The 230,082-nt window shown below is 41.2% G+C and overlaps 3 protein-coding genes and 1 non-coding gene across 4 annotated transcripts; 2 read left to right on the plus strand and 2 right to left on the minus strand.

Moving 5' to 3' along the window:
• The first annotated feature begins 314 nt into the window (after nucleotides 1-314).
• Nucleotides 315-30,850, plus strand: LOC120516228 (phenazine biosynthesis-like domain-containing protein 1). Its single transcript, XM_039737736.1, has 9 exons — nucleotides 315-518; nucleotides 4,422-4,521; nucleotides 9,706-9,804; nucleotides 9,899-10,008; nucleotides 13,211-13,240; nucleotides 14,091-14,179; nucleotides 21,247-21,422; nucleotides 25,341-25,403; nucleotides 30,655-30,850. Exons 1-9 carry the CDS (start codon nucleotides 435-437, stop codon nucleotides 30,765-30,767), a joined length of 864 nt encoding a protein of 287 aa, XP_039593670.1. The 5' UTR covers nucleotides 315-434; the 3' UTR covers nucleotides 30,768-30,850.
• Nucleotides 30,851-33,669: 2,819 nt separating this feature from the next.
• Nucleotides 33,670-87,657, minus strand: dna2 (DNA replication helicase/nuclease 2). Its single transcript, XM_039737750.1, has 23 exons — nucleotides 87,373-87,657; nucleotides 87,235-87,294; nucleotides 81,095-82,134; nucleotides 76,485-76,661; nucleotides 74,674-74,857; nucleotides 70,782-70,930; nucleotides 67,718-67,849; nucleotides 65,862-66,087; nucleotides 65,136-65,253; nucleotides 62,133-62,292; nucleotides 61,823-62,020; nucleotides 57,830-58,060; nucleotides 57,280-57,396; nucleotides 53,763-53,872; nucleotides 53,566-53,675; nucleotides 52,068-52,292; nucleotides 51,779-51,972; nucleotides 46,149-46,238; nucleotides 43,849-44,053; nucleotides 42,426-42,515; nucleotides 40,847-41,029; nucleotides 37,632-37,778; nucleotides 33,670-35,074 (listed from the first exon to the last, which is right to left on the minus strand). Exons 1-23 carry the CDS (start codon nucleotides 87,400-87,402, stop codon nucleotides 35,024-35,026), a joined length of 4,227 nt encoding a protein of 1,408 aa, XP_039593684.1. The 5' UTR covers nucleotides 87,403-87,657; the 3' UTR covers nucleotides 33,670-35,023.
• A 1,156-nt stretch (nucleotides 87,658-88,813) lies between these two features.
• On the plus strand, nucleotides 88,814-88,885 carry trnag-ucc. Its single transcript has one exon. It is a non-coding gene; the product is annotated as a tRNA-Gly (tRNA).
• A 27,393-nt stretch (nucleotides 88,886-116,278) lies between these two features.
• Nucleotides 116,279-214,068, minus strand: stox1 (storkhead box 1). The gene is made up of 4 exons (XM_039737763.1): nucleotides 213,253-214,068; nucleotides 127,932-128,084; nucleotides 120,869-123,227; nucleotides 116,279-117,018 (listed from the first exon to the last, which is right to left on the minus strand). The coding sequence occupies exons 1-4, from the start codon at nucleotides 213,560-213,562 to the stop codon at nucleotides 116,865-116,867; spliced, it is 2,976 nt and encodes a 991-aa protein (XP_039593697.1). The 5' UTR covers nucleotides 213,563-214,068; the 3' UTR covers nucleotides 116,279-116,864.
• Nucleotides 214,069-230,082: the final 16,014 nt, after the last annotated feature.

Below are 230,082 nucleotides of genomic sequence, written 5' to 3' on the forward strand. Positions count from 1 at the left end.
TTAGCGTTTTTGATTCCACCACTAGAAAGACACTGGGCAAAATATTTCATCCATGGGAGAGTTGTCAATCAAATTGTTACTGTGATTTAAATAAACAGTAGAAATACACAAAAAAAATCGCCGTAGAACAATTTGAACATTTACATGAAAACTCCTACCTACAATAAATTCGCATAGGACTCATGCGGCTCTACTTCAGATTTGTATGCACTTCTAAGCTTTAAAAGTGAATGCGGGGCGGGGCTGCAGGGAACGCCCCTCACCCAGCTGAAAGTTCACTGACTTCGTTCACTTGAAACCCCGCCTCTTCTTGCGCTACCTAGGAGTAGGGTATTATCTACTTGCTACTCAGGGCTTCGGACTTTGCTCTAGGCTCGCAGAGCAATACAGTAGTCTCGAACCGCTCATCCCACCGTTGTCGATTATTTTTGGTAATGTCTCTTCCGATATTTACTGTGGATGCCTTCACCAAGAGTGCGTTTTCTGGAAATCCCGCAGCGGTTTGCCTGCTGGAGTCGGTAAGTAACGGGTCCGGACTTAGCGGGGTGTCCAGCTCCTAAGAAAACGAATGGTGGACGTTCATTTATAAGAGTCACCTACAAACTCCGCGCTAATCAATGCCCCCGGCTCGTCCCTTACTCGTTTTTTCTCCAAAATCTGAACCTTTATTGCAGGATTAATTTGAAATGGACAAACTATTCAGCTTTCTACTAATTCGCGATGCGTAGTGTTGGATGAAAGTGCAATATTTTAAAATGTTTAGAGTGGTTTCTGACATTTAAATGGAACAAAACTTTGAAATATTCCATCCAGATGGCAGGTTATTTTCTCCTGGCACTATGCTCAAACTCACAGTAAATCTTGGCTGTTTGCCTTGTCTACAGCAGAAGGCGACCAATGACATAAAGGGCGTTCTAAAGGCCGGAATTGCATTGGGCTGCTTTTACCAAACAAGTGAGTCTTTAAACACTTCATAAACACATTGAGGGAGTCAGAATTTCGAATGTATGTGGGCAGCTCATTCCACCAGCTAGGAGCTACAAATGAAAAGAATCTGGATTGAGGTTTGATGCTCCACAGAGGTGGTATCACCAGATGCCACGCATCAGCAGACCTGAGTGGTCAAGGAGTAGATGACCTCAAATGTGTCTCCATATATAAAGGTGCGGACCTGTTGACTACTCTGTAGGAAGGCTTTAAGGATTTGAACTTAATACATGAGCTAAAGGGAGCCAATGTAGTGATGTGCACAGTGCTGGATTAACCATATAAGCAAAGTAAGCACATGCTTAGGGCATCAAGGGTAAAGGGGGCACCACAAAAATTAATTAAATTTATAGCCATTTTCAAAATTTAATGAAAAATGAATAATGCCTCCCTGTACCTCCCTATGTCGTCACTGTTCGTAGATGGCACCTTACACAGAGCGTTCTGCATACTGGTGCCATCTGCGATGGGGAATTCCAGTTTCATGGTGATTCCCTTAAACGCCATGTTATGTCAAAATATTGTGAAAATAATTTGATTCAAAACAATATGTTTTTATATTTTTAAATAATAGTTAATAGTTGGTTAAAAATTATCACGTAACTGTTGTGTTTCGTGAATCATCTGTTATTTAACTTAAAGTAAATTTCTAGTGCGTAGAAAGAAAAATATGAAAAAGAAGCAAAGGAAATGTTACCAGATGTCGATTACAAGGCAGCTACAACTCGCAAACTTATCAGAAGAAATCGACCCAATGATGGAGGTACACCAGAAGTATATCTGAATGCCAGAGATAAATTTCATATCAGCACCTTTTGCATAATTGTTGACATGAGGTTAAGTGGTGGCTCTGAGGCTAGGGATCTGCACTGGCAATTGGAAGGTTGCTGGTTCGAATCCCGTAAATGCCAAAAGGGACTCTACTTTGTTGGGCCCTTGAGCAAGGCCCTTAACCTGCAATTGCTGAGTGCTTTGAGTAATGAGAAAAGCGCTATATAAATGCAAAGAAATAAATATAATAATAAACTTGAAATTGAGACGATAAGGATAGATATACACAAAAATAACTGAGAGGTTTTCTTTTCTAAGTGGTCTGCCTTATGTCACTTCATCATCTACTAACATTGAAAGGTATTCTAACTACTGTGAAAAGCTGATTGATGCTTACCCAGAGGACTTCAACAGTAATTTCTCAGCTGAACTTCAGCAGTTTCATTTATATGTGCGCCATAAGTTCAGTGCAACAGAAAATGTAAAAACAAGATTCAGTCATGCAGAACTTTATAAAATAATTTTAGAAGACAATATTGAGTGTGCTTTTCCAAATGTAGACATCACCTTTCGTATATTTCTAACATTAATGGTCACAAACTGCTCAGCTGAGCGCTTATTTTCTCGGTTGAAATGTATTAAAAATCCCCTCAGAACAACTATGCATCAAGGCAGGCTGGATGCCTTATCTCTTTTATGTATAGAAGCAGATGTGTTACGTTAAGATTGATTATGAAGATCTAATCAAAGAGTTTGCAAGGAAAAAAAGTAGGAGAAAATCATTAAGATAAAAATAAAACGAAGCATACAAAAATAAATATTATTTTCCTTCTTACTATAAGTATGTTTTGTTTAATTTCAAATTTTCGATAATAAAATAAAATTTTATTTTCTAGTTTGCTATTGTTTTTGTTATTGTTTAATATTTTGAGTTACTAGTGTATGGGGGCACCAACATTACTTAGTGCTTAGGGCATCTAAGGGTCTTAATCCGGCCCTGGATGTGCATGCCTTGGGTGGTTGAACACCAGATATGCCGCGGCAATTTGAGTCATCGGCAGTAGTTTTCTGTCGCATTCCGTTATTCCTGCAAGAAGAGAGTTGTAGTAGTCCATATATGACTCTGTCAGATAATGGTCTGATCTTGCAGATGTCGTATAGAATGAATCTTCAAGACTGAGAGATCTTAGTAACACAATCCTTGATGGACAACTGGTCATCGATTACCACCTCAAGGTTGTGTGCAGACTTGGTGGGTGTTGGCGATAATGAGCCGAGCTAAACAGGGTGCTGAATGGATGGACAAGCACTGGCATACAGTGTGAATTAATTCAGGCCCGGATCTCTTAGTAAGCCAGTAAACCAGCACAAGGTTTGGACTCTGAGTGAGGGCATGATGTGTGATCATGATCTGGGGTTGTAAACCAGATGTGCTAGCTATCCATTGATGAATTTACTGGATATGCTTAATGCAATTTTAGGGGTGCTGGCGTTCTAAGCCAATCCCATTAGCATGGGTTCAAAGCAGGTACCAACCCTAGATGGGCAACACTACAATTGGAGAGATAACAGATACAGAGGAGACGGCAAAAAATGGACAATGCTGCACATCCTGTCTCTGACACACTTTAATGAAGTAAAATCAGATAATGAATATTCCACAGACGTCTGTCAAGAAATGCTACCAAAGCTCCTTCACGCTTTATAATGCCTCCTTGTGACTGCTGTTTTATCTTTGGTCAAGTCAGATGTTTTTTCATCTTCTTTATAATTCTTATGTATGTTTTTGCTGTTGTTTGTTATAAAATATGTAGATCTTCTGTGAAAAGCTAAATTTCTGTCCTGGTTGGTCTGTCTGTTTAATAATGCCTTATCTATCTATCTATCTATCTATCTATCTATCTATCTATCTATCTATCTATCTATCTATCTATCTATCTATTATACAGTACAGGCCAAAAGTTTGGACACACCTCCTCATTCAATGTGTTTTCTTTATTTTCATGACCATTTACAGCACTCCATCACCCTCCTTCTTGGTCAAATAGCCCTTACACAGCCTGGAGGTGTGTTTGGGGTCATTGTCCTGTTGAAAAATAAATGATCGTCCAACTAACCTGACTTCTGCACAACACAACTGCTGCTCCCCACCCCATTGATAAAGCAAGAAATTCCACTAAATAACCCTGATAAGGCACACCTGTGAAGTGAAAACCATTTCAGGTGACTACCTGTTGAAGCTCATCGAGAGAATGCCAAGAGTGTGCAAAGCAGTAATCAGAGCAAAGGGTGGCTATTTTGAAGAAACTAGAATATAAAACATGTTTTCAGTTATTTCACCTTTTTTTGTTAAGTACATAACTCCACGTGTGTTCATTCATAGTTTTGATGCCTTTAGTGAGAATCTACCAATGTAAATGGTCATGAAAATAAAGAAAACACATTGAATGAGGAGGTGTGTCCAAACTTTTGGCCTGTACTGTATAGTGCCTTATCTATCTATCTATCTATCTAATGTATAGTGCCTTATCTATCTATCTATCTATCTATCTATCTATCTATCTATCTATCTATCTATCTATCTATCTATCAGTGCTAATCACTGTGCTACCCTCTTTTTTCATGAATAATAAAGTTTAATAAATATTGCGGTCTTTCTGTAGGAATTGCAAGATGACATTTATCAAAAAATTGCATCAGAAATGAATTTGTCTGAAACTGCATTTATCAGCAAGTGCCAGCCTCAAGATGACTTCGGCTCAGGTACATTAATTTTTGTGCATGTCCATAATTGTAAAGTGTGTACCAAATAATGTGTTTCTAATGAAGTGTTAGAAAGAAAGCCAGATTACTATAAGTTTGAAAGTGTTATGAACTTGGAGTTCAAAGCACTAAAAGAATCTTAAAAACATTTCCAGAAATGGGTGAGAGATTGTTGGGGGTGTGGATTTAGCATCAAGCCCTGGCTAGATATAAGGACAAATGCAGGATCTTTTGCTATGTTGCGGCCTTATGTTAAAATCATTTAAATTATTTTTTCCTTCATCAAACAACACTAAATCCTCCAGTATTACAAGACAAAAACAGGTTTTGAGGAATCTTTGCAAATGTATTAAGCATAAAAAATGAAATATCATATTGACACACATATTGAGACCCTTTACACAGTGCTTAGTTGAAGCCCCCTTCCCAGTATTTCCAGCCTGGAGTCTTCTTGGGTTTGATACAACAAACATTACACACCTGGATTTGAGGATTTTCTGCCATTCTTCTTTGAAGATCATCTCAAATTCTGCCTTCTTGAATAGATGCTGTCAGTGGACAACTGTTTTCAGGTCACTCCAGACAGGTTTGATTGGGTACAAGTCCAAGCTCTGCCTGGGCAACTCAAGAAAATTCACAGAGCCTTGCTGTGTTGTCTTGGCTTTGTGCTTAGGTAATCTCGCTGTTCTGTTGGAAGGTGAATCTTCGGCCCAGTCTGAGTGCTCTGGAGCTGGTTTTCATTAAAGATATTTAGGAACTTTGCTCTGTCCAGTCTCTCAGACCCCACAGCATGATGCTACCACCACCATGCCTCACAGCTGCAATGGTACTGCGTTGGTGATAAGCGGTGCCTGGTTTCCTCAAGATGTGACTCTTGGAATTAGAGGTCTGTATTTCTGTAGAAATCCCATAGGATCCTGTGGGACCTGATTAATTTTTTTGCAACGTGGGACTAAAATTTTATAGGAATGGGTGGACATGGTGGTCCTCTTTATTCTTGTGGTGCTGAGCTGGTGTTCATAACACTGATGAACATCTAATAAAATTCCTGAAAAATATTAAATTATTTTAATACTAGGGGGTTCCCCCCTGCTTGCTTCGCTCGCCAATCCCCCTGCTTGCTTCGTTCGTCAGCCACTTTGCGTCTCGCGCCGCACACATTGTGAAGTGGGGAGGGGCTGAACATACCTCAAGGAGATGCGGTCATTCCTCCGAAACCCCCTCTTAAACGGTGATACAACGGGAAACAAATATTTTATTTTTTTACCTCTTCTTTGTTTGATCAGCTGCTGACTTGCTGCTGCTGCTGTGCCGCGTGATCTGCATCTCGTGCGGTGCTTTGAACATTTAAAAGCCTGTACAGTAGCTGTCCTACTTTTTGTCTTTTATTTCTGGCATGGTTACATCTTACGAGACATGAGTTCTTGATATTTTTCAGTTTACTAGGGTGCTCTGCCCCCTGCTCGCTTTGCTCGCCCACCCCCAGGGTTTGGTTTACCGGATATACAATTTAAAGAGATTGTTTCTATCACGGGAATTGTTACATATGCGTTATTTTCATTTTTACTTTAAACTTTTGTAAAAACAATATTTGTGCTTTATTTCCGGCCCCGGGTGTGGTTAAATCTCTTTCTCGCAGGATGTATAATGGTGCTTGCGTTGTGGAGGGGGTCAGCTGAATGCACGTTAAGGAGATGCCGTCGGATCAGCTGTTGTCTTTCTGTTTGCATGTTCTATTTGTCGCGCTGTGTGTCGATCATTTAAAAGCCTGTACAGCAGCTGTCCTTTTGCCACTTTGCGTCTCTGCCGCTCATGTTGTGAAGGGTTTGGGGCTGAGCGCACGCTAAGGAGAAGCGGTTGGATCATCTGCTGGCGAGCTGCGTGTTCTGCTTTTCACTTGCCGTTATTTTAAGAGCTGGGAGCACATGAAGTGTGTCTGCCAAAAGCATTCCAACAACTACTAGGTTAGATGTCTGTGAGCTTATTTTAAATGTTGTCTCACTGCTTTGTCTCGCATGACATTAAAGTGTCTCTCGTGTCTCGTCTCCCTAGTCTGCATCCCAAGAATGTTTTTTATAATAGAGAGATAATTTAAAATGGAATAAGAATCTGAAAATCTAACAACATCACATTAAAGATCAATAAACTCTGAAAAGAATGATACCAAACTTATATATGTAGGTTTTAAAATAAGCCAGATTTAAAGCGTGACAAAAAAGTGACACAAAAATGTCACCGTTGCACTTTTAGGCTTAGGATTTTATACAAGTATATATGGAGTACATTAATACTTATCAATGATGCTATAATCGGTACGGATTCACTGTGAATGCAGTCTGTTGTGCTGTGGTGTCTTGTTTCTTTTTTTAAATGGAGTTTTCTAATGGATCATTGCATTCACTGTGGTGCATATACATAGCAGCTTGTAGAACATATGGTGGTAACCAGTTGGACTGCTGTTTCTTTTGTATAGACCTTGCATGATGAAGGTTAGCTCGGTGTTTTGCTGTGCTACACTCTGCTCTTCTATTGCAAGTCTGTGTGTAATCAGCGTGCATTTTAAATGCTTAGTAGCACACACGCCAAAGCAGGCCTAGTTATCTGATGAGTTGGACAGATTTCGTTTTTTCAAACAAACGGACCAGAGATTGGGATATAATTGAACATTAACACACACCGTCATATACAATGGAACTTTATCAATTTTTCTTATCAAACAATTTGATCATTTTAAACATCTTAGTTTATATTCAGCTGCTTAGTATCTCTGCAAGTCAGTAAAAAGTTTATGATTTCTTTTTCATAATAGCAAAAAAGAAATATCCATCCATCCATTATCCAACCCGCTATATCCTAACTACAGGGTCACAGGTGTCTGCTGGAGCCAAACCCAGCCAACACAGAGCACAAGGCAGGAAACAAATCCCAGGCAGGGTGCCAGCCCTCCCCAGAAAAAGAAATATACAAAAACATATTGTCTAAAAAAAAAAAAGTATTTTTTTAACATACTGACAACATCTGAAGTAGACATGAAGACCACTACATGTATCATAACACAGAAGAAATCCTCACTGTTTTTATGGAAGTTTTTGAAATATAGTGATTACATGTAGCAATTACATCTTTGCCTGAAGATAGGCCCGAGTTGCCTTGAAAGCTTGCATATTGTAATGTTTTTAGTTAGTTATGGGTGATCATAAAGAACGGCGAGTCTGTGTTAAATTATGTTTTCTCTTAGGGAAAACAGCTGCTGAAGCTGTAGTGATGCTTGAAAATGCCTTTAAGGACGAAGTTTTAAGTAAAACACGGGTCTACAAGTCGTTTTCGCGTTTCAAATGAGGGGAAATGTCACTTGAAGACCAACCTTTCACAATTAGGAATGACCAAAATCTTGAAAAAGTTCACAATGCAATTTACGGAGATCGTCATCGGACTATTGAAGAGGTTTCTGAATTGATTTGTGTATCTTACAGTTCTTGCCACCTTCCCTACTCGCCTGATCTTTGCTCCGTGAGACTTTTTCTTGTTCCTGCATATGAAAAAAGAGCACAAAGGAAAGTGTTTTTGTGCCGTGGAGGAAGTCAAAGAAAAATCGCTGCAGGCCTTGGACAACTTTCCTCTTCAGCAATTCCAAAAAATGTTTGCACCAGTGGGAACACCGTTGGGATAAGTGCATTCATTCACATGGAGAGTACGTTGAAGGAGACTCAAGTTTCAGTAAGTAGAAATTATTAAAAAAAAATTTTTTCAATTCATTAGTTTTGGGTACCCCCTTGTACAATGTAACTCAACCCACCCTATCCCACCCAGCATGAGCCAAGGGATTGTTTAAAAAAAAAAAAAAATCAAGTAGTTGCAAGCGGAGATTTAAACAATTGAGCCACAGCAGACCAGGATTTACTGGAAGCACCATTAATCCGCGCTGCAGACAACTCCAAATGTATTAAATTGTAGAAGGAGGACTGCCAGTTGTCGACAGTGACACATTCAGGGGTCTTCCATGGGAGGCAATAATTAGCTTCACTGCCAGGGTACCCAAACAGAACAACTTGTGTTCAGAGAATTTGAGCGGAAGCCTAGAAAAGTCTAAAATGAAGCTGAAAGATCTAAAGGCCATGGCAGATAAACGAGCAGAGGGCAGAACAAGGAGGTTAGAGTAAGAAGATCTAAGAGTACGAGCAGGTGTGTAAATCCGAAAGTTTTGAAGGTGCCTAATTATGAAGAGCTTTGAAGGTTAATAGCAAAATCGTGAAATCAATACATTATTTAACAGAAAGCCAGTGGAGTAACATGTTCTGTGGAGGTCGTTCTGGTAAAATCACAAGCGGCAGAATTCGGAACCAGCTGAAGCCTACGCAAAAGCTTGAGAAGAAGACTATCTAGTGCAGAATTACGGTAATCTATGTGCAATGTTATCAAAGCACGTACAAGGATAGCAGTACTGTTAGGTGTAAGAAATGGACGAAGACAATTTATATTGCGAAGGTGAAACTATGCAGACTGGGTAATATCATTAATGTGTGACAGATAGAGTGCTGTCAAGGATGGCACCCAAGCTCTTAACCTAAGGAGGAAGGAAAAACTGCAAAACCATCAATTGTCAAAGAAAAACTGGCGAGAGTAGATTTAGTTCCAATGATGAGGACCTCAGTTTTATTATTATTAAGGTTGAAAAAATTGGAGGAGAACCACGCTTTTATTTCAGAAAGGATGAAGGGAGGGAGGGCAGAATTAGGCTTGGTAGATAAATACAGCTGAGTGTCATCAACATAACAATGAAACCGAATACCAAATCTCCTAAAAATATTGCCAAGTGGTAGAAGGTGGATATTAAATAGTAGAGGGCTCAAAACCGAGCCCTGGGGAATACCACTGGTGACTGGGGTGGGCTGCGATCTAAAATGTTTAAATAAACTTCAGTGATTTTAACACAAGGCTGCAACATAACAAAATGTGTAAAAGTGAAGGGGTCTGAAAACTTTCTGAAGGCACTGTATATAAAACAACAAAAGATAAATTGTTCTACTTTTCCTAAGCCGAAATGTTCAGCTCTCACTCTTTGAATCAGTCCAGAGTGTCCCTCCTGGACCCGAGGAATGGGAGGTTTATCTCCTTCCATGACTCCCCATGACTCCACTACTTTTCAGCCGAAAGTGACCATCATTACCTGTTACCTTTTGAAAGGATCCCGTTTTGGCCTGAGGTGGTTTACTCCAACAAATGAAGTTGCCCTCTGTGGACATGCGACGTTGGCATCTGCCGCAGTGCTGTTTTTTAAAAAAAGTAAGCCAAAGCATTTTAAAGTCGGTGATCATTAACTTAAATCTGAGTGTTCCTCATTGGCTGCCATTTCTTTTTTTCTCCTTACTTTAAACAGAGAACTCAAATTCATTATTAACCTTTGAGACCATGAGTGGAGAGCTGACCGCCCGACTGGATGGAGACTGCATTATCCTGAACTTTCCAAGCTACTTGCCTATAGCACAGGTCCCTGTTCAAGAATTAAAAGTCATTATTTTTATACTCCTAGTTCCATCGAAACTGCTATAAAATACAAGGAGACATTTTGGTTTTAAGTGGGAGATGGGGGCCCAATTGGCATGGACATCAATCATCCGTAGGAGTTCTGCACATGGATTGCTCTGTCCTGGGTATGATGTTAACCTGCATCCAGCCCTGTCAGCAGGTCCTCCAACTTGCAGGGAAAACCCGGGGGTTGGTGGCAGGATTGGCACTCCAGCCACTGTAATTTCCATTCAAACTAATGTGGTGCTGAGGTGTCACCCACTGCACTTGGGTCTTAATTTGGGATCCTGAGGTGGTTCATTGTGTGGTGAGTGCAGAATGCTCCTACCCTCCCTGACCAAAGCTGTTCTTGCATGGTTGCTCAGCGATGTCTGTACTGGCTGGGATGCCGGTTTGTCCATCACAGTGCTCTTATACAGTCTTTTAAACTTTCATATGCTTTTTACCCAAAAATGACTACCACAAATGCCTGATTGATGGTTGTCCTTTGAATAGGTTTTCTTATCTAGGAATTGCTATGTTGTGATGCGTGCAGAAGAGTGCAAAGATCTATGGTCAGTTGATAAATAAGAGCCCAGTACTCCTAGAGATGATTGATTTCCATGACATTAATTCATGTCCATGTCCATATCTATCAGGTTCTTGGTCACCTCTATGGCCAACTCTAGGAAGAATCATCATGGTTTCAGACTTCTTAAATTCCACAATTATCAATGCCATGGTGCTCCTGAGAATACTCAATCTTTAGAAATGCCCTTACCCTGATCTGTGCCTCACTACAGGAGGCCTACAGAGAGTTCCTTGGATTTCATGGCTTGGTTTTCATCCTGACATACAGTATGAATTATGGGACCTTCTATACACAGGTGTGTACCTTCCCACATGATGTCCAATCAATTAAAGTTGCCATGGGTGGACTCCAGTAATGTTCTAGATACGTCTCTAGAAAATGAGATATTGCATTTTTTGGTTATCAATCCATTTGTTAACCTTTCTGAAAACATGTTTACGCTTTGTCACTATGGGTTATTGAGTGTAGACTGATGGGCAAGAAAGGCTAATGTATCCATCCATCCATTCATTATCCAACCCGTTATATCCTAACTACAGGGTCACGGGGGTCTGCTGGAGCCAATCCCAGCCAACACAGGGCGCAAGGCAGGAAACAAACCCCGGGCTGGGCGCGCAGAAGCACACACCAAGCACACATTAGGGACAATTTCGGATCGCCAATGCACCTAACCTGCATGTCTTTGGACTGTGGGAGGAAACCGGAGTACCCTGAGGAAATCCATGCAGACACGGGTTGAACATGCAAATTCCACACAGGGAGGACCCGGAAAGCGAACCCAGGTCTCCTAACTGCGAGGCAGCAGTGCTACCCACTGTGCCACCTTGCCACCCCTAATGTATCCATTTCAAATTAAATCTACAACTTTATATTAGAGTTTGCAGAAAGTGAAAGGGTCTGAATGGCCAAGTATGAACATGTGTGGTTGTGTGGCTGAGCGTACCCCATGATGAATTGGCATCCCATCCAGGACTGACTGATTCATTTCTTACACCGAGTGTTCCTGGACTAGGCAAATCCCACTGACACATAACTAGATACGCAGATTAGAAAACGGACGGGTGATTCACATTCATTTTGAAGTACTCCTCTGCACTGGCCATCAATTAAAAAACGAGGATATGAAAATTTTGATGCCATCTGTAAATTTAAGCTAGAAAATAAAAGTCTTTCTACACTTGTTCTAATTTACATTGCATACCTCTTGTATTTTTAAAATAAAGCAATACAAATGTTGAGCTTATAAAACTCACAGTCACTAGATTATACACTCAATTGCCACTTTATTAGACTTTTTACGCTGTTTAACTGCTTGTTAATGCAAATATCTAATAAGCCAACCACACAGCAGTAACTCAATGCATTTAAACCTGCAGACATTGTTAAGATGACCTGCAGAAGTTCAAACTGAGCATCAGAATGGAGAAGAAAGAGGACTGAAGTGACTTTGAATGTGGTGTGGTTGTTGGTGTCAGACAGGCTGGTCTTAGTATTTCAGAAACTGCTGATCTACTGGGATTTTCAATCACAGCCATCACTAGGGTTTACAGAGAATGGTCAGGAAAAGGGAAAACATCCAGTGGGTGGCAGTTCTCTGGGTGAAAATGCCTTGTTGATGCCAGAGGTCAGAGGAGAATGGCCAGAGTGGTTCAAGCTGTTACAAAGGCAACAGTAACTTGAATAAATACTCATTACAACTGAGGTATACAGAAGAACAATCCTGAACACACAACATGTTGAACTTTGAAGTAGATGGGCTACAGCAACAGGAGACCTTCCGACTGTCAGATAAGAACAGGCAACTGAGGCTACAATTTGTAAAGGCTCACCAAAAATGGACAATAGAAGATTGGAAATATGTTGCCTAGTCTGATGAGTCTCAATTTCTGCTGTGACATTCGGATGGCAGAGTCAAAATTTGGCATCAACAACATGAAGACATGGATCCATCCTTTTTTGTATGAATGGTTCAGGCTGGTGGAGTAATGGTATGGGGAATATTTTTTGGGCACCAACTGAACATTAAGTGCCACAGCCTACCTTGGTATTGTTGCTGACCATGTCCATCTGTTTATGACCGTCTGATGGCCACTTCCAGCAGGATAACGTGCCATGTCACAAAGCTCAGATCATCTCAAACTGGTTTCTTGAACATGACAATGAGTTCACTGGACTCAAATGGCCTCCGCAGTCACCAGATCTCAATCCAACAGAGCACCTTTGGGATGTGGTGGAACGGGAGATTTGCATCAAGGATGTGCAGCCGACGGTTCTGCAGCAGCTGTGTGATGGTTTCACTTCAGTATGGACCAAAATCCCTGAGGAATGTTTCCAGCACCTTGTTGAATCAATGCCACCAAGAATTACGGCCGTTCTGAAGGCAAAATGGGGTCCAACACTGTGCTAGCAAGGTGTACCTAATAAAGTGGCTGGTGAGTGTAGGTTCCCACTCTTGAGATGTTGCGAGTTGACTAACAAACGCAAGTAAGAATTTCACTGTACTCTGCACATGTGACATTAAGGACCCCAAAATGTATATAAATATTAAATGTACATATTTGAATGTTAATGTTTGTGTTTCCCTCTCAACAGAATCCTCAGGATATAAAGCACTTTTTAAAGGTAGGTGTTTTTTGTATTAAGGCTGTGAGTTTGGATTATGGGCTATGGCACTTACCTGGCAGTGCCAGGCTGACTGTGCAGGAAGTAGTATGTAAGATCTAAATATTCTTGGTTTATATAGTGTCTTTCACTACAAATACCACCATGAAGTGCTTCCATTTGTTTATTATCCAGACCGACTTATTCATTAAGAAGTTTATAAATGACATTGAAATCCCAGAAGTTTAAAGAACCATAGCAGGAGTAAAACTGGAGAAAATGTTTTGAAATTTCCCCTTACCTGCCACATGATCAGACAGAACCCACCAGCAGACCCTGTTTGGAAAACTGCATCTTTTTAGTTTATAGCAGTGCTTTGTCTCACTTTCATTTTTTGTCATATTTGTCATTTTATCCTGTTCCTTTTCTTTATCTTTGTCTAGTTTATGTTTTTTTTTTTAATCTTTCCAAAGTGGTCCCTAACCTTAAATTGTTTTCCACTTCAGCATTTTGTTGTTCTGACACTGTGGTCATTAGGGCTGCACCATTTTCCAGATCCATTTGCCCTTATTTTGGATGGAATACTGCCTCAAAGAACAAACTCAGAATCCTACTCATTATAAAATATTTAAGACAAAACATGCGCCCAAATCTTTCCTTTTCCTGTGTGGTGCCTGGTCTGGCTGCTTGGCCATAAATATGAAATCCACACAAAAGGAAGAATTGAGGCAGAATCCAAGGGTAGCTCAAGGACTCTGCCACTTGCTGCATCTCCATTTTGCATATTTGATCTTAATACACTGTACATAGGGATTGAGTGCACATTTGAACTTCATCAAACTTTCTTTCTCTCTTTTTGTTTGTTTTCCAGGCCGCCATTGGTGACCTTCACGCTCAGGAGGTTTGTTACTCTTGTGAAACTAAGAAACTTATGGTGCGTCTGAGTGATCAATATGACAGGTAGGGACCTAAGGAATAGCAACCATAGCTTGGCTGGGATTTTTTGTTGCTGCTGTTGAATCGCTGTCAAACTTCAAATGCAGGAGACAGAATCTAATGGGGCCTCCATTTATAAAATGTTGCATGGATTTGAGCATGAAAATATACACACGCCAAAAAAAGACGACGTACACACATTTCTATGCAATTTACCCTTTATAAAACACAATCACCTTATAAATATGTGTATGTGAACGCTCCTTGAACGCCACCGTGAAATATCCATAAATGGAAGATGCTAGTCAACCTCATACATATGCAGTCACGAACCAGCAGAACTTTATTGGCCGGTAGGACAGCCTCTCCTTCCTGATTCGCTGAGAACCCGCCACCTGCATATAAGCGTGGTCTGCAAATGACAGCACAAGATCATGTGTGGCATTATAGCGTCTCTCCTCTGCGCTTTGGGGTTTTGAGAAAGGCGTAAGGTGCCATCGTCTGAGCAGGTAGCCACTCTCACCCGGCACATGTAATGACATGATTACTGTTGCAATGAATAGTACAGGTCATATGATACACTGACGGTTTAGCCAGTCACCTTACCAACAAGCCAGTCACTACGTACAGCACCATCACATCTGTCAAAGCCTCTTTGAATCAAAATAAATGAATCATGGGTTGACCCAGGCTAGCCACCGAGACACAATGTTTGCCATGTTTTTTGTTTTTTCATCAGTGTATATATCAAGCACATGTTGTCACTTCTCAGGGCCAAAAGGTCAGAAATATCTCCATTAAGCTTCACTCCTTCATCCCACTGTACTGAACACCATTAACCAACTGCCAAGGCACTATATCCAGTTTTTGTATGGGTGTGGCTGTACATTCATAAAACATAACATTAGAACACTTAAGACGAGAACAGGCCATTCAGCCCAACAAAGCTTGCCAGTCCTATCCACTTATTTCTTCAAAATAACATCAAGTCGAGTTTTGAATGTCCCTAAAGTCTTACTGTCTACCACACTACTTGGTCGCTTATTCCAAGTGTCTATCGTTCTTTGTTTAAAGAAAAACTCCCTAATGTTTGTGTGAAATTTACCCTTAACAAGTTTCTAACTGTGTCTCTGCGTTCTTGTTGAACTTATTTTAAAGTCACAGTCTCGATCAACTGTACTAATTCCCTTCCCTACTTTTAAACACTTTAATCATATTACCTCTTAATCTTCTTTTGTTTAAACTGTAAAGGTTCAGCTCTTTTAATCTTTCCTCATAATTCAACCCCTGTAGCCCTGGACTCAGCCTCGTCACTCTTCTCTGGACCTTTTCTTGTGCTGCTGTTTCCTTTTTGTAGCCTGGAGACCAAAACTGTACCCAGTACTCCAGATGAGGCCTCACCAGTGTGTATTAAAGCTTCAGCAGAACCTCCTGTGACTTGTACTCCACACATCAAGACGCTATATAACCTGACATTCTGTTAGCCTTCTTAATGGCTTCTGAACACTGTCTGGAAGTTGATAGCTTAGTGTCCACTATGACTCCCAAGTTCTTCTCATAAGGTGTACTCTCGATTTTTCGACCGCCCATTGTGTATTCAGACCTAAGATTTTTACTTCCTATGTGTGATACTTTACGTTTACTAACAGTAAATTTCATCTGCCACACATCTGCCCAAGCCTGTCTGCTATCCAAGTCCTTCTATGATGATATAACAGATTCCAAATCATCTGCTAATGTGCCTATCTTGGTATCATCTGCAAACCTAACCAGCTTGTTACTTATATTCCTATCTAAATCATTTATATATATTAAAAATAGCAGCAGCCCCAGCACTGACCCCTGCTGGTCACCACTCTTAACATTGGCCAATTCTGATAAGGTTCCTCACACCATCACCCTCTGCTTCCTGTGTCTGAGCCAATTCTGCACCCATCTAAAAACATCACCCTGAACTCCCACTTCTTTTAACTTGATGCCCAACCTCTCATGTGGCACCTTATCAAATGCTTTCTGAAAGTCCAGATAAATAATATCATCTGCTCCACTCTGGTTGTATCCTTTTGTTGCCTCTTCATAGAATTCCAGCATATTAGTAAAACACGACCTCCCTCTTCTGAACCCATATTGACTGTTCAGAATAACTCCTGTCATTGCCATGTGTTGCTCAATCTTATCCTTAATAATTCCTTCCATTAATTTTCCTGTGATGCACGTTAAGCTTACTGGCCTATAGTTGCTTTGATCTGCCCTGTCACCCTTTTTATATAATGGGATGATATTTTCGATTTTCTAGTCCTTCGGAATCTCTCCAGTTGCGAAAAATATGCTTCAAGGGTTTATATCTGTACTCACTAGCCTCCTTAAGAACCCGAGGGTAAATATCATCTGGTCCTGGTGATTTATTTGATCTCAGCCTATTTAATCAGAGCAGCACTTCTCCTTCTACAATTTCCAAATCCCTTAGTAGTCGCGTTTACCTCTGGGAGGTTGTCCACTTGCTCACACGTGAAGAGCTCAGAAAAATGTAAGTTTAGGGCATCCGCTATTTCACTGTCTGTATCCTTTAATTCCCCTTTACTATTTCTGATGCACTGGACCTCCTCCTTGACTGTTCTTTTACTACTAAAATACTGAAAGAATCACTTAGGGTCTTCTTTTGACACTCCAACTGTCTTTTAGCCTCCCTGATATCCTTATTAATGGTTGCCCTCATGTTCTCATACGCTCTATGATTCATTTTGCAGTCATTAGTCTTATATGCCTTATAAAGCAATTTTTTCTTTTGCAACTTCTTTTTTAAATCTTTATTAATCCACTTTTTAAAAATTTCTTATTAATTACAATTTTAGGTATATATCTGTCCTGCATTACATGTAACAAATTCAGCTTGATTTTGTATATGTTTTATTTTGCTAAAGTAAGACCTTTCTCATAGGTTTTTCATCCTCCTAATTATTGTGGTGTAGCTGAAACCTCTATATGCCCTTTCAAAAATCTACAATTACTCGTGCTCTGTGACCAACAGGGGATGCCACTGAGCTCCTAAACCCCCAGACACAACTACATGGCACCATCTTGGGTTCAAACAGAAGATATTTTTATTTACAAGACCTTCACAAACCTCCAAATTGTTTTCCACAACAGTATAATACAATATGTTCTCTTGTCTCCTTCAACTGCTCCCATGTAGTCTCATCCATTCTCTTCACAACTCTGACCACTCATGCAGGAAACTTGACTTCTTTTATGTCAGACCCAGGAATACATTTGGCACCACAGCACTGCACACTGGAAGCACTTCCCAGTCCGCTGAAAATTTTTCAAAGAGGGCATAACAATTCCCTGCCGCTCCCCCTGGTGGCTTCCGAAAATTGGGAGAGCTTCTTTTGGCACCGCACAGCACTGAAGGGGTTTCCCTTTGAGACTTCAGGTCTCATGATACCCAATGGGTGTCCAAACTGGAAGCCAACCAGAGAAGCACTGCCACCTTCCATGTTGGAGGATAAACTGTTCCAGTATATTCACTACACCCCAACTGTCCAGACTGGGTAAGGAATCATTAGCCATCCTGGCTGGGCTCCTTCTTCCATTACACTGTCTGTCCATTATGGCCTCCCAGCCAACAACACTCTTCTACCCTTTATGGATGCTGGTCCTTCTGTGTCGCCATTCATACTTGTAATGATGAAGGTGCCAGTGGTATTTTTAGATTTTTAGATTCAATCAACTAGTTTCATGTGCTTATAACACAGAGGGTCTTAGGCTATGAGGGTAAAGCAACCTCTCAAATAATGTCTGAGCTGAGGAATGAAAGTCTGCCATTCATAACCAACTCTTCTCTAGTTTGTCAGAATTGTGTGTTACTACACCTTAAAACTGTACATTACACACAACTCTCACAAACTTAAATGATCTGAATTATATATTAAACTACCTAAAGACGCCCTAGCAGTTTTACTATATATGTGAAGTCGGAGAAGCATCAGCTAACTGTTAAGAATTACCCAGAGCAGAGGACGTGGACACACCAGTGCTTGTTGCCCTATTGGCTTGTGTAGAAAAACACAGACGATGCCAAATCTTAGCTGTATCGCTGGCATACGAGTCCTATTAATCTTTGTCTCGAGAAAATACTTCCAAATAGACAATGTTTTTAGTGAAAACTTCAAGGCTTGCCCACTGTCGCTGAGGTGTTTCACTTGCACGTTGTTGTGCTGCGGCGATTGCTTCATTTCAACGTTGTGTCTCTTTGTCTGTGTCATTAGCACAATATTGTTGTTGTGTGGCAGCGTTTGCTACACACACGAAGACATATATAGATAGACGCCGCATTCACTGTGTTGCCCAGTCAACACAATACGTCAGCACGTCCGCCATATTGCGAGTGGCAAAAGTGCCATTTCAACTAATACAGGCAGACGTGGAAACTGGGTTTTCTGATGAAAAAACAATAACGTTTAAAACAGTTTCGTTTACATACAACAGATTTTGGTGAATCGTTTAAATGCAATTATTTATATCCATTTATACACTTCTTCTTCTTCCGGCTGCTCTCGTTAGGGGTTGCCACAGCGGATCGTCCAAAATTGTTGTCTGCATATTGATTTGGCAAAATTTTACACCAGATGCCCTTCCTGACATAACCCTCCCCATTTATTTGGGCTTGGGACTGGCACAAAGAAACATTTATACACTAATAATGGCAATTATTAAATAATAATAATTATTATTATTGTTAAATAATTCCTCCCATATAAGTAACATTTCTCGGACTGCCTTCTTCTGACTCCATCTCTGAAACATTTCTAGATGTCCTGTTCTTACGCAACACAGTACGGAAGTATTGGTTAATACCCGAGTCACCTCCTGTATAGATTACTGTAATGCTATTCTATCTGGCATCCCACAAAAACTTATCCATCGCTTACAACTTCTTCACAATTCTGCTGCCAGGATAATAACCTGCTGTTCTAAATCCACTGAACATATTACACCTTATCTCTCTCAACTTCACTGACTCCCTGTTAACTACAGAATACAATACTAAATATCGCTCTTAACATTTAAAGCTCTCCACACCTCACTGATCTCCTCCAGACTGACACTCCTCTCGCTCACTCTGATTCTCATCTGCAGCTGTACTTTCTGTACCACACGTCAGACTCGGTGCTATGGGAGCTCGAGCGTTTCTCATAGTGCTCCTCAACTCAGGAATTCCCTTCCCTCTCATATTCGTCTGCTCGATTCAATAACACATTTTAAAACTGCCCTCAAAACTTATCTTTTCAAACTGGCATACCAATTGTGAATTTTGCACTGTTACTGCCAGTTATCTTTGTTTGTTTGCTAATTATTGCTTTTTGATTTATCATTCTTTTGTTTTAATTTTAGTAATGTTGTTTAATTTTATTGTAAGGTGACCTTGAGTGCTAAGATTATAAAACGGGATTTTCTAATGGCCAAATATAACCAAAACAATTGTTCAGCCTTACCTATGAAATGTAATCCCCTGGGATCTGGTTTGGAGCGTACAGCGGTTTGTACAATCCAAAGCAGCATATGCGTGAGGCACCTTTATCCATTACTTCACTCCACAGCAGTGCCACTCGCAATATGGCAGCGACATCGATGTGCGGCATCTAGTAATTCTATGTCTATGCGCACACACAGGTCTTTCATAGCAAGCAGCAAAAAAATTTAAAAATGCATGCGTGCGCCATCTAGTGGCTGTGGTTGAGTGTGAGCTCATAAACACACACACACACACACCCAGGTCTTTCGTTTATATACTGTATGTCTAATAAGACTACAATCAATGGCACTCTCCTGGAAAGACAAATGTTAGGGTTAGAAAGTCCTTATTTTCTCTCCTCAGATTAAATTATCAGGTGTCCTTGAGGGCCCTGTATTGGAAATGACAAGACTGCATTTTCAGTCCTGTCCACAGACTCAAAGAGTAACCCTTAGAAAATCTATGATTTAAAAAAAAAAATTAAAGCTGGAACTAAGGCGGAACTAGCTGTGCTATTTATCTTAGACGGGTTAAAATCAAAGTACCGTATTTACTCGTGTACGACACACCCTCGTGTACGATGCACACCCTAATTTTCACAAAGTGTATGACGCGCGTTTAGAGAGAGAGCGAGCACTGTTGAGCGAAAGCGCAAGCACGCGAGCGAGAGAGAGAGCACGAGTGGGCAAGCGAGCGAGAGAGACCGCCAGTGAGCGAGCAAGTGAGCGAGAGAGAGAGAGAGCGCGAGTGCGCGAGCAAGTGGAAAAGCTCAAGCAGAAGAAGTTTCCTCGTGTATGACACACATTTCCTCGTGTATGACACACACCTGATTTTCTAATGCTAATTTTCAGGAAAAAATATGCGCGTGGTACACGGGTAAATACTGTAATCAACGTAGACCTCCTCTGTTGTCCATTTAGTCTGGTATAATAACATGCACCCAGTATCTTTCCCTCAGGGTGGCTTTTCCCATTTTTGCTGCTTCCTCTCGGTGTTGCTCCTCTAACTGACCACTCTATTTATCTAACTGTTTTGTTTAGAAAATGTAGTAGTGGTCGCTACCACATTGGCCTTCTTTAGCAATTGTAGCCTAGTTGTGTTTGGGCTTTGCTTTAATGATGTGTGCATCGATTTATTTTAATTTTCACTCATCCAGTGCCCAACATGCAAAGTTATCAGCCTTACAACTATAAACCTCGGTCATGCAGCCTGAGCGGGTGCAAGAAAGCTGTTGCTGGCAAACAACATCGGACAACAGAATAGACTAATGGGGCCAGTTTTCTTATTTTTAGACCTTTATCTGGCATTATTAGTGCATTTTTTGATTTTTTAACCCTTCTGCCTATTTTTAATTATTTCTAACACTAGCAACCAGACAGACACACAGACACTTGTCCTTTTATTAAGGTGGATTAGCCAGTGGCTATAAAAAACAGATTATTTATCTTTTAAAACTGATAAATGTGCCATAGTCATAAGTAACAATACTATTCTTCAAGCTTTTCAGTAAAGACCCAAGGTCAAGTAAGGCATAGGCGTTCATTTCCCTGCTCTTATGGTGTTTTAATTTTTTTAGGGCCACCTTGGAGAGTTTAAGCCCTGACCCACTTTCTCTGATGAAGAGTGAAAACACGGGCAAAGTGAAGGGACTGATCATCACACTAAAAGGAAATCCATCTCACCCTGATGCCCACGACTTTTACACCAGATACTTTGCTCCATGGAATGGCATTCCAGAGGATCCAGTAACAGGTGAGGCTTCTATCTGTGTCGCCATCTTGGAAGGGCTGCTGTTAAGCAACATCTTTGACACAAATTACAAAAAAAAAAGTGTAAAACACAAACCCATCAGACCTAAACTTTGGTTTCTAGTTCAAGTGTTTAAGCCATGAATAGCAATAATTTCAGTGTGTTCTCAAAATGATAAAGCTGAATATTTTAGGCAAAGTGTGGGGTTTAGACTGAAGATGATAATGATGACTTCCTATCTTTTTTTGGTTTCAATGGATTAACTTGCATGGCAATGTCTACAACCACACTTATAAAAAAAGTTGGAACACTGTGTAAAATGTAAATAAACACAGATTGTTAATTATTTAAATCCATATTTAACTGAAAACAGAACAAAGGCAACAAAACAAAGTTCAAGTTCAAGCACTTTATTGTCATTGTGTAACATAACGAAATTACTTTTAGTGACAGCCCCAAGGTGCATTTAAAGAAAAGTCAAATAATTCCAAATATGTCGTATACAGTGTTAAGTGATCAAGTAACCAGAGCAAATTATTATTGCTCAAAGTACAGCAGCATAAATTGTTATTGCACCTGTTAATGAATAGTACATTACATATTCTATATTGTATTACATTAGTACTGTATATTGCACATTACCAATATAGCTTATTGCACAAGTTCAATTAAAAATGATCTCACACTGAGGAGATTCAGAGTTGGGAAAAAGTTATTTTTTAGTCTGTTTGTGCGTACGCGGACTGACTTAAAGCGTCTTCCTGACGGAGGAACTCAAACAAAGAATGTCCTTGAGAATGTTTTTGGCCCTTCTCACACAGCGAGTCTTACACGAGAGTTCGAGTGATGGCAGTTCAGTCCCAATGATGGCCTCTGCTGTTTTCACGACCCGCTGCAGGGCTTCTTTAGCAGCCTTAGTGCAGCTGTTGTACCTGCAGGCCATCATGCAGTTAGTTAAGATGCTCTCTATAGTGCAGCTATAGAAATTAACCAGCAGCTTCTCGGGGAGGTCAGCTCTCCTTAGCTACCTGAGAAAATCGAGGCGTTGTTGTGCTTTGCCTATTATAGCCAAGTTGTTGTCAGCCCAGGACAGGTCCTCTGAGATGCTGGAAACTCTCTCCACAGCATCTGCATTGATTGTTATTGGACTGTGATTGGTCTTTTTAGTGGTCCTAAAGTCCAGAATAACTTCTTTGATCTTTTTGTTATTTAAGACCAGGTTGTTGGTGTTGCACCATGCTGTCAGATTCTGAACCTCTTCTCTATATGCAGCTTCATTGTTGTCTGCTACAAGCCCAATAAAAGTCGTATCATCCGCAAATCTAACAATAATGCTTGATTGGTGGATGGTTTGGCAGTCATGGGTGAAGAGTGCATAGAGAAGAGGACTTAGTACACATCCTTGCGGCACACCAGTGCTCAAACTAGTGTGGTGCTGATGCCCTAATTTGGGATCCTGAGGTGGTTCATTATGTGGTGGGAGCGGCAATGTGCTGTATCAGTGCATGCTAGTGATTTGCAGTGATCCCTGTTTTGTACTTGTCTTGGTCTCTGAACGAAAGTACTGGTTCACTGAAATTAAAGAACGAATCTTTTCAAGACATGCACAGTGTGTGTTATGTTTTATATTGCATTCCCTCAACAGTCCAGATCTATCCCTTAAATGGCTGCTGTCTTTGGAAAATAGCCTATCAGTAAGCTGTTTCAGCAAAAATACAAGACAGCAAGCCAATGACTGACTTGATAGATGACACCAAGCACCTCTCATTGAATGGTTTACTCTGACTGAGTGACTATGACCATCGCAGTACACTGACTAATTGAATGATCCAGTATGCCCCCTAATGGTCTGGAGAACCATCACAAGATTGTTCACTCACAGTGCAGCACACTGAAGTAGTTCACCGAAAAAATCAGTTCATGTACTGAAAGGAGAAACGAACTGCAGACAATTGACTTGCAGTACACTGAATCGCAGTTCAGTTCACTGATGATATATGTATGGGAGACTGCATCAGAAAGGACGGGATATAAAAGAAGTAAATTGCAGGAGATTAATCCAAAACTGAAAATAATCTTATTTATTCATATTTCAGTGTTCTCACAGTTTTATCATGATGTGTGCACTATTCTAAGGTTCTATTTGTAAAATTCAATAAAGACTATTATTATTATTATATTATTACTAGGGGGTTCGCCCTTTGCTGGCTTCACTCATCATATGCGCTACGTGCCAGCCATTTCGCGTCTTTTCCGCTCGTGTTGTGAAGAGGGGGGCTGAATGCACTCCAAGAACACGTGGCCGCTCCTCTAAAACCCCATCTTAAACGGTGATACAATGGGAAACAAATACAGTTTCATTTTTTTTTTTTACCTCCTCTTTGCTCGATAGCATCTCACACACCTCTTCGAATGTTTAAAAACCTGAACAGCAGCTGTCCTACTCTTTATCTTTTATTTCCCACCCCAGGCCTAGTTAAATCTCTTGGCACAAAGTCTCGTCTCGCGGGACACAAGTTCTTGATATTTTGGACTGGTCAGAATTAGGAGAAGGATGGATGCATCCAAATCCAGAGAGATCCCTAAAGAAGACCCGCTCCAGACAGTACACAACCTCAGCCTGCGATGGCGGTTCACCCTTTAGCACTTCAATGACCAGAACCAGACAGACAAGACAACGCTGGAGTGTCCTTGAGAGGCCCAGCCAAAGGTCAGACTTAAAACCTACAGAACATCTGTGAAGAGAACTGAAGATGGCAGTTTATAGACGCTTCCCATCCAATCTAAAAGAGCGTGAGAGGATCTGCCAGGAAGAACGGGATAAACTGGTGTGAAAAAGTTTGTAGAGACTTACCCAAGAAGACCTGAAGCTGGAATTCCTGTCAAAGCGGCATCTACAAAGTGATGAATTAAGGGTGTGAATACTTACAAGAGTGAGGGATTTCAGTTTTTGATTTGTAAGAAATTTGGAAACATCTCTGAACATGTTTTCACTTTGTCAATATGGGTTTCTGAGTGTAGATTGATGTACAAAAATAGAACATTTATCCATTTAAAATTAAATCTATAATGCAATCAAACCTGCAGAAAGCGAATGCCTTTCTGAATTCGCTGTATGACCCAGTAACCAAACAATGGAAGTAGTGGGATTCGCCAAACCAGAACTGGCAAAAACACAAACACAGTTTTTATGACTCTAATGGTGTAGTTTATATGCATTACAAGCCTCAAAAGGCCCACAATATTACACCGACTTCTTTTGGCATTTGCAGCAGTCAATTTGAGAAAACGAGTGTCGAAATCTGCCGACCATCCCACTTCACATCAGCATTTCCGCTCAAATTGCAGGGGTGGCAAAGGCTGCACTTTAAAACTGCAGATTTGAAGGAATGCCAGTCCACCCTGTCCTCCACACCGGGCTCCATGTTATTACCACTTGTTCCCCAAAGTTAAGGTCTACCTCTGTGGGGGCATTCAATGCCAGAGCTCGAGACTTCAAGTCAGTTACATGTCAATATGGTAACACGGGCATTCAGGTTGACTAAAGAATTTTCTGGTGTTTCTCTTAATAGGAAAGGCTGCAAATGTTTGATCCCTCATTGAGTTGAATAAAATAAAAACATTATATAATTAGAAGTGAGAATGAGCAGAGGCCTTATGCAAGTGGATTCAAATGCTGTTTAACACATTTTGCCTTGGACATGAATGACAAATTATTTCATATTTTTTTATGACACACCCAGAGTTGCTAAATATTTTACATTACTTTGAGTTTCAGTATTTTTTGAGTTATACATAATTTTATTCACTTTACAGTTAAGTGGGATGTACCAATTGTGATTTGGCCCACAGTTTTCATTAAGTTATGATTCAACAGCTTTTTAACAAAACCATGGATGCCACTTTTGTTGTTTCTTTCAGGGTCAGCACATGCAGTGTTGGGAAGCTACTGGTCTGAGCAGCTGAGGAAGAAGCAAATGCTCGGTAGGTAAAGTCCAAAAAAGTCCAAGTCCACCTTTACTTAACAAGTTCACTAAATGACGTGGTAAGTCAGCAGCAGGGTAGCCACTTGCACTATATGGCTCAAAATTTGCAGCCCGCTGCCCATCACACCTACAGTATATGAACTTGTTGGTCATCCCACGCCAAAAGCAGACCAGGCAACGGGCACCCTCAGCCCCAAAAAAGGCACTTGCAGTCTCAGGACAGAAAGCAGAAACAGAAGCTTTATTACATGATGCACACACGGTCCCAGTTCAAATGAATTGAGGCTGAGCATTCTGTGACTTTCAGATTTATTACAATTCTTATCCCTCTTCACACAATTTCCCATCATTTTCTTTACAGAGATTCTAATAATAATGACCTCGTTCAGCACCTTTTCTCATAATAATAACCTGTCATCATAAACTTTCTCATAACAATTTAACCTTCACTATCTGTTTCTTCATTAAAATCCCTTTGGCTTCAAGGATGTATTTGCCCCCTGGAAATGAGCATCACCTAAACACTCCTCCATAATCCTGGCCTGTTAAAGATTGAAGGTCTTTGGTTAATTAGTTCTCACCACTACTTTGGACTCAGTAGAACCCACTTATGAATACTGGACTGCTTAATTAAGAATTCAATTAATGTTTACTTGTTGCACTAGCATCTCTTAAGGGTGACATAATAGGCAGCCATGCCAGTTAGGCGGCAGCACGCAGCTTGACTGATAAGGGCTAAGTGGCAGACAGCTTGGTGTGGTGCCTCTCGACTACTTGAAATAAAAGTACAGGCCCTTAACAATGAATACATACATAGTTTAAAACTGGTTTAGTATACTCTTCTGTAACTTTATTATTATTCATAAAGAGGCACAGATATATAAACTTAAATGCTCCTTTAACATATATATATATATATATATATATATATATATATACACTCACCTAAAGGATTATTAGGAACACCTGTTCAATTTCTCATTAATGCAATTATCTAATCAACCAATCACATGGCAGTTGCTTCAATGCATTTAGGGCTGTGGTCCTGGTCAAGACAATCTCCTGAACTCCAAACTGAATGTCAGAATGGGAAAGAAAGGTGATTTAAGCAATTTTGAGCGTGGCATGGTTGTTGGTGCCAGACGGGCCGGTCTGAGTATTTCACAATCTGCTCAGTTACTGGGATTTTCACGCACAACCATTTCTAGGGTTTACAAAGAATGGTGTGAAAAGGGAAAAACATCCAGTATCGCGCGGTCCTGTGGGCAAAATGCCTTGTTGATGCTAGAGGTCAGAGGAGAATGGGCCGACTGATTCAAGCTGATAGAAGAGCAACTTTGACTGAAATAACCACTCGTTACAACCGAGGTATGCAGCAAAGCATTTGTGAAGCCACAACACGCACAACCTTGAGGCGGATGGGCTACAACAGCAGAAGACCCCACCGGGTACCACTCATCTCCACTACAAAAAGGAAAAAGAGGCTACAATTTGCACGAGCTCACCAAAATTGGACAGTTGAAGACTGGAAAAATGTTGCCTGGTCTGATGAGTCTCGATTTCTGTTGAGACATTCAAATGGTAGAGTCAGCATTTGGCGTAAACAGAATGAGAACATGGATCCATCATGCCTTGTTACCACTGTGCAGGCTGGTGGTGGTGGTGTAATGGTGTGGGGGATGTTTTCTTGGCACACTTTAGGCTCCTTAGTGCCAACTGGGCATCGTTTAAATGCCACGGGCTACCTGAGCATTGTTTCTGACCATGTCCATACCTTCATGACCACCATGTACCCATCCTCTGATTGCTACTTCCAGCAGGATAATGCACCATGTCACAAAGCTCGAATCATTTCAAATTGGTTTCTTGAACATGACAATGAGTTCACTGTACTAAAATGGCCCCCACAGTCACCAGATCTCAACCCAATAGAGCATCTTTGGGATGTGGTGGAACGGAGCTTCGTGCCCTGGATGTGCATCCCACAAATCTCCATCAACTGCAAGATGCTATCCTATCAATATGGGCCAACATTTCTAAAGAATGCTTTCAGCACCTTGTTGAATCAATGCCACGTAGAATTAAGGCAGTTCTGAAGGTGAAAGGGGGTCAAACACCGTATTAGTATGGTGCTCCTAATAATCCTTTAGGTGAGTATGTGTGTGTATATATATATATATATATATATATATATATATATATATATATATATATATATATATATATATATATATATATATATATATATATATATACCTGTGTGTGTGTGTGTGTGTATATATATATATATATATATATATATATATACTGCTCAAAAAAATTAAAGGAACACTTTTTAATCCGAGTATAGCATCAAGTCAATGAAACTTCTGGGCTATTAATCTGGTCAGTTAAGTAGCAGAGCGGGTTGTTAATCACTTTCAGCTGCTTTGGTGTTAATGAAATTAGCAGGTGCACTAGAGGGGCAACAATGAGACGACCACCAAACAAAAGGAATGAATTGTTTAACAGGTGGAGGCCACTGACATTTTTCCTTCCTCATCTGTTTTGTCACTAGTTTTTCATTTGGCTACAGTCACTGTCAGTACTGGTAGCATGAGGCGATACCTGGACCCTACAGAGGTGGCACAGGTAGTCCAACTTCTCCAGGATGGCACATCAATATGTGTCATTGCCAGAAGGTTTGCTGTGTCTCCCAGCACAGTCTCAAGGGCATGGAGGAGATTCAGAAGACAGGCAGTTACTCTAGGAGAGCTGGACAGGGCAGTAGAAGGTCCTTAACCCATCAGCAGGACTGACCGGTATCTGCTCCTTTAAGCAAGGAGGAACAGGATGAGCACTGCCAGAGCCTACAAAATGACCTCCAGCAGGCCACTGGTGTGAATGTCTGTAACCAAACAATCAGAAACAGACTTCATGAGGGTGGCCTGAAGGCCCAATGTTCTCTAGGTTGCACTGTGCAGCTCGATTGGCATTTGCCATAGAATACCAGAATTAGCAGGTTTACCACTGGCGCCCTGTGCTTTTCACAGATGAGAGCAGGTTTAGTCTGAGCACATGCGACGGACATGAAAGGGTCTGGAGAAGCCGTGGAGAACGTTATGCTGCCTGTAACATCGTTCAACATGACCGGTTTGGTGGTGGGTCAGTGATGGTCAGGGTAGGCATATCCATAGAGGGACGCACAGATCCCTACAGGCTAGACAACGGCACTCTGACTGCCATACAAACTACTGAGTACAATTTAGAGTTACTGCAATGTAATTTCGGCAAAATGGACTCGCCTGTCACATCATTTTTTCATTTGGATTTTCGGGGTGTCTTTGAATTCAGCCATCTGTAGGTTGATCATTTTCATTTCCATCAAACAATGTGACATCCTTTCGTTCCTAACACATTACCAGTCCATATCAGTAGAGATAGCCAGCAGGAGTTTTTTTCCCATTGAGATCTGATGGGTTTTCAAAGTGTTCTTTTTTGAGCATTTTTTTTATATATGCACTGATATGAAAGCCTGCTATTGTGTTCCCAAATTTAAGCCTTGAACGCTTAGAGAAACTAGTTTAATCTTCTGTATTTCAAACAGAAGACCTAGCATCTGTGTTCCTAAAACAAAATCTTGCTGCTTGTTGGCTCACCTCCTTCAAAGAACACAACGCCTTTGATTCACAGAAATTCAAAGTAAAAGGGCAGGCAGACTGCTCTTTTATGTTTAAATCAGTTGAGGCCTTTCTTAATTAACTTCTTCATGGTCTGAGACTAACTGTAACCCTTACTATACTAACATGCACCAGGATATAATGCTTATTTTCATATATGCAAATCATCAACATTAAGAATATACTTTTCTATACCATGTTGCAGCTATAACAGCCTCCACTCTTCTAGCAATGATATTTCAGTGTGTCTTTGGGTATTTGTACCCACATTTGTGAGGTTAGGTGCTCATGTTGGATGAGAAGGCCTGGCTTCAGTTCAGCCTAAAGTAGCTCAGTAGGGTGGAGGTCAAGGTTCTCTGCAGGCCACTCAAGTTCCTCCATGTCTTTATAGGCTTTGTGGATAGTCATGATGGAACACAAAAAGGCCTTCACAAACCGTTGCCACAAAGTTAGAAGCACACGATTGTCTAAAATGTCTTCGTTTACTGTAGCATTAACAGTACACTTCTCAGGATCCCACCCTGAAAAACTGCCCCCAACTGTTAGCCCTCCTCCATCAAACTTTACAGTGGGCACTATACTGTCCAGAAGATCAAGATTCCCCACCTGTCCACCAAACTCAGATTTGTCCATCAGACTGCCTACCAGGTAGTGAATTGTAATTCACCGCTCCAGAGAACACATGTCCAGTGCTCCAAAGTCCAAGGGCTGCCTGCTTTACACCACTTCAGCCGAAAGCTGGTATTGTGCACAGTGATCTTAGGCTTGGTGCAGCTGCTTGGCCATGGAAACCCACTTTATGAAGATCTTGTGCTGATGTTGCTTCCGCAGGCAGTTTGTCACCCTGTTGAGTGATTCAATAGACCAGTGTTTTTCAGCCAGTTTGCCGTGGGACAGTGGTCTGCTGTAGACAGTGTTGCACACTTAGGTCTGAACCCGAGAGGGACAAGCTGTGCAGGTGGTCCAGTCCTATCTGAGGAGGATAAGGTCCACCTGTAGAAACTAGCATAAAAACACCTCCATGATTGCTATGTGGCAGACACAACACTTAGAGCACCTCAGACATAGCTCCAGGCTGCTAGAGTCTATCTGTCTGGGGCATGTGGTGGCCAGTAGGCATATGAGTTACCTCCGAGGGAGAGAGGGGCGGGCAAAAGGGGCAAAGCAGCTTGGAGATGAAACCAATATGCTGCCACAGTGGCATGTCTGTGAAAGCTGAGTTTTGAATTGCCTTTTTACCACCCTTCAGCCAGTTGAATAAGTGTACGAGATAGACTGTATGTGTGTTTGCAGTTATTAAGAGAGTGGTAGACTGACAGGTTTCTTGAGACGGAAGTTACATTTTGGCCATCTTTGAACCCAGAACTAAACTGGATCATTTCATGAATCAAGTGATTCTACTTCCAAAGTCAAGTCAGCAGATCAGTTAGTTAAGCAGGACCCTTCCGCATCACATGCACTCATTAACACTGGGATCTCGGATGCAGAAGCTCTGCCTTGTAACGTGACCAAGACCATTTAGCAAGAGGGGAGACAGGACGTCTAAGTTACTCACATTACAATAACAAATGTTTTCTTTTTCAAACACAGCTTTTCAGTGCTCGAAACGAGGTGGGGAGCTGCAGCTCACAATGAGAGACAATGGACGTATAGACATCGGTGGCCACGCAGTGATTGTACAGTCTGGAACACTCATTATTTAGGTGTAATGAATTGGAAGTGTAAGATCTTCGCCATTTTCTGAAGGACTCATTGTTTTCTTCCACAATAAAGATAAAAAAAAATATTCAAGCCTTTTGTGTCTTCTTTCTCATTATGGTTGCCAATTCATCATTTATATAATTTAAGAAGAAGCCTGGCAAATGACAGGAAACCATTCAGATGTGTTATGCACATTTTTTCATCTAATAGCTACAGTATGCCGTCCCAGTATGTGCTCAGTATACTTGATAGACAGATAATACTTTACAGATAATAAATTAAATTAATGAATAAAAAAGATCTAATAAAAATAAAACTACAGACCCTCACCCCATGGCACATAAAAACCATCTGGTTTGGATAACAGAGCTGCTACTGTCAATAACCTGCTTGTTTTTGGCAGCAAGAGGAAGTCAGACCTGCTCGGATTGCGGCAAAATATTTAATATATTTAAAGGCGTAAATACTTGGATATAGCAGTGTCCATGAAAGGAACAGGCCTAATAGACACTTGATTCCTTCTATGAAGACACCAGCATTAAGAATGATTCATCATTAAGATACTGGAAACAGAGTGAATCATTTCTGTTGCCTAGTCTGTCAGGATGATGTAACTTACTTTCCTTGGCAGTGACGTGGGTGAATTCAGTCTGAAATTCAAACCCTGAATCACACATTTAGTTTTAATTATACTCTGCTCCCTTTTTCATCACAGTACATTCACAAAATCTCCATTCCTCCTCCTGCTTTCTCTACACAGTCTTATCAAACCCATGCAGCTTAAAATAGTGTCTGAAATGAGAGGCGTAAGCCAGTTCTCCACAGTACCTGAACTCGTAACTCCCTAGAAGATATAACAGTTCAAACAACTTCTAGGAAAGCAAGAGAACGTTTCTCATTACACAAAGTCAGCCCAGGTTTGAATCCTTTCCACCTTACTTTAGTCCGCGCTCCGGATCTTTGCCTTTACATCTTCAGAGGAGCTTGCATTCGCCTTTTAACCTAATTTCATTTATGGATGAGCGGCTCTTCTGACAGGCTATAACAGGGCTCTTTAGGCGGCAGTGATCGCAGTGCTACAAAGTAAATTCAGGAATGTTTAATACATCCCACTTTACATTTTTTTATATTCTTTGATGTTATAGATGTAGGCAGCCATCAGATCTTATATGCTCACCGTGTGACGTTTCTCGGATTCACAGCTTGTCTGAGATTCAGTTGAGGCAGGCCGGTGCACCGGTCTGCACGGACAGCAGTGTCTCTAAAGTTTAGTTTATTCAAAACTGTAGGGTAACAAGCCAGAGACGAAATCTTAACAATACTAATTAATAACATTAATTACGTACATTTAAACCATTTATTCTAAATAAACTTTTTTAAAAAAAGATTAAAAAAAAAAAAGTGAGCCTCTGTAAAGGCTGCCGCCTGGAAGTAATACAAGTTGCCAGGGTTTCTGTTTCAACTACATTAGTTGGCATTTTGTTGCCAATTCCCACAACTCCGTGCAAAAAAGTGATCTGTGGCAATCACCTTAACTGCACTTTCCCCTCAATTTCCAGCGTCATCCTTGAGTATGTGATTTAGTATTGAATTGAAAGAACTCTGATGAATAAACTTTATAGATACTGTGGATTCAGAAAGTACTCTTCATCTTACCAGCATCATAGGGCCCCTAGGCAAAGTAGTGTGCAAGGACCCCGGTTTTGATAACAAAACAGAAACATACATTGGCATCAGAAACACCGTGGGCCCCCAGCCAATGCCCCATTATGCCCATATGTTAAGACGGCCCTGACCCCGTCACTTTCTGCACCCTTTATTGTGTTGTAGGTTCAATCCGAAATGGATACATTTTCCATATTGGCCCATCAATCCACCCCCGATAACCCATAATGACAAAGTGAAAACGCGTTATCGGAAAGGTTTGCAGATTTATTAAATGTCAAACACTGAAGTCGGTCATACGTTGAAGTACTCTGGTTCTTTGCTGTGGCACTCCAAATTGTGGTCAGGGGCATCTTTGCTTTAATTCTCCTTGAGATGTGTCGTCAACTTGCGGCAAATTGAATTAATTGAATTCACACTGCACATCAGGACAAAAACCAAGCCATGAATTCCAAGGAAGTCTCTGTAGACCTCCTTGTGGCAAAGGGATAAAACCATTTCTGGGCACAGTGAATCAATAATTGTAAAATTAAAGATGTTTGGAAACCATCTGGCCTCTTCCTAAAGCTGGCTGTCCAGCCAAACTGAGTAACCAGGCAAAAAGGACCATGGCCAGGTAGGTGGCCAAGAACCCAATGATCACTCTAACAGAGCTTCAGAAGTCCTCTGCTGAAAGAGAAGAACCTGTCGAAAAGGACAACCATCAATCAGGCATTCATGGCAGCCATTCTTGGGTAAAGACCATATGAAGGTTTAAAGGACTCTATAAAAAGCATTGTGACAGATGAACCGGCATCCCTGCCAGTATGGACACAGCTCCCTTACCTGGTCGAGAAGGAGTGTTATCCCCTTTCCATGCCAGGACGCAGAGGTGGAAGGATGTTACAGTGACTGCAGTGGGACTGGCATTCTTACAACCATTGAGCAGCATCCGGGATGTACTTGGGAACCTGAGAGGTCTGCACAGTGGTTCCCCAAAAATACACTGAGTGGCAGTACCCCACCTATAATGCCTCAGTATGGACACCTGCAGGGTAACATGGGAGTTGTGGTTTGTTGGGTTCAGTGGAGGCCACCAGGTGGAGCTCTTGGACTGTGATGTTACAAGGACCTTGCATGACCAGGAAGTGCTTCCCGGGGGTTAGAGGAGAGAGAGCTTTGCTAGAGAAGGGTGGGAACAGGCCCTTTAACAACAGAAGTTCACCATGGAGGAGCTAATAAGACCGGGAATTTAAAATGTTACGTTTAATAATACTTTTATTTTAAACAGTGCATATTTTAAACATATTAATTATGATCTTCCAGATAAGTATCACAGTATAAAACAAACAAAGCTGCCATAAATCATTAAAAAAACAATACATAAATACAATAAGAACATTCAAATATTTGTCCAAAGTTAACAATACATTTTGTTTAATTTGAAAAATAGAGGAAGCCTTTCAGTTTTTAAAGCTGCTTTTATGAACGCTGCATGGACGGAGCAGCAAATGATAAAGCAGCAGCAGAGTCACGTCCTGCTGTTTGACGTTAACTTAAAGGCAGACTCCAAAATCCAATATGGCCAACCGTTCAACTTGTACCACCAGTAGCAGCTTTAAAATGAAGGCTGGCTAAACTCGGTAAAGCAGCAGAGAATGCGTGTTTAACATGAATATCCACATTTCTCATCAAGACGTGAGGAGCAGCAGCAACATCATGAGAAAAGAAATCAACTTAATTTACACTTTTAAACACTTAATCACTGACGAAAAGGAGAAAAAAAACCCAACATGGTCATTAAAATCCCAGTCATCTGCACATAAATCCGTGCCCACTTCAAACAAGTGTACTAAGCGAAACCCAATTTTATTATCTCCGTATGGACGATAGCCTCGTGAGGACTTCATGAGCTCCACCTCGCTACAGTTGAATGATTTGAAACTACGAAATTAAGAGCAGAAAATCTTCCGCCCGCTTCTTGCGCGGTGTCCAAGGATTCAGTTTTGCTCTTTATGATTTTATACCAGACAGGTTTCATTTCTCATCAATATTCGGAGAGACAACAATTTTTCCTTTCACATGTAAAGGGATTTTGTGGCAGAAGTAAACTTTTACACAATAAAGCACCAACATACGAGTATCAGTCGAGTCCTGGCTTGTGGCTCATGAAACAAATTACTCTGCTTTTAAAACAAGAAAACCTGGAGAATCTTCTGAAGCACACAGTCTTAAGCAAACATTTATCTAGTCCTACAATTAAAAAAAAGCTTATTGTATTTTACTTTTGTTGTAGCAACATCCCTTTGACACATTTAACTTTTGGGGGAAAAAATGAACACACAAATTATCAAGTAGCAGCTTATGATGATAAGGAGCTTCTCACAGAACTACCAAAGCCCTTATGCCAGTCATTACTCTCAATAAAAAGTCAAACGTACCAGAAGAGAAAAGGCAAGTTCATGACGTCTGGGTGTGCCAAGCAAGCACTTTTGTGTTTCGGGATTAAAATGTCTGTACAACATTTCATGAAGCTAAAAACTTAACAGTACTTTAAAGGGCGAGTCAAGAAAGGCAGATAACTGCATCAAACCTCAGGAGAACTTCACATTCATCAGGACAGATGGTAGGCTGCTTCATGGGCTCCACGAGGAAGCTGAAAAATGTATGTCTTTGTTAAGGAAAAGCAGCAAAAACTACAGCACTGACACAACACAGTAAATACGTGATGTATGAATATTAAAAAAATGACAAACTCAAAACATCGTATACATAGCTGATGGTTTAGGAAGTTGCAGTGAACTGGGGAAATGCTGAAGGACTGCAAAAGGCCAAATATTATCCTGTTATATTAAAATGGTGACCAGGCAAATCAGTTAACTACAGGCCAGTAAGCTTAACCTGCATCACAAGTATATTAATAGATGGAATTATTAAGGATAAGATTGAGAAACGCATGGCAAATACAGGGTTTAAATGCATGGGTTAAGAGGAGGGAGGTAATGTTTTATTAACATGCTGGAATTCTACAAGGAATTAACAAACGGATATGATCAAAGTGGAGCATATGATATTTATCTGGACTTTCAGAAAGCATTTGATAAGGTGCCACATGAGAGGTTGGTGATGTTTGTAGATGGATGAATATATATAATCAACCAAGTCGCCCAACCACTCTAACCCTCCTCTCGCGCCCACCCTTGCGCATGCGCACTGCCCGCCCCCAACACCTCACCAATCACATGTTTACACGCTGCATACAGCGATTCCCATCCGCGACAAACATGCTTCTTCTTAGATTGTCCTGCAGGAACAGGGAAAACCTTTGTCTACAAAACCCTGATTCATACCATCAAAGCTAGGGGAGACATTCCTACAACCGTAGCATCTACAGGAATAGCTACAACATTGTTACCAAGTGGACGTACCGCACATTCCGTTTTTAAAATACCGTTGAAGCGGAGTACTACTTCCACATGCAACAACAAACCTACCTCGCCACACGCTCAACATCTTCTGCAATCCAAATTGATAATATGGGATGAGGCGCCAATGACACATGCATATGCATTCCAGGCAGTTGACAGGTTATTACGTGACCTCACGGGTGACACACAGCCATTTGGAGAGAAAACAATACTATTGGCTGGAGATTTCTGACAAATACTCTCCGTCATTATGGGTGGCTCCCGAGCACTTACTGTCGCCAGTTGCATTAACAAGCAACCTTTGTGGCTTCACATGCATGTACATACACTGACGACAAGTATGAGAGCTCTTCCTCACGAACAACATTTCGCAAAATGGCTCCTCGATGTTGGAGACGGGAAAAACGGAACAGCTGTAACATTACCTTCAAATTCTCTTCCTTTTAATTCTGATCCTGTTCAACAACTATATGGTGACATCGACTTCTCAGCTGTCACTCCGGAACAACTCAGTACACGAGCTATATTAAGCGTCACCAACGAAGACTCACTACACCTTAATGAACAAGTACTGAAACTTATCCCTACCGACGGAGTAACTTTCACCAGCGTTGACTCCATCGTCACAGACAATCCCGCAGATCAACTTTCATTCCCCAAAGAATTTCTTAACAGTCTTACTCCCACTGGCATGCCTCCGTATAAACTCAAAATTAAAATTGGTTCAGTTGTCATGCTTCTCAGAAACCTCATACCAGCAAGAGGTCTCTGTAATGGCACTAGATTGCCTGTTACCAGCATTCACCGCAATGTACTGGAGTGTAAAATTATCACAGCTCCTACCTCACAAACTGTCCTTATTCCCCAGATTTCCTTCTCCCCATCAGATTCAAATTTGCCTTTTACTTTTACACGCAGACAATTTCCTGTTAGATTAGCCTTTGCAATGACAATTAATAAGGCACAGGGCCAAACTTTCAAAAAGATATGCCTGTATCTGCCAAAACCTGTTTTCATTCACAGACAATTGTATGTTGCTCTCTCCAGAGTTCCATCTTTTCATTCACTCAGTCATATCCTCAGACCCACCCCATTTGGACAACTGTGTCTTTCAGGAAGTGTTCACCCATCAATGAATAATTACGCGGGTTGGCTTGTATATAAATTATTTGGATAGGAATATAAGTAACAAGCTGGTGATACCAAGCTCATGGATTAACAAATAATTTGGAATCCGTTAAATCGTTACAGGACTTGGACAGCCTACAGGCTTGGGCAGATGAAATTTAATGCCAGTAAATGTGAGGTTTGAATTAACAATGGGAAGTCGGAAAATCAAGAGTACACGTTATGAGAAGGATTTAGGAGTCATAGTGGACTCGACACTATCAAATTCCTGACAGTGTTCAGAAGCCATTAAAAAGGCTAATAGTGTGTCAGGTTATATAGCGCCCTGATTTGTGGTGTACAAGTTCAAGGAGGTTCTACTCAAGCTTTATAACACACTGGTGAGGCCTCATCTGGAGTAATGTGTGCAGTTTTGGTCTCCAGGCTACAAAAAGGACATAGCAGAGGTGGAAAACGTCAAGAGAAGAGCGACTAGGCCGAGTCCAAGGCTACAGTGGAGGGGAAAAAGGTTAGAAGAGCTGAGCCTTTTCAGTTTAAGCAAAAGAAAATTAAGAAGAGACATGATGGAAAAGAAGAGTGCAACAGTAAAGGCTAATAGTAATGAGGTAAAAAAAAAAAAAACACTCAGAACAAAGTCATTGCACTGTATTTCTGTTTGAAGGATATCATATCTTCTGCTTCTAGGTGCTTCAGTAGCTTCTCCAATGGCACGTAGCGGCGCAGTGTGGGTACACAACCAAGCATGATGAGCTTGTGCTTTGCCCTGGTGATTGCAACATTAAGGCGTCTCCAGTCCTGTAGGAGCTTACCAAGCTATGAAAAAAAATTAAACGGCGAGTTATTGTCAAGAATGACATTTGTTTTCTTGTTAAAATAAAAACAATTTATTCTATCCTGGGTACTGTAACATTTAAAAAGAGTAACACCGGTACAGTATCTACATTTAGTAATACACCTGACAATAGTAGATTGCAAGCAGGTCCTTCTTAATGGCTTCCCCCGTAAAACAAAATTATACATTTAAATAAACCTGGTGGCACATTACCGGACTTCTAGTCATATGGGCCGTCACTCTGGCCGACTGCAGTTGCTGATCTTGTTACCTGAGGATGTCAGGTTACACAGCTATGTATGGCAGGGTATGACAAATTATGCAGCTGCATGATGACTTTCAGCACAGTTTTAAATTTCCAAAATATCGCAAGCATGCCACTTTTTCTGAAAGCACATAACACAGACTGTTTGAAACAGCTGGCAATGTACAAAAGTTTTCCAGGTACTGAGAGTTCAATTGTAATATCAGCCCTTATTTCTTTTTTTATCCTATTCTGTCCTGGTACATACAACATGAGAAACCAGACAGACAAGTCTGTCTTCTGTTTGCAAGGTCTCAAAACACATAATTCTCCCGTTTCCTTGCAGCTGCATTAGAGACCACCCATACAACTTAAGACATGTTTGATCTTGTTGGGGGCGAGTTGAAGATTAGATGGACTGAGTCGCTGAATATGTCAGACTAGAGTAGTGCCGGTCACAGGACAGCAGTGAGACTGCTTCCAAATCAGGAAGATTATATAAATGAAGTTTGTGACTGAAAACCTCTGGAAAAGTCATGTAGCTTGATAGGGCCTTAGCAGACACACATCTAAAGAACAGCAGCCTATTGAAATACGCATGGATTAAAACAAAAAGTATTTCAATATAAAAGCTCTCAGACAATACACTACACTTGTGAGTAGACCTGAACCATGTACTTGTATCATGCAGGTCACTGTTATAGCTCTGAAAAGCAGAACGTTTAAAATATAAGAGAGCGCACTGATGGTGGTCTAGTGTGAAACATCCTAGTAGTTAATCAGTTGGTGGCATGAGTTACACCAAGAAAAGCTCCTTCATCCCATGAAATGATTTGTGAGAGAGCATTGGAACTTATTAAAACAGAACATTCTAGATAGATTAGACCACCTTCAGTTTGCTCATCACCTCAAATGGTCCATGGAGGAAAATACATCCCTTGACCTTCATACCATTTAGACACTCCTGGATAATAAAACTGGATTATAGACTACGGGTCATTATTTAACACTGTAGGTCCTTGAAGATAAACCTTCAGCCTCCTAGATTTGGAATATCATGCCATCCTCTGATATTGGATTTTGGACTTCCCTTCCTCAACACCATATAGGATAGGGTGCAGAGATATCACCTGTACTCCTTATTCTCATATGACTGTGTGTCCAGACGCAGCTCCAACTCCATCAGTAAATTTCCAGAGGACAGACACCATTGTACGCCTGATCACCAACAAAACAGCTTACAGAAGAGACCGATCTCCTAATACTGTACATTGGTGTCAAGACAAGAATGTCAGCGAGACCATGGAGTTAGTCATTCACTTCAGAAAGGAAAAGGCAGGTGACACTCCCATCCACAGCAACTTTAGATTTTTTTTTAAGAGTCACCACCACTGCTTAACCTGAAATGGACACAACATATCTCGGCTATAGTTGAGACAGATCACCAACACCGTTATTTGCAGAGACCTCTGCAGAAAGTGAAAATGTTACCCCCCTAAGTTCATCCATGTCTACAAGTGAGCTTAATCAGGTCTATCGTTCCATACTACATTACCTCCTGGAATGGCAGTTGCTCAGCTCTGGACTGGCAAGCACTACTGAGGGTAATGAAGACAGAACATAAGAACATAAACTTGACGAATGAGAGAAGACATCCATTCAGGCCATCAAGCTTATTTGTTTAGCTAATAGCCAACTACCCTAATATCTCATTCAAATTCATCTTAAAGGCTGTCAAAGTTTCTGCTTTAACTACAGGACTATGAAGCTTGTTTCACATTCCCACATCTCTTTGAGTGAAGAAGTGCTTCCTGGCTTCAGTCTTAAATACATTTCCCATTAATTTCCATTGGTGTCATCGAGTGGAGGATACTACTCAGATTATTACAGATACACAGCTCCCTTTTGCTCAGGGCATACATAAGACACACTGGGCTCCATTTACAGCCATTGAACTCTACAGGTCTTAGAAGGCAATTGTTGGTATCTCGCAAGTCTATTATGTGGATGCTGATAATTGATTAATCTCTCTTTCTGGGGATTTTGCACCCTTGGAGAATTGTAGACAATCCTCTTTTGGTTAAGATCAATGCTGATTTCTTAACCGCGACCCACTTCTCAAACCATCTGCGATAGTTAAATACAACAGTTAAGTCGTGACCCAATGGCAGAAACCTGAAACCACAACCCATAGTTTAAGAAACCCAACTTTAGCAACAAATCAATAGTCCTAATGAAGCCCTGATTTAGAGAAATGTCTTCTTTGGTTGCCAGGGCTGTCATTGAAGGGAATAACATAGAAAGTTAAAACAGCAGGGCACAAAGACTCGTATGCAAATATTAAGTAGTCAAGAGGAAAAAAAACACAAACTTTACTGCTCAAAATATCACCAACATTCATATAAATATTGTGAACCTTTAAATTGCTTTCGAACACAAATTTGCTATATATAAAGCATAATCATCTTTCAGGTTTTATTCTCTCATTTTTTCAACCTCTTGGAGATTAAACTCAAGCATCACTTATCAACAAAGTGTTCCAGTCAGACTGCCATACGTGATGGGTATGAAAATGAGCTGTGCAAAAATCCTTTATCCGGAAGCTGCGTTCTGAATTCTATGATGGAAAGAAACCCAGACTGACAGCATTAAAGAGCCATCATTGAGACTGCACATCCAGGCAATGCAGTTCAGAGTTTAGCGGCCATTTTCTTTAATGTGAACACAGTAGAGGTCACATTGGTGAGAATTGTACCAGGAATCATGAATTATAAAAAAAGGCCAAGTTACAGGCTTATCACTTACATGTCCATCACTGTTGCTCCTAACAAATGACACAATGATGACACTTTTATCGCGGCCCTGGTACTTGTCAACAGTGTTCACCTCCACCACTTTGAACTCTGGATGTGCCAACAGAGCAGAGATTGCTTGCAGCTGCTGTCGATATGGGGCGATCACTCCAATATTAGATGCTTTGCAGCCAGCCTAAGGAGAAAAATCAGTTAAGTGCCACATCTTTTAATAGCTCCATCCTAAAACTTTACCTAAAATGAAGCATCAGCCTCAACTAAAGAGGTATCAGCCTTTGAAGTACTGTTTATGAATTACATTAGTATTCCAAATAATTGAATGACATCATCTCAAATCATCTGTATTTTAAGTGTAAATGAAGAGAAAAGACTTTCCATAATGCCTTTTTTAAGGTCACTGAGGCTACATTTTATGAAGCTGCTTAAAGCTTGTTACTATACTCCTGCTGCAAACGAATAAAACAGGCAACCCCAAACAGGACGGTATGAGGACATATGCCCCATTATTTCTGTTTAAATTTCTGTTTAGTGCAGTCCTTGGAAACATTTAATATCTGATATGCAGACATAGGTGGAAATGAGCCGACGGGCAGTTCTTGAGGCATTACCTGACACTCTTCACTAGTCAGTAAGTCTCAGGACAACTAGAAATGCAAAGCTGAACATGATTATGGCCTCTACCAACATGTAGCAATTAGGGAAACAAGAGATTTAAGCAAGCAATTCAAACAATGGTGTAAAGGAATCTCATACCTATAAATGTAACTGGTATGAAATCAGGAGATATTTTAAATTTGATAACCTTTGCCCAAGAACAGAAGCAAAAAGAAATGTTCATAAAAAGGGTTTCATGGTACAACAATGGGCAGCATGGTGGCGCAGTTGGTAGCGCTGCTGCCTCGGAGTTAGGAGACCCGGGTTCGCGTCCCAGATCCTCCCTGCGTGGAGTTTGCATGTTATCCCGGTGTCTGCGTGGGTTTCCTCTGGGTGCTCCGGTTTCCTCCCACAGTCCAAAGACATGCAGGTTAGGTCCTAAATTGTCCCTAATCTATGCTTGGGGTGTGTGTGTGTACCCTGTGGTGGGCTGGCGCCCTGCTTTGTGACCTGTGTTGGCTGGGATTGGCTCCAGCAGACCCCCCGTGACCCTGTAGTTAGGATATAGCGGGTTGGATAATGGATGGATGGTACAACAGAAAGAAAACCTCAAATGGACCAAAATCAGCAACTACTGTGACACTTATATAATGTATGAAGTTTAGCTACCTCATAATGTAATATCTAATCTTATTAAGTTTACTTTTGTCTCCTTTTATTTATAAACAAATGATTTAACTTGTTTTTAGGTAGTGATGACTATAAAAAACCCTATATAAAATAAGATGGAATTAGCTTTCTGCTTTAATGGTGTGGTTTTGTTAACAACTATAAAATCTCAGATATCGATGAAGTTTAAGTAGAGTTTCTTAGTTCTTTATATAAATGTATAATGTGTATATAATATTAAAAAATATAAATGCCATTCATTGCAATTCTATCCAAAAGCAACACACATAAAGAGGACATATACCCACCTTAATAAATGCTTGCACAAGACAGAAGACCAAAGCAGCCTCCACAGCATTGCTAATACCTCCCTGCTCGATAGTCTCAAGGGCTGGAACCTAACGGACAAAATTAATTTTTCGTCAATGGACAACTCAGACTGAGATATTGCAGAGCATTAAGGACATTGAGAAGTCTCTACATGTTTGTGCCCTGTCAGACTGAAGCCCTGTTGTACCCCTTATATATGCAACAATCCTCACACGATTCTGCTCAAGCTCATAGGGTAGTTATCTCCACGAGACCTGAAGCCTTTCCGCTGGCCAGCACAGTGCTGTAGGACAAACTGGAACTGCACTGTTTACTCTAGCAAGGCACACAAGACATAAACAGCTGCAGTGGCCCCTGCACTGATACTTAACTTCCACTGAAGAGGGATGTTCATATATGCTACACTAGGCGTCTCTGGGGAATGTAATGTACCTTCTAGTTCTGAATCAGAAAAAAAAAAAAAAAGAGTTGAATGATACTGGTAGTGGGCCAGGGATGGCTCACCATCAGCCAGTAGGTAAAATGATCATCACTCTGTCATTACCCTGATGGACAAAAAGTTGTGCAACACTGAACCAAAAATGTATTTATTTTTTTATGTGCACACAGAAAACCAAATGGCACTAGTTATAATGCAGGCAACTGGATTAACTTAAAATAATGCCTAAGGTGTGGCCATAACAAAACCTGGAGTGATGCCTCCTACTCCAAATGGTAATTTAGTGCCAGACCATAAGATCAAAATCTGTAACAGAGCTGGACACAGATGTGACGTTTAGTCCAGCCTTTCTAAAGAACAGCAAGGCCAGACAGGCTATTGCAAAGAAAGGCAAGGAGATTATGGATTGCTGATTCTCAGGAAGGTCAGAGAGAGAGAGAGAGAGAGAGAGAGAGAGAGAGAGAGAGAGAGAGAGTGCAAGGGGGGAGTTGGTGGTCAGGATATTGAAGAGGAGGAAAACATCTGGACAATAAAAATCCATTCAGTATCGATCCACATGTGCAAGAGAACTCGCCAAAGACCCTGTAGAAATCAGAACAAAGCATCAACTTCATCCCTGGAAACTGCGTTGTTCATTTGATGTTGCATGTCTGTATATACTTTTAGATATCCATATTCAATATTCTTATGTTAAAAAATAGTCTGTACTATATTGTTTATTACAGCATGTGTATTTGGGTTATTTGTTGAAAACTAGTTTGATCACTAAATTCAAACCACAGAGAAGCTCTAGGTTGATTTATGTATATCATATTATTTTTGGTATCCCCGCACAAATAAAATTCAGACCCACCAGCCATTGTGTGATGTTTCTGTTAAACATCCAACTTTAGGAAATGTTAAAGGTTTGCCTCTTCTAACAAGAAGCCTAAAAAGAAACGATAGTCAAATTGGAGTTCTACCTCAGCGGTGTCCAGGAAGCACACTGGGTATTCTGGTTCTAAAGCCTTCTTTATCCACTGGCAGTTTTCAGGGCCTGCTGAAAATTCCAACTCGAGGTGAACAGTGTCTTTTGCAGGAAGCTGGACCACGCTGCTGGCAGTTTTCTCAGATCCACATTCCAACTTGCCTTCATACACCAAAGTGTTACTGAGAGACATAATTTTGCTAAAAGGACAGTCAAATGAAAATAGAAGGGAAATGATTTACAGATCAGTGAGAAAATTGATGAGGTGACAAAGAGAACCACAAAACTAATTTCTGAAACTCAACCAATATCCTGTCTGTCTGTAATCGTCATACATATTTATATAGCATATACTGAATACAAATACAGAAGGGAATGACTTAGGTAAAAATGCAAATTCAGGCGGATAAGACACAATTTAAGTCAGGTTTTACAGACAAGCTTTAAGAATACAAACTAGAACAGCACAATGAAGAGACAGGCTTATGACCTACAAAGCATTATGAGAGAGATTTGGGAGTTCTTAGGACCAATCATTGCTAAAATCAGAAGACAGTTAGAAGGGGTTAAAAAAAGGATAATGGGAGACAAGCTTACACAAAGTAGTGAACCATGAAGTAAAATTACACAATCCACTTCAGAAGCCATATATGGAATAATACAGTTTTGGTCTTAATATACACTACTAGTTAAAAGTTTTAGAACATTTTCAGTTTTTATGGAAACACATGCAGGTTAATGTATTACTGTTTCGTAAAATGAAGACATTGAACAAACAAACAATGGCAAATAAAAAAAAGTCAGTCAAGGAATCGTTAAGCGTAAAAAATTTTATTCAAATTTTGATTCATCAAAGTAGCCACCTTTTGCTGCCAAACTGTGAGAAACTTGATTCAGAACGTCAGTCACTCTGTGCAAGTCACCAACTCAGCCACCAGGAAAAGATCCCAAGATCATCACACTTCCTCCTCCATGTTTGACAGATGGCGTCACACACTGAGGAACCATCCTTTCATCACTCAACGGCATACAAACACACTGCATGATGAACTGAAGATTTCAAATTTTGATTTATTGGTCCATAAGACTTTGTCCAGTTTGCAGTAGTCCACAGCCGGTATTTCAAGGCCCTATATTGTCCTTTAAGGAATGGCTTTCTTACTGCCACTCGCTATGTCAAACCTGCAGCACAAAGTCTCCACTACACAGTAGAAATTGACACTTGCTTTTTTCCCCCACCACTGTTAAGCTGTGCTGTGACCCTCAGAAACTTGTCTTCTGATTGGGTTGTGACTTTGGGTCTGCCAGATCTCTTTCTATCAGGGTTCATTCCAGTTTCCAGTTGCTTTTGGATTGCGTAGGACACCACTGGACTCACTGACACTTTGATGTTTTCTTGCAATTTACCTAAATGAGAGACTTGCACTTCTAAGGGTAACAATGCTCCGTCTCATTTCATTTGTTAATTGATGTTTTCTTGTCTTTATCACTGGAATACTGTCCATGTAGTACTTCAGAGGGTGTAGTAACGCGGTCTGTTCCAACTCTGCTTTAGGACAGACAGAGGGTTTTAAAGTAATCAACTGAAGTTGGGACACCTGTGCAACTTGTTTACTTCAACTTACAAGGCTTAATTTACTTTAATTGCTACAGAACATCTGTAGGTTGTAGCCTATTAGTTGTTCCCTGAAGAAGGCGCATTTGTAATATTCTGAAATTTTCTTTTTTTCTCCAGTTTTTGCTAACCAAAATTTTAAATTTAAACCTCTGGCAGTTTACCGACTACCTTTCACCATTTAAGGTCATTCATTGCATTTCAAATAATTGTACCCGAAGAAAAACTGCAAAAACTGAGATGTTCAAAAATGTTTGACTGGTAGTGTAACAAGGGGGACATATTAGCAATACAGAAAAGGTCCAAATAAAGCGATAGATGGCAAAATGTGGCCTATGATGAAATAATTGATGAAATCTGAGAAAATTAGATGAAAATGAGATCTAAAGGAGTATATAGGAAAGATTTAAAACCACCTGCCTGACATTGTATAGGTCCCAAAACTGCTCTGACCCATCGAGGCACGGACTTCACTGTTCCCGTGCTGCCTAATTTATCCCACTACTTTGCAATCAACACTTTGGAAACAGGTTGGCAGTGGAGGTGCCAGCAAAGCAGGCCAACCTCCTTCACAGAGCAATAACTATCATCTTCTAATTTTGTATGGTGTCATGGTGCTAATCAGAGCATTACTGTGATTCATAAATATAAATTAATTGAGTATGAAACAAAAATGATACCTGTTCATTCTGTACTGTACATTCAGCTGGACAACAGCATCACTGTGCCTCTCAAGACGTTTAAACAAGCTTTCATCCATGCCTAGAGCTCTGAAGAGAGGAAAAAATATGACTGTAAATCAGAAAGAGCGCATGCGTTTCTCAAGCTGGTGCTATGACATTCACTGTGCATGAAAACAGCAGTTTCATTCTTTAGGAGGCGGCAATTTAGTCTGCAGTGCTCACTCAGACTCCTATTAATATGACAATCACAGTCATAAATACTGTACATGGCCAGACATATTTTTTCTTTTATAAGTCACATGAAAAAGTAAGTGCATCCCATGGACTTTTTCACCAGATTAGATCTTCACATGTACAGTGCCTGCAGATAAAGGTAAGATACTTAAATAAAGGACATATAAAATTCATATGGTGCATTCATTCCCGTATTCTAAATGAACAAAAATGCAGATTTGTCATGAGGAAAAAGTAAATGCACCACTACATTTATAACCACTTGAAATCCAATCCATAACGTTAGAACCAAGAGTTCCAGATTAGTAACATTATTTGAAATGAATCATTCCACTGTAAGGAAAATCTATAGAAGAGGTGTAGATTTCAAACAACTGCTCATATGTCCAGGACTAGTTAAAATGAAGGGAATAGTAGTTAATAGCAGCACAAACTGGTCACTAATTAAGAAAAGGGTTAGAATGAAAATTTGATGCCATAGCAGCACTCCAGGACCAGATTAATGGAGGCCCCCACCATCAGGAGGACCAAAAAGGAGTAGAAGTCCTCCTATTGGCTCAAGTAAGCATTCTGGTAAAAGGTAAAGCATAACAGGCTAATGATATTCAGCATAATGCTGCTGAAACAAGAAAATGGTTCTATTGAGTGTTTATATAATCAAATATAAAATGACAATAAAAATTAAGAAGGTTGCAATGCAACAGAGAAAGCTGTTAACCTAGAGTTCTCCTTATCCTCTCCACAAGCACATTTTTTGGAAGCCACATGACTAACGTAACCATTTGCACTACCACCAAAGACAAGCGTATAGCAACAGGATAGACTTGTGGCTGAGGTACTAAACTACAGAACACACATTTGTTGGTCAACACAAGCTATGGTCTAATTTTATAAAGCCCAAGCAAGGCATTAAAACTGTCATCCTAAGTTAGGAATATTCTAAAAATTGTTCAACTGGAATTTCCAAGTAACTTTGGATGAAAAGCAAAAGGGATAGGGACATGCTGATAGGATTAATGTCACTTGTGTTACTTCAGAAAGCCGGCATATTGTATAGCTATAAAATGTGGTGCCATTTATTGTGCTTTAACAAAGAAATAACCATTTGTGCATATGTTGAATTAGAGAAAATACTTAATGTTATAACACTTAATTATGGCAGTTTAAAATGTGGTCAATGAGGCATTGGTATAAATCTTACTAATTGCACTCAAAAGTGATTGTATATTGATTCACATCTTGAAAGTGCACTCATATCGTAAAACAGGGTATCCATGTCACTTATGTGAATGTCTGCCATTTTAAAAGCCAGACTGGGCTCATCATTTCGTTGCCTGTACCCCTCTGCAACAATGTTCCATGCCCACAGGGACATAGTGCCAGTTTTTGTTTAGTGAAAGCTACAGTTGCTGTTGGTGAGAATGATCCGAGTGCAAAAGGTAACATTTTTTTCCCCCCAAATATGAAGGCAAGGATACATTTCTGTACATCACTGTACTGTACTAATGGTAATATGAGCTTGTTGGAATTGCAATTTCTGTAGAGCAGTGTTTACTAAATTCTTTGCCTTGTGGTTTTAACTCCAACCAATGTTTTAATAATGTGCAATTTCTGCATGTAATTCGAGTTCTGGTTTAATGCATAATGTGACTTTGTAATTCATATGTGCCCATACAAAAATTTCCAATACAAATTGGCTTTACATTTTTATGGTATTTAACTAATATTTTTGCATTTTAATCAAAGAAATTTATTTGTTTTTCTAAGATCATAAATAGATGCGAAAGAAAGTACAAATAATCCTTATATATAATTTGATACTATCCGTATGTATGGTGTTCACGTCAATACCCCGTATGTATGGTGTTCGCATCAATAGCTCGACTCAATACAAGTTAGAACCATGCAATGGGACTCTGCCTCTGTAGTTAGATCATAACGTGGCAAACGCGGAGGCAGTATTAGAGGATTGGCTAAGAATGTTCGAATGCTTCAGTGACGCCACTGGACGGCCGTGTATAGTAAGTCCGTGTTGGTTCGAGCAGATAACAGCAAGTTCGGTTGGTTTTTGGAATGTTGGTTTGATGGGGAGTACTTTCCAGGACTAACATCGTCGACTGACTTAAACCCTTCAACAGCTCCGGAACCGTAAGGAATTTAGAACGTATCGCCATTTGCTTGGTACGTCGAAATCTATCTTTGAGCAGTTTGGTTTTGGCATCTGTCCTTCTGACATCTATTGGCAAACTGAGTAATGACAGCTGGGTATTAACAGCGGTCACTGTTTAAATTTTAGCCGATTTCAGATCTAAAATGACCATGCCAACATAATTATTACTCCGACTCTGATTAGAGTCGTAAAATACGGTTTGTTTTGAAAATTTGTTTGCCAGAAAAAATCAAATGAGGTGCGCCGAAGAGCTGAGTTCATGTCTCGCAGCCACGTTTAAACAGGAAGCTCTTCATTACATCGGCTGAAAAGGTCTATTTTAAGCACAAATCAGTGCCATGATAACAAAATTGTTTCAAGGACTTAAAAAAAACAAAGAATTCTTTGCAGAGAAAGTATGGATTTCACAAACTTAGAATTTGTAGCTCGATTCAATTGGGCTCCCAGTCGCTAGTTGACAATGTAAGTCTGAGCTGGGGCAGCACATTTTTCAGAAACACACCAAGGTCAAGTGTCTTAAATTAATGGAGGGATGTAACATCATTATTACATAAAAAATTGTATCATTTAGTGCTTTGGTGGTAAAAGTGCTCTAGGATCTTCCATAAGTGAGCTTTTTTCTAAGATTTTATGTCAGGTTCTCCCGTTATAACAGCCATACTGTTACTTAGTCATTAACTGTTGTCCATACTAAAGTCTTGAGCAGTGCTTCCCAGGTGCAGTACTGCAGGCCTACAGTTGATTCAGGTTTTCATGCCTACCAACTTCTGCTTTTAATTGAACTTATTCCTTAAATAAATAGCCTTTTCACCCCCATTTTCTATATTTTGGTGTCAACAGAGAAATGACAAAACTGGATTTGCTAAATTTTTAATTTTAACAAGACTGTTGCAAGCATTTATGTATGTTCCATAGGGATACTTTAGTGGTTTTTATTTTCATTTTTGTGATATTCATCAGCACGATTTTCATTTCATGTTTCTAGGTGCTCTAGTTATTTGAGGTGTTATTTACTAATGAACTCACTACTAGATCTAACATTGAGGGAGCTGTGCCCTTTCTGCATTCAGTGTCATTATCCACAAGCAGAGCAGATATCAGGGCAAATTAAATATCATCATTAGAATACAATTAAAGGAAAAGAAAAAGTGAATTAATAGGAAAATGACAAAAGACAGTTAAGCACTCTATCAAAGTATTAACATTTATAGTTGAGGTACAGTGATTTTTAGCATATAAGTTGATAAACATTTTGTAAGTCTTTATTTGTAAACTAGACAAAGCAAATTTAATATTAGATAGTGTTGCAGGAGGCAAGTTTTACTTCATTGATGAAAACAGAGGTGCTTTGATGTTTATCTAACCAAAGCCCCTGGATCCCACCCCTACCAGGCATTAGGACTGACTCAAGTTGTGAAATTTACGGTGAGGAGGATGGATCATCAGACCAGCTTGGTAAGGCTGACTGTGTTTGGACTTACATGAGCCTATAATCCATCTACCACAGGAAGGCCATAAATTGACTAAACAAAGCAACTGGGGGAAAAGTTGCACCCGAGTGCTTCATTGGTAACTGCGCTCAGGAAGGGACTGGAACATTAATTCTACTGCAGCGGTTCCCAAACTGTGGTATGTGGAGCCTTTTCAGGTGGTACGCATCGCGGTCCCTGAAATTTAATTTATCTGTGAAAAACCCTTTATGACAAGTCTGTTGTGAGCAAAAACCAATGAAACTGTTTAAATACAATAATATGTGGATTCCTAAATTTAGTGTGGTGTGAAATTTCATCATCTGAATAAATAAAACCTATTATTCGAATCAGTATTTAGTTCATTTAACGCTACCATAATTCCGTTAACTTCTACTTCTTCACTGTTTCAGCTTTTGGTCACTAGATGAAACCACAATGCCGACACTATTTAGTCTTCGGTAACTCTGCCTCACAGAAACCGCTCGCGTTTGTTGTTATACGTGCACTGCCGCTGTATCGCATCGTAGTCACTAGATCTAAGCACAAAGCCGATACCATTTCGTCTTCGGTTACTGCGTCACATACAGGCTGAAGGCAGGATTTAGTTTCGGGGCGGAATTTATCAATTTATGTACATGCACAAATTTTTTCATTAATTTTATGCATAATTTCTTCCAATTCTTTAACTTTTATTCAGATTTTGGGGCGGTTTAGACCCGAACTCCCCCCCTTACAGCTCTCCCTCCCTTTCAACAAGGTGCAGGTGGTACGCAACACAAATCACTTAACCTCAGGTGGTACTTGACGTCCAAAAGTTTGGGAACCCCTGTTCTACTGGTCTAAAAAATGGCTGTTTAGAATTGGAGGCTATTCTGTACTACAACACCCCATTTGTTTTGTGATAAGAAAAGTTGGTCACTTTGGTTTTCCCCCTCTCTCTTTTCCCACCTGACCGTGAAGAAGAGACCATAATGAAGACAACTATATCTCAGCAGCAATATCGAGACAGGTATGTGGCCTGTTTTAATATTCCATTCCAAGGCCATGTGGTAGCAAGTCAAGCTAGACAAGAGCCGCCTATGGACGCAAGATGAACTGCTAATTAGGCTCTAAGTGTATGGTTTGCCAGTATTCACATAGTATTCTGGTCCATTCATATTTTTGGGCATTTTTATCAGTAATGCATAATTAAAAGTGTAACTTAACTCCTGCCTGTCTCTTTACTCTGTTTAATTGCCTCAGATTACAGATGTGGAAGTGCTCAAGTACCTGATTACAGAGTGGTAAATGTATGGGATTTTAGACATTTTATTAAGGTTTCCATAATAAAGAGTACATAAAGGGGAAAAACAGGATCACCCTAAGACAATAAAACAATAATACACCTACAAATATTTGTAAGATATGAAATAAAAGACAATGTAAAGAATAAGATCAACTAGAGGTAAACGAGAATCCCCGATTATGTAATTGATTGGAACACAAACCTATAGCTGCCAGAGAGGTACCCCCAGGTCTGTACTTGTGAACCACTGATCAAGAGTAGTTCTACCCTCACTAGTCTGGCTTTCTTTTTATTAAGGTCTTCAACAAGCACTTTAACACGTGACAAATGCTATCTACGCAGAAAATCATTTAGTATACAGAATAATTTGAAGCATAAACTGTTCCAGGTAACCAGTCAGTCAAATCAGATTCTGATAGCCCAACTCTCCAAAACTGTGCCCAAAGAGAGACCAAAGTGAACTCACCTGGCTTCTACGTTCCGCACTATGGGAGGTAGCTGTTGATGGTCACCAACCAGCACAAAGCGTTTAGCATAGAACAGGGGCCCCAGGCAAATAAGTTGGCTGATCTGAGAGGCTTCGTCTACAATGCAGAAGTCAAAACGTCTCCTGCTAAAGATGGGGTGCTTCACTCCCATGCAGGTACTTGCCACAACCAGCTGCACAAAGAAACACAAAGGACGTGAGCACAAGGTGGTCAAGGTTTACAAGCCAAACTGCCTAATGAAATCCACATGAAAGCTGCTTGACTCACCTCACTGTTGTAAAGCTGCTCCAGCTCCTCCAGTGTCTGCACACATCTGCTTTTGCAAATCTCCTCATCTGTATGGGGACGGATGTCGGGGTGTACCTTATGAAGCTGCCCCAGCCGTAAAAACCCAATCTTAAACTTCTTCAGTTTCAATAAGATATTGTCCACCGCTGAATGGGTGTAGCTGGTTACAAGGACACTAAAGCCACACACATGAAGAATCCTCACCTGCACAGTAACATGAAAAAAAATCAAAAAAAAAATCAAGTGACCAAGGATGGCTCAGTTGCTCTACCAACTTTGAGTAACACAATAGTTTTTTTCTGCATAAGAGACTAAGCAGAATTTGCAGTTTCATAAAAATGTTTGGTCTATTTCCATCCTCATACACATTGTCATTTTTACAAATGGCTTCAAGTAATTACTGAGCTGCTTTACAGAAAATCCGCCCGTTAGGTTGGTGCTCTTGCACTACAAGTGCAGGTCTCTCTACTTGAAGGAGGTATTATGTAGGAAAATTTTTTTACTTTCTGCCATTTTGATTAAATTTTTCTAGTCAGATACCCTTTAACAGTTTCAACCATGATTTCGTTTCTATGATTCAAAGTATACTTAACATTAACTTAATTTTTTATAGATAAAAAAGCCACTTCCAAACCAGAAAACCTCATGCAGTAGCCACTCACACCTACTAGAAATTTGTTTCTGTCTGACATGGTGAATTAGCAATTTCTTTCATAACCAAGAAGTCAGAATAATATTAAAGACACATATGTAGTGAAGTGTTACCATTAAAAGCTACAGTAAGTAGTATAACTATCATGTCATTTTCTAACCGGCTTAGTCCTGAACAGGGTCATGGGAGGTGCTGGAGCCTATTCCAACCAGCATTGGACATAAGGCAGGAACAAACCCTGGACAGAGTGCCAGTCCATCGCAGGGCAAACACACTAGCCAATTTAGTATCGCCAATCCACCGAACCTGCATATCTTTGGAACATGCTGTACATATCAGAAATTTCATGTGAGCTTAAGAAATATCTGCCTAATACTATAAAATATGAAAAATGTAACATCAATAGACATACTAAAGGTCAATTTTTCTGTGCAATTTATGGTATTACTGCTTTTCCACTGATAGTGTTATGGTTTAAAAATCCACACAGAGGAAGTCTGATAAATTTGCCTCTGATCTAAATAAGCTAATTTTCAAAAAAAAGAAATCAAATAAAATAAATTAGCTGATATTCACTGTAAACGATCCAAATCGGTGATCAGTATATTAGTCAACCTCAAAAAAATTTTTTTTCACTGTCTGCTTTCCAGATTTGTATAGTAATTTAGTTATAGTGCTAATTGACTAAGTGTATGATGGTACTGAGGAAGTGCATACTCAGTTTAAGCTAGGTTTTTATATTCATCTTTAAGGAACAGCATTTCATAACTGCTTTGTATGTACAAAAAATACATATAAATAAAAATTCAAAATGTATGATCTTACCAGAGTACATATTGTGGTGGTCTTGCCTGTGCCAGGCATGCCAACAATAAGAGTATAATCTTTGGAAAGAAGTACCCGCTTCATGGCCTGCTTCTGGGGTTTGTTTAGTCCTAGTAAAAAGAAAGGAACTTTGTAATGCAAATAAAGGAGAGTTGCAGGCTCTAGTAAAGACAGACTTTTTATGCACGTATTTATACCTTTTAAGATGCTGGCTACTGTGTCCTTTGCTCCTCGAGGCAAAACAGAGCTCAAATGCTGAATGAATTCCGGTGGACGAAGATCCACTACCAGCTCTCTAAGCCTGTCACTGAAATCCAAATGATACAAAACACTCATTAAGAAACTTCAGAAATAAGCCCAGGTGGCAAATGTCAGAGAAAAAAGAGCTCTATAAGACAATTCTTATGAAGTTTTTGATGCAAGTTTAACACAACCTTCAATAATTTGGTAGGTTTACAACAAAAAACAATAATGAAACAATTTATAACATATAAAGTACATTTTTTAGTGAATGGTTACTGGAGGGGAGTTTTTTTTTTTAATTACCTCAGATGTTCCATACAAGCTTGTCAGAAGAATAACTTAAATTACCTAAAACAAACATTGGGTGACAAAGGACCAACAAGGGGAAGAAAAAAAAAAAAAGGAAGTCGTCTTGCTTTTTATTTTTTTCACTCATATGTGGTATCCATGTACTTGATCAACCTTCTCCATACAGCTCGATCCTGCTCCTCCTCACTGGTCAAGAATATTTCCTTCAGATCTTTTTACTTTTATATATCTCCCTTGCTTTCTCATTCCCATCATTCTTTTGCCCACATATTCATTGTCTTTCCTCATCACATGTTCATGCCACTTCAGTCTACTTTTTTGTACTTTTAGATCTCTCTCCCACTTTTGTTGTAACCTCTCACACATTCAATAACAATCTAATTTCTGCCATATCTAACTTCTTCCCCTGCTTTCCAATTACTGCCCATGTCTCAGCTTCATATATTATTGCTAGTCTTACCATGACCTTAAAAACCTTAACCTTTGATTTAACTCTTTGATCACACAATACTTCGGATACCTTCTTTCAATGGATCCAGCATACTACACTCTATGGGTTATCTGTGTCTAATTTTCCATCTTAGGCTATCACCGATTCTAGATATTTAAATTTATCCACTCTTTCCAATAGCTTTCCTTGCAGGCTATCTTCTGAATCCTGATCATCATTAAACCTCATATATTCTGTTGTCTTCTTCCTATTTATCTTCAAACCTCGTCTTCCAAAACCCGTCTCCATTCTTCCAACTTCCTCTTTTCTGGTGCTACACAATGTCATCAACAAAAAGCCTGAATCAAGTGGATTGGTCTTTTATCCCATGACTCAACACATCCATGACCCGATTAAAGAGGTAAGGACCTGAAGACCCCTGGTGCAGACCACTCCAATTGGGATCTTGCCCGTTACACCAAGACTGCTTTAAATCCGAGTCCTTACTCCCCCATACATATCCTCACATATGTCTCTGGTTCTCCTTTCTCTCTCATGCACCTCTAGAACTCTTGATGTGGCCCTCTATCATAAGCCTTCTCCAAATCAAGAACAACCACACACAAACCTTTCTGTTTTTCGATGCTTCTCTAGGAGATGTCTCAATGCAAAGAATGAATCAGTTGTCTCTCTCCCTGGCATAAAACCAAACTCCTCCTCTCCTATGGTGGTCTCTTCCCCAAGCCTTCTCTCAATAACCCTTTCCCAAATTTTCATTGTGTGTGAAATCAGCATTATCCTTTTATAGTTTCCACAGTCCTAAATATCCCCCCTCTCTTTATAAATGGGTATAATCACACTGTTTGTCCACTCCTGTGGTTCTCTTTCCAGTTCATAGATATTCCTGCATTAGATCCCTGAACACATCTACCCCCCCTTCTCCTAAACTCTTCCACAATTCTGCTGGTATTTCATCCGGTCTTCTTGTTTTTCCATTTTTCATGCTCTTCTGCGTTTCCTTTACTTTATCACTTCTTATTTTGGTACTAGCTCTTCATCTGGGATTCCATTCCTGTACATTACTCCAGGACTTTCTTCATTCCACACTTAAAACTGTCAAATTAAATCGGAACAAATAAAACAGTAACGGAAAAATGCAGGCTTGGATTAGAGGAAAAATGAAAGAAAGAAGAAAAAAAAGATGTATTCTATTTAAACCATAGAAAGAAGCAGTGAGACAACAACATAGTGTGGCAGAGGCGCTATATCTGCGCCGACCCGATACAGACCAACACCGGAGGCACGTGAAAAAGGATTTTATTTTTGTCTTCAGCCGTGGGGCACGTCTTCCCTGTGTCCCACAGGTCCTACACAGTCACCAAAAGAAAAACACCCAAAAACACATTCCTCTTCATCCACTCCTCCCAGGCAGCTTTGTCTTCCTCCTCCTGATTCTAGTGCCTGGAGTAGTGGCTGCGTTACCACCAAACACAAGCTCAGGAAGCCTTGCAGCTCCCCCTGGCTGTGGCCAACAGGGATGAGCTCTGGTGTTCCAGGATAGTGGCCCTGATGCAACCCAGGAGGACTGGCACCAAATGTTCTGGGAGACGTAGCGTAGATCCCATGGCTGCTCCTCCAGATCTAGTGTCAAATGGGCATTCCAGCCGGGCATGAGACTCAGCAGTCTGCCACAACAGCGAACTAGGAAGGCATGTCAAGGAGACGCACCAAGCCAATTTATGGAATTCCAAACAAGAGACTTCACTGAGCTGTCAAGTTTGTATAGAAGTTCAAAATTCAGCAACTTCAGCCTTCCCAAAAACCTGAAGTACTTTGACCTTAAGAGTTTAGAGAGTACCGAATCTCACACGCTTTTTAAAAACACCCAAATTTAAAACTTCTTTTCTAGCACTATCAAGAAACCGATTCTGTATAATTTCACATCGAAGTCTGAGGTCTGCTTAGATATTTTCAGTAGTGTGCTTTTGAGATTTCTGATATTTAGATGCAAGAACCACCCATGTATATATGGCAGAATGAGCATTACTTTTCATTAGAAAAGAACAACGGATGAACCTTTTCAGCCTGAGTAAACTGAGACCATGTGGTGATCTGACTGATGCATGTTCATTAAAATCACTTGTTTATCATGGATGCTGGGTAACAGCAGAATATGGACAACTATTGGAAAACAGTTTCATGCAGAGAAATAACACGTTTTAGGTTAATGTGGTGACTGATGCTTAAAAGAGACCTTTGAATGTTAATTATTATTTTATCTGGAAACACCATAGGAAGAGGAATTGATGTTCTGATGGGATGAGTAGTCTTCTGTTCCAAAATCTTATTTTTCTAAATGGCACGTTCAAACACTTTCTTGACATTACTAGTACCTCTGTCTTACAGGGCACCCAAATAACTTTACACTTGCAGTTTAACAATTCAATAACAAATTCATTTTCTTAACACCTTATATACACACGTGTGTATTTTTTTTTTTTACATCTATCATTTGATGTTGCAGGCTTTGTTTGAAGTTGTATTCACCGCCTATGTTTGTTTTAACAAAAGACTTTCGGTGCACTCACTCTTTAGCCTCCAGAGCGCTAATTCTTTGGCACAGGCCAAATTTTGGCCACTTTGTTAAAAAAGAACATAGTTTGTGCTGTGTTAGAAAAGCCAAAGAAAAAAGTAAAACAGGGAGAAAACTATTGTACAAAATACTCACTCACCTAATAGGAGAATTCTCCATGAGCTTGGAAATGTTTCCTAAGTGTGCGTCCATGCCACCAACCCCTTCATCTTGGTCCAGTCTTAACACGGCTTCCGAGGGATACTTTGAAAGGTTTCTTCAGATAGGAAAGAAAAAAAAAAAAAAAAAAAAGAAAGATTTATGTGAGATATGAGGACACAAACACAGAATGAGATTCCTTCACAGGATGTCTGGGCTCAGCCTTGGAAATAGGGTGAGGAGTGCAGACATTTGGGAGGAACTCAAGGTAGAGCCGCTGCTCCTCCAAGAGACAATTCAGGTGGTTCGGGCATCTGATTAGGATGCTTCCTGGACACCTTTATATTATATTTAGAGATTATATTTTTTGGCTGGCCTGGGAATGCCTCTGTATCCCACCCCTGGGCGATTTGGAGGAAGTAGCAGGAAAAAGGGATATCTGGGCATCATTGATTAGATTATTCCCACAAACTGGGCCCAGAAAAGTTTTTGGTTGAACATTTCTATTTGTAAACCTCCAAAAATTAAACAAGAAAACAAAAGATTCTCACCTGTCTAGCATGCAGGATACCTGGGTGCTGCTCACATCAGTAATGTATCCCGATGATAAAGCAAAGAGTTTTTCCTGCTGGTCACTCACAACAACTCTGTCTCCTACCATGAATGTCACAGCAAAGGTTCCTCCTCTGCGGAGCTGAAACCGAGTCAGGTATTGATTATCAGAAAGAGTCTGCACAAGTCCAGCCCTCATAAGGTTTCCAAGACACCCGCCATATTTCTCTCTGTAAGACAATAATGGAGCGTATGAAGCTGCAGTTCCGCCAATTAATTTTAAATGAAGCAGAACCAAAATTCATTCAAAATTAATTATTTTATAATGATCAGCCACACAAAGAAAATTGCTTTTTTATTCAAAGGCTATTTAGCCCACCAAATCAAATGAGAAGAGCATTAAATTGTAGAAGAAAAATACAAATTATAGGAGCTTCTGAGGTAAAAGCCACATTGGTTGCTCTCCATCACAACTGTTCCTTTCTCAGATGGGATGGATGGATGGGACTTTATTAATCCCAAGGGGAAATTCACATACTCCAGCAGCAGCATACGGATAAAAAGTACTAAAAAGTGTCCAGTGAACGAGTCCACAAGACAAAGAAGGACTTGAAAAAGCATTAAACACAACATAAAATCCCCCAAATGTCTGAATGGTTTTTTTGGGATACACCAGCTTTCCTACTAAATTTCAAACACATGTGAGTTGGACTAACTCGTGACTGTAAATTCACTGTTTATATGAGAGTATATAGGGTGGTCCAGATCTAATTATGCAATTTTCACTACGCTATAACTTAAGTTCATTACATAGAAGATCACTCGAAAAATCCCGGACCATCAAGAAGTGTGCGAACTGACGACATGAAGAATTGTCTTCGGGCCGAACTGGAATCGTCAACGCATAAATCAGTCATCCAGATGATCTGGACCACCCTGTAGGGGTGTGTGTGTGGGAGGATGTGCTGGGTGATGGACTGTCATGCCGTCTAAGAATGGCTTCTGCTTTGCACATCAATCTGGCGGGATGAGCTATGACCACCTTTAACCCGGATTATACAGGTTAATGGATGGATGGGATAAAATGGTTGTGAGCCTCTAGTTTACACTCATTTTCATATTTATTGCACATCATTTACTAGATTATTGTCATTGCAATGGGAAATGGTGAAATGATCAGTGTCCTGTGGTATTTAGACTAATCTTTAAAGTCACAGCAAGATAAACATGTTGTGTTGAAAATGCATATGAAGGGAGATTCTGATATTTTTGATTCTAACTGAAACGGTAAGTATTGGTTCAATTGAGTTTTTAATTTGTAAGAGAGCAGCATAATAATCACATAAATGTATTTGAAATGTGCATCTCTGGATGGAATTAAAAATGTTTCTAAAATTATGAACACAAATCGACAAACAGTTAACCATGCATGTATGTATGGCTTGTTATAAAAATGCTGGTAAGTTAGCATTAAATGTTAAACATGCAAGATATCGTACTAAATAAAAATAGCAGTAGCTCAAAGATATCTACTACATTACTATGAAGAGATCAAAATGCATTGAGAATCTTCCTAACCAAGCCAAGAATGGTTAGAATTTTTAGCTATCATATTTATTAATGTTAATACAAAAATGAATGCACTATATGTTGAATATCCAATTATTGAAAATACGAAGCTCAATTCACTTGCTATACAAAAAATACAAACTCAAAATGAAAATAGACAGTAGTGTAGTTTACCACAAAACTGATACATAAAAGAATCAACTATATAAAAAAAACACTAAGGTTTGCACGTCCCTCAGAGCAATCTGATCGCTCAGTTTGGCCTTGGTGACGCAACGAAGAGGCAGTACGAGTGTGAGACGCACAAGGAAGAGTAAAGGTGCACGCTGAAAGAGTCACGTTCAAAAGACAGAAAGTATAAAGCTGGGCAGGCAGGAAGGAAAGTGCTTTGAAAATAATGACGCAGGCTTCACAGGAACACACTTGAGAAATGGAGTGCCGGATTAAGAGAGGTTTAGGCACATGCAAATACAGAAGAAAGGCGCTGAAGGTACATGTAGGGCAAGCAATAGAATTAGTTATTAGCGGCTTTCAACAGGTACTATGGCTAGTATTTACATAAAAGAAAACTGTGAAGGCAATTGTTTTTGCTCAAAATACAGCAGGGAGTGTGTTAAATGGATGAATAAGATGCATGGACATCTCGTTTCTGGTGTCATTTAGGGTACTTATCTGACCATTGATGGTACGACACTAGTTAAGTAGGTGAAAGTACGTTTTGCAAACCTGAAAGTCACTGAAGCCATTATTTAGTTCAACCTTCTGCTTGTCCAATCATACACTATGTAATGAAACAATGAACATTATAAAGGACAGCACATATGGACTGGCATCCTGATTGGACTGAACAAAGAATGTTACCCAGTCAGAAGCCTAGTACACTGGAAGGAATAGCAGAGATGATCACTGATAAATATTTTCTCCCCCAATACACTAGGCAGCAGCCTCCTCGGGTTATATTCCCACATTGAGGCCCATAGGGCCTGCTTGGACCTGTAGCATCGTGAGGCAGCCCTGCTGGGCTCCATGGGGGCTGCCAGAAGGAGCTGATGGGATTCACAATCCCTACTTTTCTGAAAGTTCTGATTTACCTGGAAGTACTTCCATCAGGCTATGCCCAGGCACAGGAAGTGCTCCAGGATCCAAGATAAAGGGAACCACTCAACCTCATCCAAGAGAGTTGGAGTTGGAAGGAAGGAGGACAAAGCTCACCTGGGAGGTGTGGAGGAGAGAAAGAAGAATTGAATTGTGGTTTGCTTATGCCTCGTTTAAATGCTTTGTACAGGGTATTTGCATAATAATTATACCCGAACTTGAGTCTATAAGGTTATGTCTGGAGTTTGAGGTGCTGCAACGCCTCTTGGTGGTCACAACATTCAATGGAACTTTACTAAGCTGGGACTTGTTTTGGTGGGAAGGCAGGAGGGAATGTTGCAGGCGTGACATGTGCCTAAACAGCCTCTTCATATGCAGTAAACATTTAATTTTTAAATGCTGTACTGTTTGAACAGTCATCACAGGTAAAACCTATTTGCAAACAGCAGAGCCAGTGCTGCCTGTTCTAAACCATTCCTCTTCTGATCCTCACTCCATTTGTTTTTTCTTACAATCATTATCAACAGTCAACATTAGTGGAGCTGGCGTGGACTCACTTAGAGTTCAGTAGATTTTTGTATATTATTTAACAATCAAAACTGGGGGTTGGGATCAAATAAAGGTGCTGAACATCTCACTATTGGCTTTTGCATATTGATTTTTCTTAAATATCAGTTGGAATTCTAAATTCAATATGTTGTCCAGCCAATAGCTACCACATCCCACTGCTGCTCCACTTTCTGCCCAGTGTTATTCTTTTCAAATTCACTGAGCTGACCAGCTTTTCGATATTTTCTCTAAACCATGCCATCTGGACACAGCTATAGTCAAGATATCAGCGACAGACAACACAACAGCTCATTGTTCTCTTGTACCAGAGACCAATACTCAGTAGATGCACTGTGCTTAGCCTGCCTTGATACTTGTTTATTTCAAAAATCTTCAGAAATCAAGAAAAGTAATATTTTTATCAAATGATCAAATGGATTGTACCGGTTTTGAAGTATGTATTTTTGGGTTAACAACAGGCTGTGAGATAAAAGGTTTCTCAGGGATTCTGATAAGCTTTGCTACAATGTCTTCTGTTGGTGCTTTTCTGAATAGGGCCACATAAAACAAGTGCAAAAGTGATCAGTTATTTGCAATAAAAAGAGTGAATGCTTTCCGACCTTCTACCCATTTTGATGTTACCTTGGCTAAAGTAACCATCTCTAATCCTGTACCATACTGTTCACATGTCTGTTGAGATTTTGGGAGTTTCACTTTAAATGTAACTTCAGGTCTAAAATAAAGTGTTCCGGTAGTCCATGATGAAATCCATTACTTGCCTCTCTTCAGGTGAAAGCAACCATATATTTTTACGCCCCCCACGGCGCTCAGTACTTTGACTCTCCAAGGCACAAAGCAGATACCACTTGCTGAAGTATTGTAAGTGCTCCTCTCTCAAATGGGAGCATTCCTGGGTGAAAAAAGAATGAGGGATTTCGACAGTCATATCTTCCATGGCAACTGGATGCTCTTCAACCCTTAACCAAAGAAACAAAAAAAAAAAAACTCATGACCCACAGCAAATTGGCAAGCAGTGTATGTGTGTGAGTGAGCAAAAAAACAATCTGTAAAACTTTCAATTATTCCTACCTGCTAAATATTGCACAGTTTCTCCTTTGAGGACAAAACTTGCATATCTGCGTATTGCTGATCACTGGTGGTAGAGGGGCAGCTTTTGGTTGACCTTCTGCCGTTTGCTGAATAGCATTGTCAAGGTGGAAAGCCAAAGTATTCCTCAGTTTAAGCAATTCTGTTTCAAAAACAGCAACAACATTGTACAAATTATTACTTAGTATTAATAAAATTTAGTATCACAGTTTGATTTATCTGCTTGTCAGCAGGCAGCATTAAAATGTTTGACGCAAAGCCATGTATTTCCTCACGAATAAATATTCTGTGTCACCTTTTGATGACAAGCAAGGCTAATTAAATAAGAAAGGCAATTTTATTTACTGTATATACTTGCGTGTCAGTTCTCCCGCAGATAAGTCGGGGCTTGATTTTTTATAATGTTGGTCATATAAGTCGAATGCGGAAAACTCATGCTATTGGTCCAAGAGATTATGATATGCTAATGCCGACCTGACAGAGTAACCATGGTGCCTTTTTTTTTTTTCTATGTGTTGTGCCTACGTGACCACGCGGTAATACCCAAACTATTCTGAAGCGACACTTGCACAGTTTTGTGTTTTTTGTATCTCACACCCTCATACACCTTTATTGTAAGAGCATCCCTTATCTACAATTAAGCGTTCGATCAGAAGAAAATATGCAGCTGGTTTTAAATTAATAGTCGTTGAAGTGGCAAAAGAAACTGGTAACTGCGCTGCTGCAACAAAATTTAAAGTGTCTGAGAAACTGGTTTGAGATTGGAGGAAGCAAGATGTAAAAAAAATTAAAATAAAATAAAAAAATAAAAAAAAAAGTGTTGCACTTTTGAACGGACGTATAAGTCAGGGTCTGAGTTTATGCTCGATGTTTCGGGTTTCAAGACCCAACTTATATGCAAGTATATACAGTATATAGCACTTTACAAGATCATCTCAGACACTAGCACAAAAGTGACTCAATTAATTCAAATATGGAATAAAATGCATAGACATACACGCAAAAGCAATCTTAAAACAAACTACAACAAAGAATATACAAAACTTCGTAATGCACAAAAGCAAGACCAGGAAAAAAAAAAAAATCATAGACATAGTAAAACCTGATAAAATTACACAAAAATATCCACAGGGTCTACTGATCTCACATCTACAAGAATTGAGGTCCACAATTAGGATCCACAAGCTCAAATGCAAAATCTCTTTAGTCTTAAGGCTGGTCCACAGGACAGCTAACAAACCATGAACAGAAGACCTCAAAGACGTGGATGCGATAGAAAGCTGCAGTAGCTCAGTAATATAGGTAGTAGTTTGACCAGGTAGTGCTCCAAAAGTGAGAACCAGGGATTTAAAATGAACACTGAATTTCATGCATAGGTGTGATGCCTTGAAGCAGTATTCTGCACCAGCTGAGGGCGACACAGTAAAGATGAATTTAAGCATGTGAATGGTTAAGTTACAGAAATCAAGCTGAGATGACACAAATGCCTGCACTATCCTCTCCAGCTCTCTTTGGGGAAACCATTTGCCCGAGATTAGCAGTGTTCCTGAGGTGGTAGAAGCAAGACTGTGTTACAAAGTGAACATGATTGTCAAAAGTAAAAAAGTCTGACCAAAAGAAAGTCCTAAGTTTCTAACAGCGGATTTTACAAAAGAGGAAATAGGGCCTAGGTTGTCTAGAATCTTTGGGATTAAACTGTCAGGTACTCCAATTAACATTTTTGTTTTGTCAGTATTTAGTTTCAAATATCTCTCAGCTATCAATCTTTTAAAACATACAAGCAATCATGCAAAATAGAGAATGTTCAATATGTGACATAAGTGTATTTCATCGGTAGAACAGTGGTATGATATGCATTTAAAACTGCTCAAAATATGACCAAGCGGAAACATATAAAAGGCAAATAAAAGAGGGCCCATAGCAGAACCTTGGGGCAAACCAAAGGACAAAGTAGTAAATGACAACGCCAAGTTACCAGCAGCCACAGAGAAATTCCTAAGAACCACTACAGGGATGACCTTACACTCATCTGGAATGTCTCAGTAAGGATACGACGATCAACCGTGTCAAATGTGGCTGTAAGATCCATCAACACCAGTGCACAATATTCACCTGCCTCTGTGTGCATTAGAATGTCATCAGAGACTCTGAGAAGTCTCGACTCGGTAAGAACTATTCAGTCTCTTTGAATGATGTCTCCTTAATAAGTGACCCATTTTCGGGAACCCACTTTTTCCCCTAAGACAATTTAATATGAAAAAATAATATTTATGAGTTAAGAGTCTACTACAAACAAATTAGAATTATCAATGTACCTGACAGCTTATCTTTGAGCTGTAGTAGGAAATCCATTTGAACATGTTTAGAATAGGCATAGGGCACACAAAAGGTATTCCGGCAACCTGAGTCCAACTGCTGTGAAATTATAAAGCTACCTGAGGGGACTGCAAACAACCTATATTTATTTTTAACTGCAACTAGTACATCTATTAGCAAACATCTCATCTCATTGAGGGACACGAGGGCAAAAGTTTACCACTGCAAGTCACACTGATTCCCAGTTTTATTAATGCATAGAGGAAAACCCATGAAGACACAGAGAGGTGGCCACTGCACATACGAGATTTGATTCAAGAATCCTGGTGTTGTGAATCAGTACCAGTAACCACTTCAGACACTAAAATGGATTGCAGTTTATAACTTACTTGTTCTGCAAGGTGCCTTATTTGGCGCTTACTTTGAAAGGCACAAATCAGAAAGCCATGCTCCACACACCCTATGAAAGTTAAAATGCCCTCTAGATATCCATAAGAATTGACAATCACAAACAGAATGATAGTGGAAAAAAATTAATCTGCAGAGCTAACAAGGAAGTCTTTGATCTTCTAGCACTTAAAATTAGTTAAAAGCAAATCTAACAGTAAGATGATCCACTGAAGCTGGGGGACCCTCTCAATCAATTAGCCTTATACAATCCACTAGTACCTCTCCTATCCATGTGGTCCCCAGGAACTGGATGCATGTTGCCAGACTTGAGGTAGACAAGAAATCCAGCTTCTGGATCTTTCCGTTTTTCTTGGCTCATTAGGGTATACAAAGTAACCTGCAAAAAAAAAAAAAAACCAACACATTGCAATATGCCTACATCGACAACAGAGCTTCTTCAGCTTAAAGGTTCAAAATTTAAGGCAAGATTTTAGAAGCAACAATAAACAAATTGTAACTTGATTGATGTCAACAGCAGTTACAAAATTTTTAGCTTGTGGAGGTAAAAGTAAAAACAAACAATTTGCAAATGGAGGAGGAGATGTCAAACTTGGTGATCAATTTGCTGGTCTCATCTCCAGTGTAGGTCATATTATACAGCCATAAAATGCTAAGCATGACAACTTATACAAAACACAGTTATTACTTACTCACAAAGCCTGGCATTTTCTTTAAGCGAAGCATGGCAAGTTCAGCAACGATATAATGTAGGTCTTAGTCTCATTCGTTCAATCAAAACTTTACTGTGCGAGTAATAATACTTCTATTGTTTCGGAAGGATATACCTGCCATTAAAGTGATCAGGTTTGCCTTATGGATTAATGCTGTTACTAGTTGATGGGAGAAATTTCATTACTACATGCACATAAATTTGAAACCGAGACATTTTAGTTTTAATGCCCAACTATATATAAATTACAGTGAGATAAAAAGTCACTTCCATACCTGGCTTCGGTGTTCAATAGAGTTCGATTCCTTGCCAGTTTTTAGTTCCAGAGGCATAACTCGCTGCTGTGTTTTCGATCTCCTGTGGATTTTTACGGTTGCAGTGATGTCAATCTTGCCCTTTAGTCCAAATCGAGGCGACCAAATATTCTCTTCAATGTCCAGGAATTCTGTTATGGTAACATTGCAGGCAGATTCCTGCTTGCTCATGTTCCCATCACTCTGGCTAAAATGAAGAAAAATTGAAAGTGCCATCAGTTAAAATAATTTTAAAGATATCTGCAAACAGGTGTGGGAGAAATCAAATATTAACACATAAAATAATCTAGACTGTAGAGACAACCAAGTGTTTATTAAGATACTATATAGAGACTTCACAATGTGTGGCTGGTCCTAAATGTACAGCAATTTCAGTAAAATCATTTGATAGTCACAGATGTGTTTGTTAAAATTTTAATTAATATAAACAAAACTAACGGCTTCCAAATTAAACCAACAACTACAACTACTACATCTACAAAGATATTGAAAAGAAAATTAAATTTAAAAAAATTTATATTTCATCGTGCTTGGTGTGTGTGTGGGCCGGCCCTGCAGTGGGCTGGCGTCCTGCCCGGGGTTTGTTTCCTGCCTTGCGCCCTGTGTTGGCTGGGATTGGCTCCAGCAGACCCCCGTGACTCTGTAGTTAGGATATAGCAGGTTGGATAATGGATGGATGGATGGATGGATAATATTTCATCCAGAATATCTGAGTAAGCAACATAGTGCTGCTACTACCTTAAAGCTGTAGAGTCTTAAGTTGCTGCCATGTGAAGTTTGTAAAATTTTCTCTATATATCAGAAGGATTTTCTCTAGATACTCCAGTTCACTCCCAAATCTGAAAGACATGTTAGACTGATAAGCAACTTTAATATGTGTTATATAGTGTTGTAAGTTGGCAACTTAGAAAATTATTTTCTAGATATTAGTGTTCTTAGACATAATTATGTCTGGAAGTGATAAAGTGGTGTCTTATAAAATATTTCATGCTGAATTTATACATTTTTCCATCTTTTGATAAAAAGTTTACTTTATTAATTATCAGTTTCTCTTTCACAGCACCATGGTTTCCATGGGAGTCACCATATTGTGGGTTCGGTCACCAGGATACTGTTCTCAGTTTCTGGGGGCGCAGTTTCATGCGCTGGGATTTAAAGTGTCACATAGGTGACATCAGACACCACAACACTCTATTCACCATCCTTGATTTGGATAGGCAACTGAAAACAAAGCCTGTTTTTTGTGCATGTACTTTTTACTATTCTGGTTTAAAATTTCTTCCTCATTCCATTTTACTGCGATTTTGACTAACACCCAGATTTTTGGTGTGTGGTTTCTCTTGTGTCAACCAAAGGGGCAATGATCCCTTTTCTGAATCTGACCTTGACTTATTTCCAGCGCAATTATTATTTTTGTCCTGTTCAGAATCTGACAGTACACAGAATAATAGCCAGCAAGCATGGAATCCAATTTTAAAATCTAATTTTATACTGTATTTATGCCAGTTTATTGGGCTCTGCTTCTGGATTATGGTTCTTGCCATTTGTTTGCCTCCCTGCAAACCAGACACACTACATTTTTTCCCTCTAGTTTCAGTTTTCGCTACTCCCCAATCTGTGCAGCTGCATTTACCCTTAAAATGCACGTACCATGGAGTGAAAAGTAATCATTCCCACTAAGAAGTAAGCCAAAAAGAATAGAAAGATACTATGGTAACGTATGGTAATAAAACATCAAGAGCTATAAAGAAAATTAAACAAGTGGTCCTCTCATCTAACAGCCTTTCACCTTTTAAAATCAGTTAATCCATTCTTACAGTTTCAACTGCAGCGGCTTCTGGCCAGCCTGTGGTGATGGTTCAAGGAAGTCTCGGGCCCAGCTTGCTAGAGAGGGCAGGTACTCGTCTACTTCCTGCTTCAGTTCAGTTTGATTCAGCTTCATGCTGTACCTGAGAGAATGGAATTTAATAAATAAGCAAAAATGCAGCCAAACAGTTACTAAATTATTCTAATAATGTAGACTTTTACGCAGGAAATGTGTGTCCAATGTATCTATTGGAATGCACATACTACAAGAAAGTAAGAATAATAAAATAATAAAACATTTTATTTATATAGCACCTTTCCCATGCTCAAAGCGCTTAAAACAAAATTATACAAATAACTTCTGCATAGAACAATAAACACAGGATACACAAAATCATTAAATAGAATTAACAAATAAACCAGAATATAATACTAAATTCAATACTAAATGAAATGCCTGTACAAATCATATAATTTATAACACACACAAAATTTATCCAGAGCATCTAGACAAAGAGGTAAACTGAAAGAAGAAGCAGAGAGTTAGGTTAAGGTCTGAACAGATGAGTTTTTTAAAAGAATGAACCGATCTAATTAATCAATTTCGAGAGGTCATTTCGAAGTCTGGGCACTATACAACTGAAAGCCCTGTCACCCATAGAGTGCAGGTTAGTGTGGGGCACAACAAGATTGCCAGAATCAGAAGACCTCAGTGGGTGAAAAGGAGCAGAGTGATGGAGAAGGTCACTGATGTTGTCCAGTGTGAGACCATTTAAAGCATTGTAGGATATTAATAGAATTTTATACTCAATCCTGTAAGACACAGGGAGCCAGTGGAGGCAAGACAGGATGGGGGTGATGTGCTCGCTGTTGCTGGTTGACGTAAGGACTCTTGCAGCAGAGTTTCAAACCAGCTGGAGTTGTGATACAAGATTAGAAGGGGCACCTGCCAGCAGCGAGTTACAATAATCGATGTAGGATGTGATAAACGCAGTGACAAGTTTCTCAGCGTTAGAAAAGGAGAGGAATGAGCGAACACGGGATATGTTAGAGAGATGGAAATAAGAAAGATTCTTAATGTGGTTTATGTGGGTGGAGTAAGAAAGGGAGGAATCAAAAAAGACACAAAGATTCCTTGTCTAGGTCTAACAAAAATCACCATTAAGAGTGACTGGAAAGAAGCTAATTTTCTTATGTTGCGCTTTAGTGTCGATTTGCAGGAGTTTGGTTTTGTTGCAATTTAATTTTGAATAGTTATGTTGCATCCAGGTTTTAATCTCACTTGGCAAGGTGTGAGCGGAGAAAGCCCTGATGAAGTTTTACTTTTAACATTGAAACACAGCTGAGTATCTTCTGCATAGAAATGACAACCCAGTCCATAGCTACAAATAATATGGCTACGGAGAAGCAGAAGGCAGTGTACAGAGCCCCGAGGAACTCCTTGTATGACTGGCGCCGAGCTGGATCTGCTGTTGCCAAGACAAACAAACTCTTGCCTGTCAGTCAGATAGGACTTGAACCACTGGAGGGCAGTGCCAGAGACACCCAGGAAGTTCTCCACTCTGGACAGTAGAATGTCATGTCTGACGGTATCAAATACTGCACTGAGAATTAATATGCTGGTTTGTCCAGAGTCTGCTGCCATAAGCAAATCATTGATTTCTTAACGCACAGTTGCTGCGCCCTGAAACCAAACTGAAAGGATTTGATCAAAATTATTAGAAGTTAAGTAATTGGGGTGTTGGGAGGCTACAATAGACTCAGGAACTTTTAACAGAAAAGGTAAGTGAGAAATAGGCTGAAAATTGTTAAGATGGTCAGCATCAAGACCAGTGATTTTTAACATTGGGGTTACAGAAGCAATTTTAAAAGTGGTGGGCACAAAGCCAGTGTCAAGGGATGCATTAATTATTGTTGTAACAGTCAGGATAATGGCTTGAAGGCAGAACTTAAGTGTGGTGGGGATGGGGGTCCGGAACACAAGTAGTTGGCCTCATCTTACAAAGCAGGTCATTAACAAATGCAGGTGTGACTGGTAGAAATTTAGTAAAGGAGCTGGATAGAGTGGGCAGACAAGGAAAGATATAAATGGATGATGGATTTATGTTAGCTGAATTATTTAAACCATTAAATTTTAATACGGAAAAAAGGGAGGAATTTTTCCAGACTTCAGTAGGAGAAGTAACTGGGCCAGAAGCAGGTTGAAGTACTTTATTAACTTACATGACATTTTCTCAAGGTGTCAGGCCAGCTGATATCATAGACCATAATTCAGAATTTTACCATGGAGATTAACCCTTAAAGGAAACTTCCTTATGTTTAAAACAGAGCCGTTTTATCTAGTTTCTGAAAGAATTATGACATTTACAGGTAAGAAGAGGGAGAGGTAATGAGACAAGGGATTTGCCGATGCTTAAATTGACTCTACTTGAATATGTGTGTGCTCATATTCACCTTGTGATTGAGCTAGGGCCCCGTCCAGATATTGTTCCTGCCTTACGCGCAATGCTTGCTGGCACTGGCAAGATGATGGATGGAATAATTAAACATGTATAACGAAAATATTTCAATGTTTCTTGTAGTACTAGGGTGTTGTACCGTGTTAGCCATTATGAATGTAGAGGAAAGCCAAGCAAAATGACACCTTTTATTGGCTAACTAAAAAGATTACAAATATGCAAGCTTTCGAGGCAACTCAGGCCCCTTCTTCAGGCGAGATGTAATACAGAAACTGGAGTTCCCTGTGTTTATATACACACGAGGACAAGAAACAACATTGGTAAATCTGCAAATTATTGAACAGTTTTTCCACAGATGACTTCTCCATTTTGCCTTTTTTTTTTTTTTTTAAAATAATGATACAGTGGAAACTGTTGTTTGTTGTTTTACACCTGAGGTTACATTTAAAATGATTTTAGAAACTGGTAAGAACCACATTTTTTTCTTTTTATTATGTCCCGACACGTAAAACCAATAGAAGTGCAAGAGGGTGTACTTTCTTTTTCACATGACTGAACTCTATATAAAGTCAGAAAAAGCTAAAATATAATGGAAGCCGATATCGATGATACTTACATGTCTCCGAGGTATCTTGGTGCCAATAATGTTTTACGAGCTAATTCATGTAACACGTCCTCAGAAAAGTCACTGAAAATAGCAGCCTTCTGGAAAATGTCGTGGAGCATTGTACCTACTAGCATCTGTTTGGAGCTGCCATCAGAAGCCTGAAAGAGTTAACATCACCAAACCACTGTAAGCACACACATTACCATCACATGAGATGTGAATCTGATCCTTTAGTTTATAAACAGGTCTGAATAATCAATTGATCACATACAGTATTGTGCAATTTATAGAATATACCACCACAAGGCATTTTACATAGCAATCAAGAAAACATTTCAAATAAGAGACAGATAAAGGAAGATGCAGTGTCACATTCATTTAAAACAAACACTACAAAATGTACCAGTTAATGGAATGGGGTGCCACCAATGCCCTCTCATTACCACCCAAACATCTCTTAACAGACAACAATTTGGAACATTTATCCTAAATTCCTTGAGAAGTTTAATGAGTGCATACATAAAACCTTGATGCATATTTTTCAAAGATTACTGCATACTAGGGGAAATTCCTAAAGACTAGAACTAGCAAATGTTATCCTATTATATAAAGAAGAGGGTTGGTTAGACCGATCCAAAGAACTATATGCCAGTAAGCTTAACACACGTCATGGGTAAATTAATACAAGCTAATAATAATAATACTACAAGATGGACCATTACATAGCAAGAACAAATGCATAAGACTAGCTTTCAAGAAGGTCTGACATGAGAAGCTAGTGAAGAAAGAAAAAGAAGAAGTGGGAATAGAGCGTGTAGATGGGTACAAACTTAGCATAAACACTAATAAGGGTTATGGTGAAATAAACTTTTTCAGAATTTGGAGATTTAAAAAAAAAAAAAAAAAGTGTCCCACAGTGATCAGTAATGGGGCTGATGTTCTTTATGGACTATGAGGAAAGATTAAAGTGTAGAACAGGGGTCTCCAATCTCCCCCCTCACCCCCCTGAAAGCTACTCATATTTTCTAACGTTTATTCTCATAGCTTATTTCAACTCAAACAAACTGAACATGCTTGTTTTGCCTAAACATTTACAAAATTTACATTTTGCATTAAAACATCACAAAAAATATGAAGTTCACCTGCAAGTGCATTTTATGTCTGTATGCATTTTCTCGTATATCTCACACTATTGGATTAAAACATGAATGCTGTCAAAACAAAACAATGCAATTCCAAATCCACAGATATGACTTCTTCATTTGTCATTTTGTCACATGTCACGGTTTCACTTAATTCACAGGTCCAGTTGCATGTGTGATGTGTTTTTTAGTTAGTCAGATGACTCAACAAGAGAGGTGTGTGGTGGAGTGGAGCCACTGAGGTTCACTCTTATGGAGTCATTTTAATGTTCCTCTGTCAGTCGTGTTCTGAACTTTGATTTCGTGACATTCGCGGCAGACTCACAGAGGTATGGAGACCCAAACAAAGCAGACATTTTCAGCGCTCCTTGGTGAAGATTCTTATAGTTATCTGGCTCTACTAAGCTCCAGAAATGCTGAGAATGCTGTTGAGACTTTAGCTGCACATTATTTTGAAGGTTTACTAATATATAAAATCAAATGTCTGTCTGTCTGCTTTTTAAAGAGAGAACTACTTAACGGATTTAGGTCGAGTTTTTTTTTTCTATATTTTGCTTGAACATTCTGGTTGATTTTGCGACTTCTCTCCTTTCACTATATATCAGAGTTCGCTTGCGGTATCGATTTATTTGTGCGAATCCGAGAAACACACAGCAGGGCGAGGGGAGGGGCCGTCCATCACTTACTCACTCGTCAGCTTTGGGGCATGTTCCTGAACTCCGCTTAGCTAGCGAACAAGAGAACAATTGAATTCAACGTTGTGTGAGACTTAAAATAAAGCGTTACTTATGTCTTTATGAGTTTGAGTCCAGATAGGCTCTTAAGTGTGTGCCACATTGAAAAGATAGATTGCAATTCAGATTGTGGATCATGATATGATTTTTTGGAAAGAAAGATTGCCCACCCGAAATTTGACTAATCAAGTTTTCAAATTTATGTAGGATTCATTAACCCTTTGGCGAGCTACTTGGAATGGGGTTGCGAGCTACCAGTAGCTCGCAAGTGACGTGTTGGAGACCCCTGGAGTAGAACCATTTCAGTTTAAACAAATGGAGATAAAGAGGAAACATTACTTAAGCGATTAAAATTGTGAAGGGAGTCAGCACAATGGGAAGGAAACTCCACTCCAGACTTTATCAGAAATCTCCCAAGGATGCTGGTGAGACTTAGAAAAACAAACAGTGGCATTTCATGAGGCCAACTGCAGATGTTAGACACAAAAAACTAATAAAAAGGTAATTCCTAACTTGGGCAACTAACTACTGTGTGTGTGTGTGTGTGTGTGTGTGTGTGTGTGTGCGCACGCGCGTGCATCCCTTCTCCACGCTCAGGTTGGGTCATGCAGCTTATGGGCAATGCAGGAATCGATTTCACATATCTGCAGCACAGAAGGACAGTTGAGTGCATGGCGTGGAGCAGGAGGAGAATAAACATTAAATGGAGATAAAAAACGTTTCTCTTAAACTGTACTTTGAATCAATTACTTTTTAATAATTTGGTTGCATGGTGTGTGTATATATATTATATATATATATATATATATATATATATATATATATATATATATATATATATATATATATATATATATATATATATATATATATATATATATATATATATATACACACACACATACATACATATATATATACACACACACACACACACACACACACACACACACACACACACATATATACATATACAAACATACACACAGAGGGGGTCCTCGGGTTACAATGTCGCGACATACGACGGTTTGAGTTTAGGACGCTCATTCCCATAAAAACTAAAAACAAAAAACAGAGACGTGAGTGTTTCGGATTACGCTGTTAGCATCATACTTACAGGGGTGAACTAGTTTGGTTGTGGGTGGCGAAAGTACGCGGCATATGAGTGAGGGAGTTTGCGAATACAGTATTTTTGTTGCATGCTGTGAAAGTGAAAGTATGCTGTGTATGAGTGAGGGAGTTGCCATTAGCGTCGTACTTACAGACTACGTGGGCAAACTAGTTTGGTTATGCGCAGTGGAAGAATACGCAGTAACACAGCAAGGGAGTTGGCGAACTTGTTTGGTTGCACACGGAGGAAGTGTTCTATTTGTGATGCTTTGTTTGGCAACTTTTTGGCCCTTATCATGGCTCCTAAACAAAAGTCAGAGTCTTCAGATGGTAGTGTTTCGAAGAAGAGGAAAGCCATCACAATGGAAGTGAAATTAGACATTGTAAAGAGATCAGAAGGAATAAAAAGGAATTTATTTTTACACTCATTTTTTGTCATTTTATCTGTTACTACAGTACAGTGTACAGTACAGTATATTTATGTCCTTTTCCTTCTTCTGTGGCTTAGTTGTGTTTTCAAGTTCTAGATTATAATTTTGCAAATGTGTTAGGATATCAATCAATCAATCAACAAACATTTATTTATATAGCACATATTCATACAAAAAAAAATGTAGCTCAAAGTGCTTAATAGGTAAGTGACTTAGGCTAGGGTGTGTTTCGACTTACACCAAAATTTGGGTCACATCACTGTCGTAGGAACGGAACTGTGTCGTAACCTGAGGACCCCCTGTGTATGTGTGAGTGTGTGTGTATATATATATATATATATATATATATATATATATATATATATATATATATATATATATATATATATACACACACACATGCATACACTGTATAGACAGTTGACCTTTCGTTCTCCTATTAGCAACAAAGTATGTAGGCGAGTACTTGAACCGTAATCCTCACCTTAAATCGTTCACTCAGCACAGCACGCCTCATGCATCGGATGCTGTTTGCAACACTTGTGCCAGAAAGAAGATGATCAGGGGTTAGAATCAAGTACCCAGAATCTCTTTGGATGGTCCATGAATCAGAGTTGCACTTGCCCTCCAGGTGGATGATATCACCAGCTTTTACAGGTGTAGACTCCCTTAAAAAAACAAATGAAAGCTTAGTTCAATGGGATCATTTTTCCCACGATCTGGCAAGAAAGCCAATTAACATTTTACTAAATTTGTATTTAACAGTCAAATCATCTCTGTGACCAATACCATAAGATGCAACATGGATAAGAGGAGCAAACGGAGACACATTAAAAATGTAACGCTCAGAAAAATGAATAGCTTTCAGAGAAGGAAGCAAGAGATTTGCTAAATTAATGAAATGATAAACTGTACAGCATGAAATGTGGCTCAATACAGTCATTAGATTATTCTGAGGTGGAAAAACAAAGTGTTTAAACAATTCTGAATGCCAGAATTGCAAAAGCAACATCAATAAGACACTACAGTTGGAGGTTATTTTTCAATTTAGTACTTAAAAGTTCAGAATGGACAGTGATCTTTCAATACCTCAAAATCACCCTGTACACTGTGTTGCCATGTGCTCTAATTATATACCTGCCTTAAGTAACAGTTCTTTAAGAGGCTGTTTTTGATTAAAAAATCCTAGCTACAATTTGTAATATTTGTGAGGTTTTTTTGCTATGAAATGCTAGCAAGTAAAGCTAAAAAGGTTCATTTTGGAAACACAGATTACCAGAAATGAACAAAAGAAAGGGAACCGTTCATGAAAAGTGAAAACAAATCGGGTTCAGTCTAAGGCAGTGGTTCCTAACTTTTTTCTATGCCCAAAACCCTAAAAAATGTTTGATTTATGTTTGCACCCCCTACAAAAGTAATATCGTTTTTGAAGAAGAAGCCGCCAAAGTTCACATTTTTTGAACTTTAAAAAAAAAAAAAAAAAACTTAACGCAGTGTATAAAATTTAAATATAAATTGAACAATTTACATTTATAAATCTCAATGTGTCCGCCATGAAACTTAAGACTCTATTGACAATCCACGAAGCTCCATAGGGAGATGACACACGAACAACAATTGAGGGGTTTAGCAACTAGAGACCCCTGTGAAGATACGAGTACTCGCATGCCGCTAGGCAATGTGAAACAGTCGACGAGCTTTGCCCCATGATAACACCTGCATTGCCCTTCAAAAACAGATGTGCCACAAAGTTAAAAATTGCTGCGCTACTGCCAGGACCGCCAGCAGAAAAAAATGGGCAGAGTGTAAGCAGCAGGTGTTGCATCCAATTTAGCCACCCTTGCCCCTTCCTGACATTTCATAATCAGGCCTTACAAAGAAATTATTACTAGTATGTGCCCTTCTCTACAAATCTTTCCATCTCATAAAAAGTTATTCGTCTTTGTGAAAGCTCTGCCCACGGCAACGAACCCGTGAGAATGGGCATTTCTGCAGCAAATTCACAGATGAAAATTGCACATGCAATTCTTGATTCTTTAAAATATAATAGAACTGGAGCAGAAACTAATAAATGACCTACAAACGATGGCACACTGCAAGACATCGATTGGATCACGAGAAGGTCTGACAAGGCACCTCACTCAATTTTCAGCAAATTGCAATGCAGCGTCTCTCTGTCACTCTCCTGAAATGGCACACCACATGGGGGTGTGGGAACCCCTAGTCTAAAGGAAGCTACTATAAACAGTTTCATATTAACAGAACACAATTCAAGAACTGCTCAAGAGGTCTTACCAGTCATCTTTTAGAACGCACAGCTCCTTGAACTCCGCTTTCCGAGAAGCGGTTATGACAAGATGTTTTTCCAGATGTCCCCTTGCATCCTGCAGCTCCTTGACATCCAGAACACAGTACCGGTTGTGTAGTCCTCTGCTAAGTATGGCATTCTCTAGGATGACTGGTTTTTGTTTCCTTAAGCGAAGCAAAACAAAGGATATGGTCACACCACAAAGTTTTTCTTTTTTGCTATCGAATATAATGTGTATAAGAATAAAAAAATAATAAAAATAAAACCCTGTGTAAATCAAATCAAACAGATAACCAGGGAAGAAAACCACATACCCAGTGTGCTATGACCTCTGGGGCAGGGGCCCTCAACTCCAGTCCTGGAGGACCACCATGGCTGCAGGTTTTCATTCTAACCCTTTTCTTAATTAGTGACCTATTGTTGCTGCTAATTAAACTTCTTTTGAATTCATTTTAATTGACTTGTTCTTGAAGGGTCAGACCCTTTAAATTGTTTTTTTCCTTAATTAGCAGCCAAACAAAGCAACTGGTGTCCATCATACAATATCTGAAAATAAAGAAAGGTGAAGGTCCCAGGAATGTCAATCTGCTCAGGTCCACAAAACATTTTAACAGTACTCTTAGAAAAGAGAAAATCAACAATTTCGTAAACGTCTGCTATTACACCATGAGAGAAGCAACAAGCCATGAAATTAAAGGACGAGTTTGATTAATGACAAGACTCAGCAGCTCATTAAGCAGCTGGTTGGAGTGTAGCTGGTTGGAGTGTAGCTGGTTGGAGTGTAGCTGGTTGGAGTTTGAGGCCCTGACTTAGTTTGTCTTCTGTTGGCGCACTCACTTCACATTTCACTTCTGTTTGGGTGCCATTTAAGGAAATAAATGAAGCAATTCAGAGGAACAAATCTTAAAAAAGCAATTCAATTAAAATTAATTCACAAGAAATTAATTAGCAGGACAAACAGGGCACTCATTAAGAAAAGGGTTAGAATGAAAACCTCCAGCCATGGTGGTCCTCCAGGAACGGACTTGGCGACCCCTGCTCTAGGGAGCTGGCACCCACTTAGTAAACCCAGTAAGAGACTTTTAAACTATTGTAAATTTGTATATAATCAATCTTTTTTTCTCTCAATATGTAAAATGTCCTGTAATCGTTACTAACCTCATAACTACACAGACAACTAAAAATCACTTGGCTTCTCCAAAGAATTTTTTTACAACTCTCAGTGAACACTTTATTATCCCTAATCTGAAATGCCAAAATCCGAAGCTTTGAGTGCTGACATGATACCACAACTGGCATCCTGTACAGGCCTTGTTGCTGCCTTGCTTCCTATGCTAGCTGGGATAGGCTCCACCCATCCTAGGGATGCACGATAATATTGGATTTAAATTTGTTGTATTTGTTCCATCAGCCCACGCTGATTGAAAAGACCATGAAGAGGCTGCTGCTTCACTACCTGAGGCCACAGATCCGCCACGCCCTAGACCTTCTGCAGTTCGCATACCAGGAGAAGGTGGGAGCGGAGGATGCCATCATCTATATGCTACACCGATCCCTCTCCCACTTGGACAGAGGCAGTGGTGCTGTAAGAATTAGGTTTTTGGACTTCTCTAGCGCCTTCAACACCATCCAACCTCTGCTCCTTAGAGACAAGCTGACTGAGATGGGAGTAGATTCACACCTGGTGGCATGGATTGTGGACTATCTTACAGACAGACCTCAATATGTGCGTCTTGGGAACTGCAGGTCTGACATTGTGTTCAGCAATACAGGGGCGCAGCAGGGGACTGTACTTTCTCCGGTCCTGTTCAGCCAATATACATCAGATTTCCAATATGACTCGGAGTCCTGCCACGTGCAAAAGTTCGCTGATGACACTGCTATTGTGGGCTGCATCAGGAGTGGGCAGGAGGAGGAGTATAGGAAGCTAATCAAAGACTTTGTTAAATGGTGCGACTCAAACCATTTACACCTGAACACCAGCAAGACCAAGGAGCTGGTGGTGGATTTTAGGAGGCCTAGGCCCCTCATGGACCCTGTGATCATCAGAGGTGACTGTGTGCAGAGGGTGCAGACCTATAAATACCTGGGAGTGCAGCTAGATGACAAATTGGACTGGACTGCCAATACTGATGCTCTATGTAAGAAAGGTCAAAGCAGACTATACTTTCTGAGAAGGTTGGCATCCTTCAACATCTGCAATAAGATGCTGCAGATGTTCTATCAGACGGTTGTGGTGAGTGCCCTCTTCTATGCGGTGGTGTGCTGGGGAGGCAGCATAAAGATGAAGGATGCCTCACGCCTGGACAAACTTGTTAAGAAGGCAGGCTCTATTGTAGGAGTAAAGTTGGACAGTTTAACATCTGTGGCAGAGCGACGGGCATTAAGCAAACTCCTGTCAATCATGAAGAATCCACTGCATCCACTGAACAGTGTCATCTCCAGGTAGAGGAGTAGCTTCAGCTATAGACTGCTGTCACTGTCCTGCTCCACTGACAGACTGAGGAGATCGTTCCTCCCCCACAATATGCGACTCTTCAATTCCACCCGGGGGAGTAAATGCTAACATTACTCAAAGTTATTGTCTGCTTTTTTCATTTTGTTTTCATTTTTATTACTATTTAATTTAATATTGTTTCTTTGTATCAGTATACTGCTGCTGGATTATGTGAATTTCCCCTTAGGATTAATAAAGTATCTATCTATCTATCTCTATCTAAAAGCCCACATATATTGTTCAGCAAGTCTTTGATAGGCTGCAACAAAATGACAAAAGAACAGGCGCATTTTTTCACACAAGCGGAGCAGGACCTTTTATTCGAAGGATATGAAGAATTTCAAGATATATTATGCACAAGGGTTAACACTGCAAAAGCAGCCCACACCAGAAAAAGACGGCTGGCAAAAAGTGGCCGACAAATTAAACGCCAGGCAGTGTGCTTTGTACTTACTGAATGCAGCGTTTCATTTCCTATGTGTCAGATTAATTATTATTTAATATCTCATAATTCCAGATCAGACGTGAGCACAAGGAGAACATGGGGACAGGTTAAACTGAAGTACAAGAATATACTTCAAACTGGTAAATATTGGTATATAACTATTTAAAGAATTGTTGACATAAAGAATCATATATAATATAAAAAACATTAATTGTAAAGCTAATAAGAAGGCAGACAAGCAAAAAAACAGGTGGAGGTCCACGCGGTCCAGACCTAACCCCTGTAGAAGAGTTGGCTCTCAGCAAAATGCCCATCTCCCTGTTTCTGAGGGCATTCCAGGGGGAAGCTCTTCCTCGGAACCAGTGGCAGGATGCAGTGGTCACTTCATTTCAGGTAAAGGATGGTCATTGCATATATTTGTCCTCAATGTGTGCCATAGGTATATTCCATATAGCCCTCTTTTTTTTGTTGGGTTAGTTGCAGGGAATGTCATATCCCTAGAACCTGTGTCTGACCAACAAGATATTGACAAAGGTCAAATATTTGATGAAGACACTGTGTCTGATTATTCATCAGGAGGAGAGATACATTTTCCAAATAATGTTTGATCAAACTCCACTCTGATCAGTCCCATGTGCCCCAATCACATTTGGAAATCCTGGGTAATGAGAATGTTAGGCTGATTGTGAGATTCTTTACAGAGCTGTGGCTGTTTTCGCCTGAGTACCTGCAATGGCATAAAACGCTTCTTTTATTGTCTGCACACACAGGTGTCTAGAAAACACTATGAAAACCTGAAGGAAATATTTCAGACTTTACAAATTGCCTGGCAAACTGCACTTTTAGACAGATTTTCCACATCGCCTACAGTATATAAAAAAAGTGCCATTTGCAAAAAAAACTCAAAGCAATGCATACTGTCTGTGAGGTTGTGAGAGCCCGACTTCGCCTAGTTTGACTTCAAATATAAGGTGCTAATAAATCTTTGAGGTACAATATTCCCCCTCAGCTAAAGCGGCATCTTTCGAAAAGAATTTCCTCCGGGAGCAATAAAAGATCTTACATATCATGCAAAACCCTCTCTATATTTGAAATTCTCTTCTTATAATTTGCTCACCAATATCAATTGGTCGCTCATTCATGAACGGCAAAGCCACAGCTGAATGAACTGCATGCACAGAAACTGATTAAGTGTGTGAGCTACTCCTTGTTAACATCAAACAAACCTGCTCCGAGCAGGTCTGAGGATTTGGATGTGTTGCTATGACAACACATCCAGCAAGAGTTTTGAAAAACCGACAGATTCAGGATCAGGCCAAATCGTCAACAATTACATCCGGCTAAACGAGTAATCCACCTACGAAAAATACCCCCCATTCGACTACATCCTTGCTCATGGAGAAGTAATACTTAATTCTGTTTCACATCCCAAACTCAAATGCCATCGATTGCAAGAAGGGGGTTTTTGACCTCATCCCATTGTCCATAGAAGTGCGGCATTAGGAGTAATAGCCAAATAAAAAAAAAAAAAACCAACGGGAGGCTCAAAATGAAACAAACAAATACCATTCTTAAAGCCTTAGGCCTTCTACCGTATAATAAACATTTCCAAGTACAAAATGTATCCTCACAAACTATGTATGGAAATGACTTACACTGCCTTAGGCGTGGCCTTCTCGGGAAAGTTGTGCTCCATAGCTTCATCAAACCAGCTATCATCTAAAGCATCCAGATCTTCACTCTCTGTGTCAGGGGATAAAGAGCTGGTGCAATGATGCTTATTCACGTGGTCCGTGTCCTTCACAGTTTCAATGTTAGGGTCGGGCAAGGGTACAGAAATGAGACACCCCTCATCCAAACCAGAGCTTAAGGTTTCATTTTTGTGGAGGTACACAGCAGCACCACCACCAGCTGCCTCAACCTTGTTCTCCTGGGCATTTGATTTAACACTCAGATCTCCTTCTGCCTCCTTCTGACCGCAGGGGTCTTTTTGCAAGATTTTGGTTTGTAAAACCCCCCGCTTCTTAAGGTAGGATTTAGGCATTTGGGGCATTTCATTAATTGGTACATTTTCTTTTCCAACTTGTGCTTTCTTAGGAGAACCAGCAAGATTCGGTGGCTTTGGGATGGCACTACAATTGGACATATGCGTGTTACAGTTCACATTTTTTTTTGGAGAGTCAAGTTGTTTGACGTCTCTTGACAAGTCGGGTATAATCTTCAAACTCTCTCTAAAAAAGCTGCCGTTGCCCTTCACAGCCTCCTTTAGAGCCGGGACGAGTTTCTTTACTCGTTTGGCATCCTGTACCGATTCTGGGCTTTGCACCGTCCTTTTTAATGGGCCCAGCCTGAGGTTCCGGCCTTTCTGCTTAGACACATCAAGCCTTTTAGGGGTATGTGAGGTACTCTCGGAGGAAGGCAAGCCTCTCAAATCTTGGTTCTGTGGCAAGGGCGACAAGGGTAAAGTTCTGCCTAGTTTCTCCTCCCTTGGCGCTTCTATTTGACTCTCGGGCGTTTCAGGGATTGAGAAGTTGCTTCCTCTTAGAACCGGTGACTGGAGAAGATTCTCTTCAAAGTCTTCCTCATCACTGCTCCCTAAAAGGTTAAAGACCATGCTTTTGACACTGACCATATTTTTACTGCTAGCTATAGTTGTGGTCCCCACTGGTACCTCCTTCTGGATGACAAGATGTTTCTGCAACAAAAGAAGTACAATTACACATTCAAAAAAGGGTGATAAACATCCATCAAAATGACTTTTATAATAATATTATTTGATGATGTATAAACAACTCTGTTAACAGTCAGTCACTTTCTAACCCGCTTAGTCCTGACCAGGGTCACAGGGGTTGCTGGAGCCTATCCCAACTAGCACAGGGGATAAGGCAGGAACAAACCCAGGGTGGGGTGCCTGTCCTTAACAGGGGCAGCACACACACACTCCAGCCACACAATGGGGGCAATTTAGTACTGCCAATACAACTAAACCCAATGTCTTTGGACTGTGAGAGGAAACTGGAGTACCCAGAAGAAGCCCACACAGACTCCCACAGGGAGGACCTAGGATGCAAACCCACGTCTCTGAAGCAGCAGTGCTACTACTGCACCACAGTGCCACCCTCTCTTAACAGTAGGTAGTTCAGTATTTATTTCAGAATTCATTCATCTTTTAATTCAGAGTTACAGGAAATATGTATCAACAACAGCACAAGATGAGGACCATCTTGGATGAGGAACCCATTCCCTACAGGGCACACCCACACCAAGCAAATTTTGAGTCACCAACACAGTGTGCATTGCATTGATGATAAACTCTACATAATGAACTTTGCCCCTGATCCTAACAGCCATCTTTACACCCCAATGCTCCTGCCATTTCATGTAAATGTTCTGGCATTACAAAATTTAGCACAAAATGTTTTGATTTCCTGGCAGACTAACAGGATGAAACATACTAATCCCAACATTTTTTTTTAACACAGAGCTTAGAATTAACAAATCATTCTTCAATACATAAAAGGATCCATTTGAATCAAATCATCTTTAAAACTGAAACAGTACAATTACAACTCAGTCAGACAATTATAAAATTTAATGTCTTGTGCCGATCAACTGTGGCACCATGCCATACAGTCATGCATGAGTCTCATTTTTAAGGACTCACAACAATAGAACCAATGCACTGAAATCGATGTTCATTAATCTGGGAACCTCAACTGACCTGCTGATTTAAGAACGGTAAAGTAACCAAACCTGCACTATTAAGATCGAGAACGATTGACCAGTCACCACCACAGCAAATGATAACTTTAAACTTTACAGAAAATAATTGCGTGAAATTAACATAAATAGCATATTTAAAGGTGTTAAGACTTCAAGCTCTGTACAGATAGCAGACGAGTGTTATGCAAATATAGCGGGCTTCTGTATTAAGATGGAAATGGAGGCAATTTACTGAGGTCTCTGAATCTTATACTTCAAAAAAAGTATGCATTGACCTGCCCATTAACCTCAGTATTTGACCAAACACTCTGTATACGTGAGCTATTCACATATATAGGGTGGTCCAGATCTAATTATGCAATTGTCATTACGCTATAACTTATTAAGTTTATTATATAGAAAATCACCCAAAAAATTCTGGACCATCGAGAATTGTGTGAACTGACGACATGAAGAATCTTCTTTGCGACGAACTGGAATCGTCCCCGCATAAATCAAAGTCATCCAGACAATCTGGATCTGCATAATTAGATCTGGACCACCCTGTACTGTACAAACACAATACTCAGTTTGGGTAACAACATAGGACAGATATAATTAGAATATCTAAGATCTATGGTGACAAATTGGACTGGACTGCCAATACTGATGCTCTATGTAAGAAAGGTCAGAGCAGACTATACTTTGAGAAGGTTGGCATCATTCAACATCTGCAGTAAGATGCTGAAGATGATCTACCAGACGGTTGTGGCGAGTGCCCTCTTCTACGCGGTGGTGTGCTGGGGTGGCAGCATAAAGATGAAAGACGCCTCATGTCTGGACAACCTTGTTAAGAAGGCAGGCTCTATTGTAGGATTAAAGTTGGACAGTTTAACATCTGTGGCAGAGAGACGGGCATTAAGCAAACTCCTGTCAATCATGAATAATCCACTGCATCCACTGAACAGGATCATCTCCAGGAAGAGGAGTAGCTTCAGTGACAGACTAAAGAGATCGTTCCTCCCCCACACTATGTGACTCTTCAATTCCACCCGGGGGAGTAAATGCTATCATTAATTTTTTTTCATTTTTATTACTATTTAATTTAATATTGTTTCTTTGTATCAGTATACTGCTGCTGGATTATGTGAATTTCCCCTTGGGATTAATAAAGTATCTATCTATCTATCTAGCAGGGTGCTGCATAGCGATGACTTTTGTGATCCCAATTCTGTTCACATTGTAAAGGTTTCATCTCCACGCTTAAACTTTGAACCAACTTCATTCTGCCTGCAGCATCCAAATCACATCTTCCTTCAGGGGAGCTTACCTGCCTGCAATGTGAATTATACGGTGCATAAATTGAACTAAAAAAAAAATAAATAAAAAACTTTGTTGGAAATTGTTGTCATTTGATCAGAGCTTGACAAAGAAAAACTATACATACATTTTTTTTTAATATTTTTAGGTCAACTGGGACTTTTGTGTTTCTTATGAATGTCATATTTGTCCTTTAGTGGGGGTGAATGAGTGTTTTGTCGAACTTTTGACTTATTGTATTCTTAAAATTTCAAACTGATGTCACAGTTAGTAAAAAACAGACGTTTCCTCTCCTGTGAGCAACGATGAAAAATACCCACCATATAGTGCACTTTCCGTTAGTCACTTTAATGGGATTAAAACTTAAATTTTGTGAGCAATTTCATCGTTTTTGACACTTTATGTACCTCAATCTATAACGGGTAACATTTTAAGCATGTTCTGCTCTTTGCACTCTCATTTACCATTGTACTGTAAAACATTTATTTCGCATTATGTCATTTCATGGGTCTTGAGATTTATACAATGTTTTTTTTTTCCTTTTGGAGAGCAATACATGTTCAGATTGGGTGAAATAAGATGGCAGACTGGTACATTGCTGTTAATAACCAAGCACTTGATATTTATATTTCATTGAAAAGGCAGCAGATGTCTCATGCAGACAAAGTGTAAAGTGTATTACAAACCGCAGCCTGACATTTATTTACAGTGTAACCTTGGGGAATAGGCGCAAGTGTGCTTGAGTTTGGGCTAACGTTTAACTGAAATTTTTTTTAAGGAGAAAGTGTTTATTATGTATTAGCACGCAGTTGAGACTTCAAGTCTGCAATGTTACAGAATTTGAGTATCCCTTTATGTTTTGTGGTACATTTACCACGTAACCTGCACCTGCAAGGAAATTGTTGTGTGGTTTCAAATTATTACAAGGTTGTACGCACTATTCCTGAAGGATCATAGTAATTTTTCTTCACTTTCTTTTAGAGATTTCTTCCTGAAATGCAAAGTGACTCAATGCTTTATTTTCTGGAAGAAGAGATTGCGTTAAAACATCAACCTAGCAAGATCAGAGTAAAACATTTACCTCAATATTATCACAGTATGAATTTTTGTATTGCACAATACACATTTTAAAGTAAAATGATCAGTGACAAAAAAAAGTTTGTTTTACGTGGCATAATTTCCATAATGAAGAGTATCTAATGCTGAATTTAGAAATACCAAGCATTATTGTAGCTGTTAACATATAAAGTATAGTTTAAAATCTCATGACCTAAGCATCGTTACACTGGCTGCCTGTGTTCTTTAGAAATGAATTTAAAATACTTATAATTGTATTCAAGGCTCTAAACAATCTAGCACCTTCTCATATTTTGGACGCATGTCCCCCTATATTCGTAAATGTAATTTTAGATACCCACACACCGGTCTGGTCACTATTCCAAAAGTGAAGCATAAATGATTGGTGAGGTGGCTTTCAGTTTCTACACTCCAAAAAATCCACGATACTTTACCATTAGAGATATATCAAAACTAGTACAGTTGAACTCTTCAAAAAGCGACTAAAACCCAATCTCTTTACTCTGACTTTCATGGGCACTTCTGAAATTAGTAGCAGTGCTTCATAATGAGGGGATGAGGAAACAGATTCTTTTCATTAAATGCAATTCCATTGGCTGTGTTACGGACTGGTCACTCATCACATATACTTTCATGCGTTTTCTTTTTTGTCGCTGGTACTCTATGGTGGCACAATGCGCCACTGTCCCCTGGCTTAAGTATGCGGCAGCCATCTGGGATACAGAGAGGATGCATAAAGCTCCACAAGAGTATCCTGTTAATGGGGACACATTCGTGATCTGTAGAATGCTTTCAGTCTTTCGGTTGGGACCCCACAGGTTTTTTTTTCCTGCAACACCCCAGCAACTGAAGTTTTTATTTTCCAGTCCTGTCTGACCAGCTAACCATACTTTATAATTAAGCTGGACATTATGATAATCTACTATTATATATAACTTACTTAGATTTTACTTATGTTTTGAAACTATTATTAAATGTAGAGCACTTTGAGCTGCTTTAATGTATGAAAATACGCTATATACACGTTGCTCTTGGATAAACTTTTAAAATACTTGCTCATGAGCACATAATGTACCTTATGAATAGTAATTAGCAATTAATTGGCTTTGCCTACCTACTATAAACGGATTGCAATAAAACTTAACGACGGAAAACCTCTGGGAGCAAATCTGAGACCCACTGCCCCGCATTTCTCACATTTACTTAACGCACAGTCCTTCAGTTACGCTATTGACAAGCTGTAATGACTATAAAGCCCAACTTATAGTTCGTCCATCACATCGTGAGGTCGGTATCTTAGACTGCAGTGAATACAGATCGATTCTAATACTGTAACATCAATTTAATACAGCGTGTTATTCCTTCATTCAAAAGGTAGGATACTCCTTCGTCCATAGTGGGAGTTCACAGAGAGGGCGTTCTTGTACGGATGGAGACGCCCATACAGGAATAGCCTTCACCAGTTTGTCCAATAGAATCACTGAGATGCCAGCGATTTGAGGGACACAGAATTAGCTCAGCAGAAGTTGTGTAAAATGTGAAGTTGCAGACCCTCTCAGTCGAAACGGTTGAAACGCATGCGCAAAACAAGGCAGCAGGCGCCCGACCACAGCTCACTAAAGCCTACTTCGCCAAACCCTCAGATTGTCCACGTGAAATGTAAGAAGCAAACGGTAGAGATAAAACAAAATCCCACCTTTGTGCTCGCGAAGAAACGTTCAATGCACATTGAACCTTTAATGACACCGCCTGGCATCTGCAATACAAAGAAGGAGAACCTCACGTTAACCACATGTAAAGAACGCGTAACCCCAAAACCCTGATGCGTACATACCGAAGATTTCTTTAACTTGCTTTTCGACATCACGACAATTCGATATTTACGAATCCAATTAGTATCCAATTGAGGTCCTCAGCCGGCCTCTTTGGCACATCTGTGCGTGCTAATGTCGCTTTTGGTTATATTGTGTGGATTTCCTCTCATTTTTCGCTTTCATTTCCGAGATAAACGTGGTTAGAAGTTATTAAAGAACGCAGGCGGGCCATCATTTACAAGTTCTACACAACCCCCTTCAAAACTTACAATACGTTTACGTTGAGCAAATTGGCGCACTTTAAAGACAAATATGCTGGGATTTCAAACATCCAATGAGAGGAGACGCAAAAACGTTACGCTATGACGCAAAGTTGCTCGCCCCTCCCTACTTGGCGGTAGTTTACTGATTGAAAGAGAAGAAGCCACTTGCAAAGGCGCTCGGTGATTAGGAAATATTCTCGTGGTATTCATATTTTAATTTCTGTTAGAAAGGGATTAAGTTCAATAGCAAAGAGGCAGAGTCACTATCTTCGCATTGAAGCGAAGCGGTCGTTGTTTTTCAGGATATGCACTTTCCTTTGTTATTTACAGTCACTTCCAGACATCGCAGACATCTGCTCCCGTTTCAATCAAACGGCGATCTGAGAAATATTAAAACACTGTAAACATTACAGTACTTATTTAAGACTTGACATCAGCTGCATTGAATCTCGATTTTTGAAAAATTTCTTTTGGAAAATCAAGAATGCATGATGTAAATGAAACAAGTCGTTTTTCTTTTATATTTAAGCTAACACAGGTGTCAGTGACTGTTGACTTTTACTGAATATGCCCCCAGAAATTAGATTAGATATACTTTATTAATCCCAATGGGAAATTTAGATGCATTACTCTTTATGTAAATTATCTGTCATTGAGAGTCACTAGCAGTCTTGTCATTGCTACGTTCATAAGAGACGTGCACTGGAGTCCTAGCGATTTGCTGTACAATTGCATTGTTCTTCGTCGTTCTATTAATGATTAGCAAATCATTTTAAACAAGTGGGGATGTCAATTTCCTGGTAAATACATATGTGATGTGTGGAGTATGCGCATTTTCATCGTGTGTGTGTGTTTTTTCCCAAAAGTGACGCTGCTTTGATTGAGTGACAGTTGTAAGTGTGCGCGTGTACTTGAGTGGCGTTCCGTCCAGGGCGCGTTCTCGCAACCCAGCAACCCCACATTGCCTTAAAATTAAAATAGGATTTTTCTATATAAATACGCACTTAATTACAATCAACTGGTGACAATAAGCAGTAATATAGTTAGGGATATATTTACTATTATATTTATTATTGTATGTGATTAACGTTATATTAATCTGATGGATTAATTTTTAAAATTCAAAATAAAAATGGAACATTTAGAAAAACACAGGGAATTCATATTTAAAGAATGTATAAAATATTGAAACTACGAAGCGTTGGTGGTATAGTGGTTAGCATAGCTGCCTTCCAAGCAGTTGACCCGGGTTCGATTCCCGGCCAACGCAATTCTAATTTTTGGGGAACAACATCACTATAAAATCTGTTGTACATCTTTAATATTTCTGAATGCTTCATTGGAATTTGGTGTTTGTATCGGAGAAAGTCCGTTATTGCAGATGCATCTATGTATATTTTACCGTTGCATCGTTACGGAATCTTTTAGCAGCAACTTCAATATGTTTATCAAATAAAACCGAGGATTATTTGATTCTTTAGCAGAAGCTGTATGTGGTAATAAATAAGGATCGGATTATATGCCAAGGAAGAAATGCCATATCAGATCAGGCACTAAAACGTGCCCGATGTATAACAGACATAAAAACAAGGCGCCACGTAGGCACTCGGAGGAAAGTGCGAATGATTGCGGGGTTTCTCGGCTTAGCTTGCGGACCGATCAGAACGCTGGCCAGCAGCTGGCACTGAGAGAACTCGATTCTGTGAACGCTTTGGATAAAAAGACGCGATTGAATTTTATGTTCTGCTGTATGATGCTAGGGTTGAAGTGCAACATTTTATATGACCCACACGTGGCGCTGTGGTATGGCGCATTTGGAAAATGCTCCGCCTTATGCCATTAGCTGACGAAGTCAGTGTAGCTCATATCTGTAGATCGGGAGCTTGTGGGCACCGAAGATCCAAGTCTCAGATGCCCTCCTCACAAGGTCTGGTCTGTTGTCAAAGACACTTGTCATCTCAGCAACATTGTCCTCTTTTAACGTCTGAAAAACGGTACTGAAGAATTCTGTCTAAGACCAACGAATAATCCATCCATCCATTCTCTAACCCGCTGAATCCGAATACAGGGTCACGGGGGTCTGCCAGAGCCAATCCCAGCCAACACAGGGCACAAGGCAGGAACCAATCCTGGGCAGGGTGCCAACCCACCGCAGGACACACACAAACACACCCACACACCAAGCACACACTAGGACCAATTTAGAATCACCAATCCACCTAACCTGCATGTCTTTGGATTGTGGGAGGAAACCGGAGCGCCCGGAGGAAACCCACGCAGACACGGGGAGAACATGCAAACTCCACGCAGGGCGAACCCGGGTCTCCTAACTGCGAGGCAGCAGCTACCCACTGCGCCACCGTGCCGCCCTCCAACGAATAATGGAGTAGAATAATATATTGTCTTGTGTAAAAAGTATAATGAAGTTTCTACTTGCATGTCCCCTAAGAACATTAACAATAACAGAATAGCGAACAAAGGCAAATAGAGACAAGTGTCCACACACAAAGGATTGCCTTTTTTTTATACGTACGGAATTTGTGAACATCCCCAAAATCGGCCGTCAGCAGTAATGCTCTTCCCTTGTTATTGTTATTGTTATTGTAGGTTAGTTAGGGTCAGGGCTGCCTACACGTATGGGCACTGGCTGGGGGCCCCAGGACCACAGGGGCCAACAATGTTTCTGATGCTTATGTGCGTTTCTGTTTTGCTGACAAAACATGGACGCCAGCACACACTACTTTGCGCAGGGACCTATGATGCTGTTAAGGCAGCCCTGGTTAGGGTCTGGTGTGATGCACTCCACAAACGCACGCACACGTCTGCTCCTTCTGTGAAGGCGCCAAACGCAGTGTGAACACTGAAGGGGAAAGACGTGCTTTTCAAGGTCTATTTCTAATTCTTTATACTTTTGGTTTAAACTGATTATTTTTCATATATGAGGATGACATTTAATATATGTAGTGTTCTGGCTTTAAGTGTGGGTGCTTATTTTATGTTATAAATTATTATTTGTAAAGTCAGTTATACAATATGACTGTTGCTCAACAGCATCTTGGAGTCGGTAGCAAATTGTAATGACAATGCTTCTGCTTTTTTATGGGTTCCCATTTTAATATATGAGATGTTCCTTCGTGAGATATGTAATGTGGATTTTTTTTCTTAGGAGTTTTTGTCAAGGTGGTGCACGGATATAAGTTCATGTGGGTCCACATCAATGACAGATTGGACTGCTCTCAGAACACAGAGACACTTAATAAACTGCAGAGCAGGCTCTTTTTACTTTGGAGACTGTGTCCCTTTAATGTGGGAAGTGCCATCCTTCACATCGTCGACAGCTCAGTGATAACCAGTGAGATTTTCTATGCTGTGGTGTGCTGGGTTGGTAACATCACTTCAACAGAGGACCACTGAATCAACAAGCTAATTAAAAGGGCAGGCTTAGTTATGGGACACAGTCTGGACCCTCTAAAGGTCACAGTGAAGTAGAGGATTAAAACAAAACTGAGTGCCATTATGAACACTGCTCCTCATCCTCTCTCTGACACACCAACACTGAGGACTTTCAGCCAATGAATTATTCAGCAGAAGTGTGTCAAGAAACACCACTGGGGATCCCTTATACTAACAGCAGTACACCTATATAGCGCCTCACTGGGAATGGGACTGTAAGTCAAAAGTTGTCTTTTTTTTGGCATTTTCATTCTTTTTAATCAGTCTGGTGTGTGTTCAAATCATAAGGTGTGCATACACATATATTATTCTATCTATTTTTGTATTTAAACAGCTTCTGTAAAAAGCCACATTTCACCTCAGGGAACAAATAAAGTTCTATCTATCTATCTATCTATCTATCTATCTATCTATCTATCTATCTATCTATCTATCTATCTATCTATCTATCTATCAATCTATCCATCTATCTATCTATTTATCTATCTATCTATATTATACTGCCTTTTCTATCTATCTATCTATCTATCTATCTATCTATCTATCTATCTATCTATCTATCTATCTATCTATCTATCTATCTATATTATAGTGCATTTTCTATCTATCTATTTATTGTATTATGCCTTTTCTATCTATCTATCAATCAGTGAATTTTCTGTCTGTCTTACAGTGACTTACAGGTCCCGTGCTCGCTTGGTTCAGTTCTTATTTATCAAATCAATTCCAGTATGTACAGAAATGTGCAGACAGTACTCCATCATTATACACAGAACTTCAAAATGGTGTCCCGCAGGGCTCAGTACTGGGACCTTTACTATTCTCACTTTACATGCTTCCACTGGGATCTCTCCTTAGGAAACATAATGTTAATTTTCACTCGTATGCAGATGACACCCAGTTATACCTTTCATTTAAATCAAGTGAAGTTTCTCCGATGTTGTCTTTAATAAGTTGTGTTAGTGAATTAAAGGAGTGGATGAATGAGAACTACTTGTCTTTAAATACAGATAAAACAGAGATGTTAATTGTTGGAGGGAATGACGCTGATCACAGCAATATTTTGTCGTCATTTAACTCAGTTGGAATCCCAATTAATTTTACTGAATCAGCCCGCAATCTAGGAGTTATTTTTGATTCTAGCATGTCATTTAAAGCACATATTACAAAGTCTTCCAAAACATGTTTCTTCCATCTTAAAAATGTTAGGAAATGAAGGCGCTTTCTAAATAAACAGGATTCTGAGAAATTAATTCATACATTTATCTCGAGTAGGATTGACTACTGCAATGCGATGTTCACTGGCTGTTCAAACTGTTCTTTATACAGCCTCCAGTTAATCCAAAATGCTGCTGCAAGAATTATTACAAGAACAAGAAAATATGAACACATAACCCCAGTTCTTAAATCTTTACACTGGCTCCCAGTTAAGTTCAGGGCAGATTTCAAAATCCTCCTTTTAACATATAAAGCATTAAATGGCCAAGGTCCGGCTTACTTGTCTGAACTTATCATGTCTTACAAACCTGAGCGCACATTAAGATCTCAAGATGCCGGTCTGCTTAGGATTGCAAGGATTAATAAAATAACAGTGAGAGGTTGAGCTTTTGGTTACAGGGCCCCTAAACTGTGGAGTGGTCTGCCTGCGACTATAAGAGATGCCCCTTCGGTCTCAGCCTTTAAATCCCGGCTGAAGACTCACTACTTCAGTTTAGCACACCCTGACTAGAGCTGCTGATTAACTCTACAGACTGCATCTCTGTTGTTAGTCATTAGCACTATAACATAAGTAACATGATAGTTATAATCTATAATAATAAAAGGCAAAGCCCTCACTCACTCACTCACTCACTCACTCATTCACTCACTCACTCACTCACTCACTCACTCACTCATCACTAATTCTCCAACTTCCCGTGTGGGTGGAAGGCTGAAATTTGGCAGGTTCATTCCTTACAGCTTCCTTACAAAAGTTGGGCAGGTTTTATATCGAAATTCTACGCGTAATGGTCATAACTGGAAGCTGTTTTTCTCCATTTACTGTAATGGAGATGAGCTTGAACGCCGTGGGGGCGGAGTTTCGTGTGACATCATCACGCCTCTCACGTAATCACGCAGTACGTAGAAAATCAGGAAGACCTCCAAAAAGCGCTGAAGAAAACATGCATTATATAATTGAGAAGGCAGCGAAACAATAAGAAGCGAGCGAGTGACATATACAACTATATTGATGAGTTCTGCTACTTCGGAAACAAAGCACGATGTAAACCTACACTTTAAATTAAGTTCATAGACAAGCTACCGCTGGCGTTTGTAATTTAGTGCCTGCCCATATAAGGCCGTCCGTCAGCGGCAATCCAATAGCAAACTCCCACTAAATATTCACGGGTTAAGGACTGTGCTTATGCAGAGGAAGATGAGATGGTCAGGGTGGTGTTTGACACAAACTCAGCGAAACTGCGAGAGAAAGTTTTAAGTGTCAGGACTAAGGTAACATTAAATACAGCCATGGACATAGCACGAGATGGCACCAGCACAGCTGGGGAACTTCGCTGCATGTACACCGAGCGGCTCACGTGAACTGACGCAGTGCACAGATAAAAGGCAACAGTTCCAAAGAGCGCTGAACAAAAACCGAATTACACAATTGAAAAGGCAGCAAAAAATATGAAGCGTCTGATACATACAGGCATATTCATAAATGCTGCTACTGTGGAAACAAAGCACACGGTGGAAAAAGTCAATGTCCCGCTAAAGGAAGACAGTGTAAAAAACCTGTGCATGCAGTGTGTCAGGTCTCGGATAAAGAAGAAGACGAGCTGTTTATTGATGCAGTAAGAAACGAATCAATGAATGAAACCTGTCATCTTTACAACGATTGACAAACACGGAATGTAACTTGAACACAACACATCCTACAAATACAAACCTGATTGAAAGAAATAATGATAATCAAATCCTTGATGACAGCAACACTCAGTAACACTCACAAAACAAATACTGTATATTGACAGTCATGTTACGTTATTTTTAAAATGTTCCCTTTTCTTTTTCATAACTTCTACTTCTCCACTGCGATACGCGGGTATATATTTAAATGTATATATAAATCCCGATCTACAGTACATACTCTCGCATATATAAGCCACACGCTGTGGCGCAATTGTAGAGTCATCGCCTCTAATGCGGACATTCGAGGTTCGATTCCCGAGAGGGGATGCACTGAGTATGTACGCGCGCTATCCGATTCATTTTACCTTCGCATCTTCTTGGTTTGGGACGTATGAAAAAATATTCGGTTAACGCAGAATCATGTTACGTTATTTTTAAAATGTTTCCCTTTATTAGCACAAGCACAGCTGAGAAGCTTCGATGCATGTTCTCCATAACGCGTTAAAAATAACGCATTTAATCACACTTTCAATTCCAAGCAAACGGGAACTTTTGTCAATGCATGATTTCCTGGTACATCCATTACACTGATGCACACATCACAGCTACAAAAATGTTAGAGTCGGAATAAAGCGCGTTCCTACGACTGATCATTTCGACTTCCCGAGCGAAGCCTTGATAAAAACATGGTTTTGTGCACACTGAAAAGCAAGCAAAATTAGATGCATTACAGAAAGCAGACTTTGTGGCTTTTACTGGGGATCATTGGACTTCCGTGACCGTTAGTAATTCTAATTACATCTAATTACAAAATGTTCAATGATCACACTGTTTTAGCCTAATGTACAAAATAATTTTGGCTAAGGTTACTCAGAGTTTAAAGATTAAGTTGGTCAAATTACCTTTTATGTTTCTGACTTATTTTTTTAAGAAGAAAAACTGTACTTTATGTTGAAATTTTGGTTATTATTATTTAAAGACAATACTATTCTGAAAATCTACTTAAAGTACTTAAACTACCACTTTATTTTTAAGTCTGCCCAATTTTAACCAGGGATGATATTTTTGTTTCTGTTTTGAATTCAAATGCAGTTTAAAGGCTTTTTTTTCAGAAATTAAAACAGCTTCAGTTTACAATATTCATGTACATGTCTATTATTTGATTCTGTCGCCCACTAAAACCCTTTTAAATTAAAAAAAAACCATTTGCGATTTGGGGCAAATTTACGTGTGCGATTACATACGATTAATCGTCTAATTAATTGGATTAATTTTTTTAATCGAGTCCCACCCCTAATATATATATATGTGGATATATATATGTAGATTTGTATATATATGTGTATATACAGTATATATATATATATTTATATATATATATGTTTGTATATGTTTCAGTGTGTGTATATATATATATATATATATATATATATATATATATATATATATATATATATATATATGCCAGCAACACTCATGACAATGACAAAACAATTACATTTTCAATCATGTTACGTTATTATTAAAATGTTTCCTTTTCTTTTTACTTCTCGCTGCCAATCACAGGTATTTTTATATATATATATATATATATATATATATATATATATATATATATATATATATATATATATATAGATATATATAAATATATACAGATATATATATATATATATATAAATATATATATATATATAAATAGATAGATATGACAACAACACTCAATATCAATGACAAAACAATTACATTAACAATCATCTTACGTTATTTTTAAAATGTTTGCTTTTCTTTTTCATAACTTCTTTAACACACTACTTCTCCGCTGCGAAGCGCGGGTATTTTGCTAGTTGAATACTAACCCTCACCTATTCTGTTTCTGTTCTCGGTACCCAAATGTGGCAATTGGTACCACGGCCCACCTGCCAAGTTGTTTGCCTGCCTATGGTATAGTCATCCCTGATGGAGGATCACAGGAATCATGGGAAAGAGGGGTCCTTTCATCGGAGCAACGTTTCAGCCGTGGCATGGCCAAATGGGGAGGCAGCTAGATGGATGAGGTCTCCAGGACTCTAAAAATATCCAAATCTTATTATGTGATATCATCTACTGTTAAATTCTGCTCCGTACTTCTAATTATTTTATTACTAGCAGAATACCCGCGCTTCGCAGCGGAGAAGTAGTGTGTTAAAGAAGGTACGAAAAAGAAAAGGAAAAATTTTAAAAATAACGTAACATGGTTGTTAATGTAATTGTTTTGTCATTGATATGAGTGTTGTTCTCATATCTATCTATCTATATATATATATCTGTCTATCTATCTATCTATCTATCTATCTATATATATATATATATATATATATATATATATATATATATATATATGTTGTTCTCATATCTATCTATATATATCTCTATCTATCTATATATATATATATAGCCGCGCTTGGCAGCGAGAGTAGTGTGTTAAAGAAGGAAAGAGAAAGAAAAGGAAACATTTTGAAAATAACGTAACATGATTGTCAATGTAATTGTTTTGTCACTGTTATGAATATCTGTGATATATATATATATATATATATATATATATATATATATATATATATATATATATATATATATATAGCAAAATACCAGCTTACTTAGCGATGTCATGTGTTAAAGAAGTTATGAAAAGAAAAGGAAACATTTTAAAAATAATGTAACATGATTGTCAAAGTAATTGTTTTGTGTATTTGGTGGCAGCGTCACAAAGTTATTTTCGTCTAGCTGCATCAGAAAATGTACCACGACGTCTGACACGCCTCCTTTTTACTGTTTTCTCACAGCTTGGATTGCTGCTGTCATATATACACACACATACACACATACACACATACATACATACATATATATATATATTGTCACGCACGCGCGAATAGGAGGCCGCGGATTGATTCGATAGCACCTGGGAAACCATTCGCCGCCAGGGAATGGCGGGTATTAACTTTCTCCCTCTGCTTCCTCATAGAAAGAAAGACCTTCCTGCACCATAGGCCTGGATTGACCGCAGTGCGATACTTCCGCCCTTCCTCCGCCATCTTGCCCTGACGTCATCCTTCCCATCCTCCCTTGCGGTCCTTCCCGCATCCCTCCACTTCCGGCTCCTCCCCAATAAAATGGCGCGACGCCAGGAGTCGGCGTCGCGTATGAACTGTTTGTTTATAGACCTTTTTTCCTTTTGTTTGAAAAAGTTCTGTACAATATACGGGGCCGGAAACCCCAACCCTTATTGCTGTCTCCTCGGTCCTTCACATCTGGCGTAGTCGGCAGGATAGAGATCCCGGAATGACGGAGGGACAGGACCTCAACACGTGCTGCAGCGATGAATGACCAGCTCCAGGCGCTGCAGCTTGCGCAAGCCGCCACCACCGGGAGCTGGAGGCCACGAAGGCCAGGTTAGTGGAAGCCCAACGGGCGAGACCAGACCCGCCAGGCAGCCGCCTCTCCTTTAGTCCGATGGGCCCTTCGGAGGACGTCGACGCGTACCTGGGCATGTTTGAGAGGACGGCCACCCGGAACGAGTGGCAGCGGGCCGAGTGGGCGCCATCCTGGCGCCATACCTGAAGGACCAGCGCTGCGGCCTATTATGACCTCCCTGAGGAGGAGGCCTAATTACGACCTCCTCAAGCCCGAAATACTGGCCCGCTACGGCATTAGCCCGGCCAGCAGGCGGCGAATGGCGGAACTGGGTCTTTGACCCTGAAAAGCCCTTCGCGCCCAGGCGCTCGAAGTTCTGGGGCAAGATGGGCCGCTGGCTACGGCCAGAGGCCCGGCGGGCGGAAAGTGGTCGGCGGGTGGCCTGTGAAGGCCTGGTCAATCGATGCCCAGTTCCCTCGCCCAGCAGGTCCGGGGACACGCCTATCAGAACATGTCGGGCCTCCTCGACGTCCTGGAGCGTCAGTTGGCGGTCCTCCGACTTGGGGGGTCAGAAAAGCCTGCTCGCGGGAACCGGCAGGGACGGGCGGCCACCCCGAAGCCCCTCGACGCTGCAGAAGCGCCAGCCAGAGCCAGAGAGAGCCGGGTCCGCCGCTGTTTCAAGTGTGGCGAGACCGGTCACCTGCTGCCAAACTGCCCCCATCACATCGCCCCGGAGCCTATGGACTGCAGCTGGACGTCGCGGAGAGGTATTGTACCCGCCGCATCCCTTGGCGAGTCCGAATACGGGAGTGGTGTTGCTAAATGGGCACGCCGTGGTGGCTTTGTTTGATTCCGGCAGCAACATTACCATTGTTGCTCGCCGTTTGTCTTACCGCAACAGTGGTTAAAACAGCATTTGTTGGTCACCTGTGTGCATGGGGGGACTAGGTCATATCGTTCCGCTCACTGCTATGTCACCTGGAAGGGGGAACCAATCCAAATGACGGTCGCTGTGTTACCTGACCCCCTTCCCAGTGATTTGGGACAAGACTGGTCTAAAAGAATCAGCGGTAAGCCATTACGCGCTCCCGGGCCTCGTTGGATCTTGTTATGAGGGGAAAAGGCACCCCTCCCGCGGCCTCCACGCCGTGCACAAGGGCAGGCCCTATGGGCGCTGGTGTCTCGGGGGACCTTTCCGTGGCTACGGACCTTGACCCGAAGATTCCGCGGAGAAGGGACTAGCCAGGAACTCTTCCCGGCCCAGGCCCCAAGACCCTCTCGGCGGCCTGGACCATCAATTTCGGTCCACGCCGCCTCCTTTAAGAGGGAGCAGTGGAATGATGACTCCCGCGCTTTGCCGGAATGCGTCGTTCTGCCTAACAGCTCAACAGCGGACGGATCCACACCGCGGGAACCCTTCTTTGTCCTTGAGAATGATCTGTTGTACCGGTGGCTACCCATGAGGCGAGGTGCGGAAGTTGTTGCTAATTCAGCGTACCTTCCGGCGGGAGATATGCGAGTTGGCACATGCTCACCTCCTAGGCGCCCACCTCGGGCCGAAAAAACACTGGAGAGGATTAAGCTCCGCTTTTACTGGCCTGGGATCAATGAGGAGGTCCGGCGGTTCTGTCAATCCTGTCCGGAGTGCCAGACCCGCCAGATTCCTAGGAGGGACCGTGCTCCTCTAGTCCCTATTCCCCTCGTGGACATCCCTTTGAAAGGATAGGGGTCTATTTGGTGGGCCCCCTGGAGCCCTCAACCCGTGGCCACAAGTATATCCTAGTCATGGTGGACTATGCCACCCGGTACCCAGAGGCGGGTCCCCTGCGCCCGCTAATACTAAAAGCATCGCACGGAACTGGTTAATTTGTTTTCACGCGTGGGCATACCCAAGGAGGTCCTCACGGACCAGGGTACGCCTTCACTTCGGATACGTTCAAGGAGGTAGCCAAATTACTGCAGATAAAGCACCTGAAAGCGTCAGTCTATCACCCGCAAACTGACGGGTTGGTGAACGTTTAATCAGACGCTTAAGCAGATGCTCCGCAAGGTAGTCAGCGCGGCGGCAGGAACTGGGACCAGCTCCTCCGCTCGTGCTTTTGCCTACCGGGAGGTACCCCAGGCCTCTACAGGCTTCTCCCCTTTTGAATTACTATACGGGCGACAACCCCGGGGAATCCTCGACATCCTAAAAGAAGGCTGGGAGGCCGAGGCTCTTCCCTCCTCTAACATTTTGGAGTACGTAGCGCAACTGCGCGACCGACTCACAAAGATCAGGCCCCTCCTAAAAGAGCACGTGACTCGTGCGCAAGCAGCGCAGGCCCGGTGTTACAACCGCAACTCCGTCCTCAGGGAGTTCGCCTGGGGACCGAAGTTATGGTGCTCGTCCCGACCTCCCACTCGAAGCTGCTCGCCACTGGCAAGGGCCTTACGAGGTTAAGGAGAGAAAAGGACTCGTCGACTATTTGGTGAAACAGCCCAATCGTCGACCGAGTGAGAGGATCTATCATGTCAACCTGTTAAAGCCCTGGAGAGATAGAGAGGAGCTCCCCAGCTCCCATAGGTCACTCTCCCTTTCGCAAGCACAACTGCCCTTAACCTCGGCGAAGAGCTGACCCCAAGCAGCGGCAGGAGTTAGCCCAAACACTCCGAGCCATCCCCGAGGTAGTGAGCGAGTCACCCGGCCGGACCGCGCTGATTGCCACGATATAGTCACGGAGCCCGGGTAATCGTCCGGGAGAGGCCCTACCGACTCCGGAGGCAAAACGCAGCGCAGAGGTCGAACTGGAGGTGAAACGTATGTTGGACATGGACATAATTGAAGAGAGCCATAGTCCCTGGTCCAGCCCTATTGTCCTCGTCTCCAAGCCAGACGGCTCCTGGAGGTTCTGTAATGACTTTAGACGTCTGAATCAGATCTCCAAGTTCGATGCCTACCCCATGCCCCGCATTGACGACCTCCTTGAGCGGCTGGGGTGCGGCTCGGTATCTGACTACCCTTGACATGACAAAAGGGTATTGGCAAATTCCTTTAACGGCATCCGCAAAGGAGAAAACGGCCTTTAGCACCCCTAGCGGGCACTGGCAGTACAAGGTCCTCCCATTTGGGCTGCACGGGGCCCGGCGACCTTCCAACGTCTGGTAGATAGAGTGCTGAAGCCCCACCAGTCCTATAGTGCCGCCTACCTGGATGACGTTGTCATCTATTCCGACACCTGGGAGGAGCATCTACTGCAGGTCGCAGCTGTCCTCCTAACACTGGCTAAAGCCGGCCTCCGCATAAACCCCCGGAAGTGTTTTTTTGGATTAAAGGAGGCCAAATATTTAGGCTACCTCGTGGGACAAGGACAGGTGCGGCCACAGAGCTCCAAAGTTAAAGACATCTTAGAATGGCCCGTCCGAATACCAAGAAACAGGTGCAGGCTTTCTTGGGGCTTGCGGGTTACTACCGCCGGTTTGTTCCCCGTTTCTCCGAAAGAGCAGCACCCTTGACTGACCTGACAAAAAAGGGCGCTCCCCTATACGTGGTGTGGACCGACAAAGCAGAACACGCGTTCAGTGACCTAAAGAAGGCCCTAACGCCGGCACCTGTGTTACGGACGCCGATTTTGGGCTCCGTTTATTCTCCAGACCGACGCTTCGGACACAGGCCTGGGTGCCGTGCTGAGCCAAAGCGTCGATGGTGTCGAGCACCCTGTGATGTACCTTAGCCGGAAACTGATGGACCGGGAGACCCGGTACGCGGCAGTGGAGAGGGAGGCCTTGGCCATTAAGTGGGCAGTGACCCACCTCCGTTACTACCTGCTGGGTCGCGAATTCGCTCTGGTGACTGATCACGCTGCACTTCAGTGGATGTCCCTACACAAAGAGTCGAATCCGCGGGTCACCAGGTGGTTCCTGGACTTACAGCCGTATAAGTTCACTGTCACTTATCGGGGGGCACCCTTCAGGCCAATGCCGATGCCCTCTCTCGTATTCACGACCTCTCGGTTAGGTCCGCCCGACCTGACGGTCCTGGGCTAAGGGGGGGATCGTGTCACGCACGCGCGAGTAGGAGGCCGCGGATTGATTCGATAGCACCTGGGAAACCATTCCGCCAGGGAATGGCGGGTATTAACTTTCTCCCTCTGCTTCCTCATAGAAAGAAAGACCTTCCTGCACCATAGGCCTGGATTGACCGCGGTCGCGATACTTCCGCCCTTCCTCCGCCATCTTGCCCTGACGTCATCCTTCCCATCCTCCCTTGCGGTCCTTCCCGCATCCCTCCACTTCGGCTCCTCCCCAATAAAATGGCGCGACGCCAGGAGTCGGCGCGCGTATGAACTGTTTAGTTTATGCAAAGACCTTTTTTTCCTTTTGTTTGAAAAGTTCTGTACAATATACGGGGCCGGAAACCCCAACCCTTATTGCTGTCTCCTCGGTCCTTCACAATATATATATATATACACATACATATCTTCATATCTACATATTTATATACATATCTACATATACACATATATATATACTAGCAAAATACCCGCGCTTCGCAACGGAGAAGTAGTGTGTTAAAGAAGCAATGAAAAGAAAAGGAAACATTTTGAAAATAATGTAACATGATTGTCAATGTAATTGTTTTGTCACTGTTGTGAGTGATGAGGGTTGTTGTCATATATATATATATATATATATATATATATATATATATATATATATTACACACACACACATAAACATATATATATACATATCTATACATATACACATATATACATACATATATATATCTACATATATACACATACATATACATACACACATACATACACACACATATATACACACACAGCTATTTCGTATCAGTGCAATACGCTGCTTGTTAAAATGGATAACTCCCGCTCTTACGTGCAAGTCTGCATGGATATTATGAACTATCGTATTTGTTCAAGTTCTATTTAAATGTTAAATAGAAGGAATTTTTATTTAGTCGACAGAAATATCTTTGGTAGGAATGGTAAAAACAGACAGGAATATTATTCCTGAATAAATCAACTCAAACCTTAAAGAACTTATAATATTTTGCTCTCCATAAAAACATATCCTGTCTAAATTATACAAGTTAGAAATAAAGTAAACGTTAAAAGAACAAACATTCAAATTTCTTTACTCTTATGTAATTTTATATAAAAATAAACTTAGATTTTAAATATCCCAAAATATTTTGCTCTCCATAAAAATATATCCTGTCAAAATTATACAAATTCAACTATGAACATGCTGCATAACAAAACCTGGAAATATAAATAAAATGTGTTCCTTTCAGCAATAACAAATCAAATCATTCAGTTGTCTTTGCTCATATGTCATTTTAGAGCTGGACGCCTGGCATCTTTTTTTGGCCACAAGTTCGTTTCTGTTTGGTGTGAGGTTCTGTGTTGTGGAGATTCTCAGGATGGACTGCAGGTGCTCATCAGTGAGGCGACTCCTGTGTGCTGTTTTGTTAGTCTTTATCACTGAGAAGAGCTTCTCACACAGATATGTGCTACCAAACATGCACAAGGTTCGAGCCGCATGTAGACGGACTTTTTGTTCTTCAAAGTCACCAAAGCGCCGCAAACTCAGTGCGCCAGTTTATCAGCAAAGTGCGTATTTGGGAACACCGTAGTGACGACTTGGTTTAACATTACTTGGCAACAGGGAAAGTGGGACAAGTTGCACTGGTGCATTTGTGTCTCCCATAAAAGCAGCTTTACTTGAAATCACTTTGTGATTGTGCACGGGTTAAAACGTCCGCTGAAGTGTCAGATTCTTATTTAATTATTCTGCTTTCTGTATCTTCTGCATTGCATTCAGGTTACCCTGATGTTTTGTCTCATAGTGCCGTCTTAGATTAAATTCTGTAATTACAGCCATATTAGCTCCACAAATGAGACACACGGGTTCAGTAAACATATACTCAGCCTCCCATCGCTTTTTAAAGGCTCTATTTTCAGAATTAACTTTTCTCTCCAGCATCGTGTGAGCTAGCTTCGCAATAACTTGCAGCATCATAACTAGCTAGACTTGATTAACGCGGTAAGTGTTCGGCAAGGCAGCTGAAGCGCTGCATTATGGGATCTGTAGTTTATTGTGTTACCAGCGCTTCAAATACCTGGGCCATTAATAACAATAATACAGTATATAAAATGATCTCGGGCCGGATATAATTGCACGCCGGGCCGGATGTGGCCTGTGGCCCTTGAGTTTGACAAATATGGACTAAATAGAACTTGAAAAGATATATTTTTTGAAATGTGATCGCAATTCAGATAGAGTTGACGCGCACTACAGCCTGCATCCTCCCCTCGCTCTTACTTTTTTACCGTTCATCTAATGAATACACTGAGTATGGCTTTACCAAAACAAAGTATCCATTATTTGAGTATGTAGATCGGGATATATATATACATATATATATATACCTGCGTATCGCAGCGGAGAAGTAGTGTGTTAAAAAAGCTAGAAAAAGAAAAGGGAACATTTTAAAAATAACGTAACATGACTGTCAATATACAGTATTTGTTTTGTGAGTGTTACTGAGTGTTGCTGTCATCAAGGATTTGATTATCATTATTTCTTTCAATCAGGCTCGTATTTGTAGGATGTGTTGTGTTCAAGTTACATTCCGTGTTTGTCAATCGTTGTAAAGATGACAGGTTTCATTCATCGATTCGTTTCTTACTGCATCAATAAACAGCTCGTCTTCTTCTTTATCTGAGACCTGACACACTGCATGCACGGGTTTTTTTTTTACACTGTCTTCCTTTAGCGGGACACCGTGTGCTTTGTTTCCGCAGTAGCTGGATTTATGAATATGCTTATCAGACGCTTCATATTTTTTGCTGCCTTTTCAATTGTGTAATTCGGTTTTGTTCAGCCTTTTGGAACTGTTGCTTTTATCTGTGCACTGCGTCAGTTCACGTGAGCCGCTCGGTGTTCATGCATCGAAGGTTCCCAGCTGTGCTGGTGCCATCTCGTGCTATGTCCATGGCTGTATTTAATGTTACCTTAGTCCTGGCACTTAAAACTTTCTCTCGCAGTTTCACTGAGTTTGTGTCAAACACCACCCTGACCATCTCATCTTCCTCTCCATAAGCACAGTCCTTCACCCGTGAATATTTACCCGTGGCAGTTTGCTATTGGATTGCCGCTGACGGACGGCCTTATATGGGCAGGCACTAAATTACAAATGCCAGCGCAGCCTGTCTATGAACTTAATTTAAAGTGTAGGTTTACATCGTGCTTTGTTTCCGAAGTAGCAGAACTCATGAATATGGTTGTATATGTCACTCACTCGCTTCTTATTGTTTCGCTGCCTTCTCAATTATATAATGCATGTTTTCTTCAGCGGGCGGCACGGTGGCGCAGTGGTAGCGCTGCTGCCTCGCAGTTAGGAGACCCAGGTTCGCTTCCCGGGTCCTCCCTGCGTGGAGTTTGCATGTTCTCCCCGTGTCTGCATGGGTTTCCTCCGGGCGCTCCGGTTTCCTCCCACAATCCAAAGACATGCAGGTTAGGTGGATTGGTGATTCTAAATTGGCCCTAATGTGTGCTTGGTGTGTGGGTGTGTTTGTGTGTGTCCTGCGGTGGGTTGGCACCCTGCCCAGGATTGGTTCCTGCCTTGTGCCCTGTGTTGGCTGGGATTGGCTCCAGCAGACCCCCGTGACCCTGTCTTTGGATTCAGCGGGTTAGAAAATGGATGGATGGATGGATGTTTTCTTCAGCGCTTTTTGGAGGTCTTCCTGGTTTTCTATGTACTGCGTGATTACGTGAGAGGCGTGATGATGTCACACGAAACTCCGCCCCCACGGCGTTGAAGCTCATCTCCATTACAGTAAATGGAGAAAAACTGCTTCCAGTTATGACCATTACGCGTAGAATTTCGATATAAAACCTGCCCAACTTTTGTAAGGAAGCTGTAAGGAATGAACCTGCCAAATTTCAGCCTTCCACCCACACGGGAAGTTGGAGAATTAGTGATGAGTCAGTGAGTGAGTGAGTGAGTGAGTGAGTGAGTGAGTGAGTGAGTGAGGGCTTTGCCTTTTATTAGTATAGACTAGCAGAATACCAAGGCAGCAGCGAGAAGTAGTGTGTTAAAGAAGGTACGAAAAGAAAAGGAAAATTTGAAAACAACGTAACTTGATTGTTAATGTAATTGTTTTGTCATTGATATGAGTGTTGTTCTCATATCTATCTATCTATATATATATCTCTATCTATCTATATATATATGTTGTTTTCATATCTATCTATATATATATCTCTATCTATCTATCTATCTCTATATATATATATATATATATATATATATATATATATATATATATATATATATATATACCCGCGCTTGGCAGCGGAGAAGTAGTGTGTTAAAGAAGGAAAGAGAAAGAAAAGGAAACATTTTGAAAATAACGTAACATGATTGTCAATGTAATTGTTTTGTCACTGTTATGAGTGTCGCTGTGATATATATATATATATATAGCAAAATACCCAGCTTAGCGCAGCGATGTCATGTGTTAAAGAAGTTTTGAAAAGAAAAGGAAACATTTTAAAAATAATGTAACATGATTGTCAAAGTAATTGTTTTGTGTATTTGGCGGCAGCGTCACAAAGTTTTTTCGCCTAGCTGCATCAGAAAATGTACCACAACGCCTGACATGCCTCCTTTTTAGTGTTTTCTCACAGCTTGGATTGTTGCTGTCATATATATATATATATATATATATATATATATATATATACATACCTATCTAGGTGTATAGCTTTGGTCACTGAGTGCAAGGGAAAAATAATAAAATATAGTCTATAAGTTATTAAACAGTAAAACATTAACGTTTTAAGAAGTACAGGTACATTGAGCACTACTGGAGTGGTTTCAGGTAAACTACATTTTAAAGACTGTGTAACACAACAGGTAAGTAACTAACAGCAGCTAAAATGTATATGGATCATCTCTCGTAGTTGATCCTTTTGAAAGGCGCTACACGGCTGTGGTATAGAAATTACATTTTGTATGTGAACGTTCAAATTTGTGCCTGTGGTAATGTGCCTTACCGCATTTAAAGAAAATTAGTTTTGTGTCCTCTGCAGTGTTAGAGAGAAAGGCTTTGGTTTGGGATAAAAGGAAAAAGGTGTAAAGAAAGGAAAGTTGCCTTTTTCTTTTATATAGTATAGAGAGATGTGTTCGCTGACGTTATGATCGCCTTGTGTAGACTGGTGAGACGCCCCCATTAATCGGCTGTGATGGCAGTGTCAGTCCTCCACTGTGTGCGTGTTTTCATAATCCGAGCTGAGGACCTCATAATCGTATACGTGCAAAAGAAAGTGTGAATCGCCTTAATATTATTTTGCCGTGGTGTAGAAAAGGGGTCCCGTGTTTGCACTTGTCTGGGCTATAGCGCAGGGGGAGGATGAAAAAAATTAAAAGTGCTCACTTTGACTTAAAGCAGAAGCGCAGTCAGCGCCTCAAAGGCGGCACAGCTATGCTGCTGCTGGCTGCTCGACTTTGCTGGGCAGGAGACCACAGTTTTTGCAGACACGTTCATGATATCAAAAGTCTCAGCGCTCTTTGGAGGTCATTCATATATTATATATATAGCAAAATCCCCGCGTCTCGCAGCGGAGAAGTAGTGTGTTAAAGAAGGTACGAAAAAGAAAAGGAAAAATTTGAAAAACAACGTAACTTGATTGTTAATGTAATTGTTTTGTCATTGATATGAGTGTTGTTCTCATATCTATCTATCTATATATATATATATATCTATCTATATATATATGTTGTTTTCATATCTATCTATATATATATCTCTATCTATCTATCTATCTCTATATATATATATATATATATATATATATATATATATATATATACCCGCGCTTGGCAGCGGAGAAGTAGTGTGTTAAAGAAGGAAAGAGAAAGAAAAGGAAACATTTTGAAAATAACGTAACATGATTGTCAATGTAATTGTTTTGTCACTGTTATGAGTGTCGCTGTGATATATATATATATATATATAGCAAAATACCCGCTACTTGCAGCGATGTCATGTGTTAAAGAAGTTTTGAAAAAGAAAAGGAAACATTTTAAAAATAATGTAACATGATTGTCAAAGTAATTGTTTTGTGTATTTGGCGCAGCGTCACAAAGTTTTTTCGTCTAGCTGCATCAGAAAATGTACCACAACGTCTGACATGCCTCCTTTTTAGTGTTTTCACAGCTTGATTGTTGCTGTCATATATATATATATATATATATATATATATATATATATATACATACCTATCTAGGTGTATAGCTTTGGTCACTGAGTGCAAGGGAAAAATAATAAAATATAGTCTATAAGTTATTAAACAGTAAAACATTAACGTTTTAAGAAGTACAGGTACATTGAGCACTACTGGAGTGGTTTCAGGTAAACTACATTTTAAAGACTGTGTAACACAACAGGTAAGTAACTAACAGCAGCTAAAATGTATATGGATCATCTCTCGGTAGTTGATCCCTTTTGAAAGGCGCTACACGACGGCTGTGGTATAGAAATTACATTTTCTATGTGAACGTTCAAATTTGTGCCTGTGGTAATGTGCCTTACCGGCATTTAAAGAAAATTAGTTTTGTGTCCTCTGCAGTGTTAAGAGAGAAAGGCTTTGGTTTGGGATAAAAGGAAAAAAGGTGTAAAGAAAGGAAAGTTGCCTTTTTCTTTTATATAGTATAGAGAGATGTGTTCGCTGACGTTATGATCGCCTTGTGTAGACTGGTGAGACGTCCCCGCCATTAATCGGCTGTGATGGCAGTGTCAGTCCTCCACTCGTGTGCGTGTTTTCATAATCCGAGCTGAGGACCTCATAATCGTATACGTGCAAAAGAAAGTGTGAATCGCCTTAATATTATTTTGCCGTGGTGTAGAAAAGGGGTCCCGTGTTTGCACTTGTCTGGGCTATAGCGCAGGGGGAGGATGAAAAAAATTAAAAGTGCTCACTTTGACTTAAAGCAGAAGCGCAGTCAGCGTCTCAAAGGCCGGCACAGCTATGCGCGCGCGCTGGCTGCTCGACTTTTGCTGGGCAGGAGACCACAGTTTTTGCAGACACGTTCATGATATCAAAAGTCTCAGCGCTCTTTGGAGGTCATTCATATATTATATATATAGCAAAATCCCGCGTCTCGCAGCGGAGAAGTAGTGTGTTAAAGAAGTAATGAAAAGAAAAGGAAACATTTTAATAATAACGTAACATGATTGACATTGTCATGAGTGTTGCTGTCATATATATGCCTGCCTAAATAAGTCACCCTCGCTTTGCTCTTACTTTATTTACCGTTCATTTAATCATGGCTATTGGCGGAAAAATTATAAAATGGAAGGAGGATGGCTTTACCAAAACAATTATTGATGGCGAATCGATTATTCATAAAGCTTGAATTGGTGATGTTTTTCTGTGTTAACCTCATATTTTTTCAGACTTCTTCTCAAACTAAGGTGGTGCGAGGATAAAATGAATCGGGATGCGCTGATCAATGTAATCGGTGTACAGTACCAGGAAATCATGCATTGACAAAAGCTCCCTTTGCTTGTAATGCAAAGTGTGATTAAATGCATTATTTTTTAACGCGTTATGGAGCACATGCATCGAAGCTTCTCAGCTGTGCTTGTGCTAAGAAAAGGACAGATTTAAAAAATAACGTAACACGATTGTCAATGTGACCTTTTGTAAGTAGTGTCTGGAGGATTCAGTGTGGAGAAACCCTATAGAGACAGCGTGTGTATTAAGTTGTGGATTTTTCTGTGAGTATTTGGTGGCAGTCTGACAAAGTTGCTTCGGAAGACGGCATTAGCCGCGGAGCTCAGCTCAGACCGAAATTAGATGAATGGGAGGGGAGATGATGACGTGACTCCCCCACCCGCCTTTAACTGTCAATCCCCCACAAACACAGTCTCGGAATTTGCATAAGCACACCCCTTCACCTACAATTTTAACTTAGTTATAAAGTGATCAAAACTCTCGTTTATATCCTCGTCCTCTCATTAAACTTGTATCCCGCATTACCTGTGAGCATGTGAAACGCCAGCGGTAGCCTGTCTATGAACTTAGTTTAAAGTTTAGGTTTACACCTTGCTTTCTTTCCGAGGCAGCAACACTCATGAATATGGTAGTATATGTCACTCGCTCGCTTCTTATTGTTTTTCGCTGCGTTCTCAATTATATAATGCATGTTTTCTTAAGCGCTTTTTGCAGGTCTTCCTGGTTTTTTACGCACTGCGTTGACAGTCAGTTCACGTGATTACGTGGGAGGCGTGATGATGTCACACGAAACTCCGCCCTTCCAGCTCAACTCCATTACAGTTAATGGAGAAAAATACCTTCCAGTTATGACCATTAGGCGTAGAATTTCGAAATGAAACCTGCCCAACTTTTGTAAGTTAGCTGTAAGGAATGAGCCTGCCAAATTTCAGCCTTCTACCTACACAGGAAGTTGGAGAATTAGTGATGAGTGAGTGAGTGAGTGAGTAAGTGAGTGAGTGAGTGAGTGAGTGAGTGAGTGAGTGAGGGCTTTGCCTTTTATTAGTATAGATTATGCTGTATTAAGGATTTGTTCCTTAAACCTACAAGGTTTTTTGTTAGTTTTTCCTTGTCTTCTCAGAGAGTCAAGGCTGGGGGGGCTGTCAAGAGGCAGGGCTGTTAAAGCCCATTGCGACACTTCCTGTGTGATTTTGGGCTATACAAAAATAAACTGTATTGTATTGTATTGTACTTTCTATCTATCTATCTATCTATCTATCTATCTATCTATCTATCTATCTATCTATCTATCAGCCACTTTTCTATCTATCTATATATCTATATTATAGTGCCTTTTCTATCAATCTATTTATTATATAGTGCCTTATCTATCTATCTATCTATCTCTCGGCCTGATGTGTAATAGCGGGCTCATGTGGTAAATTATGAACACAGTACTGTACTGTACTTTTAAAACTCCTTTGGCTGGTGCTCAATATGGCCACACCACTGACTCAGCACGTGATTCACTTCAGCTGCAAGTGTTCACATTATTGAAATGTGGCAGCAGTTGAACTGTACACATAAAACACTTTTAAATGTTATTGGCTGTGAAAGGCACTATATAATGCCACAGAGTCACATATTCAGTCTACATCATTGACTCACTGTGTATCTCCGAGTGAGTAAATTAACTTGCCAGACTTGCACTGAAGACAAATCAAAATGATGTTTTTGTAATTAGATTATAAAATAACATAAGAATACGTAATGCTTTGGTAAATTTAATTCCTTACATTTTCAGATATTGACAGTAACTGCATTGATTACAAGGTACAATCTGTTTACAGTATATGTATTATTACTTTGTCTTTGCCAAGACAGGCTGGAGCTCCCCTAATCAAAGATAACTTCAACACGCCTGCTCAGGATGGAAGGAGAGAGCTTTCAGTAGGCTGAGAAAACAAAACAAACCCATTAGAGAGATAACAGAAACACCAGGAGTGGTCAAATCCACCATATGGTACATTCTTAAAGAGAAGAAACACACTGATGAATACAGCAACACCTGAAGGTCTGGAATACCATAGAAGAGAACTATGCTGGATGACTGCAGAATTCTGTACTTGGTGAAGTGGAACCCGCTTGACAACATTTAGCTAAATCAAAGACACTCTCTGGGAGATGGGACTGTCCTTGCCAAAGTCTACAATCAAGAGAAGATTTCAAGAGAGTAAAGACAAAAGGTTTACTACAAGATGCAAACCACTGGTAAACCTCAAGCATAGGAAGGACAGATTAGACTCTTCCAGAAAACATTTTTAAAAACCTGTCCAATTCTGGAACAATTTTCTTTGGACAAAGGAAACTAAGATCAATATATACCAGAATGTTGGAAAGAGAAGAGTATGGAGAAAAGAAGAAATAGCTAATGATCCCATGAACACCACATCATCTATGAAACATACTGGAGGTAGTGTTATGGCTAGGGCATGGGTGGCTGCCAATAGAAGTGGGTCACTTGTGTTTATCAATGGCATGACTGCTGGCAGAAGTCACAGGATGAATTCTGAAGTCTACTGTCTGCTCTGATTCAGCCAAATGCTGCAAAACTGATAGGATGACACTTCACAGTACAGGGTGACAATGAGCCAAAACAAACTGCGAAAGCAAACCAATTGCTCTTCAAGGCAAAGAAGTGAAATATTCTTCATTGACCAAGCCAATCAACAGACCTCATCCAAACTGGACATGCATTTCACACACCGAAGACAAAACTGATGGCAGAAAGTCCAGTGAACAAGCAGCTCCTGAAGACACCTGCAGTAAAGGCCTGGCAAACCATCAGTAGGGTGCAAACAAAGCACTTGGAGAGGAAGATGAGTTCCACACTTCAGGCAGTCATTAACTATAAAGGATTTTCAAGCAAATATTAAAAATGACTGTAATATTTATGAATATGTTAGTTTGTTCAAATACTTTTGAGCCCCTGAAAATAGTTGGACTATGTATAGAAATGTCTTTCTTTTCTAAACCGCTCATACAATATTTTTGTTAAGCCCCTTGCATTAAAGCTGATAGTCTACACTTCAATCACATCTTAATAGCTTTGTTTCAAATCCACTGTGGTGGTGTGCAGAGCCAAAATTGTGAAAACTGTGTCTCTGTCCAAGTAAGTCTGCATTAGCATAAGGAAGTTCAAGTGGTAATGCAATATAAGCAAAGTCAGGAGGAGGGATGGAAATACTCACCATTACATTAATAACAGAGTGCAAAAACGTTTGAATAGCACATTTAAAAATACAGCACCATAACAAGATAATAATGACATTGGCTATTAAAACAACAACAAACACATATTTCAGCCAAGCTGGACAAAAAGAAAGGAGATCAGTAAACCAGTCAGCGCTCAGTCCTGATGTCCATTCGGGGTGAAAAGTGGATCAACTGCGTGAAGTATTTTACAGACCAAGTCAGAGATCTCATGAGAAGGGTCTGGAATGTACGAGCAATATTTTTGTCCTATCACCTTGTAAGTGCCCTCCTGGAGCACACAATTTTACTAAGTTAAGACTGGTAAGGGATTTATATTACAGTCATGGCCAAAATTATTGGCACCCCTGGAATTTTCCCAGAACATGCACCATTTCTCCCAGAAAATTGTTGCAATTACAAATGTTGGCCATGACTGTATTTATATTTTAAAATAGTGTGAGGATCAGCTCAGTTTTGAGCAACAAGTAGCTTTAACTAGTGGTGAGGACCCTGTTGCATACTGCCCACAGACTCATGTGGGCATGATGGGACAACAGGTTCTAACAAGGAAGCTCTGTCCTGGTGTCCCTCACCAAGGAAAAGGTAGCACATAGTCTGGATAGATTTCTTCTTCTTCTTTTAGCTGCACCTGTTAGGTGTTGCCACAGTGGATCATCTTCTTCCATATATTTCTGCCCTCTGTATCTTGTTCTGTTACACACATCACCTACATGTCCTCTCTCACCACATCCATAAACCTTCTCTTAGGCCTTCCTCTTTTTCTCTTCCCTGGCAGCTCTATCCTTAACATTCTTCTCCCAATATATCCAGCATCTCTCCTCTGCACATGTCCAAACCAACACAATCTCGCCTCTCTGACTTTGTCTCCAAACTGTCCAACTTGAGCTGACCCTCTAATGTCTTCATTTCTAATCCTGTCCATCATTGTCACACCCAATGCAAATCTTAACATCTTTAACTCTGCCACCTCCAGCTCTGTCTCCTGCTCTCTGGTCGGTGCCACCATCTCCAGCCCATATAAAATAGCTGGCCTCACTACCGTCCTGTAGACCTTCCCTTTCACTCTTGCTGATACCTGTCTGTCACAAATCACTCCTGACACTCTTCTCCACCCATTCCACCCTGCCTGCACTCTCTTCTTCACTTCTCTTTCACCCTCCCTGTTACTCTGTACTGTTGATCCGAAGTATTTAAAGTCATCCACCTTTGCCAACTTTACTCCTTGCATCCTCACCACTCTTCTGACATGTATTCTGTCTTGATCCTACTGACCTTCATTCATTTCTGATTAAATCAAAAATTAAATTTAGAAGGTTGGGATTTAAAAGAGGCCGTCAGCCAGGAGGTCAGAAGGAGAGCTGGACAGGAGTTCAACTACCAGGATATTGGGGAAGTGCTGCCTCAGTTATTCAGAGGACTTCTACGTGTTGGGCAGGAAGGACCTGGGAGGCCAGCAAGTTTTTGCCCTTTATTGTTATACTTTTGTTATCCCTCCTCATGTTTATCAGGTATGTAATAAGCCACCTTATTTTGGTAAGCTGATCTCTAGGTTTGTTTTCAGGGTCAGGGTCACCATAGCAGTACTAGTAATACTATCTAAGCGTGCAAATTATTGTGAAATTCTTATGTGCAGGTCCAACCAAAATGTAGCATATATCACTATTCTCTGGTGTTATGATAAACAAAAATATATTAAAATACACAACTTGTTTTCACTGTGGCAAAAGCGTTTGGTTGGCTCCGACCCAAACACAGACTGACACCGAAGGCACAGGTGAAAACAAACAAAAATATTTTATTTTTCTTCGTCTATGGGTTACGCCTTCCCCGTATACTCACAGACACAACACAGTCCCAAAAAACAGCAAAAGAAAAACACGCAAAAACACACTCTTCTTCTTTCTCCACTCCTCCCAGGCAGCTTTTTTGTTGTCGTCCCTTTATAGCTCACCCAGATGTGCTTCAGGTGGCAATTAACCTAAATTAGGCTGCACTTCCAGGTGTGGCTGTGTTACCGCCCAGACCGCCTCCGGAAGCCTTGCAGCTCCCCCTGGTGGTGGCCACCATAGACATAGAATTACTAGACGCCGCATGACCAGCGAGTGGCACTGCTGTGGAGTGAAGTAATGGATAAAGATGCCTCACGCATGTGCTGATAGGGATTGTACAAACCCCTGTACGCTCCAAACCAGATCCCGGGGATTACATTTCATAGGTAAGGCAGATCAACTGTTTTGGTTATATTTGGCCGTTAGAAAATCCCATTTTATAATCTTAACTTTAGCAACGCCAGGCTAAGCTAGCAAAGCCACGCATTTATGTGCTCAAGTGAGCCTCCAAACAATGCTTTGGCTAAACGTATTTAGTCACTAACTATGTAGATTGTTGTTAGCTGTTAACATTTCTCAAACTTTGAAGGTTTCCCAAAGAAATCCACCTCAGGAAGCAGTCATTTCAATCATTTCACTGTTAAAAGAAAGACCAGACTGCCAGTTGCAGTCCTATTTTGACTTTCAGACATTGGTCAAGTTTTCATCTCAATAATTAATAATAACAATAATACATTTTATTTAATAGGCACCTTTCTTAGCACTCAAGGTCACCTTACAATAAAATTAAACAACATTACTAAAATTAAAACAAGAGAATGATAAATCAAAAAGCAATAATTAGCAAATAAACAAAGATAACTGGCAGTAACAGTGCAAAATTCACAATTGGTATGCCAGTTTGAAAAGATAAGTTTTGAGGGTAGTTTTAAAATGTGTTATTGAATCGTGCTGATGTATATGAGAGAGAAGAGAATTCCCGACTTGAGGAGCACAATGAGAGACGCTCGAGCTCCCATAGCACCGAGTCTGACGTGTGGTACAGAAAGTACAGCTGCAGATGAGGATCTGAGTGAGCGAGAGGAGTGCAAGTCTGGAGGAGATCAGTGAGGTGTGGAGAGCTTTAAATGTTAAGAGCGGTATTTAGTATTGTATTCTGTAGTTAACAGGGAGCCAGTGAAGTTGGGAGAGAATCGGTGTAATATGTTCAGTGGATTTAGAACAGCAGGTTATTATCCTGGCAGCAGCATTTTGAAGAAGTTGTAAGCGATGGATACATTTTTGTGGCATGCCAGAAAGAATAGCATTACAGTAATCTGTACGTGAGGTGACTCGGGCATTAAGCAATACTTTAGTACTGTGTTGTGTAAGAACAGGACGAAGTCTAGAAATGTTTCGGAGATGGAAGAAGCAAACCCAGGTCTCCTTACTGCGAGGCAACAGCGCTACTGCTGCGCCACCATGCCGCCCCATAATAATAATAATTATTATTATTTAATAATTGCCATTATTAGTGTATAAATAAATGTAAATATAGGGTGGTCCAGATCTAATTATGCAATTTTCATTACGCTATAACTTATTAAGTTAATTAAATAGGAAGTTAGTGAGCGAACTGACGACATGAAGAATCTTCTTCGTGTTGAACTGGAATCGTTCCCGCATAAATCAAAGTCATCCAGACGATCTGGATCTGCATAATTAGATGCAGAACCACCCTATAATTGCATTTAAATGATTCGCCAAAATCTGTTGTATGTAAACGATACTGTTTTAAACGTTATTGTTTTTTTCATCAGAAAACCCGGTTTCCACGTCTACCTGTATTAGTTTAAATGGCACTTTTGCCACTCGCAATATGGCAGACGTGCTGACGTATCGTGTCGACTGGGCAACACAGTGAATGTGGCGTCTATCTATATATGTCTATGGTGGCCACAGAGCCCAACAGGGATGAGCTTCCGGTGTTCCAGGATTGTGGCCCCAATACAACCCAGGGGGGCTACCACCAAGTGTTCCGGTTGACGTAGTTTGCATCCCATGGCTGCTCCCATAGATCCAGTGTCAAAGGGTCGTCCCTGCCGGGCATGGGTCTCGGCCATCTGCCACATCACTTAATAGAAAACAAAACTCAGTTTACTGATATACTCATTACTCCCGATTTTTGTGGAACTTGTGGAATAAAGCCTGCAAAAAAACGCCAGTGTAATTAGCATATGAAATGGTTAATTTAAACCACACAAATAGTAAGACGTCAATTAAAGAAGCTTTACTAAAAATCACACACAAGAGTTTCTTTCCACAAAGATATTTATTTACAGTTCTGAAGACACTGCAGATGTCACTATTTTAGTTTCAAGTGAACTGGTATTACAATATTAAAATATTACAAAGATTATTGTTTAATAAAACCAAAACAGACAATGCCACATACTGTATGTGCCACTTTGCAATTTCCCATTTAGTTGTTGAGGTAAAAAAAAAATTATATACATTTATACACTACTAAAATATTGGAAAAAAAAGTATTGAAATGTTGTGTTTGACGGCCGTGAACCCAAATCTGCATAAACAAACGACGTTACGGTGATAACACCACCGTCGGGTCACACACAGTGTTATGAGCCAACATCCTTCTCTGGTCCCCGTGCTGTTCTTCTTTGGTCTGATGCAGTTTCTTCATTCAAACTACAGCCTCCAATCTTAATAAAAGAAATGAAATAAGATTTCAATCAGGAATACATTTAAGTTACGTGGGAGTGGGAGAATAAATAAATCTGGAAATAGGAACACCACTGAAGAACAGCAGGAGACTTTTCACCGTCATCTTCAAGGGCAGTTATGATGGATTAATATAATAATAACACTTCATTGTAATCCTTAAAAACGTCACACGTTTATCACCGGCGTCAGCTGCAACAAAGAACTTTGTGGCCGGATTGCGTTGTTTTTAGAGTGTAGATTTTCTAGGTTCTGGAGAAAGCTTCGTCGTTTCAGTCCTTCCAGAAAGGCAGCGTTGTTTGATGTAAGGATCACTCTCGCCCTTAAAGAGAGAATAATATGCTTTGTTACTTTTTAGAAGGGATCAAGGGCCTCCTTTGTCCATTCAGTCAAAGGATTCACATTTTAGCTTTCATTTTTTTAAGGTTGCCAGTGTAAATCTTCTATGGGTGTCAGTGTGTTTCACATGTCAGGGTTCACATTTTCAAAATATGGAAGTACAGTAGTTTGAAATGATTCAGGAGTGACGTTCACTAGGCAAAGCCCTCCATAAAATCATCACAGAATTGCACATTTAATGAGTATTGAAGACTCTTTGGGAAGTCCCTTCGCAATATAAAAAATATGGAAATAAATTCACTATGCACTACACTATATGAAAAAACACAATACGAAAACAATAAGGTCAGTCAGACTAACCCACTTAGCCCTGAACAGGGTCACAGGGGTCTGCTGGGGCCTATCCCCCATAAGGCAGGAACAAACCCTGGACAGGATGCCAGTCAATCACAAGGCAACCACACGCACATATGGGCCAATTTACGATTGCCAATTCACCAAACCTGCATGTCTTTGGACTGCGGGAATACAACAAGGTTAAAGGATCAACATCTTGTGTTCCCGGGTAAAACAATTGAGCCAAAAGGACATACTCTGTTCATACTTAGAGAGAGCATCACTGAACCTTTAAACTGCCTTGGAGTTCAGTGCTCTCTAAACAACAGCGCTACATAAAACCACAAATTAACAGGTCCAGTCCCACTGCTGGCTCACAATGCTACCTTGAGCAAGACACTTTAAACATTTTATATTTCATTCTAATAATATGGGAACAATTATACCTGTACCTGTTAAACCCCACGGGCTAGTGTGCCAGAGGAGCTATACAAAAAGTCGTAAGACTGCAGGTTCTCTTCTAACCTCTGCTCAGACCTAAGCAAGCGATACTCCTAAAATGCACTTTTTATTGCATTACAGAAATATGGAAACAACTGTAAAGTGCTTTAGTTTGGAATTCACCATACAAGGCAAAGCATAAAGGTGAGTGGTAAGAGATTTGCTTCCAAGCACGGACTTGTTGTGTGACCCTGAATGAGACACTTCCAACGATGTACGTCATATTGCAGAAAACGGTCATGAGGAAATTAAAGTACACTTCCTCTTTCAGTTCTATTGTCTTATATTTACAGACATTAATTAATAAAAAAGGGTGGCACAGGGGTAGCGCTGTCGCCTCGCTGTAAGGAGACCAGGGTTTGCTTGCCGGGTCCTTCCTTTGTGGAGTTTGCCTGTTCTCCCCGTACCTTCCTTGGTTTCCTCCCACAGTCACGCAGGTCAGGTGGATTGCTGACACTAAATTGGCCCTGCTGTGTGTGTGTGTGTTTGGTGTGTGTGCCCTGCGATGGACTGGCGTCCAGTTCAGGGTTTGTTCCTGCCTTATGCCCTATGCTAGCTGAGATAGGCTCCAGCACCCCCCGCGACCTTGGTGTAAATTAAGTGGGTTATAAAATCTATCCATCCATCCATTATCCAACCCGCTATATCCTAACTACAGGGTCACAGCCAACACAGGGTGCAAGGCAGGAAATAAACCCCGGGCAGGGCGCCAGCCCACCACAGGGGTTATAAAATGACAATTAATAATCAAGGCTGGAAAAAATGCTAAAATACTGTACTCTACTAAAGCAGAAGTATTACTATGTAGATAAACATTTACCCAAGAAAAAATACAGTCAAACAAGTAGGCCTGGAAAAAAGTACAATTTAGGTACTTTAGAACAAAAAAATAAATTAGTAAATACCCTTAAATATTCATGCTATGCACTGAAAAGTATAAGCAGAATATACATAAAAATAAAACAGATTTTATTTATCAAAAGACATATTAAATATGCCCTGTGGTGGGCTGGCACCCTGCCCAGGGGATTTGTTGCTGCCTTGCGCCCTGTGTTGGCTGAGATTGGCTCCAGCAGACCCCCATGACCCTGTGTTAGGATATAGCAGGTTGGAGAATGACTGACTGACATATTAAATATATATATATATATATATACACACACACACACACACACACAGAGTGTACAGTATGTATGTGTGTGCAGAATTATGCACTGTACTTTGTATGGAAATTACATTTCAAACAGTCTGTAAATATGTGTAAAATACAGAAAAATTGTAAGAAAATCTAAATGAAGCACACAGCAGCCTTATTGATTCCAATTTGTAATTATTATTGTACATTTCTAGCAAACAGGGCCCATCATCAATTGCAAAGCACTTTGTACTACAGCCTTCTACCTGCAAGAGATTTAAAGTTACAGAAGCAGGCTGTACTTAAAATAGCCTACAACTCCCAGCAGCCCTGGCAGTATTATGCTATTGGGCAGATTCAGAGAGCACAGGGGTTGCTGAGAAGACAATCAAGCAGGCATTTTAAAAAAGGTGCCAAAGAGAAGTACAGGAAATCGCACTTTCACTTCCAACCATCACTACAACACTGAACCAGTATGGGCTTTCTGAAGAGTGGCCAGATAGTCGCCTCTCCTCACTAAAAACACACATGGAAGCCCTCTTGGAGTGTGGAAAAAGGCACCTTAAGGACTCTCAGACTATGGGAAACACAACTGTGGTCTAATGAAACCAGGATTAGCATAATAATGTCTGGTGAAAACCAAGTTCCGCTCAGCTCCTGTGCAGTAGCATTCCAACCATGATGCATTATGGCGGGAGCATCCTGCACTGGGGTTGGGGACAGGGAGACTAGACAGTGTTAAGGGAAAGCTGAAAAAGTACAAAGTATAGAGATATCCTTAATTAAAAACCTGCTCCAGAGCGCTCTGGATCTCAGACAGGGCCAAAACAGGACTATGGCCACCAGCACAAAGTAAAGACAACACAGGAGTGGCTTAGTGACAACACTGTATGTTCTTGGGTGACTTGAACCTGAACCTAACTGAACATCTCTGGAGAGACCTGAAAAACAGCTGTCCACTGATGGTCTTCATCCAAACTGACAGGGCATGAAGGGGTCTGCTGAGAAGAATAGCACAAAATCCCCAAATTCAGGTGTGTAAAGCTTTTTCCTTTATACCCAAGAAGGCTGTAGGCCACAATCACAGCCAAAGGGTCTTCAGCTAAGTACTGAGTAAAGAGTCTGAATAACTTCTATCAATGTGATAGCCACGCTTTTTTATGGTTTTTACTAAATTTACATTTTCTAAAATGCTGTTTTCACTTTGTCATTCTGGGTATTTAGTTTTACTTGATGTGGGAAATAAATTAATTTAAATGATATTAGCACAAGGTGGCTACGTATCAACAAATCCAAATCATCTACTGTTAAATTCTGCTTCTGTACTTGTAATATTTTTGATTTACTATTATATTGTATTGAGGATTCCTTGTGTTCTGTTCTGTATATCGTATTGCATTGACTCCCTTCTTTTTGACACCCACTGCATGCCCACCCTACCTGGAAAGGGGTCTCTCTTTGAATTGACTTTCCCAAGGTTTCTTTAAGGTTTTTCGTTGTCTTCTTAGAGAGTCAAGGCTGGGGTGCTATCAAAAGGCAGGGCCTGTTAAAGCCCATTGTGGCACTTCTTGTGTGATTTTGGGTGATACAAAAATAAATTGTATTGTATTGTATAGCAAAATATGAACAAGTGGAGGGGTCTGAATATGAATATATGAATGAAGGCACAGTAAAATCATTGAGCTGTGGGTCCTATTCTTCTTGCCTTTGACTCCTCATATAAAAGACAGTCAGTTAGCCTATTAGGGTCTACATTGTAAAATTATTTTAAAGCTTCAATGTTATACACAATATGCATTGTTCAATCATTTATTTATTTATTAACACAAGTAAAATGAATTTATTGAACAAAAACAATTACCTTGGGGAATCAATCCCACTGTCTCCAGTAATGCTGTGATTTTCCACAGTTTCAATGGGCATTGCCGTCTCTCGAGATTCATCATGGCCAAGTATCGGGCTCGGTCCTGAATGCAGGAGCTCCACTTTTTGCTCAAACTCTTTCCTCAACATCTCCTCCATTTCCTGATCCATGTTCCAGCATGTAGATTTGCCATCTCCTTCATCAATGGACTTTTGCACGGTCTCTGCATCAGAGTCGGCCTCACTTGCCTGGCAGTAGTCAAATATACTACAGTCGCCAACCTCCTCCTGTTGGGCGCCACAGTCCACATCTTCTTCATGCTCAGAAATAAACTGCGATAGGGACTGGCGTGTGCTCTCTAACTGGATGCCAGCAGAGAGGTTTGCAACATGCCTATTATGGGATTCCTTCCATTTTGTCTCTTCTTGCTGGGAAGAATACTCCGAATTGAGGCGCTGGTCTATGACTGTGCTCGTCAACTGGTCCTCCACTATTGCATTATTCCAGACTTGGCGATAATGGGAAGGTGTTTGTTGTGAAGTTTCGCTAAATTCAGAACCTTCTGAATCCTCATTTAAACACAGAGAACTGCAAGCATCATCTTCATCAACAGGTTGCTGATAGACTGCCTGCTCATCATCTGAGAAACCTTCACTGTCCGTCTTTTTGGTCTCCCGAGGTGGGCCAATACCATTTCTGAGAGATTTGGTTTTCCGTTCAGGTTGGCATGTGCTCAGATGGTCAGAAATCCCAGGTTCCTGTCCAAAGATGGAAGAAAGGCGGTTCTGATTAGCCGTCTTTGTCTGCCACGGCAGCAGTACTGCTGCTGTGTCACACTGGTAAGTGATCTGAGGTGGCAGGGAGTGCACATTTGGCACCATACTCTGAGATGCTTCATTCTTTTTGTCCGCGAGTTTCATAGTTAAACTCCCAGAAGCACACTTGTCCGGCAAAGTCCTAAGCCTGGCTTCATGGTTTGCTTCTTCATAGAAGTGTCCACTTCGAACTGAGCCCCCCTTGACACTAACAAACTTCTCCTCAATTCTCAAGGTGCTACTTTCAGGGTAATGTGAACCATAATCCCCTGAATATTCCTTCACCGGGTGGATATCTAGTGTGACATCATAATTCAAGTCTTTAGTCCGATATTCCCTGCTGGCAACTGCATGTGCATCATTGTCGTTAGCGACTTTGGTCCTGGAGGAGTCCCAAGATTTTGACCTTTGTGTAGGCTTCTCTGATCGTGAGCGCTTCACATCCTGGTGCTTATGGCTCCTTCCAGAGCTGGTTTCTCTCACTGACATGCCTTGGAAAGGATTATCAATTTGTTTTTTATAAAGGTTCTTGCTTTCCAGATCAGTCACTTCATTACACCTGTGGTACTCAAACTCCATTTCCCGAACATTGTAGTCTGGCTGAAGGTAGTCAGTGACATATTCTGTACGATTTTCTGAGTGACTGATTATGGCTGCCTGTTTGTTATCTTCCTTGTCCACGGTCAGCTTGTTTTTTGCTCGATGCTTCTCCCTGGAATAATTGCCTTTCTTTCTGTGCTTGTTGGCTTTGCCTGATGGCTTCCTAGTGGTGTTTTTCGACACTTGCCTTTGTTTGGTGGCCAGAATTTCCGTGGTTGTACCTTTGCTGATGAAGTTACTCTGCTCCTCGAGTTTCCTCATCATGATGGTATGTCTCACCAGGTTGTCTACTGTTAGACTGGGATTGATGCGCTTAATTATCTCATGCTCCAAATCTCGGGGAAGGTTGTTCAGGTTGTCCTCATCCCGGACAGGCCATTCTTCTGGTGGAAACTGGCCCGAGTACGTTGCATATTCTTTTTTGGGTTTCTCTTTTTTGGTGGTGTTACGCCGGAATAGGCTAAGGCTAAACCTTTTGCCAAACCTTTCTTTCTCTTTGCCAGCCAATGAGGATTTGCTCAGTTCACGAGGCCGGTAGTCAGCAGCTGTCGAGGTAGACTGGTGCTGAACAGAGGGCTTTGCATCCTTGAGGGATTTCTGGCTCTTAAGAGCGCTTTCGCTGAGAGACTGCTGGTCTTGGACGGATTGAGTGGATGGTTGATCAAAGCAGCGGCAGGATTTGCAATGAGCCACAGTGGGAATGGTTTCTGTTACAGATTCTGCACAGCTTTCTGCACTCACCAGGTATGTGATAGGGGGTACCGATAGAGCTTCATTGTCAATCGTGAGCCATTTCTGGCTGTCTTTGGATAGGCTGTTTGTTATAAAATAGGTTTGTGGAGTTACTATGAAATAGCCTTCTCCTGTGTGATAGACTTTTCTTTCTTTAATCAATGTGCCCAATGCATTGTAAAGAATATCCTGCGTGGGAATGGACAGACCTAAAATGCAATAAGAAAGCATATTATAATTTTAGATTAATAAAATCAACAATTCATCTGTTTTCTTATAAAAGCAATTTAATATGCTGGACAGAGTTTGTGTCATTGATGGACTGTATGTCTGTTGCTGCCAGAATGGGCTCTGTATCTCTATGATCTGCTTTCTAATAAATTGTGTTTAGAAAATTGATGGAGAAACTCTGCTTGCATAAAGAAGCGGCTAAGAAAATAAAATAAGAAATGCTGCAAATTGATTGTGAACCAACCAGAGCCTTTAAGAATTTCTTGCTATATATAGCAGAGTTACATTAGAAAGGGCAGCAGAGGCTCTTTTGTCTTAGGAGACTGCGTTCCTTCAGTGTGGGTAGTGACATCCTTCACGTCTTCCGCAACTCTGTGGTGGCCAGTGTGGTGCGGTGGGCCTGTAGCATCACTTCAAGAGAGGCCTATCAAATTGACAAGCAGATCGAGAAGGCAGGATCAGTTATGGGATGCACTCTCGACATCCTGGAGGCAGAAGGGAAGGAAAGAACGAGTGCCATTATGAACAAAGCTGCACATCCTATCTCTAACACACCAGCATTAGAGGCTTTTAGCCAACATGTTATTCAACAGAAGTGAGTTAGGAAATGCTACAGCGGTTTCTTTATACCAACATTAATATCACTTTGTAATGGGACTGCTCTGCTACCTTCAGCCAAATCAGACTTTTCTTTTTTCTTTTTCTACTTTTTGTAATTCTTGTGAGTGTTTGAGGAGGTGTGTTGTTTGTTATAATATTTCCATCTTTCCTGGGCTTCTGTAAAGGCTAAATGTCTCCCTAAGGACAAATAAAGTACTATCTGTCTATTTGTTTCTCTCTCCATTGGCAAATCTATCTAATAACTGTGGTTTTGTTTAGCAACAATGATTTAGTAAATTCTTTTGATTCTCAACAAACAATCATTGACTGTTTGGTGTTACAACTGAAGTAACGCATCATCATCATCCTTTGATTCAACCAGCCCCACAACATCTCTGCCACTCCACAAATCCAATTTTGACTCTACCATGTTAGAAGTGCTTGATGGGCACAAAACCACTAGATGGCAGCATACTGCAGTCTTTAAGTTAAACATTTTGGAGGCTCCAGGGAGGCTGGAGAGTTTATTTAGTCTGACAGAATTGAAGAGATAACGGAATGTATTTAAATATTACGCCTCAGCCTTAACAGAACAGAAGATCAGTACTAACAACCATGCTACAAACATTGAAACCTTATTGTGTGTTGGGTTTTGCACATGCTATTATGGTTCAAATAGAAAAACCTTTTTGTTTTTCACTACTTATTTCTTAATAGTTACCAGCTGTTCAAATGCCAGCGTGGAAATGAAAAGAAACAAGTGAAAGAAGTGAAGGAGCTTGAAGTGTACACAATGTATTTATGTATAAAAATAGCTGTGTAAGCCCGTGCTGTAAAAAGCCCAGGGTCCTAGAAACTATTGAAATCGTCAGAAAAGAAAAATGAAATGTAGTGATGTCAGGTAATGAAAGGAACTACTCTGGGCATTTGTCTCCTAGGAGTTTTCGTTTTGCAGATGTGCTCACATCGCTTGTGCATTACCACCTAAGAGACTTTGTCTTTCTTCTGAGGTTTTGTTTTGCAGACGTGCTGGCCTCGCTTGCGTATCCCTCAGAGGTGGAGCCCTCACCCCGACTCCACCAATCACTGCCAGGAGAGAAAGACAGACAGACAGACAGACAGACAGAAAGAGACACACTTCCACGCGTAGACATTTATATACAAGACTAGGGGGCTCCGCCCCCTGATCGCTTCACTCACACAACCCCCAGGTTTGGTTTACCGGATATGCAATTTAAGGAGATTGTTAGTTTCATGGGAACTGTTACATATTCATTATTTTCACTTTTATTTTAAAACTTTTGTAACAACAATACTTTATTTCCAGCCCTGGGTGTGGTTACATCTCTTTCCCACAGGACGTATAACTCTGCTCGCGTTGTGCAGGGAGTGTGGCTAAGTGGCTAAGCGCACGTTAAGAAGGATCATCTGCTGTTCCGCTGCTATCAGTCTTCTGTGCTGTACTCCGCCCTCCCTTAATCAGACCTAACAGTCACTTAAAACAAAAATGGCTTCAGCCTGGCTGGGATGCTACAATACTTTCAGATTTTACTGCTTTCATATTCTTTACCTTTCTCTGCATGTGTATCGCGCCATCGTTTGTTTGAGCCTTTAAGCTGTCTGTTTCCACAGTTAGGAACATATTGAGGAAATGGAAGACCACAGGCTCAGTTCAAGTTAAGGCTCGAAGTGGCAGACCAAGAAAGATTTCGGATAGACAGAAGCGACGAATGGTGAGAACAGTCAGAGTCAACCCACAGACCAGCACCAAAGACCTACAACATCATCTTGCAGCAGATGGAGTCACTGTGCATCGTTCAACCATTCGGCGCACTTTACACAAGGAGATGCTGTATGCGAGAGTGATGCAGAGGAAGCACAAACAGAGCCACTTGAGGTCTGCTCAAGCACATTTGGACAAGCCAGCTTCATTTGGAATAAGGTGCTGTGGACTGATGAAACTAAAATAGAGTTATTTGGGCATAACAAGGGGCGTTATGCACGGAGGAAAAAGAACACAGCATTCCAAGAAAACACCTGCTACCTACAGTAAAATATGGTGGTGGTTCCATCATGCTGTGGGGCTGTGTGGCCAGTGCAGGGACTGGGAATCTTGTCAAAGTTGAGGGACGCATGGATCCCACTCAGTATCAGCAGATTCTGGAGACCAATGTCCAGGAATCAGTGACAAAGCTGAAGCTGCGCCGGGCTGGATCTTTCAACAAGACAACGACCAAACACTGCTCAAAATCCACTAAGGCATTCATGCAGAGGAACAAGTACAACGTTCTGGAATGGCCATCTCAGTCCCCAGACCTGAATAGAATTGAAAATCTGTGGTGTGAGTTAAAGAGAGCTGTCCATGCTCGGAAGCCATCAAACCTGAATGAACTCGAGATGTTTTGTAAAGAGGAATGGTCCAAAATACCTTCAACCACAATCCAGACTCTCATTGGAACCTACAGGAAGCGTTAGAGGCTGTCATTTCTGCAAAAGGCGGATCTACTAAATATTGATTTCATTTCTTTTTTGTGGGGCCCAAATTTATGCACCTGCCTGATTTTGTTTGAACAATTATTGCACACTTTCTGTAAATCCAATAAACTTCATTTCACTTCTCAGATATCACTGTGTGTGTCTCCTATATGATATATTTAACTGACATTTTTTATCGCAACAACCAACAATTTATACAGGAAAATAATGACTATTAACAAGGTTGCCCAAACTTTTGCATCCCACTGTATATTCATATACATATTATATATATATATATATATATATATATATATATATATATATATATATATATATATATATATATATATATATATATATATATATATATATATATATATATACATATACTATATATATATACATATACTATATATATATACATATACTATATATATATATATATATATATATATATATATATATATATATATATATACACACACACGTATACAAACAAGTATACATTTGTACAGAGTGGTTGTAGGTTCAAATTCCAAGTATCCTGGTTTAGCTGCATTGTGCAGGAAGCCAATGATAATTCTGTTTGGATTAAAGACATCAGAAAACAGGCCCATCATACATGATGATCCATCTTTTCCATAGCAGAACAAGTGCCATCATAGACAGCGAGGAGTGAAAGAAAATGTTAGTGAAAGGTCAGGGGTCTTTTACAAAATTTTATGAAATGCCTCCCCCAGCTACTTCTTACGAATTGTCACATATGAAAGATATCAAGAAATTAAGAAGTTGTCCAGATACAGGAAGTGTGAATGAAAGAAATTCCTTAAATTCCAAGGACAATTATTGCGGTAATGCTCAAGATTTTCTGTGTGAAAGTGAGTAATGTTATGTTATGAAAATGTTATGTAGAACATGGCAAAAGCCTGAATGCAGAAAATAAATTTTGCACAATTTTGATAAAAACAGGCCATTCATTTCCACCTTATGGAATTATTATACCTGGAATGCAAAGGTGGCATATAATGTAATATAACACATTTAGTCCAAGCTAGAATTACAAGTGAGGTTTAGTCTATTCTAGCACCAACAGAGATAATGCAGGAACCAGCAGTAGAGGAAAGGTCAGTCCATCACAGGACCTGCTCACACACACACACACACACATGCACACATGCACACAAGGAGTGAATCGAGTACTGTCGATCAATCTAATAAATATTTGGGTATGCAGGAAAAGAAACTGACTACCTGGAGAAAAATTTAATCTGTGTCGTTTAGCTATTCATATTCTCCTCAAAACACACGTATAGTTAGTAGTTTTGCTATCATGCACCCTGAACTCGATCATTCTTCTGGACTAATTAATCACTTAAGTGATGGTAGCTTTAACAATGAATGGTGTGTCAGTCACTCACAGAACAACCATATTACACTCAGACCAGGATAGCAATCAACCAAACAGCATGTCCTAGGACTGTAGTAAGAAACAAAGGGAGCACATGCAAACTGCACAAAAAAAAAACCAAGTGTAAACAGGTGGGACCCAAAAGCTGTGAAGCAGCAGCAATACCTGCCGTGCCTCCATTAATTCATCAGCTTACCTGGATGTTGTTTCCGTAGACTCTCAATCAGGGACTCCTGGTTAACTATTACATGAGCCGCATTCATGTCTGAAATTACAGAGCACAACACTTCTGAAAGGGGGATGAATTGAGACTGTGCAATGGGGGACATCTGCACTGGAGTTACATCACCTGCAATTCAAAAAGAAATATTTATTACGTTTTTTTCAGAAATTTGAACATTTAGGAATATCAACTCCTGCAGTCAGTCAGCAACAGAATAGTTCAAAACACTCAGACCTCCCATAGGGAGGCTACCTTAAACTTTATTTAGGGAGACATCCTAAAAAAGATAGAAGCATCCATTTTCTAAGCCTGCATAAGTCAAGGATAGATAGATAGATAGATAGATAGATGTAAAAGGCATTATATAATAGATAGATAGATAGATGTAAAAGGCACTATATAATAGATAGATAGATGTAAAGGCACTATATAATAGATAGATAGATGTAAAGGCACTATATAATAGATAGATAGATGTAAAGACACTATATAATAGATAGATAGATAGATCCATCCGTCCCCAGGGGTAAATTTGACTTTTGACAGAAGCTTGTTACATAAATAATACACACAATACGGTCTGAACACACACCATAATGACTAAAAAGAAAGAAAACTAATGGCTTGGCAGTCCCACTCCCAGGGCCACATTTAAGACCTTTAGAGGCCCTAGGACCTTAAAAAATGTTGGTGCCCCTATAAATATCTAATTCAAAATATAAACAACCAGTAGCGGCGTACAGCATGATAACATGCAGTGAATACACTTGACTTGAGCATTCCTAGTTTTCATCCTCTTTCTCTGTTTAGCATTCATTTGCTCAGAGGTTGATGCACTTCCTGCTCCCTGAGCAGCTCTTCTTTTCTCCACCCTAGTGACCTGCTGCTTCTCTTCTTTCATGTGCATCTTTTCAGGTTAAAACTGATTAAGTTAGTTTTTGTGTTGCAATTACTTAGTACGTTTTCTTTAATTTTTCACTTAAGTTGGCACTTAAGTCTTCAATCTGCCTCAAGAATGATTAGTGAAGGTGGTAGAGAATGAGAATGGTGCCCATACGCATGCGCCTCCCTGCTGCGCGCTGCAGAGAGTTGATTCTATAATAAAATAAAAATAAAAAGAGTAATAAAAAAATCATTGCCCCGAAAGTGGATAGTAGACGTCACGTAGTATATGTGTACCAAATTTCAAGTCAATAGGTGAAACGGTTTGCGAGCTACAGGTGATTTAAAATCCTGGACAGACAAACGGACAGCCACAGTAGCGTATTATATAAGAAGATAATAAACAGTAATATAAAATGGTATTTTTCAAAATGAAACAAAACATTAAGATATAAAATAATGTTTTATTTTGCTGTTTTGCACCGTATGGTTCATGGCAAATCCGGCAATGGAAAATTTCTGTGGTGCCGCCCTTCCCTCGATGCCCTAAGCACCTGCTTATTTTGCTTAATGGTTAATCCAGCCCTGCTCAGTCCCAGTGATGCATTATGCAGACATATTGCTGTTGGTATAAAGGAGCCCCAGTAGCATTTCTTGGCATACTTTGTTGTCTGAAAGTGTTGGTGTGTCAGAGAGAGGATATGCAGCATCATTCATAATGGCAGTCAGTTTTGTTTTAATCCTCTCCTCCACTGTGACCTTTAGAGGGTCCAGACTGTGTCCCATAACTAAGCCTGCCCTTTTTAATTAGCCTGTTGATTCGGTGAGCCTCTCTTGAAGTGTAATATAGATATAGACAGATAGCTATTGTACTCCTCAGATAAAAAAAAAAACTGCAAGTGTTCTTTTTACTTTTTCTTTCCTAAAGCATACGGGTTATGAATCAGGCTGCAGTACCAAACAGGTTGTGACATCATGTATGCATGTGTTATTCATTTATTATGCATAAATTATTCATGCACACATGAAGCACATCAGGCAGTGCTGTAAAGTGTGAGGTGGAGTTTGCTTACATTATTCATGAGTGGAAGTTCTCCACATGTGTGACAGTACCAACATGGTTGCTGTAGCTCTGTGATGTCTTGCTTGTCTCGCAAACCATCATGAGGCACTGGGAAAAATGAAAAGTTTGTGTAAACTGGCCATAGCGCAGATTTTCAGGAAAATATTGGGCAAACGAAGTCACTGGCAAACACAGCAAATTCACAGTGAAAACACACTTTGGTGAATTTCACAGATCAACACCAATCAACAAATGTTCAACAAATCTACACTCACATGTATAATCATCCTAACCTTCAGGACTTTGGGAAATGAGATGAAACAATGGTTCCTACAGAACACCTTATTTTTGAACAGGCTGTTATAGTGGACTTATACCACAAGGCTGTTAGTTCAATCTGCTTCACGGAGTGACCCTGACCAGTTCACTTAACCTGCCTGTGCTAAAATGGTTTATAAATTTGTAAACAGTGGCACCGCACCCTGCCCTGTAAGTCACTTTGAATAAAGGAGTCAGCCAAAATATACAATACTAATAATACAAATAAGGATATCATGCAATCAATATACACTGTAAGCAGGCCAGAATTTGAACCCCAGTGTTAATAAAGCTGGGAAACCACTGTGCCACCCTTAAAATGACATAATTCACAGGTTCTCAAGCATACTCAATCCAAATTTAAGGCTACTTGACCCTACCTTGGCAGCACTTGGCACAAGCAACAAACCATCTTGGAAGGGGCATCAGTTCATTGCAGGGCACACAAACACGTCCGTATTTAACACAGAGTGAATTTAGAGATGTCTTTGAGCCTAACCTGCATGTATTTGAAAAATGAGACATACGTGCCTGAAACCAGAATATGTGTAGACAACCTACTCACACACAAGGGGAACCTGCACTCCACATACGAGGTGTGCTCAAAACGTATGGTGAATGTTGATGCAGAGCACCATCCAAGAGCAACGCAAAACAACTCAATGCCAGTTCTGACAGGTCCATCCTAGAGCCAAGTTTCAACTTCTTTGATCCTGTCAGTCGTTTGTGAGCCACTGTTGAGTTCAAGTGAGTTTTTCAAGTGTATCGTTAATAATGGATATCGAGCAACACGTTAACATGAAATTTAGCTTCAAATTGCAAAAAGCTCAGGAAACCCATCAGATGTTAAAATTGGTGTATGGCAACACTGCACCGACAATTAAGAGTGTTTACAAGTGGTTTGACTGATTTCATAATGGATCAGACTCGGTTGAAGACGAGAAGAGATCAGGATGTCCTTCAACATCAATAACCGAGGAAAATGTTGAAACGGTTTCATTCTTCACCATGGCAACACTCCTTATCACACATCCCCCCCCTCTAGTACGACAATTTCTGTCAAATAAAAACATTACGCTGTGTGCGCATCCACCTTATTCGCCAGGTCTGGCATCGTGCGACTTCTGGCTGTTCCCTAAATTGAAAATGACCAAGAAAGGCAAAAGATATTAATCCATTGAGGACATCCAGTCATCCACGACAGCCCAACTAAAGGCACTCTCGAAAGAAAACTTCCAGAACTGCTTCGCAAAGTGGCAGGAGTGTTGGGAGAAATGCATTCGAAGTAGAGGAGAGTATTTTGAGGGTGACTAGTAGTTGTAAATCTTTTACTGCAATAAATGTTTCTTTTTTAAAACATTCACCGTATTTTTTGATCACACCTCATAGATAGTTTGCAGAACAGAAAATATTTAATTGATATAAATATGTAATGCGACTTTTTATATATACACTATGTCGTAAATTAATCACATGCAAAAAGGAGAATAAATCATGTAGCACCCCTGAGCAGTTAAAGAATCACCCGTGCATGACATTGCCTAAGCAAAGAAGCTCTAAGTTGCACAATTAAGTATGCTGGTTTCCTTGAGTAAGAAAACTTCATCTCACGTTCTAAAATATTTGTAATTGTAAAACACCTCATTTGACCTGAAAATGTAATTCTAGCTCTTACTCAAAAGGTGTTCATGCTTTATTCTTGCATTTCACTGTAATCAATAAGAAAGTGATAGCACGCTGATCTTGGTCCTTTTGCCTTTGGACCCTCTAACAACGGTGATGGCTCACCCCTGCCCATCAGCAGAAACGTAAGGATGTCCTCTTTTAAATACTACCGATGCCATTTGCCTGCTTTTACAGCTTCCTCTTATTACTCGTTTCACAGAGTCGTCTTAAGCAGTAAAGCACCCAAACAAACCAGTTGCCAAGATACCATTCACACTTCATAGTAAAATACTCAAATGCCTAGAAGCTCAGCATTCAACAAGGATTTGCTGCCGTTTTTTCCATGTGTTTGGTGTATGAAAGGAATGCACTGCATAATAAAAGAGGCGACTTTTAACCCACATGGATTTCCTTACCTAAATTCTTAGGAGCCCGTTTAGAAAATTAAATCTAGTGTCAAACAAACACGAATCCTGAAAGCCAGGTCAAATTGTTGTTGGTTTCCATGTATGTTTGGATTTAGTGAAACAAAAATCTGATTCAGCCACAGCTGTTCAGTATCGATTGCACACTGGCACATAAGGTCTCTTTTAGCTATTATGGCCTGCATCAGAGCTTAAAAGTAAACACGCCAGGACTCTGAAAGTCTGTGTTGTGGGGGAGAGGTTTCATTTAGACCCTTAAAATGACTGCAACATCCATCCATTATCCAACCCACTATATCCTAACTACAGGGTCATGGGGGTCTACTGGAGCCAATCCCAGCCAACACAAGACGCAAGGCAGGAAACAAACCCCGGGCAGGGCGCCAGCCCACCGCATGGCACACACACACACACCAAGCACAATTTAGAATCGCCAATGAACCTAACCTACATGTTTTTGGACTGTGGGTGGAAAATGGAGCACCCAGAGGGGAGAACATGCAAACTCCACGCAGGGAGGACCCGAGAAGCGAACCCAGGTCTTCTAACTGCAAGGCAGCAGCGCTACCCACTGTGCCACCGTGCTGCCCACTGACTGCAACATGAAAGAGACAATTGAGTCAAAAAATGCAAAAATAAAAATAAATATATATTGTGAAGATGTTTCAAAATGAACACAACAAGTACATCGGGAAGAAGGATTGAATTGCCTGAAAGCAGTGGGCAGAAAAGACCCCCAAAGTCGCTTCTTAGCACACTGTGGTGGAAAGAGCCTGTGGCTAAAAATGCTTCAAGACAGCACCTCCTGGAGGGGATTTTTTATCATGACATCCAATTGCGCCTCCATCCTCTTTTCCACCACAGTTTCCAGTGTGTTCAGGGTTCACCCTGTGATGGAGCAGGTAACTGAACTAAACTAATAATTGAACCTTATGAACGATAACAAAGATGATGTCTGATGCTCCAACCAAGATGGGAAGGCTCCAGCACGTCTTATGCACACGTGTGCTATGTCAGCCAATAGTATTCCTCGACGTTCACGTTCTTCCATCCCGAGGGAGTCCTGGCCAGGTAAAGACCAGAGGAGAGAGAGTACATTATCTCCCCCAGAGTTTTTTGGTGTAGCCCTATTGGATTTTGTAGGTACCACTGGTGGGTGATGCAGGGACCCCTACTTCACTGGGTCCCAACCTCACCTGGAAGTTCATTTGGACAATGTGTACAGAGGGCCGGAAGCACTCCTGGGTGGGAGATAAAAGAATTTTCTGGGAGCAAGGTGGACAACGCTTGAGAGGAGGAGTGGAGGAGGCAGTGATTTGTGAGAGACAGAACTTGTGGCTGTGATTGTGGCAAAAAAAGGCTTGGTGTGGAAGTGTTTCCCACAATAAAAGACTCTGTGCTTTAAAGTTGTGTTCGTGTCCGTTTGTGTTGGGTGTTTGGGAAACTGGAGCGCTCTCTGGTGTCCATGTTGGTTTGTTGGAGCGTTCGTTTGATGTTGTATACCTGACCGTATATTGTTTTCTTCTCTAAAATAGTGTTTATTTTCATTTTCAACCTTGATTTCTAAAAACTGGATGTGATAGAGCAATTCTGTTACCACATTTGGATTTGGTTACCTCAAGCTAAAAAGAACGTCTAAGATTTTTGATGGAAGCAAAAAAAAAAATACTTTTGCAGACCAGTGTTATGAATAAAGCCAATATTTTATACATTTTCATCTCCTTTTACGTCACCTTGGTTAAGGGAGGCAGCTACAAAAGACCTCCCGTGTGTTACAAGATCTACTTTCGTCACTTGCTATGTTACTTACATTAACAAACAAGCCATTTTTGACAGCGATTTTACATACTATGTTCTTGTTAGACTGGGCATATCTCATTTAGAGTTTAAGGAGCGCGTCAGGACTGCAGTAATGCTTCCCACCAGTCTTCATTTCCCTTAAGTGATTTCATTTTCCCCTGACCCCTTACCATTGCCTTACTTCCATTTTCTTTTTTGTCTTTTATCCTGCCACCCATCCTATCCCATCCCCAACTCCCAGTGTTGTCTTGATTTGCTTGGGGGTGGGGGGCTGCTGCTAGGATCAGCCCCCTCAGGTAACGCAATCCCCCGAGAAGGACTGCATTAGCAAGTGTTTGCGGTTGTGTTGTTGGCCCCCTTTTGTGCTCCTCCTTTTGTTTCAAGTCTTCTTAAGTCATCTGGCTTTAGTCTCTTAGAGACATTCAGAGATGGCACTTGTTTTGTGGGTCTCCTTTGCGTCTTTTATATTGAATTCTTAGTTTTCATAATACTGTTAGGTTTTGGTCATTCAGACTCCTCTCGTTTTATTCATGTAGGGATTTTTCCCTTAATAACGATTTTCAATTAAACTCAGAGGGAAAATTATCTTTCCACATGGCCTTCAGTGCACAGGGTCAGCTATTTTACAACGACCCTGGCACAATTTGTAGGTTAAGGGCCTTGCTCAAGGGCCCAACGGAGTAGCATTCCTTCTAGCAGTGATGGGATGACCAGATACCAGTGCAGATCCTTGGCTGCAGAGCCACAACTGAACAAATTACTGTTTAGCCTTTTTGTCGTGTGCTGTTATTTCCTTTTAGTTAACAGCGTCTTCTTTTAAAAACTTTTGATTCATTTCCCTTCTTTCAGTTTAATTAGATTTTTGGTTTGTTTGTGATTACATTTTTCCTTTTGGTGATTAACGTATTAATGAATTATGAATTCAATGTCTAATCAAATATGTACATTTTACTTATTTTGTGGCTTTTTTGAATTTGAGGAGGCTTTTCTCAGTTTGGGAGATCAATCATATCAGTTGGGTTACTGCTATTTTTGCAAAGAGTAGAAGGCAAATTACATTAAACATCAAAGTGTCTCACTAACTGAGGAATTTAACTCCTTTAGGCCCTGTCAAATTACACGACTTTTCGAGCAATTTTCAGTCACTGACTTTGCTTACATAAAGATTCAGAGGCAGCGCAGGATACACCCCTGACCTGCAGTCGTGTAGTCCCCCGTGACTCGAACCAAATGACTAGACTCAGTTGAAAATCAAACAGGTTTGATTTTGCTCTAAAATAATTTGGCAGATCCTGTGTATGCAAGAATAGAGAGCTAATAAGTGCTCAACAAGAACTATAAATCAAATCAATTCTATTTGCCACATTAAATTATAAAGAACGTGTAATATGTGGTGAAATTCTTTGTTATGGAAGCTCACAAAAAATATAAATATTACAATAAACAGCAAATCCCCAAACATACAGAAGAGCTTCAGGCTTGAATAATAACAGAGCTGCTGCTGTCAATAGCAGGCTTGGAGGTGGCAGTAAGTTGGGCACACCTGCCCTGATGTAACACAGGTTTACATTTAAAGGCCTTTACATTTGAAAAGAACTGAGACAGTACAGATAATGCAGCTACAAGAAATAAGGAACACAGGTGTTTTAGACCTTGCAAACAGAAAAAAGGCTCATCTGATGTCTCATGTTTTATGTACCATGACAGAATGGGAAAAAAACAAATAAAAGGCAGAGATTGTGGCTGAAATCTTCATCATGGAACACATTTGTATAACACCGGCTCTATCAGGCACCATGTTACTGGCTGTCAGACACAGGGGAGCGCTTGTGATAACTTTGGAAATGTGAACCTGGGCTGGAAAGTCATCACAGAGTCTCCAGATTTGTCATCCAGTGTTATATAATGTGAAAACCTCAGGCAATGAAATCAGCAAACGCAGCCATCTCCAGTAAATAGAAGCCATGTAATGTACCACTGGCTTAACGCCGCCTACAAAGGTTAAGATATAGAAATGGGCATGCACCAAATTTCCCACTAACTTAAGTATAATGCTATACCCTTTGCTGGGTCGAGTGAGTCTCACTTGAGATTTAAAGATGGAGCATCTCCATGAAGCCCCCTCTCTGTTGTTCATCTTCCCTGGCAGCAGCCGGGACTCAAGTATGGGCTTTGCGATTACACATGTCTCAGCCAGCGTAGCTGAAGAAGAAGTGCTTTTCTCTGAACAGCAATAGTCCATTTCATACATGCAGCCTATCCCAGTAATTTAATGGCAGACAACCAAGTTGAGAGCACATAGAAGTAAATGCTGGCTTCAACCAAACAACTTCCCAGGTTAAAGCCTAGTCTGAGTCCTGTAAGCCTAACATCTCACTGAATGTTTGTGAACAAAAGCTCTCAACATACCAGGACAAGACTATTAAAGCTAAACACTTAAGGCATGTCGATGTTAGTACCAGGTCATAAGAGACATAGAGGTTAATGTGTTGGTTTCTAGCCTGAGGATTTCTACAAACAAGAGGGAAACATTAGGCTGTGTTATATATTTTAGAAACTGGACACATACTGAGACAAGGGAGCTACTCTCTAACCAAGCCAAACTGGAAATTACTTTTATTAACAATGCAGTGGTACATGACAGAATTACAATAGTCTTGACCATATACAATATGAACTCGGGTTATATGTTAATCAAAAACTCTCTTGAAGTGTTCAGAGGGTGCACTTCTCCTCGAGACTGTCCCAAAACTGGAACAGAAGTGAATGCTATCTACTGGGAAAATTAACAAATTAAATGGCAAATCTCTCCAAAATCCTCAAATGGCCTAGGAAGATGGTTGGCGAAAAGCGTCCAGTATAATTCAAACCCATTTTTGATGACTAGCTATCCTGTACAGTAGATGTGGACTCATAGATCATAGGGTGGTTAAGTCTGCTAGGATACACCACTTCCCTATGCAACTGGATCCTGGATTTCCTGATGGAGGAGACCCCAGACAGGCCACATCAGAAACCCCATCTCCATTGACATCATCCAGAGTACTGGTGCTGCCGCCCAAATCCCCCTACCCCAGGTTGTGAGCTCAGCCCACTTCTGTTCTGTTGCACCAATGCTTGCAATTGTTCTCCACAAATGAGGAATTCTCAGTAAGTGTGGCTCACATGTTCGCACTGATTAAGTCCTCACCCTTTGTATATGCTGCCCGTTGCTACTACTAACTGGATGGTTCAGTGAGGTCCTCTGATTGGCTCCTCTCCGGTCTCTCACATCCTCTGGTGGAGCACCTAGAGACAATAGAACTGGACTACTGAAGAGGTCGTAACAAGGTTTCTATACATGAACCTGTGGAAGGATCATTATCAGCCTTGAGGGGCGAGAGTGAAGACCCAGCATGTCTGCTCAACCTCATCTCTTCCCAATCAGATATCCCACTGGGATCTATCCTCATTTTATTCCTCTAAAGGATCTATGCTTCCACAACTGTGTTTTTTCAGGAACTTAACCCCTGGCACGTTAAATTTTGTGTAGATCAATGCTAAGAAGGAAAAAAAAGGATGTTGTTTAGCCCTCCTCCATAGGATTATTAATAGTCAGTTTACTCTTTTATTGCTGTAAACCTGGGCATATTATAATCACATTTGCAATGGGGCTGATTGATTGAATAACATGTTTGATTGATTGATTGGGGTTTGCTTTAGTTGATCACGAGAATGTAAACAAAAGCTGGAAAAGCATAACCCCCTGCAGTCCCACTCCTCAGCCCAGTGATTCACCTGCTCCTGCCTGTATAGAGTGTGTGAACACAAATAACTGCTGTTTTGGGTGGAGTTGTAATTTAAATGCTTTTTATTAGACTGTACACACATGAAACCAAAAAGTAAACTACAGGCAGACAAAAACACAACTCCCACGAAGAAAATTACCTTCTAACCATCAGCAATCCCAACCAGGGGTGATTATGGCATGAATATTCTGGAGGGCTGAGCAAATGGGCCTGGGAAAAGACACTGCAAATGTGTCTGTGGATTGTCAAAAGGGGAAGAGTCCTCCTGAGAAAGGCCATAAATGAACTCCATGCAGTGTGAGCGTGAAAGAGATGAGCAAACACATTGTGCCGACTGCAACAGTATGTGGTCAGAAAATGAATGAAAGCCACTGGCGGTGCGTTAGAACCATCAGGTCAGGTCAGGTTGAGTTGGGGAGCATGAACTGGTACAGTGTGTTGGCGCACCCAGCACAAAAACAAAACAGCTGATTGGCAACCCCCCAGGCAAACACGCTGTCCAGTCCCATCCTCTGGAAATGACCATTTACCTGTCGCAGCCAGGTGTTACGTGGGTGTCCTCTTGGCCTGGTCCAGCTGCTTGGGTCTTCAACAATGAGGATCCTGTGAGCAGGATCCCACTCGGGAAATCATGCCACATGGCTGTAGTGCTGTAATTGAAGCTCCTTCACAATGCAGGTGATGTGCCTCATTTGGCACTCTGTAACCTATCGCTCATTGACACAAAGTCCAACCAGTAGTACTCAAGGATTCTCTGAAGAAACACATTACTGATGGAGTCCAGTCTTCATCTCAGGTCACTGGATAGTGCCCATGTCTCGCAACCATATAGCAAAACAGGAAGCACTAGGACTGGACCTGGTAAGTCTGCAGAGAAATCGGGAGAGCCACACACCCCTTTCCAGCGAAGAAATGACCCCCTCATGCTCTCCCAATCCATCTACAGACTTCATTGAAAGAGTCACTAGACACGTGAATGTCACTGCCAAGGTAAGTAAACCTCTCAATGAGGTCAACACTCTCTCCACAGACAGACACACTACTGATGGCCATGCCCAAGAGCCCTGGATGTTGGTTTTTATCAGGACACTTGCAAGCCCAGACACTCAGACTCCTCTCTCCCTAGCGCCCCGATCAGAGCCTCCATTGACTCTGCAAAGATCACAGCATCGTCATCAAAGTCAAGATCAGTGGATTTCTCTTCACCTGCATGTAAAGAGCACACCTAACAAGACTCGCTCCTCTGCTTAAATCCACTGGCATGGGTATGTGAATGCCAGAGAGTCACAGATTGGCTGACGGACTTTGGAAAAGTGATTCCAAATGGTGTTACCTCTGACCCTAAGTAAGCGGTGTGAGGCAGAGCCAGTGGTATGAATGTGCAGGCAGTGAACACAGAAAAGAGAGAGAGGCAGAGAGGTTAGGAGCAGGCGCTGATACAGCACATTGCCAAACTCACCACATGACGAACCAAGTCAGGATCCCAGATTAGAACCCGAGTGCAGCCATGCAACAGGTGACACCTCAGCACCACACAAGTTGGGATGGACTGGAACAGTGAGAGGTTTTTTTTTTTATGGTGGCCAGAATGCCAATTGGAGGGCCTACATGCAGGGCTGGATGCAGATTAACGTCATAACCAGGATGGAGCAATTCCAGGTTAACGGCCTTGCTCAAGGGCCCAACGACACAGAAAAGATAATTGGAAAACACTGAGGAAGATCGGAGTAGTGGCAGCAGCACTGGCCGAGGAAGGAGATGACTCTAGTGAATCTCATATGAAGGAGTGAGGGGGAGAAAGAAGCTGTCAGATGAGTAATGACAAAAGAAAAAAAAACTTCTAATATGAAGATCAGTATATTAATTTGTCATACAGTACAAGCACCAAAGAACAGAATTATAAGATATCTTAACATCAATATCAAATATTCAACACCATAAATAAACTAAAATGGCTACAGTAATCCCTCCTCAATCGATAGATGAAAATCCACGAAGTAGAAACCATATGTTTGTATGGTTATTTTTATATATTTTAAGCCCTTATAAACTCTCCCACACTGTTAACATTATTAGAGCCCTCTAGACATGAAATAACACCCTTTAGTCAAAAGTTTAAACTGTGCTCCATGACAAGACAGAGATGACAGTTCTTTCTCACAATTAAAAAAATGAAAACATATCTTCTCTTCAAAGGAGCGCCGTCAGGAGCAGAGAATGTCAGAGAGAGAGAGAGAGCGAGCGCGAGAGAAAAGCAAAGAATCAAAAAATCAATACGTGCTTTTGGGCTTTTAAGTATGCCGAAGCACCGCGATAAAGCGGCATTTTGTAGAGGAGTGTCCGTATCCTCTGTGCAAACAGCCCTCTGCTCACACCCCCTCCATCAGGCAGAAAGAGTGAGAGAGACAGAGAAAAGCAAACAATAAAGCACCGCGCGGGAAGAATATCACATATCATTGAGGAGTTTTAGTTAATATGTAATACATGCTCTGATTGGGTATCTTCTAAGCCATCCGCCAATAGCGTCCCTTGTATGAAATCAACTGGGCAAACAAACTGAGGAAGCATGTAGCATAAATTAAAAGACCCATTATCCGCAGAAATCCGTGAACCAGCGAAAAATCCGTGATATACATTTACATATGCTCACAGTTAAAATCCGCGATGGAGTGAAGCCGCGAAAGTCAAAGCGCGATATAGCGAGGGATCACTGTATTCTTAAATTTCTCATTCTTCTTTAATGGGCAAAGTGGTAAATTGTATTGTACATAAATAGCTGATGTGTAATTCATGCAAACAAGAACAATGTCTCCAAAACAGAGACATGTGCAGGTCACACATGCTTTAAATTGCACCTCAAACTGATCAGTCAGTAGCTAACTTAAATACTGTACACTCTGGCCCTCAAGCTGCAAAGTCAAAATGGAAACTCTAGGCCGCACTAGTGTTGGGTCGATCCTAAAATTTTGACTTTGGCACTTGGTATACATGCCAAATTGATACTAAAGCAAATAACAGATAACTCCCCACCCTGTTTCCTCCCTGCCCCAGCTCCCAACTGCTTCACCACCCCAGCCAATACACAAAACACACACGCACATGTGTACCACCCTGCTCTACTGCAATCCGCTCGCCCAGGGCCAGAGGCATCCTGACTGCCACACCATCCCCTAATTCTGCAAGGGTTCTTCCAAGGCTCACAATTTCTTAATCAAGCTTTCCCTCCCCAGGTAATCAAGCATGCCAATATATGCATGTTATAACTAAGGGTGGGCTGGGGTGACGAGATACTGCAGGTCCTCCTTAGAGTTTCACGTTTGCAGATATAGTGTAATAAAAGAGCGTGGGTTGTGGAGGTGGGGAAATGGTCTCCCCCTCAGAGTTTCAAGATCGCTCACAGATGTATAATATAATGAGGAGTCTTCCCCCTTGCCTTAACAACACTCACTCACACATTGCTTCAAGGAAGGGTTTGGGTGGTCAGAGTGCGAACTTCCATATTTGCTGGTGGAGCACTGGATTCAAATTTTGGCAGTCTGGTACTTTTAAAGTAATTGTATACCACACAACACTAGGCTGCAAGTGCATAAAACGCTTCAAGGTTTAAGGGCCTGCTACAGCAACCCAGAAACAGGCTAATTTCACATACTCCAGAAAAACATTTTTAGATAAGAAATTGCATCAAGTATATCAGGAACATTTGGAAAAAATTTCATTATGATGAATAATTTGAATTTGCTACTTAATTAATTTTTGCATAACAGCACCATCTGTTGAGGAGTGAGAAGGATCTGCCCTTAATTCAGAGACACCACTGACGCACACAGAGCAGTGCTTTCTTATCTTACTCATGCCATTGATAACAGACTAGAAGCAGAAGCATCCATTGCCGATTTACTCGAAGAAGTCAACACTGACTTTATGTCCACACCTCCTGTTAAGCCTCAGCACAGATTAAAATGAGCTGGAGTGGACGGGGGGCTACACTCACTCTCACACTCACAGCCAGACTCAACTATGTGGGGAAGACGTTAATCTTAACAGTTTATCCAGCATGAACATTTTAGTAAGTGGAGGAAACCCATGAAGGCACAAGGAGCCACCACACAACCCCTCATCTGGACAGTTTACTACATGAAATGCCAGAACGTGCTGGCCAGCGTTGATCTTCAGAGATTTTGATGAACACATATACAGAAGTCAGTTCCTGAATCCTACGCACTTCCTCATAAAAAAAGGATGTGTTTAACTATTAACTGCATCCATTAGGATTTCCTTGCTAATTTTACAGAATGACAAAATGGAAATAAAAAAGGAGTCAAAATGTTAAATGAACAATATCGAAAACTATGGTAGGTGGCAAAAAAAAAGAACTGATACAGACCAACTCCAGTGTGCCTACCAGGTGGTAACCTCTCTTAAAGTCTGGGAAACCTTAGCCACAGTTAAGAAATTTTCTTGGGTGGCATACTGCTTTGCAGTGGACATGCCATAATCCTGGGTTTATGCCCTGTGCCTGGGCACACTGTCTGTGTGGACTGTTGCACTCCAGCAGTGGTTGTCAGTCCTAAAGTAGAGACTGTCTGTAGCCCATTACAACACTAAACAGATGCCACTTTACCACATCCCATTGTCCTTTTCTCCTGCCATTGAAGTGCTAAGTGGTTGTCACTTTGGGTTTTCCTCTCTAAATATGGTTCATGCCCCACCAGATGCCATTTGTGAACCCATAGACTATAGTTAAAGCAATGTGAAAGTTCTGTGAATCTGATCGAGGTAGCAGTACATTTATTGACCACTAGAGAACGCTACAATCTCAGCAGGTGAGTTCTACCAGACTGTTCTGGGACCCCGGGACTGATAAAGCAGGGTACCCAGAACGATGCCCTTAATTCCTTTAGCCCAAGGTGTTTGGAGTTGGGAGGCAGCTGACAACATGGACTCAGCCAGCTAGTAGGAGGAAGGAGAGATAAAATATTAGAAGGTGAACAGTAAGAGAAGCAATGGATAAGTCAGGTGTAACTGCAGTCTATTTAGGCACAGAGGGAAGACATGTTTGGTTTTTTTTTCTGTTTTGTTGTATTTTGCTGTTCCCTTTAGCCACTTTTTATCATTTTCATCTTCTATGTTTGTATCTGGGGTTGCAAACTGCTCAAGAAAGCCCAGTTCACCCAGTATATAAGTATGCATAAGGTAGCATGATAGTGGAGTGCTTAGAGCTACTACAACATGGACAGAGCCCTGGGTTTGAATGACATGAAGTTGGACCATTCTCACCTTGACTGTATGTGTTCTCTGGTTTGTTCCTCCACATTGAAAAGATCTAATTCTAAATAGGCCCTGCTGTGCTTTGTAAAGTATCAATAAAATAACAATAAGATGGCAATACTGTTTATTCATTGAGAATCCTGACAGAATTGGTTATGTAATCCCTCCTTTTTTCTGATTACATGACATCATAGACACAAAGAGACTCACTCAGGCACTTGGTCACTCAGCTTAGCACTCGCAGCCATCCAGCATTCACTCATCCAGTTCAGCGAGATCATATGATTAAAGAGAGCCCCAGTCGGGGAGGTGGGCCGAGTGCAACAACTGTTTTGTTTCATTATCAGCGTCTGTTGGCCGAGATCATTTCAGGTCAGGATGAGGACAAGTGGGCAAGGAAAATACAGCCTTTGTTTGAGAGAGAAAAGGAGAAAGACAGAGATCAGAGTGTTCACCCTGCCCTCCATGCAGCAACGTCTGACAGCAGGCTTCTTATGTTTTACCATGCCAGAGGTACTACCTGCAGCAATAGGAGACACTCATAAACCGAATCTCGGGCTTATTTATACACGTGATGTGACAGACTAGTCAATGGCAAAAATGAAAGACTTGGTGCTTCTCTTATATTTAATACTAGTTTTTACCTTTCTCTGTAATTATTCCCTCAGCAAGTTTAAACTGACAGTGATGGGCAGCAAATGCACCAAATCAAATAGATAGATACAGTGGTGTGAAAAACTATTTGCCCCCTTCCTGATTTCTTATTCATTTGCATGTTTGTCACACAAAATGTTTCTGATCATCAAACACATTTAACCATTAGTCAAATATAACACAAGTAAACACAAAATGCAGTTTTTAAATGATGGTTTTTATTATTTAGGGAGAAAAAATCAAACCTACATGGCCCTGTGTGAAAAAGTAATTGCCCCCTGAACCTAATAACTGGTTGGGCCACCCTTAGCAGCAATAACTGCAATCAAGCGTTTGCGATAACTTGCAATTAGTCTTTTAAAGGACTCTGGAGGAATTTTGGCCCACTCATCTTTGCAGAATTGTTGTAATTCAGCTTTATTTGAGGGTTTTCTAGCATGAACCGCCTTTTTAAGATCACGCCATAGCATCTCAATTGGATTCAGGTCAGGACTTTGACTAGGCCACTCCAAAGTCTTCATTTTGTTTTTCTTCAGCCATTCAGAGGTGGATTTGCTGGTGTGTTTTGGGTCATTGTCCTGTTGCAGCACCCAAGATCGTTTCAGCTTGAGTTGACGAACAGATGGCCGGACATTCTCTTTCAGGATTTTTTGGTAGACAGTAGAATTCATGGTTCCATCTATCACAGCAAGCCTTCCAGGTCCTGAAGCAGCAAAACAACCCCAGACCATCACACTACCACCACCATATTTTACTGTTGGTATGATGTTCTTTTCTGAAATGCTGTGTTCCTTTTACGCCAGATGTAACGGGACATTTGCCTTCCAAAAAGTTCAACTTTTGTCTCATCAGTCCACAAGGTATTTTCCCAAAAGTCTTGGCAATCATTGAGATGTTTCTTAGCAAAATTGAGACGAGCCCTAATGTTCTTTTTGCTTAACAGTGGTTTGCGTCTTGGAAATCTGCCATGCAGGCCGTTTTGCCCAGTCTCTTTCTTATGGTGGAGTCGTGAACACTGACCTTAATTGAGGCAAGTGAGGCCTGCAGTTCTTTAGACATTGTCCTGGGGTCTTTTGTGACCTCTCAGATGAGTCATCTCTGCGCTCTTGGGGTAATTTTGGTCGGCCGGCCACTCCTGGGAAGGTTCACCACTGTTCCATGTTTTTGCCTTTTGTGGATAATGGCTCTCACTGTGGTTCGCTGGAGTCCCAAAGCGTTAGAAATGGCTTTATAACCTTTACCAGACTGATAGATCTCAATTACTTCTGTTCTCATTTGTCCTGAATTTCTTTGGATCTTGGCATGATGTCTAGCTTTTGAGGAGCTTTTGGTCTACTTCTCTGTGTCAGGCAGCTCCTATTGAAGTGATTTCTTGATTGAAACAGGTGTGGCAGTAATCAGGCCTGGGGGTGGCTACGGAAATTGAACTCAGGTGTGATACACCACAGTTAGGTGATTTTTTAACAAAGGGGCAATTACTTTTTCACACAGGGCCATGTGGGTTTGGATTTTTTCTCCCTAAATAATAAAAACCATCATTTAAAAACTGCACTTTGTGTTTACTTGTGTTATATTTGACTAATGGTTAAATGTGTTTGATGATCAGAAACATTTTGTGTGACAAACATGCAAAAGAATAAGAAATCAGGAAGGGGGCAAATAGTTTTTCACACCACTGTAGATAGATAGATAGATAGATAGATAGATAGATAGATAGATAGATAGATAGATAGATAGATAGATAGATAGATAGATAGATAGATAGATAGACATGGGAGGCAGCTCAAATGAAGGTAAAGAGGATGGCAGAGTGCACTGATCCTCTCTCTTTTTCACTGTTAGACCGACCAAGGGAATTTTCACTTGAAATTGATGGCATCACTTCCGGCTCCTGCCCTGATGACATCTCTTCCCCTGCCCGACTTTAAAACCGCCATGATTGCTTGTCTGTTTGTTCATTTTTCAACTGAGATCTGTTAAGACCAGTTTAATATGAACCAAACCTTCATCTTTTTCAGCCATACTTCAAGTATACGGGCAGCTGTCCGGAAACCTTTTCCTGTGTTGTCTGAATCCTTTCACAATAGATAGATATATAGATAGATAAAAAAGGCACTATATAATAGATAGATAGCAATTTTCATATGTATTATATATGTAAAAATCATTGTTTATAACATGCTCACTGTCACTATTTTCTTCTCAAGTTTAAAGCCATTAGGATCCAACCTGTTCATTTAAAAACTGTCCCCCTTTTGCTTATTCTCCTATTGTCTATTAGTCTCAGAACAATGAAGAATATGACTGTCCTACTTCTCCAGAGGCTGAGAGGTTCAGAGGTAACATCTTGACCCTACAATTATTCTCAACTCATTTTATACATGTTTAATCTTTTTGCTAAACAGGTTTCTTGTAAAATATCTGCTAATGAATTATACTGGTTCTGTTATTATGCATGTTTGTGATGGTCTCATATTATATGGTCTGTAATCAGTGTAAGTAAAGTTAAATAAAATATAGTGTCTTTTCTATTAGTGACTACAACAGGGCGCGAGTTAGCCACAAACCCCAAAGCCCCAAACGACTTTTCTTCATAATTTAAATACTACGGGCTGCCTACCTTGAACTAGCAGGCGAGTCAGGCATGACCGCATTCATGGTTACAACTGAGCAAGAAGTTAACAAAATTCTGGAATCCAATTGGACCTGAAAAGAAATTCTCGACTCATGAGAGCAGTGACTGTGATAGAGAGGCAGTGTGGATGACAGATGGGATAGGCAGCAATAACAAGATAGCCACCATTCAAAAACACACAAACCTTTGCTTTCTTTACTTAATCCATTCTATAAATATACCTGGGCAACACTGGGTACATTGGGCAAGACTATATACTGTAACACCAAGCCATGACAATATGAAAGCTGTAAGGGTGTACTTACTTTTTCACACGTGGCTTGTGTTTGTTCCCTTAATTCTTGTTCAGTGACAAAATAAAGTCTGTTAAGTGTTCTGTGTCACCTGACGTTAGGCCTTAGTGAAGACTACAAGATGTCAGTTATGGAAAACTGGAGTCCTGAAAGAGGGTCTTCTTACTTGATCACTTGCCTGTCTGTTGATCTAGCACGGGCCTGTGATGAATAATAATACATGTGTCACAAACCTCTAATTGCTTGTCAGAGCGCCATTCTTCGTTGCGAGTGGGTTGCACTGAAGCGTGAAATGCAGAGTGTGACAAACAGCACAGAACACCAAAAGCGAGATTCCTAATCCAAGCGGTAAACCTTTGAAGAAATGGAGCAAAAGTGATAATGGCTTCTTGTTTTCCAAAGCCTTGTACTTACCTGGAAAGCCATTATATCTCACAGAGCAAATGTACAGTAAATGTGTACAATGTACTGTGGAACATACAGAATATTTCTTTTTATAGTTTTTATGACTAGATACAATATGCACCACATTACCCAGTACTGCATTTCATATTGTATATTTTTAAATAATAGGACAAAACAGCTCATTAATAGTCTTTCAAGTTCATTTTAAATCCGTCATATGGAAAAGTAATTATACCCCATGAAATGGTTTTCCTTCTTTAACATATGTGGACATATCAAGATTTGATCTTTAATTTAAACAGTATATTTAGATAAAGCTGATTTAATTAGGAAAAGATTTTGTACCCAAGTGTTTTGAGCACTACAGCACAGGCACTAACAACTTATTAAGCATTAACATATTGTTGTGCTCGTAAGTTTATGTACAATGGCAGAATTTGTGAAAAATTGGCCATTGTTTGGAAAATATAAGTAATCATGCAGAAACCTTTCCTTTTAATTAGGGAGTGGGCTCAGGGACTCACATAATTGTGTGTGCCCTTTGTAAATCATAATGATAACTCAAATCACCCAAATAGACCTGATCAAAAGTTAGCATACCCTCGAGTGTTGGGCCTGATAACATACACACAGGTTGACGTGCACAGGTTCAAATTAAGGGTAATTAAGAGACAGCGTCCACACCTGTAACTGCTTTGATTATACTCAGTGTCTGTGAGCTGCACTGACTTTGCTGGATAACAAGCCTTGGAGAAAGCAAAAGAACTGTCAAAGGACCTGAGAGAAAAGGTTGTTGAATTGTATAAATCAGGAAAAGTTAAAAAAAAAAAAAAAGGTATCCATAGATCTGATAAAGCCTGTCAGTAGTGTTCAAACTCTGATGAAAAAGTGGAAAGTTAAGGGGTCCTGTTGTTTTCAAGCCACAGTCCGGTAGACTAACTACAGCCACGACTGCCAGGCTCATTTGTCGAGATGCCAAGAAAAACCCACTTCAGCTGAAATACAGATTTCTCTGCAAACAAGAGCTGTTGTTGCTTCGAGATGAACAATAAGGAGGTACTTGGACAGTGCACAGTCCAGTTGCAAGAATAAAAATCTTTACTGAGCCAACGCCACAAAACAGCCCACTTACAATATGCCAAACCACATATAGAAAAGCCTTCTGGAACAAACTCCTTTGGAATGATGAAACCAAAATTGAACTTTATGGTCACAGCCTTAAACGCTATGTTTGGAGAGGACGCAGCAAAGCCCATGACGAAAAAGTACGCCATCTCGACTGTGAAGCATGGAGGTGGATCTCTGATGTCCTGGGGGTGTGTGAGCTACAGCCACACAGATAACTTAGTGAAAATTGACAGCAAGATGAATGTAGCACGTTACCTGAAAATACTGGAAGACAACTTGCGTTCATCAGTCTGAAAGCTGTGCGAGGGAGGCACTTGGATCTTCCATCATGACAATGATCCAACACACAAGGCCAAGTTGATGTTTCGGTGGCTACAAAAGAACAAAAAGTGATGGTGCTGGAGTGGCCATCACGTCTCCAGACCTCGATATCATTGAGCCACTTTGGGGGGATTGCAGTGGGCTGGTGCCCTGTCTGGGGTTTGTTCCTGCCTTGTGCTGGCAGGGATTGGCTCCAGCAGAACCCCCCCGTGACCCTGTGTTAGGATATAGCGGGTTGGATAATGACTGACTGACTTTGGGGAGATCTCAAATGTGCAGTTCATGCAAGGCAACCCAAGACTTTACAGGACTTGGAGGCTTTTTGCCAAGAAGAATGGGCAGCTCTACCAGCTGAGAAAATGAAGGGCATCATCCACAACTATCACAAAAGGGGGCAATAGTATGCAAACTTTTGAACAAGGACCATCTAATTATTTTCCAAATTACTATGTTTTGTTTAATAGTTGTGCTGTTCTGTGATGCCTTATAGTTTAATTTGGATTCTATTATAAGTAAATGAAATGTGTTCTGCCTGCTCAGTCCTATTTTCTTTAAAGTATGGTACACATCTTACAAATTCTGTTAGGGTATGTAAACTTATGAGCACAACTGTATAATAGCAAGAAAAAGTAAAAATTTTTGTCCAGAATAATGTTAATTTGGTGCAGGCCCAGAACATGTGACCTGTTGAGGCTGGGACTTTGTTGCAACGTTTGCAGGTTGGATCTTGCCCTGGAAACATTTTGGAGAGTTTTAGTCGAGACAGATGTGCTCGATATAGAATTTTGAGTTGTATAATTGTATGCTTTGCGCATATGGAGCTCGAGTGAATTCTCTGCATTGCTACTTTCCACTCCTTTTCTGATATATTAATTGAGAGATCTTTTTCCCAGTGTCCTCTTGGATCTTTGAAAGGGAGGGATTGTAAAAGGATTTTATATATTGCAGAGATGGAGTCTAACTCCTTGAAATTGAGCAATAATTTTTCCAGCATGGTTGAGGGTGCAAGATGAGGAAAATCTGGAAGGTTCTGTTTAACAAAGTTCCTGATTTGAAGATAGTGAAAGAAATGTGTAGCTGGAATGTTAAATTTGGAATGTAATTGTTCATAGGATGCAAAGACGTTGTCTATATAAAGATCTCTAAGCAAGTTAATTCGAAACTTTTTCCAGATATTAAAAACTGCATATGTTTGTGAAGGTTGAAAGAGGTGGTTCTCTTGCAGAGGTGCCACAGATAGAAGCTTCTCTGTCTTAAAATGCTTTCTACATTGGTTCCAGATTCTAAGTGAGTGGAGCACAATTGGGTTATTAGTGTATTGCCGATAACGTGTGTTTATTGGTGCACAAAGCAAGGAATACAAAGAAGTACTGCAGGATTTTACTTCTATTGCGGTCCAAGCCTGTGTATGTTCTTCTATTTGTGTCCAGGTTCTTAATTACCTAAATTTTTAATTACCTCTCAGACAGCCTTGGACTCACAATCCCTCCTAACCCATTAACAGCTGTGTTTGGGGTTCTTCCAGAGGGTCTTAAAGTGGAGAAAGACAAACAAATCGTGATTGCATTCACCACACTGTTGGCACGCAGACTCATTCTGATAAACTGGAAGAATCCAAACTCTCCTCTTTTAAGTCAGTGGGAAACCGATGTGTTATATTATTTGAAATTGGAAAAAATCAAATACTCAGTTAGAGGATCTGTACAGACCTTTTTCAAAACATGGCAGGATCTAATCAGTAATATTTTAAAATTAGTTAATAAAGCACAGAGAATTTATTAATTTAGGTATGTTTACAAGCCTTAAATTTAACGTTATTTGGCTTGCTCTCTCTCTCAGGGGTGGGGATCGATCTGTTCTTAACTCAATTTTTCTTTTTGTAAAATCTTGATTGCTTTGTATGGATTGTAATAAAATTAATAAAAATAAAAATAAAAATAAAAAATAATAAAAAAAGTATACAGTAACTGCATTTATGTATATATTTGTTTTAAAAGACTGTCATGCCCGTGCGCATAAGGAATAGTTTAAGACAGGGGTGGGCAAAGTCAGTCCTGGAGGGCTGCAGTGGCTGCAAGTTTTTTGTTCCCTCCCAGTTGATTAATTAGAAAACAATCCTTGCCAATTGTTTAATATCATGGCTTGTTTGTGCTTTAAATCTGCCATGTCAGGTTATTCTCATATCCTAGATTTTTTATCTTTCTAAGGATATCATCCAAATGATTTGAAGGCTAAAACAGATGAGCGATTCTCAGTCCTTCACTTTTTTCTCTTCACTTTCCTTCCTAGTATTTAATTAAACTAAACAGTGCATGATAAATACACACAGGTGTAAATTATAAACTAAAGGGACAAATGGTTTCTTTTCTCATTTGCATCTTATTGCTAATAAGGAACAAATAAAAACCGAGAATACAGCTGTTTAAGACTAAAATGAGCAATAAGGGTTCAAAATCTTAACGAGCGAGACAACTCAATTGAAGCACTTGAGCAATAAGTGCTTCTTATTAAGCAATTAGATTAGAACAAAAACCTGCAGCCGCTGTAGCCCTCCAGCAACAACTTTGCCAACCCCTGGTTTAAGGGCTCTGGTGACAGTAATTCTCTGTTGCTCCAGGGATTGGCACACTGGGATATCGGCCTTTTCTTTTTCTCCCAATGTAGACCAGAAGATTGACAAATTCTCCAACACTGACATCACTTCCGGGGGTCTGTCCACCTGACTCTGCCTTTTCCTGTCGGATTCTCCCATAGCCGAGAGAACCACCATCTTTGGTAGTCGTAATCAGACTCCGGTCTGAAAAGATGGCTCTTAATGCTCAAACCCATGTTTTTTGGTTTTTTTTTTAATCCTCTTTTCAGATATCAATTACACAGGTTGGCCTACGGGTGCCCCGATACTTCTTACTGTGTGTGCTTGTTCATTATAATGGTCTGATCTTCATCTAAGTTAAAATAATCAATAAACACAATCTGTTTTTAACTAACAACACATAAATAATTGCATTTGTCTTGTAGATCTTGAGTACATCATTCAAACATTCACAATGATGGTTACCCGATGGCTAATTGGAGCCAGAAGTTAGCAAACCTCAAGTGCAACCAATGAAACAAGACTACAGGTGTGGCTTACAGCTACGTTGACCAATAAAAAGGACTCAAACATTTTGAGTTTACTGTTGACAAGAAGCATCCGCAATTATAAAGCAAACTTTGCAAAAATAAGATCTCAGAAGAGCATTGGTCAAGATTTGTTGATTTGCACAAAGCTGTAAAGGGTCACAAAGTAATTTTAAAGAGTTTAGACAGCCATCAGGCCACAGTTAGACAAACTGCATATCAATGGAGATGATTTAATATTGTAGGTGCTCTCCCTAAAAGTGGGTGTCCAGGCAAGATGACTCAATAGAAGCAACACAATGAGTTTAAAAATAATAAAAAAAAAAGAACCTGGAGTAACAGCTAAATTCTTGAAGGAATCATTGGAACAGGTCAACATTTCTGTTTAGGAGTCTACTATACACAAGACATTGAACAAGCATGATGTCTATGACAGGACAACAAAGAGATAGCCATTGCTCCAAGGCTGAAGTCTGGCAAAGCCCATCCTGAACACTCTACAGTGACACTGGGAAAATGTGTTGTTGTCTGGTAAAAGTAAAGTTGAATTAATCAGGAAGAATGCTCACCAGTACATATGGTTTAAAAAGGGAACTACATACCAACATAAAATCATCATCCCAGAAAGCATCATGATTTGGGGCTGGTTTGCCATCATGGAGGGGAAAATAAATTCCCAAGTTTATCAAGGTATCCCTACAGGATAATGTCAGGGTGGCTGTCCACTACCTGAAGCTCAGTAGAAGTTGGCTGATGATGCGGCAGAACAGTGATCCTAAACATTGATGTAAATCTACTACAGAATAACTTCAAAAAAGCAAATCCACCTGTTGGAGTGGCCCGTCGTGACCCTCAAGAGAGCTGTTCACACCAGGCTTCCTAAGAATATGGATAGTTTCTGGATATGTCATTTTTTTTCACACTTTTCTACCTGACAACATTTGTTACAGCCCCAGTACCCATTATGTGGCTTTGTCTTCTTAATAAAGGCTCAGGCAGGGGCGTTGTATACAAACAATGACACTCGCACCGTTAACTTTTGACCACTTTGAACTATGCCATGCGTCAGAACGTCAGTAACATCTTTAACAGGAATTCAGATTAAACATTTGGGTTTGTATAAACCACAGTACAGACCTACAAGAAACAGAGATAGCAAGAATTGACAAGAATTGGGGTTTAGAGCTTTAGAAAAGTGGCAGCCCATCTACATTGAATTGCAATTTAATTTCATACAATTCTGATGGGGAGGCGGCACGGTGGCGCAGTGGTAGCGCTGCTGCCTCGCAGTTAGGAGACCCAGGTTCGCTTCCCGGGTCCTCCCTGCGTGGAGTCTGCATGTTCTCCCCGTGTCTGCGTGGGTTTCCTCCGGGCGCTCCGGTTTCCTCCCACAGTCCAAAGACATGCAGGTTAGGTGGATTGGAGATTCTAAATTGGCCCTAGTGTGTGCTTGATGTGTGGGTGTGTTTGTGTGTGTCCTGTGGTGGGTTGGCACCCTGCCCAGGATTGGTTCCTGCCTTGTGCCCTGTGTTGGCTGGGATTGGCTCCAGCAGACCCCCGTGACCCTGTATTCGGATTCAGCGGGTTAGACAATGGATGGACAATTCTGATGGCAAGGTCAAGGAATTTAGCCCAATTATGCAAGTATTCTCCGCCCTGCATCTTGATTGTGACTACATGTGCTTGGGTTTTGAGGACTGTCCTTGGGTCTTTGGACAGCTGCAGATGAAACAAACATAAAATGCTCAAAAGCGAGATAGTTCTGTATGGAAGAATGGTCCAAAATTCCTCCTGAACAATGTGCAGGTCTGATCCACAGCTTACTAGAAGCACATGCTAGAGGTTAGTGCTGCTTAAGGAGGTTTGACCAGTTATTAAATCCAAGAGTTCACTTACTTTTTCCATAACAGACAATGAATGTTTAATACGTGTGCTCAATAATGATATGAGAGATGATGATTGTTTGTGTGTTATTAGCATTGCGTTATTGTGGCTGTGTAACCTTGTGACTTAGACGACCACAACAGACCACATTTAATGGAGAGTTAATGCAGAACAAACTGCCACTCTATGTCAAACAAACTAGATCTCTCTATTATAATAAAAATATCCTAGGATGAGACAAGACTTTTTCAGAGAGATATTTTTGCGTCCCGCGAGACAAGACTTTGTGCCAAGAGATTTAACCACGCTCGGGGCGTGGGGGACAAAGAGTAGATGACAGAGTAGAACATCGTAAAGAACTCAAAAACGTTGGCGCGATACACACGCAGAGCAGGTTAGAGATGATGAAAATACTAAAATTCAAAAGTCTCAAAAAAATGATAGTAAAGATCGCATTAGCACAAAGAAACAGAAATTATTACTCGGTGAAATAATGGAACAGCAAAAAAAGATTGAATATATTGTTCGGATTTAAACTTTAAGTGAATGACTTGTAGATCATCTAATTCGTGTTGCCATCAGGGAAAAGCAGTGTTTCTTCCCAATGAAGAGGCGTATCCGAGAGAATTAAAAGATTTGCTTGGTGAAAGTGAAATCCACATACACGAGCAGCAGAGACGTGAAGTGGCTGGCGCGAAGCCCCCTAGTATTTCTTAACAATAGGACACTAAATATATACTCAGTGGCCACATTATTAGGTTCTCCTTGCTAGCACTGGATTGGAACCTCCTTCGCCACTCTTGAAAATTGCTTATATGCAGATTTCTTGACTACACATCTGTACTACAAGCCTCCTGTTCCACAGCATATCTAAGGGACTCTACCGTGCCAGTTATGGACACTGAGGGACGCCATCAATCCTGCCCCTCCTAATAATCTTAAACTGTTACTGACAATTCAAAACATTTTTGCATTAAATTACTTCATAAGGGACAAAACCTACAAGAAAATTAGTTAAATTTGCTCATTAGATTAAAAAAAATGAACAGTGCTAAACTAATTTTTTATATAACTAGGGGGATTCGCCCCCTGCTTGCTTCGCTCGCCAACCCCCATGTTTGGTTTTCCGGATACACACTTTTAAGATTTTTTTTTCTTTGAATTGTTGCTGTTTCATTAATTTCACTTTTATTTCAGAACTTCTGTAAAAACAATATTTGGAATCTTGCGAGTTCCAATATGCTGAATCTTTTTAATGAGGTCAGTGAGACATTTGTTTAATGACTCTGTACCATAATTCAGGATAGGTTTCTCCGTTTGGAATTTCAGTACAGACAAAACAATCTACATCAGTAGCATTTAATATTTTTTTTTTTTTTACAAAGTAACCAATAAATGCATGTGAGGTAAACTCCGTTTTTGAAATTCTCAAGATTCTTTATTTGTCACATGCATAGTTATACAGGACAACACGCAGAAATGCATCCTGATCTGCTTATCAAAAACTGTGCAAAGTTAGAAGAATATCAGTTAGATTAACAAAAAGTCATAGATTGAAAGATAACAGTATAATAGAACATAACAAATAAGTAAAATTATGTGAATAAAGTAGAATCAAGTGTTAAGGTGCAATAGTGCAGTGATTATTGTGCAAAACCAAAGTTAGACTGGTGCATAGTTAAATGAGGCAGTTTGTTTGTTTACACTATTGCGATCTTTACTTTCTTTTTTTATATACTTTCTAATTTTCCTGCTTTCATATTCTTTAACTTCCTCCACATGTGTATCACGCCAATGTTTTTTTTTTGAGCCTTTCGAATTCCACTGCTTACATAATCTCTAACCTGCTCTGCATGTGTTTAGCACCAACGTTTGTAAACGTTTTTATGAAGTTCTACTTTGTCTTTTAATTCTGAGCACGATTGGACGTGCTTTTTCTTTCAGTTCCACTTGTTCCGGGCTGATAATTACTTTTCTTAATTTTCTGAATTTGCACCTAGATTATTCTTTTTCGCTCTTTTTTCTCTCCAACGCTTTTGAGTCTCTTTTCTCCGTGTTGCTTTCTTCTTCGCTTGATCGTCGTCGTTTCATTTATAGCGTATTGTCCTTATACGCATTATATGCGTTGAGAGCCCTGGATCTGTATGTGCTCACAGCCTCCTTTACACGACTTAGTATTTTACTGTCTCTGGGCTTATTTGATATTGATTGTAAGTAGGTGCGTGTCTTGCAAGAATCTCATGTTCTACGTCATCGCGAGACGGTCCTGGGTCAATCTCTTGGCACAAAGTCTCATGTTTAAGGTCCCCGCGAGATGCTCTGTGGCCATCTCACAGTTTCTTTTAAGTGTCTTCCGTGATCTTAATGTGAAGATCACGTCTCGGCACCCTTGTGTTTCTCTCCAGGATTTTTTTTATAATAGAGAGATATTTAAAATACACATGAGAAAATGAAAAATTTTTCTAAAGAATTTTAACACACAATAAAATATCTTTTAAAAAGTTGTACTTTTAAAACCAACAGAATGACACTTGCCCACAACAACAGCGAATCCTCTGACATTTTCCCCCAACTGACATCAAGCTTACATTTTCCAGAATCTGACATCTTCAGACTTTGGGCAGACTTATCAGCAATTCCTGTTTGGTGTTTAATGAAAATGTACAGAGCGTGTCAGTGTGGAGACATTGTGACACCGGACAATGAGCAGATGGCTGCACTTCACACAGACTCAGTAAAGATTTCAAGGGGGGAAATCGATCAACACGCCAGATCCACGCTAATGAGCATGTTGAAGTATGCATGAAACACTTTAAAACGGGTGTGCAAACATCTCCATAGTATATTGTATTCAGTGAAGAAGAGAATAATTGCTAGTGTGAAAAATCAATGCAAAGCTTAATGAGAAGTGTACTTTTAACATCGCTAGACTGACATAAGGACTTTGAACAGGGTGACCTAAAGAATAAGAAGCTGCACAGGCAACATGGAGCATAAATCAGGAATCAGCTCCGAGTGGTTTGCTTGTCCATATAAAAAGAATGTCAAGATTCTTTGTGTAATATGAGAGCAGGTATATGCAGTGTATCGCCTGTTGTACACATATACATATTTATACATACTAAAAATATATATATATATATATATATATATATATATATATATATATATATATATATATATATATATATACACATATACAGTACAGGCCAAAAGTTTGGACACACCTCCTCATTCAATGTGTTTTCTTTATTTTCATGACCATTTACATTGGTAGATTCTCACTGAAGGCATCAAAACTATGAATGAACACACGTGGAGTTATGTACTTAACAAAAAAAGGTGAAATAACTGAAAACATGTTTTATATTCTAGTTTCTTCAAAATAGCCACCCTTTGCTCTGATTACTGCTTTGCACACTCTTGGCATTCTCTCGATGAGCTTCAACAGGTAGTCACCTGAAATGGTTTTCTCTTCACGCGTGTGCCTTATCAGGGTTATTTAGTGGAATTTCTTGCTTTATCAATGGGGTTGGGGCCAGCAGTTGTGTTGTGCAGAAGTCAGGTTAGTTGGACGATCATTTATTTTTCAACAGGACAATGACCCCAAACACACCTCCAGGCTGTGTAAGGGCTATTTGACCACGAAGGAGGGCGATGGAGTGCTGTAAATGGTCATGAAAATAAAAAAAACACATTGAATGAGGAGGTGTGTCCAAACTTTTGGCCTGTACTGTATATATATATATATATATATATATATATATATATATATGTATATATATATATATATGTCACACACGTGCGCATGGGAGGCAGCTAAAGGGCTTGAGTGAAGGCAGTTGGAGGCATGCCGGGTGTGGCAGAGTGCACTGACTCTTTTTCTCCCTTGCCTGTAGACCATCCCGGGGATTTCACCTGGATCACCTGACATCACTTCCGGGACTGAGCCAATGGAAGTCGGCCACACCAGCTCCAGTCCCTCTGATGTCACCTCCGCTCTCTGAGCCAATGGTGGAAGACCACGTGCGGATCCATACGACCTCACTTCCTGTCTCCCCCTTTAAAACCTGCCCCTTTTCCTTTGTTTCTTTAGTCTTGTTTTGGACTCGGTTGTGTGCACTTCAGTGCTCTGTATTTTGTTGAAAGAAAACGACTTTTGCAGCCAGGATACCACAATATACGGGTGGCTGCCCCAACTCTTTATCTGTCAATGTCTCGTTCTTGTGACAGTGGCGTAGTCGGCAGGATGGAGAAGTCCCGGAGGAGAAGGGGACAGGACCTGCAATATACCCAGGTGGGAGCGTACCGGGCCGAGTATTCAGGCGGGAGGGTGCCCGTGGTTCGGCGTGACCGGTGCGGGCTCCGCTCCCGCACTCATAACTAGCCCATCTGGAGTGGCCAGGGAGTGTGCGGGTGGGGCTCACAGAATGGGCTGCCCTGGAGGGAGGCAAAGGGACTCAGTATGCTCTCTTGGGGGAGAGTGCCTGCCTTCCTGCGAAACCAAAGCCCCATTTACCACCTAGGGGTGCCCCAGACTGGCAGGTGAATAAAATAAAAATGGAGGTTGGACCCTGAACGGCCAACCAACAAACAAGCCTGGTCCTTATGGGCAATGGTAGGGCATTGGCTACGGCCATTTGAAAACACGCCCTACCAAATAATAGAGCAGGTAGCTTGCTATCTGCTCCTGGAAGCGCTTCCCCGTGGCTTCACCCAGCCGGTTTGGGGCGAGCGGTTCAAGAACATGTCTGAGCTCATAGAGCTTATGGAGACGCAGAGGGCGGCCTCACACTCTAGGGGAGCAGAACCGTCCTCATGTCAAACTCAGCCGGGGTATGTTCCAAGACCTAGCCCCACCCTGTACAATCCGGAGCCGTATTGGCGTCCAGCGGGCTGGCGCAAACCGCTTGGAGGCAAGGAGGAATGCAGGTGGAGGGTGAGGAGGGTTGGTGTGCTCTGGCTAATCCGTTGGCGGTCCCACATACTGGCGTGGTGATCGCCAGCGGACACAAGACCACAGGTTTGTTCGACTCCGCAGCAACATTTCATTGTTGCCCGCCGCTGTGCAACCGCAACAGTGGCTAAATTTAAGACCGGTATAACCTGTGTCCACGGAGACATCCGCTGGTACAGGTCCGCCGCTGTGTCATCAGTTACGGAGGGTCAGTTCAAGCTCACCGTAGCCGTCCTACCTGATCCTCCACACCCGGTGATACTAGGGCGGACTGGTCTAAAATCAAAAGCGGTGAGACACATACCACTCCCGGGGTTAATTTGGGCCTCGTTATGGGCGGAGATAACCCGTCTCAAGCTGCCTCCACGCCGTGTAATCAGCCGGCAGAGAGAGCGAAGCAGTCGCCCTGACTGGCGTGGCAACTCCGGGCGTCGCGGGCTAACACGCATCCACCAACGCCGGCGGGCGGGAGAAACCACGCCCATTGAGGTCGACGCTGACCCTCTCTCCGTGTTGCGGTTCCAATTTAAAGAAACGCCGGCTTCTTTTAGGAGGGAGCAATGGAATGATGACTCCCTGAAGTTTGTAAAAAATGCAGTGGTCCTTGTCAATGGCCAGCGCACTAATCAGTCGATGCCACAGGGCCCCTACTTTGTGCTAGATAATGACCTCCTTTACCGTGTAGCAATGCATGACGGGCAGGAGACGAGGCTGCTGCTAGTGCCACGTACCTTCCGGCGGCAGGTCTGTGAGCTAGCACACGCCCACCTCCTAGGTGGCCACCTGGGCACCGAAAAAACTCTGGAGCGGATCAAGCTCCGTTTCTACTGGCCAGGAATTAATGAGGAGGTTAGCGCTTTGGCGCTTCCTGCCCGGAGTGTCAACTGCGACAAATTCCTAGGAGGGACCGTGCTCCTCTCATTCCTATTCCACTGATTGGCGTTCCCTTCCACAGAATCGGGTCGACCTGGTGGGACCCTGGAGCCCTCAGCCCGAGGACACAAGTACATTTTAGTCCTCGTGGATTACGCTACACGATACCCGAAGCTGTTCCGTTGCGCTCAGCTACCTCTAAAGCCATCGCACGGAATTACTAGGGGTATTGGCGTGGGGATCCCCAAAGAAGTCTTGACAGACCAGGGGACCCCCTTCACCTCGGAAACGTTCAAGGAGACTGCCAGATTACTGAAAATAAAGCATTTAAAGACCTCGTGTATCATCCTCAAACCGACGGATTAGTAGAGAGGTTTAATCAAACTCTCAAGCAAATGCTGCGTAAGGTGGTCAGCGAGGATGGAAGGAACTGGGATCAGCTCCTCCCCCTCGTCCTTTTTGCCTATCGGGAAGTCCCACAAGCCTCCACGGGGTTCTCCCCTTTTGAACTACTATACGGGCGACAACCTCGGGGCATATTAGATATTTTGAAAGAAGGCTGGGAAGAAGAGGCTCTTCCCTCCACAAACATACTGGAATATATCGCGCGTTACGCGATAGATTTGGAAAAATTCGCCTGTCCTTAAAAGTCACATGGAGGAGGCTCAAGCAGCACAGGCCCGTACTACAACCGCGCACGTCTCTTGGGAGTTCCGCCCGGAGATCGGGTCATGGTCCTAGTGCCTACCTCCCACTCTAAATTGCTTGCCCACTGGCAGGGCCCCTCTGAAGTTAAGGAGAGGAAGGGACTGGTCGACTATTTGGTGAGTCAACCCAATCGTCGGCCAAAGGAGCGGTTTATCATGTGAACCTGCTGAAACCGTGGAAGGACAGGGACCCCGATCCCTCCTCCGGCCAGCCCGCTCACTCTTCGCTCACACACGACCTTAACTTCGCACGGACTTAAGTCCCAGACAGCGGCAGGAGCTGGAAACAGTTATCCGGACCGTTGGGGAGGTAGTCAGTGAGAACCCGGAAGGACCTCTCTGATTGAGCACAACATCGTGACAGAGCCCGGGGTTGTTGTCCGAGAACGCCCGTATCGTCTTCCCGAGGCAAAAAAGGCTGAAGTGGAGCTTGAGATCAAGCGCATGCTGGAGCTAGGTGTGATTGAGGAAAGTTATAGTCCCTGGTCCAGCCCCATTGTGCTCGTCGGTAAGCCTGGCGGAAGTTGGAGGTTCTGCAATGACTTCCGTCGGCTTAATCAAGTCTCCCAATTTGATGCTTATCCAATGCCACGCGTGGACGACCTCCTCGAGAGGCTTGGACAGGCTCAATACCTGACCACACTTGACATGACGAAAGGGTACTGGCAGGTTCCTTTAACGGACTCCGAAGGAAAAACGCGTTTAGTACCCCTAGCGGACACTGGCAGTATCGTGTCCTTCCATTTGGGTTACACGGGCTCCAGCAACCTTTCAGCGTCTGGTGGACAAAGTGCTTCGGCCTCATAACTCATACAGTGCTGCCTACCTGGATGACGTGGTCATCTATTCCAGCACATGGAAGGAACACCTACAGCATGTCCAAGCGGTATTACGGACACTTGGTGAGGCGGGCTCGGATTAATCCCAAGAAATGCTTCTTGGATTAAGCGAGCCAAATATTTAGGCTACCTGGTGGGTCGGGTACCGTAAGGCCACAGTGCTCCAAAATTGATGCCATTCTGAAATGGCCCGTCCATGAACCAAGCGGCAAGTCCAAGCCTTTCGGTTAGCGGGTACTACCGCCGGTTTGTACCCGGTTTTGGAGAGAGCGGCGCCTTGACTGATTTAACAAAGAAGAGGGCCCCGAACATTGTGGTATGGACTGAAAAAACAGGCGCTGCATTTAGTGACTTAAAGCAGGCCCTTACGTCCACACCTGTTTTGATGGCACCTAACTTTTCTTTGCCTTTCATCCTCCAGACGGACGCTTCGGACACAGGCCTGGGCGCCGTGCTGAGCCAAAGCGTCGATGGTGTGGAGCACCCCATCATGTTCCTGAGCGGAAACTGTTGGACCGGAGACCAGGTATGCTGCGGTGGAGAGGGAGGCTCTGGCGATTAAATGGGCGATTACTCAGCTGAGGTACTACCTGTTGGGCCGGGAATTCACCCTTGTCACGGACCATGCACCCCTACAGTGGATGGCCCTCCACAAGGAGTCGAATCCGCGGGTCACCCGGTGGTTTCTTGACCTGCAGCCGTACAAGTTTTCGCTCGTTCATCGCCGGGCGCTCCACGCCAACGCTGATGCTCTTTCTCGGGTTCACGACCTCTCGGTTGGGGTCGCCCGACCCGTCGGGTCTGGGCTAAGGGGGGGGCCTTGTCACACACGCGCATGGGAGGCAGCTAAAGGGCTTGAGTGAAGGCAGTTCGGAGGCATGCCGGGGTGTGGCAGAGTGCACTGACTCTTTTTCTCCCTTGCCTGTAGACCATCCCCGGGGGATTTCACCTGGATCACCTGACATCACTTCCGGGACTGAGCCAATGGAAGTCGGCCACACCAGCTCCAGTCCCTCTGATGTCACCTCCGGCTACGAGCCAATGGTGGAAGACCACGTGCCGGATCCATACGACCTCACTTCCTGTCTCCCCCTTTAAAACCTGCCCCTTTTCCTTTGTTTCTTTAGTCTTGTTTTGGACTCGGTTGTGTGCACTTCAGTGCTCTGTATTTTGTTGAAAGAAAACGACTTTTGCAGCCAGGATACCACAATATACGGGTGGCTGCCCCAACTCTTTATCTGTCAATGTCTCGTTCTTGTGACAATATATATATACATACATACACACACACACACACACACTGTATTTATATGTCCTTTACAAAACAATCTAACAGGGTAATAGAGCACTTTTCAATTAAAAACGCGTGATCTCTGTGGGCACACAGCCTAGTGCTTGGTTAAGGAAATCTAACAAACAGGTACCAGTGATCAATAACTCCATGTGCAGGATGAACCAAAGTGATGAAGTGAAACAGAAACAGTTGTGTAGAGGAGACAAGAATCACGCAAGGGACAGTCATATTTAAAAAGGTCAGATTGTGGCCATTTAACCTGCAAATCTTACATCGTGGCAAAATCGAGCAAGGTGGTCCGCCATGCATCAGCAAGGTCTTTCCCAAGCAGAAATTTCAAGGCAGACAGGCATTTTCCAGATAGGCTGTCCAAGCTCTTCTACAGGACCACAAACAAAATGGCCACAGCAGAGGACCAGAATTGCAGTGGTCAGCCACAGGAACAGAGTGCAGGTCCAGTCTTTGATGAGACAGGTCATTTATTTGGGTACTGGGAAATGGAGATTTATCAACAACTGGTTACATTTTTATTTTATAGAGCACCTTTTACTAGGACCACAAGGTAGCTGAGGACTGGCAAACCTCTTCTTTTATATTGTGGCTAATGTCCTATCCAGTGATGGTTCCAGCTCTACACCTGATGGGTAGAATCCAACTCACCAGTACCCTGAACTGCATGCAATAATCTAATTTACGGTATTACAGTAACCGACATGGACACTTTTAAAACAGGCCGCCAAGGATTAAAGGTTTTATTAGCCTGCCATTAATAGCTCTGGCATTTGAGACAACATTTGTAACATTGGAGGAAAAAGCTCCTGCTGTGCAAGACAGCTTTAAAAATTTCCTGGACTGTTCTTAAATCGCCTAACAAAGCTGTAAGCCATTCTACCCTAAACCACAGATCACATGCGATTAGGATTATCCCCCTGACCCTGAGAATTCTCTTAATCCTAAAGCAGAATGCATTCTAAAGTCCGTAAGGAATCTCATTGGAAATGAAGCTGTGAGTTCTGCCATTCTGGCTTGTTCCCTTGTATTGAATGATCTTGTATTTTATTGTGTAAAGATTAATTGCATTCTTGTTTGCAAATTATCTTGTGGTTGTGTACATTGTGAAAGGTCGTATAATCAGTGGATTCAGAAAGTATTCAGACTGTTTCACTTTCTGCACTTTATGGTGTTGTAGATTATTTTAAAATGGATATATTTGCCATTTTCACTTGCCAATCTAGACTCCATAACTCATAATGACAAAGTGAAAACATGTTTTCAAAAAGTTTTATTAAAAACCAAAATAAGTATTCACATCATATGTTAGGCAGCAATTCTACCCTTGAGTCTTCCTGAGTACTTTTTCTACAAGATTTGCACACCTGAATTTGGGAAGTTTATTCCATTCTTCCTGGGACATCCTCTCAAGCTCCGTTAGATTGGATGGGATGCGTCTGTAAACCGCCATCTTCAGCTCTCTCTACACGTTATATGAGATTTACGTTTGGACTTTGGACGCAGGAACACTGACAGACTTGTCTCAAAGCCACTCTTGCATTGCCTTGGCTGTCTGCTTCAGGTAATGGCAAAACTTTTAGAAAGTTGTGAAGTGATTGGCCTTAAACAGCAGTGAGCTTTTCCACTTTGGCCCATTCCTTTTCCACCATATATTGTCATGGATGGCCGGGGTATTTGCCTGGCCAGGACGCCTCTTCTCTGAGAGGACCGGGGGAGCAAGCCTGGTCAGGACAGTACCTCCCTCGGAATGCTAAATGGCAGCCCCCCTGGGTTGCAGCGGTGCCTAGGACTCCCTAGGATGCCCTTCATGGGAGTTGGAGTTTGGTACTGCCCTGCTGGGATCTATGGGCACTGCCAGCAGGTGCTGCAGCTGCTGCTGAGCCATGGAAAGCAGCTCTTCCACCACACCTGGAAGTGCTGCAAGAACTAGGTCATCAAACACCTGAGCACTTCTGGGTGGGCTATAAAAGGAGCCAACAGCCACCACTCCGGGAGCCAGAGTCAGGAGGAGGGAGACGAGAGGAGGAGAAAAAGAGAAGGATTGGGTTGTGATTGTGCGGAGACTGTGTTGTGTACTTGTGGGTACAGGGAAGACATGCCCACAAGTGAAGAAACCAAATAAAATCAAGTGTGCTTTTGAAAATGTGCGTCCAGCGTCTGTCTTTGTCAGGTTGGGTGGCTGGCATGCCCCCATAGAGCTGTCACTATGTAATTAATTAAATTAAACTATTTACATAATATTTTTTTTTTTAATCAAAAAAAATGAAATTTCTCAATCATGTAAGTATTCAAACCCAGTACTTGTAGAAGCTTCTTTGGCAGCAGTTCCAGCTCTGAGTCTTGGTCAGAAAGTCTCTACCAGCTTTCCACACCTGAATTTGTGCAGCTTGTTCCATTGTTCCTGGCAGATCCTCTCAAGTTCTGTTAGATTAAATAGGAAGTGTCTCAACTGCCATCTTCATGGCTCTCCACAGATGTTCTATTGGATTTCAGTCTGGGCTTTAACTGGTTCACTCAAGGACACTAAGAAAGCTGTCTTGAAGCCACACCAGTGTTGTCCTGGCTGTATGCTTCAGGTCATTTTAGTGCTGAAAGGTGAAGCATCTCCCCTCAGTCTGAGGTCAGGTGCACTCTGGAGGTTTTCTTCAAGGTCCTCCCCATGTTTGGCTGCATTCATCCTTTCCTGAATTCTGACCTGTCTCCCTGTCCCAGCCACTGACAAGTACCTCCATTAGCATGATTTTACCACCACCATACTTCACTAGGCAGCTGATGAGCAGTGCCAGACATTGAGCTCAGAGTTCTGCCCAAAGGATTTGAGTTTTTCTCTCATCAGACCAAGAAATCTTTTCCCTCAGGCTCTTGGACTCCTTTAAAAGCCATTTGGCAAACTCCATACAAGAGCTGCTCCTGTCTGTTCTCCATGAAAAAATTAGATTAAAAAAAATGTTCTTGGCCATTATTACAAATTACATCTACTCATTATCCAACCCACTATATCCTAACTACGGGGTCATGGGGGTCTGCTGGAGCCAATCCCAGCCAAAACTGGGAGCAAGGAAGGAAACAAACCCCGGGCAGGGCACCAGTCCATCACAGGGCACACACACCAAGCACACACCAGGGACAATTTAGGATCGCCAATGCACCTAACCTGAATGTCTTCCACGCAGGGAGGGCCTGGAAAGCAAACTCGGGTCTCCTAACTGCGAGGTAGCAGCACTACCCACCGCACCACCGTGCTGCCCTACAAATTACACAGTATAACAAATGTATCCCTTTAAATAAGATGGCTGGCATTACATCACATGCGCTCATAGCCACACCCCATAGCTATTGGGAGTTATTTTCATGCATAATTTATTGTGGAGTTATTGTTATATTTTATCGCTTTTTTTTTCTTCTAACTCCCTCTAAATATTTGAATGGTTAAGAATTAATTTATATCAGTGGCTGTTTATACCGAAAGCTATTTCACTGGTTTATAATTATTTCATACCGTTTTTAATGCCATGTTTATTCTTCGCCGATGCCGTTATTAGTTGTTTTGTTGCCTTGGCTGTAACCCAGCAGTGCTCCTGTGTGACATCACTTACATGAAAGAATAAATGAGTCACTGTAAGGGTAGTCTCACTGAAGACAGATGTATAACATAGATATCTGGAGACAGCCATGAGTGAATTTTGCTTAAAACTGGAGTTCCCCATTTCTAATCCAATCCAACGCCTCATGAAGGGAGGGCTCAAAGTAGGGGCGGGGATTTTGAAGTGCAAAGATCAGAGGTGCTCTCGTTAATCTGATCTGACAGACAGTAAACTTCGGATTACAATGAGAAATCTCCAATAGTGTAGGAGATGATGTATGCGTGAAAGAATTGGCAGTTATATTCATGAAAATGCGAAATGCCAAATATGCATTTGAAGTAAACGGTGCGTCACACTCCATTAAAAAGTACTGCCGTTAAGAGAGCGGAAAACAAAGCGTCACAGGAGATGCAGAGTTCAGTACTCAAAATACCCGAATCAACCAATCTGCCTAACAACATCAGTAAAATCAGGGAGAAGGCTGCACAGCATCCAGCTTCTGACTGCACAACCAAATGAGAAACTGAAGAAATGTACCATTACTGTCTAACTGAAAATGCAAACATGTCAACATAGCCACAGTGTTTCAACACCGTGTACTTCCATAGACCGCAATGCTTATCTAAACTCTGCTGCTGTTATGTCATACAGGATGCGACAGTTAAAATGACAGAAAGAGATCGTAGCAGACAGAGGCACTTCTCGAACGTGTGGAGCCACAGGTCTATGTGTGTGTCTGTTTCCACTGTCGCAGTGCTCATTACAACATGCACACTAATTACTTGGCTTCACTTACCTTGTGCTACTGAGCTGAATGGAAAATAGCAATGTTTACTTCTCATTTATTTCTCAGGTCACATCTTTTATTCACTATATCTCTCCCTGAAACCCTGGTTTCAGTTTAAAATGCACGGACTGGAGAAAATAGGAGCAGGTGTTTTAGAATGCAGACCCATAGGTATGGCCTTTACAGCGTAGGATTTTGCCGCTATTCACTACACACATTTTAACAGGTTGTTCCAAGACATGTATTGTCATTTGAGAGATTACTGTAAGTAAAAACAGTTAATAAATGCTTGAAACTGCCTGCCTGTTAAACTAGGACATCCTTCATTTGTACCTGCACATTTTAGATTAGAAAATTAGATCATATAGAACATTTAACTTTGTGCTTTGTTCTCTGATAACAGTCTACATATTTGGTATATGGTACATGGGAAGTCTTATCACTTATACCTAAGACTTTTAAGATGTTTAACTGGCTTGTGACGTGAAATAAAACTTAATCCAGAACTGTGTTTCCAAAGTATACAATTTATCTAAAGCTGATTGGTGAAAATATATTCAAATGCGTTATGCAAATGAACCTAGCTGATTAAAACCAATTGAGGTCAGCAACACAGGAGCGCCGCAGGGGACTGTACTTTCTCCGGTCCTGTTCAGCCTGTATACATTGGACTTCCAATACAACTCGGAGTCCTGCCACGTGCAAAAGTTCGCTGACGACACTGCTATCGTGGGCTGCATCAGGAGTGGGCAGGAGGAGGAGTATAGGAAACTAATCAAGGACTTTGTTAAATGGTGCGACTCAAACCACTTACACCTGAACACCAGCAAAACCAAGGAGCTGGTGGTGGATTTTAGGAGGACCAGGCCCCTCATGGACCCTGTGATCTTCAGAGGTGACTGTGCAGAGGGTGCAGACCTATAAATACCTGGAAGTGCAGCTGGATGATAAATTGGACTGGACTGCCAACACTGATGCTCTGTGAAAGAGAGGACAGAGCTGACTATACTTTCTTAGAAGGCTGGCGTCCTTCAACATCTGCAATAAAATGCTGCAGATGTTCTATCAGACGGTTGTGGCGAGCGCCCTCTTCTACGTGGTGGTGTGCTGGGGAGGCAGCATAAAGAAGAGGGACGTCTCAAGCCTGGACAAACTTGTAAGGAAGGCAGGCTCTATTGTAGGAATGAAGCTGGACAGTTTGACATCTGTGGCGGAGTGATGGGCGCTGAGCAGGCTACTGTCAATAATGGAGAATCCACTGCATCCACTGAACAGGATCATCTCCAGACAGAGGAGCAGCTTCACGACAGACTGCTGTCACCGTCCTGCTCCACTGACAGACTGAGGAGATTGTTCCTCCGCCACACTATGCGACTCTTCAATTCCACCCAGGGACGTAAACGTTAACATTATACAAAGTTATTGTCTGTTTTACCTTCATTCTTTTTCACTCTTTAATTTAATACTGTTTTATGAGTATGCTGCTGCTGGAGTATGTGAATTTCCCCTTGGGATTAATAAAGTATCTATCTATCTATCTAAAAGACACTTTTCTGTAAGAGTTCTTCAGTCTGCCATGCTGTATTAACAACAGCATAATGAACTACACCAATAGGTGCAAATAAAGGATGGTCATGTTTGAAATCCATTTATAACAATGGCTCGAGATTCTTCTTTATTTACTGAGTATTTTCCCCAACAGTCACCTTTCCATCCTTGTCACTATCCAAGACTACAGATATCCTAAAGATTTTGTTAGTGAACAACTTTTCTAATCATCTTTCTGATAGAAAACGTTTTGGCTACATTGCTTTCACCTTTGATTGTTGGTTTACGTACTGGGGTTACACAAACGTTCCTTCGATTATAGACTACGTTTCCTCTTCCAGCCCTTCAGACCTTTCTCCTGTGCCGATTCTTTATTCAGCACAACTCTAGCTATATGTAGCATTACAGATTCTGAAATCCGAAAAAGTGGAATGATGCCATAACAACCAAACATCGTGGCCTGGGTCAACCTGCGATTCATTTCATTTTAAGGCAAAGTAGCTTTGGCAGGACATGATGGGGCTGTTCATGGTGGCTGGCATGCTGGTGAGGTGACAGGCTTAGCTCTCAGTGTTTCATTTGATGGCCTTTACTGATCATTGTAACATCAATCACATCATTGCATGTGCCAGGAAAGAGTAGCCACCTGTGCCTTACGCCTTTCCCTAACCCCCAGAGTGCAGAGGAGAGGCACTATGATGCCACACATGATCTTGCATTGTCAGTTAGGGAGCACAGCCAGATACTCTTAGATACAGGTGGCAGGGTCTCGATGCATCAGGAGGAAGGCTGCTACCTCAACCAATGAACGTCTGCAGTATCGTGACTGCATATGTATGAGGTTGATTAGCATGCACCATATATGAATATTTCATTTCGCCGTTCGAAGCGCATTTACACATGCACATTTAGGAGATTGTGATTTATGATGGGCAAATCGCACAGAAATTCACATGCACCATGTTTTAAGTGTTTTGCAGTATGCATTTTCTAATTTTTTTGATTTTAACATATAGGTTTTATAAATGAGGCCCCAGGATTTGAGTCGAGTCTACTGGGGCAGTGAAGCAGCAACACCAACCCCTGTGCTGCCTTTATGTTCATCACTACGCCCTGTGATGGCTGGACATTCAATGAGGGTTGGTTTTAGCCTAGCCTCTAGTGCCACTAGGGACCCTGTATGAGAATATGTGGGATTGAAAAATGTCTGAACATCCAGTGACAAAGTGTCAGAGAAAAGAAGTGAAAGAAAAAGCCAACACCTGACTCGGGCACCATATCAAGAACAAAAACCTCTTGCTCATTAAAAAAATGGACTAATTGAAATACAAATCAATAGCCCATCTGTTATCTTGCAGGCTGGTTTAAGTTTAACCCATGACCGGCTGACAAAAGTCTCCTCAGAGCTTGCAGATGAATGCAATTAAAGTTCTACTAAAGGCGGACAACACCGCTCAGGAAACAAAGCCTGCTTTGCAAATCAGTCGGCTTGAATAGCGTCAAGGAACATTACACTAAAGTGATCAATGCCAGAATTACTGCGGCCCCCTCATGAAGCTGTGTTCTGGTCTGAGAAAAAAAACAAAAAACGAATATGCAGGAGTTAAAAAGTCAAAACCTTTAAATGGGTGACTTCAGAAAAGGCCTGAAAGACAAGTGGATAAAGAGACTGTCATTCAGGATTTACATGGGGTGTTCAGTTACACATTCAAACTCTCTGGGATCCGAGTGCCTTGCGGAAACAGGATCCTTCTCGAATTAGCCGACCTCCTCAAATCCCCTTTCACACAAAGATCTACAGAGGAAATGGAGACACACAAGAAAAGAAAAGAAAATAAAAGCTACTGAAGCCAACTGGTACAAGTGGAAGACCACTCTTGGCGAAATAACAGGCATTAAATGTACCTCAGGTAAAATCTACAGTGGTGGCAGGACATCTGCAGAGGGGGCTAGGGTGTCACCCCAAACAATCATTCACTTATACATTTTCTAAACTTATTCCTTTGCCTGTTTTTTAATATTTAATGTGATTAAATTTATTTTTGCAAAGCACTCTTTGCTCAGAGTGCTGTAACAAGCTTATAGCTAAAATGCAATTATATGACACAAATACATTTACCTTTTGTGACCTTTAGGGGGCGCACTAGCACCCCTACACACCCAGACCGCACAAACATAGGTTAAAAAATATATATATTTTTTTTTTTTATTAAACAAAATGCCTTTTACAGATTTTCATCACCTGGTAGATCGCAGTCACAATTCCTTTTCTTCAAGCAAGCCTTGTCCATCTCCACCCGACTCCGACTCGTGGAGGAGGCAGAGTGGCTGCTTTTAATCCCAAACCATGGAGTACTTAAAGTGCAACAGGAATGCCACCAGAAAGCACTTCTGGCTCCGGTGCAACCTCTCTGTAACTGGGAAGCCTGCGGGTCACGTACAAATCCATGCGAAAAGACATTACCCTTTAAGACACCAACACATTTCCACTTTCTTTCTGCATGAGCATTTTGTATTTAAATACAGTATACGCGCAAGTTTTCTGCAAACGTTTATCCCACTACTTAGATCAGTGTTACATAATCAGGGGTGCCGTTGCATTCAACATTGGCTGCTACAGCTCTGTGACGTCACGCTGCCCTCACAAAGCATCATGGGACACTGGGAAAAAATAAATGCTTGTCTAAGCGGGCCATATGGTGAACTTCCAGGAAAATATTTGACAGCCTATTTATTCCCTGAGAAAAATGCTTTGGCGAATTTCACCAATCAACACTGTTGAGGAGTTTCTTTACTTTACAGATGAGGTTATGTTTATACCACAAATTAGCTCCTGCTGAATTCTATTGTAATTATAACAAGCTCACATTTCTCATATTGTATGGAGGACATTACCAGACTGGCCCAAAGGGCTCATCACACGCATCAGGTAGGGCAACATGTCTGAGCAGCCAGCTCTGGGTGTGAAGTCGTGTCTCTTAATTTTGATTTTAAAGGCCGCTCTCTTTTCAGTCTCCACGGCTGCTTTGTCATTTACATTAGCAGTCGTCATACAAGATTCTCCCAAGTCAGTACAAAGGTACAATTGTGTCATGACATTTTGAAACCTTGTGCTAATGAAGGATAATCTTCATGTTCTGCTGCTAATGATACAAGTAACCGACTCCTGATACCTAATTATAACTTGTTGACGTGAAATATAAATTTTTAAATAACTGCACTGTACTCAGACCTTCTTATACCAACAGGCCCTACGGTGTTTAATAATGCAAAGATCGGTGTTACCTCGAAGGACAAAATCAACAACCTTAACTTTTAAAATTCTCTGAAGTTTTACCATTATTGAAAAATAAACAGAACTGTTTTCTTTATAAGTAAAGGTCAGAAGAAATTTTTAAAAATTCTTTTCTCACTTCTAACCGAACTAAACGAAGCGGATCTGTCTGTTAATTAAAGAGGAGGCCTGGTTTATTGTATTTGGGAAGAGGAAAGCTAATTTCTTCCTTTTCATTTTATCATAAAGTAAAATGACAAAAAAAAGATATGTTCAGAAAAAGAGATATTCCTGTTTTTCCTTACAGTTTTGTTGTCTTTCCCTTCTTTTTTTTTTTTTTTTTTACCATATACCAGGTCTCCCTTCACACTCATTGCCGAAAGCTGAAATCTCAAATTCAGTCTGCTGTTGCACATCTGGTTGCTTTCACTTCCACTCCGTCTCACATCTGACCACTCTGGCTACCTGCCTCACCCCATCTTTCTGTCCTGCCCCTGTCCTTCTTCCCACCTTAACAAACCCCACCACATTCCTGAGGAATGACAATGGAGGGCTCTGGTGTATTATTAGAGCAAAACGTGCAGACTTCAAAAGGACTGTGGGATATACAGTGAGGGTCACACTCAACACCACATTAACAGTTCGACCAGTAAGCTATGGTGAAAGTTACCTCTTACAGCCTATGCGTGCAGTGAATGAGTGACGTCACCACTCCGCATCACAATGCTACTGATATCCATTGCGGGAGAAAAAAAAAACTTCAAGAGAGTATAAGCTGCATGAAGATGGGAAGAAATACTGCTGACAGACATGCAACATGTAGAACAGAATCACGTGTACAAGCAAGAAAAAGTATTTGGAGAAAACTCAGACACACAGGGAGAACATGCAAACGACGCAAAAAAGTGTTTCGGGCTAGGCTCTAAACACGATACCTGGAGCTATGAAGTATCAGTGCTAAACATCTTACATCTATGTCTTTCGATATTATCTTATAATATAAATTAATCTTGGAACCTGCTTAATCCAGTTTATAGTTTTGGGTGCTGGAGCCAATCTTAGCGGCCATGGACATAGGGGCAGAACCATTGTGTACTTTTGTACTGTAACCAGACACACACACTACTGAGCCTAAAGTGTCAAACAAATGGTTAACATCAAGCAGAAGTCCTTGGTGGACCATAAAATAAGCGTTTAAGAGTGTCCGAGGGGTGTTTCAGCTGTTAAATGGATTCTGGATGTGTCATTGCAGTTGCACTTAAGACTATTTGGAAATTAAGCATCACACGCGTTTCAAGCAGCAAATTAGGTTTGGATTTCAAGGCAAAGCTTCAGGAGGGCATCATGACATCACACAACGACTTCTAGATGGTGAGCGGATCAGTTCCAAATCTCCTTTCCTCAGAAGGTGTCATCCTGATTCCAAGGCCAGTCCTCAAGGAGTTATCAGCACAGTTTCAAATGAATCTTTATCACATCGGAGTCAGCCACCCCTAGCAATACCTGGTACTGCCTGGACATTTATATGACTACAGGACTTAAGTTTCGCATGTGTACAGAGGAAAGGTACATGCGAGGCAGGAGATAAGTAATAGAATCATTAACAAAATATCTGCTGTCATTAAAAGATCTATAAAGAGGATAAAGGTAGGGTGGCCTGGCCTGCCTCCATATAATGAGGAACATTTATTTGCTTTTAAAATATGAGGGGGAGTCGAGCTAAAGTTATAAAAAGGGATTTATTAGAAAATGGAATGAACCTTAACAAAACTGATCATGTCATTTCTCAATGGAGTCTCCACCCTCCTCAATGCACTTGTGCCACCTGCCTGGAAGTGCCAGCAGAATAAAAGGTTTTGTTTCGTCCTCTCAGCCACTTGTGTTTTTTTGTTTTTTTTTTTTGTTACGTTTTTCATTCCGTTTTTTAAAAAATCCAATTTTCTAACTTCAGCTTGACCCCCACCTCATAATTTGGATGAACAGTGAAATCTCATAGAGAGTCACAACAAGTTCAAGTGCACTGGCCTTATGGGTAATGCACAGAGCCAGCTTACATTTCTTATTTCAGACACAATTTTAATGCCATATTGGTTTCATTTGATGCAACCAGACGTAATGGAAAAGATGGGAGGGGGACTGGACATCTGTTTGAACGTGCAATGGTTACAAAAGCTGGCAAATTACTATTACAACTAAAATGTGTCATCTAGACACTGAAATACTGACCGAGTTTGTCGGTGTTACTGCCTATGCAGATAATAAACATTGTGATAAAGGCGCTATATAGTGCCCGACCCGGCACAGACTGGCGCAGAGGCACGTGTAAAAATCACACAGGCTTTTATTTTTCTTCACCCGTGGGCGCACATCTTCCCCGTGTCCCACAGGCCCAACACAGTCACAAAGCACTAAAACAACAATAGCAACAACTCTTCCACCTTGCACCACCACTCCTCCCGATTCTGGCCCTTTAGTGGTGGAGGCTGGTCCATTTTATAGCCCACCCGTAAGTGATTCAGGTGCTTGACCACCTGGTCCCAATTGCACCTCCGGGTGGGGCTGATGACTCGTCCAGCCAGGTTTTCGAATCTCTGCAGCACCCTCTAGCGTCCACCCCAGCTCCCAACCAGGCTGTGGAGGACCCCATGTCCCATGGTGCCATGCGGGAGACTGGGGAACGAACATCAGCCAGAGAGGCTGCCACCAAGCGTCCCGGGGGAGGTATTGAGCTGTCCATGGTGGCTGCCCCGGAACATATGCAGCGGGACATCCCGGCCGGGCATGGGACCCGGCTGTCCATCACAACATTAACAAGGATGATATAACTTAACTCTGTGCTGATGACTTCAACCTCAGTCACGCCAGGTTCAGGTATGTAAAGTACGAGCTCCTGTCTGCTTTGTGCTACAACCACCCACTGAGCAAATCTTTAAGGAACACCTGAACACCTGCTTATCCATACGATTGTCTAACCATCCAATCTATCCATCTATTTTAAATTACAATTCAAAACACAATTAAATGATGTGGAAACAGCAAACCAAGTATGTTCTAAAGACACTCCAGGAAAATCAGCAATCAACCTCCACCCAACAAGGGGAGTCCTATGGCTCAAGAAAACCCCTTAAAAATGATTCTTTACCTTCAATAGAACAGAAAATAAAATAAAAAGGCAGAGCACAGGCTTAGCATGTTTAATTTAGAATTACATGAAGTAGCTCTTGTCAAATTCTTAACAGGTATACTAAAATAAGTCTAAAATAATGGGTCAGTGTTTTCAAGGTATTGCAAATATACGAATATAAACGTGTTACTAATCAATGAATGTGTGTTATCGTGGTGCGGTGCGGTGCTGCTGCCATGCAGTATAAGAAGTCCTTAGTTTTGCATCTCTGATGCTCCTTGTGGGGAGTTTGCATGTGGGCTCATGTGGGTTTACTTTGCTTTCTTCCCAAAGGCATGCAGGTTAGGTGAAATGGTCATGCTAAACTGGCCTGCGTGTGTGTTTACCTTGCAATGGGGCTGGTGGTGAAGGCCCTAACTGCCCCCCTGCCCTGTATAAGCGGGTATAGATGAATGACTACTATTATCTGTCCTGCCCTAAGCAACTCTCTCTTTCATGTTGCCTTTCCTTGAAGCAGACAGAGAAACATTCTGTACATTTTAACGGAGTACTGTTAATGCTTAGCTTACTGTTCCAGATTTAGCTTGAGAGATCACTTCAGCTTATCCATTTTGAATTCAGTATCTTCCTCTTTAACATGTCTGATTGCTGCTCCCGTTGGCAAAACAGGTCCTCAGTAGTCAGCAGGAGTGCTTTGGGTGGCATTGTGTGTGTGCCAGGTGCTTATGCCCGCCTGTACAGACAGTGGCATGGTGGTCCATGCAAATCTTCACCACACATACCATGGTACAATATACAGTATTTTAATGACCCGGCAGTCAGCGCTGACGGCATGGTGCATTGTGGGTATATTTCTGTAACGTTTACTGTTTGTACTGGGCAAGCAAGGTAATTGATTTCCTGTTCTATAAATGTTACATGTGTTTATGTTTCGGTTGCTTGGGTGGGCTTGGGTCATTTGAAGCCCAGGTATAAGTAAGTGTAACAAGTTACCATCAGTGAGAGGGATGTTTCTATGAATGACCTTGACAATGGCCTTGCAGTATGTTTAGCTTGAGCTTTGTTTCTGACTATCTGCTCTAATAAAGAGATACAAAAGGACAGAGCTGTGTGTTGCTAGATTCCATCTATGCAGTTATGTATGGAGACACTCGGAGTCGTGCGGTGTATGGGACACGAGTGTTCGCTTGCTTAATGAGCTAGGTACAGCTGCGTGCATGGCGCTGGCATTCCGCTAGCCAATAGCTTGGGGGAAGTGCGCAGTAGAGTTCGGCTCCGAAAACTTCAATACTCAACCACGGGTTGCTACAATATATATATATATATATGATCTCACAATGAAACAAATAAATAATAGAAAACACTCCCGCTAATAACTGGATAACAAAGCACATCGAAACGCTATGGCATGTGCACAACTTGTTGTATTATTTTGCCACCCTGACAAAATGTACACAAGTGAACTTTAAAAAGCAACATTTTCTGTCATTTAAATATCTTTAACACTATTTGTGTACTTTTTTGTCATTTCAAAGCTTTATATGTCTCAATGTAACTGAGGCATACAGCATATTGTAAAAATTATATTTCAAACAGTTTATAACATTTGACAAAAATTGGACGTGAGTGTCAGCAGGCTTTGCACGTTAGGAACCAAGTGGTATTTTCCTGTCCAGCTGTTTTAGTTGTAGACTGTCCTCAAGAAAATGTGACAACACAGACAGAGAGACAGACACCCATCATTGAGATATTGATGTTTTTGGTATCAGGGGACCCTCAAACTTTGAGATCCATTGAAAACCGGAGATTGTAATTTTTTTACAAATCTAAAGCTTTCACCCCTCTCCTATATAGGTTATGGTGAGGGAGGGCACAAAGCAAAAAAGTGATTATCTTTTATGGTTCATCTGTCCCCCATCCTAAGTGTCATACCATGATATATTATATTACAAACCCACACTTTTCCCTTCTACTATCACGAAACATATTGTGTTAGGCATTAATTCATTCACCCATGTCCTGATCAGGTTTAGGGTCATGTAGGACTGTGGGCGGCCTGCTCTGTTAGCATCGGGTTCACGGCCGGAACTAACTTTGGCAGTAAGCCACACTCACTCATAATGGGCCAATTTTAAAAGCCATTTAATCTAACCTGCTTATCTTTTTGGATCTAAATATTACATTGTTTAAAGTACCCGGATATATTTGTACAACGGATAAAGGAAAGAAAGCAAAGGTTTATGTGTTTTTTAAATGGTGACCCTTTTGTTATTACTAGTTGTCCTATCTGTGACCCAAACTGCATCTCTATTAACGTCTCTTCACTTGTGTGCAGAGAATTCGATCTTTTAAAGTCCGACTGGATTCCATAATTGCAGTAACTCCTACTTGGGTTGTAACCATATTTGCTATCTTGTTGTCCTTATTTCAAGGTGGAGAGTTCGTAGTGCTTAAAGTATGAAGAAAAGGTAACAAAGCATGGGGTTAAACAACAACCCTTTGATTTTCCTTTGTGTTGCCCTGCACTTCTCTCTCTCTCTCAAATGAGCCTCACCCAACAGCCCCCTGTGAAAGTGCACGATACTCCATTTTATATTACAGTTGATAGAAGTAGCACACGATATTGCCCGGTTAAGTAATTTTAAGCTCTGGACATTTTCTCTGCTAGTCTGGCTTCAGTTGGTTCACATATTTAACATGCACGGAGCCAGCAAATGGCACTGATGGGCAAACTGTAGGAAAAAAAAAAACAAAGAAGAAATCACCAAAACACTGGGGTCCCCTTGGTCTACATTTTTGTTTCCTAAGTAGTCTACCTTGTCAGCATAATCCTAAACAGCAAGACAAACCATGCCAAATTTGGTCCAGATAAGTCAAAGTGTGTAGGTGTGTAATATTGGCAGGCGAGACTGGTGTGCAAACAGGAAAACAAAAACCACTGGGACTCCCAGGATCCAAATTTTAGTTTCCAAAGTAGTCTATTGTCCTAATGGCCCTAGAGACCAACCAAGCAAAATCTGTGCACATCAGTCAAAGGATATAGGATTGTAATGCTTGTTCTGAGCCTGCAGGTGGCACTGGTGGGCAAACTGTAGCACGCAGGAAAAAGGAAACCACTGGGATTTCAAGGGTCAAAATTTTCCAAAGTAGCCCATCTTGTCTGTATGGCCCTAGACAGCAACTATGCAAAAACTGTCGTTGATCTGTCAAAGGATGTAGCATTGTAATACTTGCTTTGATCCAGCAGGTGGCACTGTAATACACAAGAAAAACAAAAACACAACAGTGGGATCTGCACAGTCAAAGGTCTGGGTTCCAAAGTAGTCTACCGTGTCCGTATGGTCCTGTAAACCAATTATGACAAATTTGGTCCAGATCGGTAAAAATGTGTAGGATTAGAATATTGGCAGGTGGGGCTGGTGTGCAAACTGTAGCACAAAGAAAAAAGAAAACTGCTGGAACACCAAGGGTGAAATTTGTGAGTTCCAAAGTAGGCACTCTTGTCTTTATGGCCCTAAAAAGCAATTATGCAAAAACTGTTCCTGATTGGTCAAAGGATGCAGGATTGTAATACTTGACCTACACCAGCAGGTGGCACTAGTATGCAAACCATAGCACACAGGAAAAACAAAACGCAAAACGCAACATTGGTACTTCAGGGTCAAAATGTCGGGTTTCTAAAGGCACTTTTCCAATGCATAGTACGGCACGACACGGTTCAGTTCAGCTCACTTTTGGGGGGTTTTCCACTGGGAACAGTACCTGGTACCTGGTCCTTTTTTTAGTACCACCTCAGCCGAGGTTCCAAGCGCGCCGAACCGTTACCAAAATGTGACGCGTAAATTCTGCTGGTCACTGATTGGCCGGGGAAAATCGTCATTACTGCGTCACTGAACTTGCAACACGAGACACAACAGACCCGCTAGATTTTTAGCACAGCCAGCGAAGGTTCGGACACAATATTTTGTTTTAACCAAAAATGGCTGTTTCGTGGTCAATTGAGGGAGTACAGACGTTCCTCTCGTTGGTAGCCGAGGAGTGGATCCAGCGAGAGCTGGATGGGGCGCGGAATGAAAAGTTTTTCAGGAGGTCGCTAAGCTCTTGGGCGCACATGGCTACCATCGGACTTACAAACAGTGTAGGGACAAGTTAAAAAATGAAGAGCGAGCAGTAGAGGCGGCGCAACTATAACGACACGTGAATAATCCCGCCCACTCTAAAGCGGTAATAAACTGCAGTCGAAACGCAAACCGAGCCGAACAGAGCCGAACCAAGGTGAGCTGTACTGAACCGTGCTGTGCCGTACTATGCAGTGGAAAAGCGTCAAAAGTAGTCTGCCTTATCTGTATGGCCCTAGAGAGCAACAAGGCAAAATGTGGTCCAGATCTGTCAAAGGGTGTAAGGGAAGGGTTGTAATGCTATCAGGTGGCACTAATGTGCCTACAGTAACTCACAGGAAAAAGAAAACCACTGGGACCCCTAGGGTCCAAATTTTGGGTTCCAAAGTAGTCTCTCTTATCCGAATGGCCCTAAAGAGCAACCAAGCAAAATTTGTGCACATCAGTCAAAGGGTGTAGGATTATATAGGGAACAGAGAAACAGACAGACATTCCATTTTATATTTACCGTATATACTCGCGGATAAGTCGGGACTTCATTTTATCATATAATTTCTGGTATTTTACAATGTTGATTGTATAAATCGAATGCAGAAAACTCACGAAATTGGTCCAAGACCTTATGATATGCTAACGCCCACCTGAGAGAGTAACCACGGAGCACACTGCCTTTTTGTTCTATGTGGGTGCGACAATGCGCTGTATCAGTGTGTGCTCCTAACCTGTCTCCCTCTCTCTCTATTGTGCCTACGTGACCACACGGTAACACCCGCACTATTCCAAAGCGACGTTTGCACTAATTTGTGTGTTTTGTATCTCAAACTCTCATATACGTTTATTGTAAAAGCATCCCTTATCTACGATGAAGTGTTCAGTCAGAAGAAAATCTGAAGCTGGTTTTAAATTAAACATTGTTGAAGTAGTGACAGAAATTGGTAACTGTGCTGCTGCCACAAAATTTGATGCGAGATTGGAGGATCCAAGAAGATGTAAAAAAAAAAAAATAATAAAATGTTAGTGTCACAATTTTGAGCGGGCGTATAAGTCGGGGTCTGATTTTATGATCAATTTTTTGGGTTTCAAGACCCGACTTATACGCGAGTATATATAGTGGCACACATGTATACTTGGGAAATAGCTTAAAGGGCTTGAGTGATTGTAGTTCTCCACCGAGACATGAGGTGGCGCTGCATTGTAAAGATCACTCTTCACCTCCATCTGCATAAAGTAAGATTGCCACCGTCCCATCTATGACATGACTTCCAAGATCCATCCACCCAGACCCACCTCTTCCTACCAGAATGCCTTATAAATGGAGGAAATGCCATCTTCTGCAGTCTGCCTGAGCTTATGACAGAATGACTCAACTTTAGCATTATTACCACGTGGTGTCCCTCCCGCCCCCTTCTCAACTTGCTTAATTCGACAGGGTTGGCCGTAAGGTACCCCAAAACTCTTCCTGTGTTTTTTCTCTTTTCACAATAGATTATATGATGTAAATCCCAAGAGGCTCTTCTAAAACAGTATTCGAGAGGACACAAGCACAACCCTGAAAGATTGCATTCTGCATAACTGGAACATATTGAGTTTCCAAACTTGTAAAAGGAGAACAATGAATATTTGTGCAGTGTGCCTTCAAAAACATGAACACCACCCTTCTAGGCCTAGTTTGAAAACTTCCTTTAGAATTTCCTGAAGTAAGTTGCTTTATGCTTGTCAAAAACAAGTTTGCACAGTTTAGAGGGCTATCATGTAACTTCAAAAGAGCCAACAAACAAACAAAAATCAAACAATGAGCTCCCTATGCTTACAGATTTGTGGAATGTGAACTTTAAAAAGGAAATGCTAAGAAATGATCCCTTAATGCTGCCCTCCTAGCTGGATTATTGTCTTGAGAAACAGGTAGGACATCTGAGTTGAAAGCTGACAAAACAGAACGTTTTCAAAGAAGCTAAAAAAGTACTGCACTACATAACTAACACCTCACAAAAAGCACCATTTACCTCGTGCTGCCAAGCTCACTTTTATTGTGTAATTAATATTGCTCCTAATGACTCTCTTTTGCCGGGCTACAATTGATCCTGATGTGGAGAAAAGATGAAAGCCCTTCATTTAACCAAGAAAAGGAAAGCAAACACAGAGCCACCGGACCTCCTACTGTGTCGTTGCCCTCATTAGCTCTGGGTGTTCCTGTGTTGCATTATTTCTTTTAACATCAAAAACAGGCAAGTCCGTCCAAATGGTTGACCCATCACAAAAATTTGACCTTTGCATAATTGAGTGGAAACTAATAAAGGAAGACACAAACCCGAGACTTTCTGACTCGCTTGGGATCTGACGCGGCTCTCTTTTGAGATGTCTATCCATACAGCTTCTGAGTCCACTTCTTTCATTATAAGAGTGTGTGGGCCACCAGCTTCGGGTGGGAGGCCATCCGTCCATTTTATGACGTAAAGCACAAAACGGACAATCAGTTCTCACAATTCAAAAAGACACAGATTAAAGTGAAAAAAAGCTAAAAAGTGGCCCTGAGAAATCAAGTAAGAACAAGCAGGAACCCCATAATGAACATTTCTGTTTCATTAATATTATTTCAGATGGAGAGCGACGCCCTTCCCCTGCTGTTAAAGTACATAACACCTGGGTCAACTTTCTGACAAATGATGTGGTGCTAAACACGTGGAATGGGTCAAACAAATCACTCGGAAGGTCAACCACAGACCCTGGAGGTCCTGCAGAGCCAGTTCCTCGCTTTGTTTCTCTGGCGTTACTTCGAGGGACGTTTCTTATCCCAGACAGCAACTTCTTGACAAATGTCTGCCGACATGTCGTACCCTTTCACAGCAGGCCAAATGGATTGGTCTCAGACTGTCACCCCCTGAATAAACAACAAAAGCCCTCAATAAGAGAGTCGCTCCAAGTGCATGCTGCCTGGCATGTCAGGCAGATTGCGGGTTTCCATTCTGGTTAAGAAGAAAAGCAGCAGGTTAACAATATAAGGCGTCTTGACCTCGTGTAGCCATTAACCTTCTGATTCTACAGGCAAGACGGAAATGGGCACCCAGCAGGTACTTGGGATGTCTTCATAAATACCGGCGTGTATGGGAACCAGATGGCAAAGCTGAAACCCTGCACCAAGTTAAAAAAAAAAACAAAGCCCACCGCAGAGAAAGTAGCTTCATTAAACAAAGAGGATATAGTAAGAGAACACCATTTGTGTGGTGCCACATGCTCCTCCAGGCTCACTTTTATTTTTTTTTTTCGTTTATTTTCTTTTTTTAATGCAGTGTGGGCCAGTGACTAAGTGAATGAACTGTAATCCAAAAGGATGATGGTTCATTTCTGCTTTTCTGTGAGACCACCAGCAAGTTACTTAAATTGTTGGTGCTCGAACTCTAAAATATCTATCCATTCATCATTGAACGCACTTCATCTTTATAAGATATGTACAACTAGACTTTACTTCTTAAATTGGAAAGCTCCTTGGCATGTCTACAGAAAGGTGCTACATAAATGGTAGTCTGCATACATTATGTCGTATGGAAGAATCTATTCCAGCAGCATCAGAACCAACCCTGGATGGGAGGCCTGTCCATTTTTAAATATAAAGAATAAAACTGACAATAGGAGTGTGCAGTATATTTATCGTCTATGATAACACCTTGTTATTTTAATGATGTGCTAGCTAAAATTATCGAGTATGTCATTCACTTTGCAAAAAAAAGGCAATCAAACACACGGCACTTTGCCCGTGTTATGTTATGTCACCAGTGTGAGCCTATCCCAGTGTTCATTGTGCTGTGAGAGAAGGAATTATACTGGCAGAGTTTGAGCACTTGTATGTTTTCTGTTTTAACATTTCAGCCCGTTAATAATAAACATTAACAGATAAAGGAGTTCGGTGGTTTTTATTACCCCTTTGTGGTGGTTCGCACAAAATGGCATATTGAGAGTCACAATGCAGAAGCTTCGGAAGTTAACCGGATTCACAGCCAGAGCACAGCAGTAGAGCGTGTACGGTGAACACCGGTTACAATTCTGGGTCACACGTGATCACATTCGCTTTCTTACCTCCGTCATACTGCTTGATCACCTTCATTTTCGTGTCAAGATTGATTGACTTTTTTCCTGTAACTGTAAGAGAAATGTAACTAAATGTAGTCGAAACCGCTGCAGGTAATAAAGTGAGATCAAGAAGAATGAGTCACAGCATATGGAGCTGGCATGGCGAAAACTGTCGTTCATCTATAAAGTGCAATTCAAGTGAAATTGATCTAGTTGGGTCGGGCAAAAAAAAAAAAAAAAAATCAGTTTGGACGAATTATTAATCTGTTCACACAAATTCTATAATTTGCTCAGATTATTTTTATTTCCGTAGAAGCATATACCTATCGGTGCATTTTATTTTGGAAGCCGTTTTGGTTGGGGAGGTCCTCGATTTCAAAGCACATTTTTTTTCTTTTATTATTTACAACACTCGCACAGATCCCCACCTCCTCGCCCCGCTCCATCCACCCCTATGGATGCAGAAGTTGGAGCAGGTGATGACACAATGGAGGGAGCAAAAAAGAAAAAAAGTCTTTAGCAGTCCTTTCAAAAAAACACAGGAATTCAGTGAAGGCAAGTCTCTGCACACTGTCATTGAAAAAGAAATCGAGAGCTACTTGATGATACCTGAGGTGGACAGTGAAAATAAATCCACTTGAGTGGTGGAAAACACAAGTACATTTCAACTAACTGTGCATCCCTGCCTTCCTTCTGAGAGGGCGTTCAGCACCAGAGGAAATGTTGTAACAGGTAGCCATGCTGCTCTGATGTCACTTGCTACGGACGGACTGGTGCTTCTGTCACACAACTTGAAGTTTCCTTAGTAGAATTTTACAGTTGTTTTACTTTTTCTGATATCTTTGTGTGATACTCGCCAGAACTTGAAGTTAGTAATTTGTTTAAAAATGAAATAGGTTTGGTTTTTGTGCATCTTTGTACAATATATAACAGAACTTATTTACAAATACTGCACAAGACAAAACTACAGCATTTGACAGAACTTTGAATTTTTGTTCTTGCTTGTATGCGGCACAATTCACCTTACAGCAGAGCTGTTTGTTTATCCAGACTGTAATGTTCATGCCCTGTAGTTCAATTATGTTTAGTATTTTATTCCCTTTGGGTTCATATCTTGTTTACATTAAGGGTGTCTGTTTAAAATGCTCTCATTATTATACTTTTGTTGGTCTTTTGTGTAAATCCTGTAGGCCACTTTGAAATGGTTTACTCTTCTGCTGTTTGATCTCAGTAATACTTTAACTGGTGATTTTACTGTTTTTGTGTTATTTTAATTCAGTTTAAAGTAAGTAAATACTACTTGTTTTCCTTAACTGTTGTTTACATTAATCTCATTAATAAGCTACAATCAATATCCTATTATCAAGACCAAGCTGGATCAATAAGACTTTTACAATTTTTTGCAACACATAGTCTAATTATTGCTATCAAAGTCCCAGAAAGTATTGAGATATCATTTTTTGCCAATATCGCAGACCCCTAACTGACCATGCTCACAAACAAAAGAAACAAATAAACCAAGATGTTATCTCTCTCTATATAAAATCCAACATCTGTCTGTTTGTCCGCTTTTCACGAGAGAACTACTTAACGGATTTTTTATAATTTGCTTGAAAATTACAGTTGATTTTGCAGCTTCTATCATTATGCTATGTATCATCGTTCGTTTGCAGTACCGATTTATTTGCGCGAATCCGAGAGACACACAGCAGGCTGAGGGGAGGGGGGTGGTGCCCTCCTCACTCACGCGCCAGCCTGGCCGTTCCTTACCTCCACTTAGCTAGCGAACAAGAGGGCTACCCGCTAGAGCGGGTTTTTTTCTATAATTTGCTTGAACATTCCGGTTGATTTTAAGACTTCTCTCATCGCGATAAGAATCATAGTTCATTTGCAGGAGCGATACATTCACGCTAATCTGAGACAGAGGCTGCAGGCCGAGGGGAGGGGGAAAAGCGACGTCAGGAGTGGGGAGTCAGGCAGGGCTCTCCTCAATGTCCGGTTTCACTACTACGCAGGCTGAGCCGCGGGGTACAGCTAGTAGATGATAAGCAACAAGGTGGTTGGTAGGAGACCAGAGAGGATAGACAACCAAGGAAGACCAAGCAGTAAATGAAATGTAAAACTTACCCTGGAAGGAATTGTCAGTCCATTTACACATTTACCCAAACTCAATCATGTCGACAGTCTCTGGTCAGCTGGAGCACACATCTTTGGAGTGTGATAGGAAACCCTAAATGACAATCATGTGAACACTGTAACCTCTACACGGGCACTTCATGAGAACATAGGATATTTGACAAATGAGAGGAGACCATTCAGTCCATCAAGCTTGCTCGTTTAAATAGCTAAGGTGCCCCAATATCTCATCCAGGCAATTCTCAAAGGTTTCTACTTCACCACCATGACTTGGTAGATTCTTCCATATTTCACCAACCCTTTGCGTAAAGAAGAGCTTCCTGGATTCAGTCCTAAATTAACTTCCCCTTTATTTCCACTCATGTCCTTGAGTAGGTGTTCAACCATTCTTACATGAATGTCTCCTACTAATAACACATACAATATAAGGAACATATTCGAGGACGTTAGTGGAAATAAAGTAAGTGGATGAGATATTCTGACAACTTAGCTATAAGCTCTACACACCAGCCTGATGGACTGAATGACATCTTGTTTTATGAAGTGTCTTATGTTCCTATTTCAATGTAGCACATACCCACGACAATAAACTTGTACTTAAACACAAGTAAGTCACATCAACTGAATTGGAGGAATATGGGAGTAACTGCATTATACTTGTAAGGTGTCTTGTGATGGCTCATATCAAGAATACTGGATTACAAGACTGGCTCCCTGTGACCCAGAACTGGATAGGTTGGTTACAAAAGGTGCGTATGATCCAGTCCCTCTCCTAGACCCCGTACAGAGTGGAGAAATACAGAAATTGTGCTGTATCTGTGAAGTTACTTGGCTTACCTCCATCCCCTTCAGGGGGTGCTCTCTTGGAGTACTTTTAGTCATGGGCTCATTCCATCACAATGTGCTAAGAAATGCCTCTGGGGGTCTTTTGTGCCCACAGCTATCAAGCAATTCAACGCTTCCACTCCATGTACTAGTTAAGTTTATTCAAATTTATTCATTTACTCATTGGTTGATTGATTAATTGATCGTATTATTTGTCCTGTGAGTCTGTAACCATATTTATTACGTTTTTGCAGCTGTCTGCATCCGAGTTTCCCCTTGGGATCGATAAAGTGTTATCCAGATCTAATCTAATCTAACTCTTTAAGGAAACTTTATCAAACATACAAGGATAATGGCTCAGTCAGTCAACAGGGCAGCCTCTTTATCTGCCAGGGCTCATGCACTAAATGGTCGCACTTCAGTTTGTGGGTTCCTTTACATTCAGGGGTTCGCAACCTGGAGTGACCACAAACCCAGGTTGTGTGAGATTTCAATTCAGGGGGTGCGATACAGAGGAAGGTTGCACTGTGATCTGCCAAAATTGAGCGAGATGTGTTATCCAACTTTATCGTAGTGTAATCGGTGTCTTATAGTATACCATTGATTATTTATTAGTTTGTACTCCTAAAAAGAATCAAGCATCGTGTGCACAATTGTCAGCTGTGAACGAGCCATAGAAATGCACATTCTCAGGGGTTCTTTGCTACGGATGGAGCGTTCAAAAAAGGCGAATAACTTTTTTAAAGAGAATGGAAATTGGACCTTGCAATGATTCGTAGAGGAGGGTGAGGTCTAGTATTGATTTCTGTGCAAGTCCTGATTGGAACACTTCACTGATTTGGAGGTTTGATTGACATTTTCACCAGGGAGGGACAAGACGGACTGAATTGAATTGACTGAATTACACTCAGCCCAAGGGCGGCACGGTGGCACAGTGGTAGCGCTGCTGCCTCACAGTTAGGAGACTTGGGTTCGCTTCCCGGGTCCTCCCTGCGTGGAGTTTGCATGTTCTCCCCGTGTCTGCGTGGGTTTCCTCCCACAGTCCAAAGACATGCAGGTTAGGTGGATTGGCGATTCTAAATTGGCCCTAGTGTGTGCTTGGTGTGTGGGTGTGTTTGTGTGTGTCCTGCGGTGGGTTGGCACCCTGCCCAGGATTGGTTCCTGCCTTGTGCCCTGTGTTGGCTGGGATTGGCTCCAGCAGACCCCCGTGACCCTGTATTCGGATTCAGCGGGTTGGAAAATGGATGGATGGACACTCAGCCCATCTCTCCTGCTGACGGTCCCGGGGGTCTGTGCATCACATCTGTTTTTGAACTGCAGTGCAGGTGTTATCAGGGGACAAAGTTTAATAAAGTATCTATCTATCGATTCATCCACTGGGTTTTACTGCTTAGCATTAGCGACACTTAGTGCCTCATGGGGGTCCACAATCCCCCAAACCCCTTAATTGTTTATCGTGTGTCATTTCCTTGCAGCGCTTGATGCTTCGCAGGATACCCCAACCCCGGGATCATAAATCGAGCGTCTAAGCTTCGTGGGGGACACGTTTAAAAGATTATTGAGATGTGTAAAGGTAAATTGCTCAATTTATATTTAAGTTTTATTCACAGAGTTATTCACTACTGTATGTGGTTCAAAAATTAGAAATCTGACTTTTTTTGTCTTCAAATGTCATATTACTTCAGTAAGGAGTTTGAACATAAACATTTCCATGGAGTGCAGGGCACAGAAAACGTTAGGAATCACTGCTTTAGAGGTCTGAATGTCAATAAAATGCCCCTCCATTTCCAAGTCCCAAGACCTTTCCCCCATTTTCAGCATTTGTCTCCATCTGCACTGACTGAGTGACATCATTTCAGTGAAGTCACCGTGGAGCAGAAAGCAAATTCTGTGGCGTTATGAAGTAGCTCACCGCATTGGTAATCCCAGAGCTCAAGGGAATGAAGTGTTGCTTTTCAAGAAGATTTTATGCACTGAGGAGATTATGGATCTTAAAATAAACTTCTAGATAGTGTCTCAATAAAATGCCTTATTTAGAATGTGAGGATGAACCTTGAAGCCAACTACTTGCACCTTGAAAACATTTGTGTGGCTGAGGCTAGGAAGCCAAGAATGACAGGGCAGGATAGCCAGTCGCGGTTGTGCAACACATCAATAAAAGTTTTTTTTTTTTTTTATTCCAACACTTCCTCCAACTTGGAAAATTGCATAACAAAAAGGTAAACATTTACACAGACCAAATATGAAGTACGAGCGATGCTTGAAAACAATCACCCATCAAATAAAAATGGACTTGTTTTGCTCAACAGTCTGTCTCCTTGTGGTTACCTGATTGCCTTTGCCAAGTTTTACTGAAAGAAAAATATCCCAGTTAAATAATGAAAAAAAAGGCAGGGCAGCTTAAAGAATATTCTAGAAACATCATAGTGCAAGTCCAGGACTGCCATTGACTCGATCTCTGGTCAATAAGGCTACGTTCACATTACCAGGCTGCAGTGATTCAAATCTGGTTTTGTGCCTCAATGTGACACAAGTCTGATGTTTTCAGGGCTGTGTGGATGTTTTGAATTCAGATTTGCGTCACCTTCATATGTGGTGTTAGATTGGATACGTATCTGATTCGTGGCCACTCGACGTGAATGAGAAAGGTCAGATCGGAATTCAGGTGTTTTTTTTTTTTTGCCTACATGGATGGGATGAGTACTGTCTTCATCGGCCAACACTGGCAGTATGGTAAAACGACAAGGAGAAGAGCTACAGCTGCCACAACAGTAACAATCCCACCATTGCTGGCTCCTTACCTATAGATCTCTTTATGCAGCAGTGCCAACAATAGCTGTGAAAACAGCAGAAGTTAGCCGTCTGGCCTTTTTTTTTTTCCACCTTGCCAACCTTATCACGTACAGCTGATGAACAGTTTGTCATTGTCGTGAAGGAGTCCCAAAAGCACAAAGACCCATAATACTTTCAATACTTGCCCACTAGAGGGGAGAAAAAAAAAAAAAAAAAGGTCAAAACCCCCCTGACTGGAAACCCAAAATGCCAAGACAAACCTTTATAAAAACTGTTTCCAGGGCAAGATCCAACCTGTGAACGCTGCAATCAAGTCCCAGCCTCACTGGGCCACATGTTCTGGGCCTGCACCAAATTAACATCATTCTGGACCAAAATTTTTAATTACATTTCAGAAAGGCTTGGTGTCCCAATCCCTCCTAACCCATTAACATCTGTGTTTGGGGTTCTTCCAGAGGGGTTTAAAGTGGAGAAGGACAAACAAATTGTGATTGCATTCACTACACTGTTGGCACGCAGACTTATTTTGCTAAACTGGAAGAATCCAAACTCTCCTCTTTTAAGTCAGTGGGAAACCGATGTTTTATACTATTTGAAATTGGAAAAAAATCAAATACTCAGAGGATCTGTACAGATTTTTTTTCAAATGGCAGGATCTAATCAATAATATTTTAAAATAAGCTCTTAAAGCACAGAGGAAGCAATTATTTCTGTATTTCTTTTTCTTCTCCATTCATCTCTATTGGTTTATCAAACTTATCAATTTAGGTATGTTTACAAGCCTTAAGTTTTACTCTGTTGGCCTTGCTCTCTCTCTCAGGGGTGAGGGTCGACATGTTCTCAATTCTACTTTTTGTAAAAATTGATTAATTTGTATGGAATAATTACAATAAAATTAATAAAATTTAAAAAAAAAAAAAAACTGTCCCAATACAGAATCCAAAACTGTAGTTGAAAACACAACCCTGATTCAGAAAATCTGGGAAATCACAAAATAAAATCACAAAGCAAAGAAAATAAGCAACACTCCACTGCGCAGGGCATTCGCAATGAACTGCGAGAAGCTTTGGAAGGCCCTCCCATAAATAGGGTGGAGGGCAGTTCTTGGTAGTGATTGGCAGGTGACCATGTCCCTTGTAGAACCGCCCACAACACACAGGAGACATAAAATACACCACTGCCCTTTACAAATAAGCACAAAGAAAAATGCACATAATAATTAACAAAACAAACATTAATACAAATAAAAGGCATAAAATGAAACAATACAAACAAGACACACAACTGTAAGCCACAGCCAGGACAGAAACACAACAGCCGTCCTCCAGAGCAAAATGCAATGCATACACAAGCTACAACACGTCCATTTTGTTGGTTTTAATATCATAAGTCTTCTCACAAATAGGACGTTTTTTGTCATTGACGCAGATGACTTGTGCACAAACACATTGATGTGTGCCATTTTGGAGGACGGATGTGTTCACGTTCCAGTTAGATACCGGGCACTTGTACTCGTGAACATGAACCCTTAAGGCAGGCAAATCCCATTTAAGCAAAATAAAGGAAAGGAGCAATGGGGCTTGTAATGTGAACGCAGCATTACTTAATTTGGCCACAATCGTGAAATGCATTTAGAGGGTTTGAAGGGAGATGGATGGATGATTGGATGGCTTGATGAACAGAGGGATGGAAGTCATGCCAAGCTGTGGCACTGAATTTCTTATTGATTTAACAGCTCACCTGTTAGCTCTACATCATCTGTGAACTCCTCTTCTTTATCAATTTAATGCTCAACCCTGAAAAAGTTCAGTGAATGGATAGCAAATCTTTACTTGTTGGGATTTATTTTTTATTAAATCTGTAGCTCGCAACGATGGTGGCCAAATGACAATGGAGCAGCAGACTAGATTTCATTTGCATGCACACATGTTCCAAGACCAGTAAAAAGCTGTGTGACTGACAGGGACATGTATTTATTTTATAATCACATTGGTGTAATTGTTTCCATATTTCTGCAATGCGAGTGTTTGCAGATGGAGCATCTGGTGTTGGGCCGCTGTGGAAAACTGAAGACTCCATCTTGCAGTCCAGCACCATTGCCACTAGAGCAAGGGTCTCCCATCTCCAGTACGGGATTGCTGCTGGGGCTGCAGGTTTCAATTCAAACTCTTTCGTTAATTAGTGACCAGTTTTTTCTGCTAATTTACTTCTTTTTCCTTCATTTTAAATCGATTTAATCAAAGAATTGCTTTGTTTTCTTTCCATAAATGACACCCAAACAAAAGTGAGATGTGAAGTGAACCAAAAGATGAGCAGCTAAGTCGGCGCCTCAAACTCCAACCAGTTTCTCATTAAGGAGACGATTCTTGTTGTTATGTAAACCAGTTATTTAATTCCATGGCCTGTTGCTGCTCTCATTCTGCCACAGCAGACATTTCCAAACATCTCGATATATTTTTCTATAAGAACATCATCAAAATGTTTTGTGGACCTGACCAGATCAACACCTTCACCTTCCTTTATTTGCAGATATTGTATGATGGACACGGGCTGCTGGTCATGTGTTGGCTCATTTTGTATCTCATTATTGTTTGGCTTCTAATTAAAGAAAAAAAAGAGATAACTAAGAGGTCCGAGTCTTAACTAGCAAGTCAATTAAAATGATGGTCAGTCATTTTCTAGCCTGCTTTTGCCTGAATAAAAAGTGCCGGAGCCTATGCCAGCCAGCATAGGGCACAAGGTAAGAATGAACCCTGGATGAGGTGCCAGTCCATCGCAGGGTAAACACACACACACACACACATACACATATTATATATATATATATATATATATATATATATATACACACACATATATATATATATATATATATACATACATATATATATATATACATACATATATATATACATATATATACATATACATATATACATATATACATACATATACATATATATACATATATATATATATATATATATACAAAAACCAAATGCGCTAGGGCTAATGTAGGACTGCCAATCCACCTAACTTGCATGTCTTTGGACTGTGGGAGGAAACCGGAGCACCCAGAAGAAACCCACCCAGACATGCAAACTCCACACAGAGAGGACACGGGACACAAAGTCAGGTCTCCTTACTGCAAAGCATCAGAGCTACCACTGTGCCACCTATTAATTAAGAAAACGGTTAGCCACCGTAGCCCCTTGACAGCCAGCGTTGGACACCCCTGCACTAGAGGTTTTTAATCCTAACCTTGCACTGGATTTTTTTTCAACCGTCTATTTTCCAAACAGGATTTTCCAGGACAGGGATGTGGAGATCTGGAATCTCTCCCAGCAAAGGCATGGACCACTGGTTAGGACACTGGTCTATCACAATCCACTGGTCCCATGCAAATACCTACACTCACCTATGTTAGGTTTGTCTATAAAATAAATGTGCACTTGAGACATGGCTGACATACTGGATGTGTAGGGTCAACTTGTGAACAAATCAAGAATCAAACCTTGTGCTCCTGAGCTGTGTGCTGTCCTCTGGCAGAAACAGGGCAGCACGAAGTGGCTTTTAATTCAGAAATTAGTCAGACTTAGTCAGGCTGCAGCTCTCTATGTAGGTGGTCTCGTTAGCCGGGCTGTTCAAATTTCAACACTCCTATAATACCGATATAAAAATGGCACTTTATTGAGGTGTGTGGTTCCTCGTACACCCATTGCTTGACAAAGCACCGTTTCATTCTGGGAAGGGCTCTTTGCACACAAAGTTGGTTCTTTGGGCTTTGAAAAGGTTCCTAATGTACAGTATGTGGACAAAACGGAAATGTTTAATACCTAATAGCTGACCTAGCGGGATACGAAAAGATCAAGAAAACCTGAACTCAGCCTGCGTTATTATACGCATCAGGAGTCCCTTTAAAATCAGCAGCCCAATGGTATTTCACAAATCTGTTCACATACTCATGAGAATTTACGGATATTGTCAATGAATTAAAATAAATAAAGGATACTTCCGGAACCTTCATGTGGATGTTTTTATGGAAACCAAAAATGGTCCCACTATGGCATCGCTCTGAAGAATCATTCAGGCACCTTTAATTTTAAGAGTGTACCGGACTTCCGTCTATCCTTTCTATCTGCACACATTCATAAGCCAACATCTTCAGTTTCAAATTATTTTGCATTTAGCGGACATTTTTCTCCATGAGATCATGAAACTTTACAACTGTTTACAGGTATTTATTTTTTATAGTATAGATGGAGCACATGCATGCTAAGTGACTTGCTTAGGGTAAGTCAAACAGGCAGTTAGTGAGGCGGACACATTGAACTGACAGCCTTGCAGTTTAAAGACCAGCATCTAAACCGCTAAGCACATGGCCTACAGCCTGTAGAATTTAAAGACACATCAGGCAGATGCTAGTGAATGCAACATGTCGACAAGAATCACTAATGCAATATGTCCAGGAGTGTTGGATCGGCACTAAAATTTAGACTTTGATATCAATACCAGCACCAAAACAGTCACAAAGCAAACAACAGATAAAGCCCCCCAACCCCACCCATCTTCACAGCTTCTTCCTTCCCTGAGCCTTCCCCTTCTATGCCACACTCCATATAGCGATAAGACGAGCCTCCACTTTGTACTATTCAGCACAGGGTGCCCATAAAGTCCGGGTGCAATTTAAAATACAGTAGTTGTAACTTTGTAAGTATATGTGATAGAAAGAATTTGTAAAAAGGATTAGAAAGCTTGATATATCTAATTGTTTTTTGTCTTTAGAAGTTTTATTTTTGCGGTATTTGGGGAACTGAAAATCCACAGGAGTCTGTTGAACATGAAAGAGATTCTCCCAGAGTTAATGTGTGGTGTGCTTTAGGGAAAAAATGGAGTCATAGGGCCATTCTTTTTTGAAGGGTGTGTTGCTAATGGTGATAGCTATTTAGAAATGCTGCAAAATTACTTTATTTCTCAACTTGAACAATTAGGACTGATAGAGAATACAGAGTTTCAACAAGATGGTGCTCCCTGTCACTTTCCTTCACATGTTAGACAGTTTTTACATGAGAAATTCCCTAACAGATGGATTAGAAGCGGTGAACCATTTTCTTGGCTTCTGCGTTTGCCAGATTTGACTCCATTGGATTTCTTTTTATGGGGACATATGAAGACTAATGTTTATTCAACCAAACCTCGATCTTTAGAAGACTTGCAAGCTAGGATAACTGATGTGATTGCTGGTATTACTGAAAATCAACTCGAAAATGTTTTCCGAGAACTACAGAATCGTATTACCCTTTGTATTAGTAATGATGGTGGACATGTTGAAAATTAACAATCAATCAATCTATCTTCTTCATCCCTTGTGGGACATAATTTACAATTAACAAGAGCAATAAAAAATGTGTTTCTTCTTTCTAATCCTTTTTACAGATTCTTTCTATCACATATACTTACAAAGTTACAACTATTTTAATTCTTTGAGGGCTGAATATTTTTTCCAAAAAATGATGCTTTCAAACAGAAATCAACATAAAACGTCTGTTGCTGCATGCTGTGGCTGCCAGTTTCCAAGAATGAGCGGCCGGCCTGCTGCTAGGCTATCTTCAAGTGGCTGGGACAGCAACAACGGCAGTCTTGGTCGCAGTGCATTACAATCTGGTTTCTGCCTCTTGTCATTGTTAAGTGGCAGTCCTCCCTGGCAAACATTGCCAGTACCACGACTAGCTGGGGACCGATCAGCTGAAGCTGGATCCTCACATTCATTTTCGATCACTTGTATCAAAATCCGAGTCCGACAAGTCATAGTCCAGTTCAGAGATGATAGGCGAGACATGGTCCACAGACTATTTTGCTTTTCACACTCGCGTTGATCTCTCGCCAGATGTCAGTACCATTTTTGCCGTTGTGTGCGCCTTGCTACTCAAGTGAACGCAGGGAATCTTGGTCAAAACCAATGAATGTAACTTTCCGTCTTACAATGGGAGTTCAACGTAACGGTTGGTTTTGTCACAGTTTACAGTTGATTATCGTCGTCACCTCCTTCTTTTGACAAAAGTCGACATCAGCCCTGAAAGAGTTAAACTGCACACTGACTTTATGGACACCCTGTATAACGTCCAAAGAAAGGGATGGTAAGTCCTGTATTTGGTCCCCCTTGCAGTTTCAATCGTGCTTATAAATACCAGAGAATGAGGTGCTTGAAAACTACCATTTGCTTTTTTTTATGTCCCCCCTAACCCGCATGCATGCATGCATGCATCAATCCCTACATCCGTAAATCCTCCGTAAGAGGACTATCCAACACATATGAGGGTAAATCAAAAAGTAAAGGCAATTTTAAAATTATGCGGTAACCACAACAGATATAAGTTGGCGGAATACAAAATGTTGGTGATGGCATATGAGCAGCTCAAATATGCACAGCTCAGTGCGCTCTGCTGTTAGTCTAGCTGAAGCCATGGTCAAATGAACATGAATACACCATTGTGGGATTTCACCATTGTTGAACAAGGTGCTATGGTGAGATTTCTTTAGGAAGAGGGAGTGAAGTCTGCTGAAATTCACTAAAGGATGTTGGGCTCAGTACAGCATTGCTCAATGAAAAGTTAATGAATGGCGTAAGAGATGGCATGCAGAGACTGGCACCCCAGCTGGATCCTTACCCGGCTAGGATGCCTGTGTAACATAAGGCCATTGGAAGACAGGTTCTTTAGGGCATTGTCTTCCCCAGCACACTGGGCAGCTGAGTCATTGGGTGACTTTGCAGAATCCCACAGGGTATGTTGGGAAGTGTAGATCATAATGGACCAGCCCTGTTGGGTTCCATGGGTGCTGCTTGGGAGCGCTGAAACGATTGGTGTGCCCTAATTTGTAGGGTTTCAGCATCAACCAGAAGTACTCCTGAGCCACAGTCTCATGATAAAGGAACTACTCCTGGGTTTTACATAAAAGGAGCTTCCCGCCTCAACACAGGGAGTCAGAGTCAGGAGGAGAAAGACAAAGCTTGCTGGAGGAGAGGCAACAAAGTATTGCAGAGAGCTGCGGAGAATTATAGTTGTGGTGTGGGAAACACTTCATTATGAAAGAGTTTCACACCAATAAAACCTTTTATTGACTGGCGAACTTGTGCCCGATCCTGTGTTGAGACTTTGGGGAGCTGCAGTGTCCCCCTGGACCATAATGGCTAGAAAGGTTTAAGTGGAAAGAACAAGTGTAACCAATGAAGTTCGATCTGGTAGACCATCAACATAACATACACACACGCCCATGTCAACAGGGCAAATACCTTCATCATAGAAGACCAACAGACTACGATGTCAGCTGTTGCTACACATCTAAATATTGGCAATGGATCTGCACATGCATGTTGGATGACTCAGAGTACTGTAAAAAAATATGGCACCCACACAGCTTACTGATCTGCACAAGCAACAGCACATGGAGTTTGCGACCCAATTCGTAAAACATTCTGAGTGTTTTGGAGCAGACTGTCAGTAGAAATGAAACATGGGCCCATTGCTGTGAGCCAGAAAAACAAGAGACAAAGCATGCAGAGGAAACCTCCGTCTTCTCCAGTTAAGAAAAAATTCAAATCCCTCTGCCAAGAAATTCATGATGACCTTTCTTTTGGGAAATAAAGGGTCCTAGTGTGGTGCACTTTCAGGAACACAGACAATCAGTGACCAGTACAACCTGAAACCTGCAGAAAAAGAAGGGGAATGCTGTCAAAAACACTCTCCCTGCTCCATGACTATGCACGTCATTATACAGCAGCCGCAACAGTGAAGGCAATGCAATGGTTCCATTTTTAACATCTTCCACATCCCCCTTACAGCCCTGATCTGGCACCATGCGACTATCACATCTTCGGTCCACTTAAAGAGGCTCAACACGATCACCAATGAGGAGGTTAAGTAAGCGGTGCGGACTTGAATAGCTTCTTCCCCCAAAGACTAAAGATGGCAGTGGAGCAACACAAGAAGTGCATCAACCGGCAGGGAGACTACATGGATTCATGACAGAACGGTTCTGTTCCTCTGCTCACAGTAACTACTTTTAAAGGACATGTTGCCTTTTCTTTTTCATTCTCCCTTGTATATATGCATATGAAGAGCAGGGGGCTGGTGTCCCCCCTTGAAGTTCTGATCGTGTTTCTAAATGGCAGAGAATGAGGGGCTTGAATATTACCATTAAGTTTGTTTATTTTGTGTCCTCCCTGGCATGGATACATGTCTCCCTACTGCAATGCTCTTTATAAATCGATAACAGGAGTCTTCTCTTTGGACTATTTAGCTTGTTTACATATATCGATGTTCAAGGAGCATTCCGGGCATCTTGGTGATTCAAGCTAGATTTATTACTTAAATTTAAAATCAGACAGAGGATGGTCACCCTTGGAGTTTGATCGTGCGGAGAAACAACACAGTGTAAGGTGATTGAAAACTATCAGTTACTACCAGTACAGAAATTAATGAAGTGCTGGTACCATACCATTTTAAAAATGAAGTTTGTCTTCATGCTTTCAGCAGAGTGTAATTGTAGCACACTGTACCTATGAGGTCAGTCACGTAATCCCCCCTGCATCACATCTTCTTCTTCTTTTTTTGGCTGATCTCGTTAGGGGTCACCAGAGCAGATCATCTTCTTCCATATCTTTCTGTCCTCTCCATCTTGTTCTGTTACACCCATCACCTGCATGTCCTCTCTCACCACATCCATAAACCTTCTCTTAGGCCTTCCTCTTTTCCTTTTCCCAGGCAGCTCTATCATTAGCACCCTTCTCCCAATATACTCAGCATCTCTCCTCTGCACATGTCCAAACCAACACAATCTCACCTCTCTGACTTTGTCTCCCAACAGTCCAACTTGAGCTGACCCTCTAATGTCCTCATTTCTAATCCTATCCATCCTCGTCACAACCAGTGCAAATCTTAACATCTTTAACTCCATCCCATATAACAGCTGGTCTCACTACTGTCCTGTAGACCTTCCCTTTCACTCTTGCCGATACCCGTCTGTCACAAATCACTCCTGACACTCTTCTCCACCCATTCCACCCTACCTGCACTCTTTTTCACCTCTTTTTTCCACAATCCCCATTACTCTGTACTGTTGATCCCAAGTATTTAAACTCATCCACCTTCACCAACTCTACTCCCTGCGTCCTCACCACTCCACTGACCTCCCTCTTATTTACACACATATATTCAGTCTTGTTCCTACTGACCTTCATTCCTGTCCTCTCTATAGCATATCTCCACCTCTCCAGGGTCTCCTCAACCTGCTCCCTACTATCGCTACAGATCACAATGTCATCAGCAAACATCATAGTCCACAGGACTCCTGTCTAATCTCGTCTGTCAACCTGCCCATCACCATTGCAAATAAGAAAGGCTCAGAGCCGATCCCTGATGTAATCCCACGTCCACCTTGAATACATCAGTCACTCCTACCACAGACCTCACCATTGTCACATTTCCCTTGTACATATCCTGTACAACTCTTATGTACTTCACTGCCACTCCCGACTTCCTCATACAATACTACAGCTCTTCTCGAGGCACCGTCATATGCTTTTGCTAGGTCCACAAAGACACAATCCCCCTGCATCACATAACATGCACAGTGTCGGTCACAAAATGCCCATCGAATGCCCAGTTACACTCTGGTTAAGATTAGGATTGTGGGAGGTTTATCAAACTAGGAGAGTGTTTCATGACTGACATTGTGGGCCTTCCATGACCTATATCATAAACTATGGTGGGCTGCATTTAGACTCATCTCTACTTTTTCAGTACCGGTATATGGCCCAACCCTAAAGTGCAGTAATCATCTTCAATTCATTGTCAATTCTCCAAGCCCACAGGTTCCATCAGTGGTTCCCTGAGACCCATAGCCAGTCCTCATGGCATAAGGCTCACAATGTGTTAATTGTTATCCCCTGTGGAGAGGCCAATCCATAACAGAGCCCACTTACAGCCCCTCGCATACACTTAAGTTGTGCAATTTTAGAGCTGTGTAATGTGCCACACAGAAGCTTCAATTCATACAGATTCAATATTTTTCTGATCAGCTTTGTAAATGATACACACACATGAAAGTAAAAAATAAATAAATCAATCAATAACAGGAACGGCAATTCTTTCACAGCCAAACAAAAGGAAACCTGTAATCTTGAACACACCCTCCATTAAGAGCAAGCAGGGAAATGGCTGTGAATTCTGCCACCCGCTTGTCTCAAAGTCTCAACCCTGTAAACAGCTTAAATGTGGATGGCAGTCTGCCAGCTAACTGTGAAAGTGAAAAGGAAAAAAAAGATGGAAAAGAAAGGATGTAAAAAAAAAAAAAATACCTCCATCTTAAAGTATTGGGGACACTATGTGGCCAGAAGTATGTGGACACCCCTCCAAATTTCTTGAGTTCAGGTGTTTCTTTGTTAGCTGGTGCATCAAAATCAAGCACACAGCCATGCAATCTCCATTGCCCAACATTGGCAGGTGAAGGGGTCACACTGGAGAGCTCAGTGACTTTGAACGTGGCACTGTCATAGGAGGACAGCTGCTAGATCTGCCCTGGTCAGCTGCAAGTGCTGTTATTGTGCAGTGCAGCTCAACCATGAAGTGACAGACCATGCAAACTCAGAAAACAGGGCATATAGAGCATACAAATTGCATGTCATGTGATCCATCACTCATAACAGAGTCACAAACTTCTTCTGGAAGCAACATCAGCATAAGACCTGTGTGTCAGGATCTTCACAAAATGGATCTCCTGAGGCGAGCAGCTGCACACAAGCCAAAAATCACTATGTGCAATGACAAGCATCAGCTGAGTGGTATAAAGAATTGGACTCTGGAGCAGTGGAGACATGTTCTCTGCAGTGATGAATCACAATTCACTATCTGGCAGTGCGATGGATGAATCGGTGTTTGGCAGACACCAGGAGAATGCTACCTTCTGGACTGCATAGTGCCCACTGTAAAGTTTGGTGGAAGATGGCTAATGATCTGGGGAAGTTTTTCAGGGTTTTGGCTCGGCCCCTTGGCTCTAGTGAAGGGTGATGTTGATGCTACAGCTTACAGACATTTAAGACAGTTGTGTGCTTCCAACATTGTGGCAACAATTTGGAGAAGGCCCTGTTGTGTTCCAGCATGATGGCACCCCTGTGCACAAAGCCAGGTCTGTAACAACATGGAGGAACTCAAATGGCCGGCGCAAAGCACCTTTGGAATGAATTGGGATGCTAATTGTGAGCCGGATCTTCTGACCTCACAAACTTCCCACAGACAAACTCCAAAATCTAGTGGAAAGCCTTCGTAGAAGAGTGGAGGCTGGGGTAGATGCAAAGAGGGGACATTAGTGCCCATGGTTTTGGAAGATGATGTCCAACAAGCTCATGAAGGTGAAGGTATGATGGTCAGGTGTCCACAATCATTTAGCTATAAAGTGCATCTATAAAAACTGTTCATTAAATCCTTTATTTCACCCATAGTGTTTGATACCAGGGGGTTACTGGTGCTACAGATGACTTAATCCGATGGAGTCTTATTCATTAAGTTATAGCAGTAACAAAACTTGGGTTTTTTTGAGTCTTTTTTAAGTAACTGCACCTGAAAGGACAACATTTTTTGACCGACTGTGAGCAGAAGAAATGGGAGATTCTTTCAGGCGGAAAAATCTCAGTTGAAATTAATGGAAAGTAAATGAGTAAGATTAAACAGCAGGACAGCAAACAACTACGATCAGATTTTAGTGCACTGAAAACAATGTGTCAATTTTCACAGTATGGCACAGAGGTGAGAAAGAAAGAACACCTTCAGAAAGTGAAAAGGAACATAGCAGCCCTCCCATTGTGTTGGTGTATTTGTAAGTCAGCCCTTTCAAGCGTTTCATCTTGAAGTGCACTAGAAGATAAGACTCTGATGGGATAATTAAATGGTTTTGAGGTTAATTCAGGTTGAGGCTGCTTAGGGGTCAGATGATTAAGTATAATCTTTAAAATATTACCTTTATTTATACAACACCTTTCACATGCTGAAAGCACTTCATAAATATGCAAAAGAATACAACAGGAATAAAAGCCAAGACAAACATCACATTAACAACACAGGATACAAACTAATGTCAAATGTTAAAACCAAACAATAGATGAATACAGTACAAGACAGACAACATTCCAAATTAGACAAGAAAAGATAAACAGAAGAAACCCATGAGCAAAAAAACACAATATGCTTAAGCTTACATGAAAAACATAAATACAAATGTTACAATATAAAAGAGCCCTGAATAGGAAAAGACTGGATTTGGTTTCATTAGAAGACTCCTCTCTGGGGTAGCACATATAAAATATATTAGAATATACATCATAACTAGTTGAGCCATTGGCGACTAACCGTCCTTCTGACTGCAAGGATGCTTCTTCTCCAAAGTGGGCTCCTTCCATTTCAGTCTCACAGCAAGGACAAGCAGAACACACTGCACTAGAGCGTGATTACAGACGCGATGGAACTACACATGCTATTGAGGTCCATCGCTGGTTATTATTGTCATCAAATTTGTATTTACTTAAAACAACTTACTTAAAAAATACAATGACAATCACATTATTACATAAAGAGAAACAAAATGACAACCACCCATATATAAGGGATAAATCTCGTCAGATCCACCCACACAAACACACACACAGCCATATCTTACCCAAACTTTAGAAACCAAGACCATAGAAAAATGGAAATTTAGATTACTCAAGGATGTGTCAGGGTACAACATATAAACATCCAAAAAAGAAAACCAGTACCCAGATGCCGTCATCTCCCCTGGTCCTTCCAACATACTGGCCTCCCTGCCAGGTAAGGATTCTTGCACCCATTCGATCAGAGAGCCTGTCCTTCAAGTTTCTTTTATTGAGGCATCTTGTCTGGGCAAGAAATCACCGTCTGAGACACCCGTCCACCTCCTGTGGCACTCACGACATATATATATACACATACATACATACGTACATATATATATATATATATATATATATATATATATATATATATATATATATATATGCATACATATATACATATATATGTATAAATATATATACACAGGGTGGGCCATTTATATGGATACACCTTAATAAAATGGGAATGGTTGGTGATATTAACTTCCTGTTTGTGGCACATTAGTATATGTGAGGGGGGAAACTTTTCAAGATGGGTGTTGACCATGGTGGCCATTTTGAAGTTGGCCATTTTGAATCCAACTTTTGTTTTTTCAATAAGAGGGTCATGTGACACATCAAACTTATTGGGAATTTCACAAGAAAAACAATGGTGTGCTTGGTTTTAACGTAGCTTTATTCTTTCATGAGTTATTTACAAGTTTCTCTTTGTTTACAGCCATTGACATGTCGCAGAGGTTAACACATGAGGAGCGGATAGAAATTGTGTTGATGTCTGGTGAACGCAGTAACTGGGTCATTGCAGCAGATTTCAATGCAAGACACCCTACGAGACCACCCATCTCCCATGCTACAGTTAGCAAACTGCTTGCTAAGTTTTGTGAAACTGGTTCAGTGTTGGATTTGCCAAAATGTGGACGCATGAAAACTGTCACTAATGAAGAAACATCAGTGGCTGTCCTAGCTTCATTCAGCAAAAGCCCACAGCGTAGCACTCGCTGCATGTCACTGGAGAGTGGCATTAGTCGAACATCCCTTCGGCGGATATTAGCTACTCACAAATGGCACCCTTACAAACTCCAGCTACTGCAGCATCTCAACGAGGATGACCCAGATCGGCGCACTGAATTTGCACAATGGGCAAAACAAAAATGGAACAGGACCCTCAGTTTACGAGAGGGAGAAGAGGGTTGCATTGACCATCCAACACAATGGGCAGCACATTGAACACATTTTATAAGTGGTCAGAAACTTGTAAATAACTCATGAAAGAATAAAGTTACGTTAAAACCAAGCACACCATTGTTTTTCTTGTGAAATTCCCAATAAGTTTGATGTGTCACATGACCCTCTTCCTATTGAAAAAACAAAAGTTGGATCCAAAATGGCCGACTTCCAAATGGCCACCATGGTCACCACCCATCTTGAAAAGTTTCCCCACATATACTAATGTGCCACAAACAGGAAGTTAATATCACCAACCATTCCCGTTTTATTAAGGTGTATCCATATAAATGGCCCACCCTGTACATATATATACACATACATACATACATACATATACATATATATATATATATATATACACACACACACACACACATACATACATATACACATACATACATACATACATACATACATATATATATACACATACACATACATACATATATACACATACATACATACATATACACATACATACATACATACATATATATATTATATATAAAAACATGGTTTTCTGCCAAATAATACATAGAGTACGCGACTCGTGTTTCGCCCTTATTTGGGCTCATCAGGCATACACACTACACTGCCCCCCTGGCGGGAATCGAAGTCCCTTAACAGTGCGCCATGGCGTGTGGTTCATTTATCAGATGGAGACTCAGACTACTGATGCTATGAATATATATATGTATATATACACACACCAGTGGAACCTTGGATTGCGAGTAAGATGGTTTGCATTACGACCTACAATATGTAATAAATTTTGACTTGATAAACGAGCGGTGTCTTGCAATACGAGTAGTACGTATACGCTTTGTCTGCCAAGCGCCACGTGATCACAACTGAGCCGATGGTTCTTCTCGCTCTCTCGCTGTGGGATTGTGGGTAATCGTCTCCCAATCTCCATCTGAGTTGGGGTGCCTCACTCATATAGTCAACATCCACACGAGCGTGTACCGTTTACCATAGCATGATGATCACGTGTGTGTGTTGTAATGTGTGAGTCCCTGTCTTGCACCCCAAAACACGAAGCTGAGTCTCAGTACTTAGCGACACCAGCTTTTTTAATAATTTTTATATGAATAGTTTTGGGTTGTGGAACGAATCATCTGAGTTTCCATTATTTCTTATGGGGAAATTCGCTTTGATATAGGAATGCTTTGGATTGCCAGCACGTTTCCGGAACGAATTATGCTCGCAAACCGAGGTTCATGACGCCTCCATTCCCGGGCTGGTTAGGCGCTTTGCACACAATGTTGTGGCTTCCTACAACCAAGAATGAGAAGCGGAGGTCTTAGAAAACGAGTAGGGGGAGAGCATACAGCCGCACATTACGGAGAATTTAACCAAGATGCAAAAGTCGGGTAAAGAATAAATTGTACCAGTTGATCTTGTAACGATCTTGTTAATGTGGCTGAATGATTGATTGGAGTAATCACATTAATGATGATGATGTCCCTTGGTGAAGGTGAAGATATAAGGCGGGGTTTGCAAACGTGTCGGGGGAAGAAGTCTCATTGTATAAATAATAAATATGAAGCCGAGGAAGGTGTATGGAAGTGATCTGGCACTTGTAACAAAAGTTTAATGAATGTATAATGGACTCTGGTCCAATGTTTTAGAAAGAAGATGATTTCAGTTATGAAAGTTTTTCAAGAGCAATGTTGTTGTTATTATACTGGGTAAAGGAATTTCACATGCTATAATAGGACTTCATTTGGTAGTGAAAATGTAATTGGTGTGAGCTCTGCATAAGAAAAACTTGCTTTGTACATTGTACTTTGTACTGTGCAAATAAAAAGTACTTTTATATATATTGAGACGACCTGTCGAAAAAGATACCAAGGAGCCGCTTCTCCGGGGGAAATCTTCAAAATAATGACTGGCTTTTTATTTGGTGTGCCGCTCCGTTCTCCGAGTCACGTGGACACTTCCAAAAATAAAAACAGGCAGCCTTCCGCCTCTTCCTGCTCCTTAACCATTCGCTCCCTTCTCACCCTGATCCCATCACTCAGCCCTCTCTAGGGAGCGGCCCCGGGCCCCCACATAGCGCTTTACTCCTAGGCTCCAACCCCATACAGTGCATGAAGTAGCGACGCACGTCACAACACATTATTTATAAAAGTGCCTTATTTTCTGCGGTAATTAGTGAACCACTACGCGCTTAAACAATCTTTGCTTGTTCTGTGCATTTATTAAATCACAATTTTCAGTCATACACTCTTAAAAAAAAAAAGGGAACCTTCGCCATGAAGGTTCCAGAAAGAACCGCTACTTATTTAAATCTGTACCAGGCTCTATAACCCTGAATAGATGTAACAGATTTGTGCACACAATAACACAAGCAGGTTTTCTTCACCTGTGATCGTCCTGCAATCAAACATCAACGATTTCAGGTTATTTTTTTTCCAGCATATTAGGAAGTGTTTCAAAGCACAAAGAACCAACTTCACATGGAAAGAACTCAGCCCAGAAAGAAACTGAGTTTGGTCAAGCTCTAGTTCTACGAAAAATTATACAACCCAATAAAGAACCATAAAGTGCCATCAAAGAACCTTCATTTTTAGGAGTGCTGTAGTAAAATAAGTTCATTTGGATTGCCATAAGAAAATGATGTATCCTCGACTAAAATGTTTAATAAACATCTGTAATTTAAGTGAAATAAGTGGTTCAGTTACTTACATTCTATACAAAAGACATTTAATTTACCTTAACTGTTATGTTTTCTAAACACAAAATGAATGCATCAACTTAAAAAGAATCTCTCATTTTAAAACTACTCAAACTATTTGCCTGGAATCACTGTCTATAATTCAATTAAGTTAATTTAACAAATCGTTTTTTGAGCGAGTCTCTGTTTATACAAGTGATCTTCTTTATTTAACTCATAAACTGTATTCGCGCACTTCACTGAGATGCACGGAGCGTGACTTCACCTTCAGATTTCAATCGAGGGTCAAAACAAATTTAATTCAATTCTACGTCTATCGTCCCAAGAGGGAGATTGCGTCTGCAAGCAAGATAATTAAAGACAGACCCAGACATCACAAAAAAAAGACTACAGTCAAGAAATAAATACAGAAGGTCGGTATCGTATATAATAAATAAGATGTACTGGTGAAAATTAATATTAAAACGCTTCGAGGACAAAAGTCGTGCAAGTACTTGGTAAAGTGAACACAAACTGGTTGGAATTAGCGCGTTATTTGGCACGTAGCATAGCGTTGAAGAAGCCGACACAAAAGCGCATTTCACAACAGTGCAAGACAGGCGTCCGTGTGAGGGGGAAAAAAAAGCGGAGGCTAATCAGTCAAAACCTATTTTAACGTCACGCTTCTTGCAAAGATGCACGAAACCATGCAAACAAAACAAAAAAAAATCACATTAGAAACGTATCCTTTTACACGGACTCTCCTGAGTCGATCCACGCACCACTGGGCGCACGGCAGGCTTAAGACCCTCAACCTGGCGCCAGTCCATCGCTGGGAGATGTCCAAAGCCCATTTAATCAAATTAGCCGCCGTCTATTTTTAACTGGGCGACTAATCTGATCGTTAAAAACTCCGATTTCAGACAGATGAAGCCAAGCAGCTGTCTTCTGCCGGGTGCCTGCCTCGCCGATTTAAACTTCTCCAACGGTTCACCGCGTCAACACCCCGGTGGTTTGATATTTACAAGTAATTAACACCTTGAATTGCATCGTGTCTTTTAGGTGAACATCAAACATCATCAGGCCAAAACTCTTTACAAGCACAACATATAACTGCACTAAACACTGAAATGACTTTTTATCGTTCTCCTGTATCGTTTTTTATTCAACGCGACTTACAAACACAAAATGCGGGGCACACCTCTTCACATATTTACAGCATATCAGATCTCCAAGTAGCTTTGAGAAAGTTTCCTAATCTCAATTAATATACGGTATACCTTCGTTCCACTGTTGACACAAGTAGTTTTTGAAGTCATTGTTTAATCGTCCGCAATCAGTGGCAGATTTAGATATGGGCGACATTGGCATTTGTGGTGGCACAAAAAGTTCGGAATGGTGATGACAGCCTGGGCCGCTCAATCCATTATGGGCGCTGTTTATGAGGGTTAAAGGGCGCACACTCTGGACACTTAGGGAGACCCCCAAACAACCCTCTGGTCCTCAAACTCTATTAATACAGTCTTAATGCGGACTACCCGCTATGGACGCCCAACGCAAATGCGCTTCTGCTTCTGCTAACAATGGTTCTAAAATGCCGTTTGCCAAAATCCATTTTGTTCTGGTTAGAATTCTATTACTTAGATATTTTTCTAGTGGTCGTTATTTGCCTTTGGTATACAATTGTCACACACGTGCGCATGGGAGGCAGCTAAAGGGCTCAGGTAAGGACAGTTCTGTGACATACCAGGATGTGGCAGAGTGCACTGACTCTTTTTCTTCCTTGCCTGGAGTAGTGATGGGTCGATTTTGAACGAATCTTTAACGTGACTCGGGAAGAACGAGTCGTCTCGTGGAAGTGATTCGTTCAGTCGCGCATGCGCATTTGCGCAACTTCCTATAGTTTCTGTATTGGAATTGATTCACCTGTTTCGAGTCTTCGGGTTTTTCCGAGTCGTTCGTTCATCACGTGACAGCCCCATAAGCTTAACCAACTCAATCTAAGCCGGAAACAGAATCGATTGGTTCATCTCTCGAGTCTTCGAGTTTGAGTCGTTCGTTCATCACATGACAGCCCCATAAGCTTAACCTATGCAGTCTGAGCCGGAAAGAGAATTGAACGAAATGACTCAAAAAATGATTCGTTCATTTTGCTGAACGAGACTCAAAGGTCTGAGTCGGTAAAATGATCCGAACTTCCCATCACTAGCCTGGAGGCCATTCCCGGGGGATTCCGCCTGGCTCTCCTGAAGTCACTTCCGGGACCGAGCCTATCGAAGGAGACCTTGCCAGCTCCGGCCCCTGTGATGTCACGTCCGGGCTCGAACCGATGGCTGAAGACCTCAATGAGCCCGACTTTATGATCTCATTTCCTGTCTTCCCCTTTAAAAACCTCCTCCTTTTCCCTACGCCCTCAGTTCTGTATTGGACTCGGTTTTGTGCACAGCAGTGCTATCATTTGAAAAGAACACTTTGCAGCCAGGAAAACAAATTATATGGGTGGCTGCCCCAAACCTTGCTTTGTCTCATCATGGCTTTTGTGACACAATTTATTCATCTAGTAATGCACTTTTAGCAACATCCTGTGATTTATAGGGGGTGCCACTGAAAGCCCCAAACACAACAGCACTACCAGATATCCCAGTCTCCTAATTTATTTTAACATATACCTTTACACAGGTTATTTTAAGCACTCACACAAGCACAATTGCTTCTTCTTTCTCTTCCCTACTCTCCTTCCACTCCTTCAGGTGAGCTTCATCCTCCACCTCCCGACTCTGACTGTCCTGGATGTGAGGTGACTCCTTTTATACAACAGCTTGGGTGTATGTCCAGTGTAAGGATGTACATAGTCTGTGGGAAATACTTCCGTGTCAGACAGATCTCCACAAAATAGACTTCTAACTGCAGAGCTTCACTCTGTTGAGGAAGAGTAGCAGTTTATATCATACCTCAGTGAGAACACCTGGTCACACCTGGTTAAGATTAGGGCTGGCGGAGGATTATCTGACTCTCAGGTCAAAACAACCAGGTGACAAAAACCTGCAATCCAATTGAATTGTAAACCACTGCAGCAGGACACATCCCAAAATAGGGAGAACTTCTTTTGACAGCGCCCTCTGGTGGCACCCTAGGGACCCTAACAGGGTTGCCCTTCAAGGGGTGTGCAAACTGGGAGATCCCGTATTGAGGGATAATTTATGCCAGTCCATTCACTACATCCCAACTTTCCTGACTGGGATTGGAATCATTAGCCATCCCAGCCAGGTTTGCTTCTGCCATCACACTGTCCATCCATTATGGGTAAGGCGACACTCTCCAACCCACTTGCTAGCTACACCGATCCGTACATGTCACCATTCGCAATCCTCTGTATGAAAATGTGCTATAGAAATAAGTGCTGCGGTCGTCTGCAGGTAAAATGAGTTCTTTGGGATTTGAAAAGGTTCTTAATATGTAAACAAACAGAAATGTGTAATGTCTAGTATGCCACCTTGCAGAATATGAACAGATTGAGGACACATTAACTCATGTGCGGTACGAGTCCTTTTAAAAATTAGCAACCCACTGGGATTTAGCCAATTTGTTTCCCTCTCTTCATGGCCATTTATGGAGAGTGTAGGGATCTGAATAAAAGGTTCTTTCTGGAGCCATCATTTAGTTTAGGGTTCAAGGTCTTTATTTTAGTCATGTTTATACAAAAAAACAAAATGAAATCTGCCTTCTCAGTTGCATCCAATAACAGACAGAAACAACTGAAACAAACAAATAGCAACAAGAAAGGTTCAAAACTTATACAAAAATTCTACAAAATGTTTACACCATTTGAAAAAAAAAATGATTTTTTGTTAAGAACTGCTTCTAGCAGTTTGATTGTACGTTTTACCTAAAATGGGTACAGGATACATGAGGAGAAACTCCATAAATCTGGATTTTTTTTTTTTTTTAACTATTATTATCTCTGGTATTCCTTATTAAAAAGATGTACGGCACTGGGGAGAAAGGAATTTCTGTGTGAATTTTCAAAGCGACTCTCTTCCCTGATTTATTGGAGTGAAGTTCTGTAATCAGATTAAGATGAATTCCAGCTTCTTCAGCAGTGGGCCCGACACACAAACATCAAATATCTTCATCCGCCCCAATAAGTTCAGCTGCAGGTTTGGTGGTCTACTGGAGTGTTTTTAAATTTGGGGTTGTCAGACTGCTAGACCAGGTCGGTGCCCCGGTGGCAGGGGTACTCAAGTTAAGTTTTGGGTTGTTTGATAGTGCCAGTGTGTCTGCAGTCCCAACCACTCTAGCAATCAGTGAGTTATTTTACCTTTAATCGATGGCTCTACTTAATTATCTACCCTTTTTTCTTATGACTTTGCTTTCAGAAAAATGCAGTATAGTCTTAGATTTACATTTACAGGAAATATTTGCATTTATGTCCATTTTCTTTTCTTGCTTTCTTAATTGTATGTGCTGATAACTAATGAGAGTCATGATCAGGGCTGAATTTGAAGGTCTTTTGAATTTTCTATATTAGATGCCATTTTGCGTAACTATCGTTAGGGTCCCGTCCCACATTTCTGGGAGACTGAACTCAGGGTCACAACCCCAGAGACCATCGACACGACGGGATACAAGGCCAGCATTTGCATCAAGCTTTACCTGCCCTGCAGAGAAATCCTTCAAACACAAAAAGATACACAATATTCGTGTCTTGCTTGGTTTTGAGTTCTTCCCTGATTTTCTGACTTTGATTCTTGCCTCTCGTCTGGCCTTTGGTCGCTTTGTTTATATCTTAATTATTTGGTTTTGACTTTTTCGCACACCTCTTTTAAAAAAAAATGATTGATCTGTTTTCTGCTGAGCCAGGACAACGATGAGCTTAGTGGACGTCAGTGCAAACAACATGGAATGATAATGGGCAGTCAGCTGTCTGCTTAATAGTACATACTAATTAAATAAACAGAACATCGAAAACAATTAAAAAGCAAAAATAATTAATTTTTATTAATCAAAACACACATAACTTCTTACTCTGTGAATATTTCACACATCCAGTTTGAATTTACTACGTCGATACAAAGACATAAACCGGTAACTACCAGCTGGCTGAGTCAAGTCCAGTTACAAGCAGACACTGACTGGGATGAAGACTTGCAGCCATAGGGGGAGGGCACCCCCAAGGACTGAATTTGAGAACCACTTCCCTATGACTCCACTCTGAAGAACCTTTATTTTTATGAGTGTGCTTTAGAATATAAGATTTTAAAGAATTGAAAAAAAAAATACTGGATATGCAGGTTACAAAATGAATACATTCTCTAAATGTGTTATAAAAATAGCAATAAAAACTACAGTCTTCTGTTTTACAAATGTACATCCAGCCACCATTCATACCACCTGTTTAATCCGACTTTTGGAATGAGGAGAAACACGGTCTACTCCCTGCATTAGGTTCACGTCCTTTGTAAAGCACAAGCACACTCACACTAACACTGAACCAATTTAGAGAGCAAACCATCAGCCGAGCTCCGGCTTCCTCCCACAGTCCAAAGACATGCAGGTTAGGTGCATTGGCGATCCTAAATTGTCCCTGGTGTGTGTGTGAATGTGCCCTGCCCAGGGATTTGTTCCTGCCTTCGCCCTGTGTTGGCTGGGATTGGCTCCAGCAGACCCATGTGACCCTGTGTTAGGATATAGCAGGTTGAATAATGACTGACCGACCATCAACCGAATGCAAAGGTCCTTGGGACGTAGCATTACTGTCAAAAACTGGAGGATGGACATGGGAGCAAACTCCATGAAAACAATGACTGACCTTTGGATTCAGACCCAGTGCTGTGGAGAAAAGATCCCTGCTGCCCTATAATAAACACGAGCTTGGTCAGTTAAAAAAAAAAAAGATACAATTCCTTAAAGAAACCATTTCTCAGTCTGCAGCACAAACAGCTCCAGCACAGCAGCCAGCATACTCTACCATCTCAGGTGTCAAAGCATTTAAAAATATGCTTAGCCTGATCGCAGATTGAACCCAAACTCTTTGATGCATCACATTCTCTTAAAAATAAAGGTGCCGGAGTGGTTCTTCAGAGAGATAGTGGAGCCATTTTTGGTTTCCAAAACACCAATCCACGTGAAAGTTCCAGAAATAATCTTCTTTAGATTTATTTAGTTTAGTTTATTTAGATCCGTAACAGGCTCCATACAGAAAATTACCTTGAATAGATGGCAACAGATTTGTGAAATTCAAATGGGTCCCTGATTTTTAACACAAGCCAAGTCCAGGTTTTCTTAGTCAGTTAGTGTCCTGCTAGGTAGCCTACTATAGATTTCAAGCATTTGTACCCAACATATGAAAAAGTTTTTCACAGCAGAAAGAAAACCTTTACCAGAATGACATTGTGCTTGATCAAGCAAAGGTTCTACAAAGAACCACACAAGCCAGTAAAGAACCATACAATGCCATTAAATATCCATTATTTTTAAGAGTGCACTGTAAATAAATAGACACTCCTGCCCATTTTCTCTTCATTGTATGTATCCTGCACATCCGCTGTGATCTCATTAAAGAAGGGGTTTATACTCACAGCACTAGAAACCAGGCAGGAATCCGCGTCTGGTCACAGGAATGCACACATCAAGATCAGGCCAATTTCACGCAGCCAATCGACCTTAATAGTACTGTATGTCTGTATACAGAAGGCACCCTTGAACCAGAATACTGATAACATTAACAGCCATGTCAAATACTCCGACAATGGAATTTCTGTTTTCCTTTTCCCTGTTGCTACTCAACATTAAGTTGTCCAACACTAAACACTGGCTCTTTAATGGCACTTTACTGGGTTGTGTAGTTCTCTCTAAGACCATTGCTTGCCAATGGGAAGGGTTGTTTGGGCTTTTAGAAGGTTCCTAATATGTGGCAGAAATCTTTATAATAGGCTACAGGATACCAACAAATCAAAACATTGTGAATATGGCCTGTGTTATTGTATGTAGAACAAGTCCCTGTAAAATCTGGGACCCCTTGGGATTTCACAAAAAATGTTATCAACAAGTCATGCTTATTTATGGGGCTTGTAACAGATCTAAATAAATAAAGGGTTCTTTCTGGAACCTTCATGTAGGTGGTCCTGAAGAACCACTTGTATTTTTAAGAGTACCTATTAGTCTTCATCCATCCATTTTCATGTCTTTTAATCCAATTTAGTCATACCCAGCAGCATCATTGCTATGGCACCATGCCACCTGGACCTCAAGCAAGGTGCACCGTAAGCAATAACATACACCCGGTTTAAAAAGATAAAACATTAACACAAAGGTAACAAGACAAAAAACATCCCATTCAACACTTGCACACAGAGGGGCACTGATGAAAACTACAGCCCAATTTACTGCTCTCTACATTTTGCCACCTGTCCGCTAGTTTTTAGCAGAATCGAGTATAGCCACGGGAAACAGACATCAATGCCAGATTAGTTTGACGTCGCCATTATATTTAAGATGCAGGTAAGTGGGACGTGGGACGAAATAAAGGAGTACCCGGAGAAAACCCACGTACGCACGGGGAGACCATAAAAACTCCACATCTCCAATGTCCTTACCAGGAATTGAAGCCACTGGTCTTTAGAGTAGCGTGGCAGCGACAACTCCTGCGCCATCGCGTGTTTCTAAATTACACAACAGCTGCAAATTTAAAGCCCGTCTGGAATCTTATTCAGCACAACCGTGCATGATACATGCAGCGCGAAATGAAGACATTGTGTCGCCAACCACCCTCAAGGGCACTCGAACCCCTGTTCGGTTCCCGGCTGAAGGACCATTTCCGTTCGAATGGGCTTCAAGTTTTCGTCGTGAGTGAATAACTGCCTACATTCCTGAGAACCATTACATTGTGCATGGATGAGGGCTTGGAGCTTCTCTCATTTTGATATATCAATTTAGCTTCACGCGAGTGCGGCAAGCGCACGGAAATGTAATCCGAGTCAAATAACTCAGCACGTATTTACTAATACAAGTCTACATGTGCTGAGTTGAGTGCCCAATTTGGGTCTGCTTTATGAAAGGAGCTATATAATATATTTTCACGTATTGTTTACACTCTCTTTAAGCTTGTACGGCATGGGTAGACTCGATTTAAATTGACCTACCTACTGCTCGGATTACGAAGCCCTTCGGGTGCCTCAGAGCCCTCCTCATCCACGCTTCTCGCAGTACATCCAGGGCGCTGTTCCTTCCTTGCACAAGAAGCACGCAGTTATCCATCCATCCTTGGAAGTGGACCTCGGCCATGGCTTTTACCAGCCGCTTGTTCCAGAAGCTCTGCAGATTCTGCGCCTTAAAGTCCGAGAAGATCTCCTGGCCGCTAGGTGTGCCGTCGCCACGGTGGCCGTCGTCTTTGCACAGCACAAGAGCCAGCGATGTGGCTGATAGCTGCACGAGGCGAGACGGCTGAGACATATTGGCGATAGTCTTCAGTCCTATCCAGTCACCAACCAAGACAAGTACTTTTTACTCCTCCATGCTCGTTCCAAAACATGCTGCAAAAACAAACCGACGAATCTTGCGCCCTTATCTTGGAAACCTCTCTCTACTCACTGAGCGATCTCCGCTTCCTAGGTAACTGGAAGCCGCATTCTGCGGGAGAGGCGTTCACTGGGAAAAGCTCATTGAATCCCTCGGGCCAATAGCAGTAGACGAAGGCGTGGTCAGTGTGAAGATATTAGCATAGTGTACAGGTGTGGTGACACCGCCCCTTACTAGCCGGCCGCTTCCCGACTGAACACAAGCGAAGGACAGCAAACGGAGAGATTTTTTTGGGCGAAGACTTACTGGAACATAGTTGAAGACTTACTGCTTTTCCCATTTATTCACTCGCTTTCGAAACCTTATGGTCCAATTCAGGGTTCTAAGTGAGTGAAATTTATCTCGGTAGGACTTCAAGCAAGGTAGGAGACCAACTCTGGATGGCGTATCAGATCGGATCGTCAAGCGAGTATGAACTCGCTTACACACCAACACACATCTGTTTAACTAGTTGAAACAGCTGTATTCATCTATTCTGCTGTGAAGGCAGGGCAAGACTAAGAGCTTTAGATGCCCAAAACACTCAAAAGATTTTGGTGCCCTATATGTATGTGTATGTATGTATGTATGTATGTATGTATGTATGTGTATATATATATACAGTATATATATATAATATATTTTGTGATGAATCACAACTTTCAGGAAGATGGAAAATAATGTTTGCCTCCAATTTATTTCTGCCATTTGCAATTTTTTCACCCTATGGTCCATTGTAAATCCTGCAACAGAAAATCTCTATGGCTTCCCCCTCCACTTGATGGCCTAAGGACATTCTTATTTTGCGTAATGATTAATCCAGCCCTGTGTGAAGGTTGTTCTTCAACAATTAACATTTATCTAATGAGCCTTTATTCAGATCTATGCACAACAGTACTACAAACTGCTTCTTTTTTCCTGCAATTGAAGTACATGTAAGTTACTCACTTGTAATTACATAGTCAGTCACTGGTGGGATCTAAATCTGCATCTTTGTGGTTTACAGTCTGATAGATAAGCTGAAGTATGTAACTTGGACTGTTGTAGAGGAGCTTTCAACAAGCTATCAGATGGCCCAGACTGAACAGGGTTGCCTTGGAGCTGAAGCTGGAGAGACAAGTTTGTAAGGGGTCCTTGGGTGCAGTCAGAGGGTGCTATAGAAAAGAAGCTTACAGCTTCCTTGTGACCTGTAAGCACTTCTGTAGGTTGACATCTCAATCCCAGGAGCACTCTTGGATTCAAGATAAACAGGGAGCCATGTCACTGCATCAGGGAGCCAGAGTTTACAGGCAGTTAGATGATGCTCAAGGAGGATGGGATGAAGACGGAAGCTGTTTGTGTGCCATTTGATTATTGTTGGTGGATTAAAACCTGGAAAGGTACTACTGTTAATAAATTATTATCTAATTGAACTTGAAACTATCTGTGGTTGAGTTGTGTTTGATTCTGACTCCCTTCATGTGTATATATATATATATGTATATATATAGTTACACACATGCATGGTGGCAACTGAAGGGCTCTAGTGTATGTAATTCTACAGCCATTCCAGGGGTTGTCACTGTTTCCTAATTCCTTTTCACTTTATCCCTGGCAGGCCAGGTGATTGATGGCTATAAAACTTCTGACGTCACTACCAGTGTCTGTCCACCTGGACACATCTCTTCTTGCCAGAAGGACTCAACATTGGAAGCTCTGCCATCTTTGTTAGTTCTGATTTGAACTCACATCTGGAAAAACGTTTCTGCAGCTTATGTGTTTTTGTTTTAGTGCAAACCTTCAATTGTAATGAGTTACAGGCTGGTACCCCAAAATCATTATCATTGTCTTGTTCTCCTCTTACTATATATATATATATATATATATATATATATATATATATATATATATATATATATATATATATATATATATATATATATATATATGGTGGCCACCAGGGGGCACTGCAGCTCTCCGAACACCCAACACAAACTTGAACACAAGTTGCCACAAACAAACTCTTTTATTCTGTGTGAAATTCTTCCTGGAAGAGTTTCCGACACCACCAGTACAAGTACAATTTCAGCACACAGCAATTCTTTGTCTTTGTTGTCTCTCTGCCTTTTCTGTTTTGCTGCTCCAGCAAGCTTTGCCCTCTTCCTTCTGACTCTGGCTCCCAGACTGAAGTAAGGCTGCTCTTTTTATCCTATCCTGGAAGTTCTGCCAATGGTATAAAGCAGTGGCTCTGAAGCACTTCTGGATGAGGTTGAAGTGCCACAGAGTAGGGACTCCCAAACAATGCAGGTCCTCCTTATGGACCCCAAGGAACCGTATATATATACCCTATGTCCTCTGGGACTACAAAACCCAGCATGCCCGGCGGTTATCCTTGTGGTGATCCCAGCCTGGGATGGCTGCCATCTACTGTCTTGGGAAGGGAAACAGCATGAGTAAGCTGCCTTCGCCTGCCCTTACATTGGAATGGCCTCCTGGCCAGTACACCCACCCACACAAGGTCATCATTCAACATTTATATATATATATATATATATATATATATATATATATATATATATATATATATATATATATATATATATCTAGGGGACTTGGCCCCCTGCTCGCTTTGTTGGCCAACCCCTGTGTTTGGTTTTCCGGATACACACTTTTATTATTTTTTTTTCTTTGAATTGTTGCTGTTTCATTAGTTTCACTTTTTTTTCAGAACTTCTGTAAAAACAATATTTGGAATCTTTCGAGTCCCAATATGCTGAATCTTTTAAATGAGGTCAGTGAGACACGTGTTTAATGACTTTGTACCATAATTCAGGATAGGTTTGTCTGTTTGAAATTTCAGCACAGACAAACGATCAACATCATCAGATAAATAGATAGATACTTTATTAATCCCAAGGGGAAATTCACACATCAGCAGTTAATAATTTTTTTTGGAAAGTAACCAATAAATGCATGTGAGGTAAACTCCATTTTTGAGATTCTCTGACTTAAACTTCAAAGCCTTACAAAATTTACATACTTCTGACATATCACCTATGTCCATATATTCAATCTCTATTCGCCTTTTTGTTATTTCTCCGAGTAATAATTTCTTTTTTTTTTTGCGCTAATGTGATGTTTACTTTCTTTGTTTTGACACTGTCGTTTTTTTCTGCTTTCATATTCTGTATCTTGTTCTGCATGTCCTTGTTTTTTAACCTCTTTATAACATTTTACTTTGTGTCCTACTCTTTGTCTTTTATTTCTGACCTCGCTTTGTCCTGCTTTTTTTTCAGTGACACCTGGTCTGTTGTGATTATGTTCCCTTTTTCAAGTAATAATTTCTGTTTGTTTGCACTACTGCAATCTTTACTTTCTAATTTTCCTACTCCACGAGTATCCGGTTTTTTTTTTTGAGCCTTTCAAATTCCACTGCTTTCATAATCTCTAACCTGCTCTGCATGTGTATAGCGGCAACGTTTTTGAACGTCTTTATGAAGTTCTACTTTGTCTTTTAATTCTGAGCCCGATTGGACGTGCTTTTTTTTCAATTCCACTTGTTCCGGGCTGATAATTACTTTCCTTATTTTCTGAATTTGCACCTAGACTATTCTTTTTCTTTTTTGTCTCTTCAATGCTTTTGAGTCTCTTTTCTCCACACTGCTTTCTTCTTCGCTTAGTTGTCGACGTTTCATTTACAACGTTTTGTCCTTATACACTTTATATGCGCTGACAGCCCTCGATCTGCGTGTGCTCAAACCTTTACACGACTGAGTGTTTTGCTGCCCGTGGTCTTATTTGATATTGGTTGTAAGTAGGGTGTGTCCTACAAGAATCTCATGTTCTACGTCATCGCGAGACGCTCCGTGGCCAATCTCATTCGTCTCACAGGTCTTTTAAGTGTCTTCCGTGATCTTCACGTGAACATCACATCTCGTCTCCTGTCTTTCTCTCCCAGGATTTTTTCTTTAATATATATATATATATGTTGCAAAGTTTTGCTGTCAAATAATGCAAAGAGTACGCGACACGTGTTTCACCCTAATTCTGGGTTCGTCAGGTGTGCACACTCACTGCACCCCCTCTCGGGAATCGAACCTCAGACGTCAGCGGTGAAGCCTCTTATGTTGCGCCACGGCATGTGGTTCGTTTTACTTGACAGCATGTAGATCGGGGTAAGACCCATACAATCAGATTGTGATTCAGACTACGAATATACAATCAGATTGTCTGTAATTATCCCAATCTACATGCTGTCAAATAAAATGAACCACCCACCATGGCGCAATGTAAGAGGCTTCACCGCTGACGTCTGAGGTTCGATTCCCGAGAGGGGGTGCAGTGAGTGTGTACGCCTGATGAACCCAGAATTAGGGCGTACTCTATATTCTATGATCTGCATTTCGCAAACTGAAAGAGGGCACCATGGCGGATGTTTGCCTATTTGCAAACCAACCACAAACGTTATCTGGTAGGTAACCACCCACACAATCAGACTGTGATTCAGACTACAAATGCCATATATATATACACTGCTCACAAAAATTAAAGGAACACTTTAAAGAAACACATTAGATACATCAGATCTCAATATGAAGTTGGATATCTATACAAATAACGACAGGGCAATGTCTTAGGAACAAAAGGATGCCAAGTCTTTTAATGGAAATAAAAGTTTTCTGCCTACAGAGGGCTCAATTGTGTAGACACCCTAAAATCAGAGTGAAATGAAGATGTGGCAGGCTAGTCCATTTTTTCAAAAACTTAATTTCTGCTACTCAAAATGCTTTTCAGTATCTTGTGTGGCCCCCACGAGCTTGTATGCATGCTTGACAACGTCGGGGCATGCTCCTAATGAGACGACGGATGGTGTCTTGTGGCATTTCCTCCCAGATCTGTATGAGGGCATCCCTGAGCTGTTGTACAGTCTGAGGAGCAACCTGGCGGCGCCTAATGGACCGAAACATAATGTCCCACAGATGTTCTATTGGGTTTAAGTCAGGGGATCGTGAAGGCCATTCAATTGTTTCAATTCCTTCATCCTCCAGGTACTGCCTGCATACTCTTGCCACATGAGGCCGGGCATTGTCGTGCATTAGGAGGAAACCAGGACCTACTGCACCAGCGTAGGGTCTGACAATGGGTCCAAGGATTTCATCCTGATACCTAATGGCAGTCAAGGTGTCTTTGTCTAGCTTGTAGAAGTCTGTGCGTCCCTCCATGGATATGCCTCCCCAGACCATCACTGACCCACCACCAAACTGGTCATGCCGAATGATGTTACAGACAGCATAACATTCTCCATGGCTTCTGCAGACCCTTCAACGTCTGTCACATGTGCTCAGGGTGAACCTGCTCTCATCTGTGAAAACACAGGGTGCCATTGGTGGACCTGACAATTCTGGTATTCTATGGTAAATGCCGATCGAGCTCCACTGCGCTGGGTTGTGAGCACAGGGCCCACTAGAGGACGTTGGGCCCTCAGACCACCCTCAAGAAGTCTGTTTCTGATTGTTTGGTCAGAGACATTCACACCAGTGGCCTGCTGGAGGTCATTTTGTAGAGCTCTGGAAATGCTCATCCTGTTCCTCCTTGTCCAAAGGAGCAGATACCAGTCCTGTTGATGGGTTAAGGACCTTCTATGGTCCTGTCCAGCTCTCCTAGACTAACTGCCTGTCTCCTGGAATCTCCTCCATGCCCTTGAGACAGTGCTGGGAGACACTGCAAACCTTCTGGCAATGACACACATTGATGTGCCATCCTGGAGAAGTTGGATTTCCTGTGCAACCTCTGTAGGGTCCAGGTATCGCCTCATGCTACCAGTAGTTACACTGACCATAGCGAAATGCAAAACTAGTGAAAAAAACAGTCAGAAAAGATGAGGAGGGAAAAATGTCAGTGGCCTCCACCTGTTAAACCATTCCTGTTTTGGGGGTCATCTCATTGTTGCCCCTCTAGTGCACCTGTTGTTAATTTCATTAACAGCACAGCAGCTGAAACTGATTAACAACCCCCTGTGCTACTTAACTGACCAAATCAATATCCCAGAAGTTTCATTGACTTGATGCTATACTCTGATTAAAAAGTGTTCCTTTAATTCTTTTGAGCAGTATATATATATAGTAAAAGAATAAGCAAAGAGATCATAAAGGTTTGGGGCACCAAAGCTATCCTCGTATATTATGATGGAACAATACATTGAACATTGAACAAAACAAGTATTCTACAGACTGTTGTCATTGTACCGTTCCAAGATGATGATTTACGTAGGAGACTCATAGGAAGCGGCGGGTTCGGTAGACTGGTTACTGGAAGTGATGTCAGTCTGTCAGTCATTCTTTCTTCAGAGGGAGGTAGAAGAGAGGCATTAGATGATTCCATCAACTCCTGGTTTGGAGGGTAATTACTATCAAATGACCCCTGAGGTTGTCGCCCAATGGCATGTGTGTGACAATAAATATATATAAAAGGATGAAAATGTAAGAGTATCATCGCAACAATCTAAAGTTATTTTTCAAATTTCCCCTGACCTTGAACTAGACTAAAATAATCAAGAAAATGGAAGGCAGATCAGGGATGTCACATGAATTCTTAGAGAGCACTTTCAAACATCATATATTATGGAAGAAAAAGCCGAGCTCACATCTCAAGTGCTCATTTCATGAAAACAGAACAACTCCCTTTGAGTACGCATGGCTGCAAATATTTGAAGGAAGTCCTAACACAGCCCTTCCAAATCTTTAACCTCCAAAGTTTAACTCATAGCCCCTCAATTGATGTCTGACTTTATTTATTTGACTCTTCATTATTTAAGCTATAGTCTTCTTTTTGCTATGTTTTATCAAATAATAATGTGGTGGGAGGAAGTTTGTATTCTTTTATTTGGCAGGCAGTTCCCTCCTGAGAAGCTAAGGTGTCAGATTGTAAATCACAAAGCTGTTGCTTTATTACTCACCACTGGCTTCCTGTGTGACCCTGAGCCAGTCACAATAACTGCCAATGCTAACACTTGACAAATGTGGAAACCATTAGGAGTTAGACAGGGGCTTTATCATTACAAGTCTGAAAAGGGAAAAAAGGGAGAAAGTTCATTACAAATCGTAAAGAGAACAACAAAAAAGAAGGTTTCAGTTATCACGCTTGAATTGTTGTAAGGATCAAGTTATGTTTGTTGTTCGAAATCAGCAATATTTACCATGTAGTGTTAAAAAGGGAAAATGTCTTGTCATTTTCTGACCTGCTTAATCCAGACCAGTGTCTTTGTGGGGGGCAGGAGACTATCCCATCTAGCATTGGGTACAAGTCAGGAACAAACTCTCGCAGGGAAAACACACACACGTACACTCACACACACTAGAGAGAAGTTGCACTGCCAATTCACTTAACCTGCATGGTTTTTTGTAGTGGAAGGAAACTGAAGCACCTGGAGGGACACGAGGAAAACATGCAAACTCCATGCAGGCAGGACCCGGGACACAAATGCGTGTCTCCCTACTGCAAGGCAGCAGCAGTACCACTGTGAAACCATGCCATCCAAAATATGGAAAATCAAGTTTGTTTAACAGACTGACAGAATGGCACCGTACCGACCGACATATTGGTTAAATCAGCTCCATTGACTCACATGCAGGTCAAAGAAATCTGGAGAGAAGAAGAAACTGGAGAAGAACAACTGACACAGTGAAAATGAAAGGCTGTTAAAATATACTCATTATTACTGAATGGGTCTCTCCTGATAGCTCTACATGCTCATCAGAGACAATAAATTAAATAAATAACAATAAAGATTTTGACAAGACGATGTGGAGGTTGGGGACAGGCCAAGGTCAATGCTAAAAGTCAAAGCTGATCTTTCACTAACCCTAGAACACTGTCAAGAAAAAGGAAAATCAAATAAAGTTCAAGGCAAGGATTTGTTACCCAGGAATAATAAAAATACAATTCTTTTAGCAAAGCAATTAGGAGATTTATCCATCAAGGTCGAACACTTAAAGAACTAATGTGTCTGACCTTTATACTGCCGCGCGAAGACATCACAGACGAGCGCATCCTGGAGAATTCTGGGAATGGTTTCCAAGTCAAATATAGTGTTGTGGCAAAAATGAAAAGAAAGTTGATCTTTTGATAAAAGCAAGATACACCAAAATAGATTTTAAATGCAGAATATTTGATATCCAAAGCCCCATATTTGATATGTAGATTGATAATAATGTAAAAAGAAAACAGATAGATAGATAGATAGATACTTTATTAATCCCAAGGGGAAATTCACATAATCCAGCAGCAGTACATACAAAAATGTACAAAAATGTACAAAAAGCATAATAATAGCAGCTTAATAAATGTCTGCTGGAAGGACAAGTACGGCAAAGGGGCTGATTAGTGGGACATTTATATGTTGTGTTCATGACATGGGAGCCTGATCACTCAAAATTCAGTATTTCACAATAAACTTCTTATGTTAAGAAATGTCTGCTGGTGAGAGAAAGCCACCTTTATCATGATAATAGAAATAAAAGGAGTGTTGAGTATTTTAAAGCTTGTTAATGATGAATTTTTTTATGTTTTGTTATGTGTTGTCATTTTCCAACCTGCTTAATCCTTAAGGTGCAAGTTAGGAACTAACCCTGGACTGGGCACCAGTCTATCATAGTTATGAAATGAAAGAAGGTCTCCAGCTGGCACTGTTTTTAAGTCAAGACCAGTTGAGTGCTGCTGAATTTAATTTGCATTACAGTTGCGCTTGAAAGTTTGTGAACCCTTTAGAATTTTCTATATTTCTGCATAAATATGACCTAAAACATCATCAGATTTTCACTCAAGTCCTAAAAGTAGATAAAGAGAAACCAGTTAAACAAATGAGACAAAAATATTATACTTGGTCATTTATTTATTGAGGAAAATGATCGAATATTACATATTTGTGAGTGGCAAAAGTATGTGAACCTCTAGGATGATCAGTTAGTTTGAAGGTGAAATTCGAGTCCGGTGTTTTCACTCAATGGGATGCCAATCAGGTGTGAGTGGGCACCCTGTGTTATTTAAAGAACAGGATCTATCAAAGTCTGCTCTTCACAACACATGTTTGTGGAAGTGTATCACAGCACGAACAAAGGAGATTTCTGAGGACCTCAAAAAAAGAGTTGTTGATGCTCATCAGGCTGGAAAAAGGTTACAAAACCATCTCTAAAGAGTTCAGACCCCACCAATCCATTTTTATTATGGATTAAATTAATATTAAATTAAAGAGTGATAACAATGCAGGTATAACAGACAGACAATCACTTTGTGTAATGTTAACGTTTACCCCCCCCGGGTGGAATTGAAGAGTCACATAGTGTGGGGTCTCCTCAGTCTGTCAGTGGAGCAGGATGGTGACAGCAGTCTGTAGCTGAAGCTGCTCCTCTGTCTGGAGATGATCCTGTTCAGTGGATACAGTGGATTCTCCATGATTGACAGAAGCCTGCTCAGTGTTCGTCGCTCTGCCACAGATGTTAAACTGTCCAGCTCCATGCCTACAATAGAGCCTGCCTTCCTCACCAGTTTGTCCAGGTGTGAGGCGTCCCTCTTCTTTATGGTGCTTCCCCAGCACACCACCGCGTAGAAGAGGACACTCCCCACAACTATCTGGTAGAACATCAGCAGCATCTTATTGCAGATGTTGAAGGATGCCAGCCTTCTAAGAAAGTATAGTCGGCTCTGTCCTCTCTTGCACAGAGCATCAGTATTGGCAGTCCAGTCCAATTTGTCATCTAGCTGCACTCTGAGGTGTTTATTGGTCTGTACCCTCTGCACACAGTCACCTCTGATGATCACAGGGTCCATGAGGGGCCTGGGCCTCCTAAAATCCACCACCAGCTCCTTGGTTTTGCTGGTGTTCAGTTGTAGGTGGTTTGAGTCGCACCATTTAACAAAGTCCTTGATTAGGTTCTTGCAAGTGGCAGGACTCCAAGTCATATTGGAAGTATGATGTATGTTGGCTGAACAGGACAGGAGAAAGTACAGTCCCCTGCGGTGCTCCTGTGCTGCTGACCACAATGTCAGACCTGCAGTTTCCGAGACGCACATACTGAGGTCTGTCTGTAAGCTAGTCCACGATCCATGCCACCAGGTATGAATCTACTCCCATCTCGGTCAGCTTGTCCCTAAGGAGCAGAGGTTGGATGGTATTGAAGGCGCTAGAGACGTCCAAAAACAATGCAAACGTGGGGGTTGGAAGCATGGGCTGATAGCACATTGGTGCCTCCACCTCACGCTGAACCACCTGGACTAGAACACCTCAGCACCACACTAGTTCAAATAGAACAGTGTGAAGTTTTTTTACAGTGGCTGGAGTGCCAATGCTGCCACCAACCCCCCAAGTTTTTCCCTGCAAGTTGGAGAGAATATCTACTTATGAGAAGGAAGACATTTTTCTCAAGGTGTGGTCCATACATGTTGTGAAGGAAGAGACAATAAATATCCGGGGTCCTGCAGAGTATCCTGTTTAATGTCCAAGATGAAAAGTTGAAAATGTAAGAATGCCATCGCACCAACAAACCAAAAATAGGTCTGGGTCAGGAATTGATGCATTGAGGTCTGACCTCTTCAGAAGCTGAGTTCATTCTGCATTCCAAAGAGGTGAAGCCAAGACCGGACTAGGTAGAAAAACAGGAAGGTTATTTCCTGTGTCACACCCTTAACCTTCTCCCCATGTTTCTCCTGTGTGTAACCCATTAAACACTCCCCAAACTCACATGCTTGAAAATGTCTAAGTTTTGGTGTTGCTATGACTAGGAGTCCTAGAGTATGCAACTTCCAAGAAACACTTAAGGAAAATGTTCATTAGAGGAGGAAAACCACCTCATCAAAACCCCCTGCTAGATACAAAGATGGCCTTGCGGAATCTTTATAAAATAAAAGATTTGTTCTTCACAAATATGCTCTTCGGTAACAAAGAAGCTCTGTGGAACACAAAGGCAGTAGGGTTTGCCCAAAACAATATGGCAATCCAATACAACCAAAAGTCCCAATATGAAATCCCCAAAAAAATGTCAAATATCCAGTAAACCACAAAGCACATTAAATTCAGAAGAAGCACAAGAACTCATCAATCCTAAGCACAATTGAAATGAACCAGCAGGACCTGTGGAGATTGTCTTCAAACAGGAAACAATGAGCTTGAGGATTGCAGCGCAACACATCACCCCATTAGCATGGCTGGCACCCAATTTGGAGTAAAGATGTGGATGAGATGACGGTGTGCAGGAGTGATCAGCTAGGCTTAAAGGTTGTTAGGTTATATAGCGCCCTGATGTGTGGAGTACAAATTGAGGGAGATTCTATAGCACACTAGTGAGGCCTCATCTGGAGTTCTGAGTGCAGCTTTGGTCTCAAGGCTACAAAATGGACATAGCAGCGCTGGAGAAATTCCAGAGAAGAGCAGCTAAACTGATTCCAGGACTGCATGGGATGAGTTATGAGGAAAGACTTGAAGTTGAACCCTTTCAGTTTAAATAAACAGAGATTAAGAGGTGACATGACTAAAGTGTTTAAAATTATGATGGGGATTAGTAGGGTGGACTCCTGTGGCTACTTTCAAAAATGTCTGCAACAACAACAACATTTATTTACATTGCTTTACATGATGAAGAAGGAGAAAAAAGACAAAGGAAGAATTAAAATAAGACAAAACTCATTAACATAGAATAAAAGTAAGGTCCGATGGCCCAAAAAAATTCCAGACGGCTAGAGAAAAAATAAAATCTGCAGGCGTTCCAGACCAGTAGACCGCCCAGCCCCCTCTGGGCACTCTACCTAACATTAATGATCAGTCCTCATGAAATTCAAGGTTCTCATGGAAGGACTTGATGATGAGGGTCACGTGGACTTCTGGCCTTTAATCCATCAGGAACATCACGGTGCTTTGATCAGGTGGTGGTGGCACAGGTCGCCACTACAGAAAACCGGGAAGAGAACAGAAGAGAGAGTAGGGGTTAGTAGGGATTTTGGAGCCACCATGAATAGTTATGAAAATTAATTGAATATACAAAACATCAGGATTAAACTAAGATGAAGCTATGAGAAAGCCCTGTTAAGGTAATGTGTTTACAGCAGTGTTTTAAAGTGCTCCACCGTATCAGCCTGGCGAATTCCTATTGGCAGGCTATTCCAGATTTTAGGTGCATAGCAGCAGAAGGCCACCTCACCACTTCTTTTACGTTTAGCTCTCGGAATTCTAAGCAGACACTCATTTGAAGATCTAAGGTTACGATTTGGAGTGTAAGGTGTCAGGCATTCCGATATATAAGATGGGGCGAGATTATTTAAGGCTTTATAAACCATAAGCAGTATTTTAAAGTCAATTCTGAATGACACAGGCAACCAGTGTAGTGACATCAAAACTGGGGTGATGTGTTCGGATTTTCTTTTCATAGTTAAGATTCTAGCAGCTGCATTCTGCACTCATTGCAGTCGATTGAAGTCTTTTTTGGGTAGTCCTGAGAGGAGTGCGTTACAGTAATACAGTAAAAATAAAAATACAGTAACTAATTTCTCAGCATCTTTCAATGATATTAGAGGTCTAACTTCTTCTATATTTCTTAAGTGAAAAAATGCTGTCCTAGTGATCTTATTAATATGCGATTTAAAATTCAGGTCACAGTCAACAGTTACCCCTAAATTCTTTACCTCTGTCTTGACTTTTAATCCTAATGCATCAAGTTTATTCCTAATAATCTCACTATATCTATTATTGGCAATCACTAAAGTTTCTGTTTTCTCTTTATTTAGCTTGAGAAAATTACTATTCATCCATCTAGAAACACAAGTAAGACATTGTGTTAGTGAAACAACAGAGTTGGAGTCATCAGGTGCTATTGAGAAATACACTTGTGTGTCATCAGCATAGCTGTGGTAGCTCACATTATGTCCCGAAATAATCTGACCTAACAAGAACATGGAGATTTGGTTGGAAACTTGTTAAGGCCAGAAATGCACAAAGGTTAGTAACCTTTTCTTCACACAAAGAACCGTAAACACATGGAAAAATGTGCCACAGTGAAATCTTGACTTGATGTTATTTTGTTAAATCTTAGTTTCATGGCAGTCTTAGAGTCTTTTAGGTACATTTTTGCAAACTCCAAGCAGGCTTTCGTGTGTCATCTGGTCACCCTACCATAAAGCCCAGAACAATGGAGCGTTGCAGTGATGATTATCCTTCTGGAAGTTTCTCCCATGTCCACACAGGTTATCCGGAGCTCAACCAGAGTGACCATACAATTTATTTTTGTATCGCCCAAAATCACACAAGGAGTAACACAGTGGGCTTTAACAGGCCCTGCCTTTTGACAGCCCCTGAGCTCCACAAAAAAAAAACCCTTTCAGGGAAAAAAGGTGCTGCATTTTCCACCACATTTACTTCTCTAACATCCCAACGACATGTGCGTTATGTTATTTTGTGACTGCGTGGCCCCTGTGCCCTGTGACGGACGGACCTTCTGACCACAGCTGGTATCCACTTGGTGCTAAATTCTGATATGATAAGCACTGACTCTCCTCAACCCTAAAACAAATAAGGGGTCCCAAAAATAGATGGATGGATGGACAGATGAATTGATTTTGTTGCACAGCTCAAACAAATCACTTACTACCTCTGACTTCAAGCCGAGTTTGCACCACCAGTACTGCCAAGCCCAAATTCTTCCACCTCAAAGAGCAGAACATTTCTAAAAATGCGATGCTTTTATTTTTGGGCCTAATCGTCTCACATTACCTACCGGTTTTGTCAGGTTGCTCCACCCTCCTTGTCGCCTGAAGGCCAAGTTGCTCTCTGACGTGCAGTGCAGTATATCAAACGCCTTTCTCAAATTGAAAGCAGATTTGCCTCAGATCCGTGAGGAGGATTCAACATTTTTGCTTTTTTTATGGCTGTTTTGAAGTTAACAGAAGTGGGCAATTTTTGCCAAAGGGTGCCACTTCACAAGTTCTTGTAACCTCAGAAAGCAGCAGAACTTCAAAGATCATCTGGTCAAGTGTGACCATGACAATACTGTCAGCGCTGGTGTGCATTAGACGGGCTAAAATGGGACAGAGAGATGCTCTTGTAATCGCTCGGACCCATGGAGTTCTCCATTGGCCAAGATGATTGTTTCCCATACTCTGCATGGGCTGCAGACCCAAGTTTGTTTAATGCCTGCCCAGCGGTGGGTGCCACCTGAACAAAGAGAACTTGGTAACTGAGCCTTAATTATAAATGTGGGTCGTATTAGGCTGAATGCCTATTAGCGGTATGTGTCAGCTATAAAGATGTCTGGCAATTAGCACTTTGAGACTGGAGATTTAAAAGCCACAGAGGCAACTAACAGAGCTCCAGACAAGCCAAAAAGTCAGTGTTTGAACTGTTGGTCATAAAATCTATAAAATTATGTATGTGTCAAAAAATAATGATACTGACATTCTGACATTTCATTTGGATGCCTGTACTGAGTAGTAAAGCCTCCATTTCATCTTTGATAATCACCACCTTATTTAAAAGTATCTCCATACAAGTCAGGCTATATAAACGGCCTATCCTTCTTATCCTTCGAAAGCTCCATGGTCCATGTTTTTTTTAATAAATACATAATCACTTGAAGATGTGTTATATAAGAACAAGACAGAGACAGTTTCAGTTTTGGGGCACCCAGAGGCGGACCCCGCATGAATGCATGATAAAGATTTTCAAAATAAACCTGTCAACTACACAAAATGTCTTCTTCAGATGTGAGTACTAACAAATGACCGCCCAAGATGGCGGTTCTTATGGTCAAATGGCCAGAAAGAGGCGGGTGCAGGTGGACAGACACCGGAAGTAATGTCACTAGAGGAGAGTTGTCAGTCTTCAGGTCAGCAGAGGGAGGAATAGAAAGAATGTAATCACACAGCGCCACCCCCTGGAGCTGCGGAGAATTACCATCACCAAAGCCCTTAAACCAGGGGTGTCCAACTCCGGTCCTGGTGGGCCGCAGTGGCTACAGGTTTTCATTCTCACCTTTTCCTAATCAGTGACCACTTTTCACTGCTAATTAATTCCTTTTCCCTTCATTTTAATAGCCCTGTTTTTAAGGATTCAGTCCTCTGAGTTGATTAGTTTCTTCATTAAATGGCAGCCAAACAGAAATAAGATGTGAAACGAGCCAACAGATGACCTGCTAAATGGGGGCTTCAAACTCCAACCGATTTCACAACCAGCTTCATAATGAGAAGCCAATTCTTGCTGTTAATTAAAATATCCTGACTTGTTGCTGCTCTCGTTCTGCCACAGCAGACTGTTGATTTTCTGTTTTTGTCTAAGACCACCATCAAGATGTTTTGGTGGCCTGAGCAGACCAACATGACCGAGACCTTCACCTTTCTTTATTTTCAGGTGAGCTGGTCTTGTTTTGTGTCTCGTTATTGTTTGGCTGCTCAATAAGGAAAGAGAAACAACTAAGGGGTCTGAGTCACGTCAATTAAAACGAAGGCAAAACAAGTTAATCAGCGGCAAAAATGGCTCACTAATTAAGAAGATAGTTAGAATGAAAACCTGCAGCCACTGCGGCCCACCAGGACCGGGGTTGGACACCCCTGCCTTAAACTGTCTCCTAGGCGCATGCTCATGACAGTCGGCACAGCAAAGCAGTTGTTGAAGCTCACCAACATAATAGATGGACACTGACCAGGATAGTTGCAAAGTGCTACAAAAGTGCAACCTCAAAAATGACCACAGAATTACATCGGCACCTCTGCGACCCATTCTCAAAAAAAATCTGCATGTTGTGAGACACACACTATCAGAGTGATTTGTGAGTAAGTTAGGTTATGTTAGACACTGTTTTGGTAGAATGTATGCTTATTTATTAGAGCATAGTCAATGGGAGGATCTTTTATAACCCCACAAGCTAAATTATAAATGGAATGCAGTATTCTAATTATTTCTTGTCCCTCAGACTAAAGTCTAATTGCAGTTTTTGATTCACCTTGTAGGTGGTAAGGCATACATTTATATATATTTATACATTTATATATATATATATATATATATATATGTTGTGGCGGACTCCTCCTTGAACCGTCACCTTATCGTGGTGGAGGGGTTTGCGTGTCCCAATGATCCTAGGAGCTATGTTGTCCGGGGCTTTATGCCCCTGGTAGGGCCACCCAAGGCAAACTGGTCCTAGGTGAGGGATGAGACAAAGAGCGGTTCAACAAACCTCCAATGATGAGCAAAACTTTGGACGACGTTTTCCCTTGCCCGACGCTGGTCACCGGGCCCCTCTGGAGCCAGGCCTGGAGGTGGGGCTCGATGGCGGCGCCTGGTGGCCGGGCCTGCACCCATGGGGCTCGCCGGGCACAGCCCAAGAGGTAACGTGGGTCCTCCTCCCCATGGGCTCACCACCTATGGGAGGGGCCAAGGAGGTTGGGTGCAGTGTGAGTTG

Source organism: Polypterus senegalus, chromosome 1 (assembly GCF_016835505.1).
Source record: "Polypterus senegalus isolate Bchr_013 chromosome 1, ASM1683550v1, whole genome shotgun sequence".
In the NCBI taxonomy this organism is placed as follows: Eukaryota; Metazoa; Chordata; class Cladistia; order Polypteriformes; family Polypteridae; genus Polypterus; species Polypterus senegalus.

What these genes read in the sequence shown, in the direction of transcription:
- LOC120516228 (XM_039737736.1), top strand. Translation starts at nt 435, where the DNA reads ATGTCTCTTCCGATATTTACTGTGGATGCCTTCACCAAGAGTGCGTTT. An exon ending in GCTACTTGCCTATAGCACAG is followed by an intron (nt 10,009 to 13,210) that starts GTCCCTGTTCAA and finishes CCCTCTCAACAG; the next exon opens with AATCCTCAGGATATAAAGCA. An exon ending in ATATAAAGCACTTTTTAAAG is followed by an intron (nt 13,241 to 14,090) that starts GTAGGTGTTTTT and finishes TTTGTTTTCCAG; the next exon opens with GCCGCCATTGGTGACCTTCA.
- dna2 (XM_039737750.1), bottom strand. Translation starts at nt 87,402, where the DNA reads ATGTCGAAAAGCAAGTTAAAGAAATCTTCG. An exon ending in AAGCCGCTGCAGTTGAAACT is followed by an intron (nt 66,088 to 67,717) that starts GTAAGAATGGAT and finishes TCTTCATTTTAG; the next exon opens with CCAGAGTGATGGGAACATGA. An exon ending in CCACCACAATATGTACTCTG is followed by an intron (nt 52,293 to 53,565) that starts GTAAGATCATAC and finishes GTTACTGTGCAG; the next exon opens with GTGAGGATTCTTCATGTGTG.
- stox1 (XM_039737763.1), bottom strand. Translation starts at nt 213,562, where the DNA reads ATGTCTCAGCCGTCTCGCCTCGTGCAGCTATCAGCCACATCGCTGGCT. An exon ending in CTTCGTAATCCGAGCAGTAG is followed by an intron (nt 128,085 to 213,252) that starts GTAGGTCAATTT and finishes TTTGAATTGCAG; the next exon opens with GTGATGTAACTCCAGTGCAG. An exon ending in AGTGGGATTGATTCCCCAAG is followed by an intron (nt 117,019 to 120,868) that starts GTAATTGTTTTT and finishes TCTCTCTTTAAG; the next exon opens with GGCGAGAGTGATCCTTACAT.